Raw genomic sequence first — 288358 nt, forward strand, 5'->3', positions numbered from 1 at the left:
TTTTTTGGATTTAAGAGAAATTAAATTGAAGTATTTATGGTATGAGTTAAGTCATAAACTTGCTCACCAACAATCTGATATTTGAATATTATGTGTATTACAACTGAAATCTGATATATTGTTATTTCTTTTTATTCCCTAAATATCACTTTTGTTAGCTATACATATGGCAATTTACCTCACATTTACCTCACATAAAGAACCAATTGAAAATTAAAGATTATGTGGATCCTACAACAGCTCTATAATGATATATGAAATAGGATGTCAATTTCCTATGTATACTTGTTTTCTACAGAAAAACAGCATCCATTATTTCATATACAGTGAGAAGTACATTAGGAATTTCAAATTTAATTCATCCTCACTAGTGAAGACATGCAGTAGTTGCTCAGTCTTAAGGTACTGCCTACAACAGTTCCTCCTCATGGTTCTTACTGTTCCTCTGGCTTCTTTTACATTAGGGAGCTTTTTACGTGTTTTCAAATTTTGGAATCTGTTTAAATAAATAAATAAATAAATGAACAAATAAACTCAAGTAAACTGTGATCACACAAACCATGCAGCCAATAGATGGTGGCTCCAAGCAGCAAAGGAGTGATGTGCAGATTAAGTCAGTATTTGCAGAGTGGGTCCTAGACATGGTTTGTCCATGGCTTTAACAGTACCTCTAAAGAGATTTTCACTTCTCCATGTTATCAAACTTGTTCAATGCAAACATAGCATCACTGAACATCAAAAGTATCAAGGTCTTCCTTCATAGTCTCTTCTTTCTGACTGTTTCCATGCCTATGTTATTGTAAAGTAAGGTAGACCTTACTTATGTAATTTCACTTATTTCACTTATGTTTCAAATTCTCCTGAAAACAGCAAAATAATCAGTAAAAAAGATGTGAGGGGGAAAAAAAAGGAAGCTGCAGGAAAAAATTAACCTTTTTCCTTTGAAGTTTTAAATAAAAGAAGAAAGCATAGGATAAGAACCTGTCCATGGATACTCAAGGGATAAAGCTTTTGAGCTTTTGGCTGAGAGGAAGAGCTCATGTCCATGGTCTGCTAGGCTCATGCAAAAAGGTGAAATGAGGGCTTTTATTTGTCTCCTTTATTTGTCTCTCCTTCAGCACCAAAAAAGTGAATAATACTATAAACATGGCTTAATAAGCAATTTTAAAGCCTTTTGGTGGCAAATATCCTCCTGTGTTTTCTGGTGGGGGTCAGGGTGAGTGCCTCTGAGAACAACCAGACCTGTATTTGTTATAAATGAAAACATACTTTATTTTTGTTGACAATAAGTTCCAGAAGGTTTAATATAGGGAAAGATCATATCAGGATATTATATGCAAGAAGGTGGCACCCATCTGACTCTGACAGCCATCACTTCATATGCTTTCGGAGAAAATTATCAGACATCTCCACTTCCAACAGATAATGTGATTCAAAACAGTATCTGCAGCTTTCAGTAATTCAAATGCAAATGTGAAGCTGCATTTTTAAATAAAACTGGTTCAAAGATAGTTGGCTATGTCATTACACAGTTGGTTTAAAATAAATTAATAATATAATATGTCACTGTTGCATAGCATTATTTTTTATTACTTTCTTAAATACATCCATAAAATTTTACAGTGCCTGTTGAACAATACCCACCATCTTCCTGATTCCTTAATGAGTGATTCTGAGTGACAGCACCTCCATCTTGTGGTGAACTGGAGAAACAGATCTTTAACGCTACCTGCAAGAAAGTACATCTGACAACACTAGGGTAATATAGATCTATCCAGACTGGATCATGGCTCCAGGTCCTTCAGGGAGTTCAGTGTGATTTCTGTTTACCTCCATGTGGCATTCCATGTGGGACAGTCCTCCTTGTCCATGCAGAAACCCTGTTTCTTACAGGAAATAGCAGGGGAAGTTGTCCTCCCTAAGGAATGGGGAAGGTACTGTCCCTCTGTGAAGGGAGAACTAATGTTTTCAATGAGTAGCTGTAATTAGGCATTGAGGAATTTAATTTTTATGAATGCCTGATACAGAGGAAACTTCCAATTACCATAATTCTGATGCATTTGTAAAAGATTTGTTTCCTGAAGGTATAATATCTAAGCAGTTTTCCACTGCCATAGTTGACTATGAGTATGAATGAGGATGTGTGTGTACTGTCTGTATTTTAGGTTTAAAGATAAACTTTGTAATTTGAAAAAAATCGAATCTGAAAAGAGAAATTATTTTCAAGTTCAGGAACAAACACTTTACAACTGTCCAAAACCTAGCTTATCACTGGTCCTGTCTGCACTTTTGGAAGCCACTGCACACAGTTAAAATACCTGCACTGGGCTATCAGATGAAAGTCTGTTCTCTGCTTTGTTTCCATTGTTTTGGTTTTTTTTTTGTCTTTCTATCACTAAGATACTGTGTGCTGTGAATGCACAAAGTGAGACATTTAGCAGGCAAGTCAGCTGGATGCCAGAAATTAAATTCCTCCCACTTTGTACTGAGCTATCCCAGCAGTGCCCTGTTTTACAGGACAGATCCAGATCATTAGTGTCACCATACCCAGTGCCCTCACCCTCTCATTCTGCCCAGTGAGCTGCAGTACCATAACTGCCTTGGATTTACCCCAGTATATTAAATTCTTGCCTATTTTGGGAAGTTCAGAACTAGGCACAGTACTCAGTGTGGTCTCATAAGAGAAGAGTAGATGGAATTAATCACATCCATTGACCTGCTGCCCACAGTCCTGCTTGGAGAGGAGAATGCTGGTACTCTTCATTGCCACGGGGACACACTGCTGACTCCATTCAGCTTTCTTCCCCAGGACCTCCAGGTCTTTTTTTGCAGAGGTCTTTTTCAGCCTTTTGGTTTCCACTCTGTGTGGTTGGATGGGATTACTGTGTACTGGCTGCTTTTGTCACTGGTGAGCTTCATAGGATTTCTGACAGATTCTGTTTTCAGCCTGTCAAAGTCACTTAAATGGTAATTCTAACCAGTATTCACAGAAGGAGTAGCACATAATTTGGACCAAAAATTATAACTGCATATTAATTTAAAAACATAAAAATTTCCATGCTGCGATGTCCAATATTTTATCTCTGGCCATGGTCATGAAAGAAAACTACCATAAACCAAGAAAATTTAAAATTATCTGTGCTCTTCTGTGAGATACTGTCTCTATCAAATCAGTGGTTTAGGAACCTCTTAATTTGATACTTGCATTTAAACCTTTTCTCCTCAATAGCAGGAACAGAACTGACTCAATTTATATTTTTTGCTGACATACCTCATTAATTCATAATGGTGGATGATGATGGATTGCGCAAAGAAATTTTCTTATTGTTTAATTTAAGCTTGCTTCCTCAAAATGTTTTTGTTATACTTCTTTGTACAGAGAAATTGGAAAAATTAATCCACATTTCAGCTCATGCACCATTTGTGCTTCTCCAGTCCCAGCCTAGTTCCCCTTTTCTTTTAGAGCAGAATGTGTTGAAATGTTTTCTCTTTTGTTCTTCAATGCTTTCCTTGCAGTTTCTAACATCAGACTGGCATTTTTGACTGTTGCTGTGCAATGAGCTGGCATTTTTGTATAGCCCTATCCAGGAACTTTAACGTTTCTTCCTGGTGTGACAATAGGTGATCAACCAATAAGTGTGTACTTTATTTTCCCCTCTTTGTGTTTACTGGCATTGAGTTTCGCCTGCCATTCTTCTGCCCTGCTGCATGCAGGATACTTCTGCATCTCTCTGCAGTTTGCTTTACTTTAGCTCGCTCTGAGCAAGGGAAGGGTGTGCTACAGCAAAGCCTTTAGAGGCAAAAATTGGTTTGATTGAAAGTAATTTCATTTAAAATCACAGTCTGAAAAGATTTTTATCCTGAACCATAGCTTCTTACTCACAGCTGCATTCCATGGCCTCCCTGTACACAGCTCCTATGTGAGTTTTGGCTTTGTAGGGTGATGGAATTGAAACATAACATAACCTGCCTGTTTTTCCTGTTTTTCTGAAGGCTGAAACCTTCTTCCTTACCTGGATTCAACCTGTTTCCAGCACCTGCTGTTGACTTTGGTCTGTTCCTTTGTCATTAAATACATGCATGGTCTCTTAGCATCAACTTCACTCGTGAGGCATCTGATGGCTCCCACAGCCAAGGGTGGCTGGAGCAGGGAAACTTCCATCCTCCCCTTCCTGCATTTCTACATTGCTAGTGCTGCAGCACACTTAAGCGAAGTTCTGTTCAACAAAACTGACTTGAAATCCAGTTTGTGCTCCTGGAGTGGCCCTCAACTACCAGCTTTCATAATACACGTTTCTTTAGCTCTGTGCTGAGAAAGGAAAAAAACCCCAGGCAGTCATCACAGGTATCTGCTACTTTATATTGTGTTACACATTAGCAGCAGAGCTATTTACCTCCAAGAACTCCAGTCCTGCAAAATGTTACATAAATACATTTAAATATGCAAAATACTACATACATGTGAATATATGTAAAATGTTAAGTGTAAAAAAGTTTATATGCACACATATAGAAATGAACAATCAGATTCAAAAGAGCAGTTTGAAACACAACAAAGAAGAAAATATGTGTGCGTGGTGTAATGAGACAGAATTTCAAAGCACTTTGGTCTTTCAGTTCCTTTAATTTTAACAGGACATACAGAATGATAGAAAGTAGAAACTTGATCATAAAAGTTAATGGTGACTTTGCAATACTTTGTATGTTCTACATGGAGCCCTTTTATATTTATTACTTTAGATTAGCACCTGAATGGTGAAATGTAAACTGCTAATATTTCCAGCTGCTTTTACACCAGTGTTACAATTTGAAAATCATCATTTAAAAAATGGTACACATTTGCTGAGTGGACTCTGGATCCCAGTCTCAGCCCACCATTTTTTGATATCCACAACCAAAAATGTTTAGTCAATGCTTGTGGGGAAAAAATCACAATAAAATAAGAGTTGCTTTCCATGTTATCTCTATGTCCCTTTTTTAAAAGTCAGTTTACCTAAAAGAAGTTTTTTTATATGCATAAATCCTTAGTACATTTTGCATATCCTTCATAAAATGTTTATATGTTTTCAGGAAAATTGTATGCGTCATTCAAAAAAAATAAAATCCCCATCTGGATGGATTTGACAAAGTATTTTATTCTCTTCCATTTTCATCTCAGGTTCAATGTCTTTTGCATTTTTAATTTAAAAAAAATTAAAATACTAACATTATCCTTTCAAATATTACCTAATCTTTCACATATGAATTGTGTTTTCTCTTACAGAAGTTAGATTCTACCAGGGGGCATTAAAACGTAGCACACAAATTTTCTTGTCTTGAATTAATTCATGCTTAAGCTCTGGGTTTGCATAAATTATATCTAGAAACCATACACCACCAAATCATTGGTGTTAAGTATCTGGAATTTATATGGATGCCAATGAAAACTCTTACATTCCTGTCTGCCCAAGAGAAGGATCAGGCCATCAGTTTGGAAACCATGGTCACTTACTGCACTTTATGCCACATTTCACATTTCGGCTCTGGGTTTACAAAGGTGTTTGTGTTGTATTTCACTCTCAAAAACGGAAGGTGCGAAGGAAAGTGCATTGGTGAGGATCACAGGAAGAAAAGCAAAAATATTCATTGTTTTTCTCTCATTTACTTAAAAGGCAATGCTTCTGGTATTATTCAGCAGTCTTTGGCTTGCTTCCCCCTTATAATGATATCTGTTTCCCATTGTTAAAGATTCTTCTTCCAGACTAGTCTATTATTTCTGGAATTTGTAGAAAGGTTAGTGAGTCTCTAGAGTTGTGATTATTTTTTCTAGCTGACATTTATTGATCTCATTACCTTCATGCTCATATTTCAAAAAACTTTTTTTACATTTTGTTACCATTTCAAAGATGACAGAAATGCTGCAGTGCTCACTGTATTAGAACTGTATGTAATTAAAATTTGTACTCTGTGTTTCATCAGAAATTCACTGCCAAACCTCAGCATGTGTTGTTTACAAATTAGATTGTTATAATTAGAACACCAAATGACTGCAAAAATAGAGATTGAATTTATATTTGAAACAAACATCTATTTTACTTCTGCACAGAAAACTGTGACATTTTTGACCATAAGCAAGTTGCTAGATACCATACTTTGGAGAAATCAGATGACATCCATACCTCTGCAGGTGCCAGCAAGCCCCTGAGACAGTTTAGGAGATATCATGGGGGAAGAAGGACACATGCAATTCTTTTGCTAGCTTTTTACAAAGGAGTGAACTTAACCTTTTGATTTTACTGCATATTTCCTTTCTCTATTATTAATTATCACTGAAATTAATGTGATTACATCAATATTAGCAATTTTAAGATACAGAGAAATTTTGCTACTACTTGGATGGATTTTACAGAATTCTTGAAATATTTAAACTTATTAAGGAACAAAAATAGGCCATAACACACTCAAAAACTTCTTAGTATTTGTGTATTTTAGAGAAAGTATGTAGGCGTCAGTCTTAAAAAGTACTGTTGCTTCATAGATACCTAATGACATGAGGGACTCCTGAGTTCCAGAGGATTCCAGCTGACAAATGCTGTCAGTTTGAAATTTCTTCTGCACCTTTCATATAATTTTTAGAGCCTTTTTAAAAGGTTGCCTGCTGAAGTATTAATGTGGGCAGATGATGAAATACTGGCAACAGGATATATACAGGATATATACTAACTGTCTTGTGGCAGTGCATGATAAATACTTCCATGCAAGCATGAAGATCTGAGATACCTTAGGTAGTACAGTGGTTTAATGGGTGAGAACAGCTCAGACTCAAGTTCTGTACTGCTTTGCTGAAGACTGTTAAAACACTTCCCTGTCACTAAGCTCCCTAAAATAATAGAATAAATTGTCACTTTGCTGAAGTGGTAAAAAAGAAAAACAGCACGGGAAATAAGTTGTTATAGGTGTTGACATTTAAAGCATTTAAATATCTGTATTATTCCATTAATATATGGGCACTAGACACATTTATATATCTACAAAATAATCCATATGTAATATAGATAAAATTTATATGTTTTATAGATATATATAAATATATATATAACCCCAATGTATTCATGTGTGTATATATATATATATATATATACACCCAATGTATTTATATACATATATAAAACAATGTATTTTATTGCTGCAGTTCAGTAGAACTTATATCTATTTATTTCTTAGCAAGCAGAACTTATATATATTTTTAATTTTTATGAAGTTATGCCAATGTGCTGCCATCTTCTTTTATTTTTTTGTATCTGGAATGGCTTAGTGAACTACCATATTAAGTGGCCCTCTACATGGAGAAGATCGTTGTAGTTACTTGCCACTTACTTCTTATTATCAGAATGTTTAGAGCTCCCAGATCACTGATCTTCATCCAACTTCTCTGACATCTCATAATTCCTCCTTGACTCTCTTTTCCCAAGGAAAAGGGAATTCTCTTTTACTTCGTAAAAAGCAATATGAGTTTTCCTCTTGAAAAATATGACTTAAGAGTCCTTTGTAAACTCTACATGATCTTATGCCAATTGATAGATTTCAAAGGCTGAAGATGGAGCCAGATTAAAAAGTAACACGTATGTGTTGACAGTCTCTCTGGGTGACTTATGGCAATGTTAGCGCCAGACAAAAAGGGTGACAGCAACCTGCCCAGCTGGAATTGTCTGTGGATATCACTGAGGTGTTGTGAATTTGTACACAGCAGGTCAAGCATGTAAGAATGTTACTTGTGGAAGTGCAAGAAAAATACTTTTGCAGACAGTACTGGGAGTAAGGAGATGTGAATGGAAATAACCACTTGATGGAAGCTGCCTTCATCATTCCTTTGCAATGAGCATCCTCTCCTGTTTCTAGGCTGCTTCATTACTGTTGCCCTTGGAATTAAATGAGTTGAAAAAGGGATTGATGGCTGTGGTTATATTAGTTATTAAAACTAATGTATCTATGGCTGAAGCATATGCTAGCAGCCCCACTGGCTGTGGATGTCATGGGTACCTATGGAGAGTTTAGGCAGTACTTTCTATCACTTTACATTATTTGAAAAACAATTCAAGATACCTGTTTTTCAGTTAATATTAAATTCTGATCCCTAATAACAAAAACGCAGTAACTTTACTCACCTTTTAGATTTTAAAGCCACTAGCACATACAGTGCTAACCTCAGGAGATCAGTCTGTTAACCATCAACAAGCAACAGAAACCACAAATGACCTGTCTTGTAGATGTCTAGCAGTTAATTAAAAGTTTTGATAGGATTCAGCAGAAAAAAAATCTAACAAAACTACAAGATTGGAAATGCAAACCATATTTTTCCTTTAGAAAGAGATTGATGTATTAAATATTTATACAAATATAATAAATTGGCAAGTGTATGAACACACTGTTACATCTTCATCTCTTCCATATATCATCTGCCTGAAGAAAAGGATTTGTTACCAAAACAGAATTGGTGTTCTGCTATATAATTTTCATAACAGTAGCTACTTGTCATTATTCTTTCTATATCCATCCATATCCATCCTAATATAGGTGAAGATTATAGCTAACAATAAGAATAAACCAATGGATACTATTTCTGAATAGACAATGGAACATATATTTACATAACTGGACACATACTTTGGAGATACTGAGCTTTTGTTAATTCAGGGTAAAGTCCTATTTGCGTAACTGATCTATGGATTTAAGTGAATGGCATGTCCAGCAACCTTCTGAAAATAATAGATTTATTGCATATTTTAACTGATTATGAAATTAGCAGTTTTCCTGATAGCCTAGTACTAGTAATACTTAACATTCTTCTTTATGACTGTAGTGACAGTATTGAGTAATTATCACAATAACTCCAAAGGAAACAATATATTGTTTTTTTAATGATAGAGAAAGTAATAGAGGGGCTGCTGAATGTCACATAAAGGGTGTATCTAAGTAAAGTCAGAGTAAGGATGAATCATGAGTGAGAATGAGATTCTTGTTCAACTATATGACTTTCTTAAAACCAGTGGTGCATGAGCCTATAGGGAAAGTAGGGCATGATTTACTGCTCTTCACTGATGTAGACACACACACTTTGGTTTGACCACCATGCTGTATTTGCTGGCTTCAGAATTAATAGCAAGCTGTAGACTATAAAGTAACTGCTCAGGACTTAAGATGTTCCAAAAAGCTCCATCCAAAGTAAAATGGTGTCCATTGATTCTGCACAGACTAGAGAGCAGAATAATTTAACCATCAATGCTTTAAGCATATAAACTTTGACAGATTCAACTTCTGTGCAACAGAATGCTGCTTACATAAGTGATTTGAAGGACAAATGTAACTATTTAGGTTAAAATAATCAGTCTGGGATTAAAGATGTTTGGATAAGCAGTGTTACGATTACTTCAAATGGAATAAAATAGGAAAAGACCAAAATACCCTAAATGAATTGATGAAATAAAGACAGATACAGAGAAGATTTTTTTATTACTTATTTCAGGAAAAAATATAATTGTTGTATTTTAAGATTCTGGGGGAAAAAAAGAACAGAGGTTCGAAGCTGCCATTTCACTGAAAACAAAACAAAGCTTTATGCAGACCAGCTTACCTTGTATTATTTACATCCACCAGAATGAAACTTCACAAAACATTCCCAAAATATGGTTCACTAAGAAAAATAAATGAAATATTCGGACTAAAATTTATTCATGTGATCCACAGAAATGTTGACTATTTCTAATACATGGTTCTAACTTTCAAACAATTGACTCTTTTGGGATATTAAATTATTTGTTAAAGTAGAATAACAGGACAACTAATGTAATCATATATTTAAGGTTATTTAGCATATATCAACATGCTTAACAGTTGAAAGTTTCTGAAGAAACTCTGATTCTGTCAACCTCAAAAAGTGTCACTGGTTTCAGTGGGGCAGGAGTTCATTTTTCATGTGAATCCAGAGGAATTAGCTGTAGCTACGGACCACTAGAATGGAGAGGAGTGAGAGGCTGGATGTATGGTTTAGGGAAACAGAGTAAAGGGAAATTTAGTTTAGACCAAAGACCTGGACATATATTTCCAGGGCTTAATTGACAGCTTTAAAATTTCCTTATGTCCGAATATACTGTAACACTACTAAAACCTTTCTGTTATATCTCAGGAACCTCATTGTGTGTTCTCACACCTGAATTGCCTTGCCAAGATTTTGATTTCCCCCTCTTCCTTCCCTCCCTCTCTACTGTGGGGAAGACCTGTAAAAATCACATCCGTATTAGAGTATGTTTTTACTGCAGGGTTAATTTGGGTTCTTCTACATTCGAAAATGTGTTAACTTAAGTGAGAATAATCAGACTGTGAAACAGTACTCAAGCTGTGTGTCTACACACCTTCTGTCCTTGTTTGCTTGTGAAAGTAAAATTTCTAGAGGTGTAGTGCCAGAAGACGTTTTACATGCACTCTGAATTTTCTCATATCTGGAGGCATGGGGAAGGTTGTCTTTGTTCTTTCTAGGCACACCAAAAGGATTGTGGAAAACATTTTTAGAACTCAGGCCCTTAAGCAGATCTAGCCTGTAACCACAGTGAGGAATGCTTAGGTTAGCAGCTGGCAAATCAAACTAACTGTAGTGTTTAATCTATACAGCAGAGAATATCAGTTTAATGGACTATGTGTGCAGGTAGAACTCAGATCAGGAGCAACACTTGAATTACAATTTAAATAAAATTCACAAGGCAGACAAGGTTTTATGGTATCTCTACATAGTACTGTCTAACGCTGCAAAGAAACATATGAATTCACCATTAAAATGAATATGAGTGCATTAATATAGTTTTGATGGTCAGAGAATATTTATATCAGAACTGGCATCCTCATATCTAGGATGGATATTTAATTTAGACACCGCATTGTGCAATAAGGACAATCCCTACAAAGAATAATTAGAAAATGCTTAGGGAGTTTTTTGGGGAGGGCACAATAAATGCTAAGTAATCTTTATTAATAATAAAAAAAGTTTGTAAACTGAGAGGATAGATGAACTGGAGAACCTTTCATTATTCTAATCATCATCTCCTACTGACAGCTGGCCTGCTTCTCTTACTTCCTTGCATCTTGAAAAGTCACTAACACTTCTGCAAAGAAAGCATAATGTTCTGAAAGGTAGTATTTTACATCCACTGTGCTCAGCTGAAAATTACTTTATGAGATCTAAGGTAGTGAAGGATTGGACCCAGATGAAAGTACTAATAGTTAAGGCTCATATTTCTACATGACCTGTGATGAAAGACAAGAAGGTGCTGCATCTCCAGAGACTTTGGGGAATGTTCGGGAAGTGATATAATTAATAACTAACTGTTCAATTTGATGACACTTAATCTCATTTTCTCAGGCTTGCGTCCTACAGATTATTTATAAATTAGATTGGTGGTCATAGTAACTATTCCCCTGAGTTTGCAAAGTGAAGGGAGCCCAAAATGACTTCTACTTTTCACAGCAGGGTCAATTGAGCACATCATCCTCCTCAGCAGGATAAAATGAATACGGTGCAGTCTACTCAGGGGAAAATAAATTCTGTTTCTCACAATACTAGTAAATGAGCTGGGGAAGACTCTGTAAGTTTAAGGAGGAAAGTAGTGTCCTTTAAATCTACAGCAAAGCCCCTGCACCATTTCAGCTTGTGCTGAACCTCCTCTGCAGGTGACATGGCCAGTCTGACCACAGGGCTGCAACACACCATCATGCATCTCCCTATGCACATGGCCTGGGTCCTTTGCACCCTCTCCCTCACCTTGTAACAGAGCATCAGTAGCCTCATGGAGCAAAGGACTTTTCATGTCTCTTCACAGCAGAAAAGGAGCAGAGATCTCTATGCAAACTGTTGAGATGAGATGTAAATTCTCATTCAGTTTCTATTCTGAGAAACAACAGCTGCATCACAGAGAAGCAAAGTTTTTGGAAGTTCATTTCATTGCCAAAGAGAAAAGGTGCTTGTCTTTACTTCCAGATACATATTCAGTGCAGAGTCAGAAAGTTAAGCTGCAGACCAAAATTCAAAGTGAAGATAATACTTTTATCTTTAACAGGCTTGCAGAGGAATTATTTCAGGAAGAACTGAAAATATATATGCCAACAAGAATAAATTTCAAGTCACTCACATAGCTGTGACTTCTGTGACTTGTAGGAGGAAATTATAAAAGCTTCTTTTCACCACCAAATTAACAGTGGACTACTATTTTTTTTTATCAGTACAGTATCACAATTTCTCAAACTCCACTTTACAATGCAATTTCTTCCTTGAGAAAAGTCCTCCAGAGGTCTTTTACAGGCACTGTATTACTACCAGGCTTCAAAGCCTGATCTGTACTGATGCATGAGACTGTTTAATCTGTGATCCACAACACCCTTTGGCAAGGAGTCCCACAGCTCAACCTCATATAATGCAAAGAGCCAAGTCCTTTCATTTATTTTGCACCTCAATTTTACCAGCTTAATTTGACCCCCATCTAAATGTTTTTTTACATTGCAAAACACTGTATGATGGTTAACACATGGATGTTCATAATATATTACTTCCATCTTTGGTTATTCAAAATTCAGAATTATTATGTTTTCTTTATAACAGTGTTAATATATTTATTGATAAAATATATAATAATATATTTGACGATTTTTATATACATACATACATACATATACACACATGTAGTAAAACAATATGATATGTGAAACACTATACAATGCTGCATACTAGGAGTGTACAACACCAAGTTACATAAACAGTCAAAAAATAACATTTGATTTGTCATGGTCTCTTTATCAGTTTGGTGGATTGTGAGATTTTCCTTTTATTTTCATTAGGTTCATAGAAAAAAGCTCTTGAGAATCTAAAATTAGAATGATTGTGGCTTATCAGTTTCATTCATTAAATAACTGAAAGCATATGCTTTTACGAGATTAAGTGAAAAAAACTGAAACAATTCTTATCTACAGTTTAAAGTATTCTACTTCGAAGAAATGAATGATCTGCAGGTGACTACTAAGGCAGTGTGATTTATTGATTTATTCTATCGACTTAGCAAGCAGCAGAGCAGACATGATACTTGTGACCTGATGAGAAGAAACTGAGTCGGCACAAGTGGGTCCGAAGTACCTCGCACCTCCGTCTTGCACAAGGGGAGAGGAACAACCTGTTCCAGCTATTTACTGGGGGAAGATTTTCATACCTGCGATTCTGTGTAAATCGTTGAGGTGGTAAATGACGCCACGCACCTCAATTCACGCGCTTTCAGGGGGGAGGATGGAGACAAGTCCAGGCAGCCCGGTAGCGGCACACAGCCCCGCCGCAGTCCGGGGCCAGCCCGGGCACCGCGCCTGGATGCCGAGTGTTCGCGGCGTCCACGTCCCCTGCCCGGGACAGCCCACGGGACAGCGGAGTGGAAGGAGGGCGAGGTGATGCCAGGGACAGGTGGAAGCGCAGCCAGAGGCGGGCGGGGAAGGGACGTTACCTGCCGACAGCGAGGACGGGAAAGTTGGGCGAAGAGAAGGCGGGCGGTCAGAGCACCGCGATGCTGCCGGCCGCTCCGCCCGGGGCTGCGGCGTCGCTCCCCTCCCCGAGGCGGCGAGGGGCAATGTCCTCCCGCCCGCCGCCGCCCCCGCTCCGACCCTACCCCTCCTCCGCCCCCCTCGCACCGCCTCCCCCCCCCGGCGAGGTGAGGCGAGGCGCAGCGCCGACTGCGGCGGCCGCTCGGGAGGAGCGGGGCGGCGGGCACCGTGCGCGGCTGCATCCACCGCCCAGCCCGGCGCTGGGGACAGCCATGGGGAGCAGCCGCCGCTCCAGCTGCCGCGGAGAAACTCCCCTCCGGATGTCGGCTGCGGGTGGCCTGGTCTGAGCAGGAGGGGGAGGAGGGAGAGGAGGAAGGGCCGTAGCAGCGGCGGACTGTGCAAGTTGCTCTCTGCCCTTCTTCTCCCCGGCCCGTCTCCCACCCGCGGAGCAGCATGCGGACTGGCCTCCGCGCTTTCTCAGATGTGCTCCGGCTGCCGCCGCCTTCAGTGCATCCTGCTGCTGGCAGCGCTCACCCGGGCGCTGGATGAGACGGGAGCAGGGAGATCGCTGCTGCGGTTCCGCCCGCTCCTTCATGCGGGCTCCTGCTCCGGCGGAGGTCGCACCGCCGCCGCGGAGGAGCCGGGCTGCGCTCCCAGCCCGCGCCCGCCCGCCCGCGGGGCCCGCATGGCGTGCTACCTGGTCATCAGCTCCCGGCACCTCAGCAACGGGCACTACCGCGGCATCAAAGGCGTCTTCAGGGGACCGCTCTGCAAGAAGGGCGCTCGCTCGCCGGTAACTGCCACCTCCTCGCCCCCTCCCTCACTTGCCCCCCGCACGGTAGGAGCGGTGCGGGCGGATGCCCACGCTGGGGGCGGCCGGCGCGGCTGCGGGGGGCGAGGGGCGTGGGCGCCGGCTCGGTCCCGCTCTGCGGGGCCCCGGTGTGGGCGCTGCCTCGCCGGGCGGCTCGGAAAAGTTTCTCCGTCGGCGGCCGCCTGCGAGTGGCCGCGGGGACGGGGCTGGGGGCGGTGCTGGCGTTCGGCATGGGGCGGGGGGGCTGCGGCTTAGCTGGGGTCATCCGTGGACCGCGTCCCGGAGTCGTGCCCGGGGAGAGGTTAATTTGTGATGCTTTGGTGAGAAGTTGGAGGCTGGTAGAGGGGAAGGCGCCGTGTCGGCTCCAGGTGTCGCGGTTTAGTACCTTGTCCAAGGTTTTGACGCGGCGGAGGAGGGAAGCGATCGTTCTTGTGGATTCGTCTGCCAAAAAAATGCACTTGCGAGTTTGTCTAAGGCGCGTTGTGAGCTACCTGTCTAGACCGACGTCTAGGTAGAACACGCGTGAAGTTTGGGGCGGTCCTGCGGGGACTGCAGACCCGTCGAGCTGCCCTAGACGGTGTCCGTGAGTCGCTGAAGGCGTTTCGTGGGGGCAGCGGCAGTCCTGGGCTGCCGGGGACAGCGGGGCCGGGGAGCACCGCGCTGGTGCCCAGGCGGCGACGATGCCCCGCTGCCTCTCCTCCGCCTCTCCGCCCTGGTTGTGGCATCGTAACTCCGCAGTCGCCACCGAACTTTGCCTGTCACCGTGCCGGGTGTCGGTGTGTGCCGTACGGAGGGGTACGGACCTGCCATCCAGCCTGCTTTGCACGAGTACCAGGGACACCTTGAGCCCGCTGGTGGGATTCCCTGAGCTTCGGCAATGCCCCGCCACACACCTGCACCCTAAAATACCTTACGGGAGCTAAAGTCTGCTTTCTCTTTCTTGACTTCCAATGAACAAAAATGACACATATTTCACTATGCTTCCAAAACCCCTTCTGTGTTGTGCACTAGCACTCTGATAGTGCACTTGCGAGTTCTTCCCTTGTACTGCTGTGTCTGTCGTGTGCAGGGTAACACAACTGCGCCACAGGTAACATCCATCAGTCATTGGCTGAGCTGCCTTTGTGTTCTTTGACCCATGGAGCTGATCCACTTTCCACTTCCCACTCCTGAAATGCAGGCAACATTTGCTGAGGTCTCTGTTTGAAATTAGGTCAAAAGGAAAAAAGATCTCAAAGATCTAAAATAGGAACAAGCTTAATTGTAAATACTTCTGATTTAGTAGAACTTAAACAACTAATGTTCAAGTCGAGTAGTATCAGAAGCCTGGGAAGATACTATCCTCTGAATATTGTGCTCCAAATCCTTCACTTTCCAATTTCTTTCCCTTTTTAACTGCCTAGTGAGTATGCACACCACTCCCCTCCATCTGAATACTTAATGGAATAAATTTGTCTGACTCCACTAACAAGTAATCATTTTAAACACAGGTTCACTAACAAGTAGTCATAGTCCTGCTAGTGGGTGGGAGCAATTTTTGTTAATATGTAAGTAACAGAGAAGACCAATGAAAATTCATGTTCCTTATTATTTAAAGGTGTATTTTTTAAAAAGGATTTTGTTTTCAATTGAGCCTTCTTAGTCTTAAGGCAGCCATCTAGGGTTTAGTGGAAAAGGGAAAAAGCTATGAAGCTGAAAATTAATCTCAAGTCTCTTTCACTGTGTAGAAATGCTCTTTCATCTGAGCTTTCCAGAGTTTGAAAAAAGTATCAAGGACACTTCGTATTACTTTTCACTAAGACAGAACATCTTGGTTCCTAAATTTGTATTACCAGGAGTTGCTGCTTTATATGTTTTGGGGCCATTTATACAGAAAGGACTGAATTTTAGCAATCTTTAGCTTTCATTCTGAATTCTTGAGGGAAAAAATTTATTTCTCTACATATATTTATATTTTTTTTTAAAAATTTTTCTTTGTTTTCTTCTGCCTTCTTTTTAGTGACAACTCTTTGAAGCTAGTCAGGCTTTTGAGGTCATAGGCTAAGCCCTTTGGAGAGGGAGTGTTGGACAGCTCATGGGAGTAAAGGTGCATGATAAAGTTTTATTAATGCTGAGTAATTGTAGCTTTGTAACTTTTTCATGTGTTTGATATTTTGAATTTACTGTTGGTTTATATCGGCTATTTTCATATTTTGATACAGAAGTTCAGATTTTCGGAGATAAATAAAGAATGCTCAGTTGGCACAGAGGGTAATAGTTTGCTATTAAGTACTGAAAGCAGTGAGTAATTTGCATGTGCCTACAAATTTATAACTTTCCAGACCATATCCTTCTTCCTTATCAGTGTGCATAAAGTTGGTAACAGTGAACAGCAAAAAACACCACCTGGACACATTTTGCATTATAGATGTGGGAGTCATGCATATTGAGATTTAGTATTGACTGAGATAGTAAAATTGTTTTAAACATGAAAAAGTGCCCCACACAATGCAAACAAACTGTCCAACTATTGAGTTAAACTTGGGACCTCTCCTTATACTTAAGAAGGAAGTCTTAGGCCAGTGGCATTTATTAGTATTCCCTGTGCTGTGCTGTTATTTAATCCCTCCTGATTATACCTTTGAATGATACAAGTTATTTCTTGCAGTCATTTTTAAAATGTTGAATTGGAAGCAGCCTTGAAGATTTGATTTTATCATTTGTACCATTAAACAATCTTCTGTTTGTACACTATAAGTGATCTTATGCATGAGTCTGCGTAGCCTTTAATGGATAATATGTACCTTTCTATATTTAAAGTGTTCTGTATTAACAGACCATGAAATGTCAGTAGACTTAAGGCTATGCTTTAAGAAATGAGAACAGTGGTGAATATTTTAAACACCTTTATCAAATTTCATGGTTTTATGAACAAGGATTTTTTCAGTCTGGGTGTTTATGTAGTATTTATTTAGCATACTTTGCTATTATTCTACCAGAAACAATTCTGGTCCTTCTTCCTGGTATGCAGAGAGACCTTTAGCTGTAGCAGTTCCAATGAGAACAAGATATGTAGAACTACAAGGATAAGACACTTTGGGTATGTAACGATTTTGTCATGCTGTTGTCATAAAATCCTTTAAAAATTTTACCTTGCCTTTGCTCACTTTTACATATTGGAGAAGGGACTAGCTGTGAATATTGTGGAATTAGTAGTGATGAATTCAGAAAGAGCGGAATTAGGAGCAGTCACCAGTGAGTCCTTTATCAGTGGAGTCTGATGGAGTTACGTGGAGAAGGAAATGCTGAGTTTGAACATGAGGCCAACATTACTAAGGATAATGGACAGTAAGCCAATGAAGGAAGCTGCTCATTTTAAAGCACAGCTGAATCTGTGCTTTAAGCTTTTATATTTTATGTGAAAAGTTATATTCAGGAGCATATTATGAGCAAATTTTCTGTTTCTGAAAATTGCTGTTTAAGGAAATTCATTATGATACAGAGATATTACTTACACTTCAGAGTGATGATATTGTCTAAAGGTTTTTTGAGTCCTGAATAGATTACGTTGATCAGTGCACTGGTTTTATTTTTTGAAGTCATGATAGACAATGCTGTCATACTCACCTGCAGCCCAGCCTGCTCAGAGATTTACTGCCATTTGTGATTTACTTCACAAGTGTGGCAAAGCTGGCACTGAAAAGGACTTGCCTGCAAAACTTTTAAAGAAACTTCCAGGATGCAACAGAAAATGGTACTGGGAATTCAGCAGATGGCCCCCTTGCTTCTGAATCATTTCTACGCCAAGGATGTTATTAGGGTACACTGTTCTTCCTGTGGCTTTTAAAGATAAGATATAAACAAAGTCTCGTTTACTACTCAGTATTTAAAGATCCCTTTGTATTTTGAAGGGAATAGAAGGCTCAGAAGACCCAGTGCCTTAGCCAATTTCTGACTTGGCTAATTATTTTTCTTCCGTTGTTCCCTGCAGCTTCAGCTGAATACAGTATTTTTCATGTACTTCTCTAAGCTGTTTTCAAATAAAGCTGTCAAGCAGCTGCTGTGTTGCACTCGGTGCTTGCCTGAGTTCTTTGGGTTGTTGGGGGCAGGAAAGGCTTTTCTGTTACACAGAGTTACTTTTTAAAAAGCACAGCTCTCACCCAGTGTCCAGAGGCTGCTCCAGCAGTTCTAATTAAGCACATTGCAGGTACTTGAAAATAATGACAGTTGAGTTGATACTGAGCCATAAGCAAGCTGTTTTAGCACTAAAGCAAATATAGCCAGGACTGAGTGGCACCTTAGCACTCTCTGAAGCAGACAACAACACAAGGCACTTCAAAACTTTGAAAACTTAAGTGAGCCTGAGGATGAATGACTGTAAATAGAGAATGGGAGGGACACAGCATGGGCAGCTGTCTCTGTCTGCCTGAGATCAATGCTAGAAACACGGGCATAACCAAGTCTGCCACAGAGTGACAGTATTGTGTTTGCCACCAGTCAGTGGCAAACATGTGCCAAGCACAGTTGTCAGAAAGCAATTTAAAGGCTAGACACGGTGCATGCATACCATGTGAAATATGGTTTAGGTGACAGCAGGTTATAGGAGGAGCCACCATATATCTGAGTGATTACTGGAATACCAAATAACTTGTGCATCCTTTAGCACTGTGACTGCACTCTCAACAGCACTGAAAGCAGGGAGGAAGGGTATGCTGGAGCATTACAAGGAAAATGCATGAAAAGTAAAATTTAAGTTAGGAAATAGAGTCTAAAGGGGCCAATAATAAACCAGAAACTCTAATAAACAGTCCTACAAAAGGAAAGGGGGGAAAAACCCCAACTGCACTAACAAAATTTTGTGGAAAGAAAAAAGGGAAAATGGTAAAGGAGATGGAAAATTGTGCTTTCACTTTCCTGTGCCAAAAGTCTCTGGCAGCTCCCTCCAGCAAAAGTGGCTGCCTGCCAGGGGGGATTCTGTGCACGCTTCTGAAGGCTTGGAGCTGGCTTACAGAGGTGTCTGCCTTACACAAACCAAGGGCAGGCACTCCTGCTAACTGGTTGTGATCTCATTGATTCCTGGTACTTTGTGTCTCAGAGTGGGCTGAGTGTGTTTCCTACCAACCCTCCTGCCTCCACTGTGCTGGAGAATATATGAGCATTCCTGCAGACCACACTCCACCTTACAGTGACCTTATTTCCTGATTTCATGGTTCCTATTAGGGTGCTTTTTGTGCAATTCTGCAACATGTGAGAGGCAGAAAGAACTTTCAGAAAATGGGAATGTGCTTTTTGCCACAGGTAGCCTTGCTGGTCATGCCTTGTATTAAACCTGGTTTTTGTGGAATCTATCACTTTTGAGCAATTTTGATTCTAATTCAGTGAGTGGGTAGCACTTTGTATATAGCATTGCAATTAAATTTAATCATCTTCAACCAATTTCTGCTGGAGCCATTTCCTTCACCCACAATTAGCAATAATGTTAAACAGGTGCTTTATGTCTGACAGCACCTTTCCAGCAGTCTAATATTTTTATTGGTCCCTCAATTGAGTTCGTAAACCCAGATCAATTTCTCTGTTATTTTGCAGTTGGCAATGCTTGTTTGTCCATTAGTTCCAGAATTATTGCCATTACATCCATTTACATTCTCACTTTCAGTTCATATGCATTTTACTCACCCAGAGCTGTTTAGGGGGTTTTCTTGTTTTATTCTTTTTTTTAAATTCTGAACTGTGTACAAATTTGAAAATGAATGTAGAGACCTAGTGATTGTGAAACAGGTGCTCCCTTGGATGGTGGTTTGAGCTACCCAGGCTCTAAGCATTACAGGCTGTTCCTCTGCCTGTTCAGCCCTGTGTCCTGGACTCTTGCCCAAGAGTGCTGTCCATGGTATGCACTTGCCTGGCTTTGCTGGGAGGATGCTCCAGTTCCTTCCTCTGTCTAAATGAATGCTTTGTTTTGACCAGTTTACAACTAAATAAACTGAGTAACTTCATTTATGCAAATGTTTGTATGTGAGATTAGATTTCATGAAAAGAAAACTGTGGTAAAAAACAAAGTTTCATCATCTGAATCTACTTATTCCCTGCCAAAGTTTTGCAAAAGTCCTCTGTAAAAAGCACCTAAATGGAGAAGGAAAAGAAAGCTTTAAAGGGTGGCCAGAGTGTAGGCATTTTCCTCTACTTGAGTTTTTCTGATGGGTTGTGTATAGCCTTGGGTTGCAAGGCTTGGGACTTTTTAGTTTGAGCATTTTTTTGTGTGTGTTTTTTTTGTTTTGGTTTGGGTTTTTTGTGTTTTTGTTTTTTGTGTGTTTTTTTTGCTTGTTTGGGTTTTTTTTTGTTTGTTTTTGTTTGTTTTTAACATGAAGAACCTTTGATAAGTCTTTTTATTATGTCACAATGGATCACTTCAGAAGACTCAATCACTACCTGCAAATTTTTAATTTTACTCACTTGTCCTAGGGAATATGTTGACTTTTCTGTGGGAAAAAAAGACATTCAAAATGTTTTTATCTGCCTGCTGAAGTGTTTTTATTTTAAAATGTCAATGTGCTATGCACCGTGAGAGGTTTAGTTTTACTGCCTTATATGTCTATCCACGAAAAACAGTGTATCACATTTGTTACAAAACAGAGCAGAAGCTGTAGACCCTCTATTAGAGTTCAAGAGTTAGGATCTCACTAAGTTTTGTACACCTACCATGGTAAAAAGAATGGATTAGGAATAACGTACATAAAATGTCTAATTAAATTTATTACAACATCAAGTTAATGTTAAAGAGAAGAACACATGCATTCATGCACTTGCAGGAACCAGAATTTCCAACATAATATGCATTACCATTAAAATCCAGTTTGACCCTTCCAAAAATTAACCAGTGTTCACTGGAGAATTTTGTAAACATGTGCATGCAGCAGTCTATGCATATAAACATATCTGAATAGCAATAAGAAGACCCTTTAAAAGAACTTTTTAGAATGCACACTGACAGTTGTAAGCACTGTTTTTTAAAGAATCAACCTGCTCTGCTCTTAGCCTTTGAACCTTCCAAACTCTGAATGAAGAGTACTAAAATGATTTGTGTTGATAATCTGCAGAGGTGATATGGCTACTGCAATATTAGAGCCAGATATCTGAAGTTCAGTCCTGGATTTCTGTATTTTGTGTGGGCACACATCACTGCTTGTCTTGTACAATCAACTGCAGGGCTCAGGTATCAAGATTAGTCATGGGGTAGGTACACATACCTGAAGATGCTCTTCACTGTGCAGAACACTGTATTGTTCTGTGCCCAGTCATAAGACACTTTAATGACAGGCTTTTCTTTTTTCTTTTTTTTTTTTAATACTAGACTAAATTTATGTGCATACTAGATAAGATGTAAACATCTTCAAAATTTTGTCCCAGTTTCATAGTTATGCACAATGATAATTGGCAAGCTGGTTCAAGTAAAGAAATAGAACTATTGCTGGGGGATTGCATGCAGCTCTGAAACAATTCATACATTAATCAACTCTAGTTAATATCAATTTTTCAATTGATGTTTTCCCTGGAACACATTTTAAAACAGATTTAGTGCTGTTGTGTCAACAGAAATATTCTATCAATATTCTGCTCAGACTAAACTGAAGAGCTGTATTTGGTGTCTTTGAGAACATTCTCAGTTGTAATCAGCTGTAAATCTGCAGCCCTTATTTCCAACTTAGACTGCAACATGAGGAAGGCTTGGGAGACTAGATTAGAAAGTGTAAGAAGAGAGTTCCCTAAAATAACACCCTTTGATAGCCAAATATTTGCTAGATTATAATTTGGAGTTAAAATTATAAATTAAATCTCTATGAATACTATGATCAGAAGGTCTGCTAGAAATGCAAATTCTTATACTTATTGAGATGTTCTGAGTATTTTTTTTCAAAGCAAGGTTTTCATATTCAGATATTTATAGCTCTAATTTTATTAGCTTTTGTGGGTTCCAGAAGTAACCAATACTAAATGTTCATCTAAACCAGTCTTCATTTTTATGTGATAATAATTACATTTTCAGTTTAAGTGTGACTTCTGTGAGGTGTGTAAACTCTAATAATGGATTTTATAGGGAGGTCTAAGAAGAAGCAGAATGTGTATATTTATGCCACCCTTTGTTAGACACTGAAAAACCCAATTATGATCTTGATGCATTGAGCTTGCCCTTGAGCCCTTGTCTTTGATTGCAAGAAGCTTCTGGTGATGCATTGCAGGTTGACAGAGAATGACTCTGCAGGATCCTTGCATCGGTTGCTTGGTGAATGTTGTGGTCCAAATGCTGGCTAAGGCGAGTGGTTGGTGGACTGGGTGATAACAAGGATTCCTCAGCCTGGGAAAGGCTCTGCTTACTTCCAGATGCTGCACTGATGGCTCCTCTGTGCCGGGAGGAATTACCGTGTAGGAACACAATATCCAAGATTCCCACAACCCATGTGGCTGCAGGTCTGTGCCAAACAGCAGCTGAGGCATAGAGGTGTCTTGACACGGGGAGTGTCTGATGGACACAGATCAGAATCTGTCACAAAGCTATTGAGGACTGGTTCAGGAAAAGAAACTAAAAAACATCATCGTGTAGGTCCCCAGAGGGAACAAACTCACAAGGTGATGTGCATGCAAGTAGTTTGTGTGTACCAAGTAATAAATAAACATCCCATAAATGTCACTGAGTACATATGCAGCTCCTCCAAGCTGTCTGAATGCTTAACTGCTGTCCTTACAAAACTGTACTACTGCTCTTCCTGTATAGAAGTCCAAGGCTGCTTTGTTGTATGCATCTACAGGATGGACACTGGCATTTTTTTTTCCTTTTGTAATGTTTCAATATATATTTCACTTTAAAGAGAAGATAGCAAAACCTATATTAAAAATATTTTAGTCAGACAAATGAAGAAAAATCAGGTTGGTACTACATACAAAGATTTCAATTTTCATTTGAATGATAAATGCATCCTTGGCTATTAAATACGGAAAAGAGGCAATATAAGGAGCAATGATGGAGACACTGCTTATTCACAAATAAGCATCACTTTTAAAATGTTCTTTTTCTGGGAGTGAGTGATAAATTTTTGTGATGACTAATAATGGAAAAATCACAGATTTGTGTTCTTTGATGCAGATGTATTCATATCCTATAAACCAAAAATGACGTTGAAATAAGTATTGAATATGTAAACTTGCTGATTTTATACTTCGTTGATCTTCTTCCGAAGACTTATTTATAACCAGTGTATTCTATACCATGTGCAACAGGAGATTCTTATTGTGTATGTATACTGCACAATAGATATGTTTTATTGCTTAGCATTATAATAGGATCTTTTACAAGTTAAACTTCAAAAATATAGATCCACTATTGTGATTATTTATCTCAAAAGTAAACCCTTCCCAAAAAATAAACAAAAAATGTCCTTCAAATTTATTCCCTAGAGGACATTTCTTATTTGAAAATGATAACACTTGGTGGATAAAGGTATACCTTTCATTTTGGCTATGTTAATAAATCTGTGCACTGGGCTTTTTATTATATAAAAAAGATATGATGGCTTGAAATAGAGGGTTGTATCCATATGCCATGTTATTGCTTTTAATGGGGAAAGATAATAGAGAAAATAAATTAATTGGGTTATTTTTTTTTCTTTTGACAGCTATCTGCTGTTCATATTGTTATTTCTTCACCTTACAGAATCACTGAGGTTGCAGGTGACTGAATTTGATTTCTGTGGGTTGTGGAATCAGCCTTTAAATATTTGTGTTGATCTGCATATATGACAGCTTTCATCGGTAAAGACCATTATAAACAGCAAATTGGAGGAAGGTAGAAAATTCCTTTCCTTGAAAGGGATTTAAACAAGTTTACAGAATGACTTAACAGAGCTTGCATAATCTTCACAGTCAATAAAAACCAAAGGCAGAAAAATGTGCTTAAAATCTGCAAGAAAAATGTTTTGTTCCCACTGCATATTCTCAAAGACTTGCTCTTTAAGCTGTAGCAAATGAGGATTACTGATTATGTACACTTAGAAATATTCCAGTAGATAAACAGTTTTCAAGGCCTTTTTTTTTAAATCTGAAGTTCATCTGTAAACTTCAGTAATAAGGACATTGAACACCTTTTCCCTCTACCAAAATACAGTTCCTTATCCCAAATATTTCCCAAAACACATCTTGTAGTAATATTTTTTTCTGATGTTCTGACTAGCACTGTTTGAAGAACAAAATTGCCGTTTAAAAAGTGCTTGAAATATATAATTTCAAAAACTATTTTAACTGCTGTGATTTATTATTGTACCAGGCAGTACAATAAATTTCAATTAAAAAAAAAAGAGAAAAAGTCCCAAACTCAGCAAACCCAAGCTACCCCAAACCATGCCCCCAAGCATAGCCAAATAATCAGCATGTGAGATCACCATGAACTGATGAATCACTGACAGCCTTTCTTCCTATGTCTGCTCAGGTAAAGTTCAGATCTTGACCTTCTGCTTGCCTGGGAGCCATCACGGAAATCCTAACGAGCTTCCTGATGGCCTTTTAAGAGTAATAACTGATTAAGTATTTGTAGCACCTTATGCTGAAGTGTTTTAAATACTCAAAGACTTCTGAGCCTCTTCATAGAGAAAAAGGCATGTCTGCTCAAGTTACATGATTTGAAAGAAAATGTTCCTTTTTATCATTATAAGAGTACTTCTCTGTGTTTATTCTTCTAACCTCTGGCTAATAGGGATGGTGACTGCAGGCATTAGGCATTAGACAGCCTTAAAAAGATTGATGCTTCTGATTACAGCATACTATAGGATAAATTGTAGGGTTCAAGTCTCTCACAGAGTTAAACAAGATATGTGGTATCTGAAGAAACATAAAGGTGTCAATTTTCTACTTGATGGTACTAATATATTTTGATAAGATCTGCATATTAAGAACAAGCCCTCAAGTACAGTGATTTAGTACTGCAACTGCACACTACTTCACAGTGAGGAGAACAAACAATAAAAATGTGAATTCTTGCCTCTGCTCTGAAGGACAGTGAACAAAGACTTGTGGGCATCACAGCTGGCAGGCGTGGAGAGGACTGTTTTCTGAAGTGACTGGCGAGAGGAACGGAAGGGGGATAGTAAATGTGAACAGGGAGGTTAATTGCAAAGTAAATGAGTTTCCTACAGAAAGCACTGAGGCTCAGATCCTCAAAGGCAGTGTGTGTGCATTAGTAAACACCACCAGGGACCGTGCCAGTCATTGGGGCTCAATCAGCTAAACAGTGAAATTGTCAGTGTTGTTTCCGGTATGTTTGTGCTGTTCAACAAGTAGCACTGCCCCAAACATTTCTTGGAGAGAGTTTGGGAGCTAGGGTAGGGCAGAAACATTAACATTGCTGCAGTTTCAATTCCGAGAGAGTATAACAGCACTGATGAGCTGCTCAGTGACAGGAAAAAGCCTCCTTTTTTTAACTGGCTTTGAAATCCTGCCCATGTATGGAACTGCTAACAACCTGCAGGGCAAACCTCTCAGACACTGTTGTTCCCAAAACTGTAACCGTGCATTGAGAGAATGGGTGGGTGTCATAAGTCAAAATTGTGTTGGGAAGCACCACAAAAAAATCAGAATTGATGCACCACTAGTGCTTGAGCCTATGTCTTTGCCCTGTTCAGTTACCAGAATAAGTGCAGCCTGGGCCCCAGCTCCATCAAGCTCTGCAGGAGATAGGACAGCGTCTTGGGGTGTTGGGACTTCTGAAGATTGAAGGGTAGTGGCTGGATCTCCTGACAGCAGTCTGGTGGTTGGATCAGATGAAGCGGGTGGATTTCCTCACAAATCCCATTACAAATCTGTGTTGTGCTCCTTACAAGAGGATTCCCAATAAATGTGATATGCATATGCTGACTGGAGGAGAGAAAGTTCAGCTTCACCATTCAGGCAGCAAACTTCAAAGACAAAGAGCAGATGAGAGAGTATTGGTGAATCATAATGAGCTTCTTGAAGAAACTTTTTGCAGTTTCTTCAAGAATTCTTAAAATTCACAGGAAGCAGACATGCATAGCGACTATTCAGGGTAGAATTTTAGCTTGTGTAAATCAATCTGTTAAATTGATTACATTTTCTAAGTCTGTTTTATACCAGCAGGATTTGGTCCTGAGATTTTATTTGGATTTTGCCTAGTAAATAATGTGACTAAAGTTAGTGAATACTAGTTGCTAGGACCTCCAGAGTGGAAGCATCACTGTGATTCAGTCACAGAATTTCAATTAGAAGAAAAATGCAATTGTGCTCCAAACATAAAACCTAGTATATCTTTGCTGGACTCTATAAAGTGACTGTCTTTTCTGTATTAGTGAAACACAAACAATGCTGGTTAAATACAAACCATGCTACAGAAAGGTATTCAAGCAGTTAATATAACACCTTTCTCTTTATGGAGCACATATTTGTACACTTCCCTGAGATAACACAGTTTGACTCAGAACTTGCTGCCACATTACTTATCCTCATAGCAGGTAGGTGTTCATTCAGAAGGACAATTATGAGTTATTCACTGTGGGATGATGGTGTTATACTAGATATTTTAGAGGCTCATCATAGTAACACTGAGGCCACTTAATTTTAGGATCCAGACTTTTGGTTTAAATAAACCAGATCTTAGTAAAATACATATAAAAATCACTTTTAATCTTTCCAGAAGAAAAAAAGCTCCTCAGAAATCAGTTGCAACTTTTGCTGGATTACAAATGCAGAGAAGTGCATTCTTGAAATGTGAATCTGTGATCACACTTTATATCTCAACATTAGCTAATATTAATCCTAATCTGATATTATCTTAATACCTTAATATTAAACTAATATCCAATTCTCTGCTGTTACAATTTTTGTGCCTGAGTGAGTGACTAGGCTAGTTAACCAGTTAACCTCAGCTGTTGGCTTAGTGGTGTGATTAGTTTCTTATGAAGGACAAGTGTCATTTTCAGGTTTAATTTGAAATCTAATGCATTATCCTTTATTAATATAAAATGGATTTTCTGGATTTGTATGTTTAGCTGCCCTGTTAGGGATTGCTGTTTGTTTATTTTCCTTTAATTACAGTGTTGCAATACTGTTAATTTCCTCTAACATAATATATACCAGAAACCTGCCAACAGTCATTATCTGTAAGGCTGCTTGAGGAAGAATCCTGCTCTTTAATGGCTTCAGTGGGATCCTGTCCTCTGATAAAACAGGAGGGCTGGCATTTATTTCCACATAAGATGTGTTTCTTCACAGGACTAGAGAGTCACTGTGCTGTTTCAGTCCTGCAGGTAAGTGCACAGGAGGAATGCTGTGGGAATCTCTGTGACTGCAGGTGATAGGAAGCTTTTGAGCTTGGTGCTTTGCTGGACAAAAGGGATTCACCTTTGGGAGGTCTTACTGCTGTCATGTAATTGATGGCACCATTCAGCCAGTGAGAAATCTAGTTGTCTTGGTCTACTACCTGAAGGTGGTAAATATTTCCATTGCAATTCTAAGTCCAGGAAAATGACATCTGTGGGTATGCCAGAGGGCTTGTGAGACTGCTTCAGTTTCTCCAGCTGGGGTGGATTTATACGATGACTTTCTGCTGGCCCATCTCTTGGTACATCTTCTAGTTACACACGTGCACTGTGGTACCAACAAGGCAGTGGTCTCTGCCCAAAAGTTCAGGAGGAAACCAGCATGAGAATAATGAGGGTGGAATCGTGAAGGGCTGGGGTACTCATCCTGCCAGAGATGCACTTGGAGTTCATCATGGTTCAGCAGACAAGGGGTGATGTGAAGAACTGCCTTGGGAGGTGAAAGGGAAAGGAAAGAAAAGAAAAAGGGGGAAGCAAAATATGAGGAAACAGACTTTTTTTTTTTCCCTATTGGTTTAGTTTTCATTATGCTAGCAAACTAGAGAAAAGGTATTCGTCCATGGCCAAAGGTCTGCAACATGATAGAAGATCTAAAATAATTGACACAAAAAGGTAAAAGCCTTGGAAAGCAGAATTTTGGCAATTTTGAATGAGGATATTTTTGCTCTCCCTGTAGCTGGTTAATGAACTAGTCCACAACTGCAGCTGGAAATCAAGTTAGCTCTTTCACTGTGATATTTAGCCTTCTGGCACTGGTTTATTCCCACCCCCAAAGCAACTGAAACACAGATACAGATTACATAGGATTTTAGTTAATTTATGTGTGTATTGTGTGTATGTGTAGGTTACAAGCAATGTGATGGAAGTAGGGCTGGTTTTAGTATGCAGATGGGTGAACTAGCCTCCCCTGCATGATTGTAATTCCAGTGTTTTTATTAGTGTGTCAGCTATAAACTGTTGCATTTTTATCACTGTGACTGTGTTTATCGCAAACTACAAGTTGAAAAAAATGCAGCTTTTGTCAGGGAAATAAAGAAGAGTTCCCCTCTTCAGGTATGATGCTGAGAATGGTTTTGAGTAAAGGAAGGAATGAATCAATATCTTTTCTAGTTGCAGGACCACACCTTTTCATGGCAGGTATGTCCCTAGGAAGTGTGGTTTTTAAGCAGGCATGTGCAATAATTTATGTCTGAGCCATTAGTTAATATTGGCAAAGTGTCACAGGTGCTCAAGTGCTGATGGCAGGCTGGGGACAAGAAGGCAGCAGCACGTTGCTGCTTCATCCCTGCACTAAGGGCTGGCATTTTACACAGCAAGGGGTCAGAGAGGTACATTATTTACCCCATAACCAGTGCAGGGATGAATCTGTGCTTCCCTGAGCTCTGTCAAAGAGTTTTACTGAGTTTGACTTTCACAATTTTCAGCAAAATCTCTTGAAAAAAAATGTTTATAGAAAATCCTGGCTCCCATGCAATTACTCTGCCATATGCAGTGGCACATCTTACTCATTCTGTGAATGTTTTGTGCTCCCAAGGGGATTCAAGAGTAAATACAATCACAAGTAAAAACTTAAAATATCAAAGTAATTTTATGTTATACACACGGAATGATTGATAATGTCACTTCAGGGCTTGATCCTGCATATGTTGAAGTTGAGAAGATTTATTGGTGTTATTTTGTTTTATGATTGGCACATAAAGATCTTGATTTTTTTCTAGTTGTATAAAACCCCATATTATTAAATAAATATAGCCATTGCATATTAGCAAAAAACAATGGCAAAGGAGGAATGCTTTAAGTTCCTCCATGAAGAATATAATACAAAATTTGTAAGAGCATTTTTTGTTTTCATGGAGAAAAAAATATATTTGCAATCATATAATTATGTTCTGAAACAGAAATTCAGTCAGATTACTTTTTTGGGTCATTATATTATCTGTGTTAGAAAGTGGTAATTGGGGATTGTTGAGTTTCTATCAGGTTTGGCTTAACAGCAAACAAGGTTAACATAAGTGGTTGTATAGCTGAGTTAATTTTAAATGATCTTTTGGGCTGAGATATTAAGGCTGAAATGTCTTTAAAGGAAGCTAAATGGGGCTTGTGTTTTGAATGTGATCTTATGTATAATTAGATTTCTCCTACAGAAAGGTTAGAAATTGTAATCTAATGTTCAGAATCAACAGCAGAACTGTGTCTTTTTAAATTTAGAAATGTATAAAACTTAATACAAGTTGATTTCAAAGATTTACATGCATGTAAATGTGAGGGTATTGGAAGGTACTGGATTTAAAATATGGAACATTTGGGATTATGCAGGATATTGTAAGTAATGTGAGTTTTTACTCTGGATGGTTGGGCTATTAAAGAGTGTGTTTGGGCAGTTGGTATTGTTAGCACACCAAACACTATCCAACGAGTGCTTTTAAAAACTGCTGTACCTTTGCTAATGTTCTGTCACTTTTGAAAACTGAACAAGCTTAACATACTGCAGAGGTTGGTTAATTGATTTATTGAGAGTTTTTGTGACCAGTAACTGACTATTTCTCTCTGTCCTTAATAAAGAAATTTTTGTAACTACTTTTTTTTCCCCCTTTTTGTTCTCTGAAAAGAAGGAAGGTTTAAAATGATGGCAGTTTTAGCTCAAAATTTAGGCCAACTTCTTTTGGCTGATTGTTGAAATAGGGTTGCTGTGTTCTCTCATGAAGAGAGAACAATGTCTTTGTCACATGTGCGCTTCCCATGCTAAGTCAGCTTGAGTTAAAGTTGCTGAATGTTCTATAGCAGAAAGAGCTTTGAATGAAATTTGATTTTAGCTTTCCTTACTGCATGCAGCCTGAGGATAGGAGTAGGACATGTCGTGTTTTCACAGAATATGAGAAATCTTGTGGACATTTGGCCACCTTCCTTTCCCTCTGTATTTATGCAGTAATATGGTAAAAATACATTCAGCAAGCATGGAAAAGAGAAAGTCAGAAGAAAAGGAAGGTTCCAATGAATGTTGTATGAAGGAATTGTGTCCATATGTTTCCCTGGGAAGCTCCAATGTGCTCTTGGTGCTTGCTGTGTGCTGGGTCAGTGCAGAGTGCACACCCACAGCCAGTGAGGGACAGAGAAGGGCCAGGAGCAGAAGGTCAGGAAAGGAAGGCACAAGGAGGGAAGGATGACCATGTCCCCTTCCCAAGAGCACCTGTGCAGACAGCACTGCACGATGCAGCAGCAGCAGCGGTTGGGAAGCTCCTCCGTTAATCCTGAAGGGAAGTAAGAGGCAAATGGAGGCGGCTGTTTGCTCCCTGTTAATGAGCTGCTTGCAGAAAGTAAAGGGACACTGTGCATGTAAGCACTTAACATGATTCAGTTTCTAAGTCACAATATCTAAATACTGCTGATGTCTTTACAAGATATAAAAATAGAGTAAAGTACATTTTCACTAAAGCTAAAGAAGCAGTGATCTAGTATTCTCCTGATAAAATATGATACTGTTACTGAAGAGGGAAGAAATGTGTGTGGGAAATTAATGTTTAAATTAAAAATGTATATTACATTTCTATACATTCATTTTATGTTAAAATTAACAAGACTAAAAATTTATCACATTAATATTATGAGAACAGTGTCAGTAATTTTTGCCTGGGTCCAGTGGTAGTGTATCTATATTTCACTTGACACATCTTGGCTCGGAAAATTTTAATGAGGTTTCTTCCTTTTCCAGTCCGTGAAACTTCTTGCGCAGCTAAGTGTCTAGCTGGTACTTGACTTTTGAAAAAAATAATGATAAATCAACCTTAATGAAGGAGAAAATTCTGGCAGAACTTGGGTGTTAGTCACCTGTATTAAGCTCAGGATAATCTAAAAGTGGCAGGTCTCTGATACTGTCATTAATTATTTGAATAACTATATTGTGAGCAGTCAATGTTAAACCAACAGTTTTGAGTTTACAAGGTGAGGTGAAATTCCAGGCTGGGGCCTTTCAGCACAGATCCCTCAGCCTGGGGCTGTCATTGAACTCAGAAGCTGCAGTTGTAGGTGGGATTCACTTGTGAAGGTGCATTTAACAGGGAGTGTCTTTGAGTAGCTTGCTGGGTGAGATCATATGGCATGAGCATGTGATTGTTCCTGACCATATAGGCACGATTTCATGTTATTAAAAAAAAAAAATCTACTCCCTCTTAATCAGTGGGCAAAAGAGAAAGTAGTTAGATTATGTAGTGTTTGCATAAGAATAAGTGAATGGTTTTGTAAAATCTACCAGATTTTTTTTTGTTGTGATAGGCATTTATTTCTTCACCAAAACAGTAAAAAAAAAGAGAATAAATATTAATAAGCATTACAACACGTAAATGGATTGTTCATATAATGCTACATGACACCTATCCTGGAAATGAAAGGACAGGGGTGTATTTTCTAGTGTTATATCCTTAATTCTGTCATTTATAATGATAGGAAAGGTAATGAAAACTACTTGTTGAAGACAGCTCACAAAAATGATAAGTGAGAGCAAATAGGTGACACATTGGAAAGAAGAATTCCTGGTAGTTAGAGATGACAAAGGAGGTCTTATGTGCACTATCTATTGTGGTTCTATGCCTGCCTCCTGGATAACTTTAGCAATTCAATTAACTGACATGAGCCTGTGTTTCATCATCTATAAAAGGCAGATTATACTTACCTAGCTCACAGCATCTTTATAATTGATTTTTGTAAAGTGCTTTGGGATTCTCAGATGAAAGGCACTATACTAGTGTCAAGTATTATTATTATTGCTACTACTAGTAGTAACAGTACTTGTAATTTATACTGCTCTTGTCTGTTCATGATGCTTTAAGTAATGCATTCCTGCAGTGCCTCTATGGATTAGGTACGTGTCTGCTTTTATACATGAAGAAATTCAGCTTGTGGGAAGCTGTAGATTAGGTTTGGGATTTTTTCAGTTAGAAGGACACAAAACACACTGCTCACAATTTCTGGAGAGTTTTTTAACCATTGAAGTCCATAAAAGTTTTCCTTCTCTTCCTGTATTTCTGAATGCCAAAGCATGGTCATGTTTCAAGGGCAGGCTGGATGGAGCTCTGAGCAACCTGTTCTACTGAGAGGTGACGCATTCTGTGGTAGAGACATTGGAACTGGATGATCTTTAATGCTCCTTCTGACCCAGGTTGACCCGATTCTATGAGTCTATGTTTCTGAGTGTTTTTCGTGTTCTCACCAAGCCTGCGTTTCCAAGCACTTTCAAGAAATGGTGCCTGGTTTGGCAAACGTGTGGAGCTCAGCCAAAGGGTCAGTGCTGGCTAACAGGGAGTCCTGGGAGTGTTCAGGACTCTTGGCAATGCTCTTATATAATCTTGAACTTCAAACACATTTTTACTATCTCCAGGCTTAAGATAGATCGGGAGATTTTGGATTGCCTTCTGTTTGAAAGGCTTAAAATTCACTGAAATGTGTTTTAGATACCTAATACTTTGTGTAAGGATTGGGATTTTTGTTTTGTTTTGTTTTAACTTCACTAAATCTGCCTTTCGGTAATCATCTGAGATTTTAGATTTTTTTTTCCTAATGTAGACATTTCTTTAATCTGTGATAACTTAGAAAACTGGATCAAATACCACAGTAAAAAATACTTGCCCTGGGTTCCATTGCTGCCTTTGGTGTGGGCTCAACAGCTACAGATGTCACTGCATCTGGACGTGCTGTCTTCAAAAGCAGCTAATTTCTGAGATGGCAAATGGTCTTTGAATCACAGCAGCAATGGGCTTTGAGGCTCAGGCATTCTTCCCATGTTCAGCAGGTGTCTAAATGTCACTTACTGGAATTGAGATGTATCTGTTGCTGCACACATAGGCAGAGATGATATGAATGCATGGTGTGGACTCAGGCAGCAAGCCACAGTTTTAATGCATTTCAGCTATAACTATAATCAAACATAAACACTGTTCAGTTGATGTGGATATAGCATGATTATACTGACACACCATAGAGGGTGTGAGGTAGTCTGGTCTGTGCAGAGACTCTTTTAAGCAAAGAATCAGGATATGTGATCTGCTCTTCAAAAACCTTTTCCTAAGGCTTCACAGGAGGAGAGCTGCAGTGATCACAGGCTACAGCTTATGGCTTTATCCCTTGGTTGCCTCTGAGGACTGCACTGAACTGTCCCTGCTATGGATGTCCTCCAGTGAGTTTCTACTTGAAACAGAATGAGGTATAAATAGTGTTCAATGCAGATAGCTTTTGGGGTTTTTTGGGGTTTTTTGCAATCAAAAACTGAAATCAGATTTATCAAGAGAACTTGTTGGCTGCTGTGATCCAGGAGACCAGTTGCAGCTCAGGATCATGTATTTGGGATGTACATGATTTGGGGAACTTGGTTTTGAAAACGAAAGTTCAATAGTTATTTATATGCAGACAGTCTCAATGAATCATTTATGTAGCACATTTGTAAATGAGAGCTAAATGGGACTCAGCAGTTTGTGATGAAAAACAGATACCCAGAAACATCTCATTTTTTAAGTATTGCATTCCCAGGTCATCTCTAATTAGAGCTTTGGAAATCTGGAAGTAAATGTTTCTTCTTTGTGTCCTAAACAATAAAGGTTATCAATAGCAGCAGGCTGCTGAAGTCAGCTTATATGGCAAGAATACTTTTCATGGAAACAGTAGTGGGTAAAAAACAGACTGAGTTTGAAATTCAGTGCAGGCACATGCTTCAGGCTTGCCTGAGAGGTGAGCTGTTTAGAGACCTCTGTGTTGCTCATGATGGTGAAAAACTGGAAAATTACTAATCACAGAGCATGTTAAATGCACAATACTCAGGCTTGGGTTCTGTGTGTCTCTGAGACTCTCTTTTCGCTTTCTGCAGACTGGCAGGTACAGGGTTCTGCTATCTCATGCATCAGAAAGAAGGGTGCAAGAATTAATGAAGTATTATGCACAGAAATCATAATATAGACAAAACCAGCAAAACTGCCCACCATGTGGGCTCTGCATCTTCCTGCTTCCTCACTTCTGCTCACCAGTGGAGCAGCTCCATCCACTTCCACTGCCACAGGATTTGACTTTTTGCTTCAGGAAAGGTGTTTCTGTAACAGGTGGTTGTCACATACTCCCTATGCCTAGTTTTCACAATACTATCTTACTGTAGTTTTTGAAAATGAGAATAGCCTTGAAAACATTACCTGAATCAATATCTTTGCTGGCACAAATAAAAGTTAAATTATTGCTTAGAAGCACATAGTCAATGCACAAAATCATTAGTTTTGATGTAATCCTCATTTCTACTTACAGCATTTTCCATAATTTCTTTTTAAGGACTAATTATGTTCTACTTTTAAATCTGATATATACAAATATGTTTTAAAACAAATTCTGAAACATTTCTTTTGCATACAGCTTAAAATTAGCCAAGTTATAAAATTGCATACAAGTGTTATAACTTAAATGCAATTCCACTTTCAAGATTGTACAGTAAGGGATTTAAAAATCTCCCATGTATATGGACATACAGTGTCAAGGTGTATCATTAAACTGCAGAAAATTGTATTTGATGCTTTCTTGATGCCATGAAACATGTTTTAAAACTTGTTTAATTATCTTCAACCTTCTTTCAGGTTTAAACTTTTGAGGACAATTTAGTGCATTAGATCCCATATGATGAAGTTAGGTGAAATAGAGCTGCACCAGGAGATATTTCTATGGCTGTATTCTATTGTGGGTTTTATATTTTTGGTTTTTTTTAATATGATTTCTCCTCCATATAACCTAAGCAAATAAAATTAAGGCACATATATTTCTGAATAATTACTTTTTAAATGTACACCATGAAGGAAATCTCATACAGGCCATACTTTAATATATGTCAGTAGTCATCTGAATGTTGAATTTTGTATTTTTTTGTTTTAACTTGTATATGGTTTTAGGGCAGCCTTTCATTTGTTGTATCATAAAAATAATTTGTCTTTTGTTTGTAATACAATTCCTCAGTTCATCATTTTTCTATAGCCTAACCAGCAGTGTATCTGCCTTAATATTGATGAAGTCTGAGTGATTCAGATGTGGTTGTGATGTTTTATATCTTTTCCCTTTCCATCAAGACTTGAAACAGGGACTCACTCATCACTTAAAAGCATAATTGCTGAATATACAGAATATTTAATGGTATGAATATGGAAAGTTCTTTGTGACAAATGGTCTAGACACCTAAACTTGTAATATTTGGTAGTCATTGGGTTCTTAGAAATGAACTTATGTCTAGATAAAAAATACATGCCCAGAATCTCATCTTCCTTCCTCCACTTTTATAACCTTGTAGCTCTGTGGAAGTCACAGCTGTTTTTCAAGAATAATATGACTATCTGTTAAGTTTGGAGAGTGTGTTTTGTACGCTACTGATGTAACTTACATCAGAGTATTATTACGTGTCCTTTAATCTGGCATACTGGCACCTGTGTAGCATGTGAAAGAATATGGGGTACTGCTGCTGTGCCATCATAGTGGGCAGTTTTGCATTTTCATGCAGCTAATCTCTATATTCAAAACATTCTGACTGTGCTGGTTTGGCTGGGGAAAAGTTTATTTTCTTTACAGTGGCTAGTGTGGGGAGGCATTTTGGGTTTGTGCTGAGAACAGTTGATCATTCGGGGCTGTTGCTAAGTGGGGCTTGCACTGTTCCAAGGCCTTTTCTGTCTCTCACCCCAACCCACCAGTGAATGGGTTTCATGGGAAGCTGGAAGGGAACACAGCCAGGACAGCTGACCCCAACTGACCAAAGGGATATCCCATACCATATGGTGTCATGGTCAGCATATAAAGCTGGGGGAGGAAGAAAGAAGGGGACAAAATTAGGATTTATGGCATGTGTCTACCCAAGTCACCATTACATGTGAAGGAGCCTTGTTTTCCTGGAGATGGCTGAGCACCTTCCTGCCCATGGGAAGAGTGAATTCCTCATTTTTCTTTGCTTGTGTGTGTGGGTTTTGCTTTCCTACTAACCTGATTTTATTTCTACCAATGAGTTTCTTCCCTTTTACCCTCACAAGTCTCTCCCCTATTCTGCCATGGGGGCATGAATGAATAGCTGTGTGGGGTTGAGCTGCTGGCTGGGGTTAAACCACAGCACTGTGAATAAACTTCCTCTGAATGTGTGTGAATCTCCTGTACAATCTGCAACTCTTAGCCAGTACCAGGCAGGACAAGAGCAGTAGGGAGATTCTCTAAGGGATTTAGATTACTCTGGAGTTGGGAAAAGAGCCTACTTCTGCCTGAGGACATAAACTGGGAACTGTACAATGTCCTTTTATGGATTCTTAATAAGGTGTGATATATAGCTGAAGAATATGCAACCTTTTAAGAGAGAGTAACATACCAGGAATCTTTTCAAGTGATTCAGACAGAGAATTTTGCAGGGTAAAGGTAAGAGCTGCTCCCCACACCATTTACTGTTAGATTTACAACAGATAACAACACAACCTTTTGGTGTTTTCCATATGCAAGCTTCCACTATGTACAAAAAAAATACTAGAAGCAATAAAGTCATGCTCATAATTAAAAACTGCTGTGTGTATTAAATATGTTTTGCAATTAAAAGAAGCAGTTTCAGTTATGTTCGTCATCATCTGTGAGATGCTGGTAGCATACATAAAATGGTATAGTAATTGCAGGTTTATTCTTGTGGACAAATACTTAGAACTCTAGATCATTGTGCATCACTAATTGGTCCCCTGACAGGAATACTGTTGGGAAGAAAAGAAATGGGAGTAAAATCATCTTTCATCTCTTAGGTAGTTCCTAATATTCATATATTTAATTGCTATCTCTTCTGTGATGGAGTAGAAAAATTTCCAGTCTGTTCTCTTGAATAATTTACATGTGCTTTACATGTTTACGTAGAAGAAATAAAAATGTTGAAGTGAGTTATTAGAATCCATATGCATAATACAAAAGAAATTGAATACTCAAATGCACATAGATATTTTTTCTTTTTTTCTTTTCATCCAACTCAAGGGATGCTTATCTGACTTATTTCATATTGACTGATATGAAAAGCTGCTCTAATTTAAGGTCAGTCTGATTTTTTTTTTAATTCTGTGACCATGTCTCATTGTAGAAAATCTATCTCCAGTTATATGCTTGAGAACAGGGCTACTAATCAGTGCTTTGGAAGAACCTGCTCTAAGACATGTTGAAAGTCATTAGTAATCTAAGTGAACACCTCCTCTCCCCCAAGTTCAGTTTAAGCCAGACACTCAGTCTGCCCCTTCCTAAACTCCAATTCCTTTATGCCCACTGTAGGTCACTGCACTCCATCCAACCCAATTCCTCCAGACAGGCAATGGATGGTGCCTGAGAAAGGCTGTGTTCCAGCCTGGCGTGCTGAGGGAAGTAATTGTTTATTCTGAGTAGGATAGTGTATACAGAAAGAGGAAAACAGACACAGACACTACAGAGTGGAGTGGGAGATGCTGTTTGCTCTAAACACAGAGGGAAGGGGTTTTAGGGATGTGCAATCTCATAAGACAGAGCCATTAATTTTTGTAGGAGTCTTTTTAAAAAAAATGCATTTTACAATGGAACAAACAAATAGTCTTGTTTTGCAGCACTGAAAAAAAAAGTGAGATCTTTTTCCTGTGTCTTTCTGTTTTTCATGTCTGGTAAATCCCATGATCATTATGAAATGAAATACTTTTCTAGTTAGGTATGTTGTGATTTTTTTTTTTTTTTGTATTTCTTCCAAGTGATTCTATTATGTACTTGTAGGCAGAGTTAAGCTTTTTGTTATTTTCCATCAAACCAAGAAATTGAAGTGGGATGAAACCAGAATAACATGAGTTTAGTTTATGTATTGAAATAAATAGGAAACATTTTTTGTCTATTAGGCTGATGGCAGGAGTAAAATTAAATTCAGCCATAGAGTGCAGAAGAGCAAGATTAAATCTGTGATGCAGTGTGGTTTGTGAGTGGAAAAGAATGATTCCTGCATATGTTTTACAACATCTGAGTGGAAACACTGATTCTGCAGCTTGGGATAGGAAATACAATCAGTGTAGCTGAAGCCAGGCATCTATTTATCTTAAATTAATCATTCTCCAAGTAGGCAGTTGATATCCTAGTGCTATGTGCCATCCTTTTTACATTCATGCAGCACACATTAAACCAAAGAGCTGTTACTGTAGGAGCTGAAATATATTGCAGAACACAGATTGTAAAAGTTTAAAAATACACTAACACTTCTGTATGTTCAGTTGGCAATTAAACTGTATTAATATTTTTATTCTAGTACTTTCTAACAGTTTTCACCAGAATAAAAATTAGTTTTATGATCTTTAAATAGAGAAGAAAAGCTATGGGTACATTTCAAGGTAGAATATTGTTTTGTTTGTGCTGTTTAGTTCAATGAAATTTAGTTTTGATTTTTTCCAACATGTCAACAAACAAAAATCTGAGTGTTATTTCTAGTGTTTGAATTCACCAATTGGATTGAATAATAGGAGGACAATTTTTTTTTTTCTCTTTCAGTTTGGATACATATAGTTTAATTTAAGAACAAAATAATTTAGTCAATAGCAATGCTAAAGAGAGAACTGCCTTTGAGGCACAGTTTCTCCAAAGCATTTAAATTTTAATTTCATTCTAGGACAGAGCCTGAGGTTTTGTTGGATATGACCTCAAATGTCATAAGAGCAAATGAAATAAAATGATAATTTACTGTGTCCTACTGCAGATGTAGTAATTAGAAGAAACTAAAGGGAAGAGGAGACTCATCATTAAGCAAAAAGCAGGAAATTAAGCAGACATTTTCTCTTAAAGCATCATTTTCTTTCTCTTAAGTATTGATGACATCTGACAGCAATTGCCTGCCAACAAAAGTATTGTAACTGGAATCTTATTTTTGTTGATTCTGAAATCAACAAATAGATATTTTTTTTGCTGAATTCTTTTTTGAATCTTCTTCTTCCAAGTATTCTTTGTTTCTGGTTTTGAATCAAAGCTACTTAGAGAAAAAATGATAGTAGGATTTAGAAACCCTAAATGGCAAATTTTAAACATTGCTTTATCTTTTAATATTTTCAGCAGCTTTTTATCTGTGCCATGCAGTATGTATGCAGACAAATTCTCATTTTACAGGGAATTTTGCATTTGAGCTATAGAAGCTCTCATAGGTATTCACCCTCTTCCTATCCTGACCACTCTTTGATATGCCACACTGTAACAGTTTTGAAGAACTTGACAGCCCCAGATTTTTAATCTTCCATGGGAGATTTAACTGGACATTTGGAAGCATCTCTTTACTGAGAGGGGTTGTCAAACACTGGGAATGTCATCCTAGAAATCTGGTCTATGCTCCCTGCCTGTCAGTGTTTAAGGGGCATTTTGGCAATATCCTTAGCAACATGCTTCAACTTGGTCAGCCCATAAGTGGTCAGGGCTAGATGATTACTGCAGGGCCTTTCCAGCTGAAGAACATTCTATTCTATTCTATTCTATTCTATTCTATTCTATTCTATTCTATTCTATTCTATTCTATTCTATTCTATTCTATTCCATTCCACTCTTCTGTTCTCCAGAGTTTGGAAGTAAGTGGAGGTATAAGTGGAACTACTCTATCTGCAAAGTATTTGAAAAAATATGTTGTTTAGAGTTTGATGAAAAATCTAAATAAGTGGGGGGGGGGGGTAAGTGTCTTTAATTTGGCTTCTGGATTTTTACATATACAAGGATGTTGTTAAAAAAACTGAATATGGATTAAAGGATTACATATTTCATTTGTTAGAAAAATGTGCCAAGGAAACCACCCTTTGGAAGAGGAAGAATCTACAATGGAATTTTTTTAATCCTGGTAACAAGGCAGGTCAATTGTGACTGAATGTGCAAAGCTGCTTTAAAAGTCTGTCATTCTGTAGCTGGTCATTGTGGTATTTCTTTTGCTTATGCTGGAGGCTACTGTCAGAAAAGGTAGAAGACTTGCAAAATGCAAGTTTTGATGTCAGAAAAGGTATCAAAATGCACCCCACACTGGGCTGGCCTGCTCTGGTTCTGGTGTGTATACAGAGAACATTGATTGTTGACTGAGGCAGAACAGAAAATTATGATGTATTCAAATTAGTATTGCAGTGGCCAAGTACACTTAAAGGGAGATTAAGATACAAGAGGTCTATTTATGAAGATCTACTTACTTAAAATACAGCAAAAATGAGAACCCTTTCACCAGACTTGAGATTTTGAAAAGAGAGACTTGAATAGAAATGCTGATGGATTTAACTATAGCAGCCTTGAATGGACCTACCAAGACATAAAGGGTGTCAGAAGTCTGCAAAGCATTATTACTTACAGTGATGCAAAGAAGAAAAACTTTTAGTATCCAGCTCAAGGATCCATTTGCACAATGAAAACCACTGAGCTTTTCATGTGCTTAGAAGCAAACTTTGTTTTTGTGATGAAAATGTAGACTGAATGTGTTTTGCCTACCAACGCTACTTTGAAAGCAAAGGTGGATATGTAGACGTATCTTTTAGTAGCAAGAATATCTTTGGCTGTGAGTCTATTTGCACTGTATATAATGAAAGATTTATACCTGTGTGTTCTTTGGTGCATACAGGACATAATGCACGTAGAAGACTGCAGTATGTCAAAGCAAGACAAGGCTCTGCCAGACTAGGGAGCTTACATAGCTCGGGCCTGAGGAACTGCATGGCCACAGTAGAGTCATACATTTCCAGGGCAACTGCTTATAAAGTTTAGAGTTCTTACACTAAGTGAAGAATTTTTCCTTATGTCTGAAGTATAAGTGAAGGCCTGTTCTGTAAACAGATAGAAGTGAAAAGAAAGCTTAGACAAATTTAGTTCCACAAGCTTTCATTTCAGCTGTAACACTCATTTGTAATTTTACACTCCGAGGAAAAGCAAAAAATAGTTTATTTTGAAAACGCCATATTTACTTTTTGTCCTCTACTACATACCTTTCAGACAAGCACAAGGCAAGGCTTTATACATCCACAGCCCAATTTTCAGAATCAGTGAGTACTATAGATTTCTATGACAACATCTGGAGCTGTATGTCTTAAAATCTCTGTAAAATCAAGCCTTCACACATTATTGCTTCATTTCCCCAGGCAAATAATCTCAGAGTACCTCACAAAATGAATCAGAAGCGCAGAGTGCTGCAGTTCAATTTGTACTAACATTTATGTCTTTGAATGTCAGGATGGCTTTTTAAATGTTTCCTCATAAAACTAAGTCCACTGTCAACAGTATTCCTCACTCTGATTAGAGGAAGTACTTTACAGCTTAATAAAATCCTAAACTAAGCAGAACTGCCAAAGTTTCAGAAGAAAATATGTGAAACCAGCCTTGCTTCTGTCTGAGCTGTAGAAAAGTCATGGTGTGCCTAAATGGGTCTGCTGGATTTGTGAGGCAAGGTTTTGGTAGCCAGGGGGCTACTGAGGTGGCTTCTGTGAGATGCTGCCAGAAGCATCCCCCATGTCCAACAAAGCCAATGCCAGCCAGCTCCAGACCAGACCCACTGCTGGCCAGGGCCAAACCCATCAGGGTGCTGAAGGTGCCTTTTGTATAACATATGTAAGAAGTGGGAGGAAAATTGCTGCACAACAGAAACTGCAGCCAGATGAGAGAGAGTGAGAATATGTGAAAAAAACCCAACTCTTCAGATGCCAAAGTTGGTGCGGAAGGAGGGGCAGGACATGCTCCAGGCTCCAGAGCAGGGATCCTCCTGCAGTCTGTGGTGCAGACCATGGGGAGTCAGGCTGTGCCCTGCAGCCCACTGTGGACCCTATGCCAGGGCAGGTGGAAGTCTGAAGGAGTTTGTCACTCCACAGGAAGCCCATGCTGGAGCAGGCTCCCAGCAGGAGCTGCTAGACACATGGTTAGAGGAGCCCACTCTCGAGCAGGTTTGCTGGCAGGGCTTGTGACCCCTTGGAAGGGACCCACCCTGGAGCAGTTAATGAAGAACTGCAGCCTGTGGGAAGAACTCAAAGAAGTTCAAGGAGGACTGCCTCTGATTGGAGGAACCCCAGCCTGGACAAGGGGAAGACTGTGAGGGATCCTCCCCCTGAGGAGGAAGGAGCAGCTAAGACCACAACCCCCATTTCCTATCCTCCAGTGCCACTGGAGTGCAGGAAATAAAGAATACTGGGAGTGAAATTGAGCCTTTGAAGAACAGAGGTGGGGAAAGCTGTTTTTTAGATTTAGTTTTATTTCCCATTACCCTACTCTGATCTCATTGTTAATAAATTCAGTTAATTTCTCCAAATCAAGTCTGTTTTGCCTGTGACAGTAGTCAGTGATGAACTCACCTTGTCCTTATCTTGACCCAGGAACCTTTCATTTTATTTTTGTCCCCTGTCCAGTTGAGGAGAGGGAGTGCTAGAGTGGGCTTGATGGGTACCAGCTGTCCAGCCACAGTCAACCCACCTCAGCATGCAGGTGAACACTATTCTGTCTTTCACCTTGATGTGCAAAACAGCATTTCATGGTAGGCATGCATGATTTCACCTCTCACTGGCCATGGACAAGAAAGGGTAAGTGAATCTTAATTCGATAAAGTTTTGCAAGGCATTAGTAGAACACTTTACACTATTAGAATTTCTGTTACTCCTTCTCATAATTTGATCCCTTTGATATGCCATGGTGTTTTTTGTCTTGTTGGGTTTTTTTTAGTGGAATGTGGTCCTTTTGTTTTGAAAAAGGAGTAAAGGGATTCTTTATGAATAATTGTACCTATAAAGTCTTCCTAAGACTGTATTTTCATGAGATCAAACTGTTTCATCAGACAGTGTAAAATGCACCAGGAGGTGTCAGGTTCTCCAACTGTCCTGAAGAATGAGAAGTTACAACTTCTGCATCCTGCTCAAGTCAGTGCCATCCACTCAGTGATATATGTATAAGCCCTCTCTGCTTTCTGTTAAGGAGAGAAGTAGTGGAAGTCCCAAGATGTGTGTGATACATATTTTTCTGATATAGATTAGGGTTCCGATATAGATTAGGGTTTGATTATGCCCACATTGTCAGTGACTGCACATAAAACCTTTTCTAGGGTAGCATTTACAGTCCCCTGTCTGGTGGCTCTGATTTACTCAGAACAATATGTGAAATAATGGCTTTGGAGTGATTACTCCAAGTGTGGCTTTCACCCCAAGTATGTCAAAGCCTTTGGAACAGAAACTTGAATGTCATGATGTAAACATGCCCCTATTCTGGAGTAGTCCGCAGGAATATTGTATTATGCAGGTTAGAGCCAGTCTGCTGTTGGCTGAATGTTGTCCAGAAAACAACTTTCTCCATTAGATGATCAGTGTAATAGCTATTTGCTTTCTCTCCCTTTCTTTTAAGTGAGCACTTTCTGCCACTGAAAGTCTTTCACTTCTCATTCTCCAAATTCCCTCTTCTTCTGCATGCTCCTTTCCAGACCCCCTTTTGAGAATATTTCCAGTGCTGGTATGAGCACTGACAGTGCTTCTGATATGGCTTCTATACAGAGTTTCAGGGTATCCAAGGCATTGGACCTAAAAGGACTACCAGGAATCAGGGACTGTTTGGTGCTGTTCAAATAATAATTTCAGTGGTAACAGTCACCTCCTTCTGCTAAGTGTCTCCATTCCCTATATGATACAGTTGCTTGAGCCCATAACAAAACTCTTGTGATTTTACACCTTCAGTTTATAATATACTTATTGTCAGGCTTGAATCCAGAAATATATTAATATGTTTTTGTATGTGATATCTGTATTGTTGTATATATAAACATAGACTGTGTATTTGCTAAGGGTAGAGAGGGCAGAGCTCTAGAGAAATAGAGTGGAGGTGAATACGAAGCTCTTGTTTATATGACTGAGCATAATGCACCCGAAGATATGAGGCTGTGATGCTCTGCTTGTGGTGAAGAATGTGTAATGAATGTAATGCAAATGTTGTGTGAAGGAAAAACTGTACAACAGCACAATGGTAAAAGTCCTATCCAGCAGTAAGGCGCCACTGTATTGCAACTGAATAAAACATAGAGAATTATTTACTGGTACATCAGTGTCTGTGCAAGGACAAAACTATCAGGGTTAGGAAAAGAGGAAGAAACTCATACATTTTGTGAGGTTCTCTGGCAAGATAAATACCAGACTATGATTTCTCTTGTCAAAAAGGACAAAGATTCAGTCAAAAATATCACAAAAGATCACATAAATTTAGGAGAATTAAAGAAAATTGGTAAAGGTGCTATTAATCAGTTAATTATGTTGGAAAAAAACAGATAATGTTTCTGGGGGGAGATCTGTCTGGAATGTCTGCTGCCAACAAACCTAAGACATAAAGTAGGCTTAGCCAATGAGACAACTAGAAAAATCAAAATATCCATCATCTGGCCAGTCAAGTGAACTCACCAGGGAATTACTTCTTGTGTTAGTTCTCCAACAAATGGTAAGTGCTCCTTTCTTATGAAAGGTTACATACGTGAGTATGTGCATGGTACTGAGTCATTTAGGGATCTCCAAGACTCTAGATACACATTTAAAGAACATTTATTTGCTCATGCTAAGTCTAACATGGCAGGTTAAATAAGGTGGATGCAGCTGTTTTTCCAGATGCAAATTGTGTTGTGTTATCAGTAATGGATTGTGGACTCTGTTTAGATTGCCTAACACTGAATAAAGAAAAAAGAATGAATATTCATCCTACCTTTTGAAACTATGATTTTAAAATATCATTGCTTATACTACTGGAGAGCCTCATTTGAGGCAAAAATATTATCTTAGAAGATAGTGACATAAAACTGAGAAACCCACCTGTCAAGTCTCATGAGGTCTAATGGTTATTGTTAGTGCACAGGATCAATAGCTGAACAGGAAGATTCAGTCCCATAAAGTGGGACTATGTCTGGATGAACCAATGATGTTCCCCTGCCCAGACGGTCAAAAGCATTCCCCGATTTTTCTTTTTTTTCTTCCCTAAGTTCTGTTAATGGACTTGAAACGTATTCTACAAAATGACAGAATGGGGAAGATGGAAAAAAGGGCAGCATTCAAAGAAGAATTTAGAAAGATTCTCCAGATATGCAGAAGAATTTTAACAAAAGCAGCACTTAGCAGTGATTGAGGCTTGTCAAGGTATCAAGCAGAGCTTCTACCACTAGATTAGTAACACTAATTAGGACTAAATGAGGAAAATGTGGACCTGTTGCTAAAAGGGTGGGAAAATTAGTGACAACAGACAGAGATACAGTGAGGTGCTCACTGCTGTCTTTGCCTCAGTGTTCACTGACTTGGCGCTAGTGAAATAGAACTAATCCAGCTTTGACGACTGAAAGTTCAGGATGCAGCTGATGTGGAAGTGTTTTCTAATGTGAAGAAGCTCTTGCTTTCAGAAGATGGTATCTCACACACTTTAATAGTGGTATTTTGGTTAAAAAGATGTTGGCAGATCATGGGAATATCTTAATGCTTCAGAGGTGGTGCAGCTGTCAAGGAAGTACTTGAAGAAAACAGCTTTGATTGTTGAAATATACTGTCATGCACTAAACAGAGTATTAAACACACAAAATACATTTAATTTAAATGTTTGTTCTAATGCTGGCATGATGAAAGGGTCACAGCAACAGAGACAGCTGGGAGTTAACTCACTGCTGTGCTGTGAATGTCCAATCAGCCTGCAAAATACATTTCTTTCTGATAACTTTACCTTTTTTCCAATTAACACTATTCTACTTCTTGCTTAATGCCCTACCCTGTAGTCATACACGTCTGCAGTAGACACATATTTCTGTTACTCTTTATGGAGTATGATAAACCATGCAGTTGATGTTTCAGTTGAAGAACTACTTCTTCCCCTGCCATGTGGAGTGTCTTCCAGATGCCTAACTGAATCGAGCCTAAGAACCAGGAGTGTGGATTTGTCAGAGGAATAGGTGTGGAGTTAACTCAGTTTAGAGACTTGTTGTTCTCTTTCTTTATTGAGGGTGGCTGATTCAGCCCCAAATTTTCCAGTCACAATTACTGCCATTGCAAATACACAGCAGAATAGACCCATGGAACCTGTGGGAATCAAATACAAATGAGTCAGCTTCAACAAATATGGTGTAGATAGAGGGCTAAAATCTACTTCATGCAAGTAGTGTGATCTCAGAAAAGGTTGGTTTGCAAAGAGATCATTTACAGGAATAAAAAAGTATTTTCAAGTATAAGCCAAATACTGGAAAATAGTCATTAAAGTCAAAGCATAAGGAAGAAACAAGAAAAAAATGTTAAGAATATGTGGGAATGTAGAAGAACATAGAAGAAAAAAGATTTTGGAAGGTGCAGGGCTGCTGTAGGAAGTCAAGACATTTACTTCATATACATGTACACACCTTTTTCTCATTTGAACAGCTTGGTGAGCTTGGTGTTAAAAGTAATAACAGCAGCAAAGGAAAGTTTAATCTGTTCATATGGATAAGGCTTTGAGGATCAATAGCTCAAAATAGCCCCCTGAAAGGTGAACGCAAATCTTTTACAAGATGTGGATCAAAATCTGATTTAGAACTTGAAATCCTGAAATCAGCAGTAAGACCCAAACAAACATGGCAAAACACATTAAAAAATACAGTATCTTTTTTCTTTATTTCCTTTTTTTTTTTGTTTCTGTAGTACACTTAAAAATTTCCAATGTATTTTGTTTTTTAAAAAAATTAAAGGGAGCCTTGCTCTTGTGATAGTTTTGTAGTTTGCATAAGAGTCATTAATAACTTATGCAGTTTCCAGCCTAGCTTCTTTGTCTGACACCTATTCAGCTGTAACTATGAAAAATTACTTGCACACAAAGGCTTTTCAGTCCCTAGAAGTACAGACTGAAGTTGAAACCATTAATTTTTCAGGAAATTTAAACTGACTACTTGGCCATTGCCAGATGTATTTTGTAAGGAAGGCTTTTCTCATGGAAAGTCTGGTCTTGCTTGTTCTTTTTCTGCTTTTAGGGTGCTTTTTAACACCTACATTTGTGGGCCTATGCTAAAAAAGAAGAAAATGTATTTTTCACGCCCTTTATAAAGTATTTAAACAAAATAACTTTTTCTAAATATGTCTCATTCTTTCTGATGGTACTATTTGGCAGCAGAAGCTCCAAGGTCTGAACATTATTCTGAATCCATCTTGTCTTAGGGTTGATCTAAACTATTACAAAAGATGAAATAGTAAAAATACAACACTATTAGCACCAATAAAATCATTTGTGCTATTCCTTTTTTCTCTGGCAAAGAATTGAATGACAGCAGTAGGCAGTTGTTTAGGTCTTGAAAAGGTCTGGAGCCTTGTTTTTGGTTTCAAAATAATTTTCCTTTAAATTAATTTTGACTTTGTCTTTACATTGGTGGTAAGAAAGGTTTAAATTTAGAATTTGAGGCTGTAAAGCTAAAATATCTCCGAAAGGGCACGCACAGGGTAATTTCAAAACCTATTGACCATGAATGAGAAATACCTTAAGAAATAAACAAGGATGTCCTTTCTCCTTTCTTTGATATGATTTACAAAGGTCTCCAGAAAACCTTTTTATTGCTCTCTCAGTACAAGAAATATTAAAGAAATTTTTTTCTAGTAACAAAGTTTTTGTCATTTGATTTCACTTTTTATCCACTTTTTATTCATTTTTTAAAGTTACTTTCTAGTTCATAGGTTTTCCCATGATGCAATTAGCATTAGAATTAAAAAGTAAGATTATGACAAATATTAGTTTTTTGAGAATTACTTATTGAAAATTTTTCCTATATTAACTGTTTTTTTCAAAACCTTAGAAAAGGGATTAGTAAAAAGGGATTTAATGAACTTTGCACTGACTGTCAGACTTGCTTAGCAAATTACTCTGTGTGGCATAATTTTATTTACTTATGTATTGATTTCAAAGTCTGTGAAGTAGAATGGACTTAAAATGAGTGTTGATCTTTTGTAGTGCACTGTTGAATAGTGTCATGCAATGTGTTCATAAGAGCCTATAAATAAAATGCTGCAGTAATCTCAAAAATTAATGCTGAATGACAGAGATTGAATTTAGTTTGGGTTGAAACTTGAAACTTGAGCGTTGAAAAGCAACGCTCAAAAGTTTCTTCACAGTGTTGATCCTCACCATGTTCTTAAGAAAGTGAGATCACTTTTGGTTTTTTTTATTTTAGGGGCTCCCTTCCATTCTGAGGTTTTGCTGACTGGATGAAATGTTACAACTATGTATAGACAGACAGAAGTAAAATAGACCATTTAATGTTATAAATGATAGATTATATATTCAACACCAACCTGATATGGAAGTGTCTGTGTTGATTTTTTATTTATTTATTTTCTTTCTTTTTTTTTCCACTTTTTTGGATAAAATATTCTGAATTTTGTGGACAACACATAAAATCTTTTAATTTAAACACAGGTATGACTTATACCCTTTCTCTAGTCTGTTGACCTTTCCCCCAACCTTCATAACCAAGTCTTATGCTTTTTGTGTCAAGCTCTGCACATATTGGGTGGTAGCAGAGTCAGAGAGCTGTGCCAGCTGAGGACAGCATAGCTGTGCTTGCCTTTCGTCCCTTGGAAAGGTTTCTGCCACAAGTTAAACCACAAGAGCAGACTGTGGGACTAATAGTGTTAAGCCAGCTCAACTACCATCTCGACTTCATCAGGGATAAAGCTACTGAAATGGTACAATAGTACTACTCTCTGTGTCCTGCTGAGATCTGAAAATGTGTGAGGAAAAACCTGTGGTCAAGGTTTCAAAAGCCAGGGAGAGTTCTGATAAATGGCCTTAGTTCACTGCAGAAATGAGCCACTGGCCAAAGGAATCAGAATCATCTTTGAACCCGAGAGAGCTTTAAATCAGATCAGCTTGGGATCAGTGAAATCTCAAAATTGTAACTTTCTCTGTGGTCCACCCTCTGGAAGAGGGAGCAGAAAATCAGAAGTCCAGCCTCAGAAGTATTTATAAATCGCTAGCAAAATTGCTGCTTTAGTCCTTCTACTCACATCTGGGCCTCATCCCCATTGGGCTTGCCATGGGCTGGAAACCATATCATCACCATCCCCTAACAACTCTGCTGCCTTTCTGGTTGGCAGGACCACAGCTCAAGAGAGTAAGAGAGGATGGCTTGCTCTTCAGTGCTTTCCATGATTTCTCACACGGATCTTTAAATACTACATAGGTACTTTAGATAGGGATCTTTAATATTGAAAGTAATGAAACCCCGTTTCTAGAGGGAACACTAAAGCTCAGGAAAGGAAATGAACTCAAGTGTTTAGAATTAAGTATTTTGTCTGAGAGTTGTGGTTTTTTCCCAGCATGAGCGAAGAAGAAATAGAAGACCTGTTTAAACTTTTAGAATGTAAAGCTTAAAGGGAAACCTGAATTAGTTGGAATAAACTTAATTTAAAAAAATATGAGTAAATGTAAATACAGTGGAAGCTATAGTTCATGTAAAAAGTACTTGAAGTTTGCTGCATACATGAAACCAATTTGTAAAACCATTCAATCTCTGAAAGATGTCATGTTTGTGATTTTACTTATCTGATGCCACCGTAATGTAATGAAATTATAAGAAGAAAGTTCAGTGATGAAACAAAAATTTTCAGTAAGAATTTGTTTATATTAAAGGGCCTATGTTTACAAATATGAATTGTATGGATTTCAAGAAGTCCGAGTGACAATTCTGGTGTGATAGAGGAACTAGTGTAACTTGATTTACTGCTTTTACATTTTCTGCCTGTAGGAATACCTGCTCTGTCTATGTCGTCCTCAGTGTGGCTTTTAGTGACAAAATGATCACTAAAATGAATGTGCCCCCCAGGACAGTGTTGTTCCATATGTTGTGTTGAAGAACACTTCAAGGCACATCCACCTTTACATTTCAACTCTCTTTCGTGCACCTTTGAACATCTCTGGAAGCATGTTCATTCCATTTGTAACTGCTTTCCCAAAGCCCCTCCATGTGTGTGGCGCATGCATGATAATCCTGTTATTAGCTCTGTCAGCAAGGTTGTCCATGCTATTGTGTAAATTCAACACAGTTCACTAAGTGATTTTCCTGGTTTAATAACGTGAGCTTATGCCAAATTTTTACAGAAGCACAAAGGGAAGTGTTGATATAAGAGGCTCAATATTAAGGGCTAAAATGAATGAACTAAAAATAAGCTTCTGGCAATGTGGAGTTATTTAGTGAATTTTGTGGCATAACAAGGGCTCTAATTTTTGGTGTTGCCAAAATGTGCAAAATCTTAAGTCCTTAGTGGTGAGTCAGAGTCCTCCTACTAGCCAAAATCTTTCACGTAAAACAAGAAACCTGTGAGTTCAAGGTACATTAGAAACTGGCAGAAGCATTTTAAAATACTGAAGTCGATACTAAAGAAACTGTTTAACCTAGCAAAATTTTGTCAAAATTAAGTGCTTTCAGTGGAATCTCAAATGATTATTGTTATGGGCTACTTTAGGGATGGTATTTGACATACCCAGTATGTTTTGTTTATTGTGAAATATCTTTGTGTTCAATTGGTTTATTAAGAAACAATTGATACAGCATTTCCTGTTACTCATACCTATGTTGAATTATATTTAAAATTTATGCATGATTTTTTTGTATTTTTATATTATAAAATATTTATTTAAATTTATTTCTTTAACTTGCTCAGCACTTTCTGGCAGTACATTTTTTGGACAATTTTTGAATATGCAAAAAGAAAAACATATTTCACAGGTTTGGAAGCTAGTACTAAATAATGAAAAAAATGCCCCCCAAACCTATAAATATTTCAGATATGTGTAGCTATTTTATAATTTTGTTAAATGTTCAAGCTTGACATCTGGTGCTGTTTATTGGCTGGGTGCATTTTTAACTTTTTTGCATCGAGAAACGTGGTCATATTGTGTGTATTATACCAATTGTGCTACAGATTTTGCCAAAACTAGGAGAACTCAATTTTTCATATTATGAAATTATCAGGTAATTTTATATTGGGGTACTGACCACAGTTGTTTATAACAGGTATCATATACTGTCTATTTATGCTGAAAGAAGTCTCTGACAGAATATTTTCCTTCAATTGGTTAGGTGTTAATATGTTTCTGTTTTGTTTTTTTGGGTTTTTTTTTTCCCATATCAGCTCTTATCCACTAAACTCATGATATGCAGATAGTGTTCTTTTTAGATGAAGTACCAGCCTAAAATCTGATCTCTTGCTGACTTGAGTCAGCAGAACTGCAACAGTCTTATTTTGTTTGTCATTCCTCACAAGCAGGTAGCAGGGTGTCATCATGTGTAGTTTATTACCTTGCTGATAGCACTGTATCATGCACTCAAAACTTTAATTAAAGCAAGGTTTTTAAAATATAGTGAGAGCATAATACTAAAGGATTTTCCTCTTCTAGCTTATTAATTAAGCCACCAAGACCATTTGTACTTCAGTTCAAATTTTAGCACAGACATAAAAGTAGTGTTCTCTTCAAAGCTGCTGAAATAGCACCTTCTTAGATTTTTAACTGTTTTTACCTCTTCTCCACATTAAAAAAACCTGAAAATTGTTGTTCAAATTCTGGATGATGCTTTTGTTGCTCCTTCCTCCCTGTTTCTTAGATGTCACTCCTGACTCAATTTGTTCCATTGCATTCTGAAGTTCACAGTGACATGGTAGGCAAGGCTGAGAATTACTTAAAGTATATGTTAGCATTAAACTGTTTTAGATTTGTTTTGAGTTTAGGTCAGATAAAACCTTTTTGTACCTTCTACACAATTAGCCCTCATCCTTGGGTACTGTGCTCATTAACATTGCTGATACTGAATCTAATTGTTGTATTAATTTAGATGTGGAATTATTCTTTCTTCATAGAATCACAGAATCAGCTAGGTTGGAAAAGACCTTTGAGATCATCAGTCAGCCTATGACTTTGTCAGCTAGACCATAGCACTCAGTGCCACATCCAGTCTTTTCCTAAACCCTTCCAGGGATGGTGTCTCCACCACCTCTCTGAGCAGCCCATTCCAGCCAGCCTTCCTATGACATTCCTCCTATTGTCCAACCTAAACCTCCCCTGGTACAGCTTAAGGCTGTGTCCTCTTGTCCTATTGCAAGTTGCCTGGGAGAAGAGACCTACCCTCATGGGGTACAACCTTCTTGAAGGTTATTGTAGTTTGTGGTAAATTCTCCCAGGAGCCTTCTCTTCTCCAGGCTAAACATTCCCAGCTCCCTCAGCCACCCCTCGTAGGACTTGTGTTCCAGCCCCTTCACTTGTTGCCTTTCTCTGGACATGCTCCAGCAGCTCAACATCCTTCCTAAGCTGAGATGCCCAGAACTGGGCACAGAACTCAAGGTGTGGCCTCCTCAGTGCTGAGTGCAGGAGAAGAATGACCTCCGTGCTCCTGCTGGCCACGCTGTTGCTGATACAGGCCAGGATGCCATTGGCCTTCTTGGCTGTGTGAGCACAGGGTGGCTCAGGTTCAGCCATCTGTCTGTCAGCCAGCACCCCCTGGTTCCTTTCTGCCTGGCCACTGTCCAGCCACTCTGTCCCCAGACTGTAGGGCTGCAGGGGGTTGTTGTGGCCAAGTGCAGGACCTGGCACTTGGTCTTGTTGAATCTCATATTGTTGGATTCAGCCCATCTTTCCAGCCTATCAGGGTCCCTCTGCAGAGCCCTCCTTCCCCCCTGCAGGTCAACACCCCCATCCCACTTGGTGTTATCTGCAAATTTGCTAACGGCAGGCTCCATGCCCCCATGCAGGTCATCAACAGACACATTAAACAGGACTGAGCCCAACACTGATCCCTGGGGTACATAACTGGTGACTGGCTGCCAACTGGATGTTATGCCTTCTAATGTACTGTCATGTCAATAAACTACAATGATATCTTACAGCGTAATATTTCTCTCTTTCATAGGAAAAGTCTTTCATCAATGACACCTTTACACAATGTTTTTTATCCCTGACAGGGTTACCCTAATATTTTTATTATGCTTGCACTAGCTGCCTTGAGGTCTGTATCAGTGATTTGAACATCTCCATTTTGTTGCTTTTCTCTTTCAGCAGTTCACTTATTTCCTTTAGGAACCAGCAAATCTACCTTCTTTTCAACTGTGCAGGCTAGGCCAGCTCATTCCTTTCATTATCTGTGTTGATTGCATATTTGCTGTTCTCATCCACATTAATAGTTTCCTTCTCCTTATTGCACTTTCAAATTTTCCCTGGTAATCATTCTTCTACTGTCATATTCTTACTCATTTTCCTCTTTCTGTAAACTACAGCCATACACAGACCTTCACCTGCTTTTAGAGCTTCACATATTTTCCTTTTTCCCTCCACACTGAAAAACTAAGCTAATGCAAATAAGGCAGATTTCTTTCTAATTTTCCCCTGTACTCCTTAATTTAAAACTCATCTCATTAACCCCACTATCATACATTTCATCTTGATTCAACCTTTTCTATGGATTAACATCCATGGAGCAGATACCCATTCAATCAGTATTCATTCTAATGTTTTCTGATCTATTACTATCATTTTTCTACAGCACTAAATCTTGATCTTCATTATTTTGCTGTGCTTCTTCCTTTGTTTGAGAAAAATCACAAGAATTTAAATTAAAATTGCCCAGGATTCCCAATGAGAGGCATCAACCATAGCCTCTTTAACATGAGTTTTGTCAGCTTTGCTGATATGGTGGATAGTCAGTGGATTTTTCTGACTCTCATGAGAGTGTTTTTCAGATTCCCATCCTTCTCTCATGGCCTTGTTTATGTAGACAACATATCCTTCTTTCTTCCATGTGTGTAATAATGACAAAATCACTTCTTCCTCCTCATAAGGGCAACACTAACCAAATTAGGCAGCCAGAAAACTGATTCTTTTACTATATATTTTTATCCAACCTCCACATGTTTTCATAATACTGTTCTTAAATTCCTGGAGCTCAGGAGCTCATTCTTGCTCCCATACACACACCTTGACCTTTCCAGTCCTATTTCTGAGGCAGGGATTTGTGCAGGACTGTGTAATAAAGTCTGTTGGGGAAAAACTTAGAAGTTAATGTTCTTAGTTGTTCTTCAAGAGGAAAGGGAAAGGGAAAGGGAAAGGGAAAGGGAAGGGAAAGGAAAGGAAAGGAAAGGAAAGGAAAGGAAAGGAAAGGAAAGGAAAGGAAAGGAAAGGAAAGGAAAGGAAAGGAAAGGAAAGGAAAGGAAAGGAAAGGAAAGGAAAGGAAAGGAAAGGAAAGGAAAGGAAAGGAAAGGAAAGGAAAGGAAAGGAAAGGAAAGGAAAGGAAAGGAAAGGAAAGGAAAGGAAAGGAAAGGAAAGGGAGGCATTTTTATGAAGTTCATTCATTCTGCAAACCCAATATGCTCCTGAAATCCCATGCCATGTTTGTGTCATGGTTTTTACTAGAAGCCTCAGAAACTGTTTGTAGTGAATGGGTTGTTTTCCAAAGAAAAAACTGAATAGTTAAAAGAGGTGTAAAATCCTCATCTTAATCAGCTTTATGAAAAGCTTCCTATGCCACTGCAACTGCAGTAGCAGCTGGTTGATTAAGATACTTGAGGTTAAAGAAATATTTTTATATTTATATACATTTTAATTATTTTATTAGATAATTGTTTTATTTATTGTTATTTTTATTTCTTGCATATTCAATAACTGAACAAACAGTAAACATGACTTCTTCTGTACCTAAAAATCCAGTATGTTAAATTACAGCAAGCCAAGACCTTTACTTTGGTATTTACCAAACATACAAATCATATTAGGTTTAGTGGGAGGCTTGTATATTTGTAAGGATCATGGTAAAAACATACTCATAGGAAAAGTGAGATTGTTGCATGAAATATTTTTAAAGCAGTACAAACCCAAAGTTGTTTCCTTTATCAACCAAAAAATTTAAAACAGACTATTGTTTTTTGGTGAGGCAGACAGTGCAACACTGCAGAGAGGTTTGTATTTATACTCCAGCATCAGCATCGGTGATTGGCATCCCTCTCTGATGCTTTTTGTTACAGATGATGTTTAACTGTATGATTGCATAAAAATTGTTCAGTTGTTGGTGGTTTTTTCAGTTTTGACATAAAAGGAGCCATAACTTTTTATTTTTTACATTCTTTTAACTTATTACATGTATTTGCATGGAACAGGTAGCTGCAGCACCTAACAATTTCAAGACCCAGAAGCATGTGCAGTATATGCCATTATTCACTATATTGGTGGCTGAAGAGTTTTCAAACTTCATATCTAGAGAAAAATCTAGCAATTGATGACCCTTTAGAGGGAGAACCAGCTAATGTAGTATGAATGTGATGAAGAGATTGTAGAGGAAGATTTCAAAGTGGCTGGTCAAGTTAAATGAAACAAACTGCATGAGTAGGGTCCCCTGATTCCCAGTTGTCAGAAAAACTTTATTCCTCTAAGGTACAGAGAATTTCTGCCATTTCATGCTTGGAATATTGCTTTGGGCTTGTTCTTCTGAAGTGTAATCTTTTTCTTTTTTTTTTTTTCATTTTTATCTGGTTGACTAGGCAGAAAGCGCAAAAATCCAATTTTCAATGGATGAAAGTAATTCTGTGCAAGATGGGGAGTTATACCTGCTTGGAGAAGTAAGGACTAAGTTTTTTTATTTGTATCCTTGTGAAGAGTCAGTCACATAGAGGGTGTTTCTAGTCCCTGGTTAGCCTATTCAGGCTCCACTGGTAATCCATGGGGAGGTTTGTCATTTGGGATGGAGGGAATGGCTGCCTCTGCCAGTGAGGCTGTGTCTCCTTTCAATGATGCTTAGACACATGCTGCAGTGACGATTCTCAGATTTTGTGTCTGACTTAGTGACTGTCCCTAAGACACCCATATCTGCTCTGGAGTTTGACAGCCTTGTGCTTTCTGTTGTATGCTTCAGAATTAATTTTGGGGTTAAGATAATCCTGCAAATGTGTCAGGATCCTGAGCTTAGACTGTATTTAACTTACTATAAGAAAAGCAAGGAGAATGAGCCAAAGAATGTCATTATATATACATACAGGGCTTTTTTTTTACTTGAACACCAAGCAAACACACAGTAGAGATTCGATTGCTTTCTCATTTACTTATATTTATTTATGTATTCTACATTATCAGCAAATCAATATCTCTAACAACTGAAAAGGTGTTCTCACCCCATAAGAAGTGGTATCATCACTTATAGAAGGTACCAGATCACAGAGCTGTGAAATTCTATAGCATGCTGGTGAGCAGACTGCTTATCACCTACAGTTCCTTATCACCTACAGGTATTATTAAGAGGCTGGTCAGACAGAACTGAAAGAGAAAACCAAAACCTGCATGTGCTGAAGACAACTGCAAGAGGTTCAGTAAGGTGAAGTGTCCTGCCCTAGATCAGAACAACCCTGCTCAGTGCTACTGGCTGGGGGAGGAGAGGCTTGAGAGCAGCTCAGCAAAATGGGACTGGGGGTGCTGGCTGGAAGCAGCTGGACATGAACCAACAGTGTGCCCAGCTGGCCAAGGCCAATGGCATCTTCACCTGTATCAAGAATAGTGTGGTCAGCAGGATGAATAAAATTATTGTCCTGTGCTTGCCACTGGTGAGGCAGTGTTTCAAGTGCTGGGTTTGGTTTTGGGCCACTCACTTCAAACAGGACCTTGAGGGGTTGGAGCATGTTCAGAGAAGTGTGACTAAGCTGGTGAGGTCTAGGAAATATGGCCTATGAGGAACAGATGAGTGAACTGAGGTTGTTTAGTCTGGAAGAGGCTTAGGAAAGATCTTAAGAGGTTCTAGTGAGGTGGGGCTTGGTCTCTTCTGCCGTGTCTCTAAGTTAAAGAATGGGAGGAAGTTTGTTTTAAGTTTGTGAAAGGTTCAAAATAAATATTAGAAAAAAAAATTCCAGTGAAAGAGTGGTTAGACATCTCAATGACTTCTCCAGAGAGGTGGTAGAGTCACCGTTTCTGGTAGTGTTTAAGATGCATTGAGGTGTGACACTTGGGGATTTGGCTTAGGGGTCATTTTGGTGGCTCTGGGTTGACAGCTGGATTCGATGATCTTGAAAGTTTTTACCAAAATTGATGATTCTGTGATTTTATGATGTATGGTTTGTCTGAATAGTGAATAAAGGCACCAAGAGAAACAGGAATTATGTGAGTACCGGGAGGCAGCAAAAATGTGGTTAAATTATTTGCATTTGTTAGGATAAGATTGTCTCTGTACTTACTGTATCTAAAATGTGCCGAAATAAATGTGACTTGATGTAATGGGATATAATTTGGTGAAGAGACAGTTTAGATCAATAACAAGACAACTACCTGACATAGAGATCTGTACAATTGTGGAAGAGCTTTAGTAAAAAAAAAAAATTTAAAAGCTCCATCCTTTAAGACATTTGAAATTATAGTGGGAAACATCAGGGAAAAACTCTGTTTTGACAGGCAATGTCTGTTTCTCCTACTTTCATTCTAAAGCACCTGCAAGTATTGCTGTAATACCTGGATGCTTCAAGATGGACTAATGGGACTTTTGTCTGTAATTCATATAATTTTCTGATATGGTTAGGCTTTTGAGTGGCCTGAGTACTTTTGTGATATAGTGGTTTTTCTCCACTGAGACAGTACTTCCCAAATGAACCCTATTTTGAAATTGTAACACTATGTTTTCATAATTTTCTATCAGTATATTTTCTTGATAAAATTTTCAGTTAATGTGTTGTTTAATTTTTTTTTTTTTTTGCCATATGTATTTTTGTAAGCATATCAGTTTTGCACTTAAAAGCACTGTGAAAGGCAGCAAAAACAGTCATCTTCCTTTCTTCTTTTTATTTTTTTCCTTTTTATATGTAGGAATCTAGTACATGTAAACCAGTAGTGTGTAAATATCAGCATGAACTACTTTTTAATGGGAAGAGCTGAAATGTTCAGTTATGACTTACGTTAATGGTTGAACTCTATGATTTTAAGGGTTTTTTCAGCCTAAATGATACTGTGATTCTGTGGAGAAGTATGTGGAGGGATAATTTCTGTTTATTTCCACTAGGTTTGAGGAAATTAATAAGTTTATATCCGCAGTCTGGTATTTGTGTGTTTTCATGCAATGGTGACAAGTTGCCTTGTTTTTGAGATAATTTTCATCTCCAGAAAACATGAAGAAAAACAGAAGCAGTCATAAAGAGAACTTGAATGTAGAGGACTGAAAAGTACAGAGGGAAAGCAATGGCAGCATGAAGTGAGGGATACCACATACTCTGGAGAAATTCCTTCTTGTATTAATGATACCTGCACACCATCCAAACTGCTGCTTAATGACAGGATGTCTAGTATAAATGAAAATGTGTTAGTACTACGACTTCTACAAATACTGGAAACTTCCACAGTACCAGGTTTAAGCTGAGGATGGGCCATTTCAGCTTAGAAAACAAGGGCTGCATTCACCCCAGGGATATCTCCACCACTCTAAGTGTCAGGAGGGCAGCCTGCCTCCCTGCCAGCATTGGGTGTCACACCCCAGCAATCTGCTCACTCTCACACCACACTCACAGCCAGCTAGAGGATTCTAGTTGTTTATATACTCAGCAACTTTTCCCTCCAGTTACTCTTGCTCTTAGACCAGTGGTTATTGCAGTAAATTGTCTCCCTTCTGTCAGTCCCTGTCCAGCCCCTTCAGCCCATGAAAAGGGTGACAGAGTTTTGTTCTCTTCTTCAAAAACACATGGTGCCACTTCTTTTTTCCTAAATCCTGACCAGATGATCATAATAATGCAAGAATTCTTTATATGGTACTGAGTCATATATATATATATATATATATATATATATATATATATATATATATACATACTTTTTCAAATATTCTTAAAAAGATTAGGTTTAGTTTGGTAACTTTTATTAAAGCCCTGAAAAAAAATGGAGTGAGGTCACCAGTTCATATAGTGATTTTAAAACACGTGCTTTAGAAAAATACTGGTTTAAGAAATTAAATTTATTCATTTTACTTCCTGCCTTTGTTAAAAAATTTGGATTGCGCTGCTTTATGCTTGGGTTTTGGGGGGTTTTTTTGAGTTTTTTTTTTTTCTGGTTGTTGTTTTTTCTTTGTTTTGTAGGTTTTTTTTCTAGCATACACTTCATGACTTCATCTAGTTTACTACTATCTCAAGAGTAAAAGGAGAATCTGTCTGTAATTTCTGAGTCTTAACCTTGAGTCCTAATATTGTTCTGCCTGGTTTGTGCAGCATTATTTCAAACATTGTAATAATCTTGCTTTGATTAGGTAATCAAAGAAACAGAGTGTACTTGACATACTATGTTATTACTTTATGCAGTAACACTACCATATTTTCTGATTCACTGTTTCTTCCTGTAGAATCCAATTCGCCTTTGCTTTTTCCTTTATTTCTTGTTCTCATCTAAATGTCCTAATGTTTTCTTCTAACTGTATGTATCTCTATTTTCATGGATTTAAGATATATAATTTTCTATTGTTTTCTGTGTTTCTTTTCTATGGCCTAGGCTTTGTGTTCTGTCCTCCCTTAAGCTCTCTGTGTGGGTGCCTTGTAGCTTGCTTTGGGTGTGAATGTGTTTCTGTTTCAGTAATACAGGTTGGGGTTTTTTTTGTTTTGATGCTAATGAAATCTGCTGCAGATATTTTCTTCAAAATTGTTAATCTGGCTTTCCTGGTCTAAAGAGTCCATTCTGTCCTAAAATAGCATGTTTAGAGAAAATCAGGATTTCCTAATTGTCATTTTATTTAAGTTTGGCAGTATAAAGGCAGAATGTTGTTTAGATACTTTTAGTAAGCTCTGTTTGGTTTTCAGATGATAACAAATTATCGATCTAATTAAAAGCACAAATTGAAGAAATGAGTTGAAACTTTATGACTCTTAATTGCTGATCTGCAAATATTGATATTATACTTAGAAATGAAGACATTTGTAACTCATGATAATGCAAGTCAGGCCTGGGGTTTGCATATTTGCTTCATAGGCTTTTATAAGAGCCGTGTCAAGAAGTACTCTCTTAGCTCACAATTTTATATTCGATTAAAACTCAAGGGTTTACTAAACCATGGAGAAAACCTTCTGTTGTTCTCTTCTGACTGTGAAATCTGGTGTGTTGTAAGGCAAAGTCCTGTGGAAGGATGTACTGATAACTAGCAATGAACAAAGCTCTGATCAGTTATTTCAGCTAAGATCTCTAGTAGACAACTTTTGTATTACACCTCTAAAAAGGAAGAGTGGCATGGAAAGTATAGCAGAATATTTTTCTGCTTTTCTGTTTCTGTGGTTCTTTCAAGGGATGGCAAAGGATGAGAAATGAAAATTCTGCCATAAACCCTGTATTTTTCCTCTCCTTTACATAGAAAAACCTTTGCAGCTTCATGGTGAGAACTGTTGAATGTAATTCAGACTATGTATTTTTATTATTTTTCAATAATACAATGCAAAATATTTTTTTAAAAAAAAACCTGCCAGTACATTTGTAATGTTTCACTGTTTTGTATCTACTTATGAAGTTTAAACCTATCCAAATTTAGTCATGAACAGATTTTTGTGTTGTTGATGAAGAGTTTTTTCTCTTGGATTGTTGTTTTTATAAAAAGCAGTTTTAGTATATCACCACTGTAACTAGGCATCACTAATACTGGTTGTAAAACTTTTCACAACATTATGAGGGTTTGAGAGGCGTATTAATTTTAAGAGTTTGGGGGACTGTTGTGTAAGAAAAAATGTTTATTACACTTACTAAGGCTTTAAGAGGTGTGGAAAATAGTATGTATCAACTCAGGCCAATTCACTGTCAGGTTTTTAAGTGCAAGTGTATGTACTACATACAACTTTCTGTGCTGTTTTCAGTGGATGGTTAATTCAGTTCCTAATACACTATCAAAACAGGTACTAATATCTTTAAGGGCACTATCATTTATGTAGATAATTAGAGAATAGCTGAGCCAGTACTGGCATAGGTTTTTTAAGAAAGAAACAAAAAAACCCCAAACCATGATCAAATTATAAAATTAATGGAGGAAAGGTGTATAATAGAGACAATATATTTGCATTTTAATAGAACATTTGATGATGTCTTTCTCAAAAGCTTATTTCAAAAGAGCTCATTTCAGGTTGCCAGCTGCAGTTAAACAAAGGTGTGTGGAAATATATTGCTAGTTGCTAATGAATTGAAGTGGGCAGATAAGTGCCATGGAACCTTGTGTTGAGGTTTTTAACCTGCTCTCTGTATGACTCTTTGAAAAATAGGAGAAGATGGTCTGGGAGCTGCTGAGAATGCACAAATGGGTCCCCTTTCCCATTCTGGAGCTGTACAAGGGAGCCTATTCTGTGCTGCATGCAGGTGATGCAGTGGATGCTGGGGTCTCCTGGCTGGCACAGAGCTGCTGTCTGCCTGACGAGCCAGGAGAGGAAAATACAGGGAATCAGAGAATTTCAAGTGTATGAAGGTGAGTGGCAGGCTGAAAGCATTAACCTTAGGGTAGGCTTTGGAGGAAAGACAGGTCAGTGGCAACCTGAGCATTGTGTCTGGAATCCAGGATGCTCCCTCTGCAGGGAGCAGACTGTTGCTGGCAGCAGTGGAAGGAGGATGCTGGAAGTTCTTTGCCTATGGTTAGGCTCTGCTAGTGAGGCAGAGAAAGAAGGAGCTCTCTTGAGTGCAGTCTGTAAATGGGCCTGAGCTTAATGGAACAATAAATAAACTATGTCAGAAGCTTTATACATGGAAGATTAGCCTGGGGAAAAAAACCCCAGTGTATTACCTGAATCTCTCTGCTTATAAAAAGTGAGTAAAGGGCATGTGTAATCAACGTAGCCCTCAGGGTATGGTTGGCAGTCTATTGTTGCCTGTGGGGAGTGTCCAGCCTGCAGGAATTGTTTCTTCCATATAATCAGATAGAGCAAGATGAGAAACATTGCACTTTACAGCAGATCTTTAGCTTAATTGGCCTCTAACTAGGGAAATGAGGGATGTGAAGAAGAAACTCGGTATTAGAAAAATAATGCTAGTTGGATATGAATGTCTGATAACTAGTGCTGTAAAATCATAGAATAGAATCAGAGAATACGCTGAGTTGGATTACACCATCAGGATTATTGAATGCAACTCCTGTCCCTGTACAGGACCCATCAAGAGTCACACCTGGGAGTGCTTGTCCAAACACTGAACTCTGCCAGCTTGGTGCTGTGACCACTTCTGTGGGTTGCCTGTTCCAGTCCCCAACCACTCTCTGGATGAAAAATCTTTTTCTGAAATCCAACCTAAACCTCCGCTGACACAAATTCAGGGTGTTGCCTTGAGTCTTGTCACTGGTCATGAGTGAAGAGATCAGTACCTGCCCCTCCACTTTCCCTTGTGAGGATGTTAAAGACTGTAGCAGGGTCTCCTCTCAGTCTTCTCCAAGCTGAACAGCCCGAGTCACCTCAACCACTCCTCACTCAGCTTCCCCTCAAGGTCCTTTACCACATTTGTGGCCTTCCTCTGGATGCTCTCTAACAGCTTAGTGTCATTCTTATATTGCAGCACCCAAAACTGCGCACAATATTCGAGGTGAGGCTGCCGCAGAGCAGAGCAGAGTGGGACAATCCCCTCCCTTGCCTGGTTGGTGACACTGTGTGTGATGTCCCTCCCTCCTGGCTGCCAGGGCTGACTCGTGTCCAACTTGCCATTGACAAGGATGCCAGGTGCTTTTCCGTAGTGCTACTTTCCATCGTCTTGTTCACAGTTACCTCAGTAATCCCTCAGATTTTCCCAGGTTGCTGTTATCTCACATTTAAGTCTGAATCAATCTGTGTTGATTACCAGCAGAGATCAAAGTAGGTGAAACATACTTCGAGACCTGTTTAAGATCTATGTGAGGTATTCCAGGCTGTTCCCACAAAACATCAGGTCAACATCAGCACCTATGAGGACTAAAGGATAAATTCAGACATTTGAAGCAGAGGTGCCATGCACAGGTGAATAAAGAGCCAAGCACCTATGCTGTGTCTTGTGATTTGGTCTGCAGTTGACAAATGACAGAAAGCAGAGAGGCCATTTCAGAGAGAATTTTTAAAGTCATATGCAAATGAAACAGATATCTGTTGCTTAGTCTTCTTCTCTGAGTACTGGTAAAATCAAATGGGATTAAAAATAAATAAATAAATAAATATATATATATATATACATCTAATAAATTAAAAAATACTTATATGAGGACTGTTTCCAGTGCTTTGAGTAAGGACAATATCAGTAACTTCCTTAGTGGTATTTTTCCTGTGTTTTATGCTACACTGCTGAGGTTAGTATTAAAACATAGACACTTGTTTGCAGCTGTGGTTGCACGTTAGCATTATAGATATCCTAACCATTTTCTGTACTAAATTTGGGTAAGCAGAAGATTTATTGTGCTGCAATTTTAGGAAAAGGCTTTAGTGTTGTCATTTTAGTATGCCTATGTTTTGGGATTTACACACACAAATGTGTAAAATTGGTTAAATATGCTATTATTTTTTTAAAATGTTATTAATTTCCCAATTTAAAAACTGCGTTATATACATCTTTTGAGTCCTTGAGCACCAGGTTTCTGCCAAAGGCCTGATTTTATGGTGAAGTTGTAATATGCTGAAATGAGAGAATATAATGGAAATGTGTGTGCATTCTTATCAGTTTAGCTAGAGGATGCACACTTGATTAATTATTAACAAGCCATGTAAAAAATAAATAAGGTCACTGACTAAATGGCATCTAATTTATCTAACTGAGCTCTGTTGCATATTGCCAGCTGAGCTGTTAACTTGTTAAACTGGCTGTATTATTCCTTGGATTGGGAATTGTACTGATCCCCTTAACTTAGTGAAATACATCTGGATGAGTTAGCTTGTGGAAAGCACACACTCGATCAATATAGGTAGGGGAAGTTAATCCTGATTTTCTAAATATGGTTGGTTGGAAGTTAGTGACGAAATTTGAACACTAACATTTATTTAGAATATTTTTAATTGAAGATTGATCAAATATGTAATTTGAAAATAATCTGTACTTTAAGTAGTAATTGCTACAAATTTGGTTCACTATCTTACAATATTTGTGTCTAAAATAATTTATGTGAAAGCCCTGTCTTTTACATGTAAAGACAATATTGCAAGTGTCCACTTTGCAAAACCAAGGTGTACAAAACAGCAGGCAGCAGATCTGTGTAAGAATTTCTACTCTGCCCCCCAGTTTGAGACAGTCTATGAGGAGTAATGACTGGGTGCATTTTCATGAGGTCTCTTTCTCAACAGAACTCTCTCCCTCCATTCTCCTCCTTTTCCTATCCTCTGTCTGGTCCTTCTCCTTCCCAACACCCATTCCTTCACCCACAGCATCCCAGGTGACAATACAGATGGAAAACCCTGAACTATATTTCCCCTGGCCATGAAGTGTGGAAATGCACAGATCCTGGAAAAGGCAGAACAGTACTGCTTTTGCTCTCTGGCTTTGCCTCCAAGTAATGTCTATATTGAGCTTGCAGCACTAATTCCATGGGGAAAGGGGGTAGCACTGCAGATGGGGCATTGAACATTCTGCCCTGTAGGGGACAGACCAGTCTAAACTAATATCTCATACCTGCTAGAGCTGCATTCTAAGTGCATACAAGAGTATTTCCTAATAGCTGTGCTGCCACAGGAGTCCTTCCAGTAGAGGTGTGTACAATTGAGTCATATATCATGATGAAATTATACAGGAGTGGTATTTGTTCATGGGAAGATGCAGTGTTTTTCCTTGAAAGAGCCCATCTGCTTACATCTCTGAGGATTTGTGGTAGGTGGGCGATGGGTAAAAAATCAGCTGTGTACCACATTTTGTGTTACATGCTTTCACAGTATCACCTACCAATATTCAGTGTTTCTCCTAGAGCTCTGGCTATGAAATCAGATTATATTCTGAGAAGTCAAGCTTCCCTAGAAAATAAATAATCTTTGCTATTGTGGAAAATGAAGAATTGTAAGCTCTTTCATGGGAAGATAAGGAATAGTGTTGATTCTTATCTTTAAATCTCATGATTTTTAGGCTTGTATTTTAGGGGCTGGGGAGACTTGATAATGTTATTGCACATGGGACTGGCAGTATAGCAGTCCTTTGATTTTGGAGGGTCTCTTGAGGTCTGTAGAGAGATAATATTGTATTACTTCTGCAGAAGCTGTATGGGTTTTTAAGCCCTGTGTCATAATCCATGTTGATATTTGAGGTTTAGTGATATATGTTGTTGTGTTGTTGTACAAGATTATTGATAGCTATTCTGTGAAGCCCACTTTCCCCCTATCTAATGTGTAGTACAAAATACAGTTACTTCAAATGTCACAAATGGACCTGTATGCTGTTGTCCTGGGAATATTTGGCAATATATATTATTCAGGGGTTTATTAGTTGCCTATCAACAATACACCATAAATGAGTAACAGTACTCCCTAAAATAGGAAGATTTTTCAAGAAAGCTAGACATTTGTCATTTATGCTTTTAATTATGAGATTTTTTCCCTGAGACTGTTGATCCATTGGCTAAATAAAAATAAGAAAGTTCACTATTCTTATTTTTGACTACTTAAAATTTCTTATACTGTTTTCCAGATGTATTAGTAAAAGAAAAACTACTTTTCACTAAAGAGGTAATGCTCTGGAATAAATGGTCTGACTAGTTTTAACAGTTCAGATGTCACAGAAGAGCCTACTTTTCTGTCTGCAATAATAGGCTGCTGATTGTAAAGTGTAAACATCATATTTTCATACTCTGAAATAAAAATAGCTGTTCAAGTTAACTTACTTTTACCTTGCTTTACCTCAGAGATGGAACCCTGACCAGCAGTATGTTTCATGATGAAATTACCAGTTCCAATGAAAATGTTAGGGGCAAATTAGGTATAAATAATCTATATAATTGCTATTTTGTTAGCTGTACTAACAAACCTTAAATTTACTTTGACTGCCTACTCCTCCCTAAGAAGGAGGAGTAAATGGGAATAAGGTTGTGGAAAGATGCAGTGGAGTAGAGGTTTGCACTAGAATGAAATGTTTCGGTTTATAATAGTAGAGTCTTTAACCAGCCTAACACTAGCATCATACATCAGTCTTCCCAAAATGTCTGCTGTGCCCTTAGCTTTTAAGGCTGAATGTGACATATTTGTAGTATACCTAAGTATGCATCCCTTTTACAGCCTGTGAACAGATAGTGGTGATGTCCTGCTCAGCTCTTGGTATAGCCTCCTTGCATTTCAATATCCTGCTTTGTGTAGCCTTACTATAAAATAATTCAAGGATATTCTGATAACTCTATTTGGACTTCCTATGTTTCTTCCTCCAAGTTGGAAAGGAAATATATTTTTCTTGAAAGATCTGTGGAATTTCATCTGGGGTATTTAAGAGTGATTTCAAAAGCTAGTCCCTTTCCTCCCCATTCCCTGTAGGTTTAAGATGCCTGTCCATCCTAAACTCAGTCCGTGCTGCTAGCTTCATATTTCTTGTCTGAAAGTTTTACTTTACTTTTACCCGCTTGACCTTCCAAAACTCCTGTGAGTGATTTGTGCCAGCATCATGGTTAGGTCTTGGGAAAGGTGAAGAAACTGGTTGTCCCTTGGCAGTGCTGTTTGTGTTCTAAAGAGTACCTGTTTTGCTAGAACAGGCATTCTTATGATTGAGTTCTTCCATGCTATGGCCCTCTTGTAAAGACTGATCGACCTCCCTAATCTCTTGCCACTGCTGCTGCTGCTGCTGCTAAAGTCACTTTTATATTTCTACAAGACAGGCGACTAACTTCCACAGACTCTGCCCGGTTTCTGTGCTGCTGCTTCCTGGGCAAGGTTGTACAATCCCTGGAAAAATGATTTTTGAAGGTTTGCACACCTTTGTAGAGAACTGGAGCTGAAATTAAGATTGTATTGGACCTAGCCCTGAGCAGCATTGTCAGATGTCAGTGTATTAATTTACCCACCCAGACAAATAAAGCAAATCAGCTGTATGTTTTGGAATGTTTCAACCTTATTTTCATACTCTGACCTACTGGTTGTTTGACTGTGTATGGTTCGTGTGCACTTTTGTAGCCTTTTAAATCCCTTTGTCCCTGATCATTTTGTATATCAGCAAAAACATTCACCTGTGTGTGTGCCAAATCCTGCCAGGTGAGCACTAAATGTACTTCAACTAGTCTTGGATAAGCTTCAATCATTAAGATTCTACCCCAGTACCTAATGATCATCTACATGATATATAAATCACAGTAAAAATAGGGCTGATATTTAAAAGGTCAGGCACACAAGCGTGCATGCAAAAATATTGTGTGAATTTGCTTTTGTAACTTAATGATATTTTGTTAAGGAACTCCTGTGCCAATGATCAGTTTGATAAATTAATGCTTGGTTGACTGTAATCATGGTCATTGTGTATGCAGGGTAAATGTGTAAATATGTACACAGTTTCTGTCTGTGCATTTTCTGCCAAACCTCAAGAAAACCAGACAGTTCTATTTTTCTCATGTTCAGATGTCTATTTTTGGTCTTGAAACAGTTTCTCCTTTGCAAATCAAGATACTTATAAAGGAAGCTATAAAACTTTAAGGAGCATAAAATTCCTAATAGAATGATATGAAATTGAATTAGAACAATTGATTGAAAAAGCTATTTTCTTATGTTTTCTACTTCACCATTAACAGCATTACTTGAATTTTTCATTAAAAAGGGACAAAGATTGTTATGCATCTTTAAACAGTGGAAAAGATGTTCTGATTCTTACTTTTTTTATTGTCAAAAGAAGGTCTGACTACATATTGGTGTGTAGGTTTCTATGAACTATCTTTCTTCTTTTGTAATAATGTAGGTAAGTGAATAAAGCAAATTCTAAGAGACTAGCTAAGTTTAATGTTCTGTAGCTTGTAATAGGATTATTTTTATGAAATATCATGATCAAGTAAAGTTGATCTCTCAGAAATAGCATTTCTATTATACTAAAAGTGTTTCTTACTTTCCTTGTTCCATGTTTCTTTATCAGCTGGATAGCATGTACATCTTATGTAGATCATAAGAGAATTTGTAGAATAATATGGCCTGCACTCTAGACATTGTATATGTTCCAGAGTGTATTTTGCAGAACAAATCAGATTTGCATATTTGCTCAAATATTGTTTCCAGTAGTTAGTGATCCTGTAGGAATATGTCTAGACTTCCTGAAGTATAGGAATTATTTGCATAATACATATATTTGAATATATTTGCATCTCATCAAAGCACATTGGGTCATGCTATCTGGCACAATTTTTCATACAGTACATCTGTGTAAACTGAAGTCAGTAAAAAGAAATGAGGATAAAGTCCTTATTTTTTTTTCCTATGTCATAATTAAAAAAAAAGTGTGATTAAAACTGGAGAGATTTTTTCATTGCTGAGGAAATGCAAACAAGCAGAAGTTACATAATTACCTAGATTGTTCTAAATGTGAGGCAAGGCACTTTACCCATGTCAAACGAAACTTTTATGGTTTATCCCTAAATATTTTTTGCAGAATACAGAGAATTTTATTTAAAAAGCTTGAGAGATATATGTTTTGATTAAACACAAACTAAATTTTACCCATTTTTTTCACAAGTGAATGAGATGAATATTGTTTACCATTGCCATTTTTTGACATTTCTTTTCCTCTTCCAGTTACTGCAGATAAACCAGACCAGAAAACCCTCATAAAATGCTTAAAAAAGTTTTATAATCTGGAGTCTATTTTTTCACCTTTTTTGCCTAGCCAAGATGTGTCACTCTACATAGTTGAATGTATCCTTACTAGCTTTTTAAAATTTTTATATAGCAAAAGTGATCAGATCTAATTTGACTCAATAAATATGTAAAAGTCAAATGTATGACAAAAGAAAGCAGCAATGGTCCACAACATGAAATATGTCTTTTTTGTAGTGAAGGGACCACAACTGGTACTTAGGTGTGGCTTCTCTGGTGTAAAGTACAGGGGGACAGTCACTGCACTGGTCCTGCTGGCCACACCATTGCTGATCCAGGCCAGGATGCCACTGGGCACACACACTGGCTCATGTTCAGCCACTGTCAACCAGCACCCCCAGGTCCTTCACTGGGCCACTTTCCAGCTGCTCTTCCCAAAACCTGTAACACTGTGTGGGATTGTTCTGACCCAAGGGTAGGACTTGGCACTTTGCCTTGTTGAATCCCATATAACTGGCCTTGGTACCTCAATCCAGCCTGTCCAGATCCCTCTGCAAGGGAGGGTGGATCTACCCTCCGATAGACTGACATTCTCACCCAACTTGGTGTGTCTGCAATCTCACTGAGGGTACACTGGATCCCCTTATCAAAATCATTGATAATGATATTAAACAGGACTGGCCCCAATACTGAGCCTTGGGGAGCCCCACTAGTGACCAGCCACTGACTGGATGTAGCACCATTGACCACCACTCTCTGGGCCTGCACATCAGACACTTTGTAACCCATTGAAGAGTGCACCTGTGCAATCCATGGGCTGCCATCTTCACCAGGAAAATGGTGAAAGTAGCAGTATTGAAGACTTTACTATAGTCCAGGTAGACACATCCAGAGTTTCCCTTATCCACTAGGCAGGTTACCTGGTTATAAAAGGAGATCAGTTGGTGAAGTAGGACCTGCATTTCCAAAGTCCATGATGGCTGAGCCTGGTCCCCTTGTTTTCAACGCCCTGAAAGTCAAGGTAGAGGTATTGTTGATCCCCTTCCTTACTTCACCAAGAACTGAAAATTGTCATTTTGTGGTGGCTATGCCCGAGACAGCCTGCCACCTCCATCTCTCCCACCAGCTCTTCTCTGTTCATAAACAGCATGTCTAGCAGTCCACCACTCTAGGAAGACTCTTTTGTCAGCTGTGTGAGGGAGATTTCATAGAATATGCTGAGTTGGAATACACCATTAGGAGCATTGAGTCCAAATCCTGGCCCTGCACAGGATCCCCCAAGAATCACACCATGTGCCTGAGAGTGTCCTCCAAACACTTCTTGAACACAGAAGTGCTGTGACCATTTCTCTGGGTTGTCCCAGTGCTTAAGCACCTTCTGTTTTTCAAACCTTTTCCTGATACCCAAGCTAAACCTTCCCTGACTCAGCTTGGTGCCATTTCCTGAATTCCCATCACTGGTCACTCAGAGTGATGAAATCAGTGTCTGCCCCTCCTCTTCTCCCTGTGATGAAGTTGTAACTGCAGGGAGGTCTCTCCTCAGTCTCCTCCAGGCTGAACAGACCAAGTGATCTTAGCTGCTCCTCTTAAGGCTTCCCCTCAAGGCCCTTCACCATCTTCATGGCTCTCCTTTGGACACTCTCTAATAGCTTCATATCTTATATTGCAGTGCCCACAACCGCACACAGGACTCATGGTGATCCTCCATAAACTAATAAAAATAGTTTGGATAGTTTGATATAATGTGGCAGTTTCCCTTTCTTCTTCATGTTCATATTTTTTGGTTGTGGAGCTATGAACAATTGAAGCTGTTTTGAAAAATCAAGAGATGGGAGCATATGGTGAGCATCACTGGGGAGGTTGACCAGATCACATAAAGCACAGTCTTGCATTTGAAGTGAAGAAATAATAAGCATTTAGAAACAATTTAGTGTCTTAAATCTTATGAAGTATGCTTAGGAATTTAACCTGAGTGAACTGGTGAAGTTCTCAGATTTCTATAACAGATGTTGAAAAGGTTTGTATCATTTAAGTCAAGTTCCTTTGAGCTATCTGTATTTGCAGCTTTGATCAAAAGAAATAAAATTTTTCTTCTGTAATAAAGGTAATTATGTATGCAGCTGTCTTGATTCACTCTGAACAATAAATCCCACTGGGCTGGGCCTCACAGATGGTCTTGTTGAGGGAAAACTGGATCTTCAGGAAGTACTGTGTGATCAGTCCACAGATGCCAGTCTTTATGTGTAAACATGCAAGAAAAGGACAGAACACAGTTGTGGTAAATGAAACAGGTGGTGAAGAAATCAGTTTTTGGATGCACTTATGATTGTGCTTGTATGAATACATGATTCACCGAGTATATTTTGTATTTGTTATATATATATATATGTATATGTAATTGGACACCATGAAAGGTTGGCGTAGAATTTCAGCTTTCCTTTCTTCAGAGCTTCTTAGCTTTTGGCTTGTGACATTTTCAAGTTTTCAGTATTCTTTCTGAAAATAATATTAGGCATTTTGCTGCTAAAATTATCTTTAAAGTTTTAAATTTAAAGTGTTATAAGTGTTTGTTTATTGGGTCTAAAAATTATTGTAATAATAAAGATTTTCTTCATTGTTTGATGTATGTAGGTATGCTCTTATGTGATAAACACATATCTCAAGGGCTTTTCTAGTTTTACCCTGATCATCAAGTAGGTGAAACTCTAACTTACAACTTCTGAGTAGAAGATTGCCAAAGAAAGTAACTGGCTCTTTTTCAGATCCTGGTATTCACTCATAACTTAAAATTAATCCACTGCTATAATCAATTGCTTTATCAAGCTGCAAATCCTGTAATTACATACTCGAATCTCGATGCAGTTTCCCAGGATGCTTCTTCGTCTTTAATTTGTTGTTTGCTCTCTGTTCAGATACTCTTCTCTTTTGCTTGCTTTTGAAACTTCTAGTGCTGCCCACTTGCTGCACCTTGATTTGATTTTTCAAATCAGTTTGCATGAGCATATTTATCTCTAAGGCATATTTCCTCTTGCTACTCATTCATGCAATCCTTGTTTACTTATATTGTGTCTATTAAATTAATAAATAAAGATAATATAGTTATCCATTCCTCATTGCTATTTCTGGATCTTTTGTGCTATGTTTCTCGCCTGCTTCATTCTCAGTAGTTTCAGTGGTTGCAAACATAAATACTCAAGTGTATTTTCTCTCTATCTACAGACCATTGGGTGTACATAACATTTTTTCATGTGTCTGTTTATAAGTTACCTATCAAATCTTTCAGTTAATTGGAAAGAAATCTAAAAAAGCAGTAGTCAACAATTTAACCATTCTGAAGAAGTTCTAAACCGTCCCCCCGCGGTATTGTAATTAAAAATCTGTTAAAATTTCTTATTAATATGGAACATATGAAAGAACTGTTTTATCTTCATGAGGCAATAGCACAAATATTGGAGAATTATACTTTCAGACTTAAGAAAAAAGATTTATCAGTTCATAAGCTGTGAAATTCTAGGTGCTCTTTCTTCAGTGTGAATGAAAAAGAATAGCTATCAGCTGTCAGGGCTCAGTTTACCTTCTTTGCTTTCAAGTTTTACTTCCATGTGAAAAAATTATGTTCTCAGTCCTTGGGTCTGAAAGCCAGCTATAAAGGGATAGAGCAACTCTTTTACCTTGTGTTTCCCTCCTCCAAGTCAAACTAGCTCAAAATGTCAGTGCCTCCAAAGTACGCCAGTCTGTTTCTCATTCTTAAAAAGACATCCCATTCAAGGGATGATCAGTTCACCTGAATCCTCAAGATAAGAAGAAATTTCTTATCTGTTTCAGGAATGTGAGATTTAACATTTGTATGAGAACCAGCCTCAACAATTCCCAGAAAATCACCAATAATATTGGAAAATTATGTGTTCTTCATAATTTTCAATTACAACATTTTAATTCCAGATTATAGTAAGCAAACTGTTAAAGACAGTTTTTCCATATACTTTCTACTCAAGGCTAGATTGAATTTTGATTGTTTCTGTATATGAATTTTTTTTGTTTCCATATTAGATTTTCCTGTGTATAAAATACCTGAGCCTGGGATAACTGGGTTGTACTACTGCCACCCTTGAACGGCAAAAATTTCCTGAGAGAAAACTATATTCACATGGAGTTTGGAATGTTTGCATTACATGTGTAATATACTAAAACTGCAAACAAAATGAACTTGTAGTGATTGGAAGATGTGAAGTATCTAAGTTCAGTGAGGTTTTTATGGAATGTTAATTTTTAAGCCTGACTGCACCTCAGCAAGAAAAAACACTGCAACAACCTGTTGCACTGCTCAGATATCCTTTGCCCTATCAGAAGACCACAAAATAACACCAGTACATGGTGACCATCTTGGTCACATGGCTGTGTTACTGTCTCTGAGCATCATTGCTTTCTCAGAAGGGAGCTGGTGGAAGAAATGCAGTCCCTGAGCCCAGCAATCCCTGAGTGCCCTCGGTGCTGTTCTGGTGCAGCAGGGAGGAGTGGTGCCCTGCCAAGCCCTGCCCTTTGCACCCCACAGCAAACACACGCTCTGGTCAAACTCTTCACACAGTGCAGTGGGGAGAGTGGCTGGAAGAACAGGTCTGTAGAAGAGGATGAATGAGATTTTCCTTGAGCTCTGTGGCTGTACTTAAAGCATCTGACTTGAACTGCTGTCAGGTCTATATATGGTCATTTTTGATAATCTAATTTACCTGGGGTCTAATGTCTTCATACAGTGTCTCTTAGATGTCAGTTAATACAAATATGCAGTTATAACTGTGTCGCTACAATAATAGTGTCTCTGTTACATTACTGAGACACTGTTCTTATATTTTCTACTTCCATGTCTCTTTTCATGACACTTGTAGGAAGTTTTGGCACCTTTACCATGGTGCCAATTTTTGTTAAGCTTGATCCATGCATTTAAATTCATTGTTAAGAGACAAAAAGTGATATTAGATATGACAGTGTAAGTTTCTCTCCTGTAGTAAACCAATGTAAAAATCTATATTGAAAATACATTCAGGCTGTAAAAAGATGCCCTCAGAGCAAGGACACAGTGGTACTAAGGTTGTTGGGGAATCTGCAGAAGGAGCTGGATTTTTTCTTCAGTCATTCAAATCTGTCCTCTTAATATAATAATAGCATGAAGAAAATTGGGTGCCTTACCAAAAGCCTTTCAAAGAAATAATAGCATAAGAGCTGTTTCAAATACAATTCTGTCATTACTGTATCATACCTTTCCATAACTAAAATTCATAAATGTGTAGAAAGATTGTGAATTATGGCTATGTTTTCCTGAAATTTTTGCCTTTCAATATCAATATTTTAATTAAAAGTCACATATTTTGGGAAAAAATATATACAACAATATATGTGTTTGTGGCAATTTATTTTATTATTTGGTGGATAATTTCCATGCACATTTTAGCAAAACTCAAACGAGAAACTGCATATTCAGAGACCATGTATTTAGTTGCCTGTATTTAATAGATTGTTCTATTTTTTGCTAAATGTTAGGCAAAAATGGGGAAGCATAAAAGGAAAAATACTGCCTTCTTTTCAATTTTTGCCTTGCATGGATTTCACCCGCTTTGAAGATGCCAAAGTCTTCCCCTGGGAGGCTTGGAAAATAGAATGAGAAATGCTATTTATTAACTGCAGCCTTCTGTCTTTTACATATGGCACAAAAAATAATAATTGCATTTATAACAGGTTTAGGAAAGACTTCAGCTAAAAATTAACCTGTTAGCTTCAGAACGCATTTTTCTGTTTCACTGTAAAACTGTAATTTACACTGAAATTGATTTTATTTTGACAAAGAACTTCTCCCAACATTAGACTGGATCCCCAGCATCACAAACTGTTGGCTGATACCTGATTTCACACAGGAGTCCCATTGTCTTTGAGGTCACCTGTGTGTTAACTTAAATATGCATAATTGTTTGCACTTTTATATTTAAATTACCTTTTAAAAATAGTCTATTTCTAAAATATCCCTTCATTTTGCTTTGCCTTTGATTAATGTTTCAGTGAATCCAAAGACTGCAAAATACAAAGTAGAGAAAGAAGATACTGGAATTCAACTTTGCACCTGCAGTACAAAGTTACACATATTGTGTTTAGTCTTTGTTGCAAGTTTCTTTACTGTCATTGAAAGTTAATTTTCCTGGAGGAAGTTTTAAGGGAAATTAAATCTGTGGCCAAGAAAAAGGTGCTATGTTCTTTCAGAACTTCTAGGATTGCTGAAGGACTTCTGGGGATGCTATGAAACACTGTCTACTGAGTCCTTCGTCCTAAGGTAGCTACAAGAGGCTTTGACTTCTAGGAAAAGCTCAGTGAGCTCTAAGGAGCTCTGCCAGCTGTCCCTCCCCAGAGTGGGTTTGGGGCTCTTGCTCAGCTGCCTTCTGAAGAGGGGGCTGGAGAATCCCTGCAGTGGTCCTGGGGAGTGGCCAGTGCAAGAGCCAGGACTTGGCCACAGCAGTCAGCACCCAGCTAAAGGCTGCAGGGGTTTGTGCAGGAGGGAGCTGTGACTTCCAACAGTGGAGGACAATTCCTGGCTGCCTGTGGATCTGTGTCTACAGAGCAGATTCAGTGCCCTGGCTGCAGATGAGGGGCTGGGAGCTGGATGGGATCAGAAGGTGGCAACGGATAGCTGTGAATAATTCTCTGCTGTGCAGGATGGAGGCCCAGGTTGTCTGGCTTGATCTCCTATTTAGAGATTTTGCTCCTTGATTGGAATTCAGATGTTCCAAGCAAGAGGTGGAGAGGCGTCAAGGCTTGTCTGGTCTTAGGACTCTGGCACCACTCTCTGCCAGAAGAGATCTGGAGTGTATAAAGCATGACTACAGGGCTCTGGAGTGATTTTCAAGGGCACGGGGGCACAGGAGGTCTCACCTTGATCCTGTTATAGAATGACAAGGGCATCAGGAGATCTAGAAATCTAACAACTGGCTGCACAACTGCTGTTGATATTTTGGGGTATATGACCATGGGACCATCTTTGAAGATCAAGGACTGCTAGGAAAAGAAAGAACTAATAATGTCAGGTCATGGTGACTGGGGGAGGCTTCTGGGGACTGAGAATGTAAATGACAGGCAACAAGGAGGATTTGGGGCCTACAACATAGTCAGCCTCAGTTAACCTCTGGGAAGCTGATGGAGCTGATGGAATCTGGAAACCATTTCCAAATATATGAAAAAGAGGGAAGTGACTGGAAGTAGTGAGCATGAATTTAGGAAGGGCAAATCAAGATTAACTAACCTGATAATTCTTCTATGATGAGGTAATGGATGAGGGAGGAGTAGGGGATGTCTTTTATCTTGACTTCAGCTAGACTTTTATCATCCTTGTAGGCAATCTGATGAAGTACAGACAAATGGATAGTGTTTCTAGATACTTACAGTTTGAGTAAATACAAGCAAGTAGAAACACTGGGATACTTTGACAGCATTGAAACTTTATGTGTATAACCTGCATTTTCAGTGATCCTTCTGCAGGATATTGAAGGATTTTATGTTATTTTCTTTGCAGCAACCTATTCTCTAAGATGTTCCCTGCCTCAAGATGTGTCAGTGGGATATTGCTGAGTTTGGACCTTGCACAGGTCCAAGTATGGAGCAAATTTCTTCCCATGTCTGAAGACACACATTTGATGATATGTGACAGCTTTGCCTACCTTATTTATGCTCTGCATCCTAAATTTATCTGATGTGCTGACACTAGCTTTGATATTTCTGGCTGTATCTTAATAATTTATGACTAGAAAAGACATTCTTCATCTTAATGGCCAGCTGTGGAAATAAGTATGCTTACCTATCCCATCCTGGTAAGAAGATACCAGGATTTATAGTTTGGAGGACATAGATATCATTAGGTTATCTGGAGACAAGTCATAGCCATATTCCGAGAAATGCCTTTTGTTCAGCCGCAAAAGATTGCATTATATTCTCATTGCTGGAGATATGATGTTATTTTGGAAGTCTTTGAGGAAAATAGCAATTTTGGATTCTCTTCAAAAGTAAGGGAGTTTTCTATTATTATTACTGTAATTTTACTGAATCTAGATTGACAATCACATTAGTCATACTTGAAACCCTTATGCTGTTGATATGATAAATTCAGCCATACTATTTCAGCATAAAAGCTGCTAATTCACACTCTAAACTCTGCCTTTAGCTTCTTTTTCTGTTTGTTACCATTGAAAATTGAAAACTATGTTCTGAATTACAAAACACATTTCCTGCTTAGCCTGGTTTTGCTCATTTAAATTAAACTATCAGCTAGGACAGGGAGCTCTGCTTTTTGCTGCATATTGGCAGATGCCAATGAAGATGCACGTTTTTTAGTTTTCACAAAACATTGAACTTCCTTGCCACTTAGTTTGCTGTGACCCTAGTTGCTGTTTCCATACCTACATTTTTATTTCAGATAACTTTTATATTGAAGTAATTTGTTGAATTTCAGAGGGAACATGGAGAGTCTCAGGTGGCCTCACTGAATCTTACTGATCATCAAGATGTCCAGCAATCCCCCTCTTAGTTGGGCTGGAATATTGTGATACCTGTTTTGATGGTGGCACCTGCAGGGTTTGGGGTTTTCTGAGGTTTATTTTTCCTCTGCTTTTATTTTTTTCTTTAATCATCTTGTTACTTAAAATCATAAAAGCCTTCATTGCTGTATACTGCAATTTAAAATCTACTATTATTTTACTTAACAAGAAGTCAAGACCCTTTTCCCAAAAGTATTCTGATGCATTGGTTGCTTTTGAGCTGACTTGAGTCCCTTGTCCATTTACATGTGTTCAAGTCTTGGTGCCTAAGAGTGTATTGGATTTTTTCAGAACTATCAGAATGATGCCTTCCTTTGGATTCTGCTGCTTTCAGACCCATAAAAAAATTATGTTGATTTTGAAATATATTCATTAAATGTGCCATTTTTATTAATTGATTCCTTCCATTTTTAATCTGGCTAACCACAGAAAGTTTTTTTGACAAAACAGGAAGGTTTCCTGCCTGTGTTCCAAGGTCCACGTGCTAGTGATTTGGTAATGGTGGATAATTTCATCAGCAGCTGTCAAGTGTCCTACCCACTTGTGAATGTTATAATTTGCAGTGCATGGTATTGTCAATAATATTAATATTGAGTTCCTGTTCTGAGTTTATTGTTGTCGAAGACATTGAAATCTGCCCTTTGTTGGTCTACCTTTAATACAAGCTTCCAATTCCTTTTGGTTGTCACTATGCACCTGCAGCAGTCAGAAGATACAAGAGACTGTTGAGTTTACTTTACCCTGCTGGTGCCAGACTGGGCCACACAAGACTTCAGTGGCATTTGGATTGCTGTCAGCTCTGTGTGTGTGTCTGTAAGAGATCCAGATCCACCTTGTACTTCTGGTGAAACAGCAGGGCTGCTTTAACCCAAATCTGTGCTCTGCCTGTCTTCTGCCTCTGAGTGGCATTCCTCAATTAAGCCTGCTTTCAGGCTGGTGACTTGCCAAAGCAAAAGGACTCAGATATGAGGTTGAACTGCTTGTCTGGTTCTAATCTTTTTAATTTAGTGCCCCTGTGAGCAAACCTCTAAATTGTGGGGGTCTCATATGGATAAGCAGTCAGAAAGTTTGATGTCCTAGCCAGGCTTTGAAGATTTCTTTGATCTCTTTAACATGCTCTTCATCCTTTTAGCATTCCCAAATCCCTCTCCTGATGTTGGACCTCAGGTTTTTTTCTTGTCCCTTTTTACAGACAGTTTCTTACTTTCATCCAAGAGCAATCATCCAGCTTTGATTATCTGGTCATAGAATTGCTCCCTTTGTAGGAGGCCAGATGCTCAGGGATCTCCTTCTTTTTCCTCTGGAGAAAACATAAGAGGGTAGATGTTCTGTAGTTAAAAAACATGGCACTTAACCTGAGGGTCTCCAGAAACCTTCACAACCAGCATGCCTGCTGCCATGAGGGTGTGCAGCCTTTGGTCATACTTTATAGTCTCCTTTGTTTGGATTTGGGGATTTTTAGAATCCAAAAAACTAGTTTTGAAAAAACTGGAGTTTATCACTCCAAATCATAGTGGGGAATGTCTTGCTGAGTGGATGATGAGACTAATTTTAGACTCTGTCCCTTGGGTATGTTTAGAAATTATTTCAGGGCTGGACTCTGTGACTTATACTATGGAAGACAGCAGCTAGAGGATCATTCAGTGGCCTCTATTAATCAGAATGTCAAGCTAGATTATCTAAGAATGCCTTCTGCATTTAAAATAAAAGAAGAGATTAACCTCTAGTAAAATGTAAAAACTTTATTTTAGACACATCTTAAACCATTCTGTTTTGGTCCATACTTCTTTAATGCCACTGCAGTGAACAATGCTGGTGTAGTTTGAGAGAGCAACATTTGACCTCCCATTTATTGCTTTATAACTCAATTGTAATTCAATTACCACCCTTTGTGTATGGTCTCTGTCATGTTTAATGCTTTAGAGCTGCATGTGTTAAATTGGTATTCTAGAAATCATACAATTCTTGTTACGTTTTTAAGCTAACCCCTTGCAGTAAAGCTCATTTTATATCAACAGGGCAGCAGATTTAATAAGAAGTTCTGACACTGACTAATACATTTTTTCTTTTTTTTTCCCACTAATTTGATGGACAAAACCACTGTAGCCTTTTAAAAACTTGCTCAGCTTTAGCTGATTTTAAAGGTATGAGTAAACTGTCAAGTTTGGAACCAGAAGGGGGTAAAAAGTTTTCATATTTGACTTGCAAATCAGGAAGACTGAAGAGTGCTTTGAATAACTATTCAGAATATCTGTGCAACAAAGAAATTGATAGGATAAAAAGGGATAAAAAAAAAAGATAAAAAATTACTATCTACTCACCTACTGTGTCTAGATTTCATGGCTGGAAGCTGTAGAGAACTGGGATTGCAGAGACGTCTAATGTGGCTGGAGGAGAGTCATTGGAGCAGGCAGAGAAGGGTCTGAGCCTGGTCTCCTACCCAGCACCCACAGTTTTGGCTCATTTAGACAGGTTCATTTGAACTTCAGCAGTCTAGCAACAGTCAAATAGCAAGAGTACAGGGTTACTGTAGGACTGCAGTCCATTTAGAGGAAAAGCATTCTGTAGAGAAGAGCACTGCCTTTGAGTGAGGGAGTGAGCAGTGAGGCTAATGGTCCCACAGTGCTGAATAATGATCTGCCAAATGTACGCAGAAGCACAGAATGGTTTTGGTTGGAAAGGATCTTAAAGATCATCTGGTTCCAACCCCCTCACCATGGGTAAGGATATCACTAGATCAGGATGCTCAAGGCCCCATCTAGCCTGTCTTGGAATGCTTCCAGCGATGGGGAATATATATATATATATACACATACAGATATAGATATATATATATATATATACACACACACATATATGGAACAGATGTTGTACTACAAAGTTTCGTAAAATGCTCAGATTCATGTTAAGTTCTGGCTTGGGTGGCAAGATTAATCTTTTGAGTCTTACTGTGAGGATTTTCTTCTAACAGATAAGTTCAGTATTTTAAAAAAAGATCCTAAATAGCAAGAAAACTTGTCAGCTGATTTAAGTGGTAGCAACATCCACTGGCTACTTACAGAGTCCTAGTGTGTTTGGGGTGGAGTTATAACTCAAGATTACCTTTTTCTTTCTGATAGGTAGATAAGATATTGGATTAGTGGGATAGTGTTGATTCTCCTATGACTGCATTTTAAATAAGTAGTTCTGGGAGTTTGTCAGAGTGCTGTAGCCTGGACACTGTGATCTGGAGAATCCACCAGCCTCATCTTTCCTTCAGATCATGTGTCCAGATCATTGAGCATTCTAATGTTAGTGTCCAAAAAAATCAGCAACTTGATTCAGGTTAAAACTAACTTTTTTTTTCTGACCAGACCTAATTTTTTTCTGGCCGTATCTAATTCTACTAAGATTCATTCCTTGATCACAGCACAGCTTCATAATTGCTTGTACCAGCACAAAAAGGTGGGAGAAATGTGAATGAGTATGTAGGATCCTTGCAGGGGTGTTGCAGGCCTTGGAACCTCCAGGCATCCTTCTCATGTAAACCTCAAGCCATAAACACCTGGGAAAAATGCTTTACTGGACTGGCTTGTTCCTATATGGCCATATACGTGCTCAGATTCCTCGCAAAAAGGATAATGCTTTTCCATCCTTCCACAGGAAGTCCCACAGAACCTTATTTTATAACCTCAAATGAGGGAACTCACACTGCCCAGCTCTGAAGCTCTGGGGATCACCTAGGTGTCTAGAGCAGCCTAAAAGCTATGATGTGTAGTATCTCCAAGAATAATTTAAATTTAACATAAACATGATAAAGCAAATGGTACCAAAATTATTGTTATTGTAATGCCAATACCTCAGAACAGAAGTGAGACTATATTCTTCCTTTGTTTGGGTATTTTCTGACTGTGGGATTAAACTATGTGTGCGGCAGTGTGATACTCTACAACACTTGGTATGCTACAGTCTGATTCATTACTACAGAAAAATACCCAGGAGAAAGGATCAAATTTGTTGCTATTTTAATATCCATTTGCATTTTCCTGGAGTGGAAATGAAGGTAGATTCACTGCATTGATTGTAATGAGCTATTTTTCATTAGAACTTATACTGTCAGGAAATTGGTGTTATTGATTCCTGAGTATGGTCTCCAACAGCAGACAATATGGAATATATTTAAAACAATAGATTTTCAATTATTTATTCATGAAAAAGTAAAAAAAAAATTAAACATTATGACAATTTGTGTTTATATCCTTTCATTTCTAATTGTCTATGCAAGTGTACAATAGATATGAAAAAAAAAGTCAATATGAAAGCTTTTTTCCAGATCTTTTGCTATTCAGCCACAGTTCTTAAGCTGAATTACTGCATATAGTTTTTAGATATCTGTGGGATTTTATCAACAGTATCTGTTTATAACAAAGCTTTTTATTGTGTGTTGAAATTCTGAGCACATGTAAGTCCTGTTGCAAACACAATACTTCATAACAACACATCTGACATAAGAATTTCCATTCATATTGTGGTTCTCATGGTCTAGGATCTGGCTGAAACAATAGTGTGAAATTATTTTTAGAGATTGAGAAGTAGCTGATTGTACTAGTGAGTGACAGGTGAAGTCAACCAGCCACAGCAAAAAGCAAGTATCATTTCAGTTTGCAGTGGGATTTCTTATGTGGCTTGAGTGGATAGGAGATTCCCTGTGAAGCCATATATTCTTGCATGAGAAAGCATAGCCATTATTAGAAATGCTCTTTTAAAAGGTAGAAATAGCATGTGTCTTTCAGGTTGTGCTTTCTGATACATCAACTTTTGGTATAAAATCTTAGGTATTCTAACACAGTGATTTGACAGGAATGCAGCTGTGATACACAGGAAATGAGGGCCAAAACCATGAAAATGAAGACATTATGTAAGCAAATGATTAAAACATTTGAAGGTAGATTTAATGAAATGAAAATTGCTGCTAAATAAACGTTTTCTTCACTGACTTAAATATATCTATTTAATGAAGAATGATCTTAAGCCATATATCATCTTAGGACATGTTGACTTGATTATTAAGCAAGATACTGTAAAACTATAAATGTATAGAACACTTATCCTGGTTATAAACAGAAATTCTGTGAGTTTAAAGTTAAATTTTCCAACACTGAAATGCATACACTATTAGTGAATTATCAAAAGGAAATAAGTGGTAGTGTACATGGTAATTTATAATATAATCAACCCTTCAAACCTGCATGTGCAAGGAGAATTAAACAGCTCCCCATTAGAAAGGGAATAAGCAACTACTTGCAATTAACCATACTCACAATCTAGTTAAGAAAATCCTGTAGGCGCATGTTTACCTTTAAAAGGTTCATAGTTTCATAGTTACTTAGCAGAGAACATAAATGTTCTTTAAATTGTGCCTGTAGATAGTTTTTGTGGATATTTTTCTCTGTGCAGACTCAAAACTTCTTCTTGAGTGCAGCTTCTAGGGAATGATTGCCATGACTGGACCTACAAAGATCATGCACTGATGGAGTTGGGGATTATGGGAGATACGGGTCAGGTAAGGAGCAAAATTAGACCCCTGAACTTCAAGGAAACAAGCTTTCAGCTCTTCAAGGAGATGATCAATAGGATTCCCTGGGAGACTTCCTTCAGGGGCAAGGAATCAGAACAGAGCTGGCAGATCTTTAAGGAAGTCTTCCATAGAATATAAGAGCTGGCAACCCCCATGAATAAGAAATCAGGCAAGGAAGGCAAGCGATAGACAAGGCTGAGTAGAGACCTGCTGGTCAAAACAAAGGGAAAGGAGCAAATGCACAGGCAGTTAAAACTAGAATAGGTGGTCTGGGGAAAGTACAGAAGAGAAGTTTGGTCGTGTAAGGATGGGGTGAGGAAGGCCAAGGCAAAGCTGGAATTAATCCTGGCAAGGGACACAAACAATAACAGCAAAGTCTTCTACAAATATGTTAACCAGAAAAGGAAGGTCAGAGAAGGTTTACCTTCTGGTAATGGATGCTAGCAAACCAATAAAAATGGATGAGAAGTCTGCCTCAGTCTTCACTGGCAAACTCTCTTCCCACACCTGTTGAGTGGATGGACGGCAGGATGGGGACGGGGGGAGCAAAGTAAAGATCAGGTTTGTGACCACCTGAACAACCTGAGCAAACATGTCTATGGGAACCCATGAGATGGATCCCAAAGTCCTGAGAGAATTGGTTGATGGAGTTGTGAAGCCACTCTCCATGATACTTGAAAAGTCATGGCAGTCAGGTGAAGTCCCAGGTGACTGGAAACAGGGAAATGTTGCCATCTTCAAAAATGGTAGAAAAGAGGACCCTGGGAACTACTAACTTGTCAACCTCACCTTTATGCCTGGTAAAGTCATGTAACAAATCTTCCCAGAAGCTATGCTCAGTCACATGGGACAAGGAGATGATCCAAGACAGCAACTCTCGTGGTCCAAGACAACACTGTGCTCTTGTGGGATCCCACCTGGAGGACTGCATCCAGCTCTGGGATGCCCAGCACAGGAAGGACATCGACCTGTTAGAGCCAGTCCATAGGAGGCCACCAAGATGGTCACAGGGATTAAGCACCTCTCGTATGAAAAAAGGCTGAGAGAGTTGGGATTGCCCACCCTGCAAAATAGAAGGCTATGGGGTGGTCTGACTGTGGCATTCCAGGACCTAAGGGAGCTTACAAGAGAGATGGAGAAAGACTCTTTGCAAGAGGGAGTGACAGGACAAGGTAGAGTGCATTTAAACTGAAAGAGAATATGTTTAATTTAGATATTAAGAAGAAATTCTTTACACTGAGCATGGCAAGGCACTGTATCAGAGGAATTGGAGCTACTTAATCTTTAAAATTTCCTTGAAACCCAAACCATTCTGTGATTGATTCTATGATTAAAAAGCATCCCTTCCATGGGCAGGGATATTTTTCAGGTGACCAGGTTGCTCACAGCCCCATCCTATCTGGGCTTGAACATTACAGGAATGACTTCTCTGGGCAGCCTGATCCAGTGTCTCATCCTCTTCACTGTAGAGAATTTCTTCTCTATGTTTAACATAAATTTACCCTCTTTTGGTTCAAAACCCTTGCTCATTGTCACAGCTTTTTTTCTGCTTTAATAAAATTACTCTTGTCATGAAGGAATGCACTAACTGTTCTGGTCTGTATGTACTTCCCTTCTGTACAAGTTCCCCATATCTCAGGGACTTTGCTTTTCCAAGGCTAGGCTAAAACACCTGTCTGTTTTGAGGGGGATTTTAAACCTTGTAGGTTTCAGTCACTGGGATCAACATTGGACAAATCCAACCTCACTTACAAAGTGATCATGTTATTGTCTTAAGCTATTCCCATTTGAATGGATAATCATTAATATTTAACAGACTTCCCTGATCCCAACCCTTGAAGATATGTGATGCTGACATGTGACTGACATGTGCAATGAGGCACTAAGTAACACAGTTTCTTTGTGAGAAAAACTAGAATTCAGAAGGTGTATAAAAAATGTTTCAAAATGTGATAGAAAGCTGAGACCTAGTATTTTGGGGAAAAAAATTCTAGTAGGAAGAAAACCCATAAAAATTAGGTCAAATGGAAAATGGCTTCTTTCAGTGTAATGAGAAATTTTTTTCTGCTAATTAGAAATTAAAGAGGAGGCATCAGATGTAGGACATATTAAATTCCAATCAAGACACCAATGTTGTGGCACATAGGATGAAAATAATTGGTTAAAGGAAAATTAGGGGAAAAAATCATATCCCAGGACCAGATGGGTTCATAAAAAAGAAGATGGAACAGCTACTTTTTACTTGTGTCATGGTATTGCTAAATGCTCAGTTCTTGAAATAGTGATGAACGCTGAAAGAAATAATGAACTAAAATAGTGTAAGTCCTCAGATATTTATATCTCTTGACTTCCAGTGTGTCTTAGTCTTCATTATCCCATGTGACTGATGCCTTATTGCATACTTTCTTTTTATCACCATTCTCTGGTTGTTCAGCTACATGTGGGAATATAGCAGTATTACATATGAGTACTTATATATATATTTTTATGTGTACATGTGTAACAGAATATTTCTGGTGGCTGAAAGGGAAAAAACCTTTAAGCTCAAAGAAAATATGAAGAGTAAAGAAGAGCTACTGATGAAGTAGGGGAACTTGAAACACAGAATAAAGGTAAAGAGACAGTTAATACTTAAAAACATATAAATTTTACTTAGAAGACACAAGTTTTACTTGCTGTAGACCAAGTCTCCTTGTGCTTCCATTTGCTAATTTGTAAACTGGAAATAGTTTGTGACAACTTTGATGCAGTCTGTGAATATTACTTATTAAAAAGAAAAGAACCAGTTTGTAAGGCCTTGTTCATAAAAGAACATTTCTCCAAGAGGAGAAATTGTCAGAGCACAGGGCATGTAGGAATATGGCTAATGAGTTAGGTGGGTAAGAATATTGAAGTTCTGTTAAAGAGACATGGAGAACAAGATCATAAAAAAGTCAAGAGAAGGGAGAAAATAAGAAAAATAAAAGAAAATGAGAAAAGAAAAACTGGGAAATAGATGATGCAGAAAAGGAGGTTGAAATGAAAAACAAAGGAAGGAATAGGGAAAGGTCAAAACACATCTTCTTAGCTGGTTTATTTTATTTAGACTATTCACATTTTTTTCCAAGCTGCCTTCCTAGTCTGCTTTCAGGAACTGATTTGCTGTAGAGCCTTGTACTTCCAGCAGTTTTTCTATTCACTCTCCCAGCAGCAAATGCTTCTAAAAATGCTTTACCTCTAAAGATCCACTGCACTAAAGGCTAGGCTTTTCCTCTGAAATGTGCCATGAGATCAGGACTGAGTAAAGCTATATAGAAAAATGCTCACCCCTGCGGCCTGCTTGAGGCATGTTAGCTTGTAAAATTTGCATATAACACAGAAACTGCAAGAATTTCATGTTCTTCTGTAATAGCAATAGGGTTGTCAAGAAAAATAAAGCATTAGAATAAGTGAAAATTGCTTTATTTTCTCCTGTGAAAATGTTAGGTCAGTCAAAAATATTTGCCATTAATAAAACTTCTTCACACTTCCATCGGTTGAAACTTCACGTTGCGTTGCACAGGATCTACCCTGTGGCATTTACACTCTGTTAAACGTGTAAAAATGTCTACCCTCAGCCTCCCACTGTGCTGTCATTTAGCCTTTATGAGGCTAGAAAATTCAGTCTTTCTTCATAAATTAATCCTACTGGCTCTGTAAGGTCTTCCAGATACTTACTGTCAACAAATTTCTTGGAAGGGCATATACAATTCCTGCCTTGTCTCTTCATCTTCCCTGCCTTAAAAGCTTTCTTAAAAGCTTTCCTTGGAGTGACATCACATTTTAGATTTAAATGTGAATCAATTCGATACTGTTTGATCTGTGTATTGCATGGTTGCCTGTATATTGTCATGGTCCTCTATACCTCCCCTTTTGTCTTGTCTCTATGAAGTCTTTAAATTTTTACTATCATGAGAGTAGGCTTTTTCAAAGCTCTGCTCTTAAAAAATGGGGATTTTTTTTCAGTGTTGCCTCTTATTTTCCCTGTCATATTTGGCCTCTCATCTTTAAATATCCTTTTTCTGAATCGCATTTTTTGTTATTCAATCTCACGCCTTCCCTCTTTGTATCACAGAGATAGATTATCTCATTTAACATGTACCTCACACAAATACTGAAATTCCAATAAATTGCAGTCCTGTATTTAATCTGCTGCCTTTAATTTGTGCATGAAAGCCAGCTCAAAGTGTGTCAGGCAATATGTTGTCTGCTCTCAGTTTGTAGTTCATTAAGGATCTCCTTTGTTCTTTAGATACGCTACTGCCACATCTTTTCGTTAGACAGAAATGTCAAATTCATTTCTCTTTTCCTAATGAATTCTCAGTGTATTTTCATTGCAAATTTTTGAATTCCAGAGTTTTATGTATCTTAAATGGCCAGGCTAACTGGTTAGAGCCAGAAAGTCTCTTAGAAGGTGTCTAGTTCTGCAAAGGAGCTGAGTGTTATTAGGCTGTGCCTAGTAATGGTACTGGGATCTATGGCTCTCAGGACACGTGGGCTTAACACGTTTCAAGATTTCTCATGAAAAATGCAGCCTGTCAAGTTTTGTAGAATGTATGAGATTCTAAACCACTTTTGATCAGTTAGCTTAAATGTTCTACAAGGTATTTTACTTGGAACATTATTAATAGGTCAGAAGCTTGAGGCACAGCAGAAACCCTGAGCAAGCCCTGCCTGAGTATTTGACGTGTGAAGATGGGGGTAAAGAGGATCTATGAGAAGTACCAGAAGGCAAGAGAGGATGGTGAGCACCATGAGAAACAGCAGCATGGGGAGAAGACCTCAACAGAAGTACAACACGCATGCATAACAAAGGGCAAACTAAACTATTGAACTTTCATCAGGCAAAACTCATCTGAGAAACACCTGATGAAAATAAGATACAGCTCTCTCACAGGCAACTATTTTTTTAACAAAATATCTAGAATACCAAGAAAACAGATAAAATGTAAAACCTAATAAAAAGAAAAAAAAAAGAAAAAGAAAAGCCTTACATTTTTCCACAATAGTGGAGAGAGAAGATACACGAGGAGGGAATACTTGGAAGCCCTTGCAAGTTTTGACTACCAGCTAGACAGTCAGAGGGCAATGGCAGACAGGCACTGCCCCTCTGGTATCTCTGACAGACACAGACCTGTCTCATATAAAGTTAACACTTTCAGCACCCAAAATTTCATAAGGACCTTGCTGATTTAGATAGATGGATTAAAGAACTTTTGTATATCTTTCAATGATATACAATTCTAAAGGCCAGATGTGAGAAAGGGTGTATGTTGCCACACATATAAAAAAGTGATTGATATTCTTGGAAATAGTATCTTGATGGCCAGTGGGATATTATGCAGTCAGTTACCCATTGCCTTTTACAAACGCTGCAGAAAATTCCAGATTTTTTCCCTTTGTTCACCTAGAAATTTAATTTTGTATCGGAAGCCTATAATCATGCTGTAATCATGTTCTCTATTTGCAAATGTTTCAAACGGGAGAAAAAGAAGCATGATCAGGGATTTGCATTTTTAAGGTCACCTTTTCTGTTCTAGACCTGTAATTGTTCATCCTTCCTAATTACAGACTGTAAATTATTCAAATAACTGTCTATTTTATTCACAAAAACATATGTTCTGTTCAATTGGATTGCACATTTTTGGGACTGTAACCCCTAATCAATAAATGAATGTTAATTTTTCATGCTCAATAACTTATTTATCTTTGTGAGCTTTTGATTCTCCTCACAAAATATTAATGCAGCCTATACTGAAGTTTTTACTTCAGTGTGAGACATCCTCAATTAACTGTGTAGAAGATTGAGAAAATACATTCCTTGACAGACCTTTAGCTTAAATTCCTGTGTTTTGAGCTGCATGTAGGAATCAGAGAATCTTTTTTCTAAAACTTGATGTAAATTGCAGCATGTTGGGCATTCTGAGTTGCAGCATTTCTGAAGGCACTTCAGATCAACAAGATATAGGTTTTAAAGATCCATTTCAGAGCAACAAGATTACCCTGAAAATTTGCTTTAGGTTTAAAGCTATAGCTTTCCCTTTGATCTCTTCTAAGTATCTCAGTGTATGGGGGAGCACAGATGCTGCTTGAATATTTTTGAAGTTAAATATTTAGTGGATGAGGAAATGAACCAAGTTGTGGCACTAAAATTAACAGTGTAATATACTTTTAGATAAACTGAGCTATCAAACTGCTTTTTTGTTAAATTGGTCTAGTCTAGAAAAAATGAAACATCATACAATTTTCATCAGGGAGCAATGAGGGAAAAAGCACATGTCTTTCCCTGGAAAGTATCTGTTAATTATTTTGCCTCTTTATGGTATGTTTATAAAATGTACTCTGGGCAAGTGCAAGCTCTCTTTGAGCTGACCTGAATTTGTGCAACTGCCAAGATAAATCTAATAAATATTGGCAGGAGAGTTTATCTCAGTTTATTGGCTTGAGTTTGGAGTTGCACTACAGTGGTTGTATGGGATTGTTTTGGTTCACAACAAATTCGGATAAGGTAGTAGCTCTCTTGTTGGGCAGTCACATCAGATACCTTGGTGGTGTATCTATACACCAAGAAATGTTTAAAATCTCTGGGATAACATGTGCTACAGGAAAACTGAATTTATGACATTTTGAACATAACCTTAAGAGGGCATGTCCCTAAATGCAGCTTTTCCTTTTCAAGAGCATTGGATGGCCCTACAGGTAGCAGTTAGAGCGGAGCTATGGGTCACCTAATGTGACCCTTTTACATATGTGCAGGTATGGCTCAGACAAAATACAGAGAACTATGCTTTTTCAAAATTATTACTTCTTGAAAACTTACAGGTTTGGTTACACTGCATTGATGACAGTTATGTCTCTCCAACATGTAAATACATCTAAATGTGTGCTTAAATACTGCCCAGCTTTTAGAAAACTAAGGTACAGAGGATGTGGTTTATGTTAAAGTTTTGACTGCATTACAAAGAGAAAGCATCACCATTCTTCAAATTACATATAACTTTTGTCTGGAATTCATTGCACAAATCTGTCATAATGAATTGGTTTTACGGGTAATAAATGTTAAAAAGATATTGCTCTAATTGTACTAGTAATTAGTGCTAATGTATTTATTAAATAAATTCAGTAATATAATGGTGATAAAAATTAAGAAAAATAATTATGATTGTTTTCGTTAATGTGACCTCATTTGCTTTCACTAATGTGTGGTCTAGAGAATGATGCAGTGAATCTCACAATTAAAGCCACACAGAAACGGTGACAGAATTTTATCTATCTTTATAATACAATTATTTCATTTTTGAAGCTCTGAATTCACCACCAGTGAGAAAATTAACATAAAATTTAGCATTCTGATATTATTTGCCATGGCAAACAGCCACAGTTCCACATTTGTATGTCTGTAATGCTGAAATGTCAGCTTAGATGTTTATTCTTCTGCCCTGTGCTCCTTGAATAATAAAAATATTGGTATTAATATACTGGTCTCACTAAAAGTGCCATATCTTTCAGCTAACATGAGTCACTGACTTTTATACACTGGACATCATATAGCTCTAGAGATCAATTTATATGACAAATTAGCTGTCATTCAAGAAAAATAAATCTTGCCAGAAATGCCTTCCATGCTCTTGTCCATGTTGACAAGTAGTATGACAGAGATGACAGATAATGTGGGTTCCCATTAGATTTGGATGATGTAGTTGTATCTTATCTTTCAACATTCTTCAGTAATTTTATCCTGTATTCAAATCAGGTTTTACTGTCTCCACAATATTCACAGCTGGCTGGCTTCGGTCCCTGAAGTCCAAGAGTTACTGAAGTCAAGAATTACTGGCAACTCTTTGATAAATCCTAACCTTCATAGCAAAATTGCACTGGCTTTACCTAAGGCATGGGAAGAGAAGCCCTGATCTCCCATGGGTCAGATAGGCACTTTGTGAGGGAAAATTGCAGTAAGACAGTTCTGTTCTCGGTGAAAGAAATGTTGAGGTGTGGCTACAGCTGCCCCACAGCTTCTAGACTCTTTTCAGAGAATAGAGCTTTGCTGGACATCCTTGTTTGGATTATATTTATCTTTTCATAGTGAATTTCACTCAATAATGTTAAATGGTGTCAGTGACAACACTGGGAAAAACATGTCCTTTAACAGTCAAAAATCATTAGTTAGATATCAAGATACCCTCTCTGTCAGCATGGTACAGGAATCAGCAGAGAACAGACCTGTCTCTAGTGGTAGTAGACAATCCAATGTCAGAGTAGACAATCCAATGTTTCCATTGTGATGATGCAGTTGAAGCATGGCCAGAAATTTCTCAAACCTGGCTTTAATCCATCTGGTTTTCCTGGATGGGAAAAGAAATGGCCAGGACTCAATTTGAAGCCGCTTATCTGAAGTGGTACAAAACATCAATTAAAACTATTTATCTTTAGGAAAGATGAATAAAATATCAAATCTTGTAAGGCATAGGCCAGAAGAAGTAGTCAAAGTACTAGAACAAACAATGAAGTGGATGGTCTTCAAGTTTTTAAAATAGATTAATGCAGAAAGTCAGTATGGATTCATAAAAATAAATCATGTCAAACTAACTTGAATTCTGCCTTTGATGAGATAATAAGCTTCATAGAAAAGAGGAATAAAGAGGACATATCTCTTGACTTCAGTAGAGCATTTGACATTACTCCACATCAGAAAAAAAGTGATGTGGCTAATGCTTTTGAAATTAGACAGATGGCTGACTAACCACAATTGAAGAGTAATTATTAATGCAGTTCAGGCAAACTGCATTCAAGGGTTGGTGCTTTATCTAGCATTAAACAGATACAGATATTCACCATATCCACACAAAAATGCCTGTTGAATGTGCTAGTATCAGCCAGAGATTTTATGTCACACAATATGTCCAGTTTCAATCTGTCCAGCACCATGCTACTCGAGATGGCAGATTATAGCAGAGATAGTGGCAGGCAGGTTGGTGAGGAAGAACTGTTAATTTTTAATGCTATTGCTAAGCAATCTTTTCTAACCTGCAGGAGACTACAGCACACATTACTGTAGTTTTCCTAGCAGCTGTTTTGAATCAGTCTTCTGGTTTGCCTATCAACTCACTTCAGTCTGCTCTTCTTCCTTGTCCATTATCTCAGATCCATGAGTTCCCATGAGTTCTTCTTTTCTTGCTGTATCACCGTTTATTGTACTTCATTCCTGATCATTCAATAATGTACTATATTCTTCTGGCCTGACTTTGTTTCCACTTGGTCCCCTCAAAGTTCTTCTGTCCCATGAATTCATGCCATCAGTGGTATGTGAGCCTCCCGATGTGTCAGTGTGCCCTTGTGCTCACATCTTCCAGCTGCCTTCCCTGCACCATCTGTGGTATTCCTGAGCCTCCTCCAGGGATTCAGGAAGTGCCCATGAAGTTCCAGCAAGCCTCCCAATTCAGCTCCACCACCACACACTGCAATGCTTTGGATTAGAGGACTAGATGCTCAGATGTGCTGTTCTGCTTGTTCCGCTGCAGTATCTCTCATCTGAGGCTGGTCCGTGGCTTGAAAAATGTTTTGTCCAACTAAAGCAATAGGAACATAAAAATGTGTTTGTTTGCTATATTGAGTTATATTGCTGAGGATGTCAAGGGACACAGAGCTGGTTTCCACAACTGAGGCATGGGCTAGTGTCTTGCACTGTCCAGCAATGTTTCTTTTTCATTTCAGTGTGATCAGTTTAGGTTGTGATGTCCACTGTTACCTCCGATAAGCCTTCAGGACCAGGACAACTATTCCTCTGGTACCCCATGTATTTTTCATTGTAAGCAAACTTGACATTTTCTCATAAAACTTACTACTAGTCCACTGTCACTCATAAAACATCTCAGTCAATTAAAGGGTAGTAAATTTTAATCCTCATCTTTTTTCTAGACACTTTTCTCTAGAAAAACACATAATAAGTTCAAACATCAAAGGTTGATATCATAAACCTCTCTTTATTGTTTGTTTTTATGTCATGCGTTGTAGTTAAACATTTTTCCTCAATAATACCACACTGCAATATTGTTTTACTTTTTGTGTTCTCCTTCAACTTTAATTATTTCCTGCACCTTGGCTGTAAATTCATTAAAATTACTGAATATACAGAGAAATAATTTTCTGCTTTTTCCCCTAAGGAGTTTTTTTCTGTTATTGCCCTCCCAAAAATCCAATTTACATGCTTAACGTACAGCATTTAATGAACAATTGATTCACATGAATTCTGAGATAAATAGCTAACAGCCTCAGTTAGAGAAAGCCATTGAAGAATTCAAATTCAGTAAAACACAGTGTACCTTCACATGTATGCAGATATCAAACATGCTTGCAGGAATGATGTGATGCTCAGCAGGTTCACTAAACAGCTGCTCTGCAGACATGAAGGGGGCAAATATTTTTTACACGCGTCTGTGAACTGAGTACATCAGAGATTAAAACATAATCTATACATTGAAGATGAGCCTGTAGGCACAATATCCTTCTGGTACTGTACCAGAACTTACTTATATTCTGATAATATGTCAAATATGGATTTTGTATTCCTGGTATCACATGAAGAAATATTTCTCTTGGATAAGATTTGAGAAGAATACTTTTTTAGATGTGTTAAAAATCAAAAGTCTTCCCATATTCTGTTAGAATATTGTCCTATAATCAACAACATCATGATATTTATATAATGAATTATTTAATGTTTTTTATTTCAAGATTATTTTCAGTACTCTGTACAAGTGTCTTTCCATTGATTGATAGAATTTCATTATGTTTTGTCAAAAAAATGCTTACTGTTCAATGTTGATTATTCTGCCTGCAGTACCTTTGAGATTCTGCCCCCTGAAAAAGATTTATAATATTACCTTAAACTATAGAACTAGGTCTGTGCGCTAGCTAGTTTAAACTATTTTAAACTGAATTTTGGGATTGAAAAGGGGCTAAAATTTCATATAGTATTATTGTGTTCATTTTTCCCCTTCACTTTTCCAGAATTTACAGGCCTCTATTCTCTTGCCTGAAGCACACAACTTCCATCTGGTATTTACTGTATCATTCTGTTTAGCAGTATCCTTAAACAAGCATTTGATACAATTCACAATTTTTTGTCTTTTGATGATGAAGTCTTTCCCAAATAAAGAAATCTTTTTAAGGGTAAATGCTTAATATTCCAGCTGTGCTGGCATCACTCAAGAAAAGCTTTTGTTTCCTGAACCAAATTTAACTATCTAGGTAAAGTGCTAAAGTAAACAATTTCTTCCTGGGATATTGGCTGATTACAACTTTGAGAATTTGTCACTTGTCAAAGTATCTTTATTGACAAACCTAATATTTAAATAGCACTTTAACATCTCATGTCCAGAATTGTGCTGTGCTCACATAAAAATTGCCATATACCAAAGTATCAATTTATGTTTTCACTTTGTATTTAGGATCATGTTGTTGATTTCTATTCAATTTCTCACTGCCTGTCTTGTAGCAAATAGAGAATGGGAATTTAAATGAGTAGTAAGAACTGAGTTTTAAATGTTTCTTGATAGTTTAATTCACCTTAACGCAAATTCATTTATCAAAAAGTCTGGGAATACTCAGACCTTTTAAGTAGATTGAACTGTCATTCATGTGGTAGTTGGATTTGAGCTTCACATTTTTTGCTCACAAGCAAGTAACTACTGAATAAACAACAATCACAATTATTTTGTGATGAAAGAATAATACCGGTTTTATGAAGGAAAATGAAATTGTTGTTCTATTAAATATTAAAATATTTATTAAAATAATCTGTAATTTCATTGATACAAGATAAAAGTTAAAGAATTTGTTGCAACAGGATAAATGAGAACATGGAAACTTAGATGAGGTTATTACTTAGATTAATACAACCAATTTGATAATGTCTGCTTGATAATCTCTCGTGAGAAAGAATTAATATTAAAGGCTTTTGCAAAATAGGCCATATATGACCACTTCTATTAAGAAGGCGCATAAAATTTTCGCTTTAATTGTTATAGTTTATTTTAAACTGTTAGTCTTATGTATTTCTTTTGGCTTATAACAACTAAGTAAAGCACACTAAGAAAGACAGTAAAAAAGTAGTATGTGTTTCATATCAGAAAAAGGGGTGGTGGTCAGAATCTGGCCTTTTTCTGTAATCCATTTGTCCAGGTAGTGGCAATTGTCAACATCCCTTTGAGCTAGTTCACTTTGTCTGAAATGGGAAGTGAAAGGAGCAGAACTTGTAATCCAGGTGCCACCTCTGGGAGAGCTTAGGGAGCAGTGAGGGATGAGGATGTGGAGGCTCCCTTTGATTCATCCCACAAACTGCAGTGGCACTGTCTGCAGGAGGAGCAGGGCAGCCGCCTGCAACTGCAGAAATGGATTGCAGCCTTTGTCTCCTGGACCTCACACAGAAACTGACGAGAGGGATATTTGAGGATGCTGGAAGGGAAGCCTAGCCAGAGAGAAAACAGGCGGTGGAGAAGGTGGCTGAGGGACTTGCTCAAGAGAGGCATGGGTTTGCTGGCCACAGATCACAGCTAGTGGGACCAGAGCCAGCAGTTTAAACACCTTCTTACAGTGCCTTGTCCCAACACCCATTTGTCCTCTATACACTTCTCCAGAGCCCCTGCTCCAGCCTGGACTTTCCCTCCTTGCTTCTTTTGTTGTAGACAGGACAGAGTAAGGACTGCTGGACCACTTGAGAAGCATGATTTTATTTCTATTGTATTACATTTCCCTGCTCTGGCTTATTGAAAAACGTTCATGGCCATCAATGGCTATAATTTGAGCTTGTTCTTCTCTCTCAGTAGTAGAGCAATGGGAGAAACTTTGTGGGGAACATTTCTTTTTTTTTTTTTTTCCTTTTCACCCGTGAATACATTAATCTTATATTTTCATCTGATTTAGTTCCACGCTTCTTAATGCCAAACTACACTGCCTGACCTCTAGTGAGAAGCTGATCTCTTTCTGGGATTGTAAACTACACAACTACACTCTGTATCATCCTTTTTGCAACATTCAATTTTGCTTGGTGACTGGTGCTTTTCCATCTTAGTCCCAGTACCTGTACTGTCATTTTTTTATCACTTCTTGTTCTTTTACAGAATGATGTATGTGGGTGATTTTGTTTTAATATCAAGTCAGAACACTGCAGTCACTGTTCAACCAACAAATACCTTCCTTCCTTTTATTTGAAGAAGTAAATGTTGCTGAATGCAGATGTATGTGTTTGATAGCATCTTTGCTATCTGTACATACAGTTAGAAAAAATCTGCTGCCTGTGCTATTGTAACTTTTTATTTCCCAGTAATTGCATTCCAGATGCATGTATTATGACCACAGCCAAAGTTGGAACCATTTCCATTAATTTCTTTTTTAACTGTACATTCTCTTAGCCTGGAGTAAATCAATTGCCAATGGGTTTCCCTAAAGCTTTGAAGAAATGTGATCTTCACTTCCGGCTTTTGGGTTCTGCACTACAGTTTGCAGCACAGACAAGAGAAGAACATTTAAATGATGAATATAGTCAAAGCTATGAATATCAGGATTTGGGAACAAAAACATTTTTTAATATTTTGTATAATAATGTGTGGTCCAGTTTCCATATATTGGGAAAGAAGATGAAAATATATAATCTTACAATTTCATCTCTGAGAGCTTCTAATTCCACAAGAGCAGCCAGTCCTGGTTTCCAAAATCACCTCACATTCGGCAATTTATTCTTTTGGTAGAACTCAGCCACTACTGGAGAAAAAGCACAGGAAGTGAGAACATTATGCCATGAAGGTTTGAGACCCAAGTCAAAACACATGAGGTCATATCTTGCTTAAGGCTACCTTCTCTCTGTGAAGATGAATCCTGTTTTCCAATAAAGGTTTAAGGTCTAATCGAACACCTGCACTGCTATACACTATGTCTGTGTCAGCAAGAAGTGAAACAAATGGGAGTGGGTTAGTAGAGTAAAGCTACTGGCACTACAGACAATATCCATACTACAAAAATTTCAGGAATTCTAAAGGAAGAAAATGTAGTCTGGTCCAGTGGGAGTGTTCATGCACTGGAGACTGGAGTACAATGCAGGCATTCCTGCAGTATGCCTTCAAGTCCATGTGCTTTCAGACTACTCTTTCAGTCCATGTGAATTAAAGCTCATTCAGTGACCAGGAGATCTGTTTCAAAAGCACATTCCTGAATGGAGTAAAAACTCTAATGCAGATGCACAGTATGAAATCTTCTACTAGATCATAAGCCTCATAAAGTTTGAGGACTAATGACAACCTACTATTTGGGGTGGAAGGTGTAGTCTATAATATAGAACAAATTTAGAGTATACCTTAAATCATGCCACCTCTTGAGTTTCAAGATCATTTTAGAAGCTGTACAGTTCATAAGATGCATTTTGTATTGTGCTATATTTTAAGGCCTCATCCATTTCTCCATGGGTGATTTTTAAGCAGGAACAGTAATTATGCTAAAGTGCTAGAAGTATTTGAATCACACAGTAGACATTTTCATGTTTTTATGCAAATACAGATCACAGCCTATCTCTATAATTTAGAGAACTGCTTTCTTTGCCAAAGTGGTTTGGAAATCTGTGACTCCTAATGATACATTTTTTCTGTAATTTGCATTGAGAGTATATAGCATCTTCAGATGGAAGAAAGAAGGAAACACAACACTAAGGGTTACCTGAAAAGCTGCTCATTTGTGCATATATTCACATCAGAGGTGTGCTCACCCCCTCATCTCTGATAGATGAAGGCAAACAGCTCATTCCTCTCACAGAGGAACTAACATCATTATGGCTCTAGTATTGTCATGTTTGGAGTGTAAATGTGCTGTATTTACAGGTGATCTCTCAGCAGTGGTTCATACCAAGTGGCTTTCATTTCCAAAGTGGTCTGTAAGAAACTGGCAGAGAACTACCTCTCTTTCCTTGCACCTCAGCCACTCTTACAGGCAGTATTTGGATTTTGTTTTATTCCTACTAAAGGGGTGAGAAGGGTGGAAGGTTAGCCATCTACTTCAGTCATGCTAAAGTCTGTGAAATGCACAATTTAAAGGCAGGAGCAAGGTTGGGAGGGCATAGAGTTTTTCAGACCTGTAAGGCACACAGACAGGGATATGTCACATTTAGTAGCCACAGAAAGCGCTTGCTCCTGTGGCCCCGTGCTCAGTGCTCACTCAGATACTAGCTTGCATCCCTGTGCCAAAGACAAGTTGTGTAGGGTCGTGGAAGAAATGCTGGGGGGCACATGTGTCAGGTATTAAGAGCAGTTCTCCCTTGGACCCATTTCATCGAAAACATTTGGGATGAATTGTGGTATTTTGGGAAGCTGGTAAGCCTAGGTCTGTAGGGATCCAGTTTTGGTTCTGCACTGCACATGATGATGATGACGATGAGGAACATGAATCATCCTTTGAGCAGACATGCTAGTTTCATGGTAGATGTGTGAGACTTGCTAATGAGCAGTCTTTGAGCCCATGTCAATTTTAAGATTTCTCTTCTGGCCAATGCCAGCTTTAGATGAGTTTAGGAGGTGTTTCCCTCTACTCATCAGTGAATTGGTAGCATTGTGATGTATTTCCTCTTTCACTTCAGAGCAGTTTTAGCCCTGCTATGAAAAGGTTGAGTTGGGGAGGGCTTATTGAACCCTATTCCAGTTTCATATCCAATTACGGACATTTGCATTTGGGTTGCAAGGTGAGCTATGATCCTTTATATTTCAGCCTTGTGATCGTTGATGAAAATGCCTTCTACCTTAGACTTGGGATTCCTGTCTTTCCTCACACTGCTACCCAGTGCTGCTCTATGGATTCTGCCTTTTTCCATTTATAGCTAAAAATAATAATAACGTGAATGTTTTCTGTCAAATATTAGAGTTGCACAATGCCATCCAATGAGTGCAAATTTAGATACGGTTGAATGCTAAATTTATTGCTTTAGATATTCAGATCCTTGAACTTCCAAAGTTGCAGGGTTTTTTCCACACATGACCTTGAGGATTGAAAGGATGTGAGAATATTTTTCTTGCTGTTAAGAGGTTTTCTGAAGATGGTTAATTTTGAAGTTTCTTATGCCAGGTTACTCTTTGGAAGTCTTGTCTACACTCACCAGTGTGACTGCTTATTTCCAGTGCTGATCTGTTATAGAATAAGACACAGACAAGCTTGATAAGTTTTTCCAGCTTTAAAATTTTATTTTCCAACCTGTGTCAGTCTTCTGCATGATTGGATGTCTTGACCAGTATTTCCAGCCACTTCATAAGTAGAATAATTGAAATTGGACTGAATAATTCTAATTCATACATGCCTTTGCTAAATAGACTTTTGGTTTGTATCTGGTACACTCTGAATAATGTTTATTAATTTTTTATGTTAGTTAGCTATGTCAAGCAGATTAAGACTTGGTAAGATGTAAGTACAAATATAACAGGCTTCTAAATTCTTAGGCTAAAATCTGTAAAACAGAGTAACCCACTTTGGTGATAAAAGTGATTACTGAGATAGCACCAGGTTCTTTTGCAATGTTACTGCCAGAAATAATTTTCAGCTTCTATGACCAAATAATTTTGGAAAACTCTTAAGAAAATTATTTTGGAATTTTCTCTTTTGTGGTCACATTATGTAGTGAAAAGGCAAGAGTCTTTTTTTCGCACTTCTGGAGAAATAATAATGATAATTGATGGCCCTTAATTATATCCTTTCATTCTGCAATATAGCTTTTTAATGGAGAAAACAATCCTATTCTGGCTCATTTGATTTTCATTATTTTCTGATTCAGTCCAGAAATAAATGAAAAGGATAATGTAGTGAATAGGACTGTGTATAGTGAACATAACTATACCCTTTTTTTCCCAGGTATTTCAATTTTGAGTAATGTAAAATGTTTTCAAAATGCACACTTTTGCAAATTATTTTGGTTTGAAAATCCCAAGTATTTAATAAACATATTTCCTAAATTAAATGCTTGAACTATATTAAGAAATAATTTATACTTTAAAAGTAGCTGCTGGATAATAATGTTGACATGCACCAGAAAGAAGAAACATAAAAAATGCTTGTTTTGGATAGAGCAAAATATTTCATTTGGATTGATTATGTTTTAAAATTATCAGCTAATCAAAATTGTATTCATTGGTCAGCCAGAAACAACATTTTGTTATTTTCCTCTATTATTCAAATTTCTGTTTAAAGAGTAGACCTGAGTGCCTTTGAACAAGACATATAATTTATTTTCATTACCTTTTTTTTTCTTTTTTAATAGGAAAAATATCAAGAATCTGTAACTGCCAAGAGTCTTGAACACAGTAATCTGTTAATTCTGTTAACATTTTAAGATTCTTAATTCTTGAGATTCTTAGGTAGTAAATGAAGCAATACTATATAATACCCAATAAATGCTTTACTCTGCAAACTACAATTTATGCTGTCTAAGTGGGGTAAGGAAAACAATGAAATGTACTTGCTTATTTGGTTTCCAGTCAGATTACATTACCTCTAGGAGAAATGAAGTTGCAGACTGATAAGCCAAAAGAAGAAAGGTGGTGGTAATGCATGGGTACATTCTTTTACTGTCAGTAAAAGTGCTCCTACACTTTTCCTTCTAGAGCAGATTTTCAAGTGCTCTCTTTTACAGCCAATACATGGCCTGATATTGTTCTTACTTGAACTACTTTTTATTAGATGAGATACAGATAATCCAGAAGATTGTGTGCTGGTGACTCCTGTTCACCCTTTGCCATCCCTGCACTGCCATTTCTTCTGTCCTTTTCTCAGTACCAAGAAGAGTCACTGAAACCACCTCAGAAAGAAAGTAGTGGAAGTTGTGATTGTGGTGAGATTGTGAGAGGCTGCCACTACATCTTTGGTTATGTCTCAGATACTTCAGCACCATCCTCAAAACATGTCAGATTTTCTCTGGCTTCTGTAGAATATTAACATGCCTCCAAAGGGCCTGTTTTGTTAATGTATTCAGAGAATACACATGGCATATCTTCCTTGAAGAGGATTTTTCTTTTGCTTCTAGTTGTGTCAAGCAGTAAAATCAATGAGCCTTATTGCTGCCAAAATCAATGGATGCTGGCTCCTGCTGCTTTGTGGGACCCTCATGTTGTTGGTGTTATTGCTGTCCTTGTGACTTCAGGAGCTCTCTACCAGCAGGTAGAGACTGCCCTTCCTAGAATCAAGGGCAGGAGAGCCTTCCTAATTAGACCTGTAAGCTTATTCTGGAAAATATTCTGTTAATGTAAAATATTTATGAATTTTTTTTAGTTTCTCCCACAAGTTTGGGGTTTTTTTCCACTGAAAGAAGCATTATCTTTAAAGTTCTTCTGTCTCCACTACCCTCATTTTGCCCCACTTTTATTAAATAAAACAAAATTTATATTTTTAAGATGAAGTTTTTGTTTTCAGGAAAAACACTCCCTTTTTTACTTTTTCATTCTCAGGCTTTCTTAGCTACTGGAAAAAAAAATAATATAAATAAGACTTTCAACACACTATATTTTAATTGGCATAGAGTTCTCAGCACTGAGGAATTCTTATGAGTTGGTTACATAGCAAATGAGGAGTTGGGTCCATTCCCTGTCCATCACAGGTAACTGTACAAGAGATGTCTTGTCCAGAAGGGTTGCTGGGCAGCAGCACTATACTTGAAAGGAATGATGGTGATATCATCCTATAACACATTGTCTAGGTTTTTAGGTCACTTTAATAAAGAGATGTAAAAAAGACCTCAGAGTTTCCATGAAGAAAAGAAAAATGATTTTGATATTTATTTCCTAAATAATTAAAAGGGAAGAGGAGGGGGTTTATTTATTTTTGTCAGGCTTCTGTGGAATTTGCTTTTGGTTTGCTTCAAAGTTACCATGATCTGGCTTGAGCTACAGCAGCACTGTGCAAACTGAACAGGGTTTAAAGCACTTTGAGTCTTGGGCCTTTCCCATGTGTGCCATAAGAACATGAGGTCTGGGTAAACAGCTGGATTGTTTGGGCAGTGAGGATAACAGAGCAGTTCCATCCTTCCAAGGCTGAGTGGTGACAGCAGGGAAGGGAATAAGGATTCTGTCCCCATTAGTCAGAAGGCAGAAGTCATGAGATAAATTATGACTGCAAGGAAAAAATGTGTACTTGCAATGTAAACTGCAGAGACTGTATCCTAGTGGGAAATGTGAAAGCCATTATAATTCCAACTCCTGTACATAATACATAAATTAATGGATTAATTTAATTATTTATCTTTCAACATTTTATCACCTGCCAGAATGGAAATGCTGGTAGCAGATTTGATAAGCACAAAACCAAAAAACAAAACAAAACAAAACAAAACAAAACAAACAAACAAACAAACAACAACAACAAAACAAAACCAAAAAACCCCACAACAATGCTATTCTTCCTTTATAAATGACTTTTAGTCACTGGAAAGTCTCAGACTATTAAGATACACAGAGCTATCTTCATAAGAGACAAGAAAAAAACAGATGGGATTGTTGTGCATTCATTGATTCAGTCCAAGGCTGATACAAAGTCTCACATGAAATTGCTACTAATTCTTCTGAGCTCTTTGAGCTTTCTAGGAATGTTGCTACAATTTTTCTTTTTCTTCACACTGTTTTTTGAAAATTGCTCAGTACCAGAAATAACCAATAGCTAAAGAAAAAAAGTCCCAACAAAAGCCTTATAATTCTGTTCATTTTTTTGGAGGTTTTGGTTCCTGTGTTTCAGTTACCCTTTCTCCCACTGCATAGCCCAAATCTTGGAGTCATCATTCCCTCATTCTCTCCTCCAGGGTTTCCTAATGGGCTAATTAGCTGGTGTAAGGACTCTGAACACAAAACTAACTTGGGTGGGGAGCTGGAGCATGTGTGGTGACATTGTGTCGGACTGATAATGCTCTGTTGTTACTTGTCAGGTCTGCTCTGAATGTTTCAACCAGTTAAAATCTAGAGGGTATTTTTTTTTGCAGGACCATGACTTTGCTAATATTCTATGCAGTATGCAATATCCTATAACTGTCTGGGACTGTATAAATAATAGAAGTAATTTGCATGCTGACCTGCGGTTATGTCTGTTTAGAGCAGACAGTGAACTTGCTTGGCTTGTTAATATTCTAGTTCCCCAGCAATCAATCTGCATTGATATTTATGTGATCCAATAAAGTTTATTTTTCTTGGGTTTTAAATTATGTTGCTGCATCTCCCTTTATATCTCTAAAATGCAGTCTGGCTTGATTTTCATTTGGATCATAAAATGTGGATATCATGCCTTCTCCTTGCCCTGTAGTTGCTTGCCTGTATGGCCACGGAGGTTTTACTTTGCTTGCCTGGACACCTTGGATATGGTTAAACATTGAACAATTGCAATCTGCTGACCTCCATGTATCCCCTGTGTTTGTCTTTCTCAGGATTCTTTCTCCCTTCTTTGTGTTTATGTAATGTAGAGCTCAGATCCTACGTATGGAAATTAACATTTTGATAAAAAATGCTGCTGTTATAAACAAAGACCTCAGCTACTATAAAACAAACAGATAAAAAACCCCAACATACTGAGTCAGTGGAAGCTGATAAAGTGAAAACACTGCCTTAGGCTATCGCTGCACAGTGCAGGCTTAACCCACCCATTAGATTTATCTCTCTTTTTTTTTTTTTTTTTTTTTTTTTTTTTTCTGTGAGGTCACTAATGATATTCTCTGTTTCTAAAAGTAATTTTTGGCCACTGGTGATAAGCAGAGTAATCTTTCCCAGCAGAAGAATATTTCTGGTAGTTTGGAAATTTAACTGGAGGTGGTGGGATGTGAGCAGAGCAAACCTGCTTCCACTCCCAGAGAGGCAAACTGCTGACTCTGCACCACCTGCAAGCTTATAAGTAGGAGAAGAGGATCCCTTTTCAGACCTTGAACTTCTAATGGCTCTGGGAGGCGCTTGAGTAACTGTCTTCTTGTCTGTTAGATGAGATAAATGCTGTGTTTATCTCATTGAAATGTCATATTAGCTTATAATAAATATTTAAACATGCCAACAATTCTGAAGAATAGTTGGAGAGATGTGCTGTCTGTGGTGCAAAAACTGTTTGTATCATACAAGAAAGCATCCTATTAAGTGTTTTAGAGGATGGCAACAGGTTGGAAATTGTCCCCCACTGCCAGTCTGAGGCCTGTGTGATGCTCCTCTTGCACCTTCCTTCCAGCCTTCTCAGGGATGCCTGCAGCTGTCACACTGGTGCTTGGAACATCCTTGGGAAGGTCCTGGGTTTGGTCCAGACTTTTTGCTCTTATTCTCTTTGTTCACAACTCAGTAGCAGTGGATTAAGTGATAGCAGAGACCCCTCTACAGCAGGGCTGTGGTGGGAACACACATGTGGGCTGGGCACTCCTTGGAGCTCCTGCCTCAGTGCAACCAGTAGCTGCTGCCCTGCGTGCAGACTGAGAGCCAGCTGCCCTGAAAACGTGTGAGACTGAGGAGCTAGTGACCCTGAGATGTGATGGAAATGGGCATCCCACCAGCACGAGGAAAGTGCAATTGTGTAAGGGACACGACAGGTCTGCAGTTCTTCACAGTGCTTATGGTATTTTCCAGGGTCCTCCCAGCTCCCTCTCAACTAGCCCCTATTGGTCCACCTGTGACACTTCAGCAGGAAACCAATTACAGCCTTTCTGGATCTTGCTCTCCCCTTTTCCAGGCATGTGTTGCAAACTGGAAATATAAAAGGTATTGGTGAGCTGTTTCTGTCTTAACTTAAAAAGAATTAGAATTTTCTAAAGGTGTTTTGATCTGCATCAGGACAATTTATTCATCCAAAGGTATGCCTTACACCTTGTCTCAGAGAATTTCTGATTTCCATATATTTTTATACCCCCTTTATAGCTGTAGAATGACTGAACTGTCCTTTAAAGCAGTGGAAAGTTCCCCAAGCAGTTCACTAGAGCAGGGTACAATACTTAGCATCTATTCAAAGACCACAGAAATCACTGATGTCAATAGAAATCCTCTTACTTGCATTGCTGAGCTCCTAAGCCCCCAGTGGAGAGGAAGGACAGAACACTCAGCTAATGTGTATATAACCTGTTAGGGAAGGAAAGCTTTTGCAGTTTTTCTTCTTTTTCACACAGACTCATTAATTTGCTAAACTAGATGAGCCTGGCAGATCGATTAATCTGTATATTTTCCAGCTTGCCAAACATTAAATTACCAGAAAAGTAAATGGAAGCTCTCATTTACTTCTAGTGCTTAAAATCTCCTAACATGATCTAAAAGTGCTTCAAGCAAGAAACAAAAGGGAATAACCAAAGACTACAACATCCTTGAGGTTCCATTCATCTCCCCATAAGGGAGCAGCCTTCCTCTTCTGGAGGAGCCCTGTGCACATGTAATAGAGTAATTTCCTCTGACAGTTCTCCTGATAGAGAGGAATATTCCTCCAGTTATCATATCTCCAGAGGCATCCCTGCATAAAAAGCCTGTCTGCACTATTAGAGGAATCATGTTAATGGGTCTAAAATGTTTCAGTCAGAGAACTGAAAAATTTAGTGAGGAAGTAAAGAAGCATTTTGTTGCTGGGATATGTCCACATGCGAGCTATTGACTCATCTGTATTTAACTCCTCACAGCCTTTGACTTGAACTTTCACTTGACTCCCTCTCCTTTCATTTTCTTAGAATGAAAAATTTTAGCCTTTCACTTGACCTGTGTGGACTCATAAATTCTGGTTGCTCACACATGTAATCACAGAGCAAACAAAGCAGCTGGAAAAAAGCTCCTGCAGTAGGAAGCAAGACTTTTACAGTGCACAGAGAAGAGACCGTGCAACACCCTGCTCCCCTCCAGCCAACTTTGGTTTCTCTCACAAACACCCTTCCACACCTCACTCTATATGCTGTGTTGGGTGTAGCTTGAAAGAGCCATGGCCTCCCAGTAACCTTGTCAACATATCAGTATGTCCCAGTTTAGCCTCGTGTAGTAGTTTTGGTTCACCAATTTAATTTTTTGTTTGCCACCTCAGTTTGAAGTATTTCTGGGAGAGCTTCTGGGCATTTGTTCATGTTGTGGGCCCTCTTCTAGACCATACCATAAAAACCCAGGAGCATCACCCTCTAAGAAGATATTAGTGGTACCTCCTTATTGCTTAAATTGAAACATGTCCTTTTATTCTGAATTAATTTTTCCTACCTAGTGAATTTTTATACATTCAGGAGTAAAAAAAACCCCAAAAATGTGAGTAAATAATTGTAAAAAATTCAGAAAAAACTGTTAGAGAAGCTGTTTGGGTTTTCTTCTGGTTGGGAAATTCAGCTGGATAGGCCTAATTCAGTCACTCTTGTCTTCCAGACAAGGATCAGTTTAAAATTCAAAACAGTACCAAAATTGTGGTACTTTTATGACCACTGAATTTACTGGAAACTTATAGAGAAAAATAAATTCCAAGAAGTATTTGTAGCTCTCTGCCTAATTTCTAAGGGTTTCTTATGATCCTTTTAACTGACAGTTTGAAACTTGTTATTTTTACATTTGCCAAGTGATTATTTTTAAATTAACACTTCAGACAGATGCAAAGGGAAGGATTGGTATATTCAGACCATCAAATAGCTCTTATCAAAAATTAAAGATCAACATCCCTTTTTCTTTTACAAAAAAAAAAAAAAAAAAAGCTGGCTAATGCACTCTACATTCTGGTATCTTTGCTGTCCAAAGTAATAACTGAAATCACACCAAGCTTTGTACGTTGATTGTCCTGAACTTGCTTGACAAGGATGGAAACTTGGTATTCATGTAAGAAGAGTACTGCTTTGAGGTCCATCATTCATATTATATGGTTGATGTTTGTTCGGTGAAAGCAGAACTCTTGTGAATTCTACAATTTTGGTCTGAAAAATTATGGCAGGACTGCCTTGACTACCTAGTGGTAGAAAAGTGAATGAGGAGATGAAGAAATTCAGTTTAGCATGCACCTTGCTCTTTTTCTGAATGAGGCTTCTGGTAAGGACAAGAACATTAATCTTTGGCTGTCACTGCCTGAAATATGCAGACGTAGAAGCCTTAACTTACCATGGGCATTACTAGTTAATTAAGGAGATTCATTGATTTATTCTTGGCAAAGGACTGTTAGCCAATGTTCACTGCTAGGGAATTATTGAATTCAGATAAAGCAGAGGACAGATGGGAAGAAATACTTTTCTTCCCTGAAATAATGTTTCTGTCTGATTCTCAAAATAGCAATTATATATCCTTTAAATTATTAAATTATTATAATTACTAAATTATTTTAATCTTTAAATAACTGGCTATACTTTTATAGCAAAATATTAATTAAAATATTTAATGAAGTATTTATCATTGTTTAACTAAACATTACTGGGTTGGAAGTAAGAAATACAAAGACACAAGTCATCTTGCCTCAGGAATTATTTTTGAACCAAAGCTTGACACACATTTGACAGCTCACAATTAAATGTATGCTTTTGAGTGATCTGCTGATGCATGGGTTTCCAGATTGCATTGCAGCAACGCACGTGCCTGGAACCCTAACCCTTATGATGCAAAGATTCAAAAATAGAACCAGTGCTATTTGTACTGCCTATTTGGCTATGCATGAAATTGTATTGAATAAAAGGCTTGTGTAGAAATCTCTTTCATATTTTCATGGCAAATAATGAGCATACATTAAGAACAAATTATACGTATCTGAACTTAATGGGTGAGTTGACCCAGGCTTTTACAAATGAATATTAATGGAAGGAAGCTGTAATATATATTGAACATTTAATTAACTTTTTGATCAAGACTGTCAGTGCATGACAGTGTAGGAGCCCATGTAAGAAAAGCAAACAAACAAATAAGACTCAAGCCTGTATTTACAGGTGCAAATCCAGAATGGGAAGCAGAAGACATTTTAGCAGCTATTTTTCTGCAGTACTTACACATGGAAGAAATCCAAATGGGATTGTTCTCCTTTGGCCTCTGTGGCTCTTTTGTTTTCTTTTTCACTGACATTGGAGACTATGGCTGAGATGGCCATAGGTTTACTATGCTGTGTCAGAAGAAAAATTGAATGTCTGTCATGGTGTCAGAAGACAGAACCATTAGGGGCCTGGTTGGGGTCTCTATGTATATAAATGTACAACCAGAATCAACCTACAGACAGTGGCCTGAAATTTTGTAAACCTGCACTGACTGCTGACATGTAACTGATATTTTCATCCTGTGCAAGTTGGTGTCACCTGTAAATGGCAGAGAACTGAAGTTCTGTGTTTTCAATCGCTCTAAATCATTGTGAATATATCACATTATCACAGTAGAAAATGTATATCAAGTATAACTCCAGCTGAAGCATTTGGCCTTCTGTAAGACCAGCCAGTATCTCAGTAAAAGCAGATGAACGCCATGAAATCAGGATATTTTCCCATGGCTAGGCTAATTTTTCATTATACAAGTAGTCCATTGCGTAGTTGACTATTTCAGTTTATGGCAATTCAGCCTAAGAAAATGATTTGTGTTGTGAGCAGCCCATTAAGGTATCATTAGCTAGTATATCTATGACTAGTGATGCTAGAGACCCTTGTGGTCTCTAATAGGGTGCTAATGATCAGTTCTAAGCCAGTTCATTACCAAATGAATATTGTTTGTTATTCAAAGAGAGGTTTTTTTCACAGTCTATCCAATTTTTGGCTTAACTACTATTTTTAGAGTTTGTTGGTGCAATAGCAAAATTATACCATGTGTTTCTAAGGAATTTTGATTATGTGAGAGGCATGTGAGAAGCAGCTCCAAGACCAAATAGACTGATTACTCCATTTCAAAGCTGAGTTAATCCCCTGATGTTTAGTTGGTGTACAGCTGGGAGTTGATCAGCTGGGGAACTGCAAACAAATGATAAATAGCACCTATTCCTAAGAGCTAAATTTCCTCTCTGTGTTGAATTTTGTGAGAAGGATTACATTCTCTGTTAGTAGCTGTCAATTCCATCCTGGCTCATTTTGTTACATTTGGGATTTGTGCCTTGGGAGAACAGTTACATTTTGTCGACTATTTCTGAGTGTATGGAGTTTTAGTATACAGTTTGATCTTTGAATATAGGGTAAACTTCCCATTAAGGGTGAGTGCAATGTTTGTTCTTGCCGAGTATTCATTTTTGTGGAAAGAAATGTTGGTCTTTTGGGCTCAAACCCTGTCACTTTTTGGTTGTGATGACTGTTTTACTATTAATTCAGTAAGCTAAGTATGTCTGCCTGGCCCCACTCCTGTAGAAAAGCTTTGGTGGTGTAGGGACAGGGAAACAAGGCTTTCCAGTCCCAGAGGTCCTTTGTCCTCTGAGGTCCCCTGGTACTTTGAGGACTTGAAGCTTTTGGACTTCCAAACCTTTGCCTGCTAAGGGCTGAGGAGAGGCAAGTCCATCTTTCTGTACTTGTCTCATTTTGCAAACACAAACACACATCCATGTGCACATAAATGGACACCACCTCTCTTTCCAGCTGCTGCACAATAATTGTACCATGGACAAATTGCTCTCAACAATCTGCTTTGACATCTATATAAACTCTACCTATCCTTCTTTCTTGCACAAAGTGCAGTGACTTGTGTTAACTTTTTGATGTCTGGAGCTTGAACTAAATCTCAGGAAATGTTCATATTTACTGTTCACAAGCTCCAGACATAGCAGGTGCTGTAATCACTGTGGGAAGCAACCTCCGCCCCCAGGGCAGCACTTTCTGCCAGAAATGTGGGTTTGGTTTTGACATATTTGTAAGCTGGGGCACTTGCTGGTTCCCTGTTCTCTTAACTCAGAAAAGGAAAAAAGGTTTTACTTTCAGGCATTAAGTAGAACAAATCAGAGATGGGATAACACTCCTCAGTTTTTTCCTGGGGTAGGGGAAGGATCTGGTAATTTGCTGAAAACTCTGCTATTCTCAACATCAGTAGCAAGTTTCTAGATACTCATATGGGAATTGGCCCTCAACATTTTCCCATTAGCACATGAGTGTTTGGAGTGAGGCACAGGGACAGATTCAGTGATTGTAATGAAAATGTTACTGTTGAAGGAGATCAAAGCCTCACCACTTGAAATGTGAATTACATCTTATCAGACCGGCAGAAAAGCCAGCAAATAATAAGTTGCATCCCATTTTGTTTAGCTGGCAGGCAATAAGCAGTGGTCAGCCTGCTGCCTCATAGCAGACACATTCTGCAGAATCTGTGGTTTGACTGCCTTTTATCATCACTGGCTTTTCTGCTGGCTTCATAAAATGTGATTTTAAGAGCTTGTGTGACCTCCTTAATTCATCTTGCAGTGCCTGTGTGTTTCAGGGACTTCACTATGTATATGTGATCTAACTTGATCAAATACAATGAACTGTAGATGCTGTGACACTTGTGAAGTGGGAAGAAAGACAAATACTGAATGGAAAAAAGAAAGCAAATGAAGTCTCTGCTAAACTGACAAGAGAATACAGAAAGGGAAGAGAAGAAAAACAGTAGAAGGTTGCTTAAAGGGCAAAACTTGCATTTATTATATGCTACAGAGGTCAAGAGGGCAATGATATTTTCATGTGTGAAAATACAAATAAATTTATAGTAGAAGAGCTTGTTTATTTTAGAAAACCTCATGTTACATTGGCCAGCACCGAGGTTGGAGGAAGATTCTGTCAGCAAATATGACACTGCTGTCTGCATGCAGAAGTTGGCACTGGGCTGTGGGAGAGACGGGTCCTGCTGGGCTGTGTGTGCTGCTGGAAATGATGAGGAGTAGAGCCCAAAGCACCAAAATAAGCCCAGGATTTTACACCATTTGTCTTCACTGGAAATTATATCAACTTCTGCTGCTAGGTTCAACTGTATCAAGGCTGGATTTTTCACTTCTCAAATTAAATATTTTCCATCTATATGGCATACTGGCTTGAAAATGTTCCAAACAAGAAAAAAACACAGGATGGGTTAGAAGGGAAAGTGTAACAGCACTGAGGGGGAAAAAATAGGAAGTAATTGAGCTTTTCCTGTGATTTGAAAGCTGTTTCTTCTTCCAATTTAACTTGGTTAACCTGTGATGAGATGCTTTTGGTTTTCTCCTTCACTGTGAATGTAGAATCCAGTAATATTTCTCTTTCATATAAAAAACATGCATTTAAATAAATTTCAGTGTGGTTTTGCCACATAACTTGTGACTTTCATGGGATACCCCTTAATTTGTGTCATCAAGGATTTTTTTACAAAGTATTTGCTCAAAATGGTTATGTCAGAAACATTAGGAAACCTTCATTTAATTCTAGCCAAAATATAAACACGAGCTAAGTAATATCAAATTAAGAACATTTTTACCTTAATGTGTTGAATCATTTAATGTAATATAATTACACTGTGTGTTGGTCTCCTGTAATCTTTATGTTATAATAAGAAAACTTGATACGAACTAAGAGGAATTTGATAATGTCTATTATTTCAATTAGCATATTATAGAATCATAGAATAGTTTGGGTTGGAAAGGACCTTGAGAGATGAGCAAGTTACAAGCCCCTGCAATGAGCAAGGAGACCATGAGCATCTTAATTCGTGTTGATTTTTTTTTGTTTTACTTCTTGCAACTTATTCTACTGCGTGAAAGTTCGGCATCAAATGGCAAAATTATAAAATTGAACGGGTAGAATTTTTCCTATTTGATGACTATTTTCAGCTGCACTAACAAAATACCCTAGCCAATAGGAACTATGGTGTGGTGTAGTGAACAGTCTTGGGAAACAAGGGTTAATTTAGGCTGCAGATGGTGGGGAAATCAGATTAAATTAAAGAATCATCAGGAGAAAGCTATTGCTGTCACTGACAAGGTCCCATCCATGGAAGAGAGTTTTTCATAGCACACTACCCCTATAACCGCCATCCATATAAAAATTATGGAAATAACGATGGATTGGACACCATCAAAACATCCTTCACAAGCTGGACTTGATAAAATTTATTCCAGAAAGGTGGATGCAAGCTGGCAGTCAGTAGAGCAGCAGAAGAAAAGGGGTGGCTTCGAGCCCCAAACCAAAGGGTGCCTGATGATCCCCAAGCCCCTGCCCTTCCTATGGCTCCAGGTGCTCTGAGCCCCCCAGGAGACTCTGAGTTTTAGGTACTCACCCTACATCCTCAGGCACTACACATGCTGCCACTTGTGCTGCTCTCTATGTCTCTGATTCAGCCACTCAGTCGGTTGGTTTGAAAGAGACTTGTGCATGCCCAATTTTAAAATTTCTGGGAGGGGCTTTATTTTCCATTTCAATAATGGAGTTGAAGTCAGAGTTACAACCTATAAGCAATGAAGATCAGATTCTCACGAGTGCTTGGTATTGGTTTATCCATAATTATGGAAATCAATCTACATTTAATGTTTTCACTAAATAGTGGTGTAGATTTAGGCTAACCCTGAACATCTTTGAAAATCTCAGACATTATGTTTACAGCTTATACCTAAGGTTAGATTCAGAACTAACTATTAAGAAAATGAAACAAAACTGGCTTGACTTTTCCAAGTCATTGCATACCCATTCATTATAGGGGTTGTGAAACCCTGTAAAGCAAAGGTACATAAAAGGTACATAAAAACCACAACCCTAATTTTAGGAAAGTGGGTTTGAAGAATATTGTCTCACATCTGTGCACTAAAACACAAAAACGTTTGTTCCTGTAATCTCTTGTATATTCCAAACCATCTTTGAAAAATATGACAGTAAAATAATAAAAAAAATAAACATGGCCACTAGGTTAGGTTCTACACAATAAATAAAACTGGGCAAACTATCATTCAAATGGTGCAAAAATTCTTGTTGAATTAATAGAGGGCATATCTTGAAGATTTTCTTTCACAGTTTGATGCTCATTTGCAGGTTAACAAGCCACAACAGCTGGGCCCTTCTGGAAATTGTGGCCCTTCTGAACCACATTTTGAACAAACCAAGTAGCTACAGATTGCCTGAGAGATTTCAGGATACTGTGTGGTGTAGCTAAGTTTTCAGTTGTGTAGAAAGTGACTGCTAGATTTAAAATGCTAATCTGTAGTGTTTTATATCTGTCATAGGGTATCAAATTTTGCCATATAAAAGGCACTCAAGTCCTTAACAAGTTTTGCCCTCATTTTGACAATGCTCTTCTTCTACCTGCTGCTATTTCTGTGTGAAGAGGAAGGTGACAAAATGCTTCAAGTTAGATGACAAAAATATCTTTCCTACTGTTCAGTAACCTCCATGCACCTGGTCTCCATGGTGCTGTGGGATGGGGAGGCCAAGAGGCAGGCAGTTCAGTTATCAGTCTCTTCAGAATGCCTCCCTGTGTGGAGACAGGGCAGGCAGAGGTTAAGCAGCAACATTTCTGCTGCTAGACCAGCATCATTTCCACTAATGCTTTTGTGTGCAGGTACAACTGCAGAAAGGAATAATGAAAAAAACCCAGCAAAATTGTAAAGGCCTTGCAAAGTTCACTTGCAAAGACAGCAGAAGAATCTCCACAATTTGTTTTGCAAAACATTTATTAAAAGAGCCAAATCTTAGAAAATTTCCTTTGTTTTTCACCCCTGTTTGTAGATTGACTGGAGGACAGAGAACAGGGGATTTCTGGTTTATTTTGCTCCTTTTGAACAAACACGTTGCCTGCACACTCCTACGTCACATATTATGGTTTCTGCATTAAAGTTTTGTTTATTTTTCTGCTAAGGTTGGGGATTTTTCCCCCAAGGCCCTAATGGCCTGTCGTTAATCTAAAATGAAAAGCCTAATATTTACCATCCTGGGGGAAGCCAATAGGGCTTACATGGAAGTCACTGTTCCTCAGAGATACTCGTGGCCATGGATGGTGCTCAGTCTCCAGATCTGATGGAGCACAGCAGATGCATCAGTAGATAATGCAGCTTTGCCAGTGCTAGCCACTGCTTTACTCCCCAGATCTAGACAGTGGCTTGGTAAATCAACCGTGACACTTTCAATTCAGTGGAGTCTGTGCTCCCCTCTGCTAAGCCACTACACCAGTCAGATTTAGCTTGCTACTTGCTTTTTAATTTTTTTTTAAATTTTTATTATTTTTTTAAGGATGTCAGCTGTCTCTATTCTGTAAACTACATCTACAATATGAAGGACTCCCAACAGAAGCTGTTTCCTTTATTACATGGGTTATGCTACAAAATTATTCCTGTCTTCTCCAATTTAACAGAAGGATTGTATGGCAGATTCAGGGAGAGTAGAAAAACATGATTCTATTTTGTGTGGGTGAATTTCCATGGAAGGCAGCTTACTTTGCTTTGGGCAGCACTTGGCAGCATGTCAGTGTCTGTATGGGGAACTTGGCATATATTACCTCTTTATTCAATGGATCTCATTTATAAAAGGGAAAGGCAAGTCCAAAAGCTAATTAAGTCAGACTGAAGTCACAGAGATTGTTTAGATTATTTTAGAGAAGATTCTGTTACAAACTCACATTCAAGTTTGGGTTGACATAATATTGTTATATGTTTTCACCATATGTTTATAATTTTAAACAGCTTGGGGGAAAACAAACAAAAACTATGTCTCCTGCTAGAGGGACCTATTGGCTATATAATCCTGGGCAGAAAATTCAGATGGTGAATTGTGCCTCTCAGAAAATCAATCAAACCTTTTCTGTAAAGAATGAGCAAACAATTATTTTATTAACCTGAATTTATTCAATGATTTTGTCTTGCTTTCTTTAAAAGAAGAATTCAAGAAAAAAATTACCAGTTAAATTGCAATATTTTTTCTCTAATGACACACTTTCTTACTATGCTTTACACTTCTAGTAAGGTTTTTTTTATTGTACCATTTTTTACATTCCATACTTTTTATGCAGACCATAATGGAGAACTTATTTTAATTTAAATATCTTTATGATATACCTCACCCGCCTAAGGAGAACAAAATTTGTATCAGTATTTAGTAACAGAAATACAATGACTGACCTTTTAATCCTCAAACTCTAAATTATCACGTGAGATTGCTCAGTTTAGAAATTATTATCCTGAGAAACAATGAGCTATTTTTCAGCTGCATCCCATTTTTAGTCTTACCTGCAGATGGGATTCCTGGCCCGCTCATCTTATCCCATGCGAGTTGCCTCTAACTTGTGCAGATGCTGTGTCTGGTCCTCACAGAAGTCACAGTGCTGTGCTACAACTGGAATCACCAGGCAGTGAAACTTCACATCTTCATTACTTTAGGAAGCATTTCCAATTTGAAACTTTTGTGGCTTTGTTCTGATATGTTTAATGAAAAACTTGGTTGATTGAAATACACCTGTAATTTTTCATCAGCTCAGAATGATGAGGATAAGTTGCACTGATCTACAGAACCCATTATTGTGAAGCTGGTGTTCCCAAGGACACTGTTTGCATGCCTCTATGCTCACAAAAGTACAAAAAAAAATAGAGCATTTTTTCACTTTTAATGTCACCTAAATCTTGGCTTGATACTGCAAGAATTAATGGAAGCTGCTTCTTTGTACACTATTCCACTTCCTGATGGATGTTTCGTACAATGGGAAAATAGAGCTTTGAATGGAGTGTTGGTGCAGTGGAATCTGAGGCACTGGGAACAGAGAAAACCTTCTTGCAGGAGGGTTTCTACTTAGCTCAGATTAAATTTTCATTCAGAAAGAGTGGGTTTGTTATCAGTTTCTCAGCATCCCAATTTGACATTATTCCCATTGCCTTAGCATCTAGAAAACATGTCTGGAGAAAAGCACACAGAATTAGGCTTTAGCTAGGAAAGCACCAAAGGTCCAAAGCAGGAGTTTAAATGCTTTGCAGAACTGGGTCCTTGCAGCAAAGTGCAAATATATATATATAATATATACACATATATATACATATTATAGAGCTGGAATGCTGGTACCAGGCACTAAACACTAATTAGCTACAATTATGCACACCTGTATTTGGAAAACACACAAATGTGAGATATATATAAATTAAGATCATCTGCCCTATTGACAGACTGTTTCAAATAGCATTATTAATAGAAATCAAATGTAATAATTAGTGATTCAGAGAAAATTGTGGGAAAAATCAGAGTTACTCAGAGCATTTGTAGGGAAAGAATAAAGAACTAAGATGGTCAAATTGCATTTGATGAATGCCACACTTTTCAATACACCTTTGCTGGGCTAATAGCAATAAATGAGGCTCTGAGTTCAGAGACCAATAGCAGGCACTCTTCTAATAACAGTAATTCCAAAATAGTAGGTGAGAATGAGCTTAGAAATAAAAAATGGGGAACCAGTCTCAGTCTTGTTGAAAGAAGTCTTTAATTTTTTAAAATTTTCTAACAAAAATGCTCCCCAAACCAACCCTGAAGAATACAATTTTTTACTATATGACTTACCTTTCCAAAAATGTGATAAATTTATTACCAAACCAAGCTTTGGAAGACTGCAGACTTTGACTCAAACCTGAGAGAAGATTTCAGGGTAATAAATCACTGAGGAAGGTGAGGATCACAGAGGCAGCACCCCTGTGAGTAGCAAAGGGGATTAAAAGCATTAGGAGCATTTGGTGGTCATCAGCAATGTTCTGGCTCTTGAGAATATTTACATCCAGCTAGCTGTTTGACCTGTACTATCTACGTGCTGAGGTTTAACAATTTTTTAGGGAGTAGCTCCCACATGTGCGGGAATTTACAGACAGGTTTTTCCAGTTCAAGAGTTCCTAGCTGAAATATTTATGTTCTGCCATTGTACCACAACTAATTTATCAGATACTTTTGCACAGGTAATAAAGAGATAGGGAGGACAGTAACATGTTTCACCTAGCAAAATGGTGAATAACTCACCTGCTTTTAAATACTGTAGGAGACTATATTTCTTCCTTAGGTATCTAGTAATTTAAATTGATGAGCATATAACATCTGTTCTACTAGTAAAGGTAAACTTTCATCTGGCTGAAATTTAGTATCATCACATATTTGAAACAGATAAAGGGTGAAAAGTTGGGGATGTGTGGAGTGGGAATGTGTGGCAGTTGCTGCTCTTCAGCTGCAGATGCAGCTCAGGACTGCCCAGACTCCCTCTGTGACAAGACAACAAGGAGTTGTTATTTTGATCATCTCCTCTCCCTTTCTGCCCACTCCAGGCTTCTGAATTTCACATTTTGTTCTTTCAGCAAGCCCACAATTTCCCATGGGGTATGGAGCATTGCTCCAGATTCAGACTTCAGGCTCACCCAGGGTTATCCAGTTTTCCTTATGCTGCTCACTTGGGGAATTCTGCTGCTCCCAGTTTTGTGCCAGCTGGGCTAATGGGGTTTGTTCTGTATGGAAAATTGTCACCAGAATCTACACCAGTACATACAGCTTATTCACTTTACAGATTTTGCTTTGGCTGAGTATCCTCTCTCTGACTCTTCTTGGGTGAAATTTTGCAGGATTCTTTAAAAAATGTACTTTTTTCATCCTTGTAAAAGTCAACTCTTTTAGGAAAGTAAGTACACCATCTTCAGAAGACACTTCCTCAATGCTTTGTTTCTCCAACTGTTTGAAAGCCATTATTTACAAAGTCATAGTGGAATGGCAAATGTAGATAAGGAAACCAGCCTGCAGGCACTTGCCATCTGCATTTAACTGTAATATAAATGCCAATTAATGCAAATGATGACAATTTGTTAGATCTTAATACCTATCTGAACAATAACCCAAGAAAGTCAGATGGAACCGCATTAAAACTACTTTTTATGTAAGATATAATTCATTGCTTGCACAGAGGGACTTTCCTTCAACAGCCTGGCTGTCCTCCAGGTTATGGTTCAGAGGGCTTTGCAGCTGCATTGAGAAGAGGCGGTTGTGAAGGAACAACAGGAGCTATCAAGTCTGGAAATCTCACAGGTGGAAGGTATTGGTGTATTTCCCCACTTGCCCCTCTTTGCTGTCTCTTGGGATACAGGACACCTGAAAATACATGGCTGGGGTCAAGGGGAGAATGGATGTGCTGCCCCAGGTTCAATTTTTGTAGTAGGAGGTCACAGTCTTTCTGGCTAGCTCTCAGCAATAATTTTACTCACAGCCTTCTCCCAGTGCTTTCCCTACAGAGAGCACTCCTGATGCAGTAGCCTGAGAATGATTCAGAATATCTGGAGCTGCTGCAAACTCCCTTTGAAAAATATCTATACTGTGTGTAACAGAAGTACCTACATGGTTCAGCACTTCCTGATCATGTCAGCAGGGGCTCTCCCAAATCAGAGCTGCTGCCATAGAAAGGGAGCTGAGAGATCTGTCTCTGCAGCAGTGTGGCTGCTGCTGGGTACATTCCACTTTGGTATAGTGGCCAGTTTGAAAAAACAGCAAATGAAAAATCTGGATATTGTCCTCTGTGCTCTTAAATATCTTTTCTGTTTAATCTAGAAGCTCTGAGTATATGGCTTTGTCTCAGATACACAGGAAGGACAGGTAATTTAGATTACTAAAAAGAAAAATGAGTTTATTGAATTAATTTGTTTAGGCCATATAGGTATATTGTCACAGCTAAGCTTTATTGAAAACAAACAAACAAACAAACAAAACTATATAGGTATATTGTCACAGCTAAGCTTTATTGAAAACAAACAAACAAACAAACAAAACTAAAAACTAAAACCAAACCAGAAGCTTTTCACTTCTGGTTTCTTTTTTGATCATGAAGCCATTCTTCTTAGAAGGAAACTCCTCTGATTAAAAACTTTCACTCTTCCAATAAGAAGTCTAAAGTAGAGCATCAGTCATGGGTATCTCCCATGTCTTCTGTAATCACGTCCATTTAAATTTTACATGCTAAAGTTAAGAGATCAATCTCAGCCTGTGCAACAACCAGTTGTTAATGAGCTCCTAGTACAGAGTAAGCAGATAGGCACCTTTTTTTTGCTTTTAACTACTAAGTTGCTCTGTCTCACTCACATGTATCACTCATGATGGAGCAGATTTGAAGCATTGGAAGTATTTTTTTGGCCTGTCCTGTAGCATTCCCTTCATGCTGTCAAATGTGGCATGAAACCAGGCCTCTAGTTTCAGATGGAAGAAGGAAAAGAAGCAGATATACCTAAAAGAAGGGCTTACTTGTTCTTTTTTCTTGTCTTTTGAGGACTGTGGTCACCTGTGTAGTGCATATGCTGTCGAAATTGTTTCAGCTTATTTACTCCAAAAACATCAGAGCCTATAGTTAAATGTAACTATTTAGAGATACAGTTTTAATTACAACCTAAGTGCATCACAGAAGTGAATGCAAATTGCTGTTGCAGGAGGAGGCTGCAATGACAGACACAGACAGGTTGTCTCCCTCTCTTGGCAGCTGTTTGGGAGGTAGCTCCAGGGACAGCAGTGTATTGTCACCAGAGCGTGCTGTGCTGCTGCTAACCCTCAGTCAGGTGGGCTTTGGTGACATGGTGCAGAGCCAGATCCTTTTGGTGTGTACTAGCGAGCAACCCCCTCTGTGCCTGAACCTGGGAGAGCTCCCAGACTCACCGCAGGATAAAAGCAAATTCAATTGTTTTACCCGGAGTCTGAGGAGAGGATGTGCAAGATCAAAGAAAAAACCATTGCCTTGAAGTTGTGTTTTCCTTGTTGATTTCCCTGACTTGCAGCTGAAGTTACTCTCATCCTAGACCTGTAAGGAATCTCAGAAATGGGAAGCTGCATCTGACTTTGCAATATTGACAAGACAGACCTTGCTAAAACATGCAGGTGTTCTTGGAGCCAGGGAGCAGGGAAAATTGCTCTTTTCTCACTCACAGGCAGCGGCAGAAGAAACCTGACATGCTCTCCTGAGTGATGTGCTAACCCTGGGGACACCAGCCACCAAAGCAGCCCAGTGCCACCTGCCCTCAGCCACACTGGCTGTGGGGACATGCACAGCCTTCATCTGCTGTCCCCTACGGTGTGAGCAGCCACCACTGGCCTAAGGCTGATTTTGAGAACAGTGACATGTTTCATGAAAAAGACAGCAGATTTAGGCATTTGCTTTACTTAGACCTGGCAAAGACAGTTAGCAATCACAACCTTGCATTTAATCACTGAGGAGGTTAAAAATCCAGTACAATAAGTTAGATTTTGGAAGAGATAAATAACATAAAAAAGAATTCAACAGGTGTACAAAAAAAGGAAATTGAGTCTCTATAGAACATTTTTAGATGGCAATAGGTATCATGCACTTGTGGTTATTTTCTCACTTTTTTCAGTAACTATTATGTTTTGGAGACAGCATGTATAACATGGCTTCCTATTGCCTCAACACATTAATGAGATTTATTTTTTTGCAAAATGTGGCTGCAAAAGATTAATACACTAATGACTATGATTTGCATGCTTCTTTTTTGAAATTTGTGTTTGATACTGAACCTTGACACAAAAGCAAAAATTGTCAGCATTATGTATTAATCAACAGTTCACATATTTGCAGTAAAGAAATCTGTGAGTTAATTGCATTGGCATTGCAATAGGTTTATTTATGAGAATATGCTTTTTAATTACAATAAATTTGTGTTTTATCTTAGGATGATGAGTCGAGATCATTTCCACAAGTCCTACCACAGTTAAGAGTGCCTTTCTTTGTTCTGCATTTTCAGGGGAAAAACTGTGTGGTTTTTACCTCTCTTAGAGAATATATGAAAAAAAAAAAAAAAAAAAAAAGAGAAGTTTTCATTATAGTATCATGCTCAGTCCATGAAAAACATTTGTGTTATGTTACCAATTCTTTATGATGGGAATCTTGGACAAATGCTCTGAATATACTTTTCTGGTTTTCTATGCTATTTATATTTTTTAAATAGCACTATTATCTTGGTCTGAAGATAAAACTCCTTTTCTGCCATGCAAACATAAGAACACAGGTAGATTAACCTTTCCAGAGGAAAATGGGAGGCTTTTTAATCTCGCAAGCTGCACAAAGTAAGCCAATACCTGGAAGCTGTGGCTTGTGAAATTCAAACTTTAAATAAGTATTTTTAGCATTTTAAAGAAGCAAGATAAGTACTGGTTCCTCAGAAAAGTGCTAGATTTTTAACTGAAAATATGCTCCCAATACAAAGAAATGTAATTCCAGGTGTTGGACTGTAGGTAGGAACTGCATAGGTTCCCTATGATCAGAGTGTTTTGCCTACAGTTAAGTGAAGAGAGCAGATGACAAATTACTGTGGTTATTGCTTTTGGACTCAAATCTATTAATTTATTCTGAGTTCTCAAAATACCACAAAATCCTTGTAGTTGCTGGTTCTGCTCTCCATTATTCTTTCCTGTGAGCTCTCTAAAGTTGTTAGTTGATATTTCTTTCTGAAATTTTCAGGATGCAGTAGACTAGACAGTATCCCCAGCAGAGTCAGCCTGGGGATTTTTGTAAGGCAGCTGTTGTTCAGTAGTCAGTGGTTCTTCTATTTGGTTTATGACTTTATGCTCCTGTTTTATATTCTACAGGAATAGGTCTACTCAAAGTTGAAGAACAGTTGGTACTTTTTCTTCAAAGCAGTCTAAATGCCATTCTCTAGTGTGATCAGTGACAGTCTGAATGTCTGTGACTTGTTACATTAGGGGTGCCCAAGCACACACAGCAAGGCAAGGGAGCTGATCATGGCTACTTTGAGCTTGGAAAATAAAAGCAAATCAGAAAAATAAAGTGCTAGTTGAGCAGCTGGGAAATCTACTATCTTGTTTGACATCCTTCTGTTCATTAAACATCTCAGGGTCTAAAGTTGTACGTGAGATAAATAGTGTTCAGAATCCTAATTTTTTCCCATACATGGACAATTTTATCATGTGCATCATAACAATAAATAATATGAACCACCAATATATAACCCCTAATATAATCTAGGAATAAAGGATGCAGTAAAAGCTGAACATAGCTAAACTGGCATAACACCACTGTAGCATTTGTTGTTTTCATAATGCATCCATTTTAGTTGTTCTTGTGTTATTGCAGAGGATAACTGATTGCTCTTGAAAGTTGAAGAATTTTGGATCTCCACATTGAGAAATAAAGTACACAGGCACAGGTTAAAAAGATAAGGTTAATTATTCTGCAGTTGAATCTTTTCTCTACCATAAATTATAGCCCTTCCCTATAGCAGTTGCTGCCTCCAGGCCTGAATTGTGCCTGGGATTTGCAGCCTCTCCTGAGGATGGGGTAAGGTTGCATTGCTTGGTTTGTCCCAGGCCCAGGCCTGCAGGATTTTGTCTTCTCCTCCTGTGCTCCTGTGCTGGTGGCCCTCATGTCCCTCCCTCAGCTCCTTTCCAGGCTCTTTGGGGTTACAGAGATGCTGGTCACAGCCAGAACCAGGGGCAGCCTCATTTTCTAAAATTTTGTCTCTTTGACAAAAGTCTGTGGATGTGACTTCTTGGCACACCTAGGAGTCTCAAAACAATATTTATAAGGAAAATTATCTCAATTTTTTCTGGAAAGAAAAAAAAAGAATTCCTTTCTTCTAGGAGCAAACTTTAAAGGCACGTATAATAGCAAGGTAGAAAAAACCCTCTAAAATGTGAAATCTGTGACTGGTTCTGGTGATCTATTAGAATGGGCTACTTACATGTTTTAAGAAATTTCAGTAGGTATTTCAATGGATCAGGTCTTGGCTGTGTGTGATTCCTTCCTATGCCATTATATTCCTCCCTGTTATTCTTTTATACAATGTAGATTACCAATAAATCACTGCATTTTCAGTGCCTGGGATTTCATGTGTGTGGAAATGTCAGATTCATAAAACACTGTGATAAACTTGCTTTCATAGATCAATCACAAAAGAGTTTCATTAATCTCACAGCGTTAAAGGAAGGCAACAGCTTAAGATCCAGAATAATGAAAAACAAATTGAAAATGTTTGTATGAAAAGTGATTAAAAGTCACCAATATTTCTTCAAAACACTCCAAATAGATTTTTAGAAACCTGAGAAGTCCATAATTTCTTTCTATTTTTTAAAGCCTCATCTAGAAAGCATCTAGTTCTGTCTGCAGTAGCACTCTTCATTTGTCAGAGGAGTCTGGGATAGTTGTTGGCAGAGCTGAAAAAGGAGTTCAGGAAGAAAGTAGTTGGTGTTATCTAGATTGTCATGGAGTAACCTGCTGAAGTTTACTGCTGAAGTAAAAATATTTCATTCTCTATTTGTACCACTCGCAAAGGGAAGGATGTACAGATTGGTACACAGCTCTGTGTAACTCCCCAGCACTGAAAATTCACCATCAGAGACAAGGTTGTGCTTGGTGATCTGCCAAGCTGTGTGAGCTTCTAGCCTGTATCTGGGATCATCTCAGGCTGCTTTTCCTTTTTACCAGCTCCTGTTGGCTCTGTGAGAGCAGAGGAACCTCGCTGGTGCTGGCCTTTCTGTGAGCCCATGGGGCTGCAGATGAGGTGTAGATGCTTTGTGATATCTGATGTTAAAGTTGCTTTTCTCAGCTTTGCTGGGGGCTTTCCCCCACCTAGCATCCTCAGGGCATTTGGATGAGTACCAATACCTCATTGTAAGCTGTATCCTAGGCAGAGCTGTCTCAGGGACCACAGAAAAACTGGAAAACTTCCCCCGTGGTGATCCAGTGAAGACTTCTCAGGAGGTGTGGCCCTTGGGCTGAGGAGATCATTGCAGGAGTGAGAAAGTGTGTACATAATCCTATGCCTGTGTGCATAGTCAGTTGCTCTCCATGCTGCATCCATCCTGCTCTGGGTGAGTGTCTGAATTTGGCCCTGTAAAAGTCTCTTTCTAGACAACATATTTAATTTAGACAAATGCATTGTGATAATTTTTGCAGCTGTACAGGTAAAACCTGATAATATAAATTTGTAGTCAAAATGTTGCAAGTTGTTCACTCTGCAGGATGTACCAGATGCCACAGTCCTGCCTTAGGAAGAGGCAGACTCACTGACCTGATGTTCTGGCTCTGTTACATCTGACTTACATGGTTCTATTTTATTGCACTGAGGGGGGTAGGTTAGGGTCAGATTGTTATCTTGGCCGTGTCATCTACCTTCACTTACACAAAAGTAAGCAGGCCCAAGAAATTTTCTGCTGATATTATTATTCTATATTTCAAACCATTCCACTGTAAGCTGCTCTGAATGTAGCAGTGACCCCTTTACTACTTTCACAATGAAAGATTTCTCAAGCCATAGGTTTTTTCTTTCTTTTTTTTTTAAGGTACAGGGCTGAAATGAAATTCCCTAAGCAGAGCCAGGGTCTTCTGTTCTCCTTTGCACTATTTTCCATTTGGGGCACAAAATAAAAAGTGTATCTTGGCTGTGTATAATTAATGTCATGGAACTGTGATCCTGGCATGACACGAGCTGTATCACTGAGAGCAGAAGGTAAGAAGAAATCATGATTGCTCAGCAATTTACATGGGAGGATGAAGGGGAAAGGCATTTTAAATTAATGGTTCTAAGGCCTTGATGTTGCCCTGCCACATTTCATAAATCTTTTCTGAGCAATATCTCCTGTGAAAAGGACTTCACAGTCGCTTAGGGAATACCAAACAGGTACCCATTTCAGGAGGAAACTGTTTTTTACATTTGGTTTTAAAATGCAACCCATGGAAAGAAGTAGCATCGTATAGAGTAGCACTTAATGTCTGCTGACTGCAAAGGAGAGTCCTGCTTCTCAAAGCCATTTATCTTCGAAGCAACACCTGTACCCTTTGATAAAAGGTTCTCCCTGCAGGGCTTGAGTGCCACAGCAGAGAGTTATTTGAAGGCTGGTCCTGTGCCAGAAAGGTGGAAATGCCCCTTGCCATCTCAGCCCAGCTGTGAGCTCAGACCCCAACACTACATGCCCCTCACTCAGAACAAGGCTGGCTCTGGGCTCTGCCTTTACAGGGAGTTCTGAAGCTCCGTGTTCCTGTGAAGTTAGTTCCTTCATGCAAACACCACAACCTATCTCAGCCTTCCTTTAAAACAACTGGGGAGCAGATGTGTGTACTTCTAAGGTCTGGGAAATCCCTATGTATGAGGTATATTCAATACTGGGCTTGCATTTGGAGTATTTTAGCAGCAGCATTCTTTGACAGTAGGAAGTGCTTCTCCCTGGCACTCCTCACCCACCCAGCCCCCTGCCCCAAAGCCCTTTTCCCCTGCCCACCCAATGCTTTCTTCATCTTCTACCTAGAGTAGACAGCAGGTAACCTTACATGTTATACATGTTCCTCTCAAAGACTTCAGTGGTGTAGATCAGCCTTTCTTTGAACAGATTACATTAATTGACATGTACAGTAGTTAGTACATTGTGAGAGGATAGATAAGCTGCCTTAATATATTCAGTAGCTGTTTTGTCCCTTATAGTATTGCATCCAATGCAAAAAAAGCTTTTACCTCACATAGCCTGTTCCTGAGTACTAAAAACACTTGAGTGATACCACAAGTGACTCCCTTACAAGAGTTATTTCCCCAAAATAATTCCTTATGCCTCCCTCATGACTGTCATTTGCTACAAAATAATTTCCACTATGATCTGTACAGAGCCACTAATGCATTTTGTGACTAAAAGCAGCCACTGCTTAGCACTGAAATCCTGAAAAGATTGCAGAGGAAAAACAAACAGGAGAAAAAGGGCACCATGTGTCCACAAGCAAAGACACAATGAAGGGGTTGGAATTGGAGGGCAAATTTTCCCCTGAGCTGGCAGGGCTGGCAGCAGCCATGAAGGTCACAGTGCAGGGCCAGGGGCTGCTGTGCCCTGATGGTCACAGCAGCCACTGTTCCTCAGGGACATACATGAGAGTAGCAGTATCGTGCCCAGGGAGGAGAAGGGATACTGAGAAGTTTAATTCATGCTTTCCTGATAAGCCTGGGTGAAAATGCCATGTACCTAACCCTGTACAGCACACCTGGGGGAGAGCACAGCCCTGTCTATAGGTCAGGGCTGCCTCCAGCCATGCCCAGAAATTTCATTTCACCTTCCCACCCTGTTAGCTGAGCAGCTGGTGCAGCAGCTATGGCTCTCCAAATATGTTCAGACACAATGGAAAAATGATTAATTCTCACTTTATTTAATTGCAGATAAATAAAGTATTGGTTGAATAGTGGTCAATTTGCTCAGTGAATGTTTAATGCTTTCTATTTGATTGAATCTCCATATTATTCTCTACCCCCTATTTTTGTTCTTGTCAGGCAGCTTTCAGCAATGGCTAGCAATCCTGCATTTCAGCAGCCTGCATAATAACAGTCTTAAACAGAGTGATCTGTTTCTTGGATAATATACTAATTACAAGTGAAAATTAGGAAGCTTATTTGAAAAATGTGAAGGCCATTAAAATAAAATTAATTCCTAAATAAGAACTGGCTTATACATAAAAAAATACCTTTTCTTTAAAAGTCAGAATTTAGAAAGATACAGAGACTGTGGAAATTTGATATGAGAAGTGTGACTTTTAGAAGCATATGATATCAGCAGGACTAATTGGGGGTGACTGCTTGAGAAGGAATTAATACCTGGAAAAAAATGAAGTGCAAAACTCCTAGTGCAGGGAATCCCAGGAAACCTTTATTTTTGCTTAAGTGCAAGGGACATTTTGAACCTATGTTGTCTCTAGTAATAACTTCAATGACAGTAGCTAAAAATAAGCACTATGCAAACACAGTGGAATTCACCTGTGTGAGAAGGCATTTGAGTGCAGCACGGTCCCTGTAAATTGGGATCCTGCTCTGCTACCAAAATAACTCCCCTCTCTGGTTAGAAAGGCTGTCCCATACTGTAAAAGTCAAATAGATCCAGGTGGCCAGGCACTGCCTCTTCCTGAATCTTAACAAGAATGGTCTTAGCAATAAAGGGTCTACAAGGCTGTATAGTCAGATTTTAAGATCTTTCATTGTGTGTAGGCTTGGAGATCAGTATGAAGTTAAGATTTAAAAAAAAAACCCTTTTTAAAAAAGTTGAAATTGAACATGATTTGGCGATAGTGTAAAAATGGAACAAGAAACATCTTGTGGGAGATACTGTCCAAAATCATAACCATCTAGCTGAGATAAAGTGACTGTGCCAACACATCATATGATGATGGTTTTTAACCATGACAACACTGTGCAAAAGGAAATTTTTGAAAGAATCTCAATGAAGCTTCTGATGAGGCAATATGGAAGTTACTCCAAAACTGGCTTTTGAAGGACAATTCTGAATGAGGATACAGATTGGGCTACTCTAATTCCAGCTTCCTTCTCCCTGTTTAGTACTGCTTCTGCTGTTCTGTATCGCTCTTCTGAAGCCTCTGCAGTCCCCCGGTGCGTCTCTTGGAGCTGTGTCACCTGGAGCTGGTTACACGAGTGCTTGTGACAGTGCAAGTCTAATGAGCAGGGCTCAAAAAGCTGTGTGGCCCCAGCCAAGAAAACATCCTGCCTGTGCACGCTCCTGGCTTTGGACAGGAACTCTGAAACCCCATCAGGGTATACAGCAATCAGCCTGGTGCAGAGGTGAGGGCAAATATTCCTCATAGATACTGGAATGAAATTAAGGCAATTGTTTTAAAAAATGTGACCTCTAGAGGAAGCAACATAATTTTGAGCAATTTTATTCAATGCCTGTGATTTCAAGAAACTTCTGTGGAAAAGATTAAATGGATCTTAAAAATTACTATAAAACATATATAGGGAAATGGGATCTGTCTACATGCACCTTCTTAGTAATTAGGAGTAGGGGGCTTGGTTGTATCTTTAGATCTACCACCATGCTATCTAAAAACATGGTAATAGTTTATTTTTAAAAGGTGTGTTTTTTTATCTTCTGTAAAAGGGAGACAATAATGTTCCTGTCATCTCATATTTAGTTGGTTTTCTTTACTGCCTCAGTAGGAGAAATATTTTTCTTGACTAATTTCTAGGTGTACAAGAACAGAAGCCCTCAGCACTATCACTGTGTTCAAATAATTTATAAAAATAATAGATCAGTTGCTTCCTAACATGCACAAAGTGAGTTAGTATAGTCTAACATGAAAAATAATGCTGAAAGGCAAGTCTGCAAAAAGAGTTGGCTGAATAATTAATACTTAAATTGAATCAGATACATTTTGTTTTTCTCTCCATTGACAGGAAGCCTATATAAGTTGACTATTTCTGCAGATTTGTTCTGTTATTCTATGATTAATTTGCTCTATAGATCTCTTTTGGAGTATTGTCTGTATTGTTTAACTGTGATGGTTGTGTAAGACACATAGTGCTGTTTCTCATTCTTGATAGTGAAGCACTGATGTTAACAACCAGGACTCTGATACTAATGTTTACAGAAAACAAACATAAAATCCCCTTTCTATAAATATTTGAGCATAAAAACTTAGTACTTGCTTTACATGAATATTGATAATAGTAAAATATGGTGTTATGGATTTTCCAAATGTTCATGCAAAGTTAAACAAGGTCAAAAGCAGATTGCTTGAAAATGTGACTGAACATTCATGCTGTTTTTCTTAGTTTCAGAGCTCTGACAAAATTCTAAGTTCTAAGAGATCTTTTTTGTCTTTCCTCACTTTAATGTATGGTTCTTATATGTGAATGCTAGCATGGGTTTACAAATGGTTGACTCCACCTATTAGCACTGATGGTGTAAGGTGTGTGCTAAGGGCACCCAAAACACTACAGCATTAGTTTAGATCCCTTGGAGCTTATTTTAAGGAATGGCATGACATCCCTGATGGCAAACTTGCTGCCCCACGTTCCCAGCACAAGCCTGCAGGCTGGTAAACTTCCCAGTTGGAAGTGGACACGATCCTACAACCTTATTGGTATTTTAAGATAACCACTGGAATACCAGCAATGAGTCACTGGAAAACACATTATGACTGAGTTCACTCTGTCTCTCAGCGGCCCAGGAAGCCCAGATAAGCTGTTTTTAAAATACCTCCATAAACCCAAAATTTTCTAAGTCCCCAAATAGCAAAGCAATTTCAGGAATACAACAAAATAAACAAGGAGAAAAATATGAAAGCAAAACAGTAAGTGTAGGCTGGGTATTCTCTGAAAACACCATGTGTTAATCATAGACTGCAGCAAGGAAAAGGGAACCTGGGAAAAATTCTGAGTAGTGACATTTGGTAATTGCAAATGGTACAGTGAGTACCAATAACCTTCATCATACTGAGAAACCTTAGAAACACTGTCTCTGAGTGATGCTTGAGAAAATGAGAAAAAACACTTTTCCCACAAAATAGAGTGCTTTTCCCTCTTGGTACTCAGCTTCTGCAGGAATAGGCTGATGGTGGAGTAGAAGATGCCTTTGTGAATGTATTTTAGCTCCTGTGTTGCTGATATCGTGGAGCAACGTGGTCCAGCTGGCAGCTTCAGGGCTCTGTCTGATGTGCAGAGCTCTGCAAGTCTCCCTTCTCACCAGGGCACCCGGAGACCAGCACTTCATCTGGTTTAACAGCTGACCCTGCTGCCAGTGCCCTCACCTGCAGATGGTGCTCAGAGCATGATCTGGTGCCTCTGTGGCTGGGTGTGTGCATGTGAGTGGTGCAGGGGACAGAGGAGCTTTTCAGGGGACACACGTGTTCACACATGTCCACCTGGCATCACTAGGGCAGCTACCTCCCCTGTGTCAGTCCAGCCAAAATTGGAGTCTCCTCTCTCTAGAGAGAAAAGTTATAGAACATTTGCTCACAAGCAGGATTTCCCCTTAAATACTTTTCTTAAGGAGAAAAAAAGGTCTCTCTAGGTACTTAGAAAAATGAAATTAACCTGCATTTTTATGTTTTGACTTATGTTATTAGATCAGTGGAGTTTTTGAGAGATTGTTTGTGGAAACAGAAATAGAAGGTGGAGGAGCTGACATTTCAAGGATGTCTTTTGTACACATAAGAAATCAACAGTAAATACATTTTGGATTAATGAATTTACATATTTTTATGAAAATATCGTTCTAATAGAAATACGAGGAGGAGAGCAGCTGTATGGATCCTGTGCTGGGATTCAAAATACAGTTTCTGCTGGTAAAGAGTAGGTGCTTTATCCTGTCAAAACACCTACAGCTTTAGTATCTATGAAATTATTATTCATATCCTGCTCTTAGGTTTGGGGTTTTTGGGGTTTTTTTTTGGTTTGGTTTTGTTGTTGTTGTTGTTGTTTTTTGGTTTTTTGTGTTTTTGCTTTTGGTTTTTTTGGTTGTCGTTGTTGGGGGTTTTTGTTGGTTTTTTTTTTGGTTGGTTGGTTTGGGTTTTTTTTTGCAAAAGCAGTATGTATTTAAATTAGCATTTTATTTTAATGAAATAATTCCCTGTTAATAATGACAGGGTTACCTGCTCCCTTCTCTAGTTACAGAAATTCTTCCACATTCAAGATAGAAGGTTTTCTCATTAATATAAATGCATCAATCTAATTATAAAAGCCTTAGATAAATGGGCAGAACAAATCAATTTAATTCTGCCCTTACATTTGCAAGAACATTTCTGTTCAAATATCTTTGCATTGCAAGTCATATATTTCATAAACTTTTCAAATAAATCCTGCTTATTACTAATTACATTCCCTCTTTCAGTGCCATCAAATTCATTTTCCACTATGACACTGTCACAAATATTTCATTTTGTTGCTAGCACTGAACATCCTTAAGAAGTCATTGTCAGCTTGTTTTTACAGTAACATGTGGCTTATAACAAGATGTCTTCTATTCATTTTTGCCATGTTTAAATATCAAGTTGCTTTTACTTTGCCCTGTGTAAGAAACCACTGAATGTAAGGAGAAGGTTAATGTAATAGAGAAAAATAAATCAATTTAATGTTTCAACTAATAACCTTAATAGTTGGCTAAATCTCATCAATTTTTTCTGTTTGAGGCTAATTTGATAATCGGCCTAACATCAAGAAACAATTACTGGCTTGAAAGCAGCTCTTGTTTTTATGTCTTATTTTAAGACACATCAAATGAAGATTAGAAGTAAGGGAGATGATGTTATAGTTCACAGTAAACTCCTAAGCATTTGAGTCAAGTTCAATATGCTTGAATGGCTTGAGAGGTCAATAAAATGTAAGAGCTAGTACCTGCCCTTATTGCACTGTTTTTTATTAATTACAGTTTATTGGAATTCAGATGATTGTTTAGAGCAAGAATGCTGATGGATCTCTGTGTGAGAGAATTTCTTTGTACTTGTTTGACTGTTTTTCCTACAACCATATCTGCCAGCTCGTGTGTTCTTAAATGGAGACCCAAAGCAAGAAGCTTGTCTAAAATGAGGTATATGGATATCCCATTTTTGGCTTCATCGAGAAGTTTGCCAGTGCTTCCTCCTGATGACCATGGTCACCAGTCCAGGGATGCAGAGAATATTAATTATTTCAGAAATGAACAGATGAGTGTGTAAGAGGTATTGATTTTAACCAGGGACTTGTGTCTCTTCAGACAGACAGGTGACAGTCCAAGTTCCTTGTGCTAGGTGTTCTCTTTAATAATTTTTCAACTTGGTGTTAATTTTCTGCTAAAATGGGTCTTGGGATCTGAATAATGCATAAACAGGAACAGAAACAGAGCTATTTCAGGATCCCCCAAACTGGAGCGCCTTCCCTCTAATGCTAAACATCTAGCTGTGTCTGTGAAGTTAGGCGCATCAAAATGTCCTTGTGCTGTCTTAAATTCCTAAATTCAAAGTAAAATAATTCAAAAATTTTATTCTGAAGTTCAAAGCCTGGCCTCAGTTTGTTGACTACTTGTGTGCTGTGTCCTTGATCCCAGTATTTGGATGGATAGTTTGTACAGCGCTATCCCTAGAACATATGCTTTTACTGGCACTAATGAAGACTGTGGTGTTCTTGCAATAAATTTAACTGATGAGATTTGCCCATACCGTGGGCCCTGATGGGATACAGTCATGAGTACTGAGAGAGCTGGTAGACAGCTTGGTGAGGCCAGTCACAATGAGTGTCTGAGGACTGGCAGAAAGCAAAAGTCACCTCAGACTTCAAAAAGGGGCAAAAAAGGATGACTCATGGAACTATCATCCAGTCAGCCTCACCTCAAACCCCTGAAAAATGAAGGAGTGCCTCATAGAGATAGACCATCTCTATCCACATGGGTGACAAAAAGGTGATCAGAAGTCAGCACAGTACCACTAATGATAAATCATACCTGACCAACCTAATCATCCTCTAAAATGAAACAACTGCCTGGATGGGTGAGGGAAGAGCAGTGGATATTGTTTACCTCAACTTCTTCAGGCTTTTCAGCACTGTCTCTCACAACATCCTTCCATAGGCAAACTCACTGCCCTCCATAGACAAACTCATTGTCTTCCACAGGCAAGCTCAGGAAGGGTGGACTGGGTGAGTTGATGGTGAGGTGGATTGAGAACTGGCTGAATGGCAGATCCCAGAGGGTTGTAATAAGTGGTACAGAGTCTAGTTGGAGGCCTTGTCACTGGTGGTGTCCCCCAAGGTTCAATACTGGGCCCAGAATTGTTTAACTTGCTCATCAGTTACTTGGATGAAGGGCCAGATGCCTGCTCAGCAAGTTCGCTGATGACTCAAAGCTGAGAGGAGCGGCCGATGGCCTGGAGTGCTGTGCAGCCCTTCAGAGGGACCTTGACAGGCCAGAGGGATTGGCAGAGCAGAACTTTTGAAATTCAACAAAGACAAATGCAGGGTCCTGTACGTGAGGAAGAAAAACCCCACACACCAGTACAGGCCAGGAGCTGACCTGCTGGGAGGTAGCTTGAGGGGAAGGACCTGGGGGTCCTGGTGGACAACAAGCTGTCCATGAGCCAGCAGTGCCCTTGCGGCCTTGCAGGCCAATGGTGTCCTGAGGTGCATTAGAAAGGGAATTGCCAGCAGGGCAAGGGAGGTGATCCTGGCCCTCTACTCAGCCCAGGTGAGGCCACATCTGGAGTGCTGTGTCCAGTTTTGGGATCATCAGTACAAGAGAGACCTGAAGGTCCTGGGGTGGGTCCAGCAGAGGAGAAAAAGCTGATTAAGGGACAGGAGCATCTCTCTTACAAGGAAAGGCTGGGGGAACTGAGTGTTCAGCCTTGAGAAGAGACAATAGAGAGGGGACTTCATCCTTGTCTGTCAGTATCTGAAGGAAGAGGACCAAGAGGATGGACCAGGTTTTTCTCAATGTTTCCAAGCAATAGGAGACAGGCAAGCAAGACAGACAGGTGACCAAGCACTGGAACAGATTGTCCAGAGAGGTTGTGGAATCTCCCTTACTGGAGATATTAAAAAATCACCTGAATACAAGCCTGTGCCATGTGGTCTAGGGTGATCCTGCTTGAGCAGGAAGGATGGACCAGATGATCCATTCTGTGATTCTGTGACTTGGGCAAAGTGTTTGACACTGTCCTGAATATCCTTGTCTCTAAATTGGAAAAGGATGTGTGTGATGGAAGGACCACTTGGTGGGTAAGGAGTTCAAAGGGCTGCAGTCAAGAGATCAATGTTCAACTGGAGACCAGTGACAAGTGTTTCCTCAGGGGTTACTACTGGAACCAGTGCTGTTTAACATATTTGTTGGCAGCTTGGACAGTGGGATCTAGCGCACCCTTACCACTTTTGCCAATGACACCAAGCTGTGCAGTGCAGTTGACATGCTTGAGCAAGGGGTGCATCCAGAGGGAATGTGACAGGCTGGAGAAGTGAGTTTCTGGGAATTTCATGAGGTTCAACAAGTACAAGTGCAAGGTGCCACACCTGGGTCGGGTCAATCCCAAACACAAATACAGGCTGAGTGGAGAATAGACTGAGAGCAGCCTTGCAGAGAAGGATTTTGGGGTGTTGGATAAGAAGCTTGGCATGACCCAGCAATGTAAGAGCTTGCAACCCAGAAAACCAACTGTATCCTGGGCTGCATCCAAAGCAGCATGGCCAGCAAGGTGAGAGAGGTGGATCTGCTCTGCTCTGCTCTGCTCTGCTCTGCTCTGCTCTGCTCTGGTGAGATCCCACCTGGAGTGCTGCATCTGGCTCTGGTGTCCCAACATAAGAACATGCTGGACCAAGTCCAGAGGAGAGTCATAAAGATGTTCAGAAGGCTGGAACACCTCTGGTATGAGGTGTGAGGATGAGAGAGTTAGGGATGTTTGGCATGCTTAGAAGATAGCTCTGAGCGATAAGAAGATAGCTCTGAGTGTAAAGCTCTGAGTGTAAAGCTCTGAGTGATCTTACTGCCACTTTTCAGTACCTAAAGGGTCCCCACAAGAATGATGGAGAGGGACTTTTTACCAGGGCCTTTAGGAGCAGGACAGGGGAGAATGTCTTTAGGCAGAAAGAGAGTAGATTTAGATTGACTATTAGGAAGAAATGTTCTACTGTGAGGGTGGTAAGACCCTGGAACAATTTACCCAGAGAAGTTATGGACGCCCCATCCCTTGTAGTGTTCAATGTCAGGTTGGATGGGGCTTTAAGAAACCTAGTCTAGTGGAAAGTGTCCCTGGTCATGGAAGGCAGCTAGGAATAGAGAATTTTTAAAGTCCCTCCTAACCCAAACTCTTCTATGATTCTGTGTTTTAATTTGACATATATAAAGTATGGAACTCCTGGACAAGGACATCACTTTTTTAAACTTGAAGTGTTACATAACTGATGTGATGAGCCACTGACATTTTTTTCAGATTTTGAAAAACATTTTATTCTTACTATGATAACCAAATTTGTAATCAGAGTAGCCTTAAAATCTAAGTCCAGACTATTCAGCCATTAATTAAGACCTTGAAAAAAGAAAAAGTAGTACACCTGTCAATCTTGAAAGCACACACAGAAATAGCATACTAAGTAGAAGAATCAAAATGAAAATCACAATAACACAGGACAAAGACAGAAGCTGACTTGGAGTTGCTGACAGGTATAATGGAATCCTATTGATGTTGATAAATTTTTCCAAAACCAATAAAGTTTTATTTCAGTTCCCAAAGGAAAATGATAGCATCAAGATACTGCTTTAAGAAATATTCTTTGAAAGTTTCTCTGGCATGAGTTAAGCAGCAGATCGCATTGGATGATGAACCTATCTGACCTTAAAATCTCCAATAGGTCAAAAAAAATATATAGTTAAAAATTATTGAGGAAATGTGTAAGAGTATTACTACACAGTTTTACACATTTTTCTTCAATTTAATTTTTAACGGTCTCTATTTCACCTCCATAACTGTCCCTCTAGGAGCATGATTCCAACATTTAGATAATTAAAGTTCTCACCATTTGACCTTAGAAGTGCCTCAAATATGTAGTGGTCTGTAACCCAGTACATCTGCAGAACACCGTGCAGTGCTGCCCTGACAGCATTCAGACTCACGTGGAAGCTGCATTGCATCTGAACTAAACATGCTGTGGGAGTTTTACAGTTGGCTTCATCAGTCCTGTCTCAAGGATTTCTGCACCATCTGTACTACAGGTACTCAAGAAACAAGATTTACCTGTTTCAGCTTTGGTACGGTAGATGTGTGTGACTAAATCAGAAAAAATTTAGAAGTGGTAGAGAATTTGAATATTTCTTTTTTTTTTTTCTTTAGCTATTGCTTTTCTTGTGGTTGTTCATTACCGTTGTTCATGATTTAAAACATCAAGGCCCACAGGCCCATTTGGAAACTCTCAGCTTTAATTCTTGTGCACAGATTTCAAGAGAAATGTTTGAGGGATGGAATCATATAAAAAAACTATAAAAATGAAAACTGTTTTTCCATTCAGGACAGCTCAACAGTTGAGACCTATTTAAAATATTTTTATATAGTCACATATATTCTGAGTTTGGATAAACAGAGAAATCTGGTGCATATGAACAACAACTTTGAAAGCTTAGTAATTATCACCAGAAATCATCATTAAGCCTCCAGATAAACAATAAAATGCCACTTGATTTCACAACACAATAGGAATAATTTCTACTAATTATTCCTGTGATGAATTTTGCTCATTATCTTTTACTAGAAGAAAAAGAAACAGAAAAATCAATATTTCAGCTCACTTTTCTTTTTTTTTTTTTTTTAATCTGAGAACTCTAGTTTTTTACGCGGTTATAAAGGAAAACAGAGGGCAGTCAAGGAGACTAAGAAATATTAAACTTGGAACAAATAGTGATTAGCAATAAATGCAGCTGCCATCACCATGCAAACAACTGCTGATTCAGAGGAAATTTCTGTCCCTTACAGTCTTTCTTTAGAGACTCAATTTTTCCTTTGCCTTAAAACAATCATCTTGATGTCTCTTTTGGATAAATTATCTAGATTAATTTCTGTGTACATTCATCATCCCTTCTTTCTTCCTTTGCTCATATAATGTCTAACTGTAACACTTGTTCCTTCCCAAATTTGCTACGTAGCTTTGCATTTAGTTTTGCCTTTGTCAGTATCACCACTCCATCCCACCCCTGCTGATGTGAGGTCTTTCCTTACCTGTCTGAACACAGCTAGAAAAACAATGAACAGTTTACATACAGGCATCTTAAGCTGGGGAATCACTTTTGTTGCAAACGTTGGTCAAACAGGTTCTCACTTATACTGAAATTCGATTAACTGTGGTGCAAGAGAAGATGTCAGGACTGTGGTCTGCTGCTTTATTGTCTTTAGGGCACCTTTAAGTCAAAACATCTACACCATCTAGAATGTGTTGCAATTAATGAAAAAAAAAAGAATCAGTGCTGTTGAAGACTAGAACTGATCAGAAATTTTCTGCTGGAATGTTTTGCCCTCCAAAGCCCCTGATCTATCAGGAAGAAATGTTCCTATGGAGTGTGACACCTGGGGGAAGCCCAGCTTGGTCACCACTGGGCACCCCTGTTCCAACCTCAACCACTTTGATGCTGCCTAGAACCCTACTTTTAAGCACATAAGGCTCTGAAATTTGGACCCTGAGGTGAAATTAGAGAAAGTCAAAGAATAAGATTATTTTTGATTATTTTGCTTGTCTAAAGAAAGTTGACTTAAAGTTATGTATAGCAGTCTGTAGTTCTTGCAGAAAATAGGCACATCAGAGAATGATTTAAACAGTTGTTTTTTAGGGTACTTTTCCTCAGCAGAAAGGGATCATCCTTTGGGAATGACTGCGCCCTTCTATTCTTTAGAAAGCCTAAATTATATTTCAGTATAAAACTTTTACATGTGACAGTTGGGACAGAAGAATTCTTCTCAAAATGACATTTGAAGACATATATATATATTTATAATTACTGTTACGGTTGGGTACGTATACATATATAAGCACATACAAAAATATATACAGAGACCTTAATTCAAGTTTTGCAAGAGGTTTTTGTCATTGATTTTCCTTTTTTTTTAAAGGATATAGTTTTGAAATCTCAATTTCTTGCAAGTGACAGTTACAGTTTTCATAGAATTCTGTGTAAAACAAATATTTTGCTTTGGAATCTGAAGTCTGCTAACCACAGATGTGAATGAGGTAACATTTTAAGAGAGTTTCAGGGAAAATACAGCATGAAATTCAGAGTATTCCTGCAGATTTGACAGAAAAACAACACTGTTTTTTCAATGTTAAAAAATAGTCTTTTCAAGAGTCATACCTTGCTGATTATATTCAGATACTTTTCATCAAAAGACTGCACATGCATAGAATAAAAACATTTAAATGCAATGCATATTTTTCATTCTCACAGTGTGGCTATGACATTATGAGACAAGATGTACACTAATTTACCATTGCTAGTTGAGCTGTTTCAGTGTGACAATGAGTAATTGACAATAGGATTGGAAACAGATGTAAAGTGGCAGTGCAGTGTCTCCAGTGAGGCTATTACAAAACACTTTCTTAGCTTCCAGTATAGACAGCTCTGGACCATATAATCCATCAATGAAATTGTTAACTAAATTAAATCCTGACTCACTTTAGAAATAAAATTTGATTTATGATATTAAGAATGCCCTTTTAGTGTACTAGCTAAACACCTCACAAACCTCACAGTAGCCTCACTTGCAAATAAGCTGTGAACAGAAAGCTCCTGAGTGAGTTTCCCACACTCATCAAAGAGTTCTGTGACAGAGTGGAGCTGAGCACTTGAGTCTACCTTCACCCCAATGGTCTAACTACAACCTCCTTTGTCTCTACTCCCAGTGGAACAAATATAGCTACATGCAACTTAAATTTATAAAGAAATTTGATATAGAAAAGTGTAGGAGAGATAAAAGAATCAGTAAATTCAAAAGCTGAGGTTGTATCTAGGCTGCATATCTTTATGACAGCAAAGAAAATAACTAGCTGTGAGCAGCTAAAGGACATTCTGCATTTTCAGATATGTATGCTGCTCCAGTTCCTATTCCCAAGGTTGTTTACTATTATGGCACCATGGCTTGTGATATCAAGTCATCTCATATAATGCTACTGACATTTCAGTGCATGTCAAATACATTTTAGGGCTGGATGAAAGCATGGGATTTTTAAAAAACGTATGTCTCAATGTATTCAATTGTATTTGAAACACTGAGCAAGAGCAGCTTTGCAAATGTGTCTTTGCTACCTTTTAAGGAACAGAAGGCTGAATTCCATGATTACACCCAGGCATCTGCAGAGTTTTCTCTACAATTCTGAGCAAAACTGGGAGCAAAATATTTTAAATCATTTATTGATAACTGGACCATTGTAAGCATTTGGTCCTATTACTGGAGCATACAGTATGTTTAATTGTGACATTGGATGCAATGTCTGCCTATTCGCATGGCTATAGCATGTGAAAATATATGGTGAGGTAGGAAAAAGCATGCATATGTCTGGTATTATTGGTTTTGCATTTTTGTGCTTATTTACTTGGTTACAAGTTATGCAATATGTGATGATACATTATGTACCCGTGACCCATAAATCCATCTCCAATTGTTTAAGTTAGGAAGATCAGGTTAATTAAATTAAATTGTATTCTAAGTTACTATCACAGAATCTCTGAAGTAAAAATCTGTGTCAAGAAGAGGATTTTGATTTACCTGAAAATTGATAGCTAAAGAGAATTGAGAACAAAAGCGTTGTCTTTTGTTGTAATGGAAATGGAAAATCTATGTTTTCAATTGTCTGAATCACATCCACTAGCAGTACTCAGAAAAATGTACAGAATGCAGAGTAGCATTAGATCCCAAAGACATGTGTTACATATTTTATTTCAGAACATCAGTTATACTACTGAAGTAGGATATTGAAGCTACCACCTTATCAGAAAATTATGCATAATTTAACATTTTTGGAGAATTTCAACTCAGGCTTCCTAGTTAGTTGTTCAGTGACTAAATTTTTAGATTGCTGCCCTGAGTTTAGTGCCTGATTTCAGTACAGTGCTTTAGGAGACATAACTGCCAAATAATGGGATTTGCAAACTGTGCTGAGCTACTTAAGCTAGCCAGAAGCAGGAACTGCTAGGAACAAAGGTGGGCTTAAGCTGTCCTCCAGTACTTACAACTTTAGTGCCAGTGGGACTCACAAAACTGAAACTCTACTGCATAGGGAGCTATTATTCATTTCTCATAAAATGTAACTGGAGGAGCCAATGGTGATCCTCCCCTAACCTTTTATCCAATAAGTCATGATTAAAGTACTCACCCAGGTTGCAGAAAACGCAGATTCAATTGTCTCCTCTACTAAATAGGATTCAACCGACTCCCCCATGTCCCAAAAGAACATCATAATGGCCACACTGTAGGCTATTCTGTGTAAAGGCTTTCTAAGTCCCATGAAAGCTGTTTCATGCTGTCTGAAATAATTGAAACTAGTGCTACTGCTTTTGCAGATGAAGTGTTCTAAGAATAATAATGGAAGAAAAGCTTGGTGGGGAAAGGTAATATCTCCTATAAGACCATCCAATGTAGCTGCAAGAAAAGGACATGCTCAGGGTCATTTAAGACATTCCCCAGATCTACAGTAGAAATTTAATTTCAAAATAATACATTTAATGAAAAAGATATAAGGCTAAAGAGAGAATTATTATGGCACCTGGAAATGTGGACTTTGTCCCTACTCAGAAAAGTACTTAACAGCCATTTCTTATTCATGGGATGAGGACTTGGCATTTAGATAGCTGAGTTAGATGGCTCTAGCTCCACTGTTGTTCTATCCTTTCACTGTATAAAAATGGATAAAACAGGACATGCAGGTGGAAGCTGAAAGCTATTACTTTTTTTTTACTAGCACAATTATTAAATACTCTTCATCCCTGTCAGCACACATAGCTTTATGTCCTGGTAGCTTGGGAAAGATGTTCTCATCAAAGGCAATATGTCAGGTTTGTCAAAGGTGTTTCAGTGAGTTATTTCAGATTGTCTCACCTTTATTTTATGTGGAACACTGAAATTTCTTTCATGAAATTTCTTTCATGAAATTTCTCTCACCAAGTGGCTTCTTCCAGCAACCACCTGTTTTTCACCAGAGATGTTTGAAAACTGTTTTCCATTCTGGGCTGGGTGCCCTGCCTTTCCAGGTACTCAGCTCCATGGTGGACACCTGCAGGGCTCTGTTTGGGAAGCATCCAGACTGGGCACACATGGAGCCCACCAGTGTGTCTGCAAGGACAGTGGGTGACGCTCACAGCCCTGTCTCCCAGCTCAGTTGTTCTGATGTCAGTTCAAAGTGGCAGCTGATGCCTTCATCTCTCCTTTTTTTCTACATTATTAATTTTCACTGGAAAATTAAAAAAGCTCTCCTGTGAAGTCAGAGACCATGTGTGGTCTCCATGAGGGAATAATTCAGGAGATATTAGCTGAAATTTGGAGGCTACGTTCTTACAGTTTTTCAGAATTGCATGGAGAATGCCAGTTAAACAGTGTCCCACAGCCAGGATAACATCCCAAGGTCTGCAAGTACAGCTGAAATGTTTTCCAGACTGCCAATCCCTCATATGCTGGTAACAACCTTGTCATTATTGCTAAAAAAATTAACATTTTACTCTCCTTTATCTTGAAAAATTGAGTACTGACAGCTGTTGCCCTTAAATTTTTGGGCAACTCATAAAATCAGAGTGAATTCATCAATATTTTTGAAATAGATTTTCTCTAGGATTCTTTTATACTTTAGCCTCACTTTTAACTGGTGAAATTGAGTTATATTTGAATTATACAATTCCTTCCCGACCTGTCCCATTTTTGCTGTCATTGACAGAAACAGTTATATTATACAAAAAACATGGGGTGAGCAGAATAAAATACAGATTGGGACCAAAATCAAAATTACTAATTCACATTCTTGGTTAATTACTACAAAATTTTGGTTAAAAATAAGGTCGTATAGGGAACCTTTGGCTGGAAATTCTAGCTGTAGACCTTTAATAATAACAGAAAGCATAAAATACAATCACATCAAGGCTTAAAAGTAGTTTAAAAAATAGTTAGCTTTGGACATCTCAATTTTATTGTTGCAATAATGTTTATTACACAAATATATGTTATTAATAGTAAGCATTAAAATTAGAATTAAAACTCCATGGATTGGTCAAAAGTCCAGATAATATATGTTTGTACAATGTCCAAGGAAGCAAAGAATTCATTTGTGCTTGGCATTGTGGTGTCATTAGCAAGTCAAGATTTTGCACAGATCCCTGTCACTGCTGCTACAGGGCAGCTGTAAAGGAAGAACCTGTTGGCTGGCACTTAACAGCCTCTAGAGCTGGAAACACTTAGACCACTGGAAGTCTTGTCCCATTCACTTCTCAAAATAATAATACTTCATAACAGGGTGTGATTAGCTGCTTACAGGGATGGCAGAGGCAGAAATATTGCCACTGCTTGTGGAAGTAGTTAGAGCTGAAACATGCACCAAAAATTGAGTTTTTCTGAGGCAGCATCATCCAGTGCAGGCAGCTGCCATCCACACAGCAAAGAGCCTTCTATGAGCTATAACCAAAACTTTTACATGGAAATGAGGAACTTTGAGCTTGAAAACAGAGGTTTTGCATTTTTTTATTTCTTACTTTGATAAAATTTTCAAACAAGTGTTGAAACTAATGCTCTTTGTGCTTCAGAATGTGTATTAGAGAAAAAAATTGCTATGACTCTTCAACTTAATATAGTTTTATTCTATTTGCTATATTAGGAATGTTATATCACATATTTAGAGATGCTTTCACATTGACAGACCACATTGTTCATCTCCATTATAATTTATATTAATTTTTATTTTTCTGGTGCAATTTAAATGCTTTTAACTTTCTGAGATATTTTAACATTAGCAAAGTGTGACAATTAGACCATTATCAAAACAAACAGCTCAATACTTCTGATTATCTATTTCTTGTAGCTCCCACACTGTGAAAACTGATGATACTTTGACCTTTCTATCTGATTTAGAAAAAAACCCCATATTTTTATTTGCAAAATTTTTTCATCTAAAGGAAACTCCATTTATGGATTGGACCCTGTGGTGACTGATACTATGGGGAGGCAGCTAGCCATGACTTAGAAGAAGCAGACACCTCCAGAAAATGTTTCTAAAATACGTTTTTCACACTGTTGTGATAAATCGTCATCCAGAGATGATAATTCTCCTGCACTGATTGGGAAATGTGTTACAGCAATTAGTTCAGACTTTGACAGAACATTTAGTTGTCTGAAGTCTCATCCAAAATGGGCCCAGATTCAGAGATTATTTATTTATTACTACTTCAAGTAAGTTCTAAGTAGCTACAGTCAAAAAACCGTCCATGTGATTGTTTAGATTTGAGTAGATGATGGGAAGGCAGCATTACTTTAATTTACATTATTTTAGAGTTCCCCAGAAGGGTTTCTTTTTAAATTTCCTTTCTATGTTCCTTCTATTGCATTCCTCTTGTAAATTTATATTTTTAAAAAATCTAAAACATTGGTTCCCCTGAATCTGTGTTTGCACCACTTCTGATTTTGTCCTAATGTCTTTAGGCACATAAATCAACTAATTACCTAAATCCAAGCAATTGCCAGTCCTGCAGTAAACACAGAATTAAAAATCCTGATTAGCTGGTGAGGATGTTGGCTCTTTCTGGATGTTCTTGAAGAGTGGATTATGTTTTAAAAATAAACAAAGTCATGGGGAGAGTAAGCTTTAGAAAAACACGTTTTCTGATCAATTACTCTTTTCCCAGGAGTCCTATATGATAGATGTAATTTTTCTTGAACTGCAGAATCTAAATACCTTTAGCCTTGTTCTACAGCTTCCTCTCTAATTCCATTCAGAAAACTGCTCTCTCTGAGTGTAATTGGGACCCCTGATGCCACATTGTACTCCAGAGAATTACATCAAGAGCTAAACTTGTGATTTTTACTGTTCTGCATACAGACCGCATTATGCAGCGCTATTGTCAGCCTAGGACAGCAAAACTTGGGGGTTTTGCCAATTATTTCCTTTCTCAGTTAAGACTCTTGAGTGATCTGAGCTCTGCTGAATTAAATAAAAGATTCCTGGTAGTGACTGCAATTCAGTCCATGGAAAACAGTGCATTCCGCCTTTTTCATATGAGCAAAACCTCACAGCTCTGTAGGTCACAGGATTTTGAACATTTACTTCAGGATGCCACTAAAATATTCTTTTTGATTCAGCCATGCCATCAGCAGTTTGTGCTTCATGAGAAAAGTACATCCAATATTTCATGTAATTTGACTGAGAACACCTGGGGAGAGAAGGAAATTTCTTTTATCTGTGTTTTCACCAATGTTAACTGAAATACAGGAAAGGTTAAAGAATCCCTATACAGCAAAAGCAGATATACAGATGCTCCAAGCCCTGAGCCAGGCACAGTCCCAAATCTGTACAGCTGCATTCCTGTGGCTGGGAGCCATCAGCAGGGCCCAGCTGAGAAGAGGATGTGTCTGGTAAAAGCTTGGTTTCCTGATGGCCAGACTGCAGCTGTGCCATGGCCCTCAGGGATGAAATATGGACAGAAAGGCTGCACTGGCTACCCTTGGGTCAGCAGCATGCCCGTCTGGGATTTCCCAACCACCCATGCAGTCTATGGAGGATCTGGCCCAACTTTTGTTGGCAAATTTCGTGCTTTGGAAGGCAGCAGTATGCCCATCTGTGCTCACTGAAAGTCTAGGAAAAATTATTTTAGAAAGTACTCAGCAACTTTACAGGCCCTGAGAGCTGTTGCAACATGCATTTCTGAAATATTCTGTAGATGCCCTGATTAATTACATAAAGCTACAAAAAGCCAGCAATACCAGACATGTGTCAAAGCTTTTAGACATTATACAGTCCAAATAGAAATGTTTAGCACTGCTCATTAGTGGAGTTACCTGATATGAAAAAGGCAGTCCTGGGGTTTCTTCCTCAGTTTGCTCACCTATGATATCTTGCAAAATTGTTGCTTAAGTAAGCAATTAACTCATTGTGTTTCCCAAGATGTGTTTCTAAAATTGAGGGTGTACCTGCAGAACAGTCAACCTCCTCCTGCGGAGAATTGAAACTCTTGAGATTTCAAGTGGCACTGGGCCTCAGTGTTCTGCCTCTTCTTGTTTTTTGTTCCAAGACTTGCATTATGTGAGGATATAACAGCTTTTCAGGGCAGTGAATGACAAGACCATTGTGTTGTGATGGGGTGTGTATGTGTATGTAACCATGGCTACTTCCATTTTTCAGACCATTTTTTTCTTTTACATCACTGCAGTCTACTTTTGGGGTTACATTATTTGGCTTAATATTGTTCATTTCTGAACAGGAGCCTTTGAAATGGAAGTCTTCTGTGATACAGAGTTTTCCACTAACTCCTGTCTTCCTGACTTTGTGAAAAGGGGTTAGAATTGAATTATTTACAACTCGACTGAACCTTTTAACAGTTGATCACTTCTAGGCAAGTCTCCAAGCTCACATCTGCTACTGACACTGAGAGCTGCTGTTCGTGACACCCTTCAGGAAAAGCATCCTTCCTCCAGATAAAGCCCAGCAAAGCCACCTTCACCCCTTTTATCACAGTGTGCAGTGGGAGCAGGTCCTGAGCCAAAGTCTGCCAACATCAGTGAAATCTTTTCATCTACTTCAGTGTTATTGTTCAAGCCCCACAGTAAGTGAGTCTTTCCCACTGTTAAGCAGCAAGCAGGTGGATCTGAGCTGTGGTAATGCAGAAGTACAGGAGTACAGAGCAGTGCTGTGAGGTCTGTCAGTATATTCAGGAGGAATGTCACTTGGGAGACCCTAGCTAAGAGTTAGAATTGGTCTCCTAAAACCTGTTTTTTCTGCCTTAGATGTAAAAGACACTGTCACTTATCTTCACCAAAAAAAACCACGAAAAAAAACACAAAAAAAGAAAAAAGAAAAAAGAAAAAAAATAAAGAATTTAAGCAAAACTAGTCCTTACAACTCAGTCAAGCAGCAAAGCTATCTAACCTCTGACAGAAAAATACTGAAAGCACTAAAGAAAATGGCTAAATGAAAGCCACTGTTTCCTTCAGATCATTTAAATCAGAATGAGACTTCATGTAAACATCAGAGCAAAGCTGTATAAGCCTACAAAAAATCAGCAGAGCTCTTCCAACTGTGAATCTGGCCCCAAAGGCACACTTTGAAACTGATGACTAATTTTTTTCAGGCTGGCTGTTAAGAACAATCCATGACAATGGCTCATGGAAATAGCCAGTTCCAAAGTGTAGAGCTAATGTATTTCCTTCAAAAGAAATGAAGTTAATCAGTTATTGCCATTAGCTGCCCTGCTTAGGCACCGCTTCTCCTGGAATGTGCTGTCAGTGTGGATTCATAAAGCCTACCCTATAAACTGAAGTGCTAAATAGATTGTAGCACCAATTTTCATTCTGCTTTTATAGAGGACTACTTCTTACTTTATTTATACATATGTATGTTTATTGATCCCCCCTTTTGAGTGGACAGATGTCAGTTACCGATAGTTAAAGAAAACAACATTAAAATATTAGACCAGTATGAGGTGATGTAGCTTTTATTGCCTGGCTGTCATACCAGCTTCCTGGTCAGGGAGTTGGAAGGATTTGTTGAAGAATAATAATTCTAAATTTGCCATACTCATGAGTGCAATTAACTGAGAACAGACTTCAGGGAATAAGGAGTCTGCTGCTTCTGGCTAGGAAGTGATTAGTAACTGGCATAAAACTTCACTCTTCGGGTAAATACAAGAGTGAGACATTAAAATGCTAGAGCCATTTAAGCTCTCCTTATCACTACTTATGACTACTGACAACAGGCATGTTTGTGATATGACATGAAGCCAGAATTAACTTTACATTTAGAATTTCTTATTCAGCTCACACTTTATGGAGACAGTATTGCTGTCTGAGTGATTGGTTATCAGTGAAGCTTTTTGCTTTGATGCACTCTTCTCAAGTCATATTTGCTTTTCACACAGTCTGTTTTCTCACAGTTCATCCTACCCTCATTATTATTTTAATCAATGCTCAGAAGAAGTGCAGCGGAAACTGCTAGTTAGTTGAAGCTAACATTCAAACATCCTGACCCTAGAGTCATGGTGAATTTGCTTCTGCTGTCCCTTGAGACCTGCTCTGAGATTTGGTTCTCCAGTTGTACCTCAGGCAGCACAGTAGTCTGGCCCTGATGGGCAATGTCCCAGTGTGGTTGGTATCCCTTGTGCACACACATTCCCAGACCCCACCACATCACAGCCTCAGAGGCTGTTAAAGGCAGCCTGTGAAGCAGCTGTGGGGATGCAGGTGAAGGAGCACTGTGCCTTATCTCATCTATAGACTGCTCTTTGGCAGTGGTGTGGATAGAGCCAAGCAATCTTTTAACTGTAGGTCTGTGTCTCTCTTCCAGAACAATCCTTCATTTCATGCACAATATCAGGCCCAGAATGGTGTAACACTCGATATGCTATTTTATCTAGTTTTTTATTCATGCTGTTGGGGAGCCTTGTTCTAATCCCACTTTCCATACAAATTCATCCCTAAATGTGTTTCTTTCAGTTCTAATCTCCCCTTTTTTTTATTTCTTAGTGAGTATCCCATAATTGGCTCTTCTTGCATTCCATTTTTTTTCCCAAATATCTTTCTCTCCCTCTTTCTCAGAACAAATTTTTGACTTTTCAGGCACTCAAGACTTCCTCCTTCCCAGGGTATTTCTCAGTATTTTTACCACCATAAACTTTTCTTTCATCTTTCTCTTCCACTACAGAAACTCTGTCTAATATTTTTCTCCCAAAGTTATTTTTTTTCCCCATCTGAGGCTGACTAGACTGTATGATCCAAGGGAAGAATAGTAAATGTTGTGATATCAGAGGGTGGATTGTAATATAACTCTTGAGACAGATGTATTTTGTGACCCCACTCTGAGTGGATAGGAAAGTAAACACATATGTGAATAAGCACCAGATTGCTCAGTTTCTTTAAGTACAAGTACAAAATGTTTCTGCCCAGATATATGGAAGAATTGTTGGGAGAAACCATGCCAAAGTTAGTTCATGGCATGATAAATTACCATTTATGAAGATGCAAGGACACTAAGGTAGAAAAGTGTTAAGGCAGGCCTGCTGAACCTGTGATCACCATCTCAAGGTACAGCAGCCTTTTGAACATGGCTCTGTGCTTGCTGGTCCAGTGCAGAAACAGTCACAGGAATCAGAAACACATCACAGTTAACCTTTGCTGGCCCTGAGATAGTGCCAAAGGCTTCCTTGCCACGGACTGAACAACTCAGTGTCTGACTCTGTCCATTCGTGCCACCACACACATATTTTATAACTAGAAAGTAGCCAGGTAGAGCTTGCAGTGCTGAATGGGCAATTCATTTAGAGCATGACTAATCTATAGGTCTGTGCAAAAGCTTTGGAGAGCATAACTCATTCAGAGCCCAGGTGGATTTGGACACTTGCCAGCTGCATAAATAAATATGTCTTTATGATTTATTTAAGAGTGCATTTGCTTCTCAGTCTTTTCCCCTGCCACCCTTCCCAGACACAACAAGTGATTTCCTAAGCTGTCAGGCTAAGCGTTGGTTCTGTCCAGACTACCAACTGCTGCAAAAGGAGACAATATTTACCCAGTTCAGGCTGCTCCTCTACCTCAAAGATGTACAGAAACCTTTCAGGAGGTAGAAATACCCTTTGGTAAACTGTGAGGAGGGGTCAGGTTCTACGCTTTAGTGACACTGGCAGGTCACAAGTCAGTCTGCCATTCCCACCAGAGCATGGCCAAGGTGAGGGCAGGACAGCAGGGACAAGGTGACCAGACAAGAAATTGTAGAGCAAGGCCATTGTGGCAGGTTTTCCTCTCATGAAAGGTGGTGGAAGCTTAAGGGGAAAAGGCTTCTGCAGAAAACAGCCTCATGAGAATTGGGCTCACAGCGTGAGAGCCACCACCTGTACAAACCACTCCTGCAATGTTTGTCAGTAGACTACCTAAGCTCAAGATATTCCTCAGTGGCAACCATCTTTTTGTTTCATAATTCATCAACTATTTAACTATTTTTGGTGTACTGCAGTTTGTTTAAAAAACATCAATTTCAGAACACTACTACATGTAATAAATATCAGCTTGTGTAGTTGAATTTGCCCTTTTCATACGTTCCCCTTAGCTTTGGAGAGCTAAATTAAATATAGAAATACGACAGTTCTTTCCCTAGAAATCAACAGCCTGCATTATTTTCAATCAATTCATTCCATTGCTCTCTTATTGATAGAATCCAATTTTTTTTCTAATATTTCCTGTTTTTTAAGGGAAAAGTCCAGGGAAGATTAAAAATTATTGAAATTCCAGTGAAATGAATAGAGCCATACCACATGTGACCCATGTAGCCTCTTTAGGGTGGTAAGATTGTACCTGAGTGATATTTATGGGGTAAAATCTCCTCCATCTAAGATCGCTGTTCTGTCCTCTAACTTGAGTTAGGTACCAAAGTAATTTCTTTTGAAAACAAACCTAAACGAGCAGATTTTTATCCCATTAACTTGATTAGCACCTCTACTTGAAGAGGAGTCATAGGATCAGGTCCTTGCTTAGTCTGATTTAGAGAATGGCTTTCACCCCAGATGTCTCATTTTCCTTTGATCACTCTCTCACTCTGCTGCCTTTGTCTCCATTATTCCAGGACAGGCCTCACTTATTCTACATTGCAAATGCAAAACTCAAAAATGGTGGAAACAATTGCACTCTGTCTGAGGCTGGGCTTTCTACTGTGTACCTCTCATTGGTTTGTGTAAATGTTTCCCTTTTCCACAGATGCTCTGCTGAGGGTGTAAAGAGGGAGCAGTGTGTTTCATTTAGGGCTATTAATTACACTGCATCCAAGTACTGAATTTTGAAAATAAGGTCTTTGTGAATCTTTGACTCTTTAACAGGCTCAGGGAACAAAGATATTAAGTTCAGGCTTCATATTACTGGAAAACATGCAATTAGCACTGATTTTGGTCTAAGTACACAAATGCCAATAAAACCCCCCACCTGTAGCTCAATGAGGATCTTCTTCTGCCCTCACAAAAAAATTCAATTAAGCTCTCCTTTCCTTTCAGACAGAGAGCTCTGAAGCATTTTGATAGCAGTGTTTGAAAAAGATTAAACTTACCTTCTGCTGAAGATCTGAAACATGGTTTCAAAAAAAGCAAATAAATTCTACCACTGCATGCAAATATTCTATTTAGAAGAAGATAATAGCTATGGTTACAGTAAGCAAATAATGTCTTCCTAAGTTTTTAAATGAGAAACTTTTTCTGCCAAGCACCTATATTCATTTTTCATGTCTCCTCTCATTTGTTTTGACCACCAGCCATTTTCTAAGTATGACACAACATGTGCAAAGCAGCACCAAATTATGGTTTTGATATCAAATCCTAGTTCATGTGACCAAACTTAAAGACCAAACACATATAAGAGTTTTCCAGTTAATCATTTACTGTAAAGGAAACACATAATTTCCTTCATGCCAGTCTGTATATGAATGTCAGATTATTTTGAAAAAGTGCTTTTCAGCTTCTGACATGCAGATTGTCAGGTCTAAGGACTATTTCTAAATACTATATCTAGAAAATAAGAAACAGACCTATTATTATTAAACTTATGTTATCTATTTAGCAGCCTATTTGTTTATTATAATATTCTTGGAAATGTATGTAATTTTTTTTGGAAGGCCAGCAGCCAGTCACTTGATCCATGTGCACTGCTAAATCTAAGAGACCTTATGCTGATTTGCACAGAAGCTCTGAGAAACACAAACCAGACATTTTGACTGTTTGTACACATACAGAAGGTAGTGTCAGGAAACAGCCATAGGCACTGGATCACAATTATCTCTGCTATTAAATTTTAGTTATTCCTGGAACACACTTGGGCCCAGGCCAGCTTGCATTTTCCTCTACAGTTCCTGAGCACATTTTGAGAGTTACTAAAAGGAAAAGATCACATTGTTTCTGTCTTGGAAAAAAAGTATTTATTAATATGGGTATGAGTGGATTCAAGTTAGCCAGTTTCAGTGACAGAGAATGTTCCTACTACACTGAAAGTCAAACACAGGTAGTCTTTTTGTAGTTATCTTACTTTGCTCCAATTTGAGTAAAGTATCCAGTTCCCATCCTCTCTTATTTATGAGTGTTTGTGTGTATGATTGAACACCTTTCTGGTTTTTGCCCTGAGGTGGCTCTCTCCAAATAGCAGCAAAGATTACAGTTAGGAAAGAGATGTAAATGTCATAGATGTTTTTAAGTTTCTACCTCCTTCAGCAAAAAGATCTTGCTGGCCTGGGTCAAATCTGAAATTTATATTGTATATGTTATTTTGGTCCAGATTTTTCTTCTGAGGACACTCAGATTTCCTATTCTTTCTGAACTGAGTCATAAATAAATTTCAATTTATAAGCAGACATTCTTACAGTGCTTGCATGTTGTCTATCTTCAGTATTCATGCAATTTGTGCTCAGGTCTTAAAGATACCTGTACATTACCCCTCACTTCTGAGCTGTTTTGCCTTTGCAAAACATCAAGGAAACACCAGCTTGTGTCCCCAATAAATAATGCAATCCCTATTTGAAAGATGTCACACGTTGCTACATTTAGTTAGGAAGACAAACCATCTTTTAAAATACTTCTAATATAAAAATCAGTTTGAAAATAGCATACCAAATTTTGATAATCAAGGCTGTAAATCATAATTTGAAAAATTGCAATGGCAAGAAATTGTGGTTCCTGAAAGGCCACACAGGGAGCAAAGTGGGAGCAGGAGTAGACTTTTGAGCAGGGAGAAGAGGGAAAGAAAGGGTAGAGGAAGGGAGTTCTTTGTCCTGCATAACAGGATAGCTGCTTCTCCTAAGGTTTGTCACAGCACATGTTGCAGCTGAGACAGCCATGATAGAGTAGCCCCATAAAATTCCAGAAGGCTTTAAGCATTCACCCATACAGAGTAACATCACACCTCATCAGAAGGTTTCAAACAACAGCCGACACAAAACAACACATTTCAGAAGGCTACAGGCATCTGCCCTTCTTGTTCTCTAGTCCAGCCTTTTATCCCCTCATGTCCATGCATTGCACCTGTGTGCCCTCTGCTCCCTTTGGGGTTGGTCAGTGCCCCTGGGCACTCCAGGCTCATTGCTGTCACTGCTGCTCCCCTGCTGCTCACAGCTGTGCCCACTGGGGTTGAGGTTCCACTGCAGCCCCACTCCCAGTTACAAACTGTGTGCCTACAAAGGTTGTCTGTCAAGACTGCAGCTTGCACAAAGGTCTCCTGCTATTTCCCTTCCTCACTTCAAGCTACAGACATGCATAATGATCAACTTAACAAGGAATAAATAAGACTGTTTCCTTTCATATTTTTCATGGGGTTTTCTCAAAGATTGACATGTGTTATATTACATATGTTTAGCAGTTAGCAAGAGGTAGCTGAAATGCAAATATGTTCATGCCCAAACCAAAACATAATAGAGGGCAGTTTGTGTGACTTAAGTAGTTATAATCTATGCCACAGAAAGGAGAGACATTAAATATCATTTAAATAAGATAAAATTAGTGTAATGAGTTAATAAAATTAATTTGGTGTGAAATTCAGTCTGTGTAAAGGACCTAAAATAAATCTCTGTTAGTGGTGTACAAGCAGTACATGGGACTTCTGCAGACAGCAACCTTCATGCCTTGGCAGAAGTCAAAGTACTTCATAAAGGTCAGTATAATTCATTTTTATTTATGTTACAAAAGATTATAAAGAGTGCTGAAATATATGAAGACATTGTCCTGAGAGGTCCAACCAAGGAAACAACACCCTGTGCTATCAAGAGTAAACTATCAGTAAACAGTGAATCTAGGGCTTAAAACATATCAGTACAAACTGAACTATAGAATTCCATACATAGGAAATGTGTAAAAACAAATAATAAAACCACAAATAAAGCACTTTTTTTTTTTCTAAAAATGTTTACAGTTTATACTTCACCTGTTTTTCTCAAAGAGAGTTTCCTCTGCAGTGTTATAAACCTGTGATACATTTTATATTTTTAATTCTGGAGGGATGAAAAATAATTATAAGATGTATACATGCAGAATAGCAGGTGTAGTGATTCTGAAAATACTACTTCTTTTCTTTTTTTTAGCCTGAAAGCACAATATGTAGGTCCACAGGAAATAAACTCCAGGTGTACTTGCAGGCCATTCTTAGCAATTTGATTTTTTGATCAGGTTCTCTGGGAAAACACAGTCTTCTTCTAAACAGCTAATTGCACACCTAGAAAAATGTGGAGCTCTTTAGATCCGTTTTTCCTGTTTAAATAGTTGCACAGTGTTTCTGAAAGAAACATCTCAGCTTTGTTTGTGTTCTGGAAATTTCCATTCCACAAACTCCTCCCTAAGAATTGGTAAACCAGATCTTCCTTTGCATAGTAGTTTCTTTAATATATGTGTTATTACAAATTCTAAACACAGTTCTTTTTCTAGACTAGTGGACAAACATAATTATTGACTGCAAAAGGAGATTCAGATACATTGTGCGATATAGCTGTTTTCCAGAGTAGTGACTTCAGGTAAACCAAAATTTTAATGTGTAGATATAAGTTTTCCTACCTGGAAGAGTAACTCAGTATCTTCTGTTCATATTGGAAAAAGATAATAAACTATAAATTCCTCTGAGGTGATTTTTTTCTTTTGCTGAAGTACACCAGACACTTGGTTAATTTTTTGTAGCAAATTAATTTAATCTAGAGAAGAGAAGAGACTCCTGTGTTTTGGTTATGTCAGCATATATCAAATAATTACTGCATTTCTCCTGTCCTGCTATGCAAAGAATTTTGTGTGGAAAATCCCTGCTATGTGCCACAATGATAACAGTAGAATCTTTGCATTACTAGAATAGGTTTGTCAGTCTCAGGACATGAAGCAAAAAGAATATTTTGAATACAATCTCATTTTAAAGTATAAAAGTTGGAAATACAGATAAGCTTAGGAAGAATGAGTCCTTCTTCAGGACTTCATGCTTATACAGATGATATATTAAGAAGTGAACTATCAAGAAATAGTGCATGTTATTCCACTTCCATTAGAAAAGCTTTTTGTGTCTTACCAGAGTGAACACAATATGTGATGATTGGTAACAAAGTACTCTGTCATAAATTGTTATTATTAATTATTTCTATGGTGCCATAGGTGTGTATAGCATTGTACAGACAAATAAAATCTGACAGATCCTAACCTCAAGGAGCATGCAGTCTAAATTGCACATAACACAGTAAGGGATGGCAATAAACAAAGACAGCAGGTGGGGGAATGCAGAAGGCAAAACTTCCACAACAGTGAGACATGCATTTCATAAGATACATATCTTGTTTGTTCCTATTTCTTCTTTGCTGTCATTTAAAATGAGTGCATAGACACACGAAAATGTGTGAACAGTGTCTGGAATGGCAGCATATTGAAACCATTTGTGTTTGAGTTGAAGAATTCTGGAAGGAGAGATAAGGGATGGTCTTTGTGGTAACAAAGGGCAGACAATTTCTGCCCTGGATGACCTGATCTCTCAGTGCAGTGGGGAGTTGTGTTCTTTTTGAGATCATGTGTTTGCAACACCTCCTACACCTTTGTGTCACATGCTTGGGAATTGCTTTGGTGCTCAGGGACAGGAAGAGACCATCTGAACTCAAGAACAATCAAGAAGAAAGTCTATCATTGGTGCAAAGAGTCTGCAGGTTTCAATAAGGAACTCCTGACTAAACTGAAACAAAAAAAAGGAATCATACAAAGGTGGCAATAGGATCAGAGCAGTCAGAAGGAAGACAGAGACACTGTCTGAGCATGCAGGAATGGAGGTAGGAGAGGCAAAGCCCACCTGGAGCTGAATCTTGGCAAGAGTTGTTGCAGACACGATCCAGGTACACTGGCAGGAAAAGGAAGGCAGGAAAATAGAGGCTTTCTGTGAGTGGGCATGGGTCCTCAGGAGAGAGGTCATGCAAAATGATGAGGTCCTCACTGTTCTCCTTTACCTCAGCACTGGTGAAGCCACACTGGAAGTCCAGCCTCCAGTTCTGGATTCCTCAGTACAAAAGAGATGTGGACATATAAGAGTGTCCAACAAAGGGACACAAAAATGTTGAAGGGACTGGAGCATCTTTCTCAAGAGGATAGGCTGAGAGGGCTGGAACTGGCCAGCCTGGAGAAGAAAAGGCTCAGAGGAAATCTGGTCAATGTATATAAATACCTGAAGAGAGAGAGCAAAGATGATGAAGCCAGGGTCTTCTCAGCTTGTGCTCAGTGACAGAACAAAAGGCAATGGGCGCAAACTTAAACACAGGAGATTCTGTCTGAACATTAGGAGAATATTTTTGTTTTGTGTGGGTAACTGAGTACTGGCACAGTGATGTCCATCCCTGGGCATACTAAAAACCTGACTGAACAGTGCCCTGAGTATCCTGCCCCAGCTGATCCTGCCCAGAGCAGAGCACTAAACTGGGGTCTCCTGGCTTCAGCCCCTCTGTGCTACACCAGGCAATTACAATGTAGGTAAAATCAGAGAATTTTGTTTCACACCACTTTCAGATAGACTCACCTGTGACAAGAAAAAAAAAACCAGCATAAGTATGATTTCTGTTGTAATTATCCATAGAGATAAGATACTCTACTATTTGCATAATTAATTTTATGTAAAGATGCATCAAAGGCAATTTAGTGTGAAACATTTTATTAGGTTCTGTCAATAGCAATGAAGAGAGTTTTATTTCATTTCACTGTAGTTCAAAAATACTCCTAAGGGTGCTGTTTCTAATTTCCTGTTTGGGAAACCAATTGTGCTATTAGCAAAACAAAATCCTCTATTGTTTTTAGCAGCAATAGTCAGGTTTTATAATGCTTATGTCTTGGGAGATCTATGCAGACATTGAAATGGAGGAGATAAGTCAAGTGACATATAAATCTTCAGAATTAAATCCTGAAAACATGTTTAATGTGATGTTTGCTGTGACATATGGTTTACTGGTGTTTCTAACCTTGTGACACCCTTTTAGTTACACTCATAATTAATTTGATTTCAACCATATTGCTAGCAGAATTTTTTTTAGAAACTATCCAATGAAAATGGTGTTTTATTGTAAAATACAACAGCTCTTTTATCAGCATAGATACTGAAATAATATAAATGTAATTATTTTTCAAAATTAAATGCTAAGGTTGAGAGAGAACGACTAAGACATTCTCAGTGTTGGTATAATTGCCTAGACCACAAAAAAAAATTGAATTGAACCCAATATTTCATCAAAGTGGAAAATTGTTTCTTCTGTGTATTTTCTACTCTGTAGATTAAATGAGTGCACTAAAATAACGCATTAACATTTGCATACAAGGTAAACAGGATATATATTATATGTATGATGTAGCCAATTTAACAGTGCAGCACACATATACTAGATATCTATCTGATTAGATATTTAAATAATGTTTGTTTTTATTTCTAGTGCAGTTCTTGAGAGCTAAGTGCACTCAACTGAAGTTTATTTGCTGCTTGAGTCTCTCTGAACTGAATAATTTCTTAGAGAGTGCCTATGAGTTACCCATGCAAAAAGAAAACATTAGTCAATGTCAAAAAAATATTACATGGTAGAATGTTATTTGTCTAAAGAATACGGTGGTGTTTATTCTGGGTGTTTTGTTTGTCTTTAGCTTGCATTTTGTGTTTATTAGGAGATTTTGTCCTTATGACTGTTTTCCTTTAGAATCAGTTCAGATAAGAATTTTCTCAGATCATTATGGAAGCTACTGATTAAGTTCTATATAACTACATTCATAAAAATGTCTTATTGTACAGTGTCTCTTGAGTATCTTCTAAAAGTTGCTGAATTTTTATTGACCTCATGATTATCCATGTGTATACTTGTGTATACTTTTGATTTTTTCATACTAGCTTTAGAAAGTGCTCTTTTAAGGGGAGAGGAAATATACAGTAATATTTTTCTTTCTCCCTTTTGCTTCCTTTGTTTTGTTCTTCCATTCTTACTTTTTAGAACAGTGATAAAGCACCTAATTAAGCATAAATATATGCCAGGATCCTGTGGAATCCATTAACGGTGTGGGTCTGAGTGCTTGTCTAAAGCACAATTAATGTAAAACAGATTAAAAAACTCCACCCAAATCTGATCCTACAAAAGATACCCCACAAAATTATTGATAAATTATAAATATTTGCATCCTTTAAATGCACATACTACCAATGAATGATGAATTTGATGCTCATAGCTGTCTAAGAGATCTGAACTTGTTGTACTGAATCATCTCAGACATTAATCTTACATATAAGGGCTCTATTTTGCCCAAGTACTAATATAAAATCACTAAAATTACGTAATATTTTACACAAAAATTCTGCCCCTTTTTGTCTTCTGCTTCTTGCATTGTTAATGTTTCTCATTTGGGAACAAATTTTATAAAGGAAAAGTTGCTTGAAAAAAAAGTTTCTGCTTTGTGTTTCTGAAGACTTATGAGATTGAATCATGAAAGGCATGACTGGGAGAAGTGAAAATGTTTTGTCCTACTTTCAGTTTTATTATGAGTATGTTGCATACCTTGTGTAATAAAAAAAAAAAATTGTGTCTGTGTTCCTATCACATTGATTAGGACTTTCGCAGGAACCATCTGTTTTATCACAATCCTTAGCCACCAGGAAGAAAAAACCTAGAGAATAAAGGAACTAAAAAAAGATGTCAGAAATATTCCCAGTCTACACTGCTAAACAAAGATTAAGAAACACTCTCTCATGGGACTTGCAGTGTTCAAAGCTCTAATTTGACAGATGTGGAAGATTCCTAATGACAGCAGATTAAAACAGTTTCAAGGGGGTGATGACAAGCCTAAAGACCAAAGAAAAGAGACAGGGTAAGAAGCAACAGTCTTAGGATAAGTATCTTATGGCAGGACCCTGAGGATGCTAATCGAGAAAGTCTAAAGAGATGTTCAGCTGATAGATGTTGAAGGGCTTTGCCTGTTGGGAAAACTCAACAAAACAATCAAAATTATCCTTTCTGTTTCATATTCCAAAGTTGGAGCTCACAGATCTAAGTTCCAGTCTCGCTCTCCAAACTTTCACATTATTTTTTTGCTTCACAGTCACATGAGTAAAATAACATAGAAGAAAAAGTGGTAGAAATAGGAGTAATTGAGCAAAAGAGATGTGATCTCTCTCAGCTCATTTAGAAAAATGAATTATTTTAATTGCGAGCCTGACACATCTTTATAGAGTGCATGAAAATATAGGCCTGGGGATTTTTTTTAAGGTTTGCCTACAGAGATTCATTCAAATCATTGATGAACAGCCCGCTGAAGCTCTAATTGAAACATTTAATTTAGTACTCCATAAAAATACCTCGAAATACATTTTATCACAGCACCAGCAAATATTAAGTGTTACTTATTACAAGGAGGGAAAATGATTCTGTGAAAAATTGATTTTTGCTTCAGAGGTGCCAGAAGGAAGCTAATTAACAAAATGCACACTGCATACATGAAGTAAATCAGTTTTGATTATACAGTGAGATTTTCGGAGTGAAAGGACAGTGCATTTTGTCATTGTTTTATAATTCTCTTTTAAGCAGCATATGTAACTATCTACATGTACATAATATTGTGCACTCTTTACATAGCAGATATTCATTTATAACTCAAACAAAGGAATCAAGGACAACTGTACCATAAATCAAGGACACATTGAAGAAAACTGAAGGTATATAAAATATCAATTTCTTTCTTGTTTCTTTTCTCTTTGTATGTATGTAATAAAAAATGGCTTTTGAAGAAATTCTCGGTTATGTCTGACATTTCTCGTGATGAATGCTAGTGTTCACTAGGGCATACTAATAGGGAAAACAAGGAACAATTGAATGTCTTGAAGTAAAATGAGGGTCATTTTAAAGATATGCATAGAGGAGTCTTATATGCTAATAAATGCAGCCTGTGTAACTCAAAGTTTATAAGAAGATGAAGAGCCACATGTCTCTGAAAGACTGTGAAGAAGTTAAATCCTTCTCCTGCATGAAAATCTCTGTCTACTTTTCCTTTCCCCTAATATTACAACAAAAAATCTAGTATTGTTCATTCTCAAACTTCTCTGCAGTTTGCTATGAGCCCAAGAGAGAAATTTAAACAAGACTTTAGTTCTGCAAGTCTGGGGGAGTGCGGGGCTCTGCAAGCACTTCATGAAGGGGGTACATTGCAAAGTCACCATTAAAGTGCCAAGGTGATCTCCTGGAGATGGCCTAGGGACAATGAGCCCACCTCCATCAGCAACTTACTACACCAAAACCTTTTTTGGCTTCATTGTCCTGTGAAGTGGCGGTGGTTCAGTTATTCTTGGGGAGAATATGTTCTCATTCTTTTTTCGTTACAACAAATTATTTATATTCCTTTAAACAGGTAATTAATGACTTTGAGGTATTTTCATTCTGCTGTTACACCTATGAAGATTTACTTAATCAAGTGTGAAATTCCTGTGAATTTTAATGAATTAAAATAGTAATGTTTGACCAATTGATGAGTCATTACTAATGAAAAACAAGAAAGAAACTTTATCCCAAATTGCTTGCTAAAACTTATCAGCTTAAGCAGAAGGAAGCTGCAATTGCATATTTTATCAGTATTTCAAAACTGCTTGGGTTAAAATAAGCCTGCTAAAAGTAACAAAAGAAGAAAATCCATTCCAAATTGGAAATAACAAGTGAAATGTCAAAGTCCCAGAAAAATTTGACGTAGGATCTTAGAATTGGTTTAATATAAATCGTTTAATATAAATTGTTACATATATTTATATGGTCAGGAATACACCTGAGACGTCAAAACTCATAATCTTGCTATTACTCTGATTATATTTATCTCAGATTTTCTGGTGAGAGCATTGTTTATTCTCTGCTCTAATATAAGAAACAAAAATTAAACAGAAAGAGCTGATTATGATCAAAAGACAATTAATTTATGCATGAAAGACTAAAGCTTTAGAATGGCAGTTTTTCTGTTATTTTTCAATAGTTTATTTTAGACAAAACCAAAGATGTGAACCTTAATATGCAAATTACTGGAACAGGTATAGAAGTATATTAGTTTAGTAAAGATGTTCTGTGGGCAGCAGAATCACGGAAGCATAGATAGATAGATAGATAGATAGATAGATAGATAGATAGACAGATAGATAGATATTGTTAAATAGGGTCAAGACAAAAGAAAATCTGAGGTTTACATCTTATATTAAATACAAAACTGACGTATGTTACACTGTTGTAAGCAATCTAGTCTATCTCCTGAAATTCAAATGGTAAGAGACACCAGCAGCACCACAATAGCACAAGGCAGGACAAGAAGTAGAAATTGTCAGACATCTAAAATCAGAGGGATGGGGCTACTTTTAACAAAATAAAGGATAATTTAGTCTTAGAGAAGATTCAGAAAGGAAGAAAAGTAGAACTACAGCCTGCCCTGGTCAGATCAAACCCTCACCCTGCTCATATCATACCATCCATTTTTGTGCTCAGCTCATGTCAAGATAATAAATCAAGATAAAAGCATGAGTTTTAAGACTGCCTTTTAGATGTTCTTTCACTTTTTTAGGATTCTAGTATGAAAAATCATCTCTTTATAATAATGAAAATCTTTTATTGTACTCTAGAATTATAGTATTCCTAAAATGAATGTAAATCAAAATTATGGAAATTATCTACTGCAAATTGAAATATTAATAATTATTTTTCCAGTTGATGTCAAGATCCTATAGTGATTCTATTTTTATAGAGAAATATTTACTTTTAAACAATCATAACAATTTAAATTTCTTAGTAAAATAATAAGCAATGTTAAATGATTTCAGCTTTTTATTTTAAGTTCAGTAACAAAATTACATGCAGAGGATGATACACAGGACCATAGACCATAGCTAGTAAAAATATATGCCTCAGTAACTCAATATAGCATCTCTGAAACAATAAATTAAGATTTCTTAAATGTTTCTTGAAAGAGGAAATCTCATGGTAGTATTCAAATATTAAATGAGAGAATCACAGAATCATTTAGGTTGGAAAAAGTCCTTAGAGATCATCTAGTCCAACCATTAACCTTACACTTCCATATCCACCACTAAACCTTGTCCCTCAGTGCTGCATCTACACAACTTTTAAACATCTCCAGGGATGGCGGCTCAGCCACTTCCCAGGGAAGACTGCAGCAGTTCTTGACAACCCCTTCAGTGAAGAGATTTCTCCTCATATCCAATCTAAGCCTTTCCTGGTGCAACCTGAGGCCATTTCCTGTTTGCTTGTCCCTTGTTAGCTGGACTGATCCCCACCTGGCTCCTCTCAGGTAGCTGTAGAGAGCAATAAGGTCTGTCCAGAGACTCCTCCAGGCTGAACAGCCCCAGCTCCATCAGCAGCTCCTCACCAGACTGATGCTGCCCATCTTCATTGCTCTTTGGACACGCTTCAGCCCCTCATTGTCTGTCTTGTAGAGAGGAGCCCAAAACCGAACGTGACTCGAGGTGCAGCCTCACCAGTGCCCAGTACAGGGGGACAATCGCTGCCCTGGTCCTGCTGCCACACTACTGCTAGTGATATGACAGAGCTCAGGGTATTGTACTAAGATGTGACAAAATTACACTGGAGCCCACAGCTGAGGAAATATTTTCCTTTGTTACTTTGGTCAATGCTGTTATCAAGCTCTTCAGCTGAATATTTAAATCAAAATCAAGCAAGTTGTTTTCAGTCTATGATAAATTGTAGGACCATTTGCAACAATATGGTAGGACACATGTAAGAATAAGAGTTGTGGGAGTCTACATAGGGTCAACACTTTGGTTTTATTCCCTTTTTTTTTTCGTTAGAAGACAAATATATTTCTTTAATACTGTGACAACATTTTCCTTCTCCAGTGGAGAGAAAAGGGATAAATTTATTTGTTTATGTTTGTATCTAAGATGATAAGCTTAAATTACCACAAAATAAAATGCAAGGGAAAAGTGTTCTAAAATGAGTAACCATTTGGAATAAGCTTGCTGAAAGAGATGCAATGAGCGATATTGACAGTTTTTGTCATTGCGATAGAAAAAAACATTTCAAGCATAGCTGCCCTTGTCTTTGAAAAACAGATGTGGACAAGATAAATTATTATTTTCTGTTCTCTTACATGTCTTATTCCTTCTTTATAAAACATCTAATATATGACAAAGTTCCATGGTAATTTAATATACTAATGAACCTTCTCATGTCAGGCACAATATCTTCAACAATGTTACTAATTTTTTATTTTTCAGATAGTGTCTGAAAGTTTATTTCTGCTAACACTGATGCCAAAGCAATTTGAGAACAACTTAACCTTCTCAGAAAGCAAACATGTAGAAAAACTGTGTTCTGGTATTGGTTTCTATAACATCAATTTTAAATTAGGCCACTCAAAACCTTTGGGCAAAGAGTAGAAAATGTATAACATTCTGAAAAGGTTCTAATGTTTCCTTTAAAAAAATAGACAAAAACTTCAAGATATGAAAATTTTATTTTGTTGTGATTTGGTCCTTAAATGCCATATATCGTCTTATGACTTACAGTTTCATTGGTACTAGAACTGAATGACTGATCTAGCAGTCTGTTAATCTTTTCTTAAGGTCAATATACTTCTTTCTGAAAAATGCACATAAACATTTTCTTTTGTCTTACAATTGGCAATTGAATGTACTCCTGCACAAATTAACAGCTTGAACTTCATCTTTTCAAGTGCCTCTTAAATAAAGGTATGTTTTGAATTTCCTCACTTTAAATTTTAGTTATTGGACATCATTGTGTTTGGAATGGAGTTTATAACTTCAAAAATTTGAATTTTGTTCTGCCACTGCTGCTAGTTAATTTTTCCCTCATTTTTTTATTCTAAAGTATGTATTTTAGCATCAATATCTAACTTCTTTTTTCCCCACAAAAATTTTATTAGGCATTAGGCCTTTATTAGTCCACACATGTTGAAGTCTTCTGGCACTGCCCTTCAGTTCTTACCTTCCCTTAAGGATATAAAACAGAAAGAAGTCATAATGACTCTCATTTTCTTCCTTGTGGCAACTGAAATGGTAAACCTTAATTCTGCCATTCCAGTGAGGTGCCTTGAGGCAAGTAGAGCCTGGCTTTGGGTCCAGGTGGGCTACTCATTGTACTTGACTAGGTCAGCTGGAAATTTGAAAATTTTTTCCTGTTCCATTTTTATGCTATAATATCCAAACTGATGACAAATGTAATTTATGATTATTATTAAATTCTGGCTTTTTTCTTCTGCTAAACTGTTTTGTGTAGCATAGCAACTTTTGTTTTTCATCCTGTTTCCAGCTTTTGTATCCTCAGAATAGTTCAACTGTGCCATTTGGATATATATTTCATATTACATGCACATGTGGTTTTTTACCTATAATATAGGAATGATAAAGTTCCAAATTTTCTTATCTTGGTTACCTTACTTGGTTACCTGTTTCTCACTTGGTTACCTGTTGTACTAAAACTTTCCCTGAAAATATCTAACAAGATCAAGTTTCCAACTGGTCCATCCTGTCCCAGTCTAGAAGGCATCAATAGGCCTGATATTCCTGCCCATCTTCTGCTGGGGCTCATTTCACTCCCAGACACATCAGTTCCTGCCAGAGACACCCTGCAGCAGCTCTGGGCTCCTCCACAGCTCTGTCTGTGAGCCCACATCCCAGCTCAGCCCATGCCCAGCTCATGCCCAATGCCTGGTGCTGGGGCTGCCCCCACTGCCCTGCTGTTGTCTGGTGATGGGCCCAAGATGTGGGGCCCTGCTTTGCTCCTTCAGAAAAACCCTCATGGCGGCTGATCCCCACCACTCCCAGCCCATGTGCACCCTGAGATTTCCCTAACACCCTCTCTCCAGCCACATGAATCTTTTCAGTACAACCATAATGACCAGCTTCCTTCCCACTCATGGCTGTTTTGGCTAAACATTTCTATTACCATCTACAAAGCTATGAGCTTTATAATGCAGTTTAATTTGAAGTTTACCTTGGTATAAAATAGTGTGCTGCATTTCTCTCCTCTGGGAATAAATCCTAGTCACCACTTTTACCTTGGATGGCTGTGAACCACAGAGGAGGAGGAGCTGCTGCAAGTGAACCTTCAGAGAGACATAAGGAGTAAAGCTTTTTATGCCAAAGAGCTGCCAATAACTTTTCCTGTCAACAAAACAAAAAGGCAACATTATGTTAGTCAAAAATATGCTCTTGATGCATTTAGCTTCTGAGCCTCTTTTGAAGCACAGTCCAAAATTGCTGAAGTGATTGGCATTTGACAGGCCATTGCTGAACCTTTTGTTATTTCCTGTCACCTTTCTCTTCTGTACTATATCACTGACTGATGGGAGCTGAGAAAGCTAACCTTCTTATTCTGAAATATGATTTGATGGCAGATATCCAGCAAGAATATTTGGGGTTTGTGCATTTTGGGAAATGGGCAGAAATTCTATGGGCACAAAGTAAAAAATGCAAGACAAGATGTAAAAGTCAGTGTTGGAGTGTTTGCACGCTATAGTGGCTATTCCAGCCAGAAAATATTCAGTGTTTCAAAAGTTGTTAAAATCATTATCAGAAAGTTCAGAGAACACAGTTCAGTAAGCATGGTGAAACTAAGTAGAAAAATTGCCTATGGAAGGCCAGCAAATTTGAGTTGAAATAATATGAACATGGTTTCTGCCAGCATAAAACTCAAGTCTTTCCAGTAAGTTAACTGATCAGTATACCTAAAATAATTAATGAGCCATCAGAAAGTGTTAGGCAACATAATTTTATTGATAACTTTCAAATGTGATGTGAAAGTCCTTCCAGTGCAAAGTACATGTCTTAGATGTCCATGTATGCATGTAGGGGAGGATTTATTTAATCTGGATTTAGCCATCTAGAAATTTTCTTTAGGCATCTCTCCTGCCATGACTATAATGGTGAGCGAGCATTCAAGGGAGTCTTCTTACTAATCATTAAAAATCAGTCTTAGCACTCAAGTGAATGTTTTTTGTTAACTGTAAAGGGAACACTAATAGGCTCAGTATTTACACTTTTGTGGAGTCAGTTAGGTCAGAAAAACCATGCATCTTGCTGAACATGAAGCTTATCCTCATTGCTTATTATGTGCTCACCCTTTCATCAGTATCACGGTTTATGGGACTATGATGGTGACAACAGCACAAGTGTGTTTTATGGAAAGGAACATAAGGAATGGCTGAATTGCACAAAATGTATGGATAAAGATATGCTGGCCTTTAATAATGCATGACAGAAGTGAAATGGTGTGCAAAGCACTTCATTTGCTTGAGAATGACTCATCTTTCCAAAAAATTGCATTGTAAGGGAGACAAATCACAACCCCAAACCTGAAAAGGTTCATCTATTACAGTGTTATGGACCATGCACAATGAACACGTTACTGTGTTTGGGACCTCAGCCATCTCAGCCTCACCAGGCTGCTGCCCTAGGTCATTCAGCAAGGAACTTGAATGGACTGAACTATTTTTCTGTGTGAAGTTGTGTGATAAACATATGTGCTGCATTGAGACTTTTAGACAGTATTTCTGACTGTCAGGACAACATAAAATAGCTCTTCTTGCCTGTATCTCTCTTAGTTTCTGTCTTGTATTTGGGATACGGCAGCTGCATTTCAGCATTGCCTTGCAGTGTGTTCCTGGCACATCACAGGAAGTCACAAGCAAGGTAGTAATATAAAAATTAAAGAATAGAAGAGGAAGGAAATGCTGATCACACTTCAGTTTCTTAAAGAAGAGTTGGGACTGTTCTCACTCGCATTTTTTTCCTGTTCAGAGTGAAGATGAAAACCTTTACAAACATTATGGGCATACTTCAGTCACCTAGCTAGATAGTGAATGGATCTGAAGGCCTTAGATTTGCTTCTGTGTCAACTGTGTGTGGACCTTGGACACCTGTTTCACTTCGAGTTGCAGTGAAACAGCAGGAAAAAAACTTCTCAAGCAAAGTTGGACACTTTTAAAATTTGTGAAAGACAGGTGGAGGTTTAATTTCTCACCTTCTGTGTAAAAACTATGACACTTTACTTCAGAAGAAAAGAGTCTGAGCAGTAGATGACAATTATTATTGTCAAGTGATTTGGCAGGATGTAGCAAAAGTTCTCCAGATAAAATATCTCATTCTGACATCCACATAGTGTAGTCATCAACCAACAATTTCATCTGCATAAGGGACTGCTGTATGTAGGGTCCTCACTGCTTGGAAGAACACAGATTCTGCAGCATTCAGCAAACTTGTCTAGTGTGAGGAAGCCTGATTGCTAGTGGTGTCCCCAACTCATTCCAAACAGGAGCAAGTAAGAGCAAGTCCCTTTCACGGAAGTTCAACTTTATATTTCAAATCACTTCTTGCATAAGTGTACATGTAGACCGGGTGCAATCCTATTGCTGTTAGTGATGATGAACACCCTACACCACTTTACATGTACATTGTTCTGTAGATTGCCTTGCTGAGCAGAATAAGAATTTTTGTCTTTGTATTTAAGAAATGCTGGAAGTGCCTAAGAAGGGAAATTTGAGTGGACAAATACATAGATAAATAATTATTGATCCAGATTTTCAGTGTAAATTTAAATCTTTCATTACATTTATAAACCATCAGTTAAGTGTTGAGATTTTAAACTCTGTTATTGTATGTCCTTATATTTTTATGTTAGAGAAAGGGAAAATGTGTTGAAGCACACAAAGAAAGAACACCCAGTAAATATTATGTGGTAGTGTCTGAAGACATTTTGTGTTGCATTGGCCTGAATATGCCCTTAAGAGACCAGGTTTCTCAAAGAGTTCAGTTAGGACTGAGTAGGCATCTGACCTACAAAATGGCACAAACTTAATCAGTAAGAAAAAACGTAATCTATAAAAGCGCCTGTATAAACAGAAACTTTAATTCTTCTAAGGTAAAACAAATACAGGGAGCAAACTGTCTGTCAAAAAAAAAGAAAAATTCTGGCACAGTAAGTCTAAAAAGATCTGTCACCGACATTAGTCAGATTTCTGGTAGGGGGAAATAAGTCATGCAACTCGCTATTAAAACAATAAAGTATGTTTTATTGTATGAAAACTGATGTGATGAAAGATTAGGTGATGGTTATTAAGAGAATTACAGAAAAATAAAAGGAAAAAAATTATAAATCAAATAATGGAGAAAATTAAATAAAAACACCCAGGACTTTTCTAGACATTTGCAAACCAAATTGTGCTCCTTGAGAGACTGAACCCTTCCTAGGGTCATTTGAAATAATTTCCAATTCCTCAGGATTCATAAAAAATAATTTACAGCTGTGATCTGATCTTACTGCCATTGTAATTGCTGCAAAAGACATCACTGAAAAACTGGAACTATAAATCCTCTTTGCCCTCAGTTCTTAGATATTCCTGTTGTCCAGATGCTGTTCAAACCATTTCTTAAAGGATTAGCAATGAGAAATTGCAGATGGAGTAGTGCAAAATATTCTGATATTAATAACTTTGGCTGTCCTGGTCCAGGGAGCAAGGCTGGTCCTACAAAGTGGAAAATAATATCAATATTTTGTAGCAACTAGGCATAGCTAGACTTTATTCATATCCATGTTATTCATATTCTCACATTACATCCCACACTTTAGAACAGTTACACATTCTTTTATAATCGTCAGAGACCACTTATCCTTGCCATGGTTTCGAAAGGGAGTGTGACACGCTAGGGAAAGCTGACATACCTAGACAGGAGAAAGAGAAGCTACAAAGTGTTTCACTCTACAAAAGAATCTCCAGAAGCTGCTGGAACACACAGCTTTGATCCTGTCCTATCTATTTCCTCTGTGTAGAGTCTGGAAAACTCTGTGTAGCATTTGTCTGTGAACCATGTCACACAGCTGAGAGATGTGTTCCTTACCAGAACTGTGCTGACTCTGTTTGTCTCCAGAGATTTGAATGCTGATGAACAAGCTCCTCTAGGCAGTCTGAAAAGACTATGAGCAGACCTCTCTAAAGCAGCTGTGAGAATAGACTCAAAGAGGGAAAAAAGCTTTCCAAAGGTCATGGCATTTTATGGTGAAATCAGTGAGCCACAGAAAACAGCTCCTATCCAAGAACAGAGCAAGCAGAGCACTTCAAACAACAGAGGAAAGGAGAATTTGGAAGATAATGTATAGGAAAACAGGAAAAAATATAACATTGCCTACTGACAGTATTAGACACAGATGATGTGATTAAAGTCAGAATAAAAGACAGAACTCCCTCAGGAATCTTACTTGAATTTATATCATTCCTTCATTCTATTTGCTTCTTAGGTGAAGTGGGAGAAAAAATAATTCATAGAAATGCCAGATTTTTTTTCTTTTTGTTTGCTGGGAGATGATAAGGGTTAAAAAAGCTTTCTTTTTGTTCATATGATGTAAAAAACACATATTTTATTAAGTGTTTCATCAAAAATAGATTGATTATTTCTAGTATCATGCAGATATTTTTCCTATAATTCTGAACTGAAAAATTGCCATCCTGGGTTGAAATACTAAGTAAAGAAGCAGAAATCCATCACCTGTTTCAATGCAATGCACAGTTCCTTTCAATAGTTCTTAAAATTGACAATATATAAGACAAATAAAACATATGAATAGTTGATTTACCTAAAATTGAATCTTGTGACTCACCGATAACCTGCAACATATTGATAGGATTTTACAAGAAAGTTTAGGATTCTTGTACTGTGTCTCAGAAACTCAGTTTTTAATGCAGAAAACGTCGTATCCCTTAGGTAAAGCTCTTTGACCAAAAAAATTTCCCTGAGTGGTGTAAATGCCATTGCTAACTTCCCTGTAGTAAGCCAATTTGCATCAAATGAAAATATTTGCTTTTTCAGACGCTTCTCACAGGAGCAACTATCAATCTTGCAACTGATGTGATTATGCATAATTCTGAATGCAGTTTATCAGCCCTCAAGAAACTTGTGTTCTTTGATAAGTACTGGGAGAACAAAGTATCCTGACATTTATTTAGAGAGTGCAGATGGGGATTGGGGTGATGTTTTGTTCATGATTACTCTTGTTTCATTAGGGTAGATTGAAGTGGATGTAATTGAAATATTATGGTGTCTCAATTTTCTCTCTTAGTTGCTACAGAATATTACAAACTATTTTGCTGATTTCAGAAATGCAGAATTAGTAGAAGATTAATCAGTTTGGCCATTCATTCATCTATTTAAAGTTTTAGTACTGGAAAAATCTGGATAAATGACAAAATACTGCCATAATTTGTCTGAGGAAAGGACATATGTGTTTAAGTATGGAACTAAAACATAAATTTTCCCATTCTGAAAGTACTTAGAGCAATTTGGAAGCAGCATAAAGGCAATTTGCTGAAGATGATGGAAACAACACAGCTGATGGCCACACATTATAAATACATAAAAAAGAAGAAAAGCATTTTTACTGTGACCTCTTCTTTGGCTTCATCTGCTAAAATTATTAGTGTTATTAATTGTATTAATTGCCTTACATTAATTGTAAAAGACTTTGTAATGAAATTTTTTGTGTTTATAAACATAAAAATCTGTGCTGAATTGCGGATGACATTTTCCTTTTCCAAACAAAGGTGCAAATTGGTCTTTTGTGTTCAAGAATTTAATTTCCTCTTAAACTCTTCTAAGTCTTATTTTTTACTGTTAATTATTTTCAAGGTTAATGAACAGGAAATTAATTTGCCTATGCAATTTACAGAATCCAGCATTGGTGGAATGTCCTGCCATGTGAAATATTGTGACAAAGTGTAGATAAAAAAATGTGAAGGAATGAAAAACAGGGTATTTCTGCATGTGTATGCTTCTAATATTTTATGTAAATTAAAGGCATTGATTAATACATTTGCAGTGGATTCCATTTGCAATTGCTTTCTTTCTTCAGTAAGACTCAGTTTTAAGGGCAATAATAACACAGACTCAGAATGCTGTAGTTAATTGTGTGTTATGGATTCTAAAATTGTGTACATGATTCATTTGGAAATCTTACAATGTACTTGCACAAGCCAAACAAATAAAAATAAAGGCCTCCTATTAATAATGATTTTTTGACACTTGGCACAGTCTTCAGTTTTGCCTAAAAAAATAGACACACAGCTGTTAATTGACAAGAAAAGTAATAATCCTTTGATTACAGTAGCTAAAGGCTGTCCTTTAATGGATTTTACTTGTCACTTTTAATTCTTTTTAATCTTAGTCTGCATTTCATTAGAATGGCTTTATCATTCTGATGGCCCTCCTGTCGTTATTCTGATTGAGTTAATGGGTTGTCGTCCTACCACAGAGCTCCAGTATAAAATATAATACTGTTTTATTTATAGTCTTCAGGGACATTTTAAACATGATTGCTTTGCCAATCAGCTTTTCTGGTTTTACATAGTACATTATTGTAAATGGAGTGCTGTATTTTGCTTTCTCTTGCCTGGTAGGTACTCTGAGCAAAGCTTCTGTCTTAATCTTGCATGACTTAATCTACCTATAAAATTCCACAGCCAGTTGGTGAGGCAGCTGGAAAAGGACTGTTATCATTTTCTGTCCTGCTCTTCAGCTGCGATTTTGGCTTTCTGTTTAAAAGCTACATGCCTGCACTGCAGTTTTCCTAACAGATGATACAGGTACTCAAATATTATTTAAAAATTACCTGCATTCTCATAACATATCTATTAAAATAGATTTATTACTGTCTTGTCTTCTCAACTACAACTGTACAGCTGTAGGATGTGTGATATTTAGGCCTTTATGCTTAATTTACTTTTCTTAGAAAAAACTAGTGTTCAAGGTACTGTATTTTTTCTGTGATGTTGAGGAGCCTGATAAACTGCTAATAATTTTAAAGATAATACCATTTAATAATTGGGGAATGTGAATTGGGGAGCTCATGATAACTTTTTTTAATTATAAACTATAAAAAGTATGTTGGTTGCATATAGAATAACATTTGGATGGACAAGAGTATCTTTCATGTTTTTAGGTTGGGAGAAGCAATATCAGCAAATTACTGTAGACAATCCATTAATAAATTATTGATGATTATATTTGTGATACAAATCCAGCTGTGACACCAAGCCATGCTGTTGTTATTGACCCATATAATACAGTGCTGCAGAACAGACGTCATAATTAAAATAGGCAACATTTTATGATTTATCTTTGTAAAGTTACTAGAGCATTGCTTATATAACAACCTTGCCAACAAGCTAGGAAATAAGGAAGATATGTAGAAAATAGCTGCCTAAACTCATATACTTTTATGTCTATTTCTATGTAACCATTTAAATTTTCCCATCTCTGTAGAGACTTTCTAAAATCGGGTGAGGTTCACCAAGAACATTAGTAGCTATATTTATTGTCCAGAAAAGGTTGATGAAGAATCAGACATATGCTAGCAATATGCTGCATCAGTAGGTCAGGTTTTCAGGACAAGAAATAGAAATGCAGATGACTTTTTAAAAACCGCCTTCCAGAAAAAAAAAAAGTATATTATATTTGAGGTAGTCAGAGTCTGTAGTGTTAAAGAGCATTTTTTTAGAGAGGGCTTCTTATATATCTTGAATTTCTCAAATCTATTTCTAAGTGTTGTATAAGAGCTGTGTCTCTAAATATGTATATATTCATATCTATATACTGATATATTTTTTTATGCTCACTGCTCTTGCAATTAACTGTTTTATCAGAGGGGGGAATTAAACATTTATTATATTTTAATCAGTTGAGATTTTCTTTAAGGCACACTCACATGCTACATTATTTGCAGACTTTAACACATAACAGATATGGGACTGTGACCTTTGTTCTTTTGCTTTCCAATGCATTAAGATGCAGATGTTCCGAGTTTGGCAAATCATGTGCTGCTGCTGGTACTTTGCAAGTTTCAGATGCAACTATATTTAGCTGTTCTAACCAGTGACCGAGTCTCCAGAAGAATCTGTTTTCTCTCGAAACCACCAGAAAACACCATTGTGGCTGTCTAGTTTTTATCTAATTTCTATTATTATTATTATTTGCATTCTTATATTGCCCAGAAACCTGAGCTAGGCAGGCATTGCTTTTGAGTTCTCCTATATTATTCCTGCGTAAGAACAATCCAGTATGAAATATTTCCAGTACACTTTACAAATTATGTGCCATTGAGTCCAAGAGCAAGATATGCGGAGCTTTTTTATAGTAGCCAGCTGTCCACATTTGAAAACTTTTAAAATATAAATATTTTCAAAACACTATGCTTGGCATGCTGGGTCTTTTCTTCGGTTTTCCCGTATTGGGTAACTGCAGTAGAACGGCTCACATCAGCATTGGGATATTGCATAGGAGCTCATTTAAGAGCACTCTGATGAATCAAGACATTCTTCTGGTTCACAGCCATTCTCTTCTAATTTTTAATTATTTTTATATTGCACCAACTACCTAAGCTATTTTCCAATGCCAATATGTCATCTGTTACATAGATTACTGCTTGACTTGGATGGAATCACCCCGTCCTGTTTTTCTGTACCTACTTGCTTCAGAAGAGTTGTCTTGCTAGCTTGCCTAAAGATTGGCACATAGATCTGTATGTATTTGCATTTCTTTCTCTCTGCTATGAATTTGTATTCATGGATGTTGCCAGACTAACTCAGTAAATTTCCTATTTCTCTAGTCAGAGTTAAATGATGGACAAGACCAGATGATGATTTCATAAGGGAACTATTAAAATGCACTGGTCATAGAACTGTTTTCATTTACCAGAAACGTACAAGGACATAAAATGTCTCCCAGAAATGTTTTCCTGTAGATTTACTTCACTGAGCTGAATCAGCAGAGAAAAATTAATAAATTTAGAAGTGCTTTATGGAGGATCCACTTACTCTCAAGAGGACTGCTGGACTACCCTTAATCTATATCTAAAATGAGGGCTTGTTGACAGGGGTAGGTGAGTGGTGAAATACAAAAGAGACAGGAAAGACAGAATAGACATTTAGGGAAAATTGGAGGCAAAAATTGACAGAAAGCAGGGGGAAAGGGGAAAAAAGGAGAAGGACTAAATCAAAAATACTTAAAAGTGACAGTAGAGAATAGATGCAAGTTGAAAATATCAGGATTTTGATTTGAGCTTAGATGGATGGTATTTATTGCCCTAAGTCTCTAGACATCCTAGCAATAGATGGGCTTATCTTTTTTCATCTCTCACTTCTTCAGCACTGCACTATGGGTTATAATTAAAGCAGGTCTAAGATAGCAACAAAACTGAATAAATTATTCATTGAAAACCAGCAACATTTTCTAAATAATGTATTCAATGAATAATATTCTACTAAAAATAGGTGCAATATGCACAGTATTCTGTGCAGACTCAGAGCTGGTCCTTGGCCTGCATTTTATCATAACAGGTATAATGAAATTGATTTGTTTCTTTTTTAGAGGAGACAAGCAAGAAAAAAATATTTTTATTTCTAGCCTCACAAGGTATGTTATATTAGTGCACTTTGCTGTTAAAATTTTAAGTTCATTTCAGTATTCTAATGGGCAAAAATTAACTACTCCCTGCATGGGAGTTTCAGCCTAGACATTGATGATAATGATATGATATGATAAGAAGAGGAAAATAAAGATAATTCCAACCAGATAAAGGTATATTTGGTGCTTCAGAAAAGCTTTCAACACCCAAAGAAAATAAAGAAAAAATTGTGAATACCAATGAAATGGCATATGGAAAATTTTGAGTACAAGTGATATGAAAAAGGGTTTGTCTAATAGAAAGTAAACTTCATTTCCTTACTGAGCTATCTTTTTCTAAAAGTCCTTTGCAGCCCAATGGCAGTAAAAAGGACAGCAATTTACAATGGAAAGCAATAGGGAGAAAATAGGAAAGAGGGAACATAAAAATTAACAAATAAACATGGGAGTATAAATTGCAGAGTATTTAAAGGAAGATCAAAGAAGCAAAATAAAAAGCAGTCTGTTGATCTAAGGCCTATGAGATTCAAAAGATACATTATAAATAAAATGCCTTTTGTCAATGTTTTATACCATATAAGTATACAAAAATCACATTTTAATATACTTTAAATTTATATATTAAAAAATGATGCAAAGAAACCAAATATAGTCAACATGTACTTGAATAAAACAAATAAGATAGCAGTCATTAATATAAACAATAAGATGTAATCTAAAAAAAAAAAAAAAAAGAAAAAAAAAAAGTATTTTTTAAACCACCCCTAGCCCAGCTATTGCTAAAAGTCTTCAGTCTTGCTGAACCTGTGAAATGTTTAAGTAAATATTAGGCGATGAGGGATATTCCAGAAAGCTGGAGGAGTACTGGTGCTGTGTCAGAATTCAAAAAAGCTGATACATTGTGCCAAGAAAAACATAAGCCTACTTCACTTCTTAGGAACATAATGTAAAATCCAGTGTGCAAATAATTTAATCTCCTCCTATTTTTCTTTGGTTTCTTTCCAAGAGCAAACATCACTCTGTCCGGCTTATGCTATCACTACAGATCAGCATTCCTTCTTTGTGGTTGCCAGTGCAAAGGAAGGGGGACTGGTGGAACATTTTTTTTTTCTTGGTTCTCCTATCCATAGGATGTTTCTGCTTCATTTCCACAGCTCTGATTAGAGAAGACAAGGAATTTAACATGGTAGCTTGGTTAATAATTTTTTTAAGCAAGATTTTTAGGGAAACACATCAAAGTCAACCAAACATTTCTTAGCTAAAGGCAGATTTTTGCATGTGTGGACATAGAAAACATACAAAGGAAAAAATATTATTTTATCTTGATAGTTTCCTCATTTTAATTCCAATAAAATACCTTCTTTTTTTCTACTACATAGGCATGGAAATTCATGTGGAGATAGTTGTCAGTTCTGAATCCCCAGAGTAGTGAGGCTGAGATACATAAAGTCGTGTTACATATTATATTCTGATAATTTAGGTGTTCAGAATACAAACCCAAATGTTAGATATATTTAGAACTGTCACTTTCCCACTGCTTGATAAAAAGTTGGGCATGTTATAACTAGTTTTACATTAAGATTTGCAGTTTAATTACATTACAAAAATATGTGGTTTAGTGCTACCTTAAATAAATTCATATGTTTAACGATGCTATCAAAATAATCTTGTTGGAATGTGGGTTGTTGAAGGAAGAATTATTGAAAGAATACTGAATTTTATTGTCAATTAAGTTGAATAAATTGTGGCTTTATCACACAAAAACATAGTTACCATTCGGTACAGAAGTCATCACCACCCTACTTATCAGAACTTTCTGAAATAAAAATCTATTTAAAACAGGAACACTGAAAGTAATTTAGGGAAAATACCTGTGTTTTGCTTCATTCAAATTGCTTTTGTTAAAGCATTTGAAATAAATAGAACCTCTCAAAAGTTTCTTGTTCAACAACAATCACTATAATCTGCATCTATTATAATACTGTGCCTTGTACTCCTTTGACAGCAGAACTAAGCAATCAATACACTCCTTTTCAGCAATCTCTGCTGAACCAATCTCATATGGTTAATAGCTGAGACAGATGTGTTCTATAAGAATTTCACAATTGTACCAAATGCATATTGGCCCCTTAGTGCCTTCTGTTAGCAAGCAAGTGCTTAAAGCAATACTGCAATAATGTCTTCCTTAGCCCTTAGAATAATTTAAATGGAACAGCCAAAATTCATATTTTAAATCTAAAAAAAATAGTGGTGTAGAGATGTAGTTTAAAATACATAAAAAGAAATTATTATATAAAACCAGCACTGTCAAAAATCTGAAATGTCAGTATATGCAAATACTTAGCAGAGATACCCAAACAAACTCAACTTTATGTAGGCCATAAAGAACACAAACATCCTTATTATATACAGCCTGTACTTGTAAGTGATATAGACTTTCTTTCACTAATCCATATATCTAGCTAACTGTATTTGTTTGTCTTTTATAAATAATTTTCCTTGAAGTTTAATTGCCTTTTCTGTTTATAACAATGTCTCATTGAATGTATAAAAATGTCATATATATAGTAGTTAAGTCTACATAATATATCTGCACAGTGCCACAGCCATGTGAGGCAGAGAAACTAACCCAAGATGCCCTGAAGTGGTTGTTAAACAAGTCTGTGCATGATATGTAGGACTGAAGTATTTATCACAGTTTTAAGGTGCTTGATAAATATCTTATTGTTTCTAATATCTGCATGTGAAGGCTGACATCACAGAATCATACAACCACAAGATAATTCAGTCTGGCAGAGACCTCAGGAGGTCTCTGGTGCAATCTCCTGCTCAAGCAGGGTCAGCTATGAGTTCAGACCAGGTTGTTTAGGGCTTGTCCATTCTGGTATTGAAAATATCAAAGATATAGAACATTCAACCTCTCTGGGCAGCCTGTGCTGCTATATAATTTTTTTTATTGGGAGAAAGTTTTTCATTACCTTCAGCTTGAACTTCCCATCTTTCAGCTTGTGCCCACTGCCTTTCAGCCTCCCACCACACAATTCTATAAGCAACCAAATCCATCTTTTGATAAAGCCTTTGTAGAGTACTGTGTCAGGTACCTCCAGGGTGACAAAGCCAATTCCTCCAACTCTCCTTACAGGGAAAGAGGCCCATCTTGACCATCCTGGATGCCCTCACCCAACACAGAAATGGTAATTAGGTAGTGCAAATCTGAAATTTCCCTGGTAGAGTACCTTGCCACCTCGCTAGGGTACTTTAGCTTTATTACAGAAGGTCATTTTGAGAATATTAGCAGTTCTTCCTTTTACTTCCAGTCCCTCTCCATTGGCTGACGGCTCTATTTGTGATCTTATTTTTCACCTTAAAAATCTGAAAAAGAGACTAGAACTGGTTTCAGCAATAGCTGGAAAAGAAATGAAGAGATCTTTGGTTCACATTTTGGGCTAAAGAAATCACAAGGGGTGTTATAAATGATGTAGATTTTTATGACAAGAGAAATGGATAAATAATACTGAGTTGCTTAGTGTATTCTGTCTACTGATCCATTTTCACAGGTGAATGGCTTATTCAGCCAGTTATAAACTTAGTATTGGATACACTCAAAAAGTTTTATTTCAATGAAAAATAAAACTTTGCTAAGTACTTTAAGATTGAGCTGTACCTTATACTAAAATGATAATCAATTAAGATCATCACTCCTTGACTAAGAGTAAAATCAATTTCTTAGTTTGATATGTGAGAAAAAATCATCCCATTCATCTCACAAAAGAATGCACTTCAGTGGTCAGTGTCTTCTAGAATTATTCAGTGAAGATTGTAATCATTATCATATAATATTTCTGTTATGTCACATTTGTGAAATTTATTCTTTGCATAGATCAAATTTATCTTCCCTTTGTTATACTGAAAAATATTATTTGCCTGCATGAACAGAAGGCAGAATTTTTTTCATCTGCCAGGGGATCCAAATTTTTAGAGATCTTTCAGTTTAACTTTGCTGTTATCATTTTAGTTCTAGACATGCCAGAGGTAGTCTTTGCAAGACAAATAAGGAAGAATGATAAGGTGGACTGAACTTTAGCTGAGTGCACTTGGACACAAGTTCAAGTCTAGAGAAAAGCCTGGAAACTCATTGAGTTTCTCAGATTCGAGGAACAAGTTTCCATAGTGAGTATTCTTTCTTCACAAAACTTACCTAAGCTTTCTTAGGCAAGAACACTCTACTCATCTGTATTTACACCAGATTTTAATAAAGACTCTTGAGTACTACTGCACTATAAAAAATTAAACAACTAATAATTTTAATTATGCTAATAGTAAAGCTTGGAATGTACAGGGACAAGAACACTGATATTTGATTTACTGTCAATCTGATTAGCAGTCATGCCTTCTGGAAAAAAAACTGTTAAAATGAAAAGTATAATCAATACCATTCTTTTGTCAAAAGAGTGTGATTTTTTTTCATAATTTCTGCCCTTACTTGGGAAAAAAACCTCCCAAAGTACTTATTTCTTTTAAAGTTGCATTTTATTCTGATATGACAGCTGCATGCAGGATGAGCAATAGGTTTATGATGTCATGTAAGTCTGGCACCACAAACTGGTGAAAAAGGTCTATTTTTATTTACTATTTGTTTTGCACTTCAATGTGTCATGTAGGGCTTAGAACCAAAATATTTGCACATCTAATTTGATTTGGCAGTTGCAGACAGTACAGATTGTGTAAGGAAATAGAAAGTTAGAGTATTGCCAGTTTGGTAAACACTTTTCATGAGAAGTTTCAAAAACCTAATAAATTAATAATGTCAGAAACACAAAAGACTTCTAAATCCAAAAACATGAAATTGAAACTTTAGGCTATGGCAATTGACAAACTACACTATGTAATAATTAAGAGAATCAATGTAGCATTTTTCTCCTTTGAGAATTTCTACTGAGAAAAAAATCTGCAGTTATTGTCACAAATTAAATATTCATTTAAATCTGTATACTGGAATTAGTCTCTTTTCAAATTTTCCTAAAACCGCTGGGTATACTGTGCTATTAAAAATTGTTACAGTGGGTTTTAGTTGATTTCAGAGAAGGTATTTATTCTGCTAGAGAACTTAATGCTTTGCTGACATATTGGAGTTATGTTTCTGGCCAGCTTGCTCAGTAATTTCTAAGCTTTCATACACCTTTTTCTTAAGTATGCAAATATCTATTAGAATTTTCAACAGAAAAAGGGCATTTACACGTAATTGCTGCAGATTATCCAGATGACAAGTTCATTATTGGTAGAAATAAATATTCCTGGAATTTTAGAGGTCACAAATAAGTTTGTCATTGCAACCATCTTCTGTTTGCTCCAAAAAAAGGGAAGATAAAATGCTTATTTTTAACAACTTCAACAACAACAACAAAACCTATATTTATCTCATTATTAATAATCTTCATATCATACAGGCCATTTAAAGAAATATCTTTGCTATACAACCATGGTTTAATAGCATCTATCAATGTTTTGTTTACCATTTAATTGAAGGACCAGAACTCATATACTTATCTAATGACCGCTTCATCCGGGCTATACCCTGTGGGCTGCAGTGGTCCGGATAGCTCAGTCCTGCTCAGCACAGCCTGCCCAAGCTCCCAAGCAGCTCCCAGCTGCAGGCAACCTTAGCAAGCTCAAGTGATATCAGCCCTTAGTGATTATCAGCTCTTTGTGATTTCAGCTCTTTATCTTGCTAGGTGCAGAGAGAGAGAGAAGGCCGTGTGAGGTTCCGAAGAATTTTTTATTGGGGTCTTCCACAAAGGTTCTCAGTGACAGCTCTTCCGCCAAACTGGGCAGAAGTAGCGGTTTATATAGGATACAGGGGTTTTGGAAATTGTCCAATAGTAAGGGTCAAAGGAAAGTGACCCATAGGCTTACAGAGAGATAATCAAAGATCCGAAGGCAGAAGAGGTCCTAAGGTCCAGTCATCATGACTTGGCATTTCCTATCATAGGCTTCTGGCCTCCAAGGAGCCATTGCAGGCCATGGGCCTGCTACACCTATCTTCCAAAAAATTTCTCCTTCCTTCTGATTAATTTAAAAACAAATTAATTCACAGAAAGTTGAATTCTCTCATTCGGGAGGGTGCTTATACACCGAGCTTAATATCCAGTACAAAGCCATATTTTCCTGAATGATTTGGTCCTCCTTCCTGTGAACACATCTATGAAGGTGCTGGCAATGTACCAGAATAAATGGAGATGTTCAGTGTGCTTTGTCTCAGTCTTGACCTACGAAGACCATTAAGTTTCCAAATTATGTGTTTCAACATGTTATCCATGAAGTCTTAAATTTTTGTCCACTATTAAAATTTTTCCAGGCTTGACATTCAATATTTATGGACCTCAAGGTGTGGACAGAAATGCTGAGATGACCTATGTTTTACAACACAACCATCCTGAAAGAGAGGTAGAAAATTTGGGGGGAAAAATGAAATATCTTCTCACATAGGAAGAAGCAGATATAATTCCTTCCACAGGATCAAAATTAAATACTTGTTAAATTGCAAAACTGGTTGTAAGAGTATTAGTAATTTGAAGGTTTACTGAGCTCTAGGGATAATATATAATTAAAAGACTCTGCCAGGATAAAAAAATAAAATAAACTGAGGAAGGCAGGTTTGATAACCATCTATAAAATCTAGCCACGCAGTGGTAAACAAAAAGTCACAATTTCCCTATAGAGCATGGTAAACAAAAAGTCATAGTCTCCCCACAGGCCACCCTCACAGCTTGACATTCAGGAACAATACTGAAATAGTGGCACAAAGTCTTACACATCTTCAGGGAAGCGACCAATCCAGACAATCACAGAAATGGGCAATCTTATTTAATTTTAGTTATCTAAAATCAGGTGTCTAATTTTTTTCAATGCAGGCCCCAACCATTAAGAATAGTTTATCTCATCTATTTTAGGACCCCCATTTCACAAGGACCCTTGTTCAGGGGAGTATTTCTCCACTGACTGTAAAGACAGTCTGCAGTGAGTAGTCCAGTCTACAGCCAAATGTATTTTTGGATGCTTGGATCAGGCTGAGTAAATCTCTCCATTAATTACAATTCACTTCCAGTAGAGCAATATTTGAATTGATTTTCACTGTGGATCTGTAGATGTACTGTTGAGGGGTAGTTTCAGCACTCAGCAGTTTCTTATCAGATATGCAGGTAGCAGGTAGACCTTTGTAGGGATTCATACGGGGGAATGTCTGAAGTGGTGCAGAAGCTGAACACCTCATCTGGAGCAGTAAATTCTCATTACACCCAAGGCTCAGGAAATGTGTTTATCTTTGTGTGTGTCTGGATACATACATTTGTGGATAGCCACATTTGTCTGTCACTTATCATGCACAGAGTCAGGAAAAGGAATAAAAATGTTGAAAATTCCTGGTCTCCTGAGAGCACACAGAAAAGTCTGATCAATTCTGAGGAAGAGAGTACATCCTGCATGTAGAATTTGTGGCTGATGCCCTGGGGAATTATGAGATTATCTTTATTGTTTTTATTACAGTACCATCTGGGACTACTAGGCTTGGAGCTGGAGCCATCTGTGGCAAGTAACATGCAAACAGCCAGAAGGTGTCTGCCCTGCATTTGTTGTAATTTAAATTAAAATAAAAAGGACAGCATATATATTTGTAGAGTGAGACAGACAGACAGAAAAAGGAAAACAACTTAAAAAAAGGGGGGCAGGGAGAGGACAGTGAGGTATTATGGCATTGGTAGCCAAAATATCTACTTTTACATTACAGCAAAGGAGAGGCTTCCTGAGGCAAGGATTCTGGATGCTCTGGATGCTCATAGGTAACCATCTCCCAGCATATGGGAGATCCTGAAAGGAAGTGTGAAGGTATTTTGAAATCCAAGGAACTAATACATACACATTGATGAGTTCAGAATGTGGCTTAAAGCAAGGAAGAATGAGATCTGAGAGATAATACCTAACACAAGCATAATCTGTGCTGAGCTTTGACAGTAGCAGTGGGTATTTCATGAGGTTTGTTCAACTGGACAGATACTGTGTTCAAACACATTCAAACAAATGTGTTTATTGCCACATAGTTATAATTATTTATTGTCTTTCAATTACTGAAGGAGGAAATATAGCAAACCAATACCTTGGAAACATTTTCAGCTTGTTTGTGACTTGTATAATCACTAGTTAGTTATCATGCGCTGAAATTTGTTTTGGGAAATAAAGAAATAGTTGCACAATTGAAGGAGGATTAACTGGGCCAGCTCCAATAGCTTCATTATAAACCAAGAGTGAAAACATTAAAGGTTTTTAAAATTTACTGAATGTCTGTTCTGGTCTTCAGAGTTTCTTTATAGAAAACCTGACAGCATGAGAATCCATTTAATGGCCTTGAATTGGAAGCTGCTCCAAAACTGCTAGATTTTGTGCCATTTAATCAGTTATACCCTCAAGAACATCCTGCAACACAAATGACACAAGGTAATTCAAAGCTGTTAAATAAGGGGCAATAAAAGCTCAGGGCTGAATATTTAAAACACGCCTCTCCTATGTTTTGGACAATTTTGACACACAAAGCCATGAACATCTGAAAAAAGGGAATAAAATGGAGGCTCTTCAGAAAATTATAGGCATTGCTCCTGCAGGGTGAGCTTCTGATTTTGTCTCTGTAAGTAAAGCAGTAGATTAGCATGGAATGTCTGATATCAAATTTAATATAAAGAATTACCTGCTTTACTAACAATGGCTTTAGTACAACAGAGACAGACCATTATACTCTAATAAAATCATAAACAGAAGCCATTCTGTTGCCTTTCTTTTTTTCACTTTTTTTCTGAATTCTTTAGCCTTTAATAATGACAGAGGGAAAATAGAAGTATAAGATTAGATGTCTGCAAAATGTTGAAACAAAGTAAATATTTATTTTATTTCTTTGTTAAAATTCTTCTCTGATAAAATTATACAAACAATGTACAATTGAACAAACGTGAATTAAGCAGCAGCAGTGGCTGAAAAATAGCACTGTCCATTTTGCAGATTGCCATTCTCTCAGTCTGAACTTCCATGGGTCTTTCAAGAGTACTGTGTGCTGCTGAAATATGTAAAGTATGATTAAATATGATTTTTTTACAAGACTTTGAATAATAAAACTGAAATGTCAAGTTATTTAAGATTAATAAGTGACTTACCTTTCACTGGCATTATCAACGGTAGTTCAAACAGTGAAAGCACTGGAACTTGTTTTAGGTAGTATTTGTCCTCATTTTAAAATGAAAAGCAAATTAAATTAATATTATCTTGTGCAGTATAGTTATTTTTCACATCTGAGTGAGAAAGGAAGGTGAAATAAGGAATTCAACAAAGGTGATGAAGACATGCTTGGTTCTGGCATGAACAGAATACGCAGCTTGACCTTGGTTTGCTGTATCTGAGGTTCTAGTAAAAGCAGGTGATGTCTGTGGACTTGCTGTTCATCATAGAGCAGAATAAAACATGCCTTTTGAAGACCTGGTGTAGTTCACTGAATGCTCACAATAGCAAGCAGCTGTGTTAGTCAAGGGAAGGAACTTCTGCCTGCCAACACAGATGGAGCACCAGACATGCTCCAGCCCATCTCAAGAGTGTCACTGTGGTTTGCATCTGCTAGAAGAGCCAAAATTACTGACTGGCAGGAGGGAATTGCTGCACATAAAGGTCACGTTCGGGACTGGATGTATTTCAAGAGGACACTGTACTTAGTAGCATGATCAGATTGTCCCTGCTGAGCTCTTGGTAGAGACTGTGGAGTCCAGAAGAGCTGCACAGGGAGCCCCCCTCGGTGCCCTGCCATCATCTGGCTGTCGTGGTGCTGTGGGCCCTGGGAAGTGACAATGGCTCTGGTACTGAGGAGACAAGAAGTGGGCATGAAGAGTGGAATGGAAAATCAACTATTATTATTTAAAATTTACTTTTTCTTTTACCTTGTATTTATAGGTTTGATGCTAAATCTCCAGGAGTAAAAAGAAGTCATGAAATGTAAGCCAAATAACAGAAGACTATACTACACTAAAATCTCACATTTTGGTTCATTAAAATTATTGAAGTACACAAACAACAAATGCTGGCACAATCAATTTGATTATATAGTCATATAGATCAATGTCTTACTTGCCATTTAGTATCACTTATTGATTTGACATAATTGTCTTCATAGGCACTTCTTAACATTCATCTGATTATAAATAAACACACACTGTGGCAGAAGTATATACTTCTACATATTCTTTGTTATATTAGTATGGAAAATTACTAGGTGGTGGATTGCTAAAGCAGCAAAATAGATGGTTTCTATGGCAGCATTCTTTTGCTGCTGGTAGATACTTGAACAAGATTTGGCTCTGAAGTAACAACAGGTATATGAATTACAAGATCTGTATAATTTGCTGTACTGGGTACAGCAGTCACACCTGAGTGGGTAAGTATGGAACTGGTAAAAAACGAAAAGGCTCAAAGAGCCTACATGGCCATATCATTACTAGGCTTCATCCATTTCTGAATGCAGCCTTGTGCCCTGTATCTGTTAACTGGCTGGAAAAAGACTTTGGACTGCTGATTGTTTGACTTTGTACTTACACAGCAGCAGCATCACACGGCACTGTCCAGTGTTTTCACATGTAGGAATTTCCATGGTGCCATTTTGATTGTATTGAAGTGTCTGATGTGCACCTAGAGCAGACTAGAAGTGCTAATGGAGTGATGTTTATTAATGAGCATTTTCCTAGTATTGACTCATCTGAGGTTCCTTAAATCTCCAAAACTTTCTGACAATCTATAATTGCATTGTTTATGTGCATATTAGCAGTGAAGTATTATGGTAGGCTTGATAGTTTCCTGATGCTAGAGAAAAATGTTAAAATAGGGCTCACTTTTTGCAGCCCAAAAAATGCAGGGGACACAAAGCACGACAGGACCACTCTGAATGGGTGCGTGCACCCACTCCTTGCTCTTCTCCAGGAGAATTAAGAGCTGGTTCCTCTAGCACACTGGTAAATGCTGCATAGAGCATTGTAAGTCACATTTTGGCTTTGGAAATTATTTTATTCTTAGAGCTCTCATGCTTGGTCATTCATCAAAGTTCAGACCTATCCCTTGTAAGTTTGGTGAGCTTTGTGAAACAGACAGGAAAAATCTGCTTTGGCAATGTACTTTTTAGAAGGCAAATATTTCTACATAGAAAAAAAGAAGATGGAGTTATGAAATGCTGTGAGTTTTGTAAACTTTATCATCTCAAACCCTGTCTAATCTCTGTGAGGGGAGAAGTACTTCTGTGTCTCTGTATGTGCTGATTCAAGCACTTTCAGTATTTTCTAAGGTACTAGAGAAAGAAACAGTAGCAATCACTGCATGTTATCATGTTTTTTATATTAAAACAATCAGAAATCATATGGTGTGTAGAATGGGAAGTCTTATTTTGAAAAATATAGCAGCAAGGAAGCATTCAGTTAATTGACCCTGTCTCTCTATTATCCTTTCTCATCAGTCCCTCTTTCTCTGCATCATAAGGAATTAAGCAGATAATGACAGTGTCAAAAACATTCATAGTAACTCTGAGACCAAAACCCATGGAAAACAAGAGATATTTACAGTGGGGTTGGTTTTTGGTGTTTTTTTTGGTTATAACCTTTTTATGTTCTGAAATGCAGATTTTGATTGCAGTCTTTATATTAAAATGATCTTCATTTCAGCAGTACATTCTACAAGTAAAAAAGTTTTTTACCAGCAAGACCAGTGAGTTTTTTCTCTCCCTCTAACTCCCACCACTGTAATGATCAATCCAGTGATGTAAGGGAGATAGTGAGATAAGTGAAATTTTGTTCTTACCTCTTGGTATTAATTTGTGATGGTTTACACAATCTTTCTAATGGTCTACAAATGTGAATGTGTAATGTTTCTGAAGATATAAGAAATTAAATAGGGCCAGGCAAATTAACACCACTAATGAATTATTAAAAGTTAAGTGGAACTCTATTTGCCATAGACCACCGAAGAGCTCAGACAAAAGATCTATGAGTGTTTAAAGCCTTTTGGAGAACCAGTTTTGGAAATGCTGAAGCTAGTGTTATTTAACAGCTTGGAAGCCTGAATTCTGTATATATGCCTCTATTGAAGCGGGGGATGAAGAAATCTTCAGCTTCTCAGACTGTTTTCAACTCCACGTAACAGAATATTTGGTTTTGGGCAGAGGTTCTAGGAAAGAGAGGTTATTTTTCATTCAGAACACAGTTCCATGAAGTTATAGAACACTAGAGATAGCATGTCTAGTATTAATCTCTACAGTATTAAATCTATCTATCTATTTTCTTAACATTTTGCATTTTCAAAAGTAGACTAGTCTTTTTGTTGTATGTCGGTCTTCATGAAAAAAGAGAAACCTTTTTAGAACGTATTTGAACAAAATATTACACACTGAGTGAGAACAGGATTTTAAAAATTCGAATTGTCATGTTTCTTTCTTGTTGTTAGAAAAGGAAATTTGACAGTGTAGTTTTGAGCAGTCAAGGTGGCTAAGTCCATGCAGACTTCTTACAGAGTAATGCATATGAAATTGATTTTATCTAGACTATTGTACATAGTAACTCAAAATTACCTGTCCAAAGTATAATCACTCTCTTCATTTCTGCACTGCTTGCAACTATTCACAGGGAAAAATTGCAGGTATGCTGTGTGATTATATAGCACACACTGAACTCTGTCATCCCTCAAACAGTCCAACAGACCTTCATGAAATATCAGCAAAACCTGTAATTCGTTGAAAGTCCATTATCTTCTTTTAACCAAAATACCCTGTGGCTAGAATATAGCCACACACAAATTTATCCTTACAGAAAAAAAAAAATCTGAAGAGTTCCTTTTTATTATCATTTACTTTACTGTAATATTGATAGCACACTACAAACACCTACCCCCTGTATAAACAGGAGGAGATCTGGACTTTCTGGTGAAAAAATAACTTGCAGAACCAGGTTTCCACATTATTTGGACACTGATGAGGTCACACTGGTCACTTTCTTTTTAATCTAATATAAAAGAGAATTACCTGTGGTGAACCAGCTGCAGAATAAGTGTTGTCCCTCACCCATTGTTTGGTTGACAATTCCATTGTCCCTAGGGAAAAGGACTGTCAAGGGTCATCCCAGAAAGAGATGCTTGGTCTCCACTGATGTTAAAAAATTCAATGTAATAAATGACCTAAAAATTAAGACTAACAAAAATAAAGAATTTTTTTTTTTTCTATTCATTGGATAGTCAGAGAAGTTAAAAGGACAGTGCAAGAACAAGTTTTTACTAATATGCTTTACTAGGAATACAGGCACCTGCAACCTAACACAGAAAAGGGTTTGAAGTTATTAAAGTTTGGGAGTCAAAAAATGAAAAGGTCTCTAAATTCATGCCCTAATCTGATGGGATTGACCTCTTTCCCTTGTCAGCTACAAGTGCCAGTGGAAAAGGTATGAAAAAGTTTCAGTTTTTCCCTTTGCTGTAAGCACTGCATCTACTTTCTGAAATTATATTCATCCCCAGACTGAAACATCTAGAAATATCTGTTCCCTAGAAATGGGCTATTGACAGGATTCAGTTGCCTGGGCTTCCTCATCTGGTAACAATTTCCAGTGCCCAAGGATATTCCATCTGCTTCTCAGGTAGCTCTTCTATAACAGTTTGAGTCCTGAGTGGAGTCCAGTGCATCCAACAACCCTGTGTGGATGCACTGATACCACAGGAATCTCAGAAGGAACTCAAAATCTCCCACTAAGCCTTTGGCCATCATAGGCCATGTCGTCTAGAGAACAGCTCACGTTGCTCTGAAGTGGATCCTGAGGGCAGGACTTCTCACAGTCCATGCTCTGCTGACTAGATATTAGATGCACTCTTGAGAGCATCTAAAGTAAAACAGCTGCACAGGTGGGAGAGAATATCTAAAGCAGACTGATGCTCTGACAGAAGACAGAACAGGACTAAACACACATCAGGTAGTGGTGAACACTTGTGGGCAGCAGAACCAAACCCCAGCACTCGACTCTGTAATAGGAGGGTCTGGGCAGTGCTCGTTTCAACACCTCTCCTTGGGTGTCGCAGCCATGAGGTTAATATCGTTCTAAGGGCCTGCACTTATGACTACACAAGTTTGTGCTCAGTAGGACTACCTTGTTAAAGTAATCTTCTGTTACTCAGCTGCAAGTAATGCTTTGGCAGTTCATGGGAGCGATCATTCTTACAGAGAGCTGCGTCACTGCTCTTTGGAAAACTTTTCTTGGAGCTGGTAATGAGAACACCCTCCAGGATAATGGAAAACTGAGTGTGGAAATGTTCCATTGGGGCCAGAGGTCAGCATCTGTTTTCTAGATTTTCTTGTCCTGGTATTGAATCTGTAGCTGGATCTTTTTGTGCCTAAACTGAGCAAGCTAATGGAGCCATGCAAGCTTACTACTGTGCAAATAGCAGGCGACTACAGACTGATAATATACTGTAGCATGCTTCTCTGTGGCCTCAGAAAAATTTAAGGATACAAATCAAAGGTGATGATGGCATTTTATTGGTAGATTTTTTTATAAATAGGTTGGTGCTCTAAATCAAGTCTGTGCTGTACCACCTAACCATGGTATGTGTGGTACATCATTATTTACATCAGAATTCACCCCAGGCAACACTACAGCTAGTGAACATTCATTCCTATAACTAGGATAATACTATCCTTATACTACCAATCAAATGTCTACTACAGCACTGCTCCATTCAAGAAAACATTACAGGGGAGAATAGGAAACTTAAATTTTTTTGTCATTGACAATAGTTTGATGTTGTATATAGGGTATATGAGAAGGACATGGACTGTTAGAGTGAGTCCAGGGGAGGGACACAGGGATGGTCAGGGCACTGGGCATTTCTGTGAAAACAGTGAGGAGTTGGGATCGTTCAGTTTGGAGAAGGCTCCAGGGACATTTTATAGCACCTTTCAGTACTTAAAGGGGGCTACAAAAATACATGTAATGTTAGGAAAGGTCTTTAAACTGAGAGAGAATAGGTTTAAATTAGATTTAGATAATAGAGAGACATTCTTTCCAGTGAGGGTGTTGAGACACTGGAACAGGTTGTCTTGGGAAGTTGTGGATGCCTTATCCCTGAAAGTACCAAGGCTGGATGGAACTTTGGTCTAGTGGGTCTGGTCTAGTGAAAGGTGTTCCTGCCCACAGCAAGGAGTTGGAACATTATGATCTCTAAGGTCATTTCCAACCCAAAACATCCTGTGATATGAGTCATTCATATAGCATATCTAGCATATACTAACTTTGCACACTGTTAAACAAATTAAGGACAGGAAACATAATTTGGTTAATGAGGATTCTGCCTCTAAATGGTTCTTTGTATTGAAACACATTGTATTCAAAATCCACCTGAATCACTTCAAAATTCACCTGGCAGTACAAATTTCCTGACTGCCTCCAAGCCAGGTTGCCAGCTTTGGACTACAGAAAAGCATTTGCCTATACCAAGCCAAAGTGTCCTCCTGAATACAGACATCCTGTGCTGGAGAGATTAAACCCCAAGGAAAATATTTTGAACATTTCTAAAAATAACATCTCGCTTCTTGTTCTTCTCTGCCAAAACAAATTACTAGTATTTTCCCTATGGAAAGACTCCAATAGCATTGCTATTGGGTACTCTGCTGCTCTGAATCTGAAAATCCAACCAATAAATCCAATAAATGAAACCACAGAGGAGAAAAAAAAATCGGGTGTTATTCCAATACACTTCAGGCACATGGCCAGGCAACTTTCATGTAGTTACAGGGAGATGGACAAGATGACCTAGACTATATGTCTTTTCTTCTCTATCAAACATCGCTATGGTTCTGTAATTACATCAAACAAAATTATGCTTTCTTCAGGCTGCAAGCAGTGCCAAATGTTATCAGTATGGAAAGGCAGGACATTTAAACCACTCAAGCAGGTGAAGTCAGTCACTGATATTATTTTCCTGAGTGCTGATAATGGCTGCTCAGCTAATCCGGTTCGTAGACTGCTTTGCTATGCTGTAATGATATTTGCACCCCTGGAAGACAGCCACACACTATTGAAATGATGCTTGATAATGTTTCTGTACCAGTTCCACTTCAATTGACCTGACTGCAGTGTTATCAAAATGTTCAGTTTATAGAACCTAAGCCATACTTGTGTCTCCTTGATGGAAAAGAAAAATCAGTCCCTAAACACAGTGACCTTATTGTGTAAGTTAGAGATGACTCTTTTCTTAAGTGCAAAATTCTCTTTGGGAGCTCACATTCTTTCCACTGCTATTTTAAAACTACAGTCTGTCCTTCACCTCTGCACAGAGTAGTCCTAGTGATTGACCCCATCTTCTTGCTGACAGGCTGAATGCAGTGTGGAATATGGAGTGAGTTTTTTTAACATAACTCAGCAAGCCATTGTTCTTATTTTTAACATAAAGAGAGGAGTCTAAAAACCCAGCTAGCTATCACCCAAGGAAGAGGTGTAAAATACAATACGTTTACAAATTCCCCACTGGTATTGTAGCTAAACCTTTGTGCTTTACTGAGTTTGACTGAGTCAGGGCCAAATGTGGGAGAGTCTGGTAGGGGAAGTTACAAAAGGGGATCATAAGCTGTTCCGACTACCATGGAGCCAGGCCTTGTCTACATGGACAGTAATTCCATTTAGTAGGAGTGGATCTGTGAATTGAAAGGGTTAGTTTTGAGAGACAGCTACATCAACCCTCTTCAGACATTTTGCTTTGGACAAGATTTAGGCTGCTCACTAGGAGCAGTGGTTCCCACTACACACGTGGCTCAAAGATGTTTGCAGGATAAGTTAGTCTGAAGTTGTATGTTTCCATTGTGGTTGAGGGACATTTAGGCTGTACCCTGAGCAGTTCTTTTGCTGCAGTTTTCCTTGAAAGAAAGCCAGCTGCACACACCAAAACTGCTTCATGAACCAAGCCAAAAGGAGAAGGCTTTTGAGTTTGTTTCAGAGGCTTGCTACTGCTCTGCTCCAAAATACTAAGGCAGAGATGGCCACATTCCCTGAAGTACCCCTGCCTGGTACCTGTTTTTTATTTTTAGCATAAATATATTTTAAAAGTAAATAAAACACATATCCTCAAATATAGATATTTTAAGTTTTTCAAGCCTGCACTGCAATTCATTTCCTTTTGCCTTCAGAATCTCAAATCTCTTGTATGAGGTGCCCTGGCTGAACTACAGATGGTGTTATACCAGAGCAACGATTATGCTGTACTTAAACACAAGGTTCCAGAATCTGTTGAGAGCATGTGAGCAGCTTTTGTGATCCTAGAGTCCAACCAACCCCAAATGTCCTCAAAAACTCAAGGGACTAGAAGAAAGGAGCCTTATTTCAATGAAACCAAGGTGAATGCAAATATGGAAGGCCCTGTTGTGAATGAGAATTTCAGAATTTCCTTCTGGTTGTTTAGCATGAGTTTGCAAACAAAGGGGGAAATAAGCTTAAACTCCACATGAATCTGGTTAATTCAAACAAGGTCCAGCCTTTGTCTTTCCTCCAGTAACTTTGTAATTTTTTTTTTAATCTGCACACTGACACTCATTGTAAATGGAATTCAACCCAGTGCAGGGCACTAGTCAAGTTCCTAAATTTTGCTCAAGGCGGGGCATAGAATAGTAAATAGGTTTTCTCTGCAGGGTTGAATTTATTCCAAAATTAGATGCCAGTGTCACATCATTACATTTTAGGGCAATACAATTAATTATGAAATACAGGATCTGAGCAGAAATTAAATCACTTCAGAAAATATCTTGGTGGGCAATTCGTGTTTAAAAAAGCCCAGATTTTTTGTTTGATATGTGATAAATTTTCTGGGCAGGAGTATAATTTCTGAATCAAATAATGCCTGATATGGGCTGAGTTTGTGCCAGTTGTATGACTATCTTGTTTGCTTTGTCACTTTAATTTTCCATTATTTTATTGTATGCTGACTACTTTTTTGTTTATTGAAAATATAAGCATGACATTAATTTCATTATCCTATTCTGCATGCAAGCATGTATTACATTTGCAAATGAAGAAGTGGTAAGGAGAAGCAAATTCAGTAAGAGGGTTTATTATGCATGCATAACCAAGCAAGTGCTTGTTTTAGAACAGTACATCTTGAACAGTTGTGATAAGGATTGCCAGGATTTAACTACAACTTTTATGAATAGAAATTTTTAAGAAGTATCTACAGAAGAAAATACTTTAGTTCATGGACCTCTGCATGTTTTATCCGGAGTACCAGCCAAAATTGTTACATTTATTATTAGTTAATTTATTATGAGTTAATCATTATTAGTTAAAATCTGAAACAGAGAAACTAGGGACAAATGTATTATTAAAAGGATAACTTGCCATAAACTCTCATTATTTTAAGTATCCTCTCTTTTATGGGATCTTCAGCAAAAATGAAACAAACTGAAAAAAGACATTTTTAAAAATTAACCATAAAATAAAAAAAATATGAAGAGAAGATTTTTTAATATTTTAAATAATCTCAAATACTCATTCTTGTTAGCTTTGCAGGATGCTGTAAGTTTCAAGATATTGAAACCGTACAAGAAGCGATGGCAGATATGTTTACTTGAAGTGATTTAAATCAGGTTATGAAAATACAGGTTATTAGGAGAGCCAAATTGGGAGCAGGGATAGTAGTAACATAGTTTCTCTTTATAGCAGAGTATAATGTTGAAGCATTATTTAGATTTAGTGATGCCAAGTTCTTATCTCTTATATACAATAATATTATATATAAATTTAAAATATTAATAACATAGTAAAAAAATCTACCAGTGTATCATTAGCTTTGATTTGATATTATATAGAACACATTTGCATCACTATTTTACTACTGTTGTAATAGCATAATAATATGAGGTACGTACTATATAAATTAGATGGAATCATAAAATACTTTTGTAGTTATCTTATACATACTATACAACAGACACTCAACAGAAAAATGTTGAAGAATGTATATCAACATGCTGAGGTTTATTTTCAGTTAGGTAATTAGCATGAATATTTTCTTTCCATCATCTTCCATGGCTATGTTTTCCCTTGTGCATTTCCTTGGGTGTTTTGTAATTTGTTCCTTTATTTTCCAATCATCTTCTTAGTCAGATTTTTCCATGCTTTCTAGGTATCTTCACCCACTAAAATTATTGAGGATGTAGTCATGCAGTTCACTGGGTGAAGGCTGGAACATGGGGTGCTATTTCTGGCACAGCCCAAACCTACAGGCAAATCTTATTCCTGACATTCAGTGCTTGCTTTCACTTTCTCCACAGTGCTGGAAGCATATAGTGTTGTACTGAACTCCTTTGTCCTCCTGGTGATTAAAAAAGGGACATGAATAAATGTAGTACCACATACCCAAACTGAACAGAAAATTCACCTTTTAGTGGGGAAGACATGAAAGGGAGGCCAAGTTTGCAAGGAACTGCTCAGACATTTAGCTTTAGGAATGTGTCTCAATCCCTGAGGAAGGATACATAAAGGCTCATTTCTTCTCTTCTTGTTATTTCCAAATGATATCTCATTCAACATGCTGGATTGACACTGGGCTCACAAGAGGCAGCTGTGATGGCCAATGCAGCCCTTCAGGTTCCAGGAAGGAGCAGACCAGTCCAGTGCTGTAAAACTGAGCATGATGAGGACAAAGTCCTGGCACTGTACTCATTGTGGAAGGCAGCCAATCTTCAGAATGATGTTTTGAATAATAAATATAAGCTTATGCAACCATAAGACAAATTGTCTTAAAGATGAAGCCAGAGGTAACCATATACTTCACATATGGATAGAGTTGTTTTTTTATTTCTCTCTGTTAAACATATACAGCAGTTAAGGCAAAATTTGTCAGAATTATTCTTCTAGAACAGGATAAGTATTTTGAATATCTGAAAATATCTTGTACTGAATTCATAAGTCAGAGATCACTAGAAGAGGGGTCACTGAATATGGCTAAGTGTCCAGTATTTAAGAGTTGTGTCCCTCTCAAATGGGGAAAAAGAAAATGTTTAGACTAGCAGTAACTGCTATTATAAAGTTTGAATATCATTTGATCACACCTGTCATAATGCAAATTAAGTCCTGATTGCTTTTAAATTACTACAGACTAAACTTCCTGAATAAACTAGTCAAAGCCCTAACAAATCAAATCACGACTTCTGTTTTTAGAAATTTCCTGTGGCATAGTACTTATATTAAAAAGGGTGGAGATTACCTCTAAATACAGGCAATGAGACCTGACAAAAACATTATTTTCTGTACATTTCTACAGTGCATTTGTGTTATTCCCCATATGTGTGGGACATGGTTGTTTATATTTGCACTGGTGAGAGCCTGTCCCATCAGAGAGCCGTTGCTATTAGTATGAGCCAGCTCAGAACAATCCAGCTGCACAGCACTGCATCAAATCTCACAACAGCTAATTCTCTAGTGGGTCTTCCAGACAGTGCACTGACAGCGTAGCAAAAAGCTGTTCAGTGATGAAAGTTAAGTGCATTAGACCCAAACCACCAGCCATGGAAATGCACTAGAACAGGTTGTTTTGGACCAAAATGTAAACAGTGACGTGTCAATAGGATGGATACAAAATAATAAGGTTTAAAAACTGTGGCAATAGGAAGTTTGTGCAAAAGACAAGTAATTACAATAAAAATACCATATAAAATAATTCCCTCAGACTTATGAATATAATTGCTATGCCAAGTTGTTGGTAACTGAAATTATATTTGTGTGGTTTTGTTTGTTGCATTTTAGTTAAGGAGAGTTTCCTACTTAGATTTCAAATACTGGAAGGAAATGTCTCATCATTAATTCATTGAGTCATCTATTTTAATTAGATCAAGAGTTAGAGAGCTCACACACTTATATTCATATTCATTAAGGAAATGCACTGTTACCTAATAAGATTGTGCTTTCTTTCATGACACAAATGGTTGGACTAACAGGTTATAAAAATCAAAGTTAGGAACTACTATTCACTTATGTTGCATTAAAATTGTTAAATATTCAGCACAGAATTAGTTAAAAAATAAAGAAGAATCCAGAGAGTCTGTAATGGATATAAATGCAATCATTTCTTTAAGACTCATTCTTTGGAAATACAACACACAGAAAGGCAAGAAATTTAATGATGGTAATCTTGGAGCTGAGAACTCCCCATTTGTATTTATAATAGGTGATGGTGAAGCCAGAAATATTCTTTTAAGTTGAGAGATGTCAGCCTGGCTCATTTTTCTGAAATCAAGCACCTCTGCATTGCCCTGTGTTCAGTAAATTCATGGGATTAATGGACACCCCAGGAGACCTCATTTTACAGCATCAAACAGCAATCAGCTGCTTGAGTTGTTGTCTCAGGAAGCCTCAGGTCTCCACAGCGGCACTAGAAGTGTTCATTATGTGTGGGTAACATATTCCCAGCCAAGCACTTGTGACACAATTAGCTCTGTGTTATATAGTTTATTCATTTGAGGGAAGATGAGGATGGATCATCTTTTATTTGTTCAACAAAGTATCTGTTTAAGACCTTTTGTGTCCCAGACACTGGCATTTTATTTTAAATTGTGTGTTGTATTATACAGCTCTGTTCCTAATACTAACATGATGAACTCAAGAACACAATAGATGTTTGCTGTCAATTTTGTACCATATTAGTATTTTACTCACAAAATACCATGGCAGGAAAAAAAAAACCTAGTCTTTTAAACAGCTATTTTCCTCTTCTACATCTTGATTTGTTTTGGTTTTGTTTTTTTTTCAAATCTGTCTCTGCAAAAATGTGCTCATCCTCTCTTCTATTAATCTTAATAATCTCAGTAAATCCCCCTGGATCTAAATGGTATCTTCCATTTTGTTTGTTTGTTTAGTTTTCCCATTCATTATGCTTGTAATAGCTGGATCTTACAGTCTCATTAGAATCAGTTTCAAAGCTTTCATTGAGTCCAACCTTGCTGGGCCATGCTAGAGCCTGGGCTGGAGACGGAGGCAGCTGCAGCCATGTTTGTTCCAGCTTCTGGGAATGGACTTCACCAAGACATGAGGATAGGCTGTAGCATTTCAGGTCAACATTTTCTGATACCTTTCATGCTCTTTTGCAAAGTTTCTTTAAACTGGGTGATAGCATAGACGGAGAAGTGGGTAACTGGCATACAGTGTCACAATTTATCATGAGTTTGGGGGTATCTCCACATCCTCATCAAGGCCAGGAATTTGCTCTAAAGTTATATTCTGGCTACATTTTTTTTTTTTTTCTATGAATAAGTGATCAAAATTATTGCAGACGTACAGGTGATTAATGAAGATCACTACCAATTATACAGCCTGGTAAACACAGAAACTGGCAGGAAGGAGCAGGATTCTGTCTCTTTCTTGGGTTGTATTGCGAAGTAAAAGAAGAACCAGAAAAGTAGGGACGGTAGGGAACAAAAATGCGAAATCACATATGATCACCTGTAAATTGAACAGGATACCATGGGATGTAAAGATTCTGTTGTGTACCCCTGCAGTGGTTGTACACTGAGTTTGAAAACTCAAGAAAACCACTTGGCACTTGGATGCCAGTACTCCTTCCAGGTAGTTATTTCCTGCTTCAAGGCTGAAGAATATGGGATGACAGAGAGTTTAACTTTGGAAATTGCCATAAGGGTGCCATTAATCTACAAGCTGAGTGTCCAGTTGTATTTAAAAATCAACTAATTTTAACTGCCCTATGTGCAGCAGGGTGAGTTTCAAGCCATAAGTACTGGTATAAAATAGAGGTAGAAAAAGTATTCCTTCCTTCCTTCCTTCCTTCCTTCCTTCCTTCCTTCCTTCCTTCCTTCCTTCCTTCCTTCCTTCCTTCCTTCCTTCCTTCCTTCCTTCCTTCCTTCCTTCCTTCCTTCCTTCCTTCCTTCCTTCCTTCCTTCCTTCCTTCCTTCCTTCCTTCCTTCCTTCCTTCCTTCCTTCCTTCCTTCCTTCCTTCCTTCCTTCCTTCCTTCCTTCCTTCCTTCCTTCCTGTCACACTCACGTCTTTCGTATCGCCTTCTCTCTGTCCCTCCCATGCATTTTTTTCCAATCAGAATGCAAATATTATACTTTCATCTTTCATCTAAATAAAAAGATTCTCTATTTTTTTTTTTTTTTTTTGCTTTAGGTCGGGTCATGGAATTGTAGCTTGTATAAAACTGCAGAGTTAGCAAAAGAAAATATATAGACTTTTATAACTCACATGAATGCATTTGGGGAGCAGAGAAAGAAGGATATATGTGTGTGTGCAAATAAACTTTGTTTTTCCATTTGGACTTCATAGAGCAATTTGGAATTCTTTCTTTTTCCCTTGGATAACCTCAGGTTCTGAGAAAAAACAAAGCTTACATAAATCAGTGTTCTGGCCTTCTGTTAAAAAAAACCAAAAAAAAAAAAACAAACCAAAAAGAACCCAAAAAAACCCCCCAAACATGTAAAGATAATGAGCAGAAATGCCCTGATTTCTGATTAAAAACTTGTCATCAAATGCACAATGCAACAGTGTTACAGTAGAGTGCAATAGATGAATTTTAAGTGAAGGTGAATGGTATAAATACAATGCAAGTGTATGATTAATGCTTACCCTGTAAGACATTTTCTGAAGTAGACTACAAATATACATAACATAAGAGATAAATTGACCAGTCTGGATTTACTAATAGTTTATTAATATTTTATCATAAAATTAAAAATTATTCTCAGTTGCTATGAGCAAAGAAACCCACTGACATTAGAAGTATTGCATCATTTATGATATTGAATAAGTCTACATGAACTGGTTGTAGTATTGCAGTATCTGCAAAGAAAGAGCCCAACAACATTAAAAGAGAGAGATTTAATGTTTAAATTGTTATTAAAGACTATAAAATGCTCTCTGATATGATTAGCCTGTGTTTTGTGAAAAAGCCACTTAATAAAAATGGTTCTAACAGCTGTATCTAAGTTGTGTGATAACTATTATTATACTCATATCAAATGCTGTATTCCTACAAAACTTCCTACACAATTTCCTAAACAATGATCAAAATCATTGTTGCAAAGTGCTTTTAGCCAGCTCAGACATGAAAGACACTACATATAAGATATATATATATATATATATATATATATATGTGTGTGTGTGTTTTATAGAAGAAGCCTTTAGGTCAAAATGTACAAAGATCCTAAAAAACGTCAAGTACTTTTAATCTGAAAAGTGGTGACAGACAAAGAAATACATCACATCAGCCCATTAAATGCAGTGCTAGAACATGCATTGTACTCTAAAAATCACAAGTGGAAAAGTGAGAATAGCAAGACACAAATGGAGGACTAACTCTTCAGATTAATTGATAATACCTCACTCATCTGAAAAGGGGTAAAAGAAATGATCACCTGAGAGGAGGAGAGAGAAAGTAGTATGAATCAGTGAACAAATTGAAGGAATTGACTTTGAATGGAAGACAGACAAAAATGTCACAATCAGATTCACTGAAGGACTCACATTTGTGCAGAAAAGCAAGACTATAAGGAAAAAGAAGTGGATGATGGGTTTTTTTTGCTTCTTCTTCATAACAGGAACAGTTATTCTGTCCAACTTAAAAAAACCATTTATATTCTATCTACATTTTTTCACAGTCATAGTGACATGTAAGATCAGTGAACCATATCTGCAGAGTAGCTGGAAATATAGTGAGAGTCTCTATAATTTTTTATCTTTTTAATCTTACCTAAAAAGCTGTTAGAATTTTTTAAATGCCTAGAATATAATCCTAACTGTAAGAAACCCACACCTGTTTCCACTTACCCCAGAAATCATTTCAGCCTCTGCCACCACTAATTTTGACAGTTCTGATGCCCTTTGTGTTGTCAGGCTGTCCTTGAGTCATAGTTCTTCATCTTCTTAGGGTTGTTGCTCTACTTACTGAATTGCGACATTTTTTGTTGTTCTTTAATGGCAGTGTTTGTATTTTGAAATTGTTCTTTAATGACTTTATGTTTGGAAGCCCTTTCAAAGCAATAAGTCAAATGCTAATGCTAGCATTAATATAGGGGATAGATTAACAAAGAGGCCTAGAGACAAAAAATCAAGCAGCAAGACATTAATCATTAAGCAGATTTAGAGTAACTTATGATTTTCCCAAATTTTCAAATCAAATTTAGTCAACCAAATCACATCATATATTTCCCCTCATAAATATATCATGCTTCATCTTAAAATGCCACCTTCAACTTCAATGTGAAAGTTGTCCTTACATCTTTTCCACTGATGATGAGAAACCTTATAGATTCCAGTCTAAATAGATGAATATATTGAAATATAAGTGAATATAATAATTTCTATTTCTATTTTATATGAATTATATATGCATTTATATCTATCATTTGGTCTTTATGCCTGAGTGTATTTCCCAGTCTGTATGGAAATTGTTTATTTGCTGTATTCAATTTAATTTCTTTTTTAATCTGAATCTCAATAGTTGCTTAATGCATGGGAGCAGATCCTTTATCACTTTCTTTTACAACTGGGGGTTGTCCTCACTCAGGTGGAGGACCTCACATTTGGCATTGTTGAACCTCATGCTGTTCACATGCATCCACCTGTTCAGAGCTTGTCCAGCTCTCTCTGGATGGCGTCCCATCCCTCAGGCATGTCAACCTCACCACTCAGCTTCTTGTCATCTGCAAACTTTCTGTAGGTGCACTTGATCCCACCATGTCATCCATGAGGTTATTGAACAGCACTGGTCCCAGAATGGCCCTGTGGGGGCACTGCTCAACACTGATCTCCATTTTACCCCTTGATTTTCTCAAATTGAACTTTCTTTCAATTTATGTTATTTCCTCTCTATTTTTAATATCCTCTTTAAGCTGGATTTATTTTAGAACTCATGTTTCTGCACTGCATGCAATTCCAGGCAGTTTATTCTCAGTTAAAAAAATTATATTTTGATAATTATTCCGCCATGTTTTAACTCCAGCTGAAAACTAATATACTATGAAGAAAGTTAACACTATCCCAGCCAAAACCAGTACATCATTCCGTTTAGTTATATCCCTTTGCAATACAAAATTATACAAATGCTCAAATTTGATTAATTGTAAATTTTTCTAAAAATTAAACAGAATACATACAATTTTGTATGCAACTTACAGTTAGGTACCTAATTAGCTTTAGATGTCAACTCTTGATCACATTTTCAGAATGTGAACTCAATTCCACCAGTTTCTGAAAATGGGGAGAAAAATGTTGGGATGTTTGAAAAATGCCCTCTATATCCACACCAAAGAATTTTAGTGGTTGTATGCTCCATTTGTAATGTTGAAAATGAGTATAGAAAATCTCAAAGTTCAATTCCTTTATAAAGTTACCAGAACCAACCATTTGTCTTAGAAAATAATAAATTTTCTGAAGATCTAATGGATCTGCTCACGTTCTCTGAATTCTTATGTCCTATAAGGTTTGTTCCAATCAGCACTGATGATTTTGATAGTAAATAGGTTAGGAATTGGTTTACATGTTCTATTAGTCCCAGCAGGGTTGTACTCTGGGAGACCTGTAGGACCTGCTAAAAGCATTGCACGTCTCAGCATTCTGGTAGCAAATGGATGTGCACATAATTGAAAATGTTACAGTAATTGGCTGAGTGTGAAAAATATGAAGATGTATTTATTTGCAGAAGTTAGGTGTTGCCCTCTATGAGTCAGCTGAGAATGGCAGCATTTACTGCCTTTGAAGAAAAAATCCTTTGCAATAGATAGCTCTGTAAATCCTCACTGTAGATCCCACAGTGGCAGAAACTATGCATTGAGTTTTCAAGATGGAGAATGGCAGAACATATGTGAGATAAATGAAAATGTTCTGTACTGCCAGCTATTATGGCTGAACAAATCACTTGCTTTTTATTCTAGCTCCACAGCTAAACTTCCCTAGGAAAGTCTTTAGGTAAGTGAACAGTCTTCTCCAGGGAGAAAAAAAAAAAAAAGAGCTTTCAGGGAAAAGTTCATTAATTTCAAACAGCCTGATGTTCAGTTACATATCTTAATATCAGGGCATTTTTGTGGTACTCAAGTTTCCCACTGCACACAAGTACTTTGATTACTTCCTGCATTCTATCACCTACCTGCTGTGTTTTTAAGATTGTTTAAAATCTATCTCACTCTAGCTGCAGAAGAAAATATATAAGGACATTAAAATTATGTGCAGATATCCCTAAAACTGGTGAATTTGTAAGATGTGGTGAACGAGCACTCAAAATGAAGCTTCTACGACTGCTATTTCTACACATCTATGCACAGGTCCTGACCACCCAGAGATGTTTTTTATCAGCCTAGGCAGTTCTATATATTTCCCTCAAAAATATTATTTACAGCTGCTCATACTTATGATCCAATGAAAATATGAATTACAGATTGGATCTAGTTGGCCTAATTTAGGCATGTAATTTACTTTTAAACCCCTGTTCCCTACACTTCTGCTTGAAGATCTCTCAAGTACATCTATGTCTTTCTCAAATTGTGGGAAGCAAACTGTCTCAAAGGCTGCATCTACATTTTGGTCTTCCCAAAAAAAGTACAGACACCCCAGGACAAACTGACCCTATGTCCATTTTGCCTGAAGTCTCCTCTGTCTGGTACTGTAAGGTGCAATTATTATATTGGGTTTTTATTTCAGTCTGTGTGATGAAGTGTAAGGGCTATGTTAAACCACTGCTGGGATAGTTGTTTTGTGACATGATGCTCCATGTTTTCTTATGGCATGAAAATGTTGTTTTCTTTGACAAAATCTTTTGGGTTATGATAAGGCTATAGAGGGCATGGAGAGGTTTGTGGTTTCTCATCCTTGCTGCCTGTAGAGTGTGGTCCCTGCACCAAATGTTACTCTGGAACTGCAATAATTTTTATCTCAAAGGGAACTCTGAAATGAAAAAGTCTAGGAATGAACTATTACACATGGAGTGGGAATGATAGAGGGTCAGATTCTAGAAGCCAAGTTATTTGCTAGTGTAGATGTACCAAATAGTATTTTACAGCTGGCATTTCACCAATACTGAGTCAAGTGGAATAATTACCCTCAGCATCTTACTTATAACATCACTATTAACATGTCAGAATGTGATTTGCCTTGACTTTCATTGTTGACTTTCATTTGGTTTCTTTTCCACTCTAACTCTTGGACCTTTTTTCTTGCCTTTGCAATTTTTTATGCAGCAATTCCTAATCTAGTATTGATGAACGTGATTTCCCCCTCCAAAGTGCAGCACTTGACAAACAACTTACTGAATTTTATCTTGATGATTTAAGATCATATCTGAAGATTATTACAGTAATTTTGAATCTTAATCCTAGTCCCTAAAGCATTTATATGTCCTATGCTGTTAATTAGTATCATTCATAGATTTCATAGATAATCACAATTAATTTTGTCATCTAAATCACTAATGAAAATACGTTTAAAAGTCTTAGATGTAGTCTCTAATCTGTAGCTAATTCATGTGCTTATATGCATCCTATTTCTCCTTTAACCTCTAACCTGAGAATCCCCAAGAGGCACCTCTGTAGTTGCAGAAGTATTTAAAACTTGCATTCATATCTAATCTTGTTCACAAAATTATATTTAAGTTACCAAACTGATTGCTTATATCCCCGAAGAGGAAGCAGTCTGTCACTTACTGAGCTCTGCACTAATGTGAGTTAGCTGCTCTGTCACTAATTTTGCATTCCAATTTAGAAATATGTAATCAAAAGTGGGCTAATGATGCTATATTTTTCTCATACTCTATTACAAGCACCATGCATTTACTCCACTATATTTATAGAAATCCATGGGTTTGTAGCAAATTGCCTCCTCAAGATTTATTGTTATCAAGTGACCTACTTTTCACCTTAGTCCATTTGAACATAGCAGATATATTTACTATCAGTTACTGAGACAAGAAATGTGGTATTGTTTTGTCTAGATCAGCATCCTTTAACAGCCACGCAGTCTATTAAATATCTATTACAGACTCTAGATTTTATAAATTATTTCTAATTGACTAGATGTCAGAGGCAACATTCAAGAAAACTCAGTTACATGGGATTTTTCATTGATTTTCCCCATATTAGAAAATGAAATGTCAGCTACCATTAATTGCGTTTTCACAATACAAAGCATACTGCAAAAGTAGGTGCTAAGTGCAAGCACTTCTAGCCTAACATGCAAATGAAGTATTTTTTTTAATTAATTCAATATATAAACAATTACTACAGTTATGTGCCTCTGTGGGTAAAATTGATGTAAATGCAATTAAAATCTATAATATGGAAGCATTTTAAAGGCTTCTAGAGAAAATGCATTTAGAGACATATTCTGCACTTGTTTGTCGTTATCCACTTCACTGCCTGCATCCAGCACCACAGAAGCTGGTTAATCCACAGTTTCTAGGAGTTTTCACCCGCAAGGATGACATCATCCCTGTCATGAGCTTGCACCACTGCTGTCCATGACTCGAAGCTGCTAACTTATTTTGTCTTATAAGTATACACATGTCTACGCAGGCTATGTGCCATTACTAAGGAGGATATGATCCAGAAGAAAGTTTATGAGACTGTGACATATATATTCCTTACCAGTGAAGATTCAGAGTTCAAAATATGTTGGTGCATCTTTGCTGCCTGCCTGTGTCTGCATTTGTGTGATCAGACCTTCATGATCATGTGTGCTTTCTACAGGTGCAGTTCCATAGATTTTCTTTCATGTGATCACATTTACCAAGCCAGAACTTACCATCAGTCTGTACAATACTAGTGAGATGATATTAGAAGTCTGAATGTGAAAATTCATTTGACTATGCACAATGTACAGTAGTGCTAGAAGTTCTCTTGTCTTTGTAGAGAAAGGAAAAATCCATGACCTTTCTAAAGTATGTGGTGTGGCATTCAATTTCCCTTCATCTGATCGATAAGTAAGCAGGAAGTTATATCTTCTGCCATGGTAGACAAGCATAATTAAGCAATAAGGCAATGGAGGTAGTTGTGATTATCTTAGGATGCACCTGGGAGCTGCCTTGTTGCTATTTTAAAACATCTTTATGTGCAGGGAACTGTATTAATTTCTGCTGAGAAAGATAAAGTTGGCAGTTTGGAATGCTCATGAGCAGCAGTTTCAGCTGTGCTTTACAGACACCCCAAACAGTTAGGCTTCTCCTTCAGCAGAAGGAAAGATGGAGCAAGCTGTAAACATTTAATTGACAGTTCAGACCAAGAAAAAAAAACAAAAATAAAAACAAAACACAAAAAAACCTACAAAAGAACAACAACGAAAAAAAAACACCAAAAAAACCCTAACCCACAACCCCTCCCTCAAAACAATTATGCTTTGGCTGGCTTCCAGAGAGCACAAAACTTACATTTTTACCAGTTTAGAATAAAAATATGTTGCCTCCAACACTTGATTTTCAGGGAAGACATCTCTGCATAATTAATACTATTGCATCCACATTCTAATTTATGCATTTTAATTATATCAAAGGCCTGGTGAATAATTAATGCTAGCAAAACAATGGGTTTGAAGAATAAGCTGAAAAGTATCACTTTTTAATGGGCTCTGTAAATTTAAATAACTAATGAAAGCTATTTAACTATTTGATTGTGAGTATATTTCTCCCTGATACAATCAAGGATTAACTACCATAATTGAGCAGCTTCTCAAGTGGAGAAGTGTTAGCTCAGGTTAGTTTTTTTCTTAGTGTACTATAGTATATTGACCCACCTGAACTATGTGCTTGCAGGAAAGAGATTTATTTGCATGTTTCCCCTCTGGGAGAAACTGGTATGCCATTGCTATCATCAATAAGATGTAAAATCAAAATTCTGGGCACAGCATTCCCTTTTGACCTCCTGTCTTAAGTAGGTCAGTTCATGTAAGTTTCATGGGGAGATTTGGAATTGAATCTAAAGAAATACAATATAGAATTTATTATCTTTGAGTTCAGCAATCCAAGAATTAAGGATGTAGGCCAGGTTAGTAATTTAGAGCCTTGCAGTGGTCGGAGAGAGATAGAACCTCTGGAGAATTTAATCTCATCCTAAAATGGGTTTTTGAAATAGATGGGATTAATAACTGTTTGGCAGTGTCTAGCATTTTTCTCTTTCTTACAGAAGAAACTTAGGATTCTGTCTTACCCATACACCTAACTTCTAGACAGCCAAGTTTAGATGAAGTTAATCTCACCAGCAAAGGTAACCTCTAAAACTATGGCGTAAAAAAGACCTACTCACACCAATCTGAGGGTGTAAAGAGAAAAAGAGGCAAAACAGAAGGGCTCACAGCACAGAGCTGTGCAAAGTTCAGTGAGTCACACTAACAGCCACCATTAGTTGCTTGGCCAAGTCTCAGATTTGAATCGTGTCACTCTTTAAGAAAGTCCCTCCCTCTCTGAAGGGCTCAAAATATACATTCATATTAATCTGCCATACCCAAACACCAGCTTCCACCCTGCTCTGCTCCCTGGAGCTGTGCTGGGCAGTGTGATGTGCTAAGAGCAGGCTGTCCCAGATGTGCAGCATGTCCTGGCGTTCATGCACTCTGAGTTTGTCACGCAAAGAGTGGTGAAAGCATGTGGACAGCGGACAACACTGACTGCAGAGCGTGGAAAGCCTGGCAGCAGAAAGTGCTCATTTCTTTAGGAGAGTAAAACAGGAGAGCAAATGATGAATTACTGCAATCCCTGGCAATATATTACATACACTCAAGAAATATCAACTTGTCAATATGAATACAAAATGAATAACTTCTACCAACATTTTTTTGTTCCTGTTTTCCATATCAGAAGTTTGCACTTTAATGTAAAATGTTTGAGGAAGTATCATAAAAATAGTAACAACAGTATAAGGAAGGACTTTTAAAAGAAATAACATTGACAAAGGCTGCTGTCAATTTTGCATATCAGGGCCTTTATTTAAGTGCATTAATTTGAGCGCAATAACTTTTAGCTCCTATGTTTGAAATTTTCTCTTTTTACCTAATATTATGTATTGAAGTATTTGACTCTCCAAAACACTCACTTGTGTCACTGGGGAGATATGGGAGGCAACTATGTAGGAACTAATTGTGTTTTCCCTGTTTGCAGCTGTGTTTGCATGAGCCTGGACATGAGCTAGTGCTCTCCTAGTGGTTGTGGCCTTTGTCAGGCAAGCGAGAGTTACTTTCACTTTGGTCAGGCTGGATGGTGTGTCCCTTCATGCAGATGTTGGGAAGGACAAGGAAGAACAGAAAAGCCTCTTGCAGAGGTGGCTCTGCTCCAGGAAAATCTCAGCCAGCCATAGCAATCTGCTGCCTGACCCCAGTGAATATTTCATAGAAGCCAGAAAATTGAACACAAAAGAAAATCTGCCATAATATCAGATTAAACAAGTTTATTTATTGCGAGCAATAGTACCTGAAAGAGCAGATATTGGGGCAATCTGGAGCTGAGTTAACAGGCTGACACTGGGAGCTTACTTGTTTTTCACTGCTCAGCTTTCCTGCCCAGGGGCTAGGCAGTATCCTAATGGATCCCCTGCACCCCATTCTTCTCTCCTTACAGCAGAACTTATAATGAGTAGGAAGAACAATTCCCCAAGAAACACAACTCTTTTATTGAACCCCACTTATGATCAGAACCTGCTTAGCATGTTTGGGATGGAGTCTGGTGTTCCAGCTGTGCAGGGCTTGCAATGTGTGTGATGAAAAGAGCTGAACAGGAGTTCACGGTCTCGGGTGAAGAGCCTCCCTTTCCTTCTGCCTTTGCAGGACTACGCTGAGAGGGAGAAAGCTGCAGCCAAGGCCCTGGAGGATGTGAAGGCTAACTTCTACTGTGAACTGTGCGACAAGCAGTACCACAAACACCAGGAATTTGACAACCACATCAATTCTTATGACCACGCTCACAAGCAGGTAAACCTGATAAATGTCTTGCATGCCACAACGGTCTCTCTTCCCTCCTCATTGATAGTGGGAGGTTTCTAAATTCACCCAAGTAGAAGACAATTCATCATTTGATGTTTTCAACTTTAACATGCTACTTTCCATTAAAATAAAATGGAAAATATTCACTTATATCACAATTTCTTTTAAGCTACTCTGACTGAAAGACCTTCCACTGTAGCTTTAGATACATGCTATATACTGATGTCTGGACTTAATTTGACATATTTAAATGTGGTATTACTTAAAAACTGCAGGCAGGGGGAAAGACAACTTCCTCAAATGACCAGGTCCCTCTTTGACACTCCCAGCCACAGAAAAGGCTCTATTCTTCATACTTTTATCAGAAGGCCTATGACCATGTTTTTTCAAACTGGTTGTGCTTTTTCAAGGGAAGAAAAGAATTTTGACAACTTTTTTTTTTATAAAGCATCTGTTTCTGGATTTAAAATTTATGTCTCATAGTGTTTCTCAGGTGAAATACACTTTGCCTTGCATACACAATGATATAAAATAATCTCTTATGAGATGTTGGATTCCTGGATAAAGATAATAAATACTAATTTTTTATCACTTTTTTTTGGTATCAATTTTATCACATTTGTATGTAGTAGGTATATTTTACCCATATGTGCCTATTAACTTTATTTCCTGCATCCCAATTTTCCTCCAGTTTTAGCAAAATCCATATTTCAATTGGCAATATGAAAGGAAAATGCAAATAATTCATATTTACACTTCAGAATTTAAATAAAATTGTTTGTGAAGCCCAGGAGTGAAAGTTTCTGAACCTCTGAAGCTAGAGATCACATCTGCTGACCTGGCATGCTAAGGACATGTTACTGGATTCTCACATGGATCTTTTTCTCCTGTATTTCTGCTAGTGCTTGCATTTAAGTGCGCACACATTGCATGCATCCAAGTTGCCAGGGAATTAGTGTCCTCTGTGTGATCACACTTGTGGGTTCATGAGGGTCAGGAGCTACCTCAAAAATGTGTGAAACCATTAGAAGTTGCATGTATTCCTGAACAGAGTATTAGAAATTATAATGTTTAATACAATGAGCAATGCTAAAGGCAAAACTCCTCGCTCTCCCTGAAAGCAATCTTATTGTCTTCTGCAGTATCACAGAGGATGTAAATCACCCAGGAATTTTCTGTGTGCATCTATCACAGCACTTCATTAAAAAACTGCCTAAGGTCTGCCCACACATCAAATGCTGAACCATCCTGCTGAATTCAAGCACCCCAGGCAGCTATCCATGGGTAATAATGGGGCTCTTTTGTCCCATCACTCCCAAACCAGAGTTATGCATTTATGTATTAAATAAAAAGCAATTCCCCTCTTCACCATTTCATTAATTAATCCATACATTTTTTTTAGAATTATACAAAACAAATGCTTTTGTAGATCCCAAACCTGTGACTCTAATCTCTATAAATCCCCATTTGCTGCACAGAAGATTTTTTCACCCTTCAGCTATTTTTTTAAGTCATCAGAAATGCATCTGAACTCAAATGGAGCCATTTGTGCTCTTTCCTCTTTACACACTCCCCTGCAAAAAGCAGTTTATGTTAAATCAAACAGCCTACTTCATGCACCAGCTATGACTGGATTGTTGGGCAGGGGAGGTTTTGGCAAGTTTCTGTTATAAAAGGGCTTGTTTAAGCAATAAAGCTCTTCTTAATTTTCAGATAAATTTACTGCTTTAAGGGCTGCCAGACATATAGTGCTGGAAACCAGGAGTCTGCACAGAAATGCACGACACATACAGAATATCAACTGGCAGTTCAAGCTCACCTCATCCTGCCCTTTCAGATGTAGTTCAGAAGCTCAGTTAGTGCAGGATTAGCTAGCTACCCTCCTGATGTGACAGGGTAATTCAGTCTCTTCTCCCCTCTCACTTCTTACCTGGTCAGCCAAGTCTGGGAAAATAATTAGTTTGCCTCTAGGAATAGTGTAGGCGTTTACTCTGACTTTTATAGTAAGTCACAGAAAAGCCTCTCTTCATGCTTTTATCAGTGTAATCCAAAAAAAAAAAAAAAAAAAAAAAAAAAAAAAAAGAAAAGGAAAAAAAGTTAATTTATAGTTTCCTGGTTTCCTGTGGGTTTAGTTAGCTTAGTTTCAAAATATTTATTCTGGGAGGAACATTATCCACCACATGAGCTTCTTCCTCTGAAGGTGTTTTCTGTTTCCCAGAAGTAATTTGAGGTAGCTTTAGTAATCTGCATGGATATGTTCTATTCATTCTTCTAATGGAGAGTAAATTATAATGAAACACTCCTTGCATCTCAGTCACAATACAGTAGAGTCCTCCCATGTGATTTCCCATTTTAATACTACTACTTCACAATTTGTATTAAAGTGGAAATGAGGTTTAGAGAAGATAGAAAAAAGGATATTGCACTGAGTGCTTAATCATAAGTCTTTTGTTTGTCTTCCAGAGGAAACAGATTTTATTCAGAGAATTGTGGCTTTAATCTCCAAATATTATGGTTTCATAAAATTAATTTTGTGATCCATTTTCTTATAGATTATTTCAACCAGTTGTTATAGCAGGAAGTGCTGAGTCCTGGACCTAGCAGCTGGCATAGCAGCCATTGCCCTCCCTGTCCTCAGAGGCTGCAAAGTGTTATGATGGACTCTGGCCTTGTTTGCATAAATGGTCTTTCTGCTGTCTTTCTGTGTTAGATTATTCTAAAACAGTGTACTCAGACATACTTTGTCTCTCTCTCTGCTTGCTACACACCTTCAAATTTATAGGCATAAAAACATGGTGTATATGTATATATATATAAGCATAAAATTTTGACAGACCATCAAAGATCAATGCCTATATCTTCATTATCTTCTAACACTATAATGACCCTGGAGAGTTCTAATATTATTTATCTATTTTTGAGTAATATTAGTAACATTTTCCCACTATTAAGCAATTCTTATTCCTTTGGTTTTCTTGTCAGCATTAGTCTCAACATGTTTCCTAACACACTACAAGATTTTTTCAATGATAATACCTGCTATTGAAAATTCATTTATTCCAGTGCACTGATGGAAAAAAGTGAGCTCAGAAAATCTGTCTGATTTGAAGTTTGCACTCCCACCCAGCTTTACCTGAGTCCTGTGCTGTTAAATCTGATACTTAACAAGGCTGGGGCAGGAGTGGGAGTGGCTTTCCTGGGAGAACCTAATCTTTCATCACCATAAAGCCCTGTGCATACATCTCTCATTGTCCCACCACATCAGCTAACCCACTTGAAATCACAGCTTTTTCCCTTTGTGTTTTTTTCCTAAGACTTTATGAAGTCAGGGACAGCAGTCACAGGGAGTAGCCTATTTGATAAATCTGCAGTTTCTCTCCTCAAGCATCAAGGTGAAGGACGCTCGCTCTGGCTTGCTCGCTGTATCTCTGCAGCAAAAGTTAACTGCATCAAAATGGGGTACCTGAGCTCTGCCAAAGCTGTCTGAACACTGAAAAGCACAAGGGTCCTGGTGAGAGTTCATTTAAAATTGATCAGGATGTAGAGAACCAAGATAGGCTCCCAGCTGAAAAGGTAATATCTATGGGAGTAGGTTAAGCTGAAAATAATGTATAGGCATAGTTCTTTATAACTACGTTGTGTGCATCTTTAAAATGAAGCCAGACTTGAGCAGAGATGCCTATTTGGTTGACATTATTAAATGGAATCTTTTAATAGCTCCAGGTCATGCACAGTATTCATTCATTCTGTTAACATCAAAGTAGTTGGAGCTTTCAATTTTTTGTATAAATAATCCTTCGCAATGAGCAAGGCTTTTAGATGTCAGCAAATGAGAAAATCACAAATCTGTTCCATGTACTGCAATATAATAATTGTGATGATAATAATGATAATAATAGATATAAGCAGCATAGAAAAACAAGACTGTATTGCCATCTTGGGGTGTTTGATGACAAAGCAAGCCTTTAGTTTTGTTGTCAAAATTTAACCATACAGTTAAGTGCGTCACATTCTCTTCTGTGACAAAAAATACACAAATTAACAAAAACCTATAAAAAGCACCCCGCAACAGAAATTGTAGTGTTCTTGAAGCAGACAGTACTAAGTGAGTGAATGGAAGTTTCAGTCTACTCTAGTTTGCATGCACATACCTGTATTTCAGTATTTACATCCATGCATACTAGCACTTGGTTATATTTTTGGCATGAGAGACTGATTTAGTGTGTACAGCTGTTGGCACTTACTGTTAAGCCTTTATGGTGCTTGTGGATTTAAACTCTAATTCGGGCAGAGATTTAGCTCCTGTTAAACTTCAAAGCCAGCAAATATGCTTACATTTTAGCTAGCATTGCTGCTACCACCCAGAAAACGCACTGATAAGTTAACACAGAGAAAGCTCCAGGAATGAGTGTAAGTGCTGAGATCTTGTTAGTTCATCCTGAGGGTGTTTTTTCCAGCATCTCTATGTTTATTGGAGGAAAACTAAGTCATGTCTTTTGGTGCCAAGGTAAACCTGTATTATCCAAACAATTTTCATTTGAAGGAAAAATAAATGGTTTGGCAACATCTGAGGAATTTCACCTTAGGATCGGGGAAATTAGGCAAACATGTTAAGAAACCTTGTGGACAAAGGAATGCATATTCAGCTGTGTGTGCTTGTGTAGTCTCTGCTTTTTTTCCCTTGGAAAATAGGTGGACCCACTGTTCCCCTGGTGCTCCCATGGGGACAAAGTCCTTCCCTGTAGTCCCTGCTCCTGTACCTCTGCATCAGGACACTGGCCTTTAAAGAGATGACCCTTCAAAAGCAGGACACTGACCCTGACTTTTTGGGCCAAGTTTTGCTCAGGGGGTCTGTACTCTGTGGCCTCCTCAGGAAACAACCTGAGTGGTAAGAGACCTTGTAATTTATTTTTCAGTTAGCAAGTGGTGCTGTCACCAGGATTCTGCTCCTGTAACTCACAAAAAAATCACCTTGGTTTGATACTTGTCAAGAAATACATGCATACTTGTAACAAAACTTTCACATTCCTCACATCCCTAGTAAGATTAAAGAAAAAAAGCCAAACAAGAGAAACAGTAATATGGTGTAAGATTCCCTCAAACAGCTGCTTTATAAGCAGACTTGAAGTGATGCAAGAATTCTGTATATGTAGTAGTAAGTCCTCTTTAACCACCAATGAATTTCTATGATCCAAAGCAACTATCACATACACAAATTGCTATATATTTGCAATTTAGGGAGTTTAAAATTAGGTCCTGTCCTGAAAACTTTGAACTTTCTAAGAATGTCTTGGTTTTGAAATACAGGTGTCTGCTAAGGAAGGCAGGAGCCTCCTCTGAAATGGAAAATGTAAACCCTCTCCTCCGAATTGCTATAAATTTTAAATTAAGGGGCTCTCAGGCAAAAATATGGGAGCAGGAATGACAATTCTTTATTAGGAAGGAAAATAAACAATGCAGTAAACCAAAACACTGTCAGAGTGAGAACACAACCCGACACTCTGTTGGTCAGCGTGTTGGTAGCAGTCCAATTGAAATTGTGGCTGTAGTCATCCTGGAGTGTCAGGTGTGGTTCTCCTGGAGCAGGGATCCTGTAGAAAGGTGTAGTCTTCCTCTGAAGATCCAGTGGAAGAAGAGGCAGCTGCTGTTCCTCTGGGAAATCCAGTGGAGAAGCCCTGCTGGTGCTCCAGAAACTCCAGATTATATCTGGGTAGGAATGCTCTGCTCTTCCCTCTGGGCGGAGCATCTCCCAGTGGGATGCTGTAGTCCTTATCAGTCATGCAGTGACATTCAATAGCCTCTTATCAGCAGATGTTCCCCCTGGAGGGAGGAGTGGTTGTGGAAGAGATAAGGAAAACTGTCCACTTAACAGAAGACAGCTGTCATACAGATGGCAAATAGAATACAATTTACTTGGCAACCCGGGACAAAGAGGTAGCCCTATAACCAGCCCGCTCAAAAACAAATTATTTAAGTGCATAAAATGAAGGGAGCTCATATGTTTTACAAGAGAGGGATGTTAGAAATGAAATTACATCAGAATATTGACATTATGGTTCAATGCAGTCAACAGTTTCAAAGATTATTTTTCTACGAAATATTCTTTAATTTCAGTAAAATACCTGCTTATTTCTAACTTTAGACAAATCAATTATCAGTTTATATTTTAACTATCTCTGCTATACAATTATTTAGAATTGTCACCTCTTCCAGTATAACAATTGCCAGACACTTCTGCTTCTTTGCAACATTTTTTTTTTTCTCTTGAATTTGGGGGTATGGATGCTGTGGAATTCTCAACTTTTGTTTTATTTATTCATTAATCCACAATAGAAATAACAATTTTCTCTGATCTGTCATTTTAAGCATATCTTTCTCTTCCCTTGGAAACAGCATACTCTTGATGTTTCTAGTCTAGTCTAGTATCTTTTTATATGAAGACCAAAGTTAAAAGCAAAGAATAATTTCTGTAGTCTATCCTATCATTTCAGTGTCTTTTTGCCTTAAAGACACACTTTTTTCTTGCTCATTGTGAAACTAGAGACTTTCTTGTTGCTACTTTTTCCTATGCCATTTATTACATTCTCTAATTTCTGTTATAGCTTCACACTTTCTTAGCTGTTCATCATACACTGATTTTTCAGTGTATATTCTTGTTCATACTTCCAAAAATTACTGCCACTCTGACTGTAAGTCTTCCTGAAGAACAAGTTTTTGATAGTTTCTTCCTGAATGGTTATGCTTTTCTCAAACTGCCTTTTCCATAACTAAATTTAAAAGTTTTTCTCACACTTTCAGATTTTTTTCATGTGAATTAACCCCTTCCATCCATTATTCTTGTATCCAAACTAGTTTTGCTTACAAACTAGATTACCCCAATGGTACTGCATTGTTAGATACAGAACGGATTGTGTGCTTATAATTATAAGCCCTTTGTGTTTTAAGAACAAGCTTGATCTTGGTTATTGGGCTGAAATTTTGTTTATGGATCACAAGCTCTAGCAAATTAACAGTAAAAATATATAGCATTTGCAAAGTCAAGAATAAAGAAGTGAGAAGGCTTCAGAACCAATACTGTTGGGGCATCTGAAAGTGATACTGTTATGGACCTGCCCTTTAATGAAATCTTTAATCTGAGGTTTCATGTTGTCTTCAGTGAGGAAACATCCATGACTCAGTACTGAAGATGGTCTGTATCACAGAATAATGAGGTTGGAAGAGACCTCTAAGTCCAACCTATGCCCTAACACCTCAACTGCACTATAGCACCAATTGCCATGTTCAGTCTTTTTTTAAACACATCCAGAGATGGTGATTCCACCACCTCTGTACTTTAGAATTTAATCCCTTTTGTGCAAGGGATGCAACTGCTACCTGCAAAAGAACTGATGATGTGAAATGAGAGGGAAACAGAAGAACAAGTGGGTTTGGGAAGCAATTATGGAAATAGGTGTGGACAGAAACTGCTAGAATAGCAAGACATGCAAGTGTCACTCAGAAATTAGAAGACAAGAGAGAAGGACCATGAGAAATAATCAGTAAATGAGGAGAAATGTCAGGATAAAGCACAGCAGGAAACTCTCAGTGTCAGCCACTTATCACCACCAATGTCTGGATCATTACACTTAGAGATGAGGAATTGAGTGAATAGGCCACATTTCATGACTAATTCTGTTAAAGAGAGTACCATAGATATTGTATTGGCACACAGTGTTGTATTCAAAATAATACAAAGGACTTACACAACATAAAAAATGGGGGAAAAAGCAAAGAATGGAATGCATAATACTGTTTTCATATACATTTTCATCTTTTATCACTGCTAGATAATATAAGACCAAAATTTCCTTGTCCTGAATGCTTTTTTTCTGTTGTTTAGACACAGAGAAATCCTGCCTTTCTAAAACCATGTTTGCATCACAGCTGCTGTGCTTCTGAGCACCTGCAATCCAGCAATTTTGAAATGCTGAAGTAGCAGTTCAGGGGAACAGACAATCAGGTTGTGTCACATAACAGAAACTAATGCAAATAAGGGTAACATAAAGCAAAACAGAATGACATCAACATTTAAGTAAAGGAATAGTGTACAACATATTCACAAAAGCAGTTCATAAACAACATGATAATTCTGTGGTTTCACTGAACTAGAGAACATTTATTTTCCCAGTTTGAAATTTTCTTAAAATTAATGCTTGCTTTATAATATCATGCAATATTTTCTTAAATGGTATGAAGGGAGGCTTGTATTTATAGGTCTGCTACACAGAAATGCTTCAGCTGCACACCAGAGCAAGTGCATGTACCAGAGTAGCTCCAGAGCAGCAGAAGCAGCATTATCAAATACCACTGAGCACACTCTGGTGATTAGGAGTGACTCGAGGCAACACATTCCAAAGAAATGTCACCAGAAACAATCCTTTATTTTAAACTTACCAGTCTGTGCAGATCAGTGAGCTTTAAAGAACTGTTAAACCTGCTGCCCTGCCAATGCTCTGCTGCTTTCTTATTACTCAGTGATAAAGTAAATAAATTGGCAGTATTCATCCTTTTTAAATTGGAAGTTACTTAGAATAATGAGATTCTTTTCATCATTAGCCCTCAAAAAATCTTGCAAATAATGCAGAGCTTCTTTTAAATTTAATGTCTTGATAAGCTAAATTGTTAAATGCTATGGAATTACATTTGGTGTTCTTTAGAATAAATGCTAATTAACATGTAAATTAGCAATTTAACCCTCTTTAAATTGGGAAAAAACCCATGGGACACCTAATTTCATAGTTGTTAATGATGGTCCAATGACTGTAGAATTTTTCTTAAGCATTTCATTATATAAGGAATTACAAAAGTGTACTATCTGGTTTTGGCATTAAAGACATAGCAATAACCAGAATGTCAGCTAGAGGAAGTGCTTTTCATTAATGCCTCTGTTATTGTTCTTTCTGGTCTTCTCAGATGCTATACTTTTTAATTACTAAAGTTTTAAAACTAATTTTCCTAGCAGAAGGAATGGTTGATGCAGCGTAAGGGATGGCTTATTAAAATAAGCAAGGAATTGTAAGGATTATGTTTATAACAAAACCAAAATGATGATGCCAAACCACAGAAAAATACAAAATTACCCCTCAAACTATAATTTTAGATTGTAATTTTGTACAATAAATCTTCATTCAGAGGATGAAGGAATAGATTCTTCTTCAATTATATTCAAACTAAAGGTGCAGTTAACCTGGTGGAAACTTAGAATCTCTGGTTCAAATAATTTCCCATAGCTTCAAACTTTGCTCCTGTTTAAAATACAGACAAAGATCTCAAAATTAAATTAATTAAAACATTCTGACTGTTTAACATGGCACTGAAACTGAAATGAAAAACAAAAAATTGAAACAAAGTACTTCCTGAAACATTACATTCAATTTTTTTAAAATGCTTTTGACCAGGTCATACTTCTTTATCCCAGTGCATAAACAGAGTTTTCAAAATAAACAGATTCATCTTTGGTTCTGAGTTCTGAAATGCTAATACACACAGAACATAGAATATTATTTATTTAAATTAGCTAGGCATGTAGAACCTAAATATTTATGTTTAGATTATTATTCCCTGTTAACCTTTAGAGCAGCCAGACTGAAATCATTCCTGTGTTATTTAATAAATAAATTATGTTGGGTGTTGTCATTTTAGACATTTCTGTATTCAAGGATACAGAATTTTTCCACTTTTTAGATATCAGATATAAAGACAGAAGAAGCAGAAGAAGCAGAATGTTTTCTATCTACTTCTATGCAAAATGTTACCATTCATGTAAAAGGTGTTCATGATGAGCTAGCAAGAGTTGGGCAAGACTGACCACAGATATACATTCAATTTCCTGTGCCAGCTTCAGAGCACTGGCAAATATTACGTAATACTGTGTATAGGACACATATTTTGCACAGTTGGTTGGTTTTTTTGTGTTAAATCAGTAGATCTGGAATACCTGGTGTCATTTTAAGGTCAGGGTCTATGGTATCTACAAATAGTGAGGTGAGAGAGGCAAAGCACTGCCAGATGCTATGATTGTCTTTGGTAACTGTCTGCTCACAAGTACTTGAAATCATATTTTTGGAATGACTTTTAGAATAAGGTATTATTCAAACAGATTAAGGAACCTGTTCCACAGGATATGCCACGTCTGTTCATATCTTACCTGAGGCAGTCCTGTGCCATAATCAGCTTTTTGGAAATACAGCAATTAGCTGTCACAGCAAAATGTTAAATGTTCACAGAAAAATTCCATTTTTCTTGGCTTCTGCATAACTTTTGAATTTGCTGATAACTTTCCCTCACCAGAAAAAATGATAATACTTTTAATCCCATTGACATACACAAAGTATATCTGGCACTATAAACATCTGTCTAGACTTTGTATCTATTCTAGTTCTGTTCATTTTTAAATGCCTGTACCTTCCAAGCAGTAATTAATATGCAAGAATGTAGCAGCACAATTTATTCCTGTGGAGCTCTAAGTGATGCTTACCAGCTAGGTTTGTGTTCAAGGAACCTTACAATGTGCTTTGTACATCTTTAAGGGGCTTTCCTAGCAGAAACAAATATTTTAAAGCAAAATAGAAATGTATCTGTGCATCACCAAGACAGCAGTAAAAAGGGTGAGATTGGTAATTTATCATCCTTACTTAGTTAAATGCATTAATTAACATATTTTAATGTGTCTCTAAGGGAAAAATAAAGGAGGTAACCCAGACTGATTATCATTTCATATTTTTTACAATTTTATAATAATTAGGCTTTATGAGAAGTCATTTAAAAGATGAAGGCTCTTTAGCATCCTCTCAGATTAAATTTCAGAGAATAAATAGAAAAATGTAGGTGACATGCATGTGAATACTAAACAAATGTACTAATGCAGGTGATGGGACACCAAATTGAAAAAACCTAAACTCTAATTTTTCGGGAAATGTTTTTAGAGTAGAATAGTTACTCACAAATGTGATAAGATCAAACTATATTTCATACAGAAGGTTTGCACCATTTAGTTTCAAACAATTTGAAATGGTTCATAAAGATTGACATACTTTGCTTCAGCAGTGTTAATTTAGAAAAATACATTTCAAAATTTCTTGTGAGGAATGTAATAATACTTCCATAATATTAGTTATAACATAACCACGCCTTTTGTTTGTCACTCTTGAGATACAGAAATATGAAAACTGCAACTTTGAGACATTATGTTGCATTGTTGTTTAGATGCATTAACATCAAGACACTTGATAATTTTATTTTTTGTATGAGTTTTCCAAATTTTATTCCCCCACTAAGACTAAAAAATAAAGAAATCCTAGATATCAAAGTTTTTGGCATAGCAGAAATTCTAGTCTTTTAACAAGTGTGTAAGTAATTGACAGATATCCCCTGGAACTCTGTGACATGCTTTATGCTTATAGTTAGCATTTCTTGGCTTGTTTTCAGCTCTTAGCATGTTGATGGATTCCAAGTACTGCTTCCTTCAAAAGAGACACCTAAACACTTGTGTTGAAATCCACATTGCATTGATGTGCATCTACACTTTCCATTTAGGATCTGTGGTATTCAACAGGGTACTAAATAATTTTTGGCAGAAGAAAAACAGAGTATGGCTTGTGTTCTGAGCCTGCCCCGATCTCCCATCTCAGCCCAGATTGTGTGAATAGCAAATCATAATTAATTGACCAACTACAGGGTAAAGTAATGCCATCTTTGGGGGCAAACTAATGCAGTTTATTAAGGAACATCATCTCCCCAGGCAGGTGGTCACAGCACCAAGCCTGAGAGTTCAAGAAGTGTTTGGACAATGCTCTCAGGCACACAGAGTGGGTCTTGGGGTGTCCTGTGCAGGGCCAGGAGCTGGACCCAATCATCCGGCCCAGAATATTCTGTGATTCTGTGATAGGTACCAATATTTGCGTACAAAAATGATTCCTAAAAGCTGCAATGTCATTGTCACCATTCAAAAGGAATCCAGAATATTCAGGCTAGTCCCATCCTTCCTTCAAAGCAACATTAATTCTTCTCATTGGCTCATAATGACCATCTTTTCTGAGTTCTGTGTTGCTTTTATACAATTTGATTCTGACTTACACCAAACATTCAATTCATTGACATAAGCTTGGCTGTCAAGAACCCGTGCCAGATTCTGATTTCCTTCCCATTTTGAAATTTAGCACACCATAATGTTGATTTTCTTGGTTAAAAATAATGGGGGGAAAAAAATTGAGATTCTGGCTTTCAGTTTGAAAATAATAAGAAATTGGAACAGTACACATGTCAAACAAGAAGTCATAGCCTAACACATCTAAACATGGAGTGCAAGTATACAGAAATTGTTATAGAAATTTTGTTATTTCAGGGAAATAATTTTTTTCTTACATAATTATTTTTATTATTGCAGAAGCTCTCTCTAAAAGCTAAACCTACAATGTATGGAAAAGCAATCAAGTTTGGTTTTTTTTCATAAATTAAAATTATAACATTTAATCCAGATGTTCTACTTCTCCTTGTCTCCAGGATAGTTTCCAGTATTGTTTTAACTCACCTAGTCTAAAGAATGTAAAACCACTATCACCATGTTGTATCTGCATTGGTGCATATTTTAAGAGGCTACTTTCTCATTTCATACTCAGAGTATTTATCTTTTTTTGCAATAAATAATTAAAATTCAGGGGTGTAGAATACTATGGATTACTGGGATAAATAAAAGAGTAACTTTGAATTTTACAGGAATGGAAATTTCATGGGAGGGAGTAGTAAAGCTTGCTTAAAAGGTTCTTTGTGTCAAGTGATAGGAAAGAATTTGAAAAGAAACATAGTATTTCAGAAATAGAGAGTGATAGATCATCTTTTGACTATTAAACATGCTCACGTCTACATGAAAAACTAGATGTGTTTATAGCACCATTTGATGTAAGAGTAAATAGACATTATCTGGAGCATGGCTAAGAAGATAACATGAAATGTTACCTCCCACAACTCCAGAACATGTAACTGGGTAGGAAAAGTAGTACAGAATTGCTCTTCTCTTATCATCATGTTCATTTCTACTCTCTTTTCAGGGAGCAGTTTCTAGAATACTGTTGAAAATTTTAAATTATGGCATCACAATTGAAGTGGGTCAAGTTTCTTCTCAGTGATCTATAGCACACCAGTAAGTTCAAGGGGACAAAATACAAATCACAAGCTGCAAATAAATAATATTTTAACAACATGGTAATAAAAAGGGAGCTAGATAGGACCAAAATATCTTTGCCTTGATAAACTGGAAAATTAGGGCATTCACTCTTCACCATTTGGTCATCTTTTTCTATGACACACTGAATTTGTTTAAGAAGTACTTTATTGCTCTTGTCATTTCAAAAGAAAATTCTGTTTAATTTAGAAGAGAGATGGATAAACCAAGTAGATGGGAGAAAGGAGACTAACATCAAAGGAGAGAACACACAATAACAATGTGAAGCAAAATTTGGAAAACAATTAAATAAACTACAAAATATAATGAAAATAACCTTTTTAAATAGAAGTACAATGTACTGGGGATATGTTCTCAGAAGACTGTCTCTGATATCCAGAGACTAAACCAGGCTCTTGAATTATTCTCCCTGAAAAAAAACCCAAACAAAACCAACACCCCCAAATACCCCCAAAAAACCCCAACATATGTTCATCTTTTTCTGCAAATAAACCTGAAAGTGGAACATAAACTGCTACTCCAATCCCATGCATGAAGAAATTAAAATTAACAGATCTTCCATTTGAATGTGCTGCCTCTGTGGGCCTCCCTTATGACAAGAATAGCACACATACACTTCATCCATGTTATGGGTCTCTAAAAATAGTATATGCATTAAAGCTGATCTTTAATGTATCTTATTTTTAATCTATAATCTTTAATCTGTATGTCTATATTAGCATTATTATGATCAACACAGACATATGGGATATAAAAAAATTATATATAGCCAATGCAAATAAAATATTTGCATATATCTGTATAAACAACAAAGTATAACATAAATTATTTTAGGAACTTAGTTTCATAGAGGTGAATGAGCTTGTAAAATGGGGTGGGACGAGAAAAATCAAACAGAAAGATGTGAGAGAGAACAAAGAAATTTCAAAGAGCACTTGGCAGATGGTTTAAGAACCCAAATCCCAGAACAGAAAAAGACCAAATAGGTTATAAACAGCTAATCTCATTTAGAAGGAAAGTCAATTCTCTCTGTCTTAAATTTATAATAAAGGAGAGAAAGGAAAAATGGATGGTAAATACTATAAATCACAAGTGTAGAAATTGGAAAAGAAGTGATGGAGAAAGTGAAAAGGGCAAAAGAAAAATCTGTAGTCATCAGAGGTGAGGGCAAGAAAGTTGTGTATTGAGAACATAAAGTATCTTCTGGTCCAAACTGAATATATTTACTTGTTAGCAGTGATATAAAAAAGACTATTCAATACAGATTTCTGTTCTATCCTTGGAACAAAACCAGATGACTGAGCCACATCCATGATGTTTAGGGTGATTGTGAGGTACCACTATATCAATACTTAAAAAGGACCTTAACACGTCAGAAATAAATATTTTTGTCTCATCTGGTTCAGGCCATAAACTCTTCTAATATTTAATGTACTAGATGAAAAAGTATCAAGCTAGATGATGCCATGATTGGATTAAAAAAGAATAAATAAGAAAAGCTGTCATTCTGATACTAATGCCAGGAAGAATACTGGTATGACTGACCCAGTTCTCTATAAAATTTTGGAAAATTTTAATAGAATTCATTTAATTTATTATAGACGATATAAAATAGCTCCATCAAAGTAACTTAAATTCATCAATTTATCTGGATGTCCCCTATCTTGTGTTATTGAAAAGACTTGATTGAAAGATTACAAAATTCCTTTGTGGTCTTTTCTGATTGAGCAAAACTGCAAGGGAATGTCATGTATTGAAGTTCCTTTACTTGGAGCAGGCATTTTTTATTGAAGAATTGCTGCTAGATTCCTGATTACCTTTAAATATCCTGTTCCAGAAAAGCTCAGTCTACTTTGAAGAAATATAAGAGAAAGAATATTTTGGTTTAGACTGATTAAAAAAAAGAAAGAAAAAAAAAAAAAGAAAGCCAAAATCCCAAAATCTAAAAAAATATTTTTATAGCTAGCTATTACATCCTCTTAAAAAAGCAATTTTTTACTTCATATATTTGATGAGGTTTCTGCTTTAAGTCCCTCAGTATCCTTCCCACATATTTGCCCAGTTTGTGACTTTTTATCTAAAGTTCAGTGGCTGGTGACTATAAGGAAGGTTAAATTTGTCTCAAGTACATATTAAAATATTTATTTTTAGTGATGGCCTTGTTCTCTTGCAGAGTACTTCAAAGTCACTGTGGAGTGGTTAAGTAAAGTTTCCTCTGTGTAAACTGTGACCATAGCACAATAATTTGGAAGAGGTTTATCCTTTATGCTCTGTTGTTGTTCCCTCAGTATTATCATAGTTACAAAGAATCAACCTATTATACAGCTAAGTCAAAATAAGGTTTAATTCAGGTGAATGATTTTTTTTTAATGGATGTACAAAGAGTTAGAGAGGATAATTAAATATATACACCTGTAAATGTTGATTCAGTCTCCTTTCTGCTCTTTCCAAAATTCACTCCATCTCTCTATGCCTTCATTTATTTGTTTGTAAAATGATATCATGGTATCAGATGAAGTTTCATAAGAAATCTGAGATCTGTCTATGAAAAGTTATTTAAAATCCATGTATAGACATTTCTACTGTCATTTTTGTTACTCTGAAAGCATTCTGACTGCATTGAAGAAAGTTTGAGGTCAGGTTTTTGACTCACCTGTAGAATTCTGGGATAATTTAGACTCTCTTTTCATTAAAATATAAGTGATTGTGTATTCTGCCTGCTATAGTTAAAAAAAAACAAAAAAACAAACAAGTGGTGAGACAGGGTTTAAAACATGTGGAAAGTCTTAAATATTTTTAAAATAAGATTACAATAAGTATTGAAATTTTTGAAAAGCACTAGTCTTGCACAGGATCTGTAATGCCAGTTTCTTTGTTTTTAGCTGCTTAAAGGAGAAAGAAAAAGAAATAAAATATTTAAGATTATGGTTTTGATCTAAGAAGGGTCCAAACACCCTGGCAAGTGAGGTAATATATGAACTTGAAGGGAAGATACAGTCCCTGCCCCAAGGTTTTTATCACTGTAATGTGTTGATATTTTTTTGGATAAATTTCTCTGTATTCCAAAGTGACACTAAATACATCTAACCAAAGTACACAGTGTGCAGCCAGCTTGGTGGAGCCTATGACAATATGTTTGCTGGAGCTGATAGAAACATGAGTGGGCAATAGCTCAGGCTTCCACAGGAGTGAGTTGCTGGCACACAGTGCATGTTCTGTTCTCTTCCCTGTGGAAACAGCCTCCAAATGCATCTGTTTCATCTTTATCTGGGGGATTCTTACGAGAAACACAATTGGATCTTTGAAAATCGAAAGCATCCACAAATGGATTCTTTCATCCAGCAACAGATGAAATCAGTTTAATTAGCAGGAATATTTGCAGGTCTGGTTAAACAGTAAGAGTTTCTCTGAAGACATAAAAAACAAGCCCTCCTAAGGACCATCTGTAATTTATCTTTCAGGTTAGATCCATGATCAGCATCTCATTCACTGATAGATGGATTCTCTAGGACATGTCTGAGGACTGAGTTTTCCTCCCACCCTAATCATTCCCTAATCCAATCAGACAAGGATATTTTCTTTTTTGTCTTCTCATTCACTTCAACTACCAATATTAAATCTATTACAGCTGGCTATAATAGAATGTACTCTAACAAATAATTACTTGTACACACTTCAAAGAGATCTGTAGCTATTTATGGGTAAAACAAATAAAAATTTATCATCTAGTTTTTGAACTCTATCTCGTATTGTTAATTCCTGTATATAACAGCTTTTCCAATTTATTTTTACGATTTTACTTACCATAGTAAAGGCAAATTCCTTCATTGCTGTTTCCTCACTTTCACTTAGCAAGCTAACACTGTAAGCTTTACATATGAAGTTTAATTATGTTCTCTAGTGACTATCATTCTTATTTGATGGTTTGCAGTGTGAAATAATTTTACAAATAATGCATTTGGTTCCAATGTTAGGGTTACAGGCAAGAGAATAATTACTGAAATTAACATTCCTTTTTTCCGCAATTAACCCTTCTATGGTGAATTTGGCTAGAACCTAATTAAGGAGCCTTTTTGCTAAGTGGGAATAAATCTTTAAAACAAATCAGAAACTCAAACAATCAGTTCAAGGACTTCAGTTCAAGGAAGGCTCTCTAAATATAACAGAAGACATGTACCTAATATGGTATATACATTTTTACCTGGAGCTGGAATGCATAATAAGTAGCTGGGAGGGTGCATTGTGAATGATATTCCAGAACAAAAAAATTCTAAATTTAATGGGAAAAAAAACAATTTAATTTATACTAAAATGACATTTTCTAGCTTAATACATAGAAAATTACTTTTTTTTTTTCTCAAAGGTACCTTCTATTCACATCTATGCAGTTAAACTGCTTGAAGAAGAGGATTTGCTGCTCAGGATAGTTGCAACAACAGTTCTTCTCAGAATCTGAAGCAGTTAACACTGAGAACCCCTGTAAAACCTATATAATGACATAGCCCCTGGCAGAATACTCAAGAGAAGTTATACTGTCTCCCAGTACCATACTCCTATGGTCCTCAAATTGAGACACTTGCCAGTTAAGAATGAGACAAAACATGAGTAGCTCAAATTCCTCCTCATTTGGTGTTACACATTCACCACTCTAGTTTAGTTTCTTTATTTGTCAGTATGCTTTTTTTAATCTTAATTTTCTGGCTGGCATTCCTGTTTTCCCTATTATTCTTTTCATCCTTTGCCAAGATCAGTTCCAGCTGCACCATGGCCTTCCTGACCAGTCCTTACACAGTTGAGCAGCATCATTATACTCTTCCCAGGACACCTGTCCCTGCTTTCACTACCTTTCCATTTCCTTCCTGCCTCTTATTTTGACCAGCAGGTCTTGATTCAGCTATGCCATTCTCCTTTCCTCTTACACCAAAGAATTTGTCTAACTTCCTCCATGATCTGCTAGCTTGGTTCTGCTTCCTTGTCCCAGAGGGCACTTTCTCAGGTGGGCCTATTGACCCAAAACCCTCGCTTCCTCTCACCATGTTGCAGTGATGGCAATTTGTTCCTAACTTTCTAGCAGAGCAGTGGGAACCAGCTCCCCTTGTCTGCTGCCCATGCTGTGTGCATTGGTGTAAAGGCACCTTAGCTGGGAGGTCAGCTGTGCCTCCTTCATAAAGGAACAGCCTGTAGAAATTAAGATAGACACCTTTAATAACCTCTGTACACAATGAAAAGAAGGAGGTACTTTTACATTTCACTTTATCCCTCTTGTTTTAGACAGCTGCTTTAAAAACAGGTGATTAGGTCCCTAAAGTGCTTATTTCTTTCCAGTGGTTATGAAGAAAGGCATCTGAAGTTGATCAGAAGAATAGCAATCCAGGTAAACATTTACCTGCACAGGGAAAATAGAAACCAGGATCATAATTCTGGATAGAAAGTAAACTCAATACTGCAAATGCAGCCAGCAGTGAGTATTCAGGTGCTCATAGGTCAGTGCAAAGCAAGTACTGGCCCAAATAAAGTGACAATTTAAAAAATAACAAAACACAACCCCCCAGACATTAAGAAGAAGGGGAAGAAATTGCTAAATTACAGGTATTTGACCTAGGCCATTCGACCTAAATTACTGTTATTTGATGTCTAGCAAAAGTAGGTGATGAAGATGCAGGTCCATTAACTCATTTAAATCTCCTGGTGATTCATATTAGAGTTCCAGGAGGAAAAGCATAGATTCAGCAGTTTTTGACTGAGTCTTAGGCAGAAGAAACATGGGACTCAGAGCAGTTTTATGAGTAAATTTTTCCATGACAATGAACATTATTTTGTAGTCTTCTATTACTCTCTGTGGGTGTTTATAAAAAAAGGGATGGTTTACTCTTAGATATGGAAATGTCCGCACACGTGTACAAAAAACTTAGAAACAATAGAAAATTATACTAAAAAAGAAATATCACTGCATGACAACTATATTTGTAGCAGGTGAAGGACAGAACACAAGAAAGCTATTAAATAAATCATATTTTATTATACGTGCCTGTATTTGGATGCCAAATTAAGTACCTAATTATGTGAAAAATGCAACTGCTGTGTAAAGCAATGTTAATTTTCAAGCACACCTACTGAGTTTGGGGTTGTCATTCAGATATCTGCTCAATTGCTTGCTCTTGTACCCTACCTGTGGAAAATATCTGTGAGCTTGTCAGAAGTCTGGCACAGGTTATTAGTGAAGAAAACCAGGGCTTTGCAGGTTCAGCAGGCAGTCCCATGATGTATCCAACATAGCTGACAAATTTCATTATGACTCCTAACCAGAGCTCTGGCAGTGCAGCTTTGTTTTGTTTTGCTGAGGGGATGTGCAGGGAGAGCCCTTTCTCTCCTCACACTGTAGAGCTTTTGATTTCTTGGATTTCAGCTCCAGTTGATGGGTTCTCTGCTCTGCCTACCCACATTACTTTTTCTTTTCTCTACTTCTCTGACACATGCCGCATGCCATTAGAGAGCAAAAAATACTCCTATTCTTAGTGTTGGTCCATTTGCTTTTTTGATTATCATCCTAACTGTCAAAGAAATGAAATGGCATTGCTTTGCAGTAGTGTGCTCCATAGTTCTCGGTTTCACATTGTTCTTTGTTTCCTTGACAGGTAGAAACTCTTTCTGTTTTTCCTCATGAATGCTTTATGTGTGATGCTGAACACCTCACGGTGACAGCTAAAACATAGCAAGCTGCCCTAAAGGGCATTTCTCAAATGTGTTCCTTTGCCCTTTCTTCACATTGGACATGTTAATAAGGCTCAAGACTACCTATGTTTTTCTGTGGAGAATAGGATCTTTACAGCTTAAATATCTCTACACTCATGTAAATATTACCTAGATGACAGAACATTTGGATTTGTTCTAGGAAGACTCTTTGATTTCTTTTTTCAGCTTTGGTTTTAATATATTATTGGAAAACCTTTTTTCTTGAACCAAAAGTAACATTGTCTTACATATTCATCCATTTGACTGTAAATTGCAGACAGTGAGGTTGAGGGAATGGAGTGCTATGTGACTGGCCTGGCAAGGGACAAATGAATAATGACAGAGGGCACATGAAGGGAGAGTTAAGAGCTAAACATATAGGGAGCAACCACTGCTTTTCAAGAAGGTGAAGCCTAAAAGCTTTAAAGAGGACTTTACAGCTGTCCTGTTTTAGAGTCTAGTTCCCTGAAGTACTGGATGTTTGGGCTGATACACGCTTTATGAAGAAACACACAGATTTGACAGACTATAGATAGTTCTGATGAAATGGCTAAGCTTTCATCAGGCACTAGGCAGCATGATGAATCTTGCTGGTTGGTGGTGCACCAGTTCCTCAAGCAACTTCCTGGCATTCTAATCCCCATCTGAGAGTGTTTATGCAAAATTATCAGGATGGCTGAGAGCCAGAGACCCATCTTAAGCTCCCTGAGCAGATTATTTGTGGACAGCCCAGCCCTCCTTGTTTCCAGCTCAGTGCTGACAGGCATATATCTTGGGGTCCAAAAGGCTGAGAGTAAACAAAAACTTCTGCTCTTAGTCTTCCAGCACTTATTTTTCTTTCACAGATGTTATCTGACGTTTTTAAAAAATCCCATACTTGAAGAACAGCTGATGTGACAGTGGTGAGAGATGCTCACTACAGATTTCCAGTATTCTTCACAGAAAGAAATCACAAACCTTGTATGGTCTGTTTCCACCAAGTGTTTTTCCATGCCTCTCTATCATATCTTTGCCACTAACTGGATTCTTTCATCTTATCTGGACAAAAAAGAACTTGTCATCTCTTTAGATGGTGGTTTTCACCCATTTGCTTTGTCATAATCTATTGGCAAAAGCTAAACCTTTCTCCAGAAAGCACTTCTGTCATGCATTTATAATTTTCTTGACCTCTGCAAGTTGAGGATTCTTTGCCTCCAGCCCTGTTTTCTCAGAAGCAGATGCATGTTGGCCAGTGTACAGCTCTGTGCAGTGCCTAGACTGCTCCCTATACCTGAGCTGCAGAAAGCAGTATTTGATTTTACAATGTTTGGTCAGCCTTCAGTTCATCCTACTGATGCATATTGATCTTCTGGCCCTGCTATAGTGAGTGAAACAACAGCATGAGATGATGGCAGTGATTGGGATGTTGATCTTTAGGTGCTGGTGGACAGTTAAGTAGGCTTAGATGCTGAAAGAGAAGCAGCAGTTTAAAAATGATGGAGATATCAAAACCTTTCTTCAAATATACTTTGCAAAAACAGCACCATGTAAAATTTAGCATTGCATGGTGTTGATACAGTAGTTCTAAATTACACAGATGAATGCAGCCACCTCTGGACCAAGGGGCAAATGAATGCAGCAGTTTGGTTTCAGTTCTGGCTCTCAAAGCTTCCAATTTGGGCACCTGGCTGAATACCCCAGAGCCCCTTCCCTGCTAGCAAACATTTTTTCCCCCAGTGGGGAAGAAGGAAGGCATTTCTGCCACAGAGTACAGAAGCATCAATCTAAATGGGGAGTTGTAAGATTAGATGTGCCCTGCTGGCTCCTAGAGAGCACAGTGAACTCAGAGACAACTGTTTTTGCAGAGGATGCTGTTGACACTTCCTAGTTTATGTCTTCTCCTTCATTTTCCTTATGTTTAGTGTAAAATCAGGCAATAAAACAATATAATAAAGGCAAAGAATTTTTCTCTCTCCAACAGCAATTACCTGGTTTATAGATATGTGAAGTGATTAAAAAAATTGTGAAAATAAATATAAAACAGTTTCCTCATCAAATATTTCAGAGACTGGTTCTCTCATTTGAGAAAATAATACAGCCTTTAAAAGGTACAAAACAAACAGATCAGCCCCCACACATCTGTGTATACATGTCCAAGTAGAGAACTATAAAATATATTATACATATATTTTATAGCTCAGAGCTATTCCAGTACATGTCTGTGGATTACATTGCAACAGGATGAATCAAATAGGAAAATGTTGACCTCACTAAATGGATTCTAGTTTTGTGTCTGTATTTGTACACAACAGAACATTTTTGTATTAATCAGAAACCAAAAAGGCTGTCACTCATAAATAGGTATCTATCTGATAAATAGCAGAGGGCAAATTATGCTGTTTTGGTAAGCAAAAATAACATTTTCAATCTCTTATCACTATTACACTATTTTAAGTATACTTTTATTCTCCATTTACATACCAACTTCATGAAAAGTTAATAAATGGAGTAAGAGGCACTGTATCTGGTGTGTAATCTCTAATCCCTTCTGTTTATATTCTTTTCACACAGAGATTGAAAGATTTAAAACAAAGGGAATTTGCTCGAAATGTGGCTTCAAAGTCATGGAAAGATGAGAAGAAACAGGAAAAAGCACTCAAGCGACTCCACCAGCTTGCAGAGTTACGGAAGCAGTCAGAATGGCAAGTTTTAAAAAAATACATGAGGTTTTAATGCCCTCTTTCCTCCCTTCCAGAAGAAATTATAATATTTTTACTCCTACACAAGTAACGTACAGAGATTGTGTGTACTGTAACTTGTTTTCAGCTGTCTTCAACTCCAAATGATCCTGTTCTGCAAACCATACATTGAAAACTTCTACCTTAATTACGTGCTTTTTGAAAGTTTGTCATTTTCTCTCCTGTAGATAGTTACTCTCATGTCTTCTAAATGGAGCGCTTTGAAGACGCTTTTATAATATCACCATTTTACCCTATCCAAACTGATCTGAACAGATTAGTATGACTGTCTTAACATTTTATCATAAGTTAATAGGAGAGGATAAACCCTTTGTGAATAATTTTTACTACTTTTAAGGTTTACTACTTTTCAGTTTCTCTGTAGAATGATTTGAATGAAAAATAAGTAATTAACTGAATTAAGTTTGTCTAATACTGTCAGATCTACTAATTATTATGAAGACAGAGGACAAAGATTGTAGTAGTAAACCTTTAAATTTGAGAAATCTCCTTTGTTTAATGACACTGAATGGTTCAGTTAGAATAGATTGCCATCAGACCAATTGTTTATATTAATGTATGACCAAAATGAGCTAATCAGATAAATAAACTGGCATTGTTTTAAATTCATCTGAAGACTACTGTACCCTGGAAATAATAGCATTCAGAGTTTATTACAAACTCATTTTGGCCTATGTAATTGCTTTTGAGCAATCTGCTGAAATATAACAGTTTAGTGCTAATACATCACTTTTATGAGTGCGACTCCATTTTCATACAAATCTGCTGAAACAAATGTAACTGCCTGTGGGAAGCTTCCTTTATGCCCACGCACTTGAAGATGTAGCCTCAGATAGAGCAATAACATCAGTGACAATAGTAAAGCCAGAAGAAATCTGGGAGGGAAAGAGCAGGTTTTCTTTTAGAAAGAGCCAGGAGTCCATAACATTTTGCACAGAGTGTGGAAGGAAAGAGCTTGCTATTCCTCCCTGCAACCACTAACAGGCTCAGGGGAGGCTGAGTGCCGGGATTTTGGTGGAGGGGTAGCACCCCCAATTGCTCAGGAAAGACAGAATGTCAGCCTTTGTAGAGCAGAAGTCCACACTCATATAATTGTTACCATCCCTGAGTACTGTCTCTCTGGTTCTAACACAGTACCTTACAACAAGCTAATTCAATTTGAGAAGAAAATTATTGTTAATCTTAGGGACAGAAAAATTTTATTTTGCTATTCCAAGATTTTAAAAATTATTTCTTTATATGCCTTCTCCAAGAGATAATTATTCCTGATGTACAAATAGGGGTTAATTTGTATCTCCTGATGCCAAATTTCTGGCAAAGGCAAATATATTCTCTGAAATGCATGCATATTCTCACATTATGGGTTGACCCTACTCCAGGGAATCTTTCTGTTTTTCCTGTTGCTGAAGATCAAGGTATTTTTACAGCATTTATAAAACATGACTGCCAATTATAGACAGCTTATATGTAGATCTGAAAGTTTTAATTTCTTTACATTTAATTAAAATGTTTTATAATTTTTATCAAACTCTTTATTTAATCTGGTTCTAGTTTATTTTTTTCTTGTTAGAGTACCACAGCACACTAACAACACAAAAATAAACTAGACACTGATAGCAAATGTAGATAATTAGTCTAATGAAATGTGTGTTTAAAATATATATTGGAAAAACACTTTCATGGTGGCCATATATGTCACATTTTTAATGGAAAATGGCTACAGTCATTTCAGTCTCAGTTATCTGTTTCAAAAAATCAGTGGTTTGCCATTTTTACTAAGGTCCTAGAATAGGTAATTTTTTTCTTTAATTACAAGAAAACTAAATAATATTTGAAATCTGAGACATTTTGAAAAGAGAAATAATGTAATCAATGGAAATAAGACACAGAAAATGTGGCAAAGTCAAATCATGGTTGATAATGAAACCAGTGAAGTTGTGATTTTCTTCACCCTTAATGTTTGCTGACAGTTTTAGTATTAATATCTCTTTGAATATTTTGCAAAATCATTTATTGTGTAATAAAATAAGAATCTAGTCTTTAAAAAGTCAGACAAATACATTCTTCCCTAAGTGAGCAGAATGTTTTTCTTTTTCTTCTAGAGTTTGATTTTGCAGATGTTCCAGGTGGAAGCATCTCTTTTTGAACATAGCACAATTTCCTTTGCAGAGGCCTTTCAGAAAAGCAAGACTTACCACAGACTAGGTTCTCCTAAATATAAATTTGGAGTAAAACCAATATTTGTTCTGCTTGTACATGGGCATAACTAAAAAAGAACATCCATGTGCTGACATAAAAACATGTAATTGTCTATGTGTAAAGATTGTATTGCCCATACAAAATTCCAAACTGATGATAAACTGAACTTTGTTGAAACTTAGCTTTACCTTGTAAAAAATTGAGTGACACCCTCCTTCACCAGACAGACATTGTCAAATCCAAGCTCTGTCATAACTTGGTTACTTAATGCAGATTTCTTTTTTCCTTTATTTTTTTTACCTTAAAGCATCACTGGGAGTGGACCATTGCTTAAAGCCCCCCGATTAGTCCTGGAAAAGCAGCAATCACCAGATGGTATTTTCCTGTACAAGGGCAGCAAGTTCACAGCTAATTCTCAAAGAACCATCACAAGTGAAGGACAAGGCTTCTCCAAAAGCATACTAGAGAAACAGCAACTTATTATAAGCAGGCACCACCCCCCAGCTGAAAGACACCATGCACTTGGAAATCACGTCTCACAAATGTTCCCATACAGCAACAATACCTCTCAAAGGGCAGGAGTGTCATTTTCGTTCTCTAAAAAGGTCCCTTTGAAGCTTGAGTCCTCAGCATCTGTCTTCAGTGAAAACTGTGAGGAAGGAAATGATTATAGTGAGTCCCCCAAACATAAAAAAAAGCAAACTATTGAGGGCTGTCATTCTGTCACACTTTTGGAGGAGCAACTGAAAGCAAGTTTGGATAAAGAGTCACCTATTACACAAGACCAAATGGATTTGGATAACAGTGCATCAAGTCATGTAGCTACAAAACCTAAAATGCTAAAGGAAAATGATAAAAGTAATGATAAGGAATCAGAAGAAAAATTCAGAGATAATCCTTCATTTTCTCAAGTCAAAATACCACTTCCAAATTCTTCTGCTTCACTGAGAGAAACAGAGAAAGAGAGCAAACTGAATGAATCTGAGCAATTCTCAGAAACTCCCATCTCATCTCCATGCCAAGCTACCAATTTTTGTACACAGCTGAACACCTACAAGCCCAGTAATGCCCACCTGCCTGCCCAGTTGTCTGAGCTCCCACGACAGCCAGCACCCGAGCTGACCTGTTCAAGCAACATTAATGAGAGTCCTGGAGTGATAAAAAGAGAAAGATCTTTGGAGATTACCAAAACCACAGATGGAAATATGGAAACACTTGAAAAGGAGACCATGGTTAAAGAAGTTAAGCCCCAGGCATTGCCTTTCCTCCATGTAGTGAGCAAAGATGGCACCACTGCTCTGCAGTGGCCCACAGAATTACTTTTGTTTACAAAAACTGAGCCCTGTATTTCATATGGCTGTAATCCATTGTATTTTGACTTCAGACTCTCTTTAAATCACAGGGAGGGTAAACAGAATGAAATAAACAAAGCAAGCTGTAAAGAGCTCTCTAAAAATAAGACTGCAGATGAATATGAACCCTCAGGTTTAATAAAACACAAGCAAATGTCAAATGAACAAGATAATCAGTTGTTGAAACCAAAGAAGATGAAAGGTTCCCTAAATCCAAGAAAGGCCAAGCAAAAAGCTGAGTCAGACATAGGGAAAGAAATGAATGAAAATGGTCAGAAATGCATTGCAGACTATTTGAATGAAAATATACCCAAAGTGCCTGCTTACCTTGATGTCTCACAAAAGGATTATGTGACAGAAAAAAGTCTTTATACAACATCACTGAGGAGACCTTTAAAGAATCATTTCCATGACTGTGAAAGAAAAACTCAGAATATTAGAAACGAAAGCATTTCCTTTTCTGCTTTTATGTCTCGGATTAAAAGCTCTAACTCTGAAAAATGTCATTTAATTTATTCTGAAGAAAAATATGAGAACAAAAATTACTCCAGAACCCTTCAAGATGTGGTCAGCTGCAGCAGTGACATAAGTGACAGTGGAAAAGATTCGAATGGAAGTTTCTTTAGTTGTAAATCCAGTTCAAACATCAGGTATTCAGATAATGAAGGATGTGGAAGTTACACAAGATGTTGGAGGCTCCCATCTCCTCAAAACTCCTCATCTGGCAGACATTCCAGCTATTCTGACACTTCAGTTAGCAGTACGAGTAGCTACATGAGCTACATGAATCCCACATCAAACAATCACAGAATAAATAATTTGCTTTGTTGTTGTAAAAGAAAAAGCAAAAGAGATGAAAGGCACAAACACAGAAAGCACAAGTGTATTTTCACTTCAGATGATACAGATGAGGACTATCTTTGTCATAGCAGAAGTCACAGAACTAGAAGCTGTATTCAGAGTGGCACAATTAAATATCGAAGATGTTCAAGACATAAACTTTTACAAATCAGTGACAGGTCTAAACACAGCAGATGTAGACATCAGCATTTTGGCAAAGTGTTTAGCAGGAGTAGAAGCTGCCACAAACACAAAAGTGGTTCCACTAGTGATTCAAGAAGCAGTGAAAGATCATCTAGAAGCAGAATATCAAGATGCAGCAGTTCAGGATCTGTCTCAAAAGAGACTGACAACTGTGACAACAAAACAAAAGAGGATGGTGAGAGAGGTTCTAATGCTGAACCAGGAAAAGCTGAAACTACACATTCCAACTCTCTGAATGTGAGCAGTCAGCGTAAAAACTTTGCCACCTGCTCTTCCAAAAACCTGGCAAAATACATCTGTGGAAAAAGAAAGTCAATGACAGCCAAGTTGCTTTTAGAAAGAGTGCAGTCTAAGAAAACCCAGGAACAAATGCATGATCCAGAGAGATTTTCAGTCAGTACTGGGATAGAATTAAAGGATCACTCACAAAGTCACTTTGCTCTTCAGTTTTCATCATCAGGAGATGACACTGCGATGTTACCTTTGCCAGAGAAAGTGCTAAGCAAAGGTAAAAATTATATGAGACATAATGAAATCAGTTTGTTGAAAAACAGTGTGAAGAAAAACAATACTGGAGCATCAGAGACAACAAATGTTACTCTTTCACCTGGAACTGATTATGATCATTGTGCTCTTAAAGACATAATTCAAATTGAAACAGGCTATCCGAGTCCAAGCATACAAAGGAACACAGCAATAAAGGAACAAACCAATTTCTTCATTAGTGAAGTGCAGCCCTTTCTACAAAGCTGTGATCCAGTACCAAATGATTTCCCTGGTGCTTTTCCCTCGAATAGATATTCTGTTGCTAATTCAACAGAGACCAAAGAAGAACTACATGACGTAAACATGGACTTTAACCGGGCAGAAGGCAGTTCAGACTCTTTTTGTGACAATGCTATGCAGAAGTATGGTGATACACTACATGACCTGGAAGTGTACAGTAAATCCACCTCCCCTCCTTTAACACAGCAGCCTATCACATTTACACCAGAAGAAGTAGACAAATACAGGCTACTGCAGCTGCAAGCCCAGCAGCACATGCAGAAACAACTTCTGGCAAAACATCTGAAAGTTTTGCCTGCCCCAGGACCAGCTGCCTTCTCTGCAACACCAGCAGTTCCTGCCCTCCCTGTTCAGCAGCAGGCTACTGTCACCACCATCCACCACACACTGCTGCAACACTTTGCTGTCTCAGCATCTGTGCACCCCCACGGCAGCCATCTCTCCCTGGCACCCCTCCACCCCCTCTCTCAGGCACATTTTGCCCCCATATCACTTTCCCCGTTAGCGCCAGCCCTTATTCCCTCCCACCCTGCCTTGCTGACGGGACACCCACTGCACTTGGTTTCTGCCACTCCCCTCCACCCTTCCCCACTGACCTTCCCTGCACTGCCACACGCTGCATATATCCCAGCCCTATTTACACCACACCTGAACACAGCCACCCCTTCTGCTGTACACCCAAATCACTTAGTGCATCCCTTATTCCAAGGACAAGAGCCACATCACTATTCTTGTTCTATCCAGACCCAACAGTTACCTACAGCAAAAGACATTTTCAGTGTTTCTAGCTACTTAAACTAGCCCAAATAATTTCATCATGGCTCCAACCCCAAATTAAAATAAAATAAAACATTCAGCATTCAATCACGTCTGAGGGGAAATCGACTGTTTTGCTTAGAGCACAACAGTAAAGATTTTAAAGTCCACAATCTGGCTGACAGCATATGAATGTCGATTTCATTCTTTTATCACTGAGGAAAAGCTGTTTTCAAGCATTTCGTGATGCTATCACAAGAAGGATGGGTGGCCAGTGTCATTCTACAGAATGTTTTAAAAGAATAGCTTAAAGTGAAGTCTATGACTGTCAGTAGGAAAGGGACCACAACACCCAGACAAAATGGGATCAATATTGACACTGATGGGGGATCCAAAGTAGCACAGTTTAAGGTTGAGCAAACTTGACACACCTCAAAGATTTGATTTTCTGAGTTTGTATATGAAACAGTGCCTGGTTTGGTTAAGGAATTTTAGACTGAGGAAAAATTAAGGTATCTGGGATCAGCAGGCCCCGGGGCTGTCTCCTGGCCAAAGTAAACTGGGGAGGCTCAGAGGGAGGGGTGATGAGTTGACACTAGACGATGAGGATCACAACAATATCTTGAAGATACTTTAGTGATTTCATCCCTGCATGTGTTGCTTGGACAGTGTAAAGGGACTGCAGTCAGGCCACAGGTACATAACAAAGCATTCCCTTAGCACCAGGAGCTCTGTGCTGGCAGAAGCAGGCTGCCTCTTTTCTCCCTGAGCCAAGCATCCAAGAAGGCTCACTGAGAAGCCAAGTTCTTTGGCACTGCCTCTGCATGGCTGGGTCACAGGGCATGTCAGAGAGAGCCGCACCAGCCCAGAATTGCCAAGCAGCCAGTGCTGGCTCTGAACCTCAGAGGTACTTGGCCAAAACTGCAACACCTTTTTCCCACCAAATAGAGCTCTGATGTGTGGAAGAGTCTTTCCCAAAGAATGTGTAAATATATTTCATCCCTTTCACAAACAACAGAAAAAATTGGCAGGTCCTATAAAATCATGCAGATATTCATAAAGATGTAGAAGTAAAATTCTGATCAAAAACTGGCTCTACAGGTTGAGACTTGGAGAAAAACTTGTTCAAGTACTCAGCATTTAAAAGTTTATTGAATCTAAACAAATATGTCAAGATTCTCGCATGGCTTCCCAAACTCTCAACAACTAAATTGAAATTATGAATCCACAATGTTTGAATGCATGTATCCAACCTTCAGAATAATGTGTGGCTGAAATTGTTTGTAATAACTTGTATCTGGAAATAGGTGAAGGCTTCAGCATCTCTTTGAATGCCATAGTTTGACATTTTTTATAATGCTTCTAACTGAACACAAGATATTTAGCATGAAATTAGTTCATAATTATGGCTAGAATGCAGGCATGCTTCCCCGAAAAAATTGGACCATGAAGTATCCAACACACAGTACCTGTTTGTTTGGATTAAAAGCATTTGAAATAATTTCAATTCATTTGCAATAAGGTAATGCACAAAATGTGTATTTCAGAATCAATATAAAACACATTGAAAATCTTTGGGAGGAATTTTGTTCCATTATATTCCGCTACCTGAAGAAACTGCAAAATTGAATTGCAATTAAGTAATGTCTTTAAAATACAACAGAACCAATTTTCTTAGTTTTAATCAAAATACATCAATCCATTGCAATAAAATGGAATTGTTTTAATTTCTGTCTTTCTGGAACTTCTTCAGCATAAACTGGTAATACGCCAAACTTTTCAAGTTACTTTACAAGTTGTGACTGCTAGTTTTGTATTTTCAAAGTAGCTTTAAACATTTGATGGTCTCGCTATTGAAAAAAAAAATCAGAAAAAAATTATGGAGACTATGCAGAAGCAAAACATTTTTATGTTGAAAAAAGTTGGTGGCACCAGCACCCTCATATTTTGGTTTGATTCCCAACTTACTCTTTAGTCTCATTAACAAAACGGATTCATGTCATTTTGGTGTTACTTATCTGTGTGTAAGTGGCATATAAATTATATTTATTTTTCTAATTCAATTTGTAGAGTAATTCTTTAATTAAAATTATTGCTTCAGTATTAAGTAAAAAATTTTATTTGGGAAAAATGTAGAATGAAAAGTTTCCAGAGTTTAACAATTCTTCCTTTCAATTTTGGCTGAAAATTTTCCCAAAATAAGATCTCAATTTAAACATAATTTCTGTACTTCTGATACTTTATTTTCTGAGAATCAAACATATTTCACTTACTCTGACTTAACACCTCTGAAAATTATTATGTGCTTGGATGGAGATCACTCACTCAGTGGACCACTTGGACACATTAGTCATAACTCTGTAGAAACATTCTGAATTGGACATCCAAAGTAGCAGGGCAAGCTGTGCCCCAGGAGGGGCTGACTGGGCTGTGTGGCCATCACCCACAGTCCAGGGATAATACCACCATAAAACATGCATTTCCAGCCCCACAAACTTTTAAATTTATGGGCCCAGTTTCATCTCTGTTGAAGTAAACCCAGCTGTAATCATTGTGCGTAAGTGTGCATTTGTACCCTAGGTAGGTAACACCAAAGGAAAAATATGGAACTGAAGGAATGATGGGCTAATCTCATCTTTAATGTGTGTACACATATTTTGTATTCCCACTTCTACCAGACAATGTTAATACTATAGAAATTTCTGTGGCAAGAAAGCTGACTAATTCAAACTTGACCATATCCTACTACATAGATCATATATGGAAAATAGATGTATTTGTTTCCCTTAATGTATGTACCATACAATGGGACTCCAGAATAAATGAAACCATAGGATTCCCATGAATCATTGTACATACCAACACAGTAGGGCAAATTGGCAATGAAGATTAATTTTAATTCTTGGAACAATGGGAATTAGAATTTTGAGATGTATTAATGGGGAGAAAAAGAGAGATTAAGAAATGAAAGAGCACAACAGAAAAACAGTAATCACTGATTACCAAACACAGGCAATGTCCAATACCATTCTTAGTGCACAGGAGGGATTTTCTTGGAGAAATGTAATAAAGCTATCAGCACAGCTGAAATTATATATTTTCTCTAATTGCTGCCATATTTTTTTCATCAGTAAAGTACTTTAAATATGTGTCATTATAATTATTAAAATATTATTGAACCTGATGTATGGAGCCGTGCTACAATTTTGATTTTATTTAAAGAGATTTTCAAAAGAGTTATAGTATCCTTATGGCAGTGATATATACACACCAATTTAATAATCTATTTTAGCCTGATTGTATATTCTTGATATATAATCTAAGGAAAGAGGTCATCCACACCTTAAAATTCCAATAAAAGAAATTTCCAGAGTCACACCATAATAAACTTTTTTGTTGTTGTTTTTGGACTTTTTTTTTTAATCTGATGCATTTCTGGAATACATTCAACATGTATATTTATTGTGCAAATTTGCATAAAAATGCCATTTGATCAGATTGATTTTAAAATGTCAAGTTTATATTTAAAACTGAATAGTATAATATGTAAACTAGTAATTTTGTTTTGTATTCTCTGTATAAAGTGTTTTATATTATACAGTAGCTAAGTGAATTGCACTATTGTACATGCAATGGGACTTTTGTTTTAGCTTATTCAAGGAATCCCTGGGAATGTAGTTTAATGCAATAATATTTTTTTTCAATAAAAAGGCTTACTGGTATAAAGAGTGTCAGTCATGTATTTTTAATGTAAAGCATACCAAAAGGCAGCAACCTAATAAAATGCAGAATGAAGCAAACATATTCTGTATTTTAATCTCCAGAACTGAAATACACTTAATTCATTCCTGTGGTTATAATCTTGAAATTTCATAGAATGTTTCCTAAAGATTTTAGTATGTGTTACAAAAGTGGGTTGTTTAAATGGAACTGAAAATAAATATTCCTTACAAAAATTATTCTATCTATGTGTTTTTTCCAAGGATTTTAAATTAATAAATATCCTCCTGAGTGTTTTTATGCACTGATCAGTTTATTTATAATTACACATACAACTCATCTGTCAGGTTTCTGAAATAATTGTATGGCAGGTCCTTTGGTAAAGAATCTATCAGTGGGATCTACAAAGGTATCATTTATTCAGTCTTTAGTCATTCTTTAAATCTTCAAACAGTTGAGTATCACTTTATCCCACGTTTTCCATATTACCTTGTATTTTTCCAGTTAGTTTAGTGCATCCTTTTCCATCTACCTTTCATTTAAATTGTTTTCTGACACAAGGCTTTTGGCAAGCAGCTACTCAGCTTCAGTGCTCCCAGAACTGCTGCTGTACTATTTTCAAGGCTACTTATACCCCTCAGTAGATAGTCTCATAAGTGTCCTGTCTCCAGGTGAGCACAAAGACTGAAGGAAGGTAAAAACAAGTAAAAACAAGTGTCTGCATGTCTGTAGTAGATGAAACTTTAACTTTTGAGGTGAAATGTGACAGAGGTTATATTCTGTCCAGCCTATCTGCATAGCTGGAAATACCTTGGCCAATCTCTGGGACCAAAATAATCTACTGTGCAGTGACATGTCATGACTCAGTCATTCTGTAAAGTCTTGAAACCAATGCAAATCCAAGGAGACATAATTGACACAGTGTATCTAATTCCATTCAACTGCACTTTTGCTTCTAGTTATTTTATAATAAAAACAAAATTCATAATTAGAAAACCATATAAAAAGTGTGCGTGTCTGAAGGAAATCTCCTGCAAATTAATATCTATGACATTATTGTTAACTCTAGTAGGCTTCCAGTTGAGATCAGATCCCACCTGTTTGTTGCTGAGCAAATCTTGGTGCAAGCAGGGGAAAAAACAAAAACAGAAACAAAAACAGAAATCACCTACCTTGCTTTGACTGGGATATAACATGTGAATAAATGATGGTGTCCACACCTCACTCTTCCTGGTAAAGCTAGCTATAATGCCAAGAAAATTCTTCCTACACTCTGGTGGGAAGTATATAACCTTATTATGCAAAGTAAGCATCTTAATGTGTATTTTATACAAAAATATAAAGAATCACCGTGAATGCAGCTCATTACCTTTCTCTTTCTAGATAGTAGGCAAAATGTATGTGGAAATAACAGGAATCTGCAAGCCAGTGAACTGCACTGCTGCTGTGCTGAGTTTGGGGCATACTGTTGTGATGTGCTTGAATATTTCTCTCCCCCAGGGCTAAGGGGAATTAACTCATTAATATTTCAGGTTTTGAAAAGACTCTCATTCAGGACCACCAGGATGAGCTGTAAGTCCACACATTGCTTGTCTGTAGAGCATGTGGTAATGTTAACATATTTCTATTATTCTTCAATGAACACGTTATTTTATTTAATAGAAAACACAGGAGATGCCAAACTGCCAATTACAGAAATTAAAGACAGAAATAAATCTACAGTTACATTAATGGGCATTTAATTTAAACATCTACATCTTAACAGAGACCAATCTGTTTTGTGACAGTGTTTAAAAACCCTCTTGGCTAATATGGCAAGCACTAGATACACAACTGTCTTAAAAGAAGATGCAGCCCAAACTCGTTTTTTATGACCTAGCTATGAAACCCTCAAATTAAAGATAAGATTGAAAAGCTTGTTTGACTTCCATCAAAGGTATAAGCAGTTCTGCTTCCTCTACTCAAGTGCCCATCTGAAACTTATATTACGCAAAAAAATCAATATTTCATTCTTATGAACCAATAAAATTTTTAGACCAAATAAATTTGTCATTTGCAAATCAATATATTAAATATATTTATCAATTTTATATATAAAACTGTTTTGTGTACTCCAAGCTGTGTATGAGTAAAATCAGCACCATTAATAAATAAGTCATTGAGAAGGAATGAGATAATTAGTTTCAGACAGCCATAAACTAAACATTCCTATGTAAAGCAATATGTTCTATACAAAAATGGTTGAATTATAATTCACTTCCATCTTTTTTGCAAGTCACTTATGGACTATTTTCTTCCAGTCCCAGTGGAAAACCCTACCAAATTTATTAGAAATAGTTGTGTGTGTGTGTGTCTTGGGGACGTGGGTGTGTCACCTTAAGGCTGCACAGTTGCATGTAATACAAACTTGTACCCCTGACAGCTGAGAGGTAGAGCTGTGCAAACCTCAAGAACTTCAGCAAGGCCAAGTGAAGGTCTTGCACCTGGGTTGAGGTAACTCCAAGCACAAGGACAGGCTGGGTGGAGAATGGATCTAGAGCACCTGTGGGGAGAAGGACTCGGGGGTGTTGGTAGGTGAGAGGCTGGACATGAACCAGCAATGTGCACTGCAGCCCAGGAAGCCAAATATGTCCTGAGCTGCATCCAAAGCAGAGTGGGAAGCAGGGCAGGGGACGGACTCTGCCCCTATGCTCTGCTCTGCTCTGCTCTGCTCTGGTGAGAGAGACCCCACCTGGAACACGGCACCCAGCTCTGCAGTTCTCAGCAGAAGAACATGGACCTGTTACAAAAGGGATAGAATTTTGCATGTAAATCAAAGATGTACAAGCAGATGATATTAATCAATTGCCACATATTCTCACAGGTGAAATATGGTAGAGTTCTTGTAACAGGAGAGTTTTTTCTTTTGTCTCTCATGCTGAGAAAGTATATGTTGCTGAGTAAGTGCTTGTCTTTCAGCTGTACACAGGTAAAATGTTATGAACTGGAAATCCTATCTGCATCAGAGAAAGTCAAAACACTATAAATGCTTCCTTCTTGCTTGCACCAGGATTTCTCTGACAGTATTCTTGATAATGCACTCCATTTTCTAGTGAGTTTGCTTTCTTCAGAGAGGTGAAGCAGCCACTACAGGTTTGAAGGTGGAGATGCAGAGTCTGTACCACTCAAATGTCAACCCTGTTAATTTGGGTTTGAAATAAAGACAATGTAGATCCAGGGGTAGATAGCCAAATTTGATCCAGGGATTGGTAACCAAATTAACACTACATGTTTAGTTGTTCACTGAGACAAGTTCCCAGTTCTCATAGGAGTGGATTCTTCCTGTCTTAGCATGTAACGCCTGAACTACCTAGGAGTGTTTTCAGGACTACTTCTCTTGCTCTCTCTCCCTGAGATGCTTGAGAAACTGGCTGTGGAAAAAAACACTGACAATAATATGAGGTGACCCTTTTTAGTTTAATAGTAATTTCTTGAAAGATGTCTGTGACTTAAAGCACTTACTGCTTTTATTAATATCATTTGTAATTACAGTAATGAGATCTACTGCTGACATAAATTTAATCCCTAGCAATGAGCTTTCCCACCATGAGTCCCCCTCTATTAGCTCTGCTCTGTGACCACATATTTTCAAATGCTACATTCCCTGATTTTATTTCTCCTAAATGATGTGTAAGATAAACAGTTGCTATATGATTTTTACTGGAAATTAAATGGCTCAGGGTGACATTTAATAATGAATCTTATTATGGATTATGATCAGAGCTTATGAGTTCAAAATAACTTTGCCGTTCATTTCAATGTTTCCAGCCTCCACTAACTGCTCACAAGAGAGATCCCAAGATGCTCAGGGCCACTGAGGGTGCTGAAATGGGACAACAGAGGGAAAGAAATGAGCACAAGGGCTGCCTGCAAATAATAAAGAAAAAAGAGTGCAGTCTGAAAATCAATGTCAGATTTGTGACACCTGGAGAAAAGGGCATATTAATTCCAGGGAACCCCCAGGAAAGGTCAGACTCTGATAGATAAAGCTGAAGAGACTTCCAAGCTCAGACAAGACCTCAGAGAAGCAGCTGTAATTACTGAAGTCTATAAAATTAAGACAAACATTTCCAGTAATTTTTTTTACTCATAGTAGGTTGCAACTTTTGCAAAAAAAATTTTTTTCCATGTCTGCTCCCAGTCAAGTCCTAGGACAAACAGCATTGGATAAAGATGAAAAATTATGCATAACTATAAGCATTTCATAATGTACACTAAAAATTGTTTAGCTACTAGTGTTTCTTCAGTTCTTTTTTCAGAGATCACTTGTGCATTTGGAAGCAGAGAAAGATATAGACTTTTGTTAATGATCTATTTTCAAAGTGCCACAGAAAGATTTAGCCACATAATTCCCATTAGAGGCAATACATTTGAAAGACTTTGTGACCTTTAATTTGGAATACATGGGTTAATGTGGAACTTCATTTTTCCCTAAAAGGTTTTCAGGAAATTTGTAAATAGTAGATAAACCATGATGACCAGCAGCATCAGAGAGATTCAAATTGAGAAACTTCCTTGGCAGCTTGGAAAACTGGAAGCATTGCAAGAAAATTATAGCACAGTCCTATCTGTCAACTCTTGCTCGAAAAGTTTTAGCTTTCTCTCAGAATTTCTTTGGTCTTCAAAAATCCAGGAATGAACTCACCATGTAGCACTCCTGCTGAACAGTTTTCAGGTCTAAGCATAGAAGCACTCGGTACTTATGGAGAAACTTGAGTCAAAAACTGGCTCAGCCATACGAGCTCTGATTATGGGACACCCAGGCCACTGTGCAAGCACTGAAATGCATAGTGGCCTGCAAACTGCCCCAGTATCTGTGTCTGGTTCCTCCCATCTTCATAACCCAGTGCTTAGAGTTTTCCAGATCAGAAGCCAAAGCCACTCTTGCCTCCTGCAGGTGATAGAGTAGTAGGAGTAGCTCAGTACGCCCTTGACACTCTGTGTTAACACATCTGCAATGAAAGCTCTCTGCATTGTGGAAATTACACACAATTGACTCATTACATTTACCATGCAAGGATCTGCCCATCTAAATGGGACTGTATAAAATTTGGCTGTCTACTCCTCACTGTATTCCTCAAAAAGTGAAAAGCCCTTAACGTGGGCTCATCCCACTTCCCTCAGGATGTCTAGAATCACCCCTGATAGGTGATTATCTCTTCTGAGTTTAAGAGGTGGCTGCATGGCAACTTCAGCTGCATTTTAGAGTCCAAAATGGGTCACCAGTGTAAGATACATATTGCTATTTTTTGGAGATCTGGAAATTTTTGAAACTGAAAACTGGAATTTTTAAAGCTAAGAAAGTTCATAATGATGCAGATGCTACTCCTGCCTAAAGAGTAGAAGAGGATAGCAAGATAAAAATCATATCAAAATTTTATTTTCAGCTATTTATAAAGAGATTGTCTAGAATTATTCACCAAAATATTTTGTGAAAAATATAAGATAACAATTATATTTTTAAGCAACTCATAACCAAATTATAAAATTTAAAAGCTTAAATTAAATAGGTTATTTACTTAATATTATTTTTTCAGGTGAAATGACAATTAAATTAATATATATTTGTACACAGTACCATATTCATTTCTTGCTTTTGATTTTTTAATTTATGCATTTTTCTTCTTTCTTCACATGCAGATAGAGATACTTGCTTCATCATCAGATTGGTTGGCTTTCAGTGCTATTACTTGGTAGTAAAAAGTCAGTCATTTATATTTTGTATGCCACATAAATATTCTCTACAGTATGCTTTTTTCATCAGCTTTATCTGCTGGAAATGAATGAGAGATGCAGCTATGGAACATTTTGAAAGGTTTTCTCAAAGAAATGTGTAGGACTATCCTTGATGCGAGTCCAAAAAAACCCCATAGTAACGATGCAGCTAAAATGATAACTAAAGAAAGAAAATGACAGGCCAAAAAACGGGAGTCTTCAAAGACTCTTCTTTTGAAAACATGCAATTACTACAGCAAATAATATTCAGATCATGGTCTTTTATTCCTTAACAAATCATTAAAGCATCTTCTACAAATCCTGGGCAAAGGACATGCAAGAGCATGATGGTCATAAATAGGCATAAGATGATGATGTATCATGGTCTTCTTCCAGGAATCTTTATTGCACAAATCTGGGGCCCAAGCAACACTGCAAAGGATATTTCTCAATCCACACTGGTCAGCCTTGTACTGTTCCTGATGTAGTTCAGACCACAGAAAATAAAGGGAAAGACAGACCTGCTGCAATGCCTGGACAGCTTCACTGGGGAATGGATGCTTTTAGAAAATGTGAAGGCATGAGGAGTCCCCAGGGGAGCAGAAATCCTGGAACCAAGTTTTCCATGCAGTAGGGGATACTGAGGAAAGCTCCCAGGCTGTAGCTAATGAGAGGAATGTGCTAAGACGGGCAGCTGCACTGCTCAGCTTGCATGGAAAAAGGCTTTAAAGGCTGAGCCTGGCCCAGCTGAGAAAAACACAGCGTGGAGATCACCAAGCAGCTTCCGAAAGCAAATTGCCCTTCAAAAGAAAGATGGCTCATGTTAACCCCCTTTAGTTAATGTGAGCTGCTGTGCTTAAATGAGCATGAAGACACAATCTAAGAGAAGGACAGCTCTCACATCCACATAAATCTCATGGTGGAGGAGGCATGTAATCAGGGCTGATTGCCATAATGTCTGTGCTTTATTGTAGATGCTTGTTCTTTGTATACAGAATTTCTACTGCATTAATTCATTCAACCCCATTTTCTAACCTGGAAATATTACTTTCAGAGATAAATAACTAGAGGTTTTATCTTTAAACTGTGACATTGAAATATATAAAAATCCATTTAAGCAACCTACAGAGCTACTTATAAACTGAGTACAGCTGTAGCAGATGGTACTCATGCCAAGGTGGAGAAGACCTTCATACACTACATGGGACTCATTATACCTGTCTTGGAAGAATAAAAACAGCAGTTGGATATGGCATTAGCTATAGATATCTTCAAAGCTTAAGCTGCCAAGACATTACAGTTAGTGCCTGAAGATTAAAATTTCTCAGGTAGTTCCCATTAGAACCCAACAATTCATTGGAATGTGCTCAGAGCATGTATTACACCACATGAAGTCATATGTTTTTAAATAAGTAAGCAGGATAATTTCCAGGCTGCTAATGCAAAGACACGTAAGCTTGATAATTTCTAAAATAAGGTTCAAGCAACAAGTGTGCAACAGAAACCAGGTGGAAAATTTCAACAATCATAAATGTCAATGTCCATGTATGTCTGTATCTGTTTACAGACATATTTCTGCATCAGCTGAAGAAATAGATTTCTTCACCCTGATTTCCTCACCCTGATCTCATAATTTGAATGACTCAATCCCTAGAGTGCATCCTCAGTCATCTAACTAAATCTAAACTTGTCACACACTGAGGGAGAATTGACCTTTTAGCTATCTTAGGGATGTCGTTGTTCAAACATGATGGGGACTACTCATGAAGTCTGGTATATGAGTGCTCTGCTACGCCTGCAATGCTCCAGGCTCCCACAGTGTGCCACTTGCATGGTGGCAGCTGGGCCTGCTGTTGCTGCCACTGTAGGTGTGCAGAACAGACTTAATCAGAATTTAGGGATGTTTGAAATCCAAGAGCAGATCCAAATTTTGCAGCTCTGCTGCAGTTCTATTTTTACCATCTTAATTCACTGTGACCACTTTAAATCCCTGTCTGCCCTGCTGAGTCCCTCAGGAGATCATGTTTTCCACCTGAATAATCCTTTAACACAGACATCCACTGATTCTATCTCTCACTTTCTAGTGTAAATTGTCATAATGCAAAAATATACAGTATTTTAAATCTATACTTAAAATATAAATTGCCAGCTTCTGTCACATTGAGGCCCTAAGGGTTTTTAGGATCAGACTGCTACTGCCAGAAATAAGATGCTGCAATTGAATCTGTTTTTATATTCTACACTATATCAGGCTTCTAAGTTGGGCATATTTACATGTACATTTGATGACATCTAATGTATGCATACAGCCAAAATAAAATTTGCATTATGGTAACTGATCACATGCAGGCTTTGATGAGTTCCTTTCCTTCTGCTAAGCTCCACATATCTTATTGAATTTCTGCATCAGTTCACATCGTGGATCAGAGTGATGCACACATCATATATCTGTGGGTAAGTACAAACGTACACTTTTCTATGTCATCAACAATAAATCAACTATGTTTGACAGCTAAAATTATGTTGCTTTATATTAGTTGTCAGAGGAAAAGAATATTTTCCATTGCTTTTTTTTTATACCATTTTCGATCTCAATTAAATACAGAGTAATCAAGTTCATCTGTATTGTGTCAGGGAGTAGAAGTGTTGTTTTAGACTGGTGTTTGAAGGTATTTGTGTTAGAGACAGCAGTATAGATTGGCAGGAAAAACTCACTGACCTAGTACTAATGCATTATAATGAATCTGCTGTTCAGTGACATTAAACAATAAATACAAGAAACAATTGAATTAAGAATTCTTATTTAAAAGTAGAAAAACAAGCTTAATTTGTTCTCATAGGAATCTTAATTTTCTTTTTACTCTAGGTAATCATTGGAAGAGGTTGCCTATGTTGAGGCACTTTAAGTGAGCTCAGAACCTACTACCTAAAACAGGGAAAAGGATCTTCCTTAGTTTCTGGAGAAGAATGAATAATTAAGTGGAACATTTCTGCTCAATAAACAAAACTGTAATTTATTTAAAGGAAATTATAGATTTTATCATCTTCTGCAAAGTCTTACAATGAGCATCTGGGTTTTGCTGGCATGCAGATTATTGATGGCCCAAACTTATTAAGATTTCTGGTCGCTTTGTTCACAGAAGTAAATCAGCACAGCAGAAGGAATTAAAAATAGCACTAAAATAATTTTCTATTGTTTTACTGAAATGCTTTATGAATGCTTGTATCTTATGGGCAGATGGAACAATTCTAAGGTCTTATTTTCCAAAGGTATCTCATTATTTTATTGCTTATGAAAACCTGCTTCCTTTCACAACTAGTCAGCAGAGAAAGATTTTTGCTACGTGCTGTGAACTACTGAGGATGATTCCCAAGGAGCAGAAAAAGATAGAAATATAAATAAATACCTCACAATGGTAATGTCTTTATGGCACTTCTGATACTTTTCATTGTTCCAGATGTCACATGTGAACCAAAATTTCAACCAAGGCATTTTAAACATTTTTTAAAACCTAACACATATGAATACACTGGAAGTTAAAATTAAGAAAACATGGGGTGGGGGCAGGTTGTGCAAACAATCCTGTTTAAGAAGAGGCTACTTAATACAAGTTATTTCATGAGCTGCTCAAAAATCATATTCTTCTTTGGGTATTTTTTCAAATACAGTGCACTATTATATCAAAAAATTTTCATTTTCTTCCCTCAAGGACATGGCTAAACTTGGACTTTTTATTTAATTTCCAGAAGATATACTGCTTCAGCAGGAACATTCCTGCTCCAATGATGATGACATGATGAACAATATACCTGAAAGCTTCTAGCTGAAGCATGGATTCCTGAAACATGGAAATTAACCACTCAAATACAAGGAGGAGGCTGGAAAATAACTCTGCAGGTCAGAAACAGCACTGAAACCTCATGGCAGTGAAGAGTTTCTCTTACAGAAAAGGTTCCTCACCTGAATAGGTACTATATCTTCCCTTCCACTATTTCAGCTCTTAAATCTAATTTTATTCCATTTTCTTTATCTGTGCCCGTCTCTTCTAACTATCCTAACAGTATCTCTGTTAGGATCTGAACCTTCTGTCCCTTGTTATTTCTGATTCTATTACTCTGTGACATCTTGCTATATATTTTCATTCCCTTTACATCTCCACCAAAATAGTATGACTCCAGACACAAGGCCTCTCAAGAACTGGACTACTTGTCTTCTCTAGAGAGAAGGCTGTAGCAACTGAGCAAGCGACCAGGTATTGCAAAAACAGTGATGTGTAGAAGCAAGAAGATCCCTGGCATGGCATTAAAAAGGTCATAGGAACACACCTCAAGCAGGGGTGCTTGGATACTCAAGAGTCCCTTTTCATTTCTTGCATCAGCAGCCAACCCAAGCCTAAACTGGGACTTCTGGTTTACTCGTATCTGGACTCTTGACATGATAGATGAGAGGATAATCTTTCTGCATTCAGTTTACTCTGATCCTGTCCACCAGTCTTTCTCCTGGGAAAAAAAAATCACTAAATGGAGTGTCTAAAAATCACCTTTAAATAAAAGGATTACAAGACAAAGAGAATCAAAGACCTTATTTCTTGAAAAATGGAAAATAATTTTTTTGTTCTGCAGTCTCTTTCTTAAAATGGCACTTTGTATGAAATTATGGACTATCTCTGTTCCCTTATTTGGCTAGAACAGGAGTGCATTGAGCTGCTCTGTGTCACACTGGAATGTGCTGTACCTGTAGGATGGCACCACATAATATGATTCAAGGTGGCATTTTTCCCTAGGCTCACTGCCAGTGTCTCAGACAAGCATGCACTAATCACAGAATATTTAAGCTTTATGCACATGAAATGCAGCCTTAAAACTAGTGAGAAATAGTGAGAAAGAAGTGAGAAATACTACTTTCATTGAGACAATAAGACCATCTGTTTTCTTTGAATTTGGATGGTCAGTTTGACAGCTTTCTACGTTATGCATACAGTTTTTCAGTTTCCTAGAAAGTAGCCTATTAAGAACAAGATACCATAGACTGAATCCACATAATTCTTGCTGAAGATGCAATTTTTGAGATAATGCCCTGATACACAGGCCAGAACTGTGGCTCTCTTTTCTCAGTTTTATCAAAAAGGTTATACTTGCTACTATTCTCTGTTCAACTTAAAACACAGTCTGGCTTTTTTCTCTCTATTATTCTTCTTGCAGGGAAATGAGTGCATCAGGTAAAGTCACCAGTTTTGGCTTCTATCACACTCTGAGAGCGAGGTCATGTATCTTTAAGGGGAAAAAAAAAAAAAAAAAAGAGAAAGAGAAGTGTAAGCAGGAAAGAAAGTAGCAGGTAAGCAAAGTATTACCATGTTTTTAGATGGGATGTATTTTATTTCAGTACAGAATAAACCCACTGCTACTCATGAAGCCAGAGACACCAGCTGAAAGAAGTATATTTCCACTATGTACATTAGAGCAAATATTTATTTATTTTCAAACTCACAACTTGCTATATTAAAATATTAAACATTATAAATCAGTCCATCATTGAACTTTACTCTTAGGAAGCCAGGGTTAGAGGCCTTCCTGGGGTGAATAATCCATAATGTTCTGCTGCTTCTGGACTGTGCAAATATAATGGGACACCTAGTCACATTCATATTCTGAGAGTAAACAATTTTATTGCTGCAGTACAGCACAAGGCAGAGGCACCACCTTGGATCAAGAACAGATCTCTCTGTTCACTGCATTTACACCAAATATGCTAACAGGAGAGGCCTGGCAGGAGGGAAACAAGTGTTTTTAAATAGTTCTGAAGAATCAAGGTGCTTGGTGGAACCCTTTTGCCTTAGGTTAGCTGAAACCTCTAACATCTTTGGGCCAGCCCATATTGCTGCTCCTAGTAAAGAGTTTAGATATGATTATTTGAGCTTGAATAGACCAAACAACAGCCTGTCTGTGATGGCAAAGGTTAATTTAATAGAATATGTAAGGGATTTGCATAGGTGATGTCACAGTTTTCAAATAATTACTCTTCTGTTCACACATAGGTCACCTTGTCTGTCTAAACTTTGATGATCAAATCATAGTTACTTTCCTTGTAACTTTTTTTTAAATTATAACTCATTACAAATTGGATGCATACACTGAACCTGGCTTGCCAGTCAATTAATTTGTCTAAGAGTTTTCCATTTGTTATGTATATGAGCAGGCATCTCCTACAGCAATCAAATCTAAGAACTGAAGCAACAACAACACAGAATATTTCACAGCTCTAACACACAAAATGAAAGTCAGTACTACTTCTTAATTAACATTTTGTGCAAACCTATCTAACACAAGAAAAACTGTGGAAAATACAATGGGACCAGAATTTGGCTTAGGAAAAAAGAGCAGAATTCCATGACGTAAAAAGAAAATAATGTATATTTCTGCAAAGTGTCCCACCTGCCATTAAGCACTGCTGTGGTTTCAGTGTCTGAACACCATGAGCCATTGACCCTTGGCACACACCTGAAAAGTAGGCAGCCAAGAAGCACAGGTGGATACTATCCTGATAAAACCATAGAATGGTTTGGGTTGGAATGGACCTTAAATATCATCTAGTTCCAAACTTCCCTGCCATTGGCAGGGACACCTTCCACTAAACCAGGTTACTCAGAGACCCATCCATCCTGAACACTTCCAGGGATAGGGCTTCTCTGGGAAATCTGTTCCAGTGTATCACCATCCTCACAATCGAGAATTTCTTCCTGATATCTAATATAAATCTGGCAAATTCTGTCATCATATGAAATAATTTTCCTCTGACAGAATTTCTGTGTCTTAATGATCCCCACAGAGGCTGAGAACTCAGGCACATTTCTATGCAATCCCCTGCTCCCACATTTTTTGCCAACCTCCTCTGGACTTCAAACTGTGTATGGGAGGTCCTTGAGGACCCACTCCTGCTGCATTTTGGGAAGATTATAAGTGCTCTCTTTGTGTGCAGTTTGATGCAGTATGTGGATTTTTTTATAGCTATGACAAATACAAGATACACATGATTTTCTAGGGACAGTGGCTGCTCCCACCTCTAGTTAATTTGACTGAGAACTGCAAGAGTGGGTGAGAAAATAAGGGTCCAGTAAGCCCTTGTGCAGTAAAAAGTTAGAGGTTGGCTGCCTGCAAGGTTGATATTAAACAAATTATACATAACAATCCTTTACCTGGAAATGAACACAAGTGCATACTTGCTACATGCTGCTGCCTTCTAGATTTGCAAGCTGTTGTTTCTGAAGTTGTCAGGTAGAACATGTTTAATGTATGACTAAACCTCATCCATGCACTTTTAGATCAGTTTGGTTTCTGTGAATACTTTAACTTTCCTACTGCACTGATGCTCAGTTCTGGGCACTGTCCTTTCAGTGGTCATTGGCACCAGAGCAACAGAGCCAGCTCTCCCACTTCTGCACAAAACAGCCTTTCAAGGCTCAGGCATTATCTCTAGGACTCTCAAAAGCACACAGCACTGGAAGCCAGAATTAGCCAGATAGTGAGGAAGACACCTGACATCAAGTGGAAATGAAAAAGGAAAATCTAATGACCACAGGGTCAGAAACTCAGTGATTTAATGGTATTCTCCAAGTGCCCATCTTGTTACAGATGGGTAATTGCTGTTAGAACAACATGGCTAACACTTTATTTTTCCTATAGGAGATAATTACTTTGATTGAAAACACTGGCTGTCAGACAATGGAATACCTGCTGCAACACCTGCAGACCAAGAATGGACAGCTGCATTTGTCTTGTAGCAGTGCTAATCAGGTTCCTGCAACTGCCAGATCTTTGACTGAGGTTGAGGTGACAGGTTGCCATCATGCTTTTGAGATCTTCTTTCCTCTTTACTGATTGCTTTATCTCAGTTCCTCCCTCACTTTTTTAAGACTCCAAAACACATTATTGGCAGTAACAGTAAATACAAAGAGAAACTGCCAGACAATCAACTCATATGAATTAATGTACTATTTTAGTCAGCTGAGCTCTTTAAATACATGCAAGGTGAATAAAATTAACCCCAAATCTGATCAATGGCTAATTAGTATTTGATATTATCTGCAATGATTATGTGTAAATCCACAAAAGAAATTGCAGACTAGACGAACTTATCATGTTTAGGTTAGTACTTGTCAGCTACCTAGTGTCCATTCTCAGCTAAGATAGACATTTTAAACATGCACTTTTTTCTGGCTGAGTTCACTATATTTTCAAGCATAATAAAAGAACCAATGAATTCTTTTTATAAACTGGGTGGAAATGATGAAAGAAAAAAATCACTTCTACAAATAATATGTGTTGTACTGAAGAATTTTGTAATATGAAAAAAAAAATGGATGATCATCAAGGGCAAAAATAACCTCACCTTAATCATTACAGTGACAAGTTAAATTTGATGTCAATGGCCTTCAGAGAGGCCGTCCTCAAAATGAGCAGCAAGTTTTCTCTAAAGGCCTTGTGGAAATATGGGCTTATTCACTGTACATAATTGTTTCCCTAGAACAGAAATCTCCAGGGAGGATTAGCTTGACCAACTGTAACCACAGCTGCATAGTCTTGTGTCGTTTCCTTCTGCACAAAGGCGGAGTGCTGTTTAAATTCATCTAGTTTGGCCCTATAGTACAATGATGAGTCATGCTTATAAATAAGGATAGGTGCTGGTATTGACTGGGATAGAGTTTGTTTTCTTCTCAGTAGCTGGCAGGGGGCTGTCTTTTGATTTTGTGCTAGTAACAGTGGGATGTTTTCATTATTGCTGAGCAGCGTTGAACTTAGTTAAGGCTCTTTCTGCTCCTCAACCTACCACACCAGCAAGTGGACTGGGAGTGCATGAAAAGCTGGGAAGGGACACAGCTGGCACAGTTGACCCCAGGTGAACCAGGGGATGTTGCAGACAATATGGCATCATGCTTAGCATAGAACACAGCAGTGGGATGTTAGGAGTGATGGTGTTTGTCTTCCCAAGTCACTGCTACATATCATAGAGCTGTGCTTACCTGGGGGTGGCTTAACAACTGCCTGCCCATGTGAAGTGCTGAATTCATTAATTCCTTGTTTTGTTTTGCTTTCATGTGCAGCTTTTACTTTCCCTATTAAACTGTCTTTGTCTCAACCTATGAGTTTTCTTACTTTTATTCTTGCAGTTCTCTCCTCCATCCCAACACAGGATGGGGGTGAGCAATCAGCTGTGTAGGGCTGAGTTGTTGTCTGGAATTAAACCTTGAGAGCAAGAGAATTCATAAGGACAGGCAGTCTGTACTTTGAGAACTTTATAGAAATGTTTCTCTTATCATAGACTCAGCAATGTGAATGATTTTTATTGTTTTAAAATACAGGATGGAGCAAGATTATTTGACAGATAGTCAAATAATCATTTGTAAGGAACTGAAGAGGAACCTTGAAGAGTCATTTAAGACTTGCTGCAGATGACAATAAAGTTATGAATTTATTAAAGTTAAATTGCATTTCTCAACATCCTAGACTTTGCAAAAAGACAGATATGACATTTGAAATGTGGTATAACTTGGTGGCAATTACGTTGCTGTAGCACAACCAGAAAAGTACATATTTATTATTTGCCCTGCACTCTACTATTCTGTTTTCTTTCTTACCCAGCTGCATCCAAAACTTTGAAATCCTTGTTGAGTCAACAGAGAAGAGCAGGCATTTCTTCGCTGTGAATCTAACACAGTTGTCATCCACTTCAGAAGACTTAGATGCCTCATTCTTTTCCGAGATTCCTAAAAAGCCTGGATGACAGCTTTATGGAACAGATCCCAAGGGAGGCAACTGAGAATGACACCCTGCTTGTTCTGCTGCTTGTCAACAGAGTGGATTTTGTGAGCAGAGTGGAGATTGGCAGCCATCTTGGCCACAGCGACCAAGGAGAAATTGAGTTAAATCTCTGTTAACAGGAGGAAAAGTGCTAACAAAACCTCAGCTCTGGATATGAGTAGAACAGACTTCAGGTTTCTCAAGCAATTAGTAAGTAAGATCCCCCGGGGAATATGTTTTTGCAGGTGCTGCAGTCCATTAGTGCTGGTGACTTTTTAAACATCACTTCCTAAGGGCACAGGAGCAGGCAATTCCCAAAAGTCAGAAGTCAAGCAGGCGAGGCAGAAGGCCAGCTTGGCTGAACAGGAGTCTTCTCTTGGAAACAAGGCAAAAAGGAAGGTGTATGCCCAGTGAAAAACAGGGCCAGGTAACACGGCAAGGAAATTGAGAGGAAATTCAGGCAGCAAAACCTGGAGCTGAAGCTGACCAAAATTGTGGGGGACAATAAAAAGTTTTTTCAAATATATCAATGGCATCAGGCAGTACAAAACTAATATCAGCTCATTACAGGATGGTCTCCTTACAATCAGGGGCATGGACAAGGCAGAAGTTTAATATATTCTTTGCCTCTGTCATCAACACCAGATGGACTAACTGGGTCTCAGTGCTCTGAATTGGAGAACCATGACTGCAGGAATGATCAATTCCCAGTCAGCCTGGGGCTTCAGCTGGATCCCTACAAATCCATGGAGCCTGATGGTGTGAAGCCAACACAGTTTCATGAAATGAAAGTCCTGCTTATCAAACCTGATATCTTTTAATGACCAGATAACCCACGTAGCTGATCAAAAAATGCCAGTTGATGTAATCTTTTTGGATTTTAAGAAATCTTTTGATACTGTCTCTCCTAGTGTTCTTCTGCACAAGATGTCCAGCTCACAGCTGGATAAACACATCATGTGATGGGTGTGCAGCAGGCTCAGGGTTCAGGCACAAAGGGTTACAGTTAATGGGGTGACATCAGACCAATGACCTGTCACTAGTGGAATTCTGCAGGGCTTCATCCTCAGCCCTCTGCTTTTCAACATCTTCATAAATTACTTGAATGCAGGACTGAAAGGGACACTAAGCAGGTTCTCAGATGATACAAAACTGGCAGGAGCTGTTCACTCCCTCAGAGCCAGGGAGGCCATGCAGAGACACCTCAACAAGTCAGAGGGCCAGGTAATCACCAACCATATGAAGCTCAACAAGAGAAAATGCTGGATTCTGCAACTGGGATGGGGCAAACCTGGATGCACAGACAGACTGGGGAATGAGATGCTGGAAAGCAGTGCCATGGAAAGGGACCTGGGGATCCTGATTGATGGAAAGTTGGAAATAAATCAGCAGTGCCCTGGCAGGCAGGAGGGTCAGCCATGTCCTGGTGGACATCACCAGCCAGCAAGGTAGGGGATTGTCCTGCTCTTCTCTGCTCTGCTCTGCTCTGCTCTGCACTGGGCAGCATCACCTCAAGTGTTGGGGCCAGTTCTGGGTGCTACAATATAAAAGACTTTAAGCAATTAAAGACCATCTAAAGGAGGGCTAAGAAGATGACATATTAGGAGTGGCTGAGGTCACTTGGTCTGTTCAGCATGGAGGAGACTGAGGGGACACCTCACTGCAGTCTAGAACTTCCTTGTGAGGGGAAGAGGAGAGGAAGGCACTGATTTCTTCTCTGTGGTGACCAGTGACAGGGCCTGAAGTTGTGTCATGGGAGGTTTAGGCTGGAAATTAGGAAAAGGTTCTTCACCCCAAGGGTGGTTGGGCACTGGAACAGGCTGCCCAGGGAAGTGGGCACAGCACCAGTCTGACAGGGTTCCAGAAGTGTTAGGACAATACTCTTGAACACATAGTGTGGCTCCTGGTGTTGGTGCTGTGCAGGATCAGGAGTTGGACTTGATGATCTGGGTGAGTCCCTTCCAGGTCAGTTTATTCTGTGACTCTGTGAGATCTAATCCAATATGAAGCAAAATCCTGTTGCATGACATTGGGAGTGGAGCATGCTTTAACCTAAATTAGCCCTTGGGATTATGTTGCAGAGAAATAAAAATACCCAAGTTTAATTATCCTTCCTCATCCTTACAAATAATTTGAGAACCAATTCATAGAGCATATTACTGTCGTATGGCCCTTGGGATACTTTCCTTGTTCCTCATTTCTTCATCATTATATTCTTTTATAATTACAACAGGAAGCTGCCACTATTTCTCAGCATCAGCTCTCCACAAGAAATGTCAAATTAGGACCATCCAGGGAGGAGAACAAGAAGGATTCCGACAGATATTTAAATATGTTTACTGAATAAAGGCATATTTTGGTGCACCCACATGTATCCCAGTACAGGGTAAGGATTTGTACAGAGGAAGGGTAGCACTTCATCCCTCTATTTCAGGTAAGTCTCCAGAAGACTGTGTGGTATATTGCCCATTGGGAGAGGCCTCAAGGAGGTCAGGTGTAGTTGGGAAGGCAAGAGGGACACAGTTACCACAATTTCACCAAGGATGTGGCTCACTTGGACATAGTCATTAGGTGCTTGGTTTGATGCCCACAGTGCTATTTTCTGACCAGGGCTCAGCAGTGACGCTGATCCGTGAGGATTTGTGAAGGAATTTTGAATGAGTTAGAGACGGGACCTCTGAGCTGCTTCTTCTTATCTTCTACATAGGCAGGAATGGTGCGTTCAGCTCACATCTTCACCACATGGCTCAGAAGGTCCCAAGACCTTCTAATGATTTATTAACCAATAAAACACTGCCAACAAGGATATTTGTGCTTTTGACCTGCCAGGTACTATTACTATTAGCAAAAACAGAGACAAATAATAGCTTTTCTGAAGAACATCATACATGCTGGGAAAGATTAGAACATATTTATCAAGACTCACAAACTGACTCCAAATAATTTTTTGCTACATATTGAAGAAGTCAAAGTTCATCCACTGATAGCACTGTCACCAAATCTGAAAATAAGAATTTTTTTGTTTAACGATGCTCATGATTAGATGGGATGTCACAAAGAGAAGTTTTGAAATTTTGAGAGCTATTTAAAATTATGTAGAAAAATGTTAAGGATTCAAAATAATTTTATTTTGCTTTCAGTGCTTTCCTCAGTTTGACTTTCTAGTTTCAAATAAAAGAGATGCTGTGGAGTAGAACTCCAGAAGGATAGGAATAATGGCGAGTTTTGTCGTTTTCAACTCCAGTGATGTAAAATTTTACACTCACAGCAATATAAAAAGTGAAATCTTTTTTTCTTTTTTCTTTTCCTTTTTTTTAATCTTTTTTTTTTAACTGATATTGGTGGAGTACAAGGGGAATGGACCACCTGGTGGCCAGACTCTCATGTTGACCCTAGAATGAGTTTCCTAGTCCTATTGTCAGAGGTAGAGCACTCCTGAAGGTAGATCAAGGTGCAATCCAAGAGAACATTACTTGCATTCTTAAGTCTAGGATAGATCTCATTCCTACTCCCTGTCCTGTTGCAGTGGGCAGGCAAGAATTTTCTTGATTTCTTTGTTTTGTAAGAATGCAGTACATTATGATCATTTGGATTATCCAGTAATGAAGGCTGTCAAATACAAATTAAAACTGCAAATATTCCCAAACATAACTACCATCAAGCACAGTCCTAGACTTCAATCTACATTTTAAGAATCTTTATAATCTCTCCAAACACCAGCCTACTACATGCAAGAAAAGTTATTTAAAAGGGCCTCTCTGCCTTGGATAACAAAGTCACAAATTGCCATAGGCATGGAAAAAGGAGTGATGGGTCAGTCAGAAATTCAAGACCACCAGTGTGAAAGTGGTAAAAAAGAACAGCTGAAAAATTTATCTGGGAAACTAAAAATAATCTTTTAATTGCACAATAACTTGAAAACTAACAAGATGTGTGGGGGAAAAGGTAATATCCCACAGTGGTAAATATCACCTGAGAATTTGTGAAAATAAACAATCACTTCCATTATGTTGGAAGGAAAATCACAGACCTGAAGTCTTCTATGTGGGAAAACAAAAATTTCTTTCAGCTGAAAGACACTGAGAGAAACAATTGTAAAAAAATAATCAGGCAAGACATAAAAGTCTAATTATGACAAATCACAACCACTTTTATAAGGTTCCCAAGGTGGGAGTGGGCAGAGCACTAAAACCGTGCACATATTCAAATGCAGTATTAAGTTTGAAAAGATATCTGGAGTTCTGGCAGGAAGACATTCAAGGGAACAGAAGGGATTTCTACTACCACTGAGAAATATTTAACACAAGTATCATTAGCACAACTTTCTTTTTCATCTGGTCTCTCTGCACAAATATCTGGCAGTGCTTGCAGGAAATCATGCTCTGCCCAAACCTGAGTTGTCAGAGGAGTGCCTCTGGATAGGACTGCACCACAGGACAGCTTCAAGCCTTCTCAACCTCTGCAGACTAAGAAAGCAGCCCTTGAAGTAAAGTAAATTCCATTCCCAAAGTTTTACAAAAAAATATAACTATACATGTGATTGTACCAGTAGCACCTCATCAGACAGCTCTAATCAGCAATATAAAATAAAAAGCAACCATTCATTCAGAATTTAAAAATTATGGGGCCAGGATTCCATCACAAAGAAAAGTTGATAGTCAAATTGTAAACCTTGGAAAATATGATTATGCTATCAAAACAACAGTAAAAATCTGTAACTATTAAATAATAAACAATTTTTCTATAATTACAAATATTAGGAACAGTAAGAGACTGCATTAAGTGAAGAACTAAGAGAAACAGGTATTATAACCCCTGCTGTTCTGCAAACATTTTTAGTACCTCAAGAAGCAATGGAATGAGGCCAAAGGGAATGAATTTCTAGAAGATATTTACCGACTATAAACTAGCAAAGGAACAGGGAATTCTACTTACATTGCAAGCTGTTAAAGTGGTTTTTTCTCTTTCTCTTTTCTCCCCCAAATGGCTGTTCAGTATGAAAAATGACTCTGTCTGCAGATGCTCTTCACAAACCACCCAGATCTGCAGCCTTCATTGTTTTATTAAGACAAATGGGCAGTAAGTAGCTAAAACATTTCACTTACATGGAGTTAAAAATGCAGAAATAACGTTTTGCCATGTGGCAACAGAAATCAAAGAACAAATCTGGATCCACCCTATAAAACCAATCAACAATAAGCAGTCTGCTTTAAACTATTCCTTGATTTAAGTCTCCTCAGGTGGAGTTGTGCAAAATTATTTACAGACTCAAAAAACTTTTGAATTGATTTAGCCAGTGATTATTATTACTATAAACACTAATAATTCCTACAACAGTCTAATATAAGCATTATTTCTTGGCTGTATATGATAAACAGGGAATGGTGATCACCTTTTTTAATGATCACCTGTTTTTACCATACAACATCAAGTGTTACAAAATGTTTAAATCAAAATAATGTGACTTGCAGTTTGTTCAAAGTTTTTTCTAATTTTTCTTGATATTTTCTAATAAAAAAGTAATGCACTGCCCATGATATTTTGTTTCCGCATAATGAAAACTTCAGTAACTCACATCTTATACCATTCTTGAATTAAAATTTCATAGAATGTCTTTCTATGACATTTAGACAGTTCAATCTTTCAGTGATAGCCAGTAACCAGTCTCCACCAGAAGTCTCTAAAACACTCAGAACTCTGGGTTTAGTGATGTCTCAACAGATTGCCAAATCCTTGTCCAAGATAGATGCTGACATTCCACTTTTTCCTTCATTTATTCTGTTCCTTTAAAAAGGATTAAACACAATGAATGCTTTGCTTAAGTCCTGGCTTTGAGGCTGGTAGAGTAACTATGAAGCTGGGTACCCAGTTTCCAGCACAATGCAGTATATCATTTATTTTTCTGAGTGGTTCTTCCCCAAGGTGCTGCAGGCAGCTGATGTGGATTCAGGTTTCCTGAGAGGCCAGTGAATCATGATCTTCTGCCTCTGCACTGTGGCCTTAACACCAAGACGCTGAACAAATTCACACCCTTCTACCTTTGCTACCATTTTTGCAGCTCAAGCCTTCTTGACCATCATTAATTGACACTTTAATTTTTTTTTTGTTTACCACCAGTCATGCTATTTTGAATTTTGTTATTTTTTAAATTTTGTTATTCCTTTTGGCTATTTTTGAATGTTTTTTCCCTTCTCTCTTCATAATTGGTTTAAAATTTCATGTCAGATTAAATTGTGGAAGTGTTTGCTTCAAAAGAGAAAGAAACAGGAAGTTTAATTGTCTAAGTCTATTTTTTTCCCCTCAAATGAACAGAAAAAAAATCAATTATTAGCTAGCAGTATACAATAAATTGTGCTTCTGGGCTGATTCAGGCTCTCCATAGACAAAGAAAAAAACAATAACGTGCTAAGCTATACAGAGTAGAGCAAACCTGTAATCATTTACAATTCATGGCTCCAGAATCACCAAATCTTTCCAACTGAGCTAAATGGAGAATCTTCATTAGCTGTCACTGGGGAGGTACAAATTCTCTTTGCAGGACAGCAAAGTCAAATGCAATAACTACAAAAACATGAGAAGGACTGAAACCACATGTAGAGAAAGGTACAAAGTCTGCTTTCCAGCTTCCTTATTTCCCATCTTCCCATTAGGGACTTTCCTTAAACAGTATGTGTTCTGGATGGGAAAAAACTCCTTTTCACCTTGTGCAAAGATTGCAGAATTTCTTTGTATCAGTTTACTGTCAACACCTTCTTACCAGAGCCCTTCTTCCACTAGCTAGTTTCCCCACAGACCAAAGATTTCCAGTCCCTAATTAACCACAGGAAGGAATGGCCGTGAACATTTGTGTCTGCATATAAGTTCACTGTTCACTGTGTCATATAAGTTCACTTATATGAGGCAGACAGAAATACATAAAAATGTATATCTTGCATAGGAAGAGCATCTTTTTATCTCTTTAAAAAGTGTTCTGCTGGAATAAAGGCTTTCCCTTATTAAAACCTTTTACTTAAGAAGGTTTACTGTGTCATAACCAGTGAAGTAATACTAGAGTGTCACGGACAACCAAAACTCTTCCTGCCCAGATGAATCAGTGTGAAAATTAGGCAGGCTAATCCTCAAAGGGAAAGAACTGTCAGGACACAAAATGTCTTATGCTGAGGTCTGTAATGGCAGATTCACATCCTGTGCAGGGGGCACATCTCCCCACCATGTTTTGCCCCTACTGCCCTTTCCTCTCTGGGTTCTGACTCTGAGCTCTGCCCTGCTGAGCCAGCCCTGCCCCAGTGTTTCCCTTTGCACATACCTCATGCCACAAAGCACTATCCAGCCTGTCCTTCCCTGCCATGAATTTCCTCTCAGCTTCCATTTCCATTCCCCATACCCTCAGATTTCTTCTCTGAGTCCTCTCCCCTTCTCTTCCCCACCTGCAAACATGGGGTTTGTATTTTTGGCACACCAGTGGCTATACAGCCTTTTTTTCACCAGATACCAGTTCATCATAGGTTGTAAGTACAGAACCAGAGCACATTTTTCAACAAAGTATACTAGTTCTGGCTCTTTTCCAGCATATAAAAATACTAATTTCCAGTAAATTATATATGCTTGTAAGAAAAGTACAATACCCTGTTGGGAATCCAACATGGCTTCTCTCTATAACATTTTTTCCCTACCTGCAATAAATTTCATTATGCAAAAATATATAGAGCTCTCCAGTATTTTGATATAAATCTACCTGAAGAAAGTTAACACACATCTGAGAACATGTATACCAGCTGCATATAGCCACAGAACTACTTCCACTTTGGCGTAAAAGAACAAAGCTAAAGAGATTAAAACAGTGGTAACTTGCTCCTTATAATTAAGAATGAGAAATTAAAATTACATGAGTAAAGAAGCAGATCACAGCTTTAATTATATGTGTCCAGATTTATTTTTGCTTACTTATTCTGTAAATGTATTTTCTACAAGAAATGTGATACTCTGACAGATGTAATACTCTGACAAATGTTTGTGGGAGGGCCTCCAGAAGTGAGTTAGGTGAAGTGAGTCGAGTTTTGCCAATTTTAATATATGCAGTTTCAGCCTTTATGTTTTGCTGACCTTTGTTTTCATTAACTACTGCTAGAGATGCACAAACTTGCTTTACCTTTTCTGCAATTCCTTATAATGAGTACATGAACAGTGACAAACTGTCAGAAATGTAAGCCCTCCAGAAAAATTTCAGGTGTGGGAGTTTGCCACCATGAATGTTCTGGTAATAGAAGTCACTGCTTCTGTCTAGCTATAGTTTACATGTTTTCTGGTTTGTGTTTGATAGGGAATAAAGATATGAAATTTGCTAGCAACAGCACCTGTTATTAACAGTAGTGTCTCTCTGAAAGGTGCTGGCAATTTTTCTATCAGCATTTTCTGACACAGGTATCCCTGGGAATGACTCTGCAGTACAGTCTGCAGTTATGCATACTAGTAGTATGTATAGTTCCATTCTAGGAACCATCCTCTAATGTCAGAATTTTCCATAGCTTGGTTGCAAAATTTACAGTGGCAATTTAGCCTAATTTGCTGAACCTCATTGTCTGTAAAATCCTCTTAGATGAGACAGTCCTTCACAGTTTTCAGGTCTCTTCTCTCCCCAATGACAGTTTGAATTATTAAAAGCACAGTCACACCTGCTTTAGCCACAGTACCTATGTCCACTGATTAAAACTCCTTAGGAAAAAACCCAGAGAAAGGAGATCTTCTCAGCTGCAGGATGCCAAGCCGAACATGTTCACAAAGAAGATACAACCAGCAACTCTTAGTTCTTGCTCCTTTCAACATGAGAAAATGTGCTATAAGGTCCACAGGCATGGTTTTCCACTATTGTCTTGGGGAGCCATTGAAACTCCTTTCACCTCACTGCGAAAATGTAGCTAGTCTGTAGTGCCCTGTGATTAAATTGTTTGTTCAGCCTCACTCTCTCTCTTTCCCCTGCTTAAATCTTAGAAACTGTTCTCAGATTGAGTCAGGAGCTCTCAATGCACCACGTGAATGAAGTATTCACTCTTGCCCATTTGTACACATATAAGCTCCCACAATTAGTCAGGGGTCCTGCTCTCTGGATGGGGCTGCACTGGTTTCCATCACAGCTTCTGCACAGTACTGCATTTTGTCACATAGATATACCCTCAGTGCTGGTGAATGATTAATGTGATAAAAAGGAGAACATCCTTGTGGAAATTATTTCCTTGAAAACATGAAATCATTCAATACTGCTTTGATAAGGCTCTATCACAAACACTTCCCATCTCTCCCCTCGCAATATTAGTGGTAAAAGCAAGCCAAACTCATTCTGACAATATTTCTCTGTCCCGAAATGGCATTTCAAGCCTGACCAATCACCCCATGTGCATTGGTCAGCTGCATGTGAAGATGTAGGTACTCATCTTGGCATTGTGTATTATCATCCCTTGCCTTGCTAATGGGCTTCCTACCACTTCTCCTGCTTGCTGGATGGTCTCTGAGGCTGGCAGGTACCATGCCCACTCCAGAAACAAGCTGAGAAGTTCAGGCCTGACAGGTTCTCTTCAGTTACCTTGGAGCCAAGCGGTCTCAAGCACCAGAGCAGCCCACCTGGCATCAGGACTCCCAGGTACTTCCAAACACAGGTTTTTCCCCGTCCAGAGAAGGAAAAGGTAGTATTTCCTACATCTCATTCAGCCAGCCTTGCAGTCTGGACTTTTACTGGGAATTTCCTTGTGCCTCCTAGGGGCAGGCTCTGACTAGGACAACCCAAATAGACTGAAGACCTGGTAGAAAGAGGAGATGCTGTATGTTCCTGAACTGTGTTATTCTCTTTTCTTAAAAACCTCAATTACTCTGGTTTGAAATGAGACAGTATCTCAAATGCCTGAATATTCTAACAGAAGAGAAACTTGTTTCCTACCATTCTCTGTAAAAAGGGAGCATAATAGTAAATGGAGGTCTCACAGGTATGATGGGTTGACTGAAAAGTGTTTCAACAAAATTATTTTCAAGGGAAATACCTTTCCCTTTTCTTTCTAAATAATATTGGTGTTTTCTCTTGCAAAGTCAAATATTCAAAACATTTCTAGTTTTGCCTTTGGCTTATCAGGTTTCCTGGATAATGTATTTAATCTGGTTTTCCCCTTTCTCAGCTGGGTGTGTTCTTCCACATCTTCCAAGTTTCTGACCAAAAGTTTTAGTACCTGAGGGGCCTGGCAGGTGCACTCCATGCAGGAAAACCTGGCACTGCTGGCACTTATTTATATGCCTCATGACAGCAGCATTCATACTCTGACACTACTATGCTGCGTAATCACTTTGATGTCATGGTTGCTGCCGTGGCACAAGGAGCTGTTGGCCCTGTGAGTCACAGCAATCACATGAACCCCTGTCCACAGGGGCTCACTAAGGTCCATTATTACCATCAGACACCTTTGCTTCATTAGCTTCTCCTCAAAAAAGGTTGATGCCAGATAGAAAATGTCAAGCTCATCGTGGGTTGCTGTGCACTTAACAATGAGTAAAAAGAGGAAAGTTATGCTGCCAGTCCAAGTGCTCCAGGCAGGCTGGACGCTGGCATGTGCCCTGCTTGGCCCATGGCTGGAGATAGCAGGGAAGGAAGGCTGTCAATGAGGCCATCTGTGTCTACCTCAGCAAGACTGCCTGGGGCCCAAGGACTTTGGTTATTTAAATGTCCGGTTTTGGCTCCTCTAAAACACTTCAATCTTTACCCCCTTTACAAAGTCATATTTCTTTTCAACTGCAAGCAATGTCCTACATTTTTTCCTCCAGCCTTATAGCTGGCTTAGCTTTTTAACCACCTCCAAATGCCAGATTGTCACCTTTTGTCATAAACATTAATTATTCAGGCAAAACAAAACCTTCTAGGATTTGGGGTGTTTTTCTTTTTTTCTTCCATCTGACCAAAGTGATAGAATAGCCTTTTCTATGCACACCTAACTGAAATATAGAAACCAGTCTTCTTCCTGGGATGACGTCAAAATACGCAGAGTCTGTAGTGAGGTATGATCTTCAAAGAGGCCACCCATGTTTTCCAGGATAAGCTTTTTACTTTTACAGACCACTGACAGAAAGCTGACAATGGTACTAAAACCTTCAATGTCCACTCAGAATAAAAGTATTTTGAAGGCATTTTCTTAGGAGTGCCCTGGCACTGATGGCTCAGAGAAATATTGTTAAAAAAACAGCTGAAACAGTTGTTGTTACAGTAAACATGAATTAAGTTTAATAGCATTCTGCCCTCCATTTCGGGCCTCAAGTGCTCTCTAAAGGTCAATAAAACATCCCCTTTATTATAGTCTGTCAAATAATGCAGACAATGCAGGTGAAAGGTTGTCAAATAAGTAAAGAGAAATAAGAGAAATGTTGTGCAAAGCAAATACACAGGAAGAAATCAAAGGCACATGACCATATGTGCTCCTGACAAGCTTTGCTTCCCAAGCATTGGGCAAAGCTGCCATGGTTCCTCCTGCCCTGGTGATGGAGTTATCCTCTCAGACTCTTTCTCACGGCTACAAACCACGCAGCTGGGCTCCACAACACAGTCACAGGCCAGTGGCAGCACTGCCTAGGCAGTGCCTGTGGGTATCATGCTGGTACTTAAAGGAAGCTGTAAGCTGTCCAGCTGTGGGTGAGGCAGTACCACAGGATGGCTCAGGCTGGAAGGGGCTGGAAAGAAACCTCTAATCCAACCTCCTGCTCAAAATCAAAGTTCCTCTGCAGGAGCTCCCTGCCTTTGAGGGAGTCAACAGCTCTCCACAGTTATGTCTTTTCAAAAATTGCTTAGTATCCCTTCCAGTCCTGCATCCAAGTCATTTATGAAGACTTTGAAGAGCACAGGACCTAATCCACTAAAATGAGAAGTTCTTAGTTTTATATGTATAAGATGTTCTTTCTTTTTTCATATGAATAAAATTATGACTTTAACTCCACTGTCTGTCATTCTCTTACCATGCAACACTGTAAAGAACATCTGTTCATCTCCAGAATGGTTATTCCCCAGAATAACCTCTCTGGAAGTTTTAGATAACGGCTACTTGGTCTCTCATAATGCATCCTTTCTCCAGGCTCAGTAAACCTTGAACTCACAGCTGCTCCTCACAAGCCAAATATTCCAATACCCAGCCATCTTGGGTGCCCTTTGTTGAACTCCCAGGTTTCTTTGTGCCTGCCTGATATTGTGCCTGCCTGATATTGAAGGGCCCCATACTGGCCTCAGTAATTAAGATGTGGTCTAAAGGATGCTGAGCAGAAGGTTTTTACCAAGCTGGTTTTCCATCAGTTCAGACTGTAACACTGCAGTTTCAATAAAAATATACCATGAGAGACTCTTTTGGAGAAGATTGTCTTTTAAGTGTCTCATTAAGCTCATTCTAAACAACGTTCACTGTTTCTCGCTCATCCAGAACCCAGAACTTTGTCATAGAAGGGCTGCTCGGACAATCTACACTTGGCACATCTGTGATGATTGTTTCCAAATGAAACTGCTTTCGTGCACTCAGGAATGTGCTCCAAGAGGACACACTCTATGATGTTTCTAAGAATCAAAAGGAGGATGATAAATTTGGATTGGTCACAGGATTTTCTTTTTGACCTGTTTTTAAGATGAGAAAAATATTTGCTGTTTTCAGGGTCTCTCCACTCTTCCCAGTCATGATTGAAAGGAGCTGTGCAATGGCACCAGGTAGGGCTCCCAGTAGCCTTGCCCAGGTTGGAGATGTGAGATGAATTTATGGAGCTCTTGCTGAAGCTGTCAGGTGAAGTCTCATTCTCCACTTCTGATGGGCTCTCAGTTTCACCAACCCTTATGTTCCTGCCGGTTTCATAAAAGCAGTACAAAGTTTTGCTGCATCTGCCTCAGGAATGCTTTCTACCAAAGTTCTCTTTCAGAGATCACCCACATTGAACCCAAACCACAACCCGAACAATATGAGAGGGGTCATAATAAATTTAGAGGGGACAAGAACTGATGGGAACCACTGCAAGAGTCTCTGACTGCCTTCTGAAATGATTATGTGGAGAACATACTGGTGTGGTACTTGAAGGGCCAGAGGGTCACACTTGGCATGTACACGTGATTGATGGGAAGCATCTTTTGATGGAGAGAACAAATTTCAAAAGTGCTCATCGATGAATTCTCATCAAGATGTGGTTATGACATTATCACACCTCAGTGTTACATCCCTATGCTTTGGTTAAGGGATAATGGGAGAGATAAGGGAAAGAAGCAATAGCACAGAGGAGAGAGCAGGTTCTGAGCTTTTTTTGGGGGGAGGTTTTGTCCCAACAACTCTTCACAAATTTCTCTCTCCCAGCTGTTCCACACACAGAGTCTTTGTGGATCCCTCAGCTGAGCTTTCCTCCATCCAAACACTGCTAAACTTGTCAGTGCATTGCTTGTAAGCTAGGTAGATCTAATAAAAATACAACCAAAGTAACTGATTAAATCCATCCACTTAGGCCTCACAGATACACATTTGGAGATGATAAAATTTGTTATGTAAGCTAGAATTTGATATTACTATTTCACAAAGACTTGTACTTTTGTTTCTATTTGATGAACCAGAAACTAATTATTGGAAAATTTTACTAAGAAATTTTTCATCAGACTGATTCTAGCAGCATTTTATTAGGAAGTAGTACAAAAGGAGAGGTGCTATAAAGCACAGCATGTTGTAAAATCATGGATTTAAATGGTTTTGAAGGAATTGATAGACTTTTTCCACCAAAGAAGTGGTAGAATGATAAATGAGTAAAAAAAATCAAATAGTCAGCAGCCTTCAGAAAAAAAAAAAACAATATAATGATTTAACTGTACACAGAGTAATAAGTGTGCTCTTGAAGTCACTGGGGAAATTCTGCCTCTGTTTTATGACATTATAGAATTTCCAAACATTCCCTTTCTTGTGAAAAGGCATTTTTTCTGAATTACTGCATGAATGACTCATGGGGTATGAGTAGAAGCCTCTATGATTCAGCAGAAATGTTTGGGCAATATAAGAGTAAATACAACAGAAAGCTGACTTTCATCCAGCAGGGCTGCTTTGATTTCACCATAAACTGGAAATCTGTTCAAGTGAAAATGCCCTCCTTCTGCCTCTTCCACTAATATTGTTGTCTGAGAGGGTGTGTTATCTGAGGACTTACTCTCAAAGAATGATACTTTCAGAGTTTTGGATTATTGAAGTGAGGGTTTTATGCCTGGAAACAAAACCATCACTTGAAGGAAGATTGGTTCCTCTGTATAGTGCTAGGGTAGCTATACTGCATTGTCAGCTGGAGTGAGCTGTAGGCTGATTTACACCTGCTGAGTCCTTCATTTGCCAAAATACTCATAGAACCATGCCCAGAAGCCCTACAGACTTTTAAAAATCTGGTATAAACCAATTTCCAAAAAGTTACTCTTCCTGCCACATCTCTCTCTAGGTGTTACCAACACGGTTTCCTTTACAAAAGGGTATATTTTCCCAAGGAGCCCAGGCTCCTTTCTCTGCTCAACTGTATTGTACCATGCATATATTGCAAATGATTTTCACTATTTTCTCTTCCCATAACATCATTAGACTCTGTCAAATAAAATCTATTGAAAAGTAATAGAAGTTCATATGAAGGATGAAATGTGGAATTGAACTAAATAACAAAGGTTGTACTTATTTAATTTCATTAGCAGGCAGTAGGACAGAAAATACTGGTTTTTACATTAGCCAGGACAAGAAAAGGTTTTGGATTTCTACCCTGGAAAACCCTTTGGAAGTACCATTTTATTAAGGTATTCTGTCTGTACATTGGAAAACCAGATGAGATTGCATAGCCAGAGCTGAGGTTGTCCTTCAAACCATTCTGTCAACAATTTGCAAAGTAGAGTCGCACAAATTTCTTTCTTGACTGGTTCTCTCTCTCTGCAGTGGACATTTCAAGCCACATGCCCATATAAAACTAGGCAAATCAGGATGTACATTAGGATGGTCATCAGCTGAAACACATGCATCTGCCAGAAATTCCTCTTAGTATTTTTCTACAGAAGAGAGCAGAGAAAGTCTTTGTAATTTAAATTACTTGAAGCCAGTATGAGGTTGATGATTTTTCAGACTCCAAAGAGAGTTAAATTGAATTGGGTGATACCCATTACTTGAGGAATGTGATAGCACAATTCCAAGAAATCTCTCATATAAAGATTTCTTCAACACAGTTAAGAGTGGCAGAAAATGTCAGGCAAAATTTCAATGGAAAATACTTCTATTTATCCTCATTCAGTGAAAAAATGGTCCTGAGGAGTTATAATAGAAACTGACAAAACAATAAACCACTTAATTTTCTAGACTGAAGAGCACTGAAAATATCCAGAATCATTGACTTGCCTGAAGAAAATAGTATATGTGTACCAAAATCCTAATTTCAAAGCCAGTTTTCTCTGGAATTTTTTTAAAAATATATTCCAATGGAACTGGAAATGCTATAAGTGAGAATGCTTTTCTTTCTTCCCACAAAACTCAACTGTCCTAAGCAAACAGCAGACATATTTGACGTCTTGCCATGATGTTCTCCAAGATGTTCTCCATGATGTTCTCCAAAGACTGGAAAGTTTCTGCAGGTAGAAAGAAAATCCAGTTGCAAGACCAAAAAATACCCCCAGAGAAATGGATGGTTATATAAATATACCACTCTGAGACAAAGCCAATAAAAAGTGTGTAAAGTTATGGAGTAATCTACTCAGCTAAAACTTTTCTTTGCAGTTCCAAAATATCCATTCATCTGCTCTGAAGTATTTGCTTATTATTGGAGACAGAATGCCAACCTAGATGGTCTGATCAGTACTTCAATGCTTATGCATTCCAATATTTCATTGCTTTTTTTCTATAGTGACATTAAAACTTTACAGCAATCTGTATTAACAAATATTTTTGACAAGCTACTTGGCATTACAGGATGAAAAGTGAGAAATGTTTCCTCCTGCCTTCATGTGATGCATCAAAAGAATAGACACATTATTTATATTTTAATCTTATGTTGAAAAAAAAACCTTATAAGTAAAACTTAGTTCATTACCTCAATAACAAACTAGAGTAACTCAATTAACTGGCTACTGCATTCATCTAACTTAATTCTTAAAATGGAAATATATCAAAATGCTGTAATTGGAACATCCTTTTGTTACTCCTTACTGGGTGACTGTAACTAGAGAAAGAGCACTTCACTACATCTCAGTCTAGAACCTCAGCCAAAAATCCACTGCCCATACCACTGGGAGTAAAACAGTAGACCTGGATTAATGTCATCATGTACTGTAGCTGTCTCTAGTATGTATAGCCTCCTGTGTGACTGGAGCATAAATTCTCATAACAAAAGAGAAGCCAAATACATATTTTACAAGAAAAGGTTCATAATATTTTGACCTTGGTGCTGACAGGAAGTATTTCAGTAATAAGAAGCTATTTTTTTCTCTCTGTGCTATAATCATGATTCACAGTAATTTTGGCTCTTGCTAAGGCACTGTCTTTGGACTCAAAATCCTGTAGCAAAATAGGACCAATTTAAGAGGGTATAGTAGGAGCACTTCCTCTTAGGAACAGTGAATCTGAGTTGGACTTTCCTCTGGCAAAGAGGAAATGTTCATGTGTTACATTCTGTATTATACAGTAAAGTTTAAAGAAACTGGATTTCCATGAACAGACTGGAAAGGTCCTTTCATAGATTATTTCAATAGAAGTAAAAAAGTTTAAATTGAGAGAATTTAAAACTCAGGTCTAGTCTGAAACCTGTGCTGTATGAATTAATCATCAAACAGAATCTATGAAGAGTTTATCAGCAGATTTAGTAACTGGTCTTTCCAGTGTAAAATAACCCAGTTTGCCCAAGGTTGGCTTCAAAATTAGCTATTACTAAGCAGGAAAGAAATCGTAAAATTATTGTTTTCTGAAATTTACACCCATTAGCTTCATGCTCAGGGACTGGTAAATAGAAGAGTAGGAATGATAAAGAAGTACATAGAGATAGAAACTGAAAGCATCATTGTGTTACTGTAGTGTGCCCGCATCTTAAATGTTGCATGAAGTTCTTGGCAAACCTCTTCTAAAAACTTAATAGTGAAGTTAAAAAAGGACAGAGAAAGGTAACAAAGACTATCAGATTTGTGGAATACATTCTACATTATATGAAAGTGTAAATAGAGGGACTTTATGGTTTTAAAAAGTCAGTGAAGAGGATATGATGTAGCTTAATAGAATTAGGAATTCTAGGGAGAAGGTCATTTATTGTTCCTCAGAGTATATGGAAGAAATGGAAATCAGCCCTTTCAAAATCATCAGGTGGCAAATTTAAAATAAGAACTACATTTTTCATATGAATCTATTCAAATTGGAAGCACATTGCAACTGACTTTTCACAGAATTTCTCAGAGTCATAGCATAAATGATTCAAAATACATAAAACAAATTTATAGAAGTTAAGGTCTTTAGTAGCTTTTGAAAACAGTGTTCTAAATGCTGTCTCAAGCTCAAGCAGGTCTTTAACTGCTGATTGCCTAAATACATTTTTAAAACATGTAAAGGTCACCTAATTATTATTGGAGTGCTCTGATCTGATAATGTGCTCTAAAAGTGTGCATTTTATTGATCTTCCCATTCCAAAGATACATATTAATCACTAGTCATGACAACACTGAGTTAGTTCCGAGCATACACAGGTACTTGGAGAACTTTAAATGTGAAAAATAGAGACAGTTCCTCAATAAAACAGTACCTTTTTTATTAAGCCTCTTCATACACTCACTTGAAGCACCCTAGTCATATATTAGGTATCACAGATCCTTTTAATAGTGAGGTTGAGAGAACAGATTTTAGTTCAAAAGAAATCTGTGAACTCTCTGTGAGAAAACAACAACAACAAAACAAAACAAAACAAAACAAAAAAACCCAAAAAAAAAACAAACCCCAAAGCAGTTTACCCAAAAAACACACAGAAAAAGGTCACATTCCTAGATATTTCTATTGAACAGAATAACCATATACATAGTTTCACCTTTTTTTGTGCAAAGGTCATAGTTTCTTTACCAAAATCTTAAGTACAGTGACAGCCATTAATGCCAACTATATAAGGGTTTTCTTTCCTCTACTTTCTAATGATGTTGCCCCTGTAATGAACTTTAAAAAGCTTATTCCTCCTGAAAAATTTTAAGCTTCTCCATTGATGGATTTTTCTCTCTTTACTTGAAGGAAATCCAGTCTTTAAAACCTTCACATGGACAAAAAAAATAAAATAGAGCATCCCACTGGTATAGTTCATATACTGCCTCTGCAGTTCAAAGTGATATTTGTTTTTGCAAAATAGAAGGACCCATTCTCCAGACACATGATACAGCATCCTGAAATGCAATTTAAACACATGCTTACCTAGAAAATAAAAAAATTGTTGGAAGGAAGTTTTATGTATTCTCTTAAAATAAAAGAAAACACAGAATCTTAGAGTTACAATAACTCTTTGCTCAAATGGGTTCATCTAGAGCCAGTTGCCCAGTACTTTATGCAGACTTTGAATATCTCTGAGGATGATGACCCTACTGCCTTTCTGGACAACATGTGCAAGTGCTTGATCACCCTCAGCAAAACAAGTTTTGTCTTATGTTTTAACCATTCTTCTTTGTTTCCATTTGTGACCATTGCCTCTTGTCCTGTCACTGGACACCACTGAGAAGAGGATCTCTCTGTCTTCTGTACTCTCCTCTGTCTACACAGATGGTGTTCCCTTTCCTGCTGAGCCTTCCCTGCTGTCTCACCCACGCTTTGCACATCAGGTGCTGCAGTCCCTTGAAAATGTTTGTGCCCCTTTGCTGATCTTGTTCCAGGGTGTCTATGTCTTCCTGATAGTGAGGAGCTCAGAACTGGAGTTAGGCCTCCAGGTGTCTTTCTCTAGTGCAGAACAGATGGGAACAACCACCTTCCTTTATTTCTAGTGATGCTTTTCCTGATGCAGTCCAGGAGGTTGTTGGCTTTCTTTGCTGCAAAAGCACATTCCTAGCTCATGTTCAATTTGGTGTCCAACAGCACCCCCGGGCCTCTTCTTCAAAGCTGATTTTCAGCTGTCTGGCTGAAGACAGATGAAGGGACTGTATTTTCATTGAATCACAAGATAAAGTTGTCCAGAAAATGGGATTTCAAGAGAATGTGGAAAAATTTAAGGAGAAACAGTAGTAGAGAGGAGAGAAGACAAGAAAAAAGGAAGGATAAAGTCCACACAATCTGGTTTAATTCTCCTTCTGAAATACAAAATACAAATTATTCTTCTTCCTAGATGTTCATCCTTTTTGATCTAAATGCGCATCTCATATTGTTAATTTCTTCTCACCTTCTGCTTGATTCATCTATTTGTGGATGTTTTGTGTTCTCAAATCATGTTATTTCCTCTTCTACTAAATTTACCTGCAAGTTATTTTTCCCCTCCCAAGTTGCAGACTGAGTTCTGTGATTTCTGTGATCATATCTAATACTTTTCCTTCCTCTGCTTTTTTCACTCCCATTAATTCTAAACAGTTATAGCACTGGTCTGTGCCTTTCTGTCCCTTAATGTGATGCTCTGGCAATGGACATTACATCTCTGACCCAGATTATTTGCTACAAATCTTTTTCTTAAAATATCTGGTAACTCTTGCTAGGAAAAAGTTATGTTGAAAAAATGTTATATGTTATGCTAAAAAAAGCTTATGGTTTAGTGTTTTCTTTCTGTAGATAGGAAGGTGGGTGGGTAACAAAGATTATAACCTCCAAAATACTTGATTCTGTCACAGTGTCCTCCAACTGCACATGTCCTTTGTATTTTAAGCTCCTCTCGTCCTCTCCTCAGTGTGTTTTTCTCAGGATTTGCCTCTTCCCTACCCAGCTCTGTGGGGTGAAGGCAGGGGAGAAGTGTCTATTATAGATCTGTTTCTTTGCTTCAGACCTAACTCATGTGTTCACATGAGCTGTCTCTCCAAACCATCCAGTGCTGACAGAATGTTTTCCTTTCCATGAAAACCTGGCAGGACCCAGGCATAGAACGTCTTGCAGTCAAATTGTAGGTTATAATATCTGCTGGTGAAAATAATAAATTCTGACTATTTTCAACAAATTTTACCACAAAACAGCTGAGCTTTGTTTCCCCTTTATTCTTGTACATAATACAAGCATGGTGTTTCCAATAATATTGAAAAAAGATGGATTAATTACATTATAGTTTCATTCATGCAATTGCTCATCACCATGACTGAAAAAATCTCCATGAAAATGATCAGCTAGAGGACAGTCAGGGAACCAGCACTTTGAGACACAGGGTTGGAAATAATTTATCTGAAGTCACACAATAATCCTGTCAGAAGATGAAGATATGCAGACCCTAACCTCCTAGAAGTTCTTTCTTAATATAGAAAATAGCAAAATGAATCACAGAGACTTGTCTGCAATCACATCTCATCCATGAGTGGCATTCCTCTGTGGGAGATCCACTTCTGTCAGAGAACAGTCCTGCAAATGCCACTGCATTCAGAATATTGCAAGTCATCACACTTGAAAAATTATCAGTTGGGAGCTTCTTAAAGCATGCACAGATACATACTATTTTCCCCTAATCTGGTTTCCTCATTTCCTTTTTTTCTCCTAATGTAGTCAGACATGGCAAATACACTCACTGAAAATCTGGGAGATAGAAATACAAGGTTAGATATAATTCAGAATACAATGGATGAAATGTTTGAAATCTTTCACTTAAGATTGTAGTGGCTTACAGAGAAATTGAAAAAAAAAATGAGATAACACTTGATGAACTTTGTGCTATCCTTATGATGGTTCTTAGATTGCCATCTGACAAATGAAGTTGATGAACTGGAAATAAGTTCATAATGGAAAATATTATATAGGTTCTGGTTCCTGAAGGCAAAACAACCAGAGAAGTTAAAATATAATCTTCTGTAAAAGATTGTAGATGGGCCAGGCATAGACAAATTTGAAATACATTTACAGTATTTCTTGGCCTATCTGATTTTCTCTTGCAAATATAAATTATACAACATCTCAACAATAGTGGAAAATCTTAGTCTGAAAAAAAAATGTAGCCTGTAAGGGTGATGAATCACATTTTGTTTTCACAATTTTTGGTAATCAATATTGATTATGTAAAACTTAGGCTTTGAGAAACAGGAATGGGAGAATATTAGTTATGCCTTAAATTTTAATTCTGAAATCTGTGTTAAACTTAGAAATTATAAAATACTAAACTTCTGCCAGTAACTTCTATACCTATCACTAATGAGTATTGTTATCACTACCTTTCTAATCCTTACAGAACTATATGTACTGTGGCATTTCATCTCTTAGCTTTTGAACAGCCAATGAGAAATGATTTAATGCACACAAGCACACATACTCACATTTGAAAAATCTGCAGACAACTCTGAGAAATCACCATGAAATCTTGAACTGGAGTGAGGTGGGACCTGCTCCTTGGATGGAGTCCAGCAGAGTTCTCATGGGGTCTGAGCTGCTCTGATGTGGCTACAGCAATCTGCACCTGACCTTTATCTGAGAAACAAAAAAGTATCACCCATTTATTCCCACCCAGTCCTCTCTTCCCTACACCACACTCAGTGCACCCTGCCTTGAGCACAGCACTGTGCAGGTCTGAAAGGACCACGTCATCCTGGTCATCCATACCAATGCCATCAGCACTATGGGGATCCCTATTACAGTCAGTGGGGTTTAATTCTAAAACGCTACTTTTTTTTTTGTCAAAAGCCAAAGAATTTTAGAAAATTTTATTATTTACTAAGCTCCTTCTTGCCTCTCAGAACTCTGAAGCTAAAATAATTTATAACACTGACATTTCACCATCCATAATTTTCCAGCCAATTTCCATTTGCCCTTTGCATTACATTTATGAATAGTTGTTGGATTAAGTTTGATTCTTGCCTACTCCACTAACTGCATGAGCAAAACTGTGTTGAGCTGCAATTTGACTCACTGTTAATTGCTGACATATGGCATATTGAATAAGGAGGGGAGGGAAAAGCACTCCTGGGGGGTAAGTGATTAGCAGACTAAACATGAGCATTACTGACATTCCATGATTTTCTGACAGTTCTTTCTGAAATCCCGGATTTCAGAATGTGCAGATTCTCTGTTTATTTCAAAAGGAGGGTGCAGGAGACACTACAGTGAATTATTTCATAAGAAAGAAGTCAAAAAACTCATAAATCCTGCAAGTAAAGCAATGTGCTAGAGATGATCATGCATATTTAAAACTATTTACAAATGGGGCAAAGCATGAGCAGCTGCATCCAGTACTTTAAAGCTCTCAGATGGAGAACAGATCATTTACAAATGCCAATGAGCATTGCCTGGGAAACATGCTGTATATACACAGTGGACACCTGGAGGAGAAACTCCTCATTTACCACTCACACTTTCTCTAATGAGGAGATTATTTGGAAATGAGAAAATAGTATATCACCTACACTCTCATATCAAATAGGTTCTGTTTGAAACATCCACCCACTACTAGTCACATCAAGAGCATAATAATGTGAAAAGCCAAAGAGCAATCCTTCTCTTAATCAAGAGAGTCAGGAGTTGGAATATTTTAAGAAATTACTATTTGTTCAGACATTTCTCATCCTTTTGGTGATACAGTTGCAATGGTAAAACATAGCAGAAGCCTTGCAAACTACTGCTATATCTTGAGCAATTCAGTCTTTAAGAGCTGGGCTCTGTCAATTCAGAAAGGATCAGAGATATACCTGTTAGGCAAGGATGGGTGTTTTACTACTATAGTAATCATCTGCAAATGTGTAAGTAGAAAACAAAATGGATTCTTCTCTAACATAATGAAACAGTCCCTGAAATTAACAGTGCTTAAACACTACCAGAAATTTATTTAAATAAATTTATCCCCATTGTTAAGAGAAAGAAATTTCCTCACCTGTATAATGGCTTCTAATCTAAACTCTACGGCCTTCAATTTTGATTCCTGCAGGAAGTTGTCCCTGCCCTGGGATATCACAACTCCTTACTGTCCTTTACTTTCCACAGTCTGAGGAAAAAAATTATCTGAGCACATAAGAGAAGAAGAAGTGCATCTACAGGTGTGAAGACTGGACATTCAGATCTACAGCTAGGCTCTACTAAATTTCATTAGCTTTAGTTCAAAAAGGGTGGCAAGAATAAGCAAGGTGCTTACTCAAAATGAAGAAGATAGTTCTGCAGGTGTAATAGGCAATAAGCAGAAGTCCTTGTCAGAAAGAGACCTCAGAGTCTCAGGGAAGAGAGGTATTGATATTTTGTTCATCTGCACATATAAAGGAAATGAAAAATAAAAAAAATAAAAGGCAAAATAGGGACAAACAGAGAAAGATATGAAATTAATATAAAGCAGTCATGAAATGCTTCTTACACTTACAAAGTGACAGGTTTTTGTCATACATGAACATAGACAGCCTTCTGGGAACTCCACAGATTCTCCTAGAATAGGATTTTTAAAAACTGAGAGGAAAAAGTGTATTACCAGATTTGTCCTGTTCTATCAAAGAATAATTGACAAAAGAACCTGTCCCTGCTAAAGTAAAATGCTTGGTGAGCTCCAGTGCCATCACCTGAACACAGGGACAGACACTGGGGTTATCTAAATGCAGGGGTCCTGAAGTCACTTGGCTGAAATCAGACCTTTAAGAGTATGTTATGTTCTAGGCCAGTTTTTGGGTGATTAATTCACCCTTAGCCGAGTTAATAAATCTGTGCCTATGAATGATTGAAGAGCACAACACAGCTTATTAAGGAAATGCAAAAAACATACATACACACATACATGTATGAAATACCTCAAAATTTCAGAGAAAAATCACTTTTCTCTGGATGATTAAATCTGGGTTTGGCATTATTTCCTGGGTAAAAAGAAATTCTAACAAAGGCATTTTTGAAATTTTCTATTTTCTTATTAACAATTCAGACCATTTAAAAGATTCTGAACACAAATTTATAATACCTTGCTCTCACAAATACTGTCATTTAACTTTTTTTTTTTGTTTTATAACCCCATTTGCATGAAAGAATCTGTACAGCATTGCAAATTTTTAGGGTTTTTTGCATCTGTCCCTGGCTACAACATGTTGTGGTAGTGTTGTCAAGACAGCAGCAGTCACCTGCTGTCCTTACAGGTTGTGGTGTGGTGTTGCTCAAGGGAGATGTCACCAGTGAAGGTACCAAGAGCTGGAGCGGGTGGCAAAGCCCCCAATCCCTGGGGAAGCCAGCTGAGCTCATTTCTGGGAAGACATCTAGGAAGTAATAATCTTGGAATATGGAGATAAACTTTACATCTTTCACTATATGAATCCCCTCAATTAAGAGGATTCATCATCAGTAAACCAGAATACAATCCTATTTCTGACTGGAATTCTACTGGAAAAGTCAAATCTACTCCTATCCCTTTAACATAGCCTGAGTTGGGTTTATTTTCCCTTTCAGCTGAAAAGCTACAACCAGTATATATAATGATTTTGCCTTGAGCCTTCAGATGCAAAACATGAGTTTCTGCTCAGTGGCTCTACTACATATACACACATGGTAGAAAAGAGAGCTTCTGCATCCAACCCATTGTAAAGCTGAACCTGCCTCTTTCAACCAAAAACATTTAGAATAAAATAGAAGGCAATATTGAGGATAAAGCAAAACGGTCAAATAAGTGTCCCAGATCAATTAACTGAAAGGAGACAAAGCCAAGGGTTAAATCTGACAGCTCTGTGCAAGCTACAGTCAAACTAAAACATGACTCCCAATCTTCTTGGATTGCAGTAAAGGACTCAGATGCTGGGCTTTGAAAGATATCTCGTTAGCAGCAGGATCTGACTCACTGACAGACTTGTTGAACAATTTGGCTGGCAACCTTGAAGCTGCCTCTGCGCAGCAGCACAGATCTCAGGGCAGGCTTATTTCCCTATACACCAATGCCTACGATAATGATTGTTCTTTCTGATGAAGCTAAAGCATCAAACTAATGTCCAGTGTGGGCATTTTTTGTCAAAGAGTAAAAGCCATTCTTTTGTGAAAGTATTTTTTTGTAACATCAGACTTTTTTTTTTCCAGTTTCGTCACATATGTGACATGTTGAGTTGCACACAAAATCAGTGGCATAACATATACAGCAGCCTTAACTATGAGGTAAATACTGCAAACTATTGTTTTTTAACATTTTTTTGGTAGCAACCTATAAATGATGGAAGTAATATTTGTGTCAGCTGCAAATTGCATGGAGAGCAACTTCAAGCAAATTCATTACTATTTTACTTACTGCAGACAAGGAAGAATAAGTATTATATCATGAAAGGTGTCCCCAAATAACACTTCAGGTCTAATTTACTTGGTTATTTTTCTAACATCAAAGTGAATATCTCGTTTCAAGAAGACACAGTGTGCAGCTGATTTGGCTTTACTGGAGGTGTGAGTTGGTAAAGAGAAAAACATGTAATCAGCAAAAAGAGTTCATTGAAGTCTTTTCTGTTCCTTGACTATGATCAGAATTAAAATTATTCCTTACATTAAAAAAACACACAGCAACTCTTTTACAATTTCTTTTACATAATGTAAGCAGAACACAAATGTAATGAAAGTAAGCTCCATTTTAAATACATTGGTGCTCTTTCTCATGTCTCCTGTGCTGAAAAGCCACAGACTGACAGACTCTAAATATCATGCAGGATTAATTGCACAGCATTATAGCTGGCTAGAAGCTAATTACCTAGTCTAAGCTGGGCAGTCAGTCTAGTTATCTCTGCTCCCCACAGAGTTATCAGTGAAAGACAGGTACATATCTGAGTGCCATTCATCTGTCTCTCCAGGGCTTAACCTGGAATGGTGTGTCTTCTTCTCAGTGGTGACTGTAGAGAAAGTCTGTATAACTTAGGGCAGACATTTACATTTTATTTAGGCAGTTCTCCTCAGCTGAGAAGGCCACCAGCTTCCCTCCCATGTGGTGAGCTGACTGGGTGGTTATCAAGTGTGAAGTATTTGGAGTGCCCAATGCTAGGCTGCCTCAGGCTGGTTGGTAAGTTGGTTTTGAAAATAGTAGGGAACTGCACTGCCTATTTCCAAAAGGAAAAAAAAAAAATCTGCATGCCATTGGGATAGAAAGACACTCCCACATGGGTTTGGGCAGGCATCAAGCCATTTCATTGTCTGATTTTAAAACCTATAAGTTACTCAGGACTAGTTAGTGTACTCTTTCTTGCTGCAGTCCTTCCAAAAGGTTCAGCCAGTTACAGCCCACAAGGCAGCCCCCACAAACAGCCCAGTGAGCTGGGCTCCCACAGACACCCTCAGATATGGCTGGCAGCCTGAGCAGAGGTTTCAGAATTCTGAGCACTACTTGCTAACAACCATGTAGGAGCAAAGCAAGCTGAAGATGTAGTTTTTTGTTGTTGTTGTTGTTTGTTTGTTTTGTTTGTTTGGGGGGTTTTTTGTTTGGGGGTTTTTTTTGTGGTTTTTTTTTGTTTTTGTTTTTGTTTTTGTTTTTGTTTTTGTTTTTGTTTTTGTTTTTGTTTTGTTTAATTTCCACTGCAGTTTGGGCTCAGGGTGGTTATCATCCTGTGAATTCCTTGGATAATCAAGTTTTAGAGGGAAACTTCTATGTTCAGGGTAATTGAACTCTATTTTTACATTGGCTTAGTTTCTACAGCAATGTGATCACCATCTGAAAGAGGAGGGCATTCAACAACAATTTTATAATGATAGTCCTTGAATAAATGGGTTTTAGGGAGAAAGAAAAAAGTCAAGAGAGGACTCCGGAACAAAAACCAAAGGTGAGACAGCATTCTCCAACAAAATTTTTAAAAAAGAGGGCCTTAAGATCATGGCCAAAAGACACACTGTGCAAAAAACACGCAAATAAACAAAACAGGCAAGCAGCCACAGAGATACAGAGATTAAGGATGAAAATCAATTTACTTCTGCCTTGCACCCTGTCCTGAAAGAATCTTCTGCTGGGCAGACACACCTGGTTACAATCTGTGCATTAAGATAATTTGTCCTCCACCAGATAAAAACCAACAGGACAATAAATAGTTACTCCTGGTCTTGAAAGAGAATCAACAGGAATTGTGGGAAATACCTCTAAGAACTTCCAGCTTCAGAAAATTGACAATAAAAACACAACCATCAACTCTAAACTGTAGTACAGTCCCAGGTAATTACCAACCTGAATAACCCAAATCAAAACAGCAACCAGAAGAAATTCCTGAAAAAAGGGTAAAACTAAAATGGATCAGTTGGATGAGCAAATACAGATTTTGAAAATACCCATCTGCTTCAGAGAAAATAGGTTATTCTGTAGCAGATTTCCTCCACAGAGAATGTATTCAGTGGCTTCAAGAACGTGCACTAGGAAAGACCATAAAACCTTGCTGCTTTGACAGGAAAACTTGCACAGTGGTTGGGAGCTGTCCGGACTGTCACAGCATGGGGGACTTGCAATATATTATGCAGCATCTATGGAAGAGTTTAATTTTAAATAGGTCATCCCAAACATAAAAAGAAATGCAAGGGCCTATGCAACTGAATTGTCACTGAACACAATAATTATCACAATACACTTCTGGACCTCTAGCTACATCTTAATTGGATGAAACAGTCACTGTAAGTTATTTTTTATAAAAACTCTAAAATTGTTTTAATGCTTTAGTTTTCTTCAGTACTTATGTAAAGATTTGACTTTTAAAAGCCATCCCAAACGAAATGCTTTCATGTTTATATTTCAAAAAGAACATGGAACTGTCAAAAGGAAGAATTTAGCTAGGAACTGGACAAAGCTACAAGTCAGCTTGGAAAGTATTACGAGATGTTCTTAAAACACCAATAACTAAACCAGCTAATAGGGGATTTTTCCATCAGTCCTACTGAATGTCCAATTTCAAGCTCTTTTCCCAGTCAGAAGGAAAAAAAAGTGCTGTGCTGCTGAAAATTAAATCCAAGACTGCCATGTTGTTACTTGGCTCCAGAACCTTTTAGAACAGCTGAATAGGAGAAAACTCGTGATAAAATCATGAGAATTTTCAGTATTGACAGTGAACCTGCAGCCCCTTGAATGTGAGGCTGGTCTTTGATAACTGGGAGAGATATCTCAAGCTTCTCTCTGTGAGAAGGAAATTATCAGCCTTGGTGTTTTCTGAGTAGACACACTGGCTTCTGAGGAGCCTTGCAGTGAGTACAGTATGTTTTGGGTTGAGCAGAAGTCATGTAATTTTCCTAAATGCCTCCTTAGGCAATGAGGAAACAGCAACTGAAGTTGTTTGTCCTGTCTTCCCTCATCAACTTGGTGCCCTCAACCCCAGGCAACTTTAGGGGGAAAACCTAGAGAAATTCTTACTTCCAGGTTCAAGCATTTTGTCATCTTATAAACATTTGTCTAAAAGGAAACTATATGTGTTGACAATATGAGATGAGCTTGAGGAACAAAAAAGAGCTTGAAGATTGTCCTTCCTGTTTAAAAGCTGTGGGTTCGGTCATGACATGAGACTGGGAGATGTGAGACACATCCAGTACTGCAGAATTAACTCCTTTTGTTTCTTTACGTTTCCTGCCTGCTTAGCGACTCTACAGAATTAACAGACAGCATGGTTAGTTTAGCTGGATAAAGAAGCCTAGGTTTCTTTATTCACATGGCAAATAGGTGTCAAACAACTCTAGTAGCTGGTGCAGAAGGTTGTTGCCATGCTGGAGCCATCCAGTATTTTGTTAGTTTGCTTTCCTAGCTGGCAGGAACAGAACAAATTGGTAGGTGATACACTTTCTATCCAGACAGAGATGATTATGGTCATCCATCATTGCTCTGTCAGACCAGCTCCTACCACATCTTCTGCTGTGCCAGCCGCAGAGAAAAATTATCTGACTGCTTTGTTACAAGCAATAGATGTGGTGACAGAAAGATGCCAGGTGGCAAAATGGTTTAATGCGCAATGGCCATTAATGGAGTCGAGCCAACACTATGGCATTAGTAACAGGAGTGGCATCATGTGAACTCAGCAAAAGGGAAAGAACAAATCACACTCTCACTGACACTGCAATATGGGGAAGCATTTAAAAATGAAAATAAAGTATCTCAGACCTCAAAGAACTGAGAGAAAAATCTCATTTGACATTCCTTCCAAAATAAATCTGATTCCTTATTGATAAAAGAACTGTATTCTTTTTCTAGTTAAGGTGCATCTTTATTTTCCATTCGGTTCAAAGCAGTAAAATGTTTCCCCAGTCTCCAAAAGGAAATTTTTATATCAAAAAATCTTTCACCTTTACTGCAGCAAAAAATACCAGGCATTGGACACAGCAGTTATCTTCACCTTGGAAAAGGAGAGTTATTTTCTGCAATATCTGCCAATTACACATCCTCCAGATTAACAAAAAAAAAAAAAAAAAAAAAAAAGGGCAAAGAAATAGCAAGTAGCACTTCTGTCTATAAATGACAACATCACAGAATAATCTGTGTTGAAAGGCACCTATAAGGATGATCAAGTCCAACTCCTAGCCATGGACAGCACGATCCCCAAGAGTTACACCACATGTCCAAGAGTATAGTCCAAGTGTTTCTTGAACTCTGTCAGGCTTGCTGCTGTGACCACTTCCCTGGGGAGCCTGATGTACCACCACACAATATTTCTTGAATCACAAATTGAAGTTTTCTGCTCTTGGCCTCTTCAACGAGTGAAACTTGAGCTGAAAAGTCAGTTAGCTGACCAAGAAATTTTGTTTCCAAAACACAGCCTGTCAAAACATTTATGGCTCTGCAGTGGTAGGCCAGAGCAGGCAGTTCTAATTGCATGCTTGTTTTAGGTCAGCTCCTCATCCATACCCACATGAAGATTAAGGTTCTAGTCTATGTGCCAATACAGCAGCTATACTGGGCCAGGATTACAAAAGATCAAGGCTTCAAGATTTTTTTGTTAATTAAACAAAACTTTTCTGTTCTACTTTACTTCCTTTTCATTGTTATTAATGGAGTCAAGCTAACATTATGGCTTAGTAAAAAGCTTGTCTAGTCCAAGTAGATCACCTTGACTCTTTTAATGACTGGACATAGACTCACCCTAGCTCATGACACTGGTCCTAAACACTCAAGGGAGGGTGGGATAAACTGGCTTCCTAAGCCCTTTTGCTCTTGGCCTAAACTCTTCTACTGTTGACCAAAGAAAAAGCAAAGTTTAGATTGCAATACACATTTTAGTTTGTTAAAAGAGGCATGACACACTCCACCTGCTGTTTGCAACCTGCTTCAATCTTTTTTCAGTAGAGACTTTAAAACTGAGAGGATTGTTGAGGGAAGGGGTAGGAACGGAGCTAGAAAGGAAACAAAAATCATTGCTAGTAAAGACTAAGTATTGAGTCTGCTGGAGGACCAGCTTGAAGAGAAGAAAAAAAACAAAAAATAACTTTCTCTGCTTCTACCCCTTCCAGTCTTCAATTATTCATGAACAGTCCTGAGTTAACTTATTAAAACATGTCTGTTGAGGAGGGCAACATATGGTAAGTTAATTAAATATGCCTGGAGTTCACCAGGGGTGGTATGTGGAGTAAGAAGAACAACTTCGTAAAGGATAGCCTCTGCTGTATTATTTTTCATCTCAGAGTTACTCTGAACTGGCAAAATATTTATAGATACAGCCTACTTTCTGTTTTGGTGAATCTGCACCGTGTCAACTGAGGATCTGATCCATGCTGAGTAATTTTCCTTAGGCAATAAAGAAGACAAACTTACCATAATTACCTAATGAGCATCACTTTGTTATTTTGCATCAGACCCATTTATCCTTCTCTTTCATTTGCATTTCACACAAGAGACAGGGTGTGTTTGATGTTTTCTGGTGCAACAACCAGAAACTTTGAGGACCACATTAAAAAAAAATCATACAGAGTTATTTTACATACATCTTTGTGCACAGGTATGCCATTTCTTTGGCACTGCTTAATGTGTCATGGCTAAAGTATCATCTGGTATTAGGAAAGCATGGATATAATTGTCACAGACTGTCAACAATGATCTAGCCCTCACTCAGCAGCAGAGCCAATCCCACCCCTGCAGGTTAGTTGAAGTCAGAAGTGTCAAGCATCTGCTCTTAGTGTATAATCCCTTGATAGCAAAGGGACAGTGACACATCCAGTACTATCTAAAATGAGTGAAAATTAAGTTTCCCAGGTGTCTTTGCAACTGCCTTTTGAGTGCAGAGGGAACACATTAGCAGACAGTAGTCTTCAGGGCAACTGATGGTAGGATGATGGACCCCAAGCATGGGAACATTAACAGACAAGAATTTCTCAGGACTATGGCAGATGAGGATCAGTAATTTATTTGTAGCATCTCTCTTTCTGCTGCTACATGCAAATCCCACAGTTTTACTTTGTAGTACCCTGCTGTGTTGCTGGCAGGTGATATGAAGCATTCCCCTGGACAGCTGCCTCTGTAAGCAAAAAAAGCCTTCAAAACTCATCTGAGAATTTGAGTAAGAGCTGGCTATCATTTTATAATAATTTTCTCTTACCCTGACACAAACTGTGCTATCCTTTTTCAACTCTGTTTCCACATTTCTTTCTTGTTTTCCTTATGATCTTTTTGTGGTGTTCTAACAGAACTGTAACTGCCTATCATACCACTGAAATTCAACAGACTGAATATTGGTGAGTTTACCTAAGTAATATAGATAACTGATTTATTTAAGATAAAATTATAATTTGCATATTAATAAAAATAGCACTATCATATGCAAAATCAGCCTCAAACACTTATATAACAAGCACATCTATTTCATACAGAAATTAAACTATTAAAATAAAAAAGTTTCTCAGACCCTGCCCTTTTTAAAAGGAAGTCTTATTTCAAGCAGACAGGGTTCACTATTTCAGTAGAGGACAAAGAATGTTTTTTAAAATATTAATGTAAGGAACAAAAGTTTTCTGCTGCTTATGAACCTAAAAACTAGATGGCAGCAAGAGAGAGAAAGAGAGCTTTGAAAAATAAGTTTGATCATTTTGGCATCATCCTTCAAATTGCTGTTTTCTTAACAAAGACTTTAACCATAAGTTGGGAATGTTACAGGGTAGAATTAGAAAGAACTATTACCCACTCAATAAATCAAAGACAAGTCTCTCAAGTTCTCTACTGGCTCTGCTAAAACTAATTTTAGTCATCTATGGCTCTTTGCTTAAAAGCTCCTTTGTTAAAAAGGCTGGTGCATTTTGAGAGGTTTCAATGAGAACACAATTTGGCTAGTAGAATGTACAGTAATGACACTGAAAGTTTCTCTAGGACATGTAGTCTGATAGGCTGGAGAGTTGGGAAGTGCAGGGTCCTGCACCTGGGGAGAAATAACCACAGGTACCACAACAGGTTGGAGGCTGACCTGCTGGAGAACAGCTCTGCTGAGAAGGAACTGACAGTATTGGAGGGTGACCAGTTGATGATGAGCTCATGAGCTGGCAGTGTGTCCTTGTGGTCAGGAGGGCAAGTGGTATCCTGAGGTGCATCAGGAAGCTGTGGCCAGCAGGTCGAGGGAGGTAAGGCCACACCTGGAGTGCTTTGTCCAGTTCTGGACTCTGCAGTGAAAGGAAGACATGGAACTATTGGAGGTCCAACAAAGACCACAAAGATCATGAGAGGTCTGGAGCACCTCTCTTATGAGGAGAAACTCCTTATGAGGAGCTAGGCCTGTTTAGTCTGGAGAAGAGAGACTGAGAGGGAATCTCATCAATGCATATGAATACCTCAGAGGAAGGCATCAAGAGGGTGGTGCCAGTCCCTTTTCAGTGGTGCCCAGCAGCAAGACAATTTATGGCAAATACCGTTGCCATAAACCAAAACACAAGAAGCACCTCGAGTTCAGGAAGAACTTCCTTATATTGGGGGTGGCAGACCACTGCCCAGGGAGGTCATGGAGTGTCCCTCTGGAGACATTCAAACCTACCAGGACACATTCCTGTGTCACCTGCTCCAGGTGACTCTGTCTTGGCTGGGAAGTTGAACTGGTTGGTCTCTAGAGGCCCTTACAACCCTAACAATTTTGGGATTCTGTGATTTCTTTTCCTGATAAGTAAAATTAAGTGCTCCTATATAAGAAAATATTTCACTATGTAAAAGATTCAGCAGAGGATTGAAACCAGGTCTTCTAAACTTATCAGCTAGTATCCCAGTTTATTGACCAATAAACCATTAATTTCATTAATTTTTAGATTTATTAACTAAACAGGTATTAAAAACTATTTCTGCAGATTACTTGGAATTAAGTCTTTTACTCCCCAAGGAATTCTGAAATTTCATAACATGCAGGAAAAATTGAAATAACTAAATGTCTGTGAGGAATTTGATTCATTAACAAAAGGTAGGAATCTAGACAATACCTGAACTTGATGTGGAGGCAACAGCCAAACCTGAGCTGTAAGTGTTCAAAGTGTAAAATTAGTCAGAAAGGCTGACCATCACCTCACAAGTGTAGACATCAGAATATTGATTATTACAAACTGTATATTTTCTACCAAGATATCAAGTGCTCTGCTGACTTATGGTGTCAGGGAAAGTTAAATAATGACATAATCCCAGTCCATAACTAAAAAAAAAAGAACAATGTTATTTTTTTTAATCTAAAAGGAAAAAAAAAAAAAAAAAAACACCACAGTGGCTGCAGACTAAGGGAAACTCGATTTGCATTGGCAATGAGGCTTAAATTTGCAACATTGAAAGTAATTATAAGGGGCAATATGGCATGATTTACAGAGGGTTTGCTATATTAAATCACATTCTAAGCACTAAGCTTTTGTTAAAACAGGAATTGCTCAAGTGACATTCTATTATGCAAAGGACTGAGCTAGAGGACTGTAGCCAGCTCTTTCTAATTTGTAATCTATTACTTCAGTGTTTAAGAAATGGAGTTATTAATTTTTTAATCAACTAGCTAGAAAGTATTAGAATTTATTTCTGTACATCATTTGGAATCAGTTCTTCCCTTCCACAAGGAATTCTGAAATTTCATATTGTTCACTTCAGTAAAAAAACTGAAGAAAAATAAACATCTCAGAAGAATTCAAATAATTAATAAAACCTTTCATTTCAGTATTGTCCAAGTATCTCAGATTTCAGCATTCTG

General features: G+C 37.8%; 1 protein-coding gene and 2 long non-coding RNA genes across 4 annotated transcripts; 2 read left to right on the forward strand and 1 right to left on the reverse strand.

Annotated features, from left to right (window-relative positions):
- Positions 1-13486: 13486 nt before the first annotated feature.
- Positions 13487-238655, forward strand: ZNF804B (zinc finger protein 804B). 2 transcript variants are annotated; one of them, XM_064409444.1, is made up of 4 exons: positions 13487-14380; positions 205952-206095; positions 228609-228739; positions 231303-238655. In XM_064409444.1, the coding sequence occupies exons 1-4, from the start codon at positions 14024-14026 to the stop codon at positions 234976-234978; spliced, it is 4308 nt and encodes a 1435-aa protein (XP_064265514.1). In that variant the 5' UTR covers positions 13487-14023; the 3' UTR covers positions 234979-238655. The 2 variants fall into 2 exon arrangements, with proteins under 2 accessions (XP_064265514.1, XP_064265522.1); XM_064409452.1 differs by having other exon boundaries at positions 13487-14335.
- Positions 40480-48953, forward strand: LOC135287227 (uncharacterized). Its single transcript, XR_010351044.1, has 3 exons — positions 40480-40644; positions 43056-43226; positions 48830-48953. It is a non-coding gene; the product is annotated as an uncharacterized LOC135287227 (long non-coding RNA).
- On the reverse strand, positions 143586-151639 carry LOC135294320 (uncharacterized). Its single transcript, XR_010356441.1, has 2 exons — positions 151592-151639; positions 143586-143886 (listed from the first exon to the last, which is right to left on the reverse strand). It is a non-coding gene; the product is annotated as an uncharacterized LOC135294320 (long non-coding RNA).
- Positions 238656-288358: the final 49703 nt, after the last annotated feature.

Source organism: Passer domesticus, chromosome 1 (assembly GCF_036417665.1).
Source record: "Passer domesticus isolate bPasDom1 chromosome 1, bPasDom1.hap1, whole genome shotgun sequence".
Lineage (NCBI taxonomy): Eukaryota > Metazoa > Chordata > Aves > Passeriformes > Passeridae > Passer > Passer domesticus.

Coding starts and splice junctions, on each gene's coding strand:
- ZNF804B (XM_064409444.1), top strand. CDS start 14,024: ATGTGCTCCGGCTGCCGCCGCCTTCAGTGCATCCTGCTGCTGGCAGCG. Junction 206,096..228,608: donor ATGACCACGCTCACAAGCAG/GTAAACCTGATA, acceptor CTTTTCACACAG/AGATTGAAAGATTTAAAACA. Junction 228,740..231,302: donor TTACGGAAGCAGTCAGAATG/GCAAGTTTTAAA, acceptor TTTACCTTAAAG/CATCACTGGGAGTGGACCAT.